Source organism: Oreochromis aureus, linkage group 12, assembly GCF_013358895.1.
Source record: "Oreochromis aureus strain Israel breed Guangdong linkage group 12, ZZ_aureus, whole genome shotgun sequence".
In the NCBI taxonomy this organism is placed as follows: Eukaryota; Metazoa; Chordata; class Actinopteri; order Cichliformes; family Cichlidae; genus Oreochromis; species Oreochromis aureus.
The window spans coordinates 21,107,275-21,389,304 of record NC_052953.1 but is presented as its reverse complement, the minus strand read 5'-3'; the positions used below and the strand labels follow the sequence as shown (position 1 = coordinate 21,389,304).

At 41.3% G+C, this 282,030-nt stretch overlaps 14 protein-coding genes and 2 non-coding genes across 37 annotated transcripts; 7 read left to right on the top strand and 9 right to left on the bottom strand.

Annotated features, from left to right (window-relative positions):
• The first annotated feature begins 4,077 nt into the window (after positions 1–4,077).
• LOC116317527 (cobalamin binding intrinsic factor-like) lies at positions 4,078–7,200 on the top strand. The gene is made up of 5 exons (XM_031736321.2): positions 4,078–4,204; positions 4,995–5,089; positions 5,174–5,303; positions 6,079–6,194; positions 6,309–7,200. The coding sequence occupies exons 2-5, from the start codon at positions 5,023–5,025 to the stop codon at positions 6,368–6,370; spliced, it is 375 nt and encodes a 124-aa protein (XP_031592181.1). The 5' UTR covers positions 4,078–4,204; positions 4,995–5,022; the 3' UTR covers positions 6,371–7,200.
• A 50,219-nt stretch (positions 7,201–57,419) lies between these two features.
• unc45b (unc-45 myosin chaperone B) lies at positions 57,420–67,388 on the bottom strand. The gene is made up of 20 exons (XM_031755286.2): positions 67,256–67,388; positions 66,480–66,641; positions 66,352–66,388; positions 66,063–66,238; positions 65,731–65,820; positions 65,471–65,638; positions 65,172–65,337; positions 64,840–65,010; positions 64,575–64,746; positions 64,156–64,456; positions 61,472–61,566; positions 60,880–61,021; positions 60,658–60,798; positions 60,415–60,542; positions 60,158–60,224; positions 59,666–59,779; positions 59,397–59,512; positions 58,725–58,842; positions 58,473–58,628; positions 57,420–58,079 (listed from the first exon to the last, which is right to left on the bottom strand). The coding sequence occupies exons 2-20, from the start codon at positions 66,639–66,641 to the stop codon at positions 57,807–57,809; spliced, it is 2,793 nt and encodes a 930-aa protein (XP_031611146.1). The 5' UTR covers positions 67,256–67,388; the 3' UTR covers positions 57,420–57,806.
• Positions 67,389–72,472: 5,084 nt separating this feature from the next.
• Positions 72,473–91,770, top strand: LOC116332376 (kinesin-like protein KIF2A). 5 transcript variants are annotated; one of them, XM_031755305.2, is made up of 22 exons: positions 72,473–72,671; positions 79,908–80,002; positions 81,813–81,935; positions 82,731–82,785; positions 83,754–83,870; positions 84,113–84,157; positions 85,504–85,604; positions 85,728–85,823; positions 85,908–85,962; positions 86,041–86,203; positions 86,888–86,978; positions 87,097–87,160; positions 87,245–87,336; positions 87,422–87,564; positions 87,774–87,978; positions 88,147–88,257; positions 88,365–88,432; positions 88,710–88,835; positions 89,601–89,748; positions 90,365–90,466; positions 90,594–90,729; positions 90,827–91,770. In XM_031755305.2, exons 1-22 carry the CDS (start codon positions 72,611–72,613, stop codon positions 90,910–90,912), a joined length of 2,283 nt encoding a protein of 760 aa, XP_031611165.2. In that variant the 5' UTR covers positions 72,473–72,610; the 3' UTR covers positions 90,913–91,770. The 5 variants fall into 5 exon arrangements, with proteins under 5 accessions (XP_031611165.2, XP_031611166.2, XP_031611167.2 ...); XM_031755306.2 differs by lacking the exon at positions 84,113–84,157 and having other exon boundaries at positions 72,474–72,671; XM_031755307.2 differs by lacking the exon at positions 88,710–88,835 and having other exon boundaries at positions 72,474–72,671.
• A 1,457-nt stretch (positions 91,771–93,227) lies between these two features.
• Positions 93,228–99,043, bottom strand: dimt1l (DIM1 dimethyladenosine transferase 1-like (S. cerevisiae)). Of its 2 annotated transcripts, XM_031755368.2 has the most exons (12): positions 98,879–99,043; positions 96,924–96,997; positions 96,722–96,808; positions 95,868–95,929; positions 95,677–95,770; positions 95,544–95,593; positions 95,321–95,444; positions 95,126–95,218; positions 94,967–95,031; positions 94,826–94,889; positions 94,609–94,715; positions 93,228–93,958 (listed from the first exon to the last, which is right to left on the bottom strand). In XM_031755368.2, exons 1-12 carry the CDS (start codon positions 98,934–98,936, stop codon positions 93,916–93,918), a joined length of 921 nt encoding a protein of 306 aa, XP_031611228.1. In that variant the 5' UTR covers positions 98,937–99,043; the 3' UTR covers positions 93,228–93,915. The 2 variants fall into 2 exon arrangements, with proteins under 2 accessions (XP_031611228.1, XP_039477165.1); XM_039621231.1 differs by lacking the exons at positions 95,868–95,929; positions 96,722–96,808; positions 96,924–96,997; positions 98,879–99,043 and having other exon boundaries at positions 95,527–95,593; positions 95,677–95,738.
• A 144-nt stretch (positions 99,044–99,187) lies between these two features.
• cenph (centromere protein H) lies at positions 99,188–105,018 on the bottom strand. 4 transcript variants are annotated; one of them, XM_039621233.1, is made up of 10 exons: positions 104,790–105,018; positions 100,851–100,975; positions 100,702–100,757; positions 100,565–100,610; positions 100,418–100,486; positions 100,271–100,327; positions 100,127–100,190; positions 99,706–99,757; positions 99,449–99,606; positions 99,188–99,348 (listed from the first exon to the last, which is right to left on the bottom strand). In XM_039621233.1, the coding sequence occupies exons 2-10, from the start codon at positions 100,970–100,972 to the stop codon at positions 99,256–99,258; spliced, it is 717 nt and encodes a 238-aa protein (XP_039477167.1). In that variant the 5' UTR covers positions 100,973–100,975; positions 104,790–105,018; the 3' UTR covers positions 99,188–99,255. The 4 variants fall into 4 exon arrangements, with proteins under 4 accessions (XP_039477167.1, XP_031611231.1, XP_039477166.1 ...); XM_031755371.2 differs by having other exon boundaries at positions 100,851–101,012; positions 104,790–105,017; XM_039621232.1 differs by lacking the exon at positions 104,790–105,018 and adding an exon at positions 102,775–103,619.
• A 981-nt stretch (positions 105,019–105,999) lies between these two features.
• On the bottom strand, positions 106,000–106,071 carry trnaq-uug. Its single transcript has one exon. It is a non-coding gene; the product is annotated as a tRNA-Gln (tRNA).
• A 2,093-nt stretch (positions 106,072–108,164) lies between these two features.
• On the top strand, positions 108,165–122,266 carry LOC116332451 (junction-mediating and -regulatory protein-like). 3 transcript variants are annotated; one of them, XM_039620874.1, is made up of 11 exons: positions 108,170–108,206; positions 108,335–109,523; positions 112,933–113,106; positions 116,768–116,918; positions 117,511–117,680; positions 117,782–117,947; positions 118,102–118,271; positions 118,530–118,601; positions 118,696–118,791; positions 118,874–119,417; positions 119,517–122,266. In XM_039620874.1, the coding sequence occupies exons 2-11, from the start codon at positions 108,711–108,713 to the stop codon at positions 119,822–119,824; spliced, it is 2,664 nt and encodes an 887-aa protein (XP_039476808.1). In that variant the 5' UTR covers positions 108,170–108,206; positions 108,335–108,710; the 3' UTR covers positions 119,825–122,266. The 3 variants fall into 3 exon arrangements, with proteins under 3 accessions (XP_031611271.1, XP_039476808.1, XP_039476807.1); XM_039620873.1 differs by having other exon boundaries at positions 108,194–108,211; XM_031755411.2 differs by having other exon boundaries at positions 108,165–109,523.
• On the bottom strand, positions 114,773–114,844 carry trnaq-cug. The gene has a single exon. It is a non-coding gene; the product is annotated as a tRNA-Gln (tRNA).
• A 146-nt stretch (positions 122,267–122,412) lies between the features above and the next one.
• homer1b (homer scaffold protein 1b) lies at positions 122,413–146,168 on the bottom strand. Of its 3 annotated transcripts, XM_039620875.1 has the most exons (9): positions 145,615–146,168; positions 139,886–140,042; positions 137,817–137,948; positions 135,527–135,619; positions 132,803–132,951; positions 125,354–125,510; positions 124,983–125,093; positions 124,809–124,889; positions 122,413–124,711 (listed from the first exon to the last, which is right to left on the bottom strand). In XM_039620875.1, the coding sequence occupies exons 1-9, from the start codon at positions 145,632–145,634 to the stop codon at positions 124,520–124,522; spliced, it is 1,092 nt and encodes a 363-aa protein (XP_039476809.1). In that variant the 5' UTR covers positions 145,635–146,168; the 3' UTR covers positions 122,413–124,519. The 3 variants fall into 3 exon arrangements, with proteins under 3 accessions (XP_039476809.1, XP_031611312.1, XP_039476810.1); XM_031755452.2 differs by lacking the exon at positions 145,615–146,168 and having other exon boundaries at positions 139,886–140,313; XM_039620876.1 differs by lacking the exons at positions 122,413–124,711; positions 124,809–124,889; positions 124,983–125,093; positions 125,354–125,510 and adding an exon at positions 131,475–132,541 and having other exon boundaries at positions 145,615–146,166.
• Positions 146,169–148,369: 2,201 nt separating this feature from the next.
• tent2 (terminal nucleotidyltransferase 2) lies at positions 148,370–157,688 on the top strand. 3 transcript variants are annotated; one of them, XM_031755417.2, is made up of 15 exons: positions 148,370–148,449; positions 148,800–148,957; positions 151,294–151,395; positions 151,501–151,756; positions 152,564–152,690; positions 152,768–152,856; positions 152,967–153,024; positions 153,335–153,401; positions 153,492–153,568; positions 153,715–153,843; positions 153,934–153,977; positions 154,465–154,601; positions 155,233–155,324; positions 155,430–155,509; positions 155,605–157,688. In XM_031755417.2, the coding sequence occupies exons 2-15, from the start codon at positions 148,836–148,838 to the stop codon at positions 155,689–155,691; spliced, it is 1,467 nt and encodes a 488-aa protein (XP_031611277.1). In that variant the 5' UTR covers positions 148,370–148,449; positions 148,800–148,835; the 3' UTR covers positions 155,692–157,688. The 3 variants fall into 3 exon arrangements, with proteins under 3 accessions (XP_031611277.1, XP_031611278.1, XP_039476938.1); XM_031755418.2 differs by having other exon boundaries at positions 148,403–148,453; XM_039621004.1 differs by having other exon boundaries at positions 148,448–148,485.
• A 574-nt stretch (positions 157,689–158,262) lies between these two features.
• Positions 158,263–173,207, top strand: cmya5 (cardiomyopathy associated 5). Of its 3 annotated transcripts, XM_039620347.1 has the most exons (14): positions 158,263–158,810; positions 159,613–160,258; positions 160,385–163,150; positions 168,448–168,543; positions 168,633–168,851; positions 168,940–168,962; positions 169,520–169,644; positions 169,737–169,871; positions 170,028–170,174; positions 170,407–170,554; positions 170,657–170,790; positions 171,251–171,368; positions 171,442–171,618; positions 171,710–173,205. In XM_039620347.1, the coding sequence occupies exons 1-14, from the start codon at positions 158,695–158,697 to the stop codon at positions 171,960–171,962; spliced, it is 5,103 nt and encodes a 1,700-aa protein (XP_039476281.1). In that variant the 5' UTR covers positions 158,263–158,694; the 3' UTR covers positions 171,963–173,205. The 3 variants fall into 3 exon arrangements, with proteins under 3 accessions (XP_039476281.1, XP_039476282.1, XP_031611378.2); XM_039620348.1 differs by lacking the exon at positions 168,940–168,962 and having other exon boundaries at positions 168,633–168,855; positions 169,471–169,644; positions 171,710–173,207; XM_031755518.2 differs by lacking the exon at positions 158,263–158,810 and having other exon boundaries at positions 159,581–160,258.
• Positions 173,208–174,135: 928 nt separating this feature from the next.
• Positions 174,136–180,149, bottom strand: mtx3 (metaxin 3). Of its 4 annotated transcripts, none has more exons than XM_039620373.1 (9): positions 180,021–180,149; positions 178,074–178,143; positions 177,469–177,545; positions 177,285–177,377; positions 177,027–177,209; positions 176,837–176,913; positions 176,083–176,240; positions 175,736–175,824; positions 174,136–175,591 (listed from the first exon to the last, which is right to left on the bottom strand). In XM_039620373.1, the coding sequence occupies exons 1-9, from the start codon at positions 180,111–180,113 to the stop codon at positions 175,496–175,498; spliced, it is 936 nt and encodes a 311-aa protein (XP_039476307.1). In that variant the 5' UTR covers positions 180,114–180,149; the 3' UTR covers positions 174,136–175,495. The 4 variants fall into 4 exon arrangements, with proteins under 4 accessions (XP_039476307.1, XP_031611129.2, XP_031611130.2 ...); XM_031755269.2 differs by having other exon boundaries at positions 176,062–176,240; positions 180,021–180,148; XM_031755270.2 differs by lacking the exon at positions 175,736–175,824 and having other exon boundaries at positions 176,062–176,240; positions 180,021–180,148.
• A 1,849-nt stretch (positions 180,150–181,998) lies between these two features.
• thbs4a (thrombospondin 4a) lies at positions 181,999–192,712 on the top strand. Of its 2 annotated transcripts, XM_039620677.1 has the most exons (24): positions 181,999–182,043; positions 182,831–182,968; positions 183,745–183,942; positions 184,046–184,293; positions 185,655–185,757; positions 185,852–185,943; positions 186,708–186,759; positions 186,847–187,046; positions 187,121–187,258; positions 187,348–187,428; positions 187,506–187,658; positions 187,786–187,890; positions 187,986–188,093; positions 188,552–188,711; positions 189,641–189,759; positions 189,842–189,894; positions 189,978–190,062; positions 190,164–190,260; positions 190,350–190,528; positions 190,609–190,657; positions 190,742–190,938; positions 191,086–191,258; positions 191,345–191,484; positions 191,579–192,712. In XM_039620677.1, the coding sequence occupies exons 2-24, from the start codon at positions 182,887–182,889 to the stop codon at positions 191,632–191,634; spliced, it is 2,868 nt and encodes a 955-aa protein (XP_039476611.1). In that variant the 5' UTR covers positions 181,999–182,043; positions 182,831–182,886; the 3' UTR covers positions 191,635–192,712. The 2 variants fall into 2 exon arrangements, with proteins under 2 accessions (XP_039476611.1, XP_031611369.1); XM_031755509.2 differs by lacking the exon at positions 181,999–182,043 and having other exon boundaries at positions 182,669–182,968.
• serinc5 (serine incorporator 5) lies at positions 192,009–209,944 on the bottom strand. Of its 2 annotated transcripts, none has more exons than XM_031755510.2 (12): positions 209,776–209,944; positions 201,504–201,671; positions 198,829–199,007; positions 198,521–198,603; positions 198,151–198,244; positions 196,965–197,176; positions 196,667–196,759; positions 195,603–195,729; positions 195,072–195,141; positions 194,861–194,897; positions 194,323–194,467; positions 192,009–193,797 (listed from the first exon to the last, which is right to left on the bottom strand). In XM_031755510.2, the coding sequence occupies exons 1-12, from the start codon at positions 209,800–209,802 to the stop codon at positions 193,653–193,655; spliced, it is 1,380 nt and encodes a 459-aa protein (XP_031611370.1). In that variant the 5' UTR covers positions 209,803–209,944; the 3' UTR covers positions 192,009–193,652. The 2 variants fall into 2 exon arrangements, with proteins under 2 accessions (XP_031611370.1, XP_039476612.1); XM_039620678.1 differs by lacking the exon at positions 209,776–209,944 and adding an exon at positions 209,353–209,505.
• Positions 209,945–211,679: 1,735 nt separating this feature from the next.
• On the bottom strand, positions 211,680–219,747 carry cdk7 (cyclin-dependent kinase 7). The gene is made up of 12 exons (XM_031755477.2): positions 219,640–219,747; positions 219,340–219,399; positions 219,221–219,254; positions 219,062–219,129; positions 218,856–218,924; positions 215,169–215,279; positions 214,945–215,063; positions 214,613–214,712; positions 214,426–214,512; positions 214,147–214,296; positions 212,812–212,950; positions 211,680–212,135 (listed from the first exon to the last, which is right to left on the bottom strand). The coding sequence occupies exons 1-12, from the start codon at positions 219,703–219,705 to the stop codon at positions 212,107–212,109; spliced, it is 1,032 nt and encodes a 343-aa protein (XP_031611337.1). The 5' UTR covers positions 219,706–219,747; the 3' UTR covers positions 211,680–212,106.
• A 7,001-nt stretch (positions 219,748–226,748) lies between these two features.
• Positions 226,749–264,665, top strand: setbp1 (SET binding protein 1). The gene is made up of 7 exons (XM_031755372.2): positions 226,749–227,627; positions 233,153–233,745; positions 251,064–251,485; positions 251,715–253,655; positions 253,777–253,984; positions 254,106–255,174; positions 259,758–264,665. Exons 2-7 carry the CDS (start codon positions 233,311–233,313, stop codon positions 260,261–260,263), a joined length of 4,581 nt encoding a protein of 1,526 aa, XP_031611232.2. The 5' UTR covers positions 226,749–227,627; positions 233,153–233,310; the 3' UTR covers positions 260,264–264,665.
• The last annotated feature ends 17,365 nt before the right edge of the window (positions 264,666–282,030 follow it).

Sequence of the window (282,030 nt, the reverse complement as noted above, 5' to 3'; positions counted from 1 at the left end):
CACTTTGAATTGGGACAGCCGTCGTCGCGTGGCGGTGACGTACTCGCACTTGAAATGCGTACTTCAAGCGTGCAGACCCTGAATTGGGACACAGCCATAGTTCCTGTCAGTGCGCCCCAGGGCAGCTGTGGCTACAATGTAGCTTGCCATTGCCAGTGTGTGAATGTGTGTGTGAATGGGTGAATGACTGAATGTAGTGTAAAGCGCTTTGGGGTCCTTAGGGACTGAGTAAAGCGCTATACAAATGCAGGCCATTTACCATGCAGGCCATTTCCTCCACGTTCTTCTTTTTATTTTTATTATTTTTTTATCAGTCTCGTCCATTGCCATTTTAACTCCATGTTTGGCAAATCTCAAACTCAGACAGTCTTTCAAAGTCCATTCGAACACAGTGATATTACAGGTAAACTTTCCAGCTTGTGATTTGAAGGACGTCTCTCCATCCATGATGGTGTTTGTTTATGCTGCTGGTCCCTTTAAGGTTGAGGGCAATGCCGTTGTCTGGCCACTTCTGACTCTTGATGTTAAGCTGTGGAATATTTAGCCAAAACTCTGTAAGTAGTTATGATGATGTTGATTTGTTGGTCTGTCATTTTGCTCCAGCCTCTGTGTTCGTGCACCAGGTTGAGCCCGTGTCAATAAGCCCAAACTAACTGTGTTCACTGAACTTCTCTGAATGGCAGACCCTCTTACCAAACCCAGAATAATCTCAAATTTCTTAAATCAAATAATTTGTCCTTGGAAAAACTAAAATAAAATCAGAAATTCAAGTTGGAAACGCAACACAATTCAAGTAATGTGGTGTTTCCCTGTGGTCCAGAACCGGAGACCAGAGTGATAGATCAACAACAGATCTAACTAAAGTTAATCTAGTGCTAAGCTGGGCAAAGAACCACAAAGAATAAAAACTTAGCACACCTAGTACGCAGCAGCTACAAGCATGGTGTGTAAGATACTTATGAGAGCCTGCAGAGAGGAGTGGAGCTCTGCAGCCAGATGTGTACAGATGTTTCACTGAGTGCACTCACTGGCAACAACATAAACACATTTTATACTTGTTCACATTTTATAAAATTAACTTTACTCAATTGACTAAGAAACTTTTTCTTAGAAATGATGCGTGCTTCTCTGTGCTATGCTTTATAATATTGTACAACAGATTAATGGGATGGCAGTGCAGAGACTTTGGAACTTGCCTTAGAATCTGACTGAAAATATTTCTTCAACAATAAAGTAATCCAGTGACAGTTGTCTGTATTTCCACTGCTGCACAGTAAATAACAGCTCCTGATAATTAGTTCGCCGAACTTTATTTCTCAAATTGTAAACAAATAGAGCACTGAGTCCTCACTCAAATATGCCACACACGCACTAATTGTAGAATTTACACACAGGGAATTTAATTGTGTCCGTAAAATGAAATTACTATTATTATCATTATAATTATTATTATTATTATTTTTTGCTAGCACATTCGTTATGACATATCATTCTATACACTCTTTGTCCAAGAAAGTTACAAATGCATCTCAATAGTACACAGAGGTTAGATGAGGTGAAACACAAATTTTCTATCATAATAAAGAATTTTGTGCTTCAAACATAAAATAACACCCTCATCCAGCCAAGCTGTAGATTTTTCAGTTTATGAATGCCAGTCTAAAGTGAGTTCAGTTTGAGCTCAGTTTTGGTCCTAAATCTCCAAAATACCACCTGTCTGATTGTCAGATAGTTTACAGTGCTGCTGCTGCTTGCTCCTCCAACTGTCATGAACGAGTGAGTGATGAAAGGTTTCTCTCACTGAAACCCATTGTGTCCAGTTCAGTTGAGTCAAACTTTTGAGGGTAAATAGTTGTTAGCTGTTTAAATGCTCAATGAAGTTGAAGGGTTTTCTCTGTCAGCGACCCTGAGCCTAGATCAGGCTCTTCGCATTCGCTTTTTCAGCCTTCTGCAGGCACTCTGTTCTGTCGGCCATCATCTCCACCTCTCATCTCTCGATCTCCATTCATGCAACCTTCATGCCCACCTCCAGCGTCTAGGCTCTGGGGGTCCTGCTCTAATCCCTTTCACAGCAGGGGTTCCGTTCTGCAAAGATGGGCCATTGCAGTCAAACCGCCAAACATCTATCTATATTCTGTTCATCAATAAATCATGTTCCTTCTAATGATCTGTCCTTATTGAAATATTGTTAGTGTTTGTGCAAAATGTGTTGTAGTACATAAAAAGTAAATAAAAGTGATAAAAGCCAAGAAATGAAAAGAATGAAGAGGGGTATTTGTTGAAAAGGATATACCATCTGAAAGCATTTTAAAGTGTGAAAGCATGAGGCAGAATCCAGGCATAGAAGGGAAAGTGGGGGGCGGGGGGGCGGGGGATGTGAGGGATGAGTACATCCCTCACATTTTTCTTATTATTATATCTTTTCAAGGGACAACACTAAAGATATGAAACTCTGATAGAACGTAATCAGTGTACAGCTTGTATAATGGTGTAAATTTGATGTCCCCTCAGAATAACTCAACACACAGCCATTAATGTCTGAACGGCAACAAACGTGAGAAAACCTCTGAGGTGAAATGTCCAAACTGTGCCCAACTAGCCCTTTCCCGTCCCGTTGTCGTGTGATTCGTTAGTGTTACAAGGTCACAGGTTTTAATAGGGAGGAGGTTAAACTGTTAAACTTGGTGTTATCTCTCTCACACTCTCATGCTGGTCACTAGAAGTTTAACATGGCACCTCGTGGCAAAGAATTCTCTGAGGATCTGAAAAAAAGAATTGTTGTTCTACATAAAGATGGCCTAGACTATAAGAAGATTGCCAACACCCTCAAACTGAGATGCAACACAGTGGTTAAGACCACTGAAAACTACTACTGCAACTGAAAACAGATAAGTAACACCCTTTGACTCGCTATAACCTGGAGCTGTTCTGTAAACAAGAAATGCTGCCCAGAATAGGAATAGAAATCTTTAACAAGTAAAATAATAAAGTACATCAGCTCCTTTGCTGGTAACTCGCGATACACAAGCAGACTAGTGACTAAAATTAGCTAATAATAGGCTACATTAGCTAATGTTTTTGATGCTATTTAGAGAACAAATTTCTAAATTTGTAAGTCAAAAACATCAACCCTGCATCATCAGAACATTTTGAACTTTTGCTATATTTCAGTTAAAGTGTGTATTAAATCTGCATCACTGATTTGTGTCATGTCAGTAAGAATAAAGTAGGCCTGGCTCAGTACAGGAGCAGGAAATGATACTGCACTGTAGAGAGAGCCAATTTCAAGTTAAAGTCAAAAAGGAAAGAAGAATACACTGAAAATTCTTCTAAGAAGTTTCGGTACCAAACCAGAAAAAAGGTTAAACCCACACAATGTACTTTCTGTCAACAGCACACCTTGCCTTTGTGAAGCATGAATGCTATGAATGGTAACAACAATGTGTTATTCATTTTCCAAATGATACAGCTCAACATCAGAGTATTACCATTTCTCAACACAACTTACACATTGCATTTGAGACTGTGTGATTGTTTCATTACAGTGATCTAGCTATGAAGCAATAAAAGGGCTCAATTATGTAAAGAAGAAGGCTGAAGTCTGACAAATCAGTTATGTGTAAATTCAAACAGAGATCCTGGAAACACGATTAACTTTCTTGGTCACCTTCGGTTTGCGGACACAAGCACGCAGGTTTTTCTCACCCTGAAAATCCTAAATAAATTGCACATTAGATTTTAAAATTATCTCTTTTTTTTGGCCTTTTTCTGGCTTTATTAGATAGAGACAGGAAAGTTGCGGGAGAGAAAGAGGGGAACACATACGGCAAAGGGCAGCGGGTCGAATTCGAACCTGCAGTTAAACAATTAATTACAGAAAAAATGCCGGATGTAGCAAATGTTATACAAATTAAAACTCCTATGCAATTTAATATACATGGTCACCTTTTGTCATTCAATAACATCCATGGTTAGTCAACACAGATTTTAGCTTCTCTTTTTTTGATTGCACAAGTATAGGGCTTGGTTAGTTTTCTGTATCATCATTGGTTGTTTCTGTATAATGCTATGTGTGGCGTAGAGGTATAAAAGTTGCTGATCTGTAGTTCAGCTTCAACTTGAGGAGGAGGAACTGTTCAACTGAAAAGTTACAACCTCCACGGCTGCATTCTTACACATTTGTTGAAAAGAGAACGTGTAAAAGGTAAGAATATCTTTAAATGTCTTTGATATTAAATAAAAGCAATTTACCTTTGATCTACTAACATACTAAAGCATTTTCCATGTCTCCTTTTTTTTTTGAAGGCACAGTAACCTTTAATATTTAAATGTATCCAGTCTAAGGTTCTAATGTGTAATGTGTTCACATCTGCAGTTTTTATATTAGAAATAAAAGGCAGCACCCAACGTAGTCAACATTAAAATAGTTTATTTGAATTAAAATGTGTATTTTACTGCTCTGTGCGGTTCTGTTACATTTTTCATATTTTTTACAGATTTTTGTCACCATTTTATCATCTGCTAACGTCTCTGATTAGAGTAGGCTACACTCACAGGGATAATATGACACATGAAATCCTGGGCATTCACAGAGTCTGAAGCAGAAAGCCCAACTTAACAGGGAATGTTGATAACCACTAATGTGATACTCTTTATCTCCAACTTAGACTTTAGGGTTTGTCAAGCAAGAAAAGCTTAACTTTGTTGAACTTCCTAATATTGCACACCTCACTTTTAGGAGCGATGGGGAGATGATGACAATCCCATCAATGCCAACATCCTAAACACTGGTTGTGAGAACAAATACCCTACTACAATCAAGTGAACCTTTAGTTGACTTGATAAACTCACGTACCAAATAAAAATAATAATAAAACACTAAGAGGTTTTTCTTCCACTATAAATGCTGTATTTGGGGATGGTGATACTCAGTGTTCAGGAACCGCTTTCCACAACGTATGTTTGTGTTCATGTTTGCATATCAAAATTTTCAGGTGTGCATTCTGGTACCCTGCAGTCAAAATGAAGAACCCTGTTCTCCTCTCTGCAGCCCTGCTGCTGCTGTTTTTTGTTGGGACATCAGCTCAGGGTAAGCTATAAAGCAAAAAAATCACCTTTATTGTTTTTCTGCTCATCTTCTGTAAACTAACTTCAACCTCCTTTGTTATTTAAGGTAACACTAACTTCAGAGTGCAGGTGAATGTGCCACCCAGTGACATTAAGACCTACAACACTTCTACTGCTTATAGAGGAAGCCTCTTCGGTGGACTGACGAGACTGAAATACTCAAACCAAGGCTTCAAGTAAGACCATGATATCAGCTATTTCTTTACTAGAAGAAGCCATACATTTTGTTTTGTTCTCTTAATTTTTAATTAAAATTGAGACCCCGTATATCTGGGTGTGAATTATTAATTTCAGATGACTAATTGTGCCCTGTAATGTTTGTTGACATCTTAAAAAAACAAATCTTCATACTTTTTTCTTACAGTAGACCACAGAAACTACAGTATATGTACAGTACGGTCAAAAACCACATAACATCTTTAGCTTTAAAATGCCTTCCTTTCATTAATGTTTCATAAATCCTCATGAGTTTTTGAAAGTGTTTGTGCTCTTTTGTGCAATCACAATAGAGGACCTTCTATAACTCAGTTTTTTTCTTTTCAATTGAATTTTATTTATATAGCACCAAATCACCACAACATTTGCTCAAGGCACTTTATTTTGTAAGATAAAGACCCTGCAATAACACAGAGAATTTCCCAACAATCACATGGCCCCATATGAGCAAGCACTTGGCGACAGTAGAAAGAAAAAACTCCCTTTTAACAGAGAAGAACTTCGCGCTGAACCAGGCTCAGGGGGACCTATCTGCTATGACCAGCTGGGTGTGAGGGGAGGGAGACAGGACAAAAGACGCAAAAGAGCCAGAGATTAATAATAACTAATAATTGAATGCAGAGTTCTTTGTAAAAACATAGAAAGTGAAACTATTTGCATTGTTAAAAAGGATTTCATAGTTATATTAAAAACTGTCCATTTCACTCTTTAAAAAGTCATGCCCTGCATTTCCAGCTTTCAGTACATACCATATGACGACTATGGACCATTCCTTCAGAGTGTAAATGGTTTGGCAGGAAATTCATCATACTACTGGCAACTGCTGAGTGGTAAAACCCCACTTAATGTTGGTGAGTGAACCAAACTCACGATCTGTTAGATAAGCTGAGGTCAGACATTTGATGCACACAGTCCAACTTGTCCTATTATATAATATTCTCTGAACTTTTAAATTTTTTTTACAGGTATGGGATGTTACCTTCCAACAGCAAATGAAGTCGTCACCCTGAAATACACGAAAATTTAAGACCATCTAAAGTCTTATTGTTACTTATGGTCAACCAATACACTTTGATCTTTGGCAAGTTGAGGTGAATAATTGACTTGTTGTGTCATTTTTTTGCTTGGGAGTCTTTTAATCATAAATCAGTAGCCTATCACTGTCTTAGATTCTTTTACTGGGTTTCTGTCAGACTTTATGAATTAAGATTACAGCGTTAATCTACAATTCTGCCACAGTGTAGTAATCTGAAGTAAGAGAAAACTCCATCAGTCACAAGAGCAATCAGTAAAACATATACAACACTTCCGTATTAGTCAACTGAAGTTCTTGAATTGTTTTTTAATTTACTGCCTTTATGGCAACTTTTATTGTGTTTGAGAGTAATTAATAGTTTCTCAACTTGCCCCTGAGTGTCATAATTTTACATTCAAATTTCATTTTTTGAGAGCTACAAGTGCTCTCAGTTTTACTCTAAAAAGATGGTGTGGTTATACAGTAGACTGCCCAGAGACTGCTGGCCAGCAAAAACAGCAAGGTGGGTCAGCTGCTGACTCCATGTCAAAATAGCTTCTTTATCCTGCAAATCAAGTTATCAACAGCTTGCGAGTCAAAAGGCTTCTGAGATTGACTGGGCTGCTGACCTCCACCTGGACACCAGCAGGTCTCAAGATCAGCTGTGAAATTAAAGCTATTTTTATACTTTTGGGGCTCCTAGAGGGGTGTGAGAGGGGCAAAATAAGATCAAATTCATTGTTGAATCATTTTTGTATTAGTGCATTTTTATTGTTTATTAAAATGTTACTGATTATTAGTGTTATCTTTTGCAGGCATTAAATAAAGCATGTAACTTGTAGTCAAAGTAAAATGTTTCTAGCCTTGGTTTGTTTTATTTTTAGACAAGGTGTATTTAAAATGTTGTTAGCATGTCCACCATCATGTATCTTAAGACAAAGAAAGGTCTAGACCAAGGGTGTCAAAAATAAGGCCAGAGGCCAGAAACGGCCCGTCAAAGACTCCATTCCAACCCTCTGGAAGGCTCTGGAAAATGTAAGGGAGAGCATGGATTTTGAACTTCTAACTGTATTTTCATAAGTTTAAAGCTTTTCCTATTAATAAAGAGCCCGCCTCATTTATACTACAGCAAAGTAATTAATAGATAAACAATTAAATGACAGAAATTTCTCTACTATATAAATTTACAGTGGATTTACAGGAGAAAGTATCTTTTCTTTGAATGAATCAAAAATGTATATTTTAGAATTATGGGATAGTCTTGGTAATTAATTACTTTTTGTGTAATTTTACACATTTATCATGTAAATTCACTGGTCTGGCCTACTTAGGATCAAAGTAGCTTGTAAGTGGCCCACGATGTAAAATGAGTTTTACATCCCTGGTTTAAACTGCAAAATTAACATTTAGTTTACAGTAAAAGTATTCTGACAACTAGCAACAAAGCTAAGGAGCTACTAAGAACTGTTACATTTGGGAGAGAACTTTCATTAGCCAAATGTTTGTATATATATTCTTGGGGCAGGTTAACATTGTGTCTATGAAAAGGTAGCAGTGGAGACTTTGGCAAGACGATCATTAGCAGCTGCACAAATGTCTTTGACCTCAGATTAATTCATGGACTGCTCAGCATCTGGAAAACACCCCCAACAATCAGTGGCGTGTCTAGAAAATTTTTGTTGGGGGGGCCAGGTAGGGGCACAGATTTGGAGAAGGGTGGAAGATGTAATTGGCAGATAATGTTAAAAAAAAATTCTACCAACCGTTAACCATAATTCAATAACCCTATAAACCTAATAACCGAATGCACTTTTAACTCTTATTAGAATGAGATTTTAACCACTACGGTGCAAAGTTTTTAGATATTGCGTTGATAAAGTACAAGGGATACAATCAGTGCTTTGTCAGTGTTTATTCAGCATTCAAGGACAGCAATATTTGCATAGTATTTTTACTGACATATAGTGCAGATATGTTTTGGGCAAAAACATTTTTGAATATTAAAATACAAACATTTTTAACATACAATTGGCAAATTAGCCAATGCAAAACTTTATCTGCCTATTAAAAAAAGAAGATAATCTTCTCACAAACTGGTGTTTGATTTTGAAACAGGAAAAAAGTGGGGAAACAAATGAAAAGATTAACATTTGAATGAAACCTGAAAGCAAGTAAATACTTTCTATGCTGCCTTATGATAAACTTTGGTAATACTGATGTATAAAGAACAACACTGGCTGATGATGAAATACAGTCAGCTGGCATGGTGACACTGCCAGTATTAACCTGCAGGGCTGCACTGGGACAAAAAATTGGGCATTTTGACTAGAGACCGGCGGGCGACATCCGCTGGTTTCCTCTTTCTGGCGCAAAGTGGGCGATAAACAAACAAGGGAGAAAAGCCGATCAGCTGATCATTGATCAGTTTCATGATTGAAGTAGAAACAGGAGAGGGAGGGGGGAGACTGAGAGAAGAAGAGGCAGCTGTGCAGCGTAAAGACAGAATAACTCCAGCTTTGTCTTTTTTTCATTCTAGCTGAAGTCCGGGACAAACTACGTCTCTCTCAGCTCAATACGAAATGTGTAATATTTTCTCTGAATGAGGGACCATTCCATTTTTTTAAGGAGCCGCTGACAACTCTACTAACTAACCTTATGAATAAAATAAAGTTCACTATCAGTAACATCATAGCATCCACCCAGCTGTATAGAAACTCTGTCATGCTAGCTAGTACGCAGTACGAGTTATTGTAACTGACTGTAAAAAGTCAGCACAACGAAAATAAACTCCACCTAAACTTGGTTTATATCTGACCCAGATAGACTGCAGGTCATAACTTCTTACCTGAAATTTAGTTCACCTGACACTCGGACTGGCGGCTGCCTCGGATCTCTCCTTCTCCTGCCTCCCCTTCCCTCATCCACCTGCTGGCCTCCATGCAAGCTCCGCCATAGCCACCACCAAACAACTGAGTTATTTTTACACATCGGCCAGCATCTGGCCTATCCACCACCTCTCATTGTTCATGCCGTTACAAATAAAAGAAATAAATAAGTCATCAGCCCACCGGGCAAATACCCAGGTATGCTCGATGGCCAGTCCAGCTATGTTAACCTGTTAATCTTTTGCTGAAAAACTGTTTTCTGAGGTGCTGTCTTTGGTGCTTGGCTCTCCTACCTTTGCTAACATGATGCTCATAGCGCAGAAGCCGATGCTGCATTCACTTACACTCGGATATCTGACCTTCACTGTGAAAACATAATCGTACATTTGATATTTCATTGAATTTTATTGTTTTAGCTTCGGGGTGGCCAGTCTGCTTGGGGGGGGGGGTTCCCTGTGCCCCCCCAGGCCACCCTGCTGGACGCGCCACAGCCAACAATCAAACAGCCCCATATGAACAAGCACTTTGCTACAATGGGGTGGAAAAAACTCTGACAGAACCATGTTAAGGATGGGCCAGCCATCTCCCCTAACCATTTGGAGGATGAGGGGAAAGAGAAAAAAAGAAGAGAAGAAAGAACAAAAGACACAATATGGGAGAGGGAAGACAAAATTTAATGATATAGTAAAGCATGCAATAGACTGGTCTACTGTGTCCATTTCATGCTTTGCCTCTCCAAAGCGTGAAATTGACACACATGCAAAAGTTGCAGTACTAGCATATTATATTTGAAGTCAACAAGTTGCTAATGAGCAAGGAAGGTTAGAGAATTGGCAAAGACAGCTGGACCAGGTAAGGGCTTTTTAACTAATAGGAATAGGAAGATGTCTTAGCTTTACAGACAGCTATGTTTTCAGAGTAAAAAACTATTTCTCCAGGCCAAACAAAATCTTCTAGATGAGCGCAAATCCATTTCCTCTTCAGCTTACTCATTATCAGACCGAGTCCTTTTCCACTGCTTCCAAGCTCTCAGTTAGGTTCTCTTGTCCTGTATATATGCCTCGAGACTGTATATACATCTTTTCTGTTTGTTATTTCTGATGTCTTTAATATTTATATATATCCTTTTACCCCTGCACGGCTGGCGTGGAGCACCCATAATTTTGTGGCACATGTAAAATGACAATAAAGGGCTATTCTATTCTAATATTTGCTTTAAGTTGTATGTTTGAGAGTTACACAGTACCAGGAAATCAAGCATCCCTGTCACAGTCCCGGGCTGTGTGACCCAGCGCTTTGAGTTTTCTTATATTTTGATATTCATTGTTTATGTTTAGTCCTTTTGGTATTAGCTCCTAGGTTCCTCAGTTGTACTTCTTTGTTCATTTAGATTCCTTTGGGTCTTCACCCCTGTGTTAAAGTTCCCCCTGTTGTTGACTGTGTCTTGCCTGTCATGTTTTGTCTGCAGCATTAATGTTGTCAAGTTCCTGTCATGTCTGCGTCTCGTCATGTTTCCTGTCTATTTTGAAAGTCTGGTTTCCATGCCTATTGTGTTTAGGTTTACTTTTTTCTGTGCGTCACTATGTTCATTCTAGTCAGCTGTTTCCTCATGTGTCTCCACTTCCCCTGATCACCTAGTGTGTATTTAAGTCCTTTGTCTCCTACTGTTCATTGTCAGGACGTCTGCCTATTTCCCTTCATATTATCAAGTCACAGTCTTAGTTTGTGTCATAGTCACAGTTTTACTTTTGTCTGTTTACCTTTGTGTAAACTTGGTCTCGTTTTTGGTTTAGTTCATGTGTTTGCCCAGAATAAAGGCTCACCTTTTGTTGAGAATGCAGCTCCTTCCTTCATTGTCTGCTTTTGGGTTTGTGCAACAAAACACACCGGTGTACCCTGCAGTGACAATCTCTGACTTGTTGTCTTGTTTTTTAGAGGAGCCACAGCATTCAGGGCCGTACACAGTGAGGATGTAACACTATTAACAAGGCAATTACCTGTGTGGGAGTAACGTTTAGGTAGCTGATCTGCAGTGTGGTGGCACGTGGCATTGAAGAAGATAACAGTGAAGAATCAGTTCCTTAATCTTAGTTACAGCAAAACAGACAAATAAAATGATTCACTAACAGGAACTTAGAGGAGAGAGGCCTAATGTTTAATACTCCACATTTACTGATTGGTGCAGTTGAGGGTGTTATATTGAAAAGTGAATAAAAATAGCATTTTTATATTGTGACTAAGAAGTTCATGTTAGGAAGTTTCATGTATTCTACATGTTTTTTTGTTTTATTTTTGCTTTTTTGCATTATCCTGAAATATAACTATATACCATTCAGAAACTGTCACTTCATGTTTTTTACTATGTGAATTTTTTTTATTCGTGTTCTCAAATATTGAACTTCTTCAGGTGGTTTGGAAGTTGGTGGGGTGTTTTTGTTTGTTTTTTTACACACTAGCCAATACTCAGACATTCTTAGGTCTACATATCAAATTACAGATCCTGAATTATTTCGATGGTAAGAAAAAAAACTGTGAGATTTCAGGCTTTTATCTTCAAGAGTTTGAGATATCGTGTTCAGCCTTAGATTTCAGTATACACAAACAAAACAAGGGCCTGAAAGTAGGTTGGCTAGGCTTTTTTTCAGTCTAGAAAAGTAGTTTTACAGCACTCATCATATATGTTCAAAAAAATGCGTATGCAAATAGTTGTGCAGAAAACAGAGCAGACAGCCAGCAGATGAAAATGTAGGGTATAGGAAAGGTCTCGCAGCGGTTTAAACCGAAACTTCTAGTAATAATGACCCACATCCACCTTGGCTTGTGTAATGAGGCACATGATTAATAGTGGGGTACTACCCTTCTTAAGGGACAACCCCAACTAGGGTTTAAATACCTGGGACTTTCCACCATTTGGTTTTAGAACTGAAGAAATCTCTTTGATGAGAGGTGAAAAACTTTCCCAAAATTTAAAGTCCAACTTAATTTTTACTTCTAAGAATTTGTTATAAAAACAAAAGTGCTCAATTCCAAGTGGCTTCTAATTAGCCATACAAACAAAAGAGACCAAAAATTAAAAACATCTGGCAGCAGGAAAGGTGGCCAAAGATGGTTTTATACTAAGAGGACAGGGCAGTAGAAGGGTGACAGGAGACAGCCTGATGACATTGCCAAGTGGCAGGATGTAAATAGTAAAACGTACTGGTCCCAGAACTGTTATTGTGGAACTGTTACTGTGAATTAGGATAAATTTGTCAAAACAGCCATTACAAAGAGGCTTTGAAAACAGATTTGAACATGGGATGTGTGACTGAGTCAAATCTAAAGATTAACCAGTTATGCAACAATGAATAATGTGCTGTTGTTCTGGTATTTTATTACATGGTCTGTGTTTTACAGGCCCAACTTTTACTGGCATTGCAAACTAGCTTAGGCTATAAAGTAAGTAAGTAAGTAAGTAAAATTTATTTATATAGCGCTTTTCACAGATAAAAATCACAAAGTGCTTTACAACACAGGAAATGGGAATATAAAAACAATATAACAGTAAATAAAACAATGTAAAACAATAAAACTATAAGAACAGCATAAGAAGAAATTAATCAAATGCTTTTCTAAATAAAAATGTCTTCAGCTGTTTCTTAAAAGAATCAATGGAGTCCGTGCAGCGAAGAGACAGTGGGAGAGAATTCCACAACCGTGGTGCCACAGTCTGAAAGGCCCGATCACCACGAGTTTTAAAGCGAGTGCGCGGTACCACCAGCAGTCTCTGATCTAGTGACCTTAAAGCCCGAGAAGGTGTGTGTGGTTTCAGCAGGTCAGATAAATATTGAGGAGCCTGACCATGTAGGGCCCTAAATGTTAGAACTAAAATTTTAAAATGAAACCTAAAATTTACAGGCAACCAGTGAAGGGAGGCCAAGACTGGAGTGATATGCAATCTTCTCTTGGTGCCTGTTAAGAGTCGTGCTGCGGCATTCTGCACAGTCTGAAGACGACTTAAGGCTGATTTGTTAAAACAAGTAAAAGGCCATTACAATAGTCTAAACGAGAAGAAATAAAAGCATGAATAATCATCTCAAGTTCAGGCTTGGATACCATTAGTCTGAGTTTAGAAATATTCCGTAAATGATAAAAACAGTTTCGGACCAGCTGCTTAGAATGCTGCTCGAGCGACATTGAGCTGTCAAATATGACACCGAGATTTCTAAGGCTTGATTTTACATAAGGTTCTAAGAAGCTGATATGCTGTCTAATTTCTGGGACCATGTGGTCTGGAGCAATAATTAGAGTTTCTGTTTTATCAGAGTTTAGTTGGAGAAAATTGTCATATAACCATTTGTTAATTTCTGTCAGGCAATTACTTAAATTAGACAATTTATAAAACTCAGACATTTTGAAGGAACAGTATAGTTGGATGTCGTCAGCATAGAGATGATAGGAGATATATTTATAGCGCTTAATAATTTGGCCTAGGGAAATACATAAAGTAAAAGAGAATTGGACCCAGGACAGATCCCTGAGGTACCCCACACGGCAAAACTGTTGATTCTGATGTGACATGATTCATGCAAACAGTAAAAGATCTCTCAGACAGATATGATATAAACCATTTTAAAACAACACCAGTAATCCCAAACAAGTTCTTGAGTCTGTTTATCATGATACTGTGATCTACAGTATCAAAAGCAGAGCTGAGATCCAACAGGACCAGCACTGTGTATTCTCCAGAGTCTGCTGCCATCAAGATATCACTAGATACTCTAAGTAAGGCCGTTTCAGTGGAATGGAATTTACGAAAACCAGACTGGAAAGTGTCCATAACAGCATTTTTATCCAGGAAATAGTTAAGTTGTTCTAGTACTACTTTTTCTAAAATTTTCGATATAAAAGGCAATTTGGATATTGGCCTATAACTGTTAGGAAGAGATGGATCCAGCTGGGGTTTCTTTAATATTGGCTCAACAACAGCTTGTTTAAAGAAGCTGGGGACAGAGCCAGTATGAAGAGAAGTATTTATCATTTCCACAATACAAGGGCCAACTGAATCAAACACACTAGTGAAAAATGAAGATGGAAGGACATCAAGGGGGCTTGAAGTCTGTTTTATATGACAAAGCAGGACTCTGATGTCTTGTAATGTAACAGGAGTAAAAGAGGACCAAGTATCAGAGGAGAGCAAGTTGAAAGTTTGATATAAAAGCAATGGTGTGTTGCTTGCTTCATGTGACATGCCTGTCCCAGTGTAAAACAAAAACTAAACTGCCTTCAAAGTGGTTTATTTTAACGTCATGTCACTTCTTAAATCTTGTCCCTGAAAAATTCCTCAATTAATTAATTAAAAGAATGCAAACAAATGATGATGCTGGTGTTTGTTTACTGAATACTAATGCTGAGAGGATGAAACAACTTATATCTGATAATCCATATGTATTGTATAAACATACATATATGGTCATGGTCCGTCCGTGCTGTCCATGGTGGTAACTAGGCAGCTCTTCTCAGTTACCTGCTCCTTACTCAAGCAATAACTCCTCCTCCATCTGCTACAGCCATTACTTCAGTGTTTTGATGACGTTAAGGGTTGAACGTCTCTTAACTTTTTAAAATTCAGTGACAAAAAGACTGAGGTGATGGTTTCTGGTAGCCCCACTGAGACCCCCAATGTGTTTTTAGATACCTTGTCCCAGTATAATAAGCCAACTGTCACAAACCTGGGGGTCAAAGTGGACTCTGAACTGAAGCTTGACAGTCAGGCTGCCTGTTTTTAAATCACTTCTGAAAACCCATCTCTTCACCCTGGCCTTTGACACCTTGAGAAATGTTGGTTTTAGTTTTATTTTAGTTGTTGTTAGTTGATTCTATGCTGTTTTATCTTGTTTTGTTGTTGTTTTTTTAAATATAGGGCTGCTTTAATTTTTATGTTTTGTGTTTTATTTTTTGCTGTTTTGTTTTATTCTGTTCTTAACTTATTTACTGTACTTTTTTGGGGGGTCCTGTGCTTTATAAATAAAGTTGGATTGGATTGTTGCAGGATCTCTCTCATTCCTTCGTTCCTCAACGTGACTTCCTCCATGATCCAGTTCCCTAGAGCCACCGTCTCCTGCAGCAGTCGCCATTTCCCTGTTGCCAAATCTACCCAGAATCGCATTTCCCAATATTCTCTGCTGTTCAATAAAGACTCTTGTAAATACACTGAACAAAAATATAAACCCAGCACTTTTGTTTTTCCTCCCATTTCTCATGAGCTGAACTCAAACATCTGAAAAATTTTCTACATACAGCAAAGACCCATGACTCTCAAATATTGTTCACAAATCTATCTCAATCTGTGTTAGTGAGCACTTCTCCCTTGCCGAGATAATCCATCCCACCTCACAGGTGTGGCATATCAAGGTGCTGATTAGACAGCATGAATAGTGCACAGGTGTGCCTTTATACTGCCCACAATAAAAGGCCACTCTGAAATGTGCAGTTTGATCAAACAGCACAATGCCACAAATGTCGCAACCTCTGAGGGAGCGTGCAATTGGCATGCTGACTGCAGGAATGTCTACCAGAGCTGTTCCCCGTGTAATGAATGTTCATTTCTATACCATAAGACGTCTCCAAAGGTGTTTCAGAGAATTTGGCAGTACATCCAACCGGCCTCACAACCGCAGACCACGTGTAACCACACCAGCCCAGGACCTCCACATCCAGCATGTTCACCTCCATGGTCGCCTGAGACCAGTCACCCAGACAGCTGCAGCAACAATCAGTTTGCATAACCAAAGAATTTCTGCACAAACTGTCAGAAACCGTCTCAGGGAAGCTCATCTGCATGCTCTTCATCCTCATCTGGGTCTGGCCCTGACTGAAGTTCGTTGTCATAACCGACTTGAGTGGACAAATCATCACATTCGATGGTCTCTGGCACGTTGGATAGGCATTCTGTTCACAGATGAGTCCCGGTTTTCACTGTTTTGGGTAGATGGCAGACAGCGTATGTGACATCGTGTGCGTGAGCGGTTTGCTGACATCACCGTTGTGGATCGAGTGGCCCATGGTGGCGGTGGGGTTCTGGTATGGGCAGGCGTATGTTATCGACAAGGAACACAGGTGCATTTTATTGATTGTATTTTGAATGTGTGACCAAGTGGTCGGCGGGGTTATAAAAATTAATAAAATGACAACGCCACCTAGGGGAATTTCACCCCCAGGAAATATAAAATCTTTTGAGAATAAAATAATATAATAATAAAAAACGAGGTTTGCACAGGTTCGGAGATGCACAGAGAGGCAGGTTGGCTCAAATATTAATAAGGTTTTATGTATATTTATAGACCAATGAAGAATAAAACATTAAGAAAATACTAAATGTAGCGTCATTGTTGACAGTGTCCTAAAATTACAATAAAACAATCATGGAACTGGGACTTACCAGCAGCCGCGGACCCAAAAGAAAATCACACGAAAAGAAAATCACTACAGCCGGCACCCAGTGCTGTACAAAAGAAAGTGTGAAAACGACCAACCACCTGAGGTCCCAGGGCCACTGGCACGTCCTCCGTTCACTGAAATAAAAACACAGCACAATGAGTTAAAAGAATAAAAGGACACTGAGCGTCAAGCTCGCTACATATCATAAAAAAACTAAAAACTTGAATCTTTAATAGCTTTAAAAAAACAAATCACACACACAGCGCAAACTGGAGACTTGCACCCTTGCACACAAACACTAAATACTACTTGTCTTGTGCTGTTTTGTAGCAGTGTGTACACCTGAGACTGTCACCTGTCTGTCTGTCCTGCACTCTCTCTCTTTTTCTTTCTCTCTGATTGTGGAATAAAAGTATGAACATGTATTTATAAGTTACACTTGTGTTTGAATCCTGCAGCTTATCACACATTTGATTTTCATGTGTGACAACTGCAAGTGTCCAGAGTGAGGACAGACTGAGGGACCCACTGCTGCACATCATCTGTGAGGCTTTGCACCCCTGATGATCCACCAGGACAAACTCAGCAGTGTGTGAGGAAGAGGAGGAGGAAGAGCCAGCAGCAGCTGACAGATGGAGAGAATAGACAGACTGTTCCCTGTTTGTGAAGGACTGCTAGAAAAGTTTAAAATAACTAATTGTCTGTCCTGAATCAGTCTTATTAGGTAATGTTCAAATGATTTTATCATTCTAGTGTTTTCAGTGTGGGAGAAAGTACTCAGGGCCTTCAAGTTACACACTATGAAAGGCAGCAACAAGTTTAATATTCAGAAACCTAAAGTATGTATCAGCAGCAGAATGGAGCTAAAAATAAATATCCATGTTTTTTTCAGTTCTATGAAGCTTTGAGTATTTTGGATTAGTAGTACTGCTGTGTTTGTTGCATCATATTGCTGTGATTGTTTATATACTTTATATATTTTGAGGTAAGTTGATCTATAGTGTTACATCATCATATTTTATAAGGATGTTATGTGTTTGTATACATTCTTTCTTCTATACTTACTTTCAGTTTGACCCATTTAGCAGAAGTCAGCCTGTTTAAGGCTCTGATATCTATTCTGTATGACTTAGAGCAGTTATTACATGGTATGATTTTCTCACCCAATAAAGGAATATTTAATATATCAGTCTGCTCTTCATTTTATCAGAAACAGTTATCACAGCTCGCAAATTTTCTTTTTATACATATATGTAAGAATTCAGACACATTTAGTAATGCCGATGTATTAAAAGAAGAATATTTGTCTCATATATATAATACATCTATATATACACTGTAAAAGATACTTGTCTCTTAGTGAAAATTTAAGGTGATAGGAAATATAAATAACTGCAACTTGAATCCTTACTGAAGCTCAGTATTTGACACAGAGTTCAAGTTCACTGCTGTAATAACTAATAATGAATAATATAAATTAACTTTAATATTGTAAATATTATATTTACATTACCAAAGTTAGATGACTTTAGTCTCATGAACAACTTTAGCTAAATGATATTTATCAGCTAATCACTGATTAGCCCTCCAGCCCCCCTGCTTACTCTATATAGGTGTGTGTATGAGGAAAAGCTCCTCAGATCCACTTGATGCTTGCTGTGACTGCATGTAGTGTGATCTCCCAGTGCGCATTGGTAATAAAGCTTTGATGAAAAATACTCCAGCCTCATCTGACTCTTCTTCTCCAGCTGGGATATAAAACGGATCGGCGAGGTCAAGAAGAAGTAAACCTCAACACCAGGCATTTTGGTTCTGTGCATTCTGTGTGTGAATGTGTGTGTGAATGGGTGAATGACTGGATATGTAAAGCGCTTTGGGGTCCTTAGGGACTAGAAAGCGCTATATAAATACAGACCATTTACCATTTACCATTCTGTACAGTTTAAACTCAGTGGGTTGAACAGATTGCATAAAAATGTGAGGAACTAAAGCATTTTTAACATATTTATTTCGTGGCAGGGGCTCAAAAGTAATTGGACATATTAGATAACAGAAAATAAATGTGTTCATTTCTAATACTTGGTTGAAAACCCCCAATGACAGCCTGAAGTCTTGAACTCCTGGACATCACCAAATGCTGGGGTTCCTCCTTTTTAATGCTCTGCCAGGCCTTTGCTGCAGCAACTTTCAGTTGCTGTTTGTTTGTGGGCTGCGTTTTACAGATGCTGTGGTATGCTTTAGATCATGAGCTGTTCCACGCCTTCTCCATACTTTTTTCTTGCCATCATTCTCGTAGAAGTTGATCTTGGTTTCATCTGTTCAAAGGATGTTTTCCCAGAACTGTGCTGGCTTTTTTTTTTTTTTAGATGTTTTTCAGCAAAGTCCAATCTAACCTTTCTATTCTTGAGGCTTATAAGTGGCTTGCCCCTTGCAGTGAACCCTTTGTATTTACTTTAATGCAGTCTTCTCTTCATGGTAGACTTGGATATCAATACGCCTACCTCCTTGAGAGTGTTTTTCACTTGGTTGGCAGCTGTGAGAAGGTTTCTCTTCACCACAGAAATGATTCTGTGATCATCCAACACTGTTGTCTTCCATGAACGTCCAGGTGTTTTTGCATTGCTAAGTTAACCAGTGCCTTCTTTCTTACTCACGATGTACCACACCGTAGATTTTGCTGCTCCTACTATTGTGCCAATTTCTCAGATGGGTTTTTTCTGTCTTAGCAGTGCAAGGAGGGCTTGTTTCACCTGGATGGAGAGCTCCTTTGACCACATGTTGTCTGTTCAAAGCAAAATCTTCCAAATGCAAGCAACACACCTCAAATCAACTCCAGGCCTTTTATTATCTTAACTGATGATGACATATCCAAGGAATTACCCACACCTCCCCATGAAATAGCCTTTGAGTCAACTGTCCAATTACTTTTGGTCCCTTTAAAAAGAGGGTGGCACATGTTAGGGAGCTGAAACACCTAAACCCTTCATCCAGTTTGAACGTGGATATCCTCAAATGAAAGCTGAGAGTCTACACATTATGTCCATGCCCATCATATAAGTATAACTGTAATATGTTTCGGTAAACAACTACACCCCAGAATGTCCACACTAATACGTTCTCATTTGAAAACTCTTTTTCTCTCCATTTTGGCCTTCCGTCCACACTGAGACGCTGTTTTTGGTCAAGGAAAACTGAGCTTTTTGAAAACGCTCTCCAAAGTGGATAAATTTGAAAATGCCGTTTTCGCGTTGCAGTGTGGACTGTGAAAACGGAGGCTTTCGAAAACGATGACGCATTTTAGTCATATGATGCAGTCATGTATTGCATTGTATTGCATAGCAGTTGTTTTGTTTGCTCTCAATTTTGACAGCCCTATTAAAAATTAATATCAGTTTGTACATGCTCCAGGTAGCTCCAGATAAAACTTGGCACTTTTCCTCAACATTTTGCTGCAACATTTCAAAGACCCGGAAAGTAAATAAACAGCAGATGGAAATGACGCAGGTCAAATCGCCTTACGTTTCACGTATGCACAGTACAGGAATGTGGAGTTTTCAATGTGGATGAAAACAATTGAAAACGATAGTGTGGACATGGAGTGTTTTTAGACAAAAAAACGCCGTTTTCAAATTTATCCGGATTAATGTAGACGTAGCCTCTGTTAGCAGCACACCTTAACTTTGTGAAGCACGAATGGTAACAGTGTGTTATTCATGTTCCAAATCATATAACTCTACATCAAACATTCCCATTTCAAAATGCAATTCACTCATTTCATTTGAGATGACTGCTTGATTGCAGTGATCTAACTATCAATTGATAAAACTGCTCAATTATATAAAGAAAAAAAAAACAAAGACCAAAGTCTGAATAGTTTGTAAATTACAAACACAGATTATGGAAACATCATTAGCTTTATCTGTTACCTTTCTGGTGTACTTGCATGGTTACTCAATGAGGCTTGAAGGTGGAAGTTAAAAAAGTTTATGTGCTGCAATTAAATAATGTCCACATTTTACACAAGAACAAGACACAAGCAAGCACTTCCACACAATTTAGACATTTTTCTACACTTGTTGAGGAAGCATGCTTACATATTTTGAAACTGGACTTTCACCATCCAAACCAGTCAGAGAGAAAATACCATTGCACAGTCTTCCTTTAGTACTTCAATATAATGTTGTACATTCTAAAGGTTTAGTGAAGTCAAGCATGCAGGTACATTAGCTGATGGGTGTGGGGATCCAAAGGCAATCAGTCAGGAAAAAATTGTATTTTTCCATAAAGTCTTTAAAAATAATTAGTGACTACTTCATTCCTCTTAATAACCCCTTAATGCCTAGTGCATCATATTACTACATACAGCTTTTGTGAGTTTTTTAAAACTTCTTTTGAATTTTTTTGTTTCATGCTTTTTTATACACCAACATCATAATCAATGACGGCTCTTTCTCAGAAGGCTTCTGAGATTGGCTTGGCTGCTGACCTCCAACTGGACACCAGGATGTCTCTAACGCCAGCTGTGAAAACTAATGACAACCATGTTTTACAGATTTCTGTGGCACTGTGAGCAGGGCAGAATGACAGCATGACAGAAATTAACATTAGGTTAAAAGCTGAGTAACTACTAAGAACTGAGAGAGAACTATCATTAACCAAAATGTTTTCATAGTTATTATTGGAGTTGTTCAAATGGTGTGCTTATGAAAAGGTAGGGGTGGAGACTTTTTCCACCATCCAATTCAAATAGTATAATTTTATAATTTCTAATATATTACATTTTACAGGATTCAGATTTTGGATGGCCCCAGAGTAATATGAAATGGGCCTTCTCTGAGGTGAACCTATCTTGCTCGTGTTTTATGAGTACACCAAATTGATCGTCACATCTTGCCTTGAGAGAAAGTCCTGAATGCTTGTTTTCAGCAAGTAAAAAAAAAGTGGAAAATGCCAAACAATGGGTCCATCATGTCTGCACCTGGGCATATCTCATGATTCACAATCAAGTCCCTGCGATGACGTTTGCATTTCTAGACAACAGAGAAAGCTTGAGTACATTTTTGAGGATGTCTGTGATATATTAATACAGTAGTTTCAATCATATTCAAGAACTGATTATTGATTTGTGTGCCTTTGTGGTATCTGAATAAAAATGTCATAACGACCAAACGGATTTGGATTCAAAATGTTCTAGCAATTTCTGATTGATGCACAACCTCAGAGTCTCCCATAAAGCTTTAGAGGGAGCTGTATTTGCACTTCAGTCAGAGATGAAGAAGAGCAGAAGGGAGTTATGAACCCACAGGCAACACATCCAGATCAAAAAAATCACACAAGAACCAACTTTACTACTTCTTCATCACTGTTATTATCTTGAATCCGCAATAAAAAACGATTTATAAATGTCATGATGCCATTAGTGTGTAGTGAGGAATGAGGACCCAAAATGTTGGACACAAAAACGGTTTAAAAAAAAAGCAGCAAGCTTTTCAAAGCAAAATCTAAAGTATAAACTTAACAATGTACAAAATAGACAGTAAACAGAAACTATCCCAAAAAGTTGATTCTGTTCATCGGGACGTAGCGTTTTCAGTGGGAGAAACATTTTGTCTCTCATCCAAGTGACTTCTTCAGGTTTCCCCAGCCGTATAAACAGTACTTTCGCACAGTGACTGAAACTAGCACCACTGAGGGAACAACAGACTGTGAGGTCAGTTCCTTGAACATTAATATGCAAATTGTCATGATCATTGATCAACAACCACTGATCAGAAACCAGTGATCAAAAACTATTGTTCATTGATCAATGGTTTTTGATCTGAATCACTGCAATCACATCAGTGATTGTGCAAAGGTACTATTTATAAGGTTGGGGAATCAATGAAGTGTCACAGTTTGATGCTTATCTCATGCTCCGAATCGACAAGCTCCTGGACCAGTTTGGCACTGCTCATGTTTTCACAGCCCTGGATTCAACCAAGGGCTACTGGCAGATTCCCTTGTCTGCATAGTCCATGGAAAATACAGCCTTCTCCACCCCGTACATATTGTACTAACTTGTCACACAGCTTGTTTGGGGCCCCCGACACTTTCCAGAGCCTCATGGACCGGGTGCATCTGGCACCTAGTCAAGAGGGGCACTGGCCACCCACCAAATTTGCTGGCATCCCCCAGTGGCCCTCCCTGGCAAGACTGTCCTATGTCGGTAATAATTTCTTCTGCTCAGCTCTGCTGAGAATCATTACAGCAATGACTGGGACTTCCAGTCAATCAATCAATCAAGTAAAATTGATTACAATGGATTTTAAAATCTTATTTGATTTTCATATGTACCTATTTTCAGTGATACCAACTTTAATAGCAGGAAATTAACTAGGCATATAATTCTTTTCTTTCTCTCTTGTTTTCCAAATTTTTCGAGTAATCTATATTTGACAACAGCATAATAAAAGTGGCTTGCCCCTTGCAGTGAACCCTTTGTATTTACTTTAATGCAGTCTTCTCTTCATGGTAGACTTGGATATCAATACGCCTACCTCCTTGAGAGTAGGCGTATTGAAATTCTGTTTTTGGTGTACCATCTGGAGTTGTTGTTCACATCTCAGTGGCTTCTTTGGTGTGGAGATGCATTAGAGCGAAAGGGGATGTTTGTGAGAAGCCTGCCAGCAGAGAAATGTAGCACCTCGCTGTAAAGAGCAGTGAGAATGTGACAGATGCTGAGGCTCAGGCCAGCACGCAGACAGATATTTTGGGAAACAGAAATGCATTTACATTTTGGGGGAAGTGTATCGACCTGTTGACAGACATATGAGGAAATGAAATTGTGCTTACTGTGGACTGAAAACACACACTGGAAGTTAAAAAGGTCACTTTACTCATTACCTGTCATCATGTTTTGAACCAACCTTTTCTTGCTCCATCCCCAGTTACACATGCTTACCTCATTTCCTATCAAACTGTCTGTTTCTCTGTAAATGTGCAAGGCCAGGGTCACAGAGTAACAGTTATAAAAATATACAAAGGAGCACAGTGAAATGTAACGCTTCACTTATCTGAATAACAAGATTCAGTTTAGTTAAGGATGAAATTTAAAAACAGCCAAATCTCCTGATGTCCCACCTGAGGTAAAGCCTGCAGTTCTTTAATGTAGTTGTGGGTTCGACCTCCTGGGTGACCTCCTTGTAGTAATTTTGATAGGCCGTAACTCCTGGGAAGGTTTACCACTGTTCCGAGTTTTCTTTATTTGTGTTTAATGGCTCTCACTGTGGTTCACTGAAGTCCTAAAGCGTTAGAAATGGGGTTTTTTACCCTTTGCAGACTGATAATTGTCAATGACTTTGTTTCTTAGGTGTTTCTTTGGATCTTGATATGTTGTGTTGCTTTTTGATATCTCTTACCCTGCTTCCCTTTTAGATGGGTGAGCGTGTTTAGTGAAACTAAACTCAGCTTTCCAAAAAATGTGGTTAATCACAGTTAAGTTGTGATTTAACAAGGGGGGCAATTACTTTTTCACACAAGGTAAGTAGGTTTGGATAAGCTTTCCATTAATGAAATCATAATTTAAAAACTGCATTTTGTATTTACTCAGGTTATCTTTGTCTAATATTAAAATTTGTTTGATGATCTGAAACATGTCAGTGTGACAAATCAGGAAATCAGGAAGGGGGCAAACATTTTTTCACACCACTGTATGTGGAAATCTAATTGTAGCTCAATGTGCACTCAAAACATACACACAGGGAGTTAAAAAGGTCGCTTTGCCCATTAACTGTTATCATGTTTTGAAGCAAGCTTTTCTTGCTCCACCCTCACTTACAAAACTTCTAATAATGTCAGCCTCATTTCCCATCAAACTGCCTGTTTCTCTGTAAATGTGCAAGGCCAGGGTCATGGGGTAACAGTTATAAAAAATATACAAGAAGAAATATTCCTCTCTAATAAGGCTGGTGCAGTCCTCACAGTGCGCCTTTCTCTTCAATGCAATCAACAACTGATAACAAACTGCAGTTTACAGTAGGAAACGCAGTGATTATTTCCACCGCAGACTGGCTGTGAACTGCCTCCTTCTCTGCCAAGCAGCTGAGACTGGGACAGAAAAAAAAAATCAACCCTGGCATTTTTTGTCCAGGTGACTAATGATCACTCAATATATGTACAGCGGGTAAAATAAGTATTGAACAGCTCACCAATTTTCTAAGTAAATAGGTTTCTAAAGGTGCTGTTGACATGAAATTCTCACTAGATGTTGGTAACAACTGCTCCAATCCAAACATGCATAGAAATCAAACCATAAATTATGTGTAATAATGAGAAATGACACAGTAAAAAAGTATTGAACACATGAAGAAAAGGAGGTGCAAAAGGCATGGAAAGTCATGACAACAGCTGAAACCTATCAGTAATTGGAAGCAATCCTGCCACTTAGTGCAAATTAATATCAGATGGTTCAGTCCCAACTGAAGGCCTACACACAAGATGTCTTATTACCAAGGTGTTACACAAGTACATCTTATGATGGATAAAATCAATGAGCTCGCACAGGACCTTTGCAAAACATACTGATGGCAGTGGTTACAAAAGAATTTCTAATTTTCACCATAATCTGGCCACAAACAGGTGCTCCCCGCGTGATTTCAGACAGAGGACTAATAAGAATTATCAGAAGAGTTGTCCAAGAGCCAAAGACCACTTCTGGAGAGCTGCAAAAAAACCTTGGAAAACACGTATTTACTCAAACGCCATGGCCTGTATGCACGCTCAAGACTCCATTGCTGAAGAAAAAGCATTTTGAAGCACATTCAAAGTTTGCTGAAAAACATTTAGACAAGCCTGTGAAATACTGGGAGAATATAGTCTGGTTAGATGAGAAAATTAAACTCTGTGGATGCCAGAATACACACAGTGCTTGGAGGTCAAAAGGTGCTGCATATCACCCCAAAAATACCATACTAACAGTGATGTTTAGAGGTGGGTATTGAGCTGTTTTTCAACATTTAACCCTGGCACGGGTTAAATGTTGAAACATTTAACCCTGGCACGCTTCATGTAACTGCTTCTTTCAGTTACATGAAGCGTAACTGATGAATGGAAAAATGTACAGAAACATTCGTGATGAAAAGAAATCTGCTGCCATCTACCAGGATGATGAAGATGAAACAAGAGTGGACGTTTCAGTAACACAACGATCCCAAACACACTGCCAAGGAAACTCTCAATTGGTTTCAGAGGAAGTATTTTCTTTCTGCCAAAGCTGCCAGAATGGCCCAGCCAATCACTTGAAACCAATTGAAAATCTATGGAAAGGACTATAGAAGGGGAGCACAGGACCTTCAGGATTTAAGGACTGTTTGTGTTAAAGAATGGGCCAAAATCACATCTGTGCAATGCATATGACTAGTTTCTCACCAGTGTCATTTCTCATTATTACACATAATTTATGGACATCTATGGTTTGACTTCTTTGCATGTATGGATTGGAAGGGTTGTCAGACATCTGGTGAGAATTTCGTGTCAACAGCACCTTTAGAAACATATTTCCCTTTAAAATTGGTGACTTGTTCAGTACTTATTTTACTCACTGTGTGTATATTATGTATATATTTAATTTTAAAAATCACGTCGGTACAGTTGCTGGGTTAGGGGATCTTAGTTGCACGGACGGTAATACCGCATGCGACAATTAAAACTTAGCTATTAGCAGTGGTTCATGGTCAAAGTAACCCTTCATTTTACCTGAATCCTTGAATCTCTCCCTTCCTGATTAATTTCACCTTCCTCTTCTTCGCTCTGTTGTTGGCACTGCTCTCTCTCCTGCACTTCTCCACAGCTAATGTCCAATGTGCCAGATTACCAGTCCAGCCCTGCGAGGAGACCTGTGTGGTGTGTCTCTGCCTCCCAGCCCTGCCTCTTTACAGCCATGACATTCAGTGCGCCACTGGACTCAAGCGAGCACGAAAAGTGGCACGAGCACGCCCTCTGCTGACCATTTCATTTCTGTGGTCAGGCTAAGATGTAGTACTGTCATTTTTCAATCCAGAACAAGCTTGAGTGCATCTAAAGATACAAAAATTCCAGAGATGTGAATCTCTTAGGTGCACAGTCACACCATGCTCACTGAAACTGTCACGGTCCTGGATCTGTGACCCAGTGTTTTGATTGTGTATTATTGTTTATTAGTCTGTTTTCTTTTTGGTTCATGTTTACTAGTGTTTCTGTTTTATTTATTACAAACAAAAGTTATTAAGCGTTAAAAGGTGCTTTAGATTTAAAGTCTTATCATGAGTCAATAACGTTGACATTGAAAACAACTCTTGTGAAACTGCTGTTTCCAGTAGTAAATATGTGCAGTTTGTTTCCTCTGAGACAAACATTTCAGAATGAGTCATGCCGGTTACTGTTACAAATACTACAGCTGCAAGTCTCGTGTATGAATCTTCATTCTCACCACTCATAATGGAGTTCTCAAAACAGGCACGTAGTTTCCCATCGGCATTTTTCTCTTTTTTTTTGTAGACACTGCTTTTTCAAATATGTAATAAAGAGCAAGACCAGTAAGACACAATCAAGCGTTGCCATGAATTTGCCTTCAGATGAAAGCAAATATGAAGACTCAGAAGAGTCTTAGCCTGCAATGAATAGAAATGCAGGCTCTCAGTCTTGTGTCACAGGTGCACGTCATTGAAGTATGGAGTATGTATACATTGTAGGATTGCAAGACAGTGTTTATGCAAAGTTTCATAAAGATTGGCCCACTCATCTAGGGGGAGATAGGGAACATGTTTGCACAATTTAAAAGCTTGATATCAGTAGGCCTGTATGAATCATACGTTTCTTTGGGGTACAGAAGGCATGCAAGTGTCAGCCAGCCAGCCTGATTGCCTTATGACTCAGAGGTAAGTCATTTGACATGCTGACATTTCTTGGAAATGTTACATCAAGGACATGTTTTTACTTTGGAAATGATCAATTCCAAAGTAATTACCACTGTACTCTATAAATATAATACAATATTTGATTTTACACAGTGATAAAAACATGTGATTGAGATATTTTACTTTAGTATAATATCTCAATCACATATTGACAGCACAAACAAACCGCTTGGACAAGCTCAATACAGTGTTTACCACCTCAAGTTTTCCCATGTCATACCCCATCGTAAAATCCCCTCTGTCACAAAATCAGCCCTCCAAAGGTGGACGTCATATTATTAAAAAAAATGTTACAAATGATTTGCATGTCACTGAGTGAAATAAGTGCTTGATCTTCAAGCACATAACGTAGTACAGAGGTTCCCAAAGTGTGGGCCACCATTGCTGGGGGGGGCGTGAATTAAAAAAAAACACAAAGAATGCTTCGACACTGCTAGCATAATAAAAACACAAAGCAGAGGATGAAGCATCGCCAAATATGCTTCCAAACCAACTTCCTTCCAAGCCAAAGACCAGAAAATATGATGAAGCATATCTTGCCTTTGGCCTTACCTGCACAATGGTGCTGCCAAGGTTGGTCTCCCCGACAGAATTTGTTTCCCCTGCGTCAGGAGCATGCGCTGGACTGTTCAAATCACGGACAAACAGTATCCCACATTCTTGATTTTTAATTCACAAACACTTCTTATAATGAAATTTTGGCGATGTTAGCTCTTTATACAGTAAAGTTACAGTGGGATACAAATAATATCAGGCTGATCCTGCCACAATTTGTTTTCCTGGTTCAAATCACTGACAAACAGTATCCCACAGTTGTTTATGTTTTTAAACTCATTTTGCACAGAGAGACATTTTTTGAAAAATGTATTGATAGCATGGTTGAATATTCTTACACAGTAAAAAAACAACAACAACTATACGTAAAATAATTTCACCATAAAGATGGTTTGTTTAGTGGTTTATTATTGCAAGCTGTAATTTATTACAGTTTACTTTTCTGTGTTTCACTGTTTACAAAAGGTTTGAGGTGTGAAATAAACTGCAATGGAGTTTGAAAAACAAAAATGGGTGTGTGTGGTTGAAGGATGTGTTTGTGCCCAAACTAGCAAAAAAAAAGTTTGGGAACCACTGATGTGATACATGATGGAGGAATCCTTGCTGAAAAGCATAAGAGTGCACACAGCTCTGGAGGAATTTTCACCCACTTCTCTGTAAAGAAATCCACCAATGCATATTTCTGTAGTGATACTTTTAGGTGCTATAAAGAACTGTTTTCTTCTCAGAAAAGGCCAAAACAATTACTGTTTGACAGCCTTACACATGTTCAGAAATAACTAAATGTCCTTGTCTCTAATAACAAAGTTTACTGCATATAGCTGTAAATATAGACTACATCCCATTTCTTTGAATCAAATGTACACTTCCTTTCCTGCTTCTCATTCAGTGCACCACTGGATTAAAAAAAAAGTATGTAAAGGGGCACAAATGGGCCCTGACAACAGCCAGTCTCATAGAGAACATAATGAGAAGAAGAATAAATAAACAATTTTAAAGAGGGAAAACCATTTTGGTTAGAAATATGATTATTTTCTTTTTACACACATAATAATACATCTACAGATAATATAAAGTTGGTTGTAACATTCCTTCTTTGTACTTCCATGTTGGAAAGCCTGTGTATTTCCACATAAATGTGTCACATTTGTGAGGAAAATACATTTTTGGATTTCCCCCATGAAAAACTTGGCAAATTCTTTCAGGTAGTACTAAACAGCTTATTCTGCTATTGAGTATTCCTTCTTCTTGATGTTGCCATCACTTGGAAAAGCCCTATTTAAGTACTAGCCAAAAGTGCGAGCATCAGAATGATGCTGTCTGCTTATGTAAACTCTTCTGGTTCTTCAACACCTCATGCAGACCTTAATCAAGACGACGTCCGAGCCGGCATGGCTACAGTTGTCCCTCACAGTAGGCTTGGGTAGCAGGAAGGACCCTTAGTGGAGGCATGCCCTGGCCTCGAACCAGGAGTATGATGTTACATCCAAAGCATTAGACTAATGAGCTGTCATTCTGCAAACCAGGACTGGTTTGAGTCCGTCTAAAGATACAAAACATTATTTTAAATTTGGATACTTTTATCAAATTAGTCAAGTTATTTTTTAATTTTAGTTACCTTTGTTGTTGCTGATTTTTTGCTTTTCTGTAAAAGAAACCCGCTAACAGCAGTACCACACCTGTAGAACCTGTTTCAAAAACAAAAAAATAAAATAGGTTATAGTTTAGATTAAATTTGCATAGTGAAAACAAGCTGTGTTAGTAGGAGAAGCTATACTCAAAAACATGTATGGCAGTAAGTATGGCAACTAACTGTGTCTCCACACTTACAGACTACTGCGGGCACGACGCCTAGAAGTTTGGAATTGGGCTGCGAAGATGTTTCCACAGTGCTTGGGGTGACTGCCGGTGTGGTAGCTGGATGGAAAGGGATAAACTTAATTTAGTAGTTAACAAAATCAGAAACTGGTGAAATGTGTACCTAAAAAAAAACTCTTACCTCTATTTAAAAAAGAGCAGTCTAATTGAGAAACAAGAGAAAGATGGTTAATAGCAAGAACAGCATTAGTTACTGGATATCAGAAAGGTACCAGGTATTTTTGATCTCACTAAGCATCAGAGGTTTTTCAAATGATATATGGAACTTTTTCACGTAATTTTTATAAGTCATGACTGACATATACATATACAGGAAATTACTAAAACATGCATGGGCCATTTTCAAAAGTATCAAACTGCCCCGTCAACTGCAGCAGCATCTCATAAACTAAAATGGAATCAGTAAGAGACGAAAGAGCAAGATGGGAGAAAAGATTGAACATGTTTGCATTGAAAATACCTGTACAAGTTTTGGTGTCTATATATCCCGTGTCCCCTTCAAATTCACAGGAATTTAAGAAGGTGGAGACAAACAAGCGGCCTCTGTGTTGGCAGATGGTATTGGGTGGAAGCGGACCGTAGGAACAATTTGAAATCTCTTTGTTACGCAGGAGCTCTACATCCTCACAGAAAACACGCTTTACATCATTGACACAGCCCTCAGTCTCGCAGTAATATACATTCATGCCGTTTCCACCTGTAACACCACACAGTTTATCCATAAAACATCACAAATGAGCTTTTAGTAATGTAAACATTTATTATGATAAAATTGTAAACAATGGGAGACATTTCTGACCTGATGTGAGGAAAGAGCACGGAGAAAAGAGTCCAGCGATGACGAACAGCAAAACCACTGTCAAGGTAAAGAATACGATCTAAGCTGAATGCTCTTTGATGAGGGGTGCTGACCAGGGCCGGCCCTACGATTTTGGTGGCCCTAAACAAGATTTTATATGTAGTCCTAAAACACTTCCATTACACCTACCAAATCACACACACTGCTCATAACTACATGAAGAGAACACATACACACAAACTAGAAATAGGCTAATTAATTAAATGTCTTATTTTAAAGTGGCTGTTAACAACATTTTAAATATGAGCACTAAAGAAAAAAAGAAAAGTATTCAAAATGTTATTAGTAAAGTCAACATTTTCACAAGATAAAAGCAACACTCCTGCACATTACAAAGTCTAACCTGGAAGAGTTTGGGACGACCCCCCCTCCAAAATGCTTGCTATTATATGTGATGTTGCAGTTCTACTTAAGATGGCAAGCAATTAACAAGTAAATTGTTGTATTGAAAAACACATTGCCTTAAATGAATATATATTCATTAAGTTCTAGCCACTGTTTTCCAGGGGAAAATCGCTGTGGTTACATTTGGTCAATAACAAAAGCCAACTTTAAAGCCCCTTTTCCATTATTACATACTCGGATCGCCTTGACACAACTTGAGGCGGTACGACCCGCCTTGACTCATTTTCCATTACAATCAAGTACCACCTAATATATGGGCAGAAATCTGTGCCATCAGAAACTGAATTTGAATAAGTTAAATTTGAATTTGAATTGCTCAGATTGAATCTGAATTGTAACTTGAATAAATGCTTTTAAAAACTGAATATCAATTAGCCTAATTTGAAATTCAATTTATTGGTTTGAAAATGATCATCACTAAATTGAAATTGAATTTCATTTTTGAAAATGAATTCATTTGCTTTGAAACTGTATTTTATCCTTAAAAAATTAGCTCTCGAATAATTTCAGATTCACTTCTCACCATTCAATTTCAGTTCCAAAATTCAGTTTTTTGGGACTTACATCCGGTTCCGGTTCAAGAGTAATCGAGCGCAGATTAATAGAACTACGTTTTACTAGCGGACCGAAAGTGTTACTGACGGGAATCTACAGCATCTTGAGCTGAATTAAGACTTCAGAAGTCATTCGTCATGTCGAATGACCAGCGGATCTGTGGCCAAATGTTTAGAGAATGAGAAGTGTTGTTTGTTTATTTACAAAGTTTGCTGTTTCAGTGATAGTTGTATATCACATTATATCACGTCAAACAGAGGTGATCCAGTAATGCTGCACTAATGAATTAGACTAACTATTCACTTTAGCTAAAGTTATTAAGTTAGCTAAAGAGTTGGGATGCTGTGTAAGACATAAATAAAGCTAAAATACAAAGGTTTGGACACTGTTTTGCATGTTTCCCTACTGTAGGGGTCTCTGCAAGCATACGGGGCTCTGAGAGGGTACAAGATGACAACTTTGGAATTCTACTAGAAACAGTCGATCATATTTGTTTGTCAAAGCTGAATCCAGGGCAAACTACGCTAAATTAGCGTTTTTAGCTAACAGCTACAATAAGCATAAAAGTTACTGTACGGCTATCATTTGTTAACATGACGCTTGTTCTTATACATGTAATACATTTATTACCAACCTGAGAGTTTATCCGCTGATCATTCTGAAGTCTTAATTCAGCTCAAGATGCTGTAGATTCCCGTCAGTAACACTTTCGGTCCGCTAGTAAAACGTAGTTCTATTAATCTGCGCTCGATTGCTCTTCTTCTTCTTCTGCTGTATAGAGTTTATTGGCGGTTGGCAAACAGCAAAATGGTGCATTACCGCCACCAACTGGTGTGGAGTGTGGACCGAAATGATAAAAAAAAAAAAAAAAAAAAAAAAAATTCAAATTCTCCCAAACAAACGGGTCTGCCTTAAAAACCGAAATACAGCCTGATAACTTTCACTCATAGAGCTCACGCGAAATAAATCAAACAAGTCCAACTTCACTTTCATATCGTCCAGCTTTTTGATCAGTTGTCTCTTTTCCATAACATACTTCTGACTAGGGATGGGTACCAGTTTCGGTTCTGACATAAACGGTAGTAACCAGACCGAAAAGCAGCGCACATTTCGGTGCTTTATTTCGGTGCTTTTTTTTTTTTTCTTGAGATGTCATACACTTTGGATTCTAGCCAATCATTTTACCTTTACAAGGATAGTAGGCGGGCCCAGGTACATACGTTCTTTTAGAGCAGAGCTACAGATTAAAAATGCCCAAGCCGAAGCGGTCAAAAGTCTGGCTGTACTTCACAGCAAAAGATGCAAACTCAGCAGCCTGCAACAAGTGCTTTAAGCCCCACGCCCCGGTACATGAGCAAAAAGGAGGAGATCACGTTTAATCGGTTATAACACGGGTGAGAAATATAAGTCCAGACATGTGTGGTATCCACAGAAACCTCTGAATCTCAGCTAAAATGTCATATAAACCATTTCTACAACCACCAAACTCAACGAAAACAAGCCATGATTAAAGAGCAGTTATGTAAATGCGCACAAGTCCGCTAAACAAACAAGGCGAACCAGAAATTCTCCAGACTTCATGTAACCGGCTAAAGAAAAGCTGGTTATCTTCCAGAGCTATCACCAATTCCAAACACCAAGTTTCACCACACTCTGACCAAAATTCACTGAATGAGCCGCAAAGAAGACCACAAAACACACAGCGGCGCAAATGCGCTAAGACAGAAATTGGCTTACCGTCCAGATTTCCTCCGTTATTTTCGCCGGTAGCCGGTAGCCATGTGATTATCAGCAGTTACCACGCCTACCTAGCGGCATCAGAGTCGTTTTCCGTCAACAATCTCCATAGTCGTGTCCAAATTCATAGGCTGCATCCTCCTGAGGACCCGGCCTTCGCGGTCTACGTGGGCCGGGTCCTCAGAAGGTCGGGTAGGCCGGAAGTAAACAGCTGTGAAATTGGACGGTCTAGCCTTCAGATTAGCGTACCGCTGTCTCGGTGGAGTTTAATAAACTCAGCCGTCTGCTCCTTGCTATCTAAATTATAACAGGACACTGGCGTAAATTCTCCACCGTCTCATACTTCTTTTTAATCAGTTTTCTGTTTGACGTTTAGTCAGCTGTGTGAAAACCAACGAGGAACCCACCCAGGGGATTAATAAAGTTTTATTTTATCTAATCTAATCTAATAACTCTAATCTCAGCCAAACCGATTTACTCACGAACAAACAAAACACTGAAAAAAGCCCAACAATAACATTTTAGGTTGTCTAAGTGACTTATATGTTATGTTTAACCTGAGTAGCGAAAGTCCGCGGTGATCTGAAAATGATGTGCCGGGAGTTGTGCCGTTCTCGGCGGCTTCAGTGGCCCTCGAGCTCCCGGCTAGCTATCGAGCTGGTGGGTAACAGACGTCTCCGAAAACGTCGAAGCACTTTTGCAAATATGCGATATCTTGATAAACCGAGCAGATATTTGATGTTTACACAGCTACTTTCTCGCCTGAAAATATGTTAAAAGTGTATTTTGTGACCCAGAAAGATTAATAAGAGTAATTTTAAAACTTAGTAGCGGCCGCCATTGTTGGAAACTGGAGTTTGGCTGGGCCGCGCTATGAATTCTGGGATATGGTGGGCCACGAAGGACACAACCGACCCATCCTTCAAATTCGGGGAAAAGGAGGACGCATTTGTCGGCTGCATTCGGAGGAGTCTACGAATTTGGACAGCCTTCGGCGCGTCGCTGTGACGTAATCGGTCTACAAATGCGGCCTCAGGAGGATGCAGCCCATGAATTTGGACACGACCCATTTTAGACCCACCTATAGACACGTGACTGGACAGACGTCACATGCAGTAAATTTGGGCCCGCGTGGGTTTTGGCATTACAACGTCTGATTGGTTGACGTAACGTGAACGTGGCATCGTTACTGTGACTCTATTGGCTCAAACAATTAAAAAGAGGTGTCAATCATGCAAATTGACCAAAAGAAACCAAAGTTACAGCCCCTCAGAGTTTAAAGGGCCAGAGGCCAATTAAGCGCTCCATGGCAGAAAAGGCCCATTACCATGTAAATGTAAGGTTAATTCTTCAAAAACGCATTTTTTTAAAAAAAAAAAGCATTTTTAGGCATGTTAATAAAATTAATTAATGACTGCTCTTAAATACCTAAAAAAATCAACTGGCATGGTGTCCAATTGTGTGCAAGAATTGGACATTTTTGTGCAATGTCTGGATATTCATGTATTGACAGCGCTGTAATTTTTCACTGTTTCACTTTAAAAACATAAATCTTTGCACAGATGATGTTTATATGTTGTTGCGGTTCTTATCATTTTGCAGAAAAAAAGAGACTGCTAAAAATAAAAAACATGAGAGGTTTTTGGACAAAGTTTGTGTTCTCCATTCTTTAAGCACCGGTTTGAGCACCGTTTAAGCACCGGCACCGTTTCAAAAGTACCGATTTGGCACCGGTATTGGATAAAACCCATCCCTACTTCTGACAATGCAGTAAAACATGTTGTATTGTTTCCTGTTCCCTACTGCAGTCACACTCCCCTGTACAGTGTTTACCTATTAAAAATAATGTGCTATTTAAGCCAGTGTGTCCAAATCTCAGTCGAGATATAATCGTCTCCTCTCTCCTGTTTCGTCCTGTACTTCTCATTTGCCCCACTTTCCTTTGGATGTTGTACAACCATCGCCCTTTCCTCTCCTCCTCCCATTGCTTTTGCCACCTTTCCTTCATTTTGTATCGTATTCTACTCTTGAGCTCCGTCCTACTCACACTAATAACCATGTCTACCATCGGTCTCCTTGTTGTGACTTTTGCTGTCCTATCTGCCATTTCATTTCCTTTAACTCCATGATGCGCTGGTACCCATAAGAATGTGACCACAAGCCCCATCATAACAAGTCTGAACAATGTTTGCTGGATCTCTATCATAATGTCAGGTCTGCAGTCTGAGTGGCTGTCTTGCAAGCTGGCCAGAGATGAGAGATGAGCTGAACATACCACAGATCTTAGTGGTTTCGTTTCCTCAATCCACTGGACTGCTAACAATATGGAAACCATTTCACCTGTGTATACTGACAAATCGTCACTGATCCTTTTCCCCACCTTGATATTAAATTCAGGAACTATAAAGGCTATCCCACTTTGGTTGGCTGTATTCTTTGATGCATCTGTGTAGATTTTGACATAACTATAATACTGATTAATATATTCCTGTACTGTATGCAAATTTAAGATAACACTCCTCTCCGTGGGCTCGATCACTCTTGAACCGGAACCGGATGTAAGTCCCAAAAAAACTGAATTGTAGAACTGAAACTGAATGGTGAGAAGTGAATCTGAAATTATTCGAGAGTTAAATTTTTAAAGGATAAAATACAGTTTCAAAGCAAATGAATTCATTTTCAAAAATAAAATTCAATTTCAATTTAGTGATGATCATTTTCAAACCAATAAATTGAATTTCAAATTAGGCTAATTGATATTCAGTTTTTAAAAGCATTTATTCAAGTTACAATTCAGATTCAATCCGAGCAATTCAAATTCAAATTTAACTTATTCAAATTCAATTTCTGATGGCACAGAATTCTGCCCATACTAATATGCGTGGTAGTCGTTATAGCAATGCAGCTGAGTGTCACGTAATTAGTATGCAACAAAGGTGGAAGTTGAGGCGACAATAGCATTGCGGCGTTACGTCAACTCCAAAGCCCTATATACATGCTGCTCAGTATGTGTTTTTTTGTCAGACTCAGGAGCCACGGCGTTGCTTTTTGTAGCCATTTCCCTCGTTGCCAGTTTACAAATATGGTTTACATTAAGCTCTGGTGACTCATCGAGTGACACCACTGACTGAATTGATGGCATGCAGTAGTCTCGGACTGCTCGAAACCCCAGCGGAGTAGTAGGTACTAAAAAAGTACTTGGCACCAGGTACTACGACCTTATGGAAAACCCTGAAAACCATGGCAATCTAACCCGAGTAGGTGCTAATGCCAAAGGGGCTTAAGTTGCAAAACAATACAACAAAAAAACAAAACAACCCAAAACACTGGTAAGTAGCTAACAACCTAAGCTAGCTTTACAATCAAAGAGGTTATTTGGGTTGGTTAACAGGTGGACCCCCCCAAAAAAAACTCAACAAAAAACAAGCATGTTCTCAAAAAAAAAAAAAGAATGCTTCAGACTCATCAGTAATGAGCCATTAAATAAATCTATTATGTCTAGTCAGCAGTTCACGTTAAAAATAACTGTGGTTATCTACTGTTAAATATGTTCAAGCACATATTTAATATGTTTAAGCACATATTTAACAGTTATATTTAACATATTTAATCATCTGACAAGGGCTTAAATTTAACGGACCTTCATTTATATATAAACGTGCAAAACCACAAAGAAAGTCATGGTCCATACACCCTAGTGCCAACAGCCGTACAGACGACACCTGGCCCCGGCTGCCTGTAAAGTTCACGTACAGTTTCCACTAAAAACCCCTGAGGGAGTGTCCCGATTAATGTGTTGGATAAAAAGTAGATAATGTTAGAAAGTATAGTGACTTCACACCACATTCGTTTAAAATAATGTTAAAGTTAATGAGCTAAATAAGGCACAAGGTTGCAGTTAAAGCGTCACACCGATGAATAAAGCTTTTCTCATGATGAAGTTTAAATGTGAGACTTACCAATCATGTTAGATGAAAATGCAATCTGTCGCTACCCTCTGCTGGTATATTTTTCTTCAAATGGACCTTTATAATCTCCGCTGGAGCTCAGTCGCGTGGTCCTAATGATGTTCGCTTCCTCTCGTCCGCGGTTAAGGCGCAGAAAATTGTATTATTCTCCTGGACGACAGATGTCGCAACTCAGACACATATCGCTACATACGTTCTCATAAAGGAAAAGAAGAAGTCAAAACCGAAAGCCAAGACTTTAACCAAGTTTTTTTTTCCCACAAAAAAAAAAGTTTTCAAACAGTAGCAACACGAACTGGCTGTTTTTTCTCCCTCTGTGTATCTGTGAATCTTTAAACTTCTGCACTGGAATATAATTAAAATGGCAGTAAAAACAGACTCGATCGTAGACGTGTCTGCTTCAACCCAGCTGCTGCGGAACTATTCAGCGTACAAATCAGAGTAGCATACATTGCGTTAATTTGCATGCGCACGTTGTAGAATAATTCTACGTTCATCGTACAGTAGACAAATGGTAAGTAAATGATCTTTACTTTAAGATAAGCACGTTTGTTTTTATACTGATATATGATTCGGTTTACCGTTAGGATTATTGCTGGTCTCACAGGTTATGATTGTCTAACAAATATAGCTGTCACCTTGTGGTGCACGTATGCCGATTTGAAATTGTGTATGTTGATTTGACAGAACACGCTTAAGTGACACCAAAACTGCGGCACGCACCTCATGATGTCAAGTGAGCAAACTCGTGTTAAATATGGAGTGTGTCCAAATTCAGGCAAAGCACCTGAATCACGAGAGGAAAGACTTATAAACGTGATTTTTTTGTTATTTAAAAAAAAAAAAAAAGTTTTCATTTGAGTTCACACTGAACTTAAATTTTGTGTGTTCACTTTGAAAATGTTTAGCTTTAGTTCAGTGTCCCTTTTATTGGTATTATTTGTGAATGAAGTTTCAAGAAGCGCTTATTATGCTTAACTGTTGTTCGTTTTGCACTGATAAATAAGACTAAACTGGCAAAACTGAAAGCATTTTGTGCGTATGTATGCTTTTTCAGATGTTACGTACATATTATTGCCACTTTATCTGCAAGAAAAATCTAACTTATGCCTTCTCATGATCTTCCCATGGTCCTGACACGAAATATACAAACTAGCATACTCCTACGACAATTAGTTCTTCTACAACTGTTTAGTCCCTGAAACGATGCTGCAGGTCTTGTAGCTCTCAGATTCTTATGTGTTAATAAACCAACAGCTGACAGGTACTTTTATCAGATGAGCATAGAGGTGCGAGGGAGGAGCCGCTTCAAAAAACAAGCCATCAGTAAACAGCCAGACATACTCATGCAAACAGGGAGGGAGGGGAGAGAGAGTCCGGGAGAGGACAAGATAGAAGGAAAGCTAGCATGTGAGGTCTACCGACAATGACACAATGAGTTTTACTTCCTTTGTTTTCAGCTGTGTTCAGTAACCTCGGTGTTTTCCATCTCTTTTTCCCATCTCTCTGTTCACCTCATGTCTTTTTTAAAGCCACATTTTTCCTTAGCTGTGTGTGTACACAGTAGCCTTAACTTTAGATGCCTCACCTGGAGTTTGTTTATTGTTTGATGCTTTTAGGGTTACTTGTGTCACCTCAATAAAAGTTAGTTTTTGTTTAAGACGTCTCCATTTTGGCCCGCAACCTGCACACTTCTGACAAGTGTGAACTTACTTTTATTTGGTGTGGCCAGTTATAACTTATAAAGACAAACGCATTAAGGCATAACAGTGTAAGTTAAATAAGTGGTGTAATAATATTATTATTAATAATAATACTTTTATTTCTATAGTGCTTTAAAAAAAACATACAGTTACAAAGTGCTTCACAATTTGACTAAAACCACACATTAAAAACAAGTATACAGGTTCCAGCATATAGACACACACTCAAACACACAGGCTCACATTTAGTCCAACAAGCACACTTCTATACATACATTAGATGCAAACTAGGGCAAAAATATTGTATTGTATTGTGGTTTTTACAACAGTTTGCAAGGTTGTTTCAAAGTTTAGGCACTTTTGACTACGGCTCAGGAGGTCGAGCAAGTCATCTACCAAACACAAGGTCAGTGGTTCCCTCCTCAGCTTCTCCAGTCTGCATATCAAAGTACTCTTGGGCTACTGAGTGTGTGGGTGTAATTTGGGTGCTCAGTGAGTAAAAAAGTGCTATATACATACAGGTCCATGTACAACCTCAGCAGCATGGTTTCCTCTGGATTTAAAATGACAGCATGGAATAGCTAAGAGACCCTAAACACTGAATTTCCCGGAGGAATCCACCCGAGGGATTAATAAAGTTCTCTCTAATCTAATCTGATCAGATGAATGAAGAAGATGCTAAACCTGCGGGAGCCTGACCATAAATGATGACATAATTAACCTTTTTAACAGGAGAGAGAGCACAAGGATGTCATGTTTCGGCTGTGTAAAGGCAGGAGAAGGACCCAAACGCAAAACTCACCACACAGGAATTAAACTCAAAAGGCTGCTTTATTGCAGGATGGCATGAAAAATATAAACAAACTAAACTGGGACATGGATAACTAACACACAGGGAAACACAGCCATGAGGGAGACTACGACACTGACAAAGAGAAAACACAGGGCTTAAATACACAGAGGGATAACGAGGGAATTAGACACAGAAGGAGAGCACAGCTGGGAGTAATCGGGCTGGACGAGACAAGGGAAGCAAAACTAGAAACACTGACATGAGACACGGACCTTCAAAGTAAAACAGGAAACACTGACTGAACTCTAGACATGTAACTTAACAGCAACTGGGGAGACAGAACATAAGAACCTGAAACATGGTACAGAAAGGCACAGAGGCAACATGGAACACACAGGGAAGCCATATGACAGAACTTAAGAACTAAACTTTTGATAACCCTAATTGAAACCTAGGGAACAACAAAGACAGTACAACAAGGACTCAAAACATAAACCATAATATACAAACACAAGATCTCTTCAAAATAAAATAGGAAACATAATGAGACGCAGACATGACAACCAGAACTTGACAACGTAAGACACAGACATGAAACACATGAAGAGCAGGGGAGACTTAACAGGGGTTGGAAGACAGGGGGAATCTAATAACAAAGAACTAGAAAAACTCATGAGCTTAATCATATAAACATCCAAATAAACTAAACTCAAAACACTGGGTCATAAGACCCAGGACCGTGACAAAGGAGACAGGATACAGATTAGGAGAGAGAAGATAAATAAAAACAAAAGTAAAGGCTGCAGTCTGAGAGAGTAGTACTCTATAAAGAGAATATGATATTATGAAGTTTTTAACATATGACAGGGCCTGATAATTCAAGACTTGGTATGTGAGGTGAAAGATTTTAAATTTTATTCTAGATTTAACAAGGAGCCAATAAAGATGGTCTGTCTTTCTAGTCCCTGTCAGTACTCTCACCACAGAATTTTGGATTAACTGGATGCTTTTTGGGGGATTATTATTTGGGGACTTTTGAGGAAATTTTTGGAAAAAAATCATAAGTCAGCCCTAGAAGTAATAAATACATGAACTAGTTTTTCAGCATCATCTCAAATTAAAGTTGGAGATTCCTTGGGCTTTTCCTCAGAGCTTCCCTTCTTGCTTTACGCTTTCCTGCCAACTCTACAGATGTCTCTACAGACAAGGGGAGCAAAGTCAAAAGTCTTAAATCTCATAATCTTCAGCAGCCTCTTTATCTTCAGCACTCAGTCACTGCCAAGTGCTGTTGGATTTCCACTCACCTGCCTGCCTCCCTGCCACTGCTCAAAGGATTCATGGAAAAAACTCCCTCCGGACCCACAGCTTCAGGACACTTACCCAGTCCCCTTTAACTGCTTTCTCCTCACGCCAGCCTCCACCTGCAAAACTGTAAGACACTTCCCGTTTATTGATTCATCTCACCTGACCAATCACTGTCATTACTTAGTTTTTTGTCTGTGTTTCCAGTACCACTTACCTCCTCTGCCTGAGCCACAATCCTCCCCGTAAGTTGTCTGCTTAGTTCATGCATTCACTCCTAGCTCATGTTTCATAGTCCATGGCTCATAGTTCACATTCAGACGTATTGCTCACCTTTGTGATTATTAAGTTTATAGCCATCTCTGAGTGATTTTTAAATAAAGGTTTTGTTATTCAGTTTAAACCTCTTGCCTCCGTGTTGTGTCTGCGTTTGAGTCCATTCTCCTGGGTTTTGGCCCCCCAGCCGTAACATCTGTACTGCTACTTAAGTACAGTCTGTACTTTTGCCATCTCTGACCTGAAAACAGGAAGGAATGCTAACTAGGACTATAAGTCACTATAAACACTGACAGAGTGACAAAAAGACAACAGAATATGTAAATGAGCCAAAAAAAAAAAAAAAAAAAAAGGGCACCATCAAACGGTAGATGGTAACCTCTAAATCCCAAAGGTCATTTCTGAGGTCCCTTCTTGAAAATGACATGCCCAAAATGGATAGATTATTTCTCTGCAATTACAAACGCTGTATAAATCTTAATTTTATTTTCTTCTAGAGCTAAATGCTGTGGTTACAGATGGCTGACGCTCCCTGGTCTGGTTCTGTTGGAGGTTTCTTTCTGTTAAAAGGGGAGTCACCCCCCTTCCCCACTGTCACAAAGTGCTTATTCACAGGGGATTGTCGGATTTTTCGGTTTTCTCTAGAATACTCTACTTCACCTTGTTTTTAGCAAAAGTAAAGACCAGTATATTTATTTTAACTTGCAGTATAAAACCCCTTGAGGTGACAGTTGTCACTGTGTAAATAAATCTGATTTGAGTAAACCTAAATTAGTTATATAAATGCATCAGTCTTTAAACATTTTGGCACTATTACAGTTTCACTACAAAAGATAGTTGGGAAAATCGTTGAATCTGGTGGAGCACAGTAAAAATGAAATGTCAAAAATGACATGTTGACATTACAGAATGCATGGTTTTGTACTACAATGGCAGAGAAATTGAAAAAAAAAATTTCATTGAAGTAAATGAAATTAAACGGCTGACTTTGTGCATGCACAATTTTATCCACTGAGGTGTCGAAAGGGTGCAAAATGCATCAACAGAGTATGGATGACATGTAAGAGTAAAAAATAATGGATTTCAAAAATGTGACTAAAAAGAAGATCAAAAAATATGTGCATGTACATGTGCTAGTGAAAAGGTACAAATTACTCAGGTCAAGTTTTGAAATCAGAGAAACAGTAAAAACAGAAAAACATCAATTATTAGACATCAATAAGATACTGAGCTATAGCAAATGTACTATCAATGTTTTGATTTAAAAAACGTACTTTGTTGCAAATGCTGATTTGTAGTAAGTATCAACATTAGTTGCTCACAGATCACAGTACATCTCAAGGATAATAAATGTTCATCTAAGCTCTAACTAAGGACAAAACATATTGTAAAGGCATTCTGAGAAGATTATTGGGAAGATTTCTATATGAAAACAAAAGAGAAAAAGCTCCCCCATCCCCTGCAATAGTCATTGTTTTGTACTTCATTCTAAAACTCATGATCAAGAAAAAGTTTCCCTTGTCATATTTTTTTCCTCAAATAATATTTAATTGAGTCATAATAACATTTTAAAGGTAAGTTCCAGTATGAGACATCTGTTCGTCTGCTTATTAACTACATTCAGATGATAGGGTCAGAATTAAGCAGAAAAGGTATGGATCCATTCTTACATGCTGCTGGTGTAATGGTGTGGGGGATATTTTCTTAACACACTTTGGGCCTATTACTACCAACAGGGCATTGTTTAAATGCCACAGCCTACCTGAGTATTGTTGCTGACCCTGTCAATCCCTTTATGACCACAAAGCATCACCCAGTCTCAACCCAATTGAGCACCACTGGGATCTGGTACAACTGGAGCTTCATGTCATAAATGTCTAACTAACAAATCTGTGTGATGCCGTCATGTCTGAGGAAATCTTCAAGCACCTTGTTGAATTTATGCCATGAGGAATTAAGATGGTTGTGAGGAGCAACAAACAGAGTGCACCTAATATAGTGTCCCGTAAGTTTTTCAGTCTTATGAGACAAACTCACCTAGTTTATCTCCATTATCTCAGTTTTCTTATTAAACTACAGCATCACTGAGTCATGATCTACCAGCACTGGATGTGCAAAACCAGAATCAGCATGAGAAAGTTAAGATCCATATTCTATACATATAAAGTTTTATTTTATTTTAGTTTAGTTTAGTTTTTTACTTTTGGAAACATGTTGTTGGACACCGCCACTGAAACCTTTATGAGTACGGAATCAGAATGTTTTCTCCCTAAAGGTCTACTCTTGTTTCTATGACTAATACATGAAGGTTGTTATACACGGAGGGGAAAACTGAAGCAGAAGTAACAATATGATGTCTGCTATTTCTTACAAAAACTTAAAATTAATGTATTTTTCAGTTGTTCCCTCAAAATGACAGAGTATTTGCAGAGATGGAAACAAATGTGTACATGAGGACAGGACAGCCTCCGTGCATATCTTGCCCTGGCCTGGGTCTGGTCTTAGGAAGCAGAATGGGATAAGGTTTTTATTCAGAAAAAGTCCACACATGTGTTCACTGTCTTTGAGAGCTTTTAAGGTGTTCATTCCAAACACTTGACACTCCATGCACTGTATACAGCCACATGGGGATGCTGTTTTACTTAGCATCTGAGCATACCCAGTAATACTGTGCTCCCAAGTGCATTAATAGCCGCGCTTATGACTTCAGTCATGGTCCAAAATCTCTTTTTCCACTGAAAAAACAACTGTAAGGTATCTAAGAAACACTATGGAATATATCTAACCACTTGGCAACAACATTTGGGTTATTGTTTATTGTTAATGCCTCCATTCATACAAAAAGCTGAACCATTATGAGGTGGAATGACCAAAACATTTCCCTTTCTATCATGTCAAATAGCACAATCAAGCCAGAAGTTAAGATGCACTCATGATGGGCATGAATGTCACGGGAATTCTGTGCTTTTAATGATTTGTTTGAACTGTTCTTTTTCCAGGCTGGAATGATTGACACAAAAATGTATGCTGTGTATTGCACAGCATACATTTTTGATGACTTAAAAAAACAGTAAGTGCACAAGTGGATTACATTTTCTCTAATCCACACAGGCTCAAATATACACCCCCCTCAAATATACAAATATTATTTATGCTTAATAATGTTTGTTTAAATGTACGTTAGCAAATTGAAACCTTGAAGAGATGCCATAATTCTGGCTACCAAAAGGATAATTCTGGATAACTGACCACAATTCTTGACAGAGAATAGTGGTCAGTTATCTGTATCTTAAAAACTATTCTTGACATTTCGTTTAAATTGGTTGCTTTCGTGGCAAAGAGCGAGAATACTTCTCAAATTTTCTTTCTTTTACCCACAACCAGTTTTTTGTGTGCTTGGGATCATTGCTCTGTTGGAACACCCAGTTGTGTCCAAGTTTTAAGCGAATTTGATGAATTTGGAGGTGATCCTAATGTTTCATTATTCCATCCATTTTGTATCATGTACCAGTACCACTGGCAGAAAAACAGCCCCAAAGCATGGTGCTACCACCAGCATGCTTGATAGCCAGTACCATGTTCTTAGGTTTGAAAACCTAACTGTTTCTCCTCCAAACATACCTCTCATCATTCAGGCCAAATAACTAAGTCTTTGTCTCATGTAACCATAACATTTTTCTCCCAAAGGCATTGGGTTTGTCCACATGGGCATTTCAGTTAGTCTTCAAGGTGTCTGTTTTGGAGAATGGGCTTCTTCCTCGGTTGGCACTCTCTCGGTCCATGGTGATGTAAAACTTCACTATAGACAGTGACGCTGGTGTTACAGCAGGGGTTCACGTCAGGCTTGAGCCTTGGTTGTATGAACTTATTGATCAGTAGTCTAAAGAGACAAAAAAAAGTCAATTAAAATGAGAATAGTTCCATCTATACAGTTTGTAAGTGTATTTAATGTTCACTAACCTTTCACAGCTGACTGCAGGCCTCTTTTAGGGGAACAGTCATACCAGGCTCGCTGAAACAAGGTTATATTATTAAGAAAGATATCCCATTAGCTAAAGACATTAAAATGACTAGTTTTTTATTTCAGTAACCTATTTTGTTTCTGATTTGGCTCTCTCTTTGGTTTCATAAACATGTTTCAAAAATGTATCAGTAGTCCCAGTAGTATTATTAATATTATTAGTAGTACTTGTGAACCTGTGGAAGAACAATCATGAATTTGTTACTAGATAAAAGCTGTATTTGCACTTAAAGATTTACTAGCTAATTAGGTGCAGATTCAGAAACATGAGAAATGTGAAGCATGCAGCCAAAACAACTAATGGTCAGAACTTACAAACTACTACAATGAGGATGATGAGATGAGTTTGCGTAAGGCCCTCCGCAAGACTTCCAAAACCCGTTGGGGTTGGTGAGGATTTGGTTGCTAAATAGAAAGGAAGAATTTCCATTTAGTGAAAAATTAAAATAATGATAAGCAGATGAAAGGTCTGTACTTACTTCTAGTGAAAGAGCACAGGTTGCTGAGGTCTATTTGAGAAATCAGAGAGATCAAAAAAGTCACTGTTTTGGTCAAGAAAATGTACATTGTGTCAGATTCTTATTTGCAGTAAGTATCAACATTAGTCAGCTCACGGTTTATATGGCAGAATAAATATAACTCTATAACATAAAAAGGTATTTTATACAGTGCAGTCAAAAAGTCGTTGCCCCCTTTCTGATTTCTTAGTTGTTTTCCATATTTTTCACACTGAAATGTTTCAGATAATCAAACAAATTTTAATATTAGACAAAGATACCCAGAGGAAATGATTTCATTTATCGTGGAAAAAAAAGCTATCAGAACTTATCTGGCTCTGTGTGTAAAAAAAAGTACTTTCACTATAAGCCTAATAATCAGTTGTGCAACCCTTGCCAGCAACAACTGCAGTCATGATTTGGCAATTCCTGACTGAGTCAGTCATTGCCAACAGGTATTGTCAGTTTTGTTGTTTTATTTTGTTTTATTTTTTGAGTCATTCTGAGGTTGTCTTGCTGGTTTGAGATCATTATCCTGCTGCATAACCTAAATGCTCTTGAGCTTCAGGACACAAACTGGTGGCTGGATATTCGCCTTCAGAATTTCTGATAGAGAGCAGAACTCGTGGATCCATCAATTACAGCAAGTTTTAATGAAGCAGCAAAGAAGTGTAGTGTAGTGCACTACCTCTACCATGTTTTCTTTTTATGAAATGCGGTGTTAGTTTTACACCAGATGTAACGGCACTCAAACCTTCCATAATGTTCAGCTTTTATCTTGACAGTCCACAGAATTACTTTCCTACAAGTCTAGGAGATCATCAAGATGTTATGTGGCAAATATGAGACGAGCCTTTTGTGGGGGTTTTATGGTCAGCAGTGGTTTTCTCCCTGGAACCCACAGATGCCATTTTTGCCAAGTCTCTTTCTTATTGTTGAATCATGAAACCTGAACGTAACCCTTGTGTTGTCCTCAGGTCAAAAATGGTCCCTAGGTGAATGGCAAACAAGTATACTTGTTGTCCTCGGGATTCCCGTATATGGGAATCCCGAGGACAACACAAAAGCAAGTAAGGCCTGGAATTCTTTACATTTTTTCTTGGTTCTTTTTTGACCTTCTGGATGAGGGACTGATGCGCTCTTGGAGTAATTCTGTTAGTAATTCTGTTACAAATGGTAAGCATTTCAAATGTTTCCTTTATCAATTTATGCAAAATAACAAATACATTATCAAGTTAGATTTGACATATTCTTAATTTTGGTTACTTTTTGGTTGGGATTTCTTTCACAACCAAAGTTTCAACATTTTAAGTTTAGAAAATAAGTTTATCTTCAGTAAAGGAATATCTTCTAACAGAAAGTAGTTATCAACAGTGGCATCAGTTTCACTGTTGTTGGTTACGTATATATCAGCGTTCCATAAATATAAGTCGACTTAGTAAGAGTAGAAAAGATGCAGAAGATACAGACACAGAATAAACCGGAAATCTTTGACCATTATCAGCAAGGGTGGCACACCTTAATCCACTGTTTTCCTCATGCAGCTCCTCTAGCATGACCAGAACTAAGTGTTATTTTATGAGATTGTTTAAGTACAAATGGAAGTAAACAAAACCTGAATAAGAGCTTAAAAATTCTACAACATCTGCCATCTTTCTGAACACACAAGTGGGCTATTCTGGATTTTTCCAAAGCTGGCCAAATTTCTGACACTAGTGAAAGAAATCTGTTATTTTCAGTGCAATGACAAAAAAAAAGAAAAAGAAAATAAAAAAAAATTAAAGAGAGGCATGAATGATTGCAACAACTTTAAAAAATGTAAATACCTGAACAATTTTTTGTGGTGATGTATCCACTATTCCCTTCAAATTCACAATGAGCATTTCCAGACATGGAAACAAATGCTCGACCATCATGCTGACAGACAGCTCTGTGTGGAGGAGGACCAGAGCACTCTGTCATGGATCCGTTATTGAGCAGGGCTTCATCGTTGCAATACACGCTAATTACACTGAGAGCACATTTTTCAGGCTCGCAGTAAAACACCTGCACACTGTTTCCACCTGTAACACCACACAGATAATCCATAACACATCTCACATGAGCTACTTTTTAAAAAAAATCTTGAGATTAGTATAGCTGAATGAGACAGTCACCTGCTGCGAGAGCAAACAGTCCAAAAGTAAACAGCAGCAGGTCTATGAAGAGAAAAATAGAAACAAAATTTGAGCCTTTCTGAGTATGAGCACTTTTAACTTTAAGTGATGAATCAGAGACTTACTACTCATGTTCAACACCAACGCTTCAGAATCGGTTTTGAGCTGGAAACCTCTTCTCTTACACAGTTTGATGACAGTCTGAAGAAACTCACTGTTTAACCCTACATTTAAGTGTGGTTTTGGCCCTCCCAGAAACGCTGCATGACTCACTCAGTTGTGAATGTGAAAGAAGTCTGCAAGCATCACTGCTTTGCATTAAACAAACATGCGCAAAAAAATGCATTTAAAAAATATTTTAATTTAACATTTTTCATTTAGTACTCTGAAATGCTCTTTTTAAAAAGTATTCCACGGTTATATTTGGGAGAAGTCAATTTAATATTGTTTTAATTGATGGAAATGCACCACTCCGTTACTTAATCAGTACTCTAACAAATTTAAACTGTGACGTACTGAGTATTTATTCCCCCACATTTTTTCACAACCCGCGTGATCAGATGCCACTGGAGCATATCTTTTAGCTCAGCTTTTCTGTTCTCTTCCCCCACTCTGGCCAGTTGTGGGGGCTGTCTGCCTACATGAGGCTGTTTCTTTCTGTAAATGGGAGTTTCCCTTCCCACCGTGGCAAAATGTTTGTTGGGGTTTTCTCTAAAGTATGAAGAACAATGAGGTGACTGTTGTTGTCATTTGCCACTATATATAAACATACCTGACATGACTGAACCAGGGATAGATGAATAAAAGTACCACCAAATGTTGGTTTTGTATGTCAAGTATTAATGAGTAATATTATAATTATTATATATTTTCTTGAATTAAATATATTTTTACTGGCACAAAATGTTGCATAAGGCTCTGCCTCCCATTCTACATTTGAAAACTACAAACCACAAGTAAGGCAGCAGTCTGAGACTGAAGTGCTCTGTAAGGATAATGAAGTACTATGAGGTCTTTAAGATATGAAGGGGCTGATTATTTAAGGCCTTGTATGTTATGAGAGGGATTTTAAATTTGATTCTGGAGCAAATGCAGAGAAGCCAATATAGGACAAATATGACTCCAAGTCAAAGTAGACACCATGTTCCTGAGAATTTTAGGAACGAGTACAATAAGCTCAGCTGTGCCTGAATTTAAACATAGGATATAAGAGGTCCCCCAGACTACTATAGTCTCTGCACTCACCTGATCTCCTTTGCAAACTGTTTGACAGCGAGCACCAACTATTTGAACCTCTGTCGAATTATGTCAATTTCTTTAAGGGCATGAGTATTTATGCAGTCAACCCAAATGATATGGGTTTGTAAAAATCTGTTTTCACACATGTTGTTGTTCATCACAGGTTGTACCCGATTTTAAGGCTTGGTAAGTGTTAGATATTTTTATTATGTATATATGTATAATAATGATATGTAAAACCTAGAAACTGACAGAGAATGTACTTTCATTTAACCATGACAGTACTGCATGATAGCACGTTTTATTTTCATAGCAGCTTAAAAACAGTTTACAAAGTGTTACACAGAAATAAAAATATCGGAATTACTCACGCATGTATACTTTTTTGGGGTGGGGGGTCTGATCCAGACATGCTTTAAAAGTTAGTAAAAAAAAAAAAAAATCAATATATATAGATATATATATCTATATATATTGAGAAAGACATAAATGACAGAGTCACCTGCTGCGAAGGCCAGCGCAAACAGTCCAAACGTAAACAGCAGCACCTCTGCCAAGACAAAACAACCTTTCATGTTGAACGGCAAAGTTGTTTAAACACAGTTTGAATCCTTCTTTTTCCTAAGAGTGACTGTAAGACATGTCATGACATGATAAGACATGCTCCTCATGTCATAATCTGCATCACTCATCTTGGGGACTGAGTTTTTAAATAGTTTGCTGCTGTCACTGGTGCTCCGGTATGTATGTAGATCCCCCCTAAAATCAGGAAAAGAAACATGCAGACCTCCTTTCTGACCTCCTGAAAGAAAAAAAAAAAAAATAATCGGAAAAAAACAATCACAACCGACCACTTCTGCAAGGTCCAACACAGAGCAGCTGAATGGGCGTGAGCGGTTATAAACTGAGGGTGTTGTAAAATGCTATTAAAAAAAAAAAGGCGGGGGGGGGGGCAATCATAGGGGACAAGGAGAGGAGGAGATGTGGGGCACAGGGCATGAGATTGCCACTGGCTCAGTTGTCACACAATCAGAGGCTCTCAGTTCTCTAAAGTGCTACATCACATGTCCATTTTCTCACTGAACTGACCAACAAATTCATTACTCATTAAAGACTTTATGGGAACATCATGTGAGCAACGAGAAATAATCACAGATCTGTGATGTTGAAATTATTAAATCAGAGGCTGAGAGTGATGTTGGGCTGCCGGACTGTTGCACTTCCTTTCTTCAAGTTCTTCAAGTAACCATGGTTACAAAGGGACAGTCTGAAACGAAAAGATCTCAGGTTTTTATATCCATGCAAAATCAAGAATGTATAGTAAAGTAAATATACTACATATGCATATAGTGTTTATTACTGCTGTAGCCTTCATGGTACTGACTCTTTTTTTTTAGATGATAGAGGTTGATGTACTTTGTTATGTTTCATGTTCACTGTGGATTAATGAAACCTAGTGGACATTTAAAGTTTCAAATACATCAAATGTAGATAAATACAGCATAATGACAAAAACAGTGAAAGGAGAGTGACGCTAAAATAAAATACTTTAAAATGAAAAAGAAACACAAATTAGGAAGAGCAAGTCATTTGATTGTGTAGGCTGTCTTCAGGGTGAACGTGGACACTGTAGGAATAAACTGCAACAGAACACAGACTGCTGCACGTCAGCTGCATTAAACATTGACCCGTAGCTGGCACTCAGTATATATATATTGAAGGAAACATACCAATTACCTGGAAACATGTGGTAGTTTATGTGTAAAAACAAGGAATCAGAGCTCCAAAGTTACACATTGTACTGCATTTCATAGTTATTCATTTTGAATTTTGAATTGAAAACCTAAAACGTGCCCAAAAAACTAATAATTTGTATTTGCCAAATATAAATGTTTGATTCTTGCACTGTAAAATGTAATTCTAGATGTTTGTTATTTCAACATATTATTCTATATCAGTTTGACGATAGATGACTGAAGTTGTTGTTATAACATAGAATTACAAGTTAAAAACGTCCCAATTACACCAAAAAAAGCTAACTTGAAAACTCATGTCCAGCTAAATCAGCAACTTATGTGAACTTGACAATGTGGGTAAGTTGAGCACGGCAGGATTCAAAACTGCCTCACGTGACTGCTACCGAGGTGCATCATGGGGAATTGGCGGTTAAGACATGCTCACTTTACTTGGACGTTTTCTAATCGTCTTCTTTGGAATATGCTTTCAAGGTGAGTAACATTGGTTATAACTATAAGGAAAGAGAGCTACAAAAGTTGGAACATGTTTTGAATTTATGGCATGATGTGTGTTTTTTCTCTTTTACCGAAATGTTTGCTTTAGCTAATGTAACTTTAGCCGACAAGGTCCAGCTTGTGTGTCATGACCAAACTTGACCTAATAAACTGACATGTGGCCTTTTTTATGGGTTTAATGTGGCACTGACCAAATCACAAGTATTGTGCCGCTAGCTTTAAGGTTGTGCACTCAACCACTGTTGCGATATTAGCAAGCTAACTCAGCTAATTAATAAAGCTTATTTCATATTGTCTCTGTACTTGTAAATTTCTTTCAAGTTCACAGGCTGTTGTATTTTGGTGGAAGTTCATTTTGGCAATATTTCCAATAACTGACTGGGTTCAAAAAGAACTTTTTGGCAGGACTCCGATGCTTGTTGTCATCTGTTTACCCCTATGTAATCACTTAAGTTGTTATTAACTGCTGCATGCTAAGCTGCAAGAGTGCACTGAGGACTGAGACAAAATATGGTCTACAAACCAGCATTATATTAGTTTTTATCAGATAGTCCTCCAGTGTGTTTATTTTTTGCTTTAATTCTATTGTGCAGTTATTTGTTACCCTGAAATGCTTTATGCTTAACAACAGCTCACCATTTTAACTTATTTTTGAACTCTTGTGACTAGTATGACTAGATTGTGTGAGTTTCCATACTAAAAGAGCTGTAGTGATAAAATAATTGGCATCAGAGACACTGGTTTTTGGCATGGTATACTGCAGAAGTTTTTTTTTTTTTTTTTTTTTTTTTTCATAATTTACCTTATAATTAAACTGCATTCTCTGTATTGTAACAAAACTAACATTGTTTATATGTCAGAAAATTGGCAAACATGAATAAATGGCGAAAACAATATAATTATAACATATATTTTTATTTTACTTATTTTAGGTCTGTGAAGCCAAACTTGATGCTGGGGATATATTTTTGTCAGTGGAGTCAAATGGTAAGTTACAATTTGTGCATTTGTCATACTGGAATCACCACAGATTATATTGTAACTTAATAGCTCTGTAGAACAAATGATATAAAGATTGTAGTGTCAGGGTACTTCTTAAGAAGTAATATGGCACTATTGATGATCACATGCAGGTGGCATAAACTAAATATTCAGATGTGTTACCAACAAATGATTCATTAACAAAAGCAATGGAGCAGACTGTTTAGGTTCTTGTGGTTGTAATAACATCCATAACTGCAAGTTTGTCATTAATTTATTTTCACAGGTCTAGATGATCACATCTGTCTTTGTCATTTAAATGAGGTGGACTTGCAAACTTTGTGCTCTTTTGGGTAAATTGCTGTCCACTACATATACACAGAATCTGCACAGTATTTCAGATCTAAAAAGGGAGTATGTAATGGACTTGCTGGCTTTAATGTAAAAAGCCTGTTGTGTAACTTTAACGAGGCAGTTGGACTAAAACAGTATTGCTCATCAAGGTAAACATCTGAGGAATAAGGAAATTGTTACTTGTCCTTTTACTCAGTGTTCTTTTAATCGCATGTTTGCTAAAGTTTTACATCACATAAGTCATTTTCACAATCATTCTACTTTAAAAGATTTCAAGACAGAGCTTATTGTTCTCTGAACTTCCTTGTTTGCTGAACGGCAGGTAAAGTGCATCTTTTGTTTGTTTGCTTTTGTGTGTGTTTGTGTTTTCTCTAATGGGCCTCAGATGACTGTTTGCTTAAATTTGGGTCTCAAAGAATCTTTTTTTTTTATTCTGCCTGTACTCTCCACCCCTCTTCTTCTATTGCTCAGGTTGAAGCAGAATTTGCCCGTCTTACATCTGTTGACCTGAAAGGGTTCCTTTTGCTGTGCTTGACCATTATGGAGAGGTTCGTGGAGCTGTACAAAATCAAGAGCGCGCATAGGAGGGCTAACTAGGCTCATAAAATGCTTCGGTGATGATGTAAGTGTTCAACTGCGAAATGTTCTCCTTTGTTTAAGTTTTAGGTTATCCAGTTCAACTGATGAACTCATTGAAAGAAAGCTGATAAGTAAAGTCTGTCATCATATTTCACAACTGGACATTTAGTGTGGTAACTTTTACAGAATCTATGTATATTGGTGGTAGGTTGGATATCATATTCTGCTTGAATGTCCTGATAAGCCTGATTCAAAATCTCCAATGATAATCATATATTGATGGAATTATGTATCAAAAAGCTGTGAATTTGGAGCTGTCTACATGCTTCATAAACACTGTTTAAAAAATGTTTTGGTTTTGTTTTTGACTTCTTTGACCAGAGCCCTACACAAAGGAAGAGGACAGAGGACCTCATTTTCTAAAGGAAGATCCCTCACACACTTTCAAGACTGTGAAGGTTAGCATTGTTTCTTTTAGTAAATTTAATAATGACAGCACCACAGTGGATTTTAAATGAAACATGTGGCATCTATGAAACAATAGATGCCACATGATAACATATGTACTTTTTCCTCACCAAATGTATTATTACAAGATCTTTGACACTGGATTTGGTCTGGGTTTCAGAGAAACTAACTGGCAAGCTAGCATTGATATTATTAGTGTCTTGTGTTTATTCATGTCTTCACCAGGGTCTTTGACATTTCGCTGCTGTACTGTTCACTTCAGCTTTACGTTTGATTTCTCACATTGTATATTGTAATGGCAGCGATATTAGGATATTTAAGGGGCTGCAGTGACTGCTACAGCTGTGGGGGGCAATACTTTGGTGAAATGTCCTGGACCCTGGAAAAGAGACTGTGTAGACTGGGTAAGCAATTAAAGGTTACTGGCCGAGAGTCATTGGGCAGCTGGGTAAAGGTGGATGTTGATATTCAGTGCCAATTATGCAACCTGTTCAGCCATGTCTATATGCTCTTTTTTCATGCTGTTAATATTAGGGGAAAAATAAACTTTAATCAATAAACTGATTAAAGAAGCATTGTCTATGGAGCCATAATCTGATCCTGTAGTGTAGCTGCAGTTTGCACATTTCATGTATTCTCAGCCAGATTTGGTTTAGAGCACAGCCAATATTTAGCATAAGTAGATTTAAATTCACACACTCGTGATGGCAAGCTACATTGTAGCCACAGCCACCCTGGGGCGCACTGACAGAGGCGAGGCTGCCGGACACTGGCACCACCGGGCCCTCTGACCACCACCAGTAGGCAACAGGTGAAGTGTCTTGCCCAAGGACACAACGACCGAGACTGTCGGAGCCGGGGCTCGAACCGGCAACCTTCCGATTATAAGACGAACTGTCAACTCTTGAGTCACGATTCAGTCATCCACCCATGTGTGTGAATGACTGAATGTATAAAGCACTTTGGAGTCCTTAGGGGACTAGTAAAGCGCTATACAAATACAGGCCATTTACCATTTAAATTGAAAATTTTGTTTGAATTCTGCAATTGAAGACATGCTCAGTTATTTATGAACATGGTCTTTGTTTAAAGCAAGAAATGGATTTGTAACATGGGGTGCATATCTCATTCTGAAAAACTTTAACAACTAATAAGTGTTACCCAAAGCCAATCACCATCATCCAAAGCATCAGTATGGCTCTTCTTTGGAAAGACATGAATTGTTAAGCACAACGGATATTGTGTAATTGTAATTGTGTAATTTTTTTGTTTTGTTTTTTGTCTTTGAACCCTTTATAGCCGACAGGTATTGAAGACACGTTTTCTAAGAGGATGAAAGTTGGCATTGTGATGGTGAAAGAAGAAGACATCATCGATGTGTTGGTTGTCCTTGAGGCGGCAGTAATCCTGTCTAATCTGAGGGATGTCTCAAGTGCCATTTCCATGCTGATGGGCCTTCTTTTTGCCCTCAACATAGACTATCCAAAGGAACTTAAGGACATCTTTGAAGCCATTCAGAACATCCTAATGAACATTGGTGGAAGGCAGTGCATCTCACTAGTGCATGGTCTAAGAAACAGACTCTTGCAGAAAGCCATGCAGAACTGTAATTGTATGCTCACAGCATACAATTGCCTTAGTGTTAAGGACAGTTTTTATTTTACTGTTTGTTTTTTTATTCTTGCAAGTTCTCATGTTTCACTTTTGTATGTCACTAAATGACTACACTTTACATTCCAGATTAGATAATTACTCATTTGTTCATGGTTTAAGAAACTTATGTGAACAACAATATAATGGTGGACTTTGCAGATGCTTATCTCATGCAAGTCAGTAGTTTTTCCTTTGTTTTGCAATTGAGCAGACTCAAACTAATGTTTCTGAAATATCCATATTATCAAATGTTTCAGAAGCATGTACTCATTTTCAGAGATATTGGTTCTGTGGAATTTGTTGCAATTGTAAACGAAGACAAATACAAGAGTTTGATGTCTTAGTTGTTATAAACTGATCTTTACTGTCACTTATCAAAGGTTTTGTACTATTTTAATATTTCAAGTTTTATGCTAGCAGGTGTGACTGAGCACAATGAAGTTTAAAAATTTTGCAAATGTAAAGAATAACTTTTCTAAAATAGCAAGTGTCCCGTTGATACATTACATTAATGCAGACTTTATGTTGTTACTTCACAAGAATCACTACTGCTCCTAGAGTATTGGTCAGAATTTAATCTTCACCCAAACTGGGCTCAAGACCAAGTTCAAATTTATTGTTTCACAGGGAGCAGCCTTTGAGTTTTGATGGATTGTGAGCCTGATGAGCTACGTCACTGATTTTTCTGTTTCTCAGATGACTAAGATGGCACAATAAATGGTGAATGTTGGGTGCTCATGAGTAATTGTCTTGTCATGTTCTTAAAACAAACTTTCTGTATGAAATGATCAGATAGACTTTAATGGAATCTGTGGGGTTTTATTTTTTTTTCTGTAAACAACAGAAAATTAATTTAAAGGAATGTAGATATTTAAACCTGAGATCTAAGATAAACCTAACAGGTAGTTTTGCTGAAATGGATGTTAGAAAGCTAAAACAACAAAACAAAACTTAAGATGTTTAATACACATTTTCTTTACATCCAGTCAATCAACTCTGATAATTAAAATGAAACTGATTTACAAGTTCACTCAGCTACCTTAAGGAGCTCAGTTAATTAATAAACTTAAATCAACTTAGCTAACAGGTTATGTTAGTTAAGCTAAAATAGATTCCTAAGTTAAAAGAACTACTAAAGTATTTGAATTAACTAAAAAACCCAAGTCAACTGAACTAGGACAAGAGTTTAAACAATAGATTATTTTAATTTAGCTGAAAGGGTTTTCCCAAGTAAAAATGACAATTAAAGGAGTTGAACTGACTAACAAATCTCAGTCAACTAAACTAAGACGAAAGTTTAGACAACATGTGATTTTTCATTAAGATAACAATTGGTTGTGTTATAAGAACAAACTCTATTTCTTGACTTAACTTAAAATTTTAAGGCAGCCCTGTACCTGATATTTTTAAGTTGAAACAACAAGTTATATTTTACAGTGTGTCTATTTACATATAGCTATTCGGGCTGAATGATAGTCTTACTTCAAATCATAATTCACAAAAGATTTATTAATGTAGATACAAGATGCTGTTTGTTCAAAAAATCTGTAAAGATGTTTGATTTAATGTTTTCAGTCTGTGCTGCTTATTTGCACTGAGTTTAGAATAGAAAAAGAGACACTGAAACATTTAGGTGTTATTTAAATGGTGTATTATGGCTCATCAACCACACAAATGGCAAAATATAAACACATGTAAATGCATCAGTCTTTAAACATTTAGACACAGTTACAGCTTTATCACAAACCAATCACTTTAAACCCCCACCCCATATATGATTAGTATATCACGCAACCCCTTACTCGTTTCTGTATATATAAAAAGAATCCCTACTTCACAGTGTGAGGGGTTATATTTAGAGATGGGGAGTCAGGGTGATGACTCCTAAAATCACTTATATGAAAAAACAGTTATTTGGGGGGGAAATCTCTGTTTAACAGAGGGGAAAAAGGGAGAATGTCCTTTGATCTTTGGCTTTTTCTTTAAGAAGGGCTGGTGAAAGGTTTGATGAGACCCAGATCCATAGCTTTGACCAGACATGTGCGTGCTGCATCAATGGCCTCCTGCCTCTTCGGATTATCCTCCGCCTTGCCAACCACTGAAAGGATTTCCAGTAACTCGCTCTCTATCAGTTTCTTAGCCAGGTCACTGTTGTCTGAGTTGAGCATGTTGTAAACAATGACAAGACCGCGGTGTTGAACCTGAGCATTGGTGTGAAGGCATAACCTCTGCAGGATCTCAAGCCACTGGGAAGTCTGTTGGTACGGATAAGGTACTCTGTCAGTGACACTGTGTTTTTTTAAACATAAACATCATTGGCTAATATACACCTGACTCTGTAAGTTTTCAGACAGTGATATGTTTTTGTAGTTTTGCCTGTGATCAAACAGTGAAGGTGTGATTGAAGTGCAGACTTTTAGTTTTAATTCACAGGGATTTAACAAAAGTGTTGCATGAACTGTTTAGAAATTACAGATATTTGTATATACACTTTAGCAGTAACAGAGGCAAAACTGTGTTATTGTCCAAAAACCTACTATGCATGTAACTGTAGGAGTACATCTTAAAGTTATCTCATTTATGTGATATCTCTATACAAAAAGAAAAATCAGAGATGGGGGTGGGCTGTAGTAAACTGTTGCACATACCACCAGAGTCATTTTGGTGCACAGCTTCTTCTGAGCAGCCGTGATCATGGCCAGAGCTCCAGCTGCAGCTATCTGAAGTTTGTCGTCATCTTCGCCGCAGAGCAACACCAGCAACTTCAGCTTATCGTTGCCATCTTCCAGGTAGCGATCCTGCACCTAAAGCATATGGAGTTCATTTCATTTCCGGCCAACCTGTTGGATTGCTTACTTATTGTGTGCCCTCCATCATTATGTGTTTGCAGCTGTCCTTACCTCTTTACATGTCACCAGGTTGCACATGCATTCAGTGGCAGCCAATCTGATCTGGTCATTCTCTTCAAACATGTAGTTCTCAATCTCGGGCAAAGCCTTCTCTTTCACAATCTTCACTCTACAAAAACAGATGAAGGTTATAATTCCATCCATCCATCCATTCGCTTCCGCTTATCCTTTTCAGGGTCGCGGGGGGCGCTGGAGCCTATCCCAGCTGTCATAGGGCGAGAGGCGGGGTACACCCTGGACAGGTTGCCAGTCTGTCACAGGGCTAACACACAGGGACAGACAACCATTCGCACTCACATTCACTCGCGCATTCACACCTAGTGGCAATTTGAATTATCCAATTAACCTATCCCCACAAGTTGCATGTCTTTGGACGGTGGGAAGAAGCCGGAGTACCCGGAGGGAACCCACGCAAACACGGGGAGAACATGCAAACTCCACACAGAAAGCCCCCGGCCTGATGGTGGAATTGAACTCAGGACCTTCTTGCTGTGCGGCAACAGTGCTAACCACCGTGCCACCGTGCTTACGATGAAGGTTATAATTGAAAATGAAAAAATCTGCAGAATGTAACAAACTGTTGTATAGAAAATGACATCTTGTCATTTTGTCACAGTGTCGATTTATTCATGTGATCTTAAAAAGAAAAAAAAAAAATTTCACCTCAGTTTTTCACTGAAACCAGCCAAGTTGGTGAGACCTCTCAGAGCTTCATAGTTCTGCATGCCGTCTCTGTCTGTGTGAAGGAGGTTCACTAATGGACGTATTACCTCATACACCTGTGAAACAATAAAAGATGTGAGAGCTGAGTAGGTATGACACAGACTCACAAGTAAAAACAAGTCTAAACACTTTCATGTAAACCATTAAAAAAAAATCATTCCCACGGGCAAAAACTGTAACTGTAGAAAACAAAGGAGCTTCTGTCTTACCCTCTCACCAGGAAAGGCGATTTCTGGGTTGGAAATGGCAGCTATTTTGGCAATGACATGGCTGGCTTTCACCTTTCCTGCTTCTGTTCCTTCCAAAGCGAGTGGAATGAGAGCCTGAGGGCAGAACCACATTTATATGTCTAAATAACAGTAACATACAATTTAAGTCGATCAGTACAAATCCTGACATGCTTGCTCTGACCATGTATCTAACCGTGGCTTTATAGAGCACCATAAATGGTAAATGGCACACTGACAGAGGCGAGGCTGCCGGACACTGGCGCCACCGGGCCCTCTGACCACCACCAGTAGGCAACAGGTGAAGTGTCTTGCCCAAGGACACAACGACCGAGACTGTCCAAGCCGGGGCTCGAACCGGCAACCTTCCGATTACAAGGCAAACTCCCAACTCTTGAGCCACAATCGCCCATATATACACATCGCCCATAAATTCAAGTCTACTTTGATTTTTTTTTTTTTCAAACTGCTTACCTTTCCTCCACCCTGGGCAACAATAGTACCGCGATCTCTGGGATCCTCTGACAAGGCCAAGAAAACCCTAAAGATTAAAAAATGTGTTAAACAGTCATGATGTCATTTATTCAGCTGTCACCAAACTGGAATTCCCCTCTAGACTACAAACGTCACAAGATGTCCCAGTAAGATTCCAGTAAGCTACAGGGTGTGCTTTCGTTTTACAAATTTTGTTATGCCTCATCAGTCTGTTTTTCTTTTTTTTTCTTTCCCACCTTGCCAGCATCTCTTTGGTTTGATCCGTCAAGATGGTGTTGTCTGCTTTTACCATGACAGCAAGAGCTGATGTGACTCCGGCCTTCAGCAGCCTTTTCACTCTCTTCTCAACAAAGTCCTTCTTGTCCTGACAAGAAAAAAAGCATCATATGTGTATATGTGTGTGTGTATGTGTGTGTGACATTTCCTGTTCTGTTTGTTGAATCATCAGTTTAGGTCTGACTTTTACATTCTTTTCTTACTTTGGGGTGTTGCTCAGGTACATGTTGTTTTGAAAACTTGGCCAGCTGAACCAGCTCAGGGAGAATTTCTTTCTTTTCATAGGAGTTAGTGCAGTTAACCAGGATGCAAGCAACTGCATATAGGATCGTCTTATCCCTGGACTAAAAACACAGAGAAAAGGAAGAGGTTATTGGTCTCTTCTTAGTCTTTTCTGAGTTTTTCTCAGGTTGTTATTTCCGTACCTTAGCCAGTTCAAACATGGCTTGCATGGCAGGCTCATCCTCCACAAAGTCATCTTTTACATCAGCATCATTAGTGAGATATGCAAGACCCTCGATAGCCCATTTCCTGGTTTTGGTATCAATCTGGGGATTGCAGAGCCACCTAGAAAAGTCAAAAATGATCATGAATCATTGATTGCAGTGACAACCTGACAAATATGAAGCCTGCAGGGGTGTCAAACACTTGGATCAGAGGCCAGAATTGGCCCAGCAAAGACTCCAGTCTAGCCCACTAGACAGCCTTAGCAAATGTGAAGGAGTGCATAGACTTTTAACTGTATTTTCAAGTAATTAAGTAATACAAAAACAAGTAAATGACAAAAACATGTCAGCTTTTGGGTTGTTGTTTTTTTTAAACAACTCAAAAGCTGACATTTTCTTTGAATTAATGAAAACTTCATATTTTATACTTGCAGGACAGTCAAAGTGGGCTGTATTTTGCCCACTATGTAAAATGACTCTAACATCCTTGCTCTATAAGGTTGTTTATCGTATTTTTTAAATATTACTGTTGTTAGCATATAGCTAGTACAGAGTCTCTGTGAATACTCACTTTCTGCACTGCTTGGCCAGCTTCTCTGTGGAGCCCTCAGCAAACTGCCTTAAACTGTAATCATCGCCTCCTGCTGAACCGAGTTTACAGAGACCCTGGAGAGGACAGATGCATGAGTATTCATAAAGACAGACAGACCCTGAGACAAAAGAAAAAAACACAAATTAAGCTTTTATTGCATTTTGGCACCATGTCCCTATTGCCAGTCTTGGCAGCCGGGGATCGGTCCGCCAGGGCCTCCGCTCCTGGCCGCCGCCCGACACACATTGCACCCGACCCCTATGGCGCCTCCTGCGGGTGGTGGGCCTGCGGGAGGATGGGCCCATGTCTCCTCTTCGGGCTGTGCCCGGCCGGGCCCCATGGACTAAGGCCCGCCACCAGACGCCGCCCTCGGGCACCCTCCCGGGCCTGGCTCCAGGGCGGGGCCCCGTAACCCTATCCCGGGCAGGGTAAACTGTTCCCTCGATGTTCTTTTCATACGGGTCTTCTGAATCGCTCTTTGTCTGGTCCCTAAACCTAAACGCGTAGTGAGGGTGTGCTGGGAACGTCTAGCAGAGGCCCCAGTCCGCGAGATCTTCAACGCACACCTCCGGCAGAGCTTCAACAACATTCCGAGGGAGACTGGGGACATTGAGTCCGAATGGACCATGTTCAGCGTCTCCATTGCCGGCTGCTGCATTGAGCTGCGGCCGCAAGGTGGTTGGTGCCTGCCGTGGTGGTAATCCCCAACCAAATGGTGGACACCAGAGGTGAAGGGAGCCACCAGGCTGAAGAAGGAGTCCTATCGGGCTTGGTTAGCCTGTGGGACTCCAGAGGCAGCTGACAGGTATCGACAGGCCAAGCGGAATGCGGCTCAGGCAGTGGCTGAAGCAAAAACTTCGGTGTGGGAGGAGTTCGGAGAGGCCATGGAAAAAGACTTTCGGACTGCCTCGAAGAGATTCTGGCAAACCGTCAGGCGTCTCAGGAGGGGAAAGCGGTGCTCTACCTGCACTGTGTATAGTGCTGGCGGTGCGCTGCTGACGCCGACTGAGAAAATTGTCAGACGGTGGAAGGAATACTTGAGGACCTCCTTAATCCCACTGACACGTCTTCCGAGGAGGAAGCAGAGTCTGGGGATGAGGGAATGACCCGCCAATTTCTGGGGTCGAGGTCACTGAGGCAGTTAAACAACTCCTCGGTGGCAGAGCCCCTGGTGTTGATGAGGTCCGCCCGAGTTCCTGAAGGCTCTGGACGTTGTAGGGCTGTCCTGGTTGACACGCCTCTACAATGTTGCGTGGAGATCAGGGGCAGTACCCTGGACTGGCAGACCGGGGTGGTGGTCCCCATCTTTAAGAAGGGAGACCGGAGGGTGTGTTCCAACTACAGGGGATCACACTCCTCAGCCTCCCTGGGAAAGTCTATGCCAGGGTGCTGGAAAGGAGAGTTCGTCCGTTAGTCGAACCTCGGATACAGGAGGAACAATGCGGTTTTCGTCCCTGGTCGCGGAACACTGGACCAGCTCTTTATCCTCTCGAGGATACTTGAGGGTGCATGGGAGTTTGCCCAACCAGTCTACATGTGTTTTGTGGACTTGGAGAAGGCATTCGACCGTGTCCCTCGGGTGTCCTGTGGGAGGTGTTGCGGGAGTATGGGGTGTCTGGCCCACTGTTACGGGCCATTCGATCCCTATACAACCGTTGCAAGAGTTTGGTTCGCATTGCCGGCAATAAGTCGGACTTGTTTCCGGTGGGTGATGGGCTCCGCCAGGGCTGCCCTTTGTCACCGATTCTGTTCATAATTTTTATGGACAGGATTTCTAGGCGCAGCCAAGTGGCGGAGGGCTTTCACTTGGTGGCCTCAGAATCTCATCTCTGCTTTTTATGCGGATGATGTGGTTCTGATGGCTTCATCGGTGGGGCCTCCAGCTCGCACTGGAACGGTTCGCAGCCGAGTGTGAAGCAGCGGGAATGAGGATCAGCACCTCCAAATCTGAGGCCATGGTTCTCAGCCGGAAAAAGGGTGGAGTGCCCACTCCGGTCGGGGATGAGTTCCTGCCCCAAGTGGAGGAGTTCAAGTATCTCGGGGTCTTGTTCGCGAGTGATGGGAGAAGGGAGCCGGAGATCGACAGACGGATTGGTGCTGCGGCTGCAGTGATGCGGACGCTGCACCGGTCCGTCGTGGTGAAGAGGGAGCTGAGTGTAAAAGCGAAGCTCTCAATTTACCGGTCGATCTACGTCCCGACCCTCACCTATGGCCACGAGCTGTGGGTAGTGACCGAAAGAACGAGATCGCGGGTACAAGCGGCAGAAATGAGCTTCCTCCGAAGGGTGGCTGGCCTCTCCCTTAGAGATAGGGTGAGAAGTTCGGCCATCCGGGAGGGGCTCAGAGTAGAGCCGCTGCTCCTCCACATCGAAAGGAGCCAGTTGAGGTGGTTCGGGCATCTGACAAGGATGCCCCTGGGCGCCTCCTGGGTGAGGTGTTCGGGCATGTCCCACCGGGAGGAGGCCCAGGGGCAGACCCAGGACGCTGGAGAGATTATATCTCTCGGCTGGCCTGGGAACGCCTTGGTGTTCCCCCGGATGAGCTGGAGGAGGTGGCTGGGGAGAGGGAGGTCTGGGCTTCTCTGCTTAGGCTGCTGCCCCCGCGACCCGACTTCGGATAAAGCGGATGAGGATGGATGGATGGATGCATTTTGGCACACTCACCACCAGCGCACGTATTTTAATTTTCTCATTCTTGGTCTGCTTGTAGATATCCTTGAGTAGTGAAACACCATTTGTAATAATGAAGCTGGCACGGCTCATCTTTGAGGAGGCGTGGATCAGGGCCTCCACTGCAACCATCTGGTCCACCTCGCGTTCTGAGCCGCACAGTGCCACCATCATCTCCATGATGCCTTGCCGACCAACTAAAGCATTACCGACATCGAACGGTCCCTGCAGCAGCCCTGAGATGCAATTGATGGCATGAATGGTCTTGTCCATGTCTTTGGGGTCTATTTTGGATCTTTAGAAAATGAATGGAGATTTAGGGAAAAAAAAAAAAATCGCATTATTACACAAGATATGTTTGCTGGGCCTCATTTATAGTGTCTTTATTAACACTGAATGTTTCATGGACATACTTGATATATTCGTCACAAATGTCCCTGAAGTTGTTTCTCTCTGGGTCACACTTAAGGTCGTCATAGAGCTTGTTGAGGAGCACGCTGGCAATCAGCTGTGTATTCTCTGTCAAGGGCAACTGGTCTGGCAGCTCAGGAACCTGGCCACAAACCTTGAGGATCTTTTTCAAACCTAAAGAAAAAACAAAAACAGATGTTGTATGATTAGTATCACTCAAAAAGCCTGTGTTAGGGAATCTGTTAGGGAATCAGGTGTCGGGCTCACCATGGTCAATAGTGAAAAGGGTTTTGGAATGGTCCTGCTCCTTCTTCTCTTTGCGAGGTACATTCTTGCTCAGGAGGTTTAATGCCTGGTCTCTGCCATGGCCAGACACCTTTTTACTGGCAACCATCTCCAGCAGAGAAAGAAGAATAGTTTTCAAGTCTTTAGATGGATCTGTGGGGAGACACATTGTCCATCAGTCAATAGTACAGTGAAAAATACCACAAATAGAAGAGCCCTTTTTTCAATGAAGTCTGTGGTTTTAGGAGTAAGGATTAAAAAAAAGAAGTAGACAATCTAACTGATACTTATTACACATAATTATTCTCTCATACCCATAACCAGGTCTGCTTCTTTCCCATATTCTCGTGTATCTCCACCAGTGAGGGAATCATTGATGCACTGGAAGAGGTTGCAGGCTGCCAGTGCAATCTCCTCATTGTCAAGAGCCATGATGCTGCACATTTTATCAACACCCACCATCTGAATGATGGCCATGGCCTGTTGGAGTAAGTGTAAAGGGTTTTGTAAGGAAAATGGGAAGCAAATCATACATCTGGTAACATGGGCATGGGAGTTTATTATATTTATAAAGAGTTTTTGAAAGTTTCACTTTGCATGCACCATGACTCACGCGAGCCTTATGTCCTGTGCACATTCCTGACAGCGTACGGACAGCAGCCAGGATCATTTCTGGTTTGCCAGTCTCGATCATATTGAGTAGCAGAGTCACTCCATTATTCTGGAAAATTCTCTCTGCTCCTGCGTCTTCCCTCGAAAGAACAATCAAGTTGTTGGCAGCCTAGAGGTTGAAGAAGTTAGACTGTGTGAAAATCACAGATGACCTTTGTTGCCACAACAAATATAGAAATAGGATGTTTGGAAAGTCCTCACCTTCTCCTTCTTGTCCTTTTCGCTCTCTTCATCAAAGAGAATGTCAAACATGTTTTGTACCCTCGAATCTGTGGAAAATGTAGTTTTCAACTGTGGAGAGAAAAAAAATGCAACTATAAATGATCATTTCCTCTAAGCTCCTGATATGTAGACTACATTTTATATTGTTTGGTGATATGGCCATGAACAGTAATGGAAATTACTTCAGTGTTTAGCCTGCTGATTACTTGTATGTTAGAGTTTAATGGATACTTATTGCAGTTAGTTAAGTAGTATATGTAGTTTTATGCTGTTTTATGCTCTGTGTGCAGTTGTATCTGCCTAATGCTGACCTTGGACTGGATTTCTGCTCCCAGTCTGCGGAGTGTCTCCAGGAAGGTTTTGTTCTTTGGCTCGAGCGTGGCGCACCTCTGCACATCTTTGAAAGCCATATCCAGTTTTCCCAGCTTTTCCAGAGCTTGGCAGCGCCGGTACAAAGCCTTTATGTCTTTTGCATCAACATCAATCGCTATGGATGAGGGCAAATGGTTGAAGTTAATGACTAGCTTTCATTTATGGATTTTTGTTCTGCTGTTGACTGAATATTTACAGCTGTTCAAAGTTCTTAAAGTATTACTCTACCTTTAGTTGCATCAGATGCTGCATTAGCATAGTTTTCCTATAAGAAAAAACAATCACAGACAGTTTGTCAGTGAACCTGCAAGCGTAATCTGTTTGATATAGTTTTGGTCCCATATCAGAGTGCTTACCTTTTTTAGGTAGCATGCAGATCTGTTCCTGTAAATCACAGCCAGCACTTTTTTGTCCTGGCACACCTTGATGGCTTTAGTGTAGCACTCAATGGCCTTGTCGATATCGCCTGCCTGAAAGTGTTTGTTTCCCTCCTCTTTTAACTGGATTGGGTCTCCCATCTGGCAAAAAAATTGGAAAATATATATATTTATGTATATATGAAATGTAAAATCAAACCTGTGTGTTGTTTTATTGTGCTCACCAGGCAAAGCTTACTTTAACAAATTCTGCCAATCAAATTTAAATTAAGCTTTTTACTTTTTCTCTGGATGAAAGACAAATATGTCAAACAAGCTGAACATATAATGATCGTGGCTCACTCTTTTTGTCTCGTTAAACTGTGTTAGAAAAGAAGCGTGCAAGCAGTTCAAAGTTATACAGACGCACCATTCAAACAAACGACAGAGTAGTAATGAAAATAATTTACCATACAATTAGAAATTATTTTCATTCTCACCTTCTTGCTAATCCCTGTCCCACTGACCTGGGTCCCCTGTAGAAAATGGCCATGCACATGCTATCTCTAACTTTAAATGGCCTCCCCTCAGGCCTTATTTGGGCACGATCTCCCACCCTAGTCTGAGCCTAGAGACAAATGGCACTTTCCTAGATGACCGACACTATCTCCACCTGCTCCCCTGATAGCCACAGTCTACCCTTATACTAAGTACCTCTGCATACCTGAGTGTCCCTCAAAAGAGAATCACGGCTCTGTGTGGAAGCTGTTCTGTACCTTTATATTGTATCTCTGTTGAGTCTCTCTTCTTCAGTCCTCTTCTTTGTTCTTTGCTTCTGTGTTTTATTCTTTTTTCTCGTCTGCGTAGATGATCTGGACCTGTAGTCCCGAGTGTTTCTTACAAGCTTTATCTGTCATATGTTACCTCCCCCTACCAGTATCGCAATTTATATTTATAGTGACTCTCAAGGAGGTGGGACAGAACTAAGGTGGAGCACCAGTGACAGAAGGGGTTCCTTCCACAGTGTACAAACCCCCCAACAAACAGCTTTGTGCTTAAGATTGGTGTATGTTTATGACTACTTGCATTGAAAAACATATAATTTAAGGGTTGTTGAATGATCCAAAGCTCCCCCCAAAAAAAAAACAACTTTACATTTGGTAATTTAGTGGAGAGTAACCCCTTGAAGGTGGTCTGCTCCTGATGAGGTCTATTTAGGGCACAGACAGCTGAGAACTCACCAGCAACTGCCTGATGAGGGGGGTAAAGAGTGTGTGTGTGTGTGGGGGGATCCTGGTAGAATCTGGTAGCTTCTGGAAAGAGCACATACATAAGGTTTGATATTGAATCAAGCAATTAGTTTTTATGGTTAGGGGGAGAGTTCAGGGTTTAAGGTGGAAAGACAAGTGTAAATGTGTGTGTATGTTTACATCCTTTGAATGTGCGCTCAAATGGTTTTCAGCAATCCTCTCAAAAATGTCCAATGCTGTGCTGCATGTCCCCTCTATGGTTTTATAACTTCTTGCAACTGGTATCCTCTCAGCACACACACACACCCAACAGAGGTCCTAAGATGTTTTTGACGCTCCAATGAAGAAGTGCTCTGGTTTCACAAGTCACTACACATTAAAAAAGGGAACAATCTGTGAACACTTTGAGAAATTAAAAACATCTAAAATAGAAATTATGATTGCTGCAAATTGCATGGAAAAATGTGAGAGCAAGTACGCACACGCCAAATGATAAAAATATGTTTTAAGAAGAGTCGTCATTGTCCTGAAGACCAGTGATCCTCATTCTTTCTCTCCACCTACTCTGTCCCAGGTTCAGTGGTTGGTTGGAGGTTTTGAGAAGCATGCGTCTCAGCAGCTGCAGTGGTTATTCACACAGCTGTGTTGTCTCATCACCACTGCAGTATTTAAGACCGGATTGTCCTCTCCAACATCACCAGATCGTTCAGCTTCCCACAGTGGTATTGTGGGGCTCCGCTTACTTATTGTGTTATGATCAACTCATGCAGGCCACTGTGTTCAAATGTTTACCTTGTCTGGCCTTCATCTTCATAAAACCTCTGGCGCTGCCTCCCTGCCTCTTGCTTTGAGTCTTAAATCAGTTTGCTTTGGATTGGATTTTAAAGTAGACATGCATATCAAAAAGACAGCTGCAGGCATTTTATTAATATCATTTCACAATTATTCATACTTTTGGAAATAATTTCTCTATTTTGAGCATGTATTGTAGTTTTGTATTTATAGTGTATTATGGTTTTATGTTTTCTAAATGTAATGGGGTTCAAATCTAGCAGTAACTGTAAACTCCATGTGCAGCACATCACTTTCATGCTCTGTATTAGAACTGCGTTAAACTGTGTAGACATTTTTTGATACAAGACTCAGACCAGAGGAAAGATCAGTAATGTTGTTAGTGTTGGGGCAAGAGATACTAATTATATTTGCACTGACCTCTGAACTCACCAGCAACTGTCTGATGTGGATGATAGGGTGAAAAAGTGTGTTTGAAAGCGGTTTATTGTTTCTTCTTTTTTTTGTATAGTTAATATTTCTGTTAAAATGGGTTTGTACCTGCTTAAAAGACCAGTCCTTTCAAAAATGTTCAAATGACCATTCAAATGGTACATTCAACTTTAAATGGCTTCCCCTCAAGCATTATTGCAGCATGATTTCATATCCCACTTTGAGCCTTGCAACAAATGCCATTTTCCTAAATGATAGACACTATCTCCACCAGACCCCCAGTAGTCACAGTGTGTCTTTGCCCTGACCATCTGCATACTGCAGGGCCAAGTCATGACTGTCCCTTAAAAACAAAAATAGTTAATACATACAATACTACACCAGTATACAAGACAACCCAGCAAAGATTAGTCTTCTATTGGCACAGTGAATTTCCTGAGACCTACTGTTGCTTCTTTTTCATTAACATTTGAGTTCAAATGTTTTTGCCCTTACAGTATTGTGCTAAAGTCTTGAAGCCTTTTCTTTTGTTCTCTGTCAAGATGATCCCACACTGCTTCAATAATGCTGACGTCCGGGCTCTGGGGAAGCCGTGACTGATAGTAATCCATTGTGTGTTTGATATCCAAAATTCTCATTTGGATTCATCAGTCCATCAGACCTACAGATTTTCAGTTCAGTTCTTCTGTAATTTGGTGTGCCTCAACCTTTTCTTTCTTTAAGTATGACGTCTTTACAGCCACTCTCCCATTGAGACCATTTCAGAGGTCAGAGGCGTCTCTCAGGTTCTGTTTCAGGACTTTGGTGTTATTTTTGTCCTGTTTCTTAAGATATGACTTTCAGTATTGTTCATTGCTTCTTCCTGCTCCTTTTTGAACATGAAAGTTATTTGTAGTTGCGGTTGCTCGTTTTTCCTTTTGTTTTGCTTTGTTTATTTGTCTCTTTGAATTCTATGTTGTTGGACTTTTTCAACATGTTCAAAATAAAGATTCAATCAATCAATCAATATTGTTCATCTGCTGTAAATAGTTGAACAATATTGATTGATTGATTGATTGAATCTTTAAAAAAGTAGCAAAGTGGGCAAGTGGAGGACAAAAGCACAAAAGGAGAAGTTGCAGGATTTACAATCTGCTGTAAATAGTTTGTAAATCCTGCAACTTCTCCTTTTGTGCTTTTGTCCTCCACTTGCCCACTTTGCTACTTTTTTTTAAAGATACAGTTCACAGTATGGCAGGAAGTGCTTTTCAGTTAATAGCTCTTTGAGAATCGATTTCTGATGCAAAAATACTATTTTCTGCCCATCAAACTATGTTTTCTTTTGCATTTTTTTGTATAAACAAATGATGTTTTTCTTTTTGACAGGCTGCTGGTAACAAAGCATCTAAAGATAATGTAACATGGTAGACTAATGTGCCTGCATTAATTCAGCTCCATATTATTGTGTGAAGTTGCACTGGGTTGGGAGTGGTTGTGTGTGTGTGTGTGTGTGTGTGTGTGTGTGTGTGTGTCACATTTTTGGTGAGCCAATGGCTGTAATGGGGTTGGACTAATTGGAGGCAGGTGTAATTGATTGCACTGATACACTGGTCTACTTATAGCCCACACTACAAACACTGCTGTGTAATTTTGTCTCTCTGTGCAGGTATGTAATGTGATGAAATCTGATATGTTTGGGATGGATGGGTTTTGCGCTATGAATTCTATAGTGAATGTGTAATTTTGTCTCTCTGTGGAGGCCAGGGCCTATTATATGCCACAGCCTCCAAAGGCAGTGGAGTTGGAGAGGCTGGAGTGGTGGGTCTCAGAGGACAAAATGGTAAATGGCCTGTATTTATATAGCACTTTACTAGTCCCTAAGGACCCCAAAGCGCTTTACACAACCAGTCATCCACTGGTGATGGCAAGCTACATTGTAGCCACAGCCACCCTGAGGCGCACTGACAGAGGCGAGGCTGCCGGACACTAGCGCCACCAGGCCCTCTGACCACCACCAGTAGGCAACGAGTGAAGTGTCTCGCCCAAGGACACAACGACCGAGACTCGAACCGGCAACCTTCTGATTACAAGGCAAACTCCCAACTCTTGAGCCACGATCGACAACTGCTAACCCTGTTGAAGTCAACACGTGGAGTGCAGCTGGCATTGTGGCATAACTGGCTCTGGCCTTGGGACTGTGTGTTTTTACTTGATTCGCAAATGGGACATTGGACTGTTTTATCTTTTATCTTTTGAGTATTGTGTCAATAAATTATCTTTTAGAATTTTATTGACTGTCATCTTTTTGCCCACGGCTGAGACGGTTGGTCAGACCTAGAATCTTTTTGGGTGTGTTACAATAATACATCTCTAACGTGTTCGTTATGTGTAGATGCAAAACTGATTCATTCCTTGAGTTGAATGCATTCTTTTTATTCTTGAATGATTCATAGGTTGGTTGTGGCTTAAAAAAAAAAAAAGAACACATAAAAAAATCCTCTGAGAATCAGGTACAAGGACTGAAAAAGAAAGCCTGTAAAATATTGCTAAAGACCAAAATTGCTCAAAATAAGACTCTACTCTGGCTCCTTTAAAGCAAAATATATATAAAAAAATGAGGGGCCAGTTTAAACTTTTGCACAGTACTGTAGATTAGAAGAACAATGCAATACTGTTGAGGAAATAGAGCTGTGGTTTCATTGTTCTTTCTCATTAACATTTGTGTTTTTAAAAAAGTGTTTTGTACACTTTTTTTTTAAGTTCACTTTCAGTGTTATGCAAAGTGCCAGTAATATTTTTTTTTTTTTTTTTTTTTTTCATTTTTTGTAAATGACAACTGTTGGGCGTGCTGGTCCTCTCCATGTGATAGTCCGAGAGGTTTACACATGAAACGTCATAAATGTCGTAGGTAAATTCTTGGCATCTTTTCCACATTACGTACGTAGTGAAGAAGTCAGAGAACTGTGATGCAGCTTATCTGGACCTATTAGAGCAGTAGTACCACCAGGTGGTATACTGCATAAATTGCAGAATAGTGGGATTTTTGTTCATACCAAACAAATGCATTAGTGTAAGTGAATGCCTCCTCAGTTATTTATTTATGTCATATATGTTTATATACGTCATTAAAGGTATTTTTTTTATTGCATTTTAAGATTAGTATCATATATTTGAAACATGAGCTCAATGTAAGTGCTCATTTTACAGAAAAATGAGCATTTATTATTATTACCTAGCATTTTAAATCATTCAGTTGGTTAGGAGGGAACTAATCTTAACATTTGTTTATTTTGGAGTCAATTACGACAGCCTATAATAGCTATAATATATTTATTATGGTGTGTTTGTACCCAAAGTGATAATGTACAAGTAAAAGTAATAGTTTTTCAATTAACTTTAATAAGAAATCCAATATTTTACAGCAACAGCCTATGATTAAAGAAATAACAGTTATAAACACTGTAGTAAATGCAATGCTTTTATGAGCCGCATCACTTTTTTATTTTGAAAAAGATGACCGGAAAGAAACTGCTATTCTTGGTAGGTACGTAATGCTCTTGACGTAATGCTGCCACTGACTGCATCTTCCTCCCAAAGCAAAGACTGCCAAAGAAGCTGATTTTACTGGCTTACAATAAGTCTCTAGTCCTGTATTTGTTCATTTTTAAGTGATGTAGAATGGCGTCTGGCTTTGGGAAGATAGTCGTTGGTACCTATGTGGAGATAAAACGCAGCGATGGTAAGTTTCACCCTGTCTCTTTATTTTTTCCCGTCGCGGTGTATAAGTTGTTTGGGGATCTTTGTTGCTGCGCTGCTGTTGAATATAGCAACCGTTGTTTCTGGCTGCAGAGCGTAACGTTAGCTGCAGGTTCATATTAGTTGTCAGGGCGGAGAGTTTCAGCACGGCCTAAGCCTTTGAATGGGCGCCTTACCTTTGTTAGCATGCCCATTCAGAAGATATTTCCCGATACCTCTAGATTCTTATCATTAGATAACAACAAATGTCTTTGATGGGAATTTATTAAGCATACAAACATATTAACTCTAGCGCCACCTAGTTTCTTAAATTATTTATTATAACAGGGAATTCAAAATTATAATTAGCCAAGCTAGCGGGATTGCTAACCCGGTTAGCTTAGCTAACTAACGAAGACGGCAGGATTAGCGTTAGCTTGTGGCTAGCCAAAGGTTGTGTGCTGTTTCCCGGCTTCACACAGCAGTGGCTCCGCAGTAAAATCGGTTTCGTTAACATGCAGTTTGGTTTTTGGTTATATTTTATCCCCGCTTTCTTTCATTGTTAGCTTATTAAATGCTCTCTCAAGAAACTGAACCGCTAGCTGTTATTGAAACCCTTTTGAGGTCTAAAATCCTGTATTCATATTGTCTTTTATCACGGTCATTTGCAATAAAATTACATTTGTAACAAAAGCATATACGTAGGCCATTTTTTATAACTCTTTCCTTTATTTCCTCTATTACTCTTGGTATTGCATGGGTCATAAAAGATAGTGTTTTATTTAATAGAGGCAATGCCAAGGATATATAATTGTAGATAGTGTAACCTTAAATATGAGGCACCTACTGATGCCCTAGGTTTTTTGTAGTGGTACTAAGGATGTAGCCATAATAGCTTAGGGGGGTTAAACTGTATTCACTTGAGCTGAAGTTGTTTCTGAACGCTAACAGATGAGTAGACCAAGAAAAGGGAGAGGCTAGTTGTTGTATGACTCTCCTCTCTGTGAATGCCAGCTTTATTCTTGCTGCTGTGTAGTTGTTCGGCATTGCTTCAGGGCTATAGAGCCAAAGATGACACAGAAGTTTGTGTCATTCCCGCTGGCCCTTTCAGGACTTGGCTACACCCAGTGAAATTGTTTTGCAACAAACCCTCAAACAGCACCAATCTTGTACACAAAGCACACGGGAATAAGCTTGAAAGCTAGTGCCAGAGGTGTGCTGCAGCCACTGTGCTGGTTAGTATCATTGGTAATGTCCCTAAATCCATAATCTCTGTCCTAAGATCAGGAGTGAGATGTGAACTAGATGCACAGCAGGGCTGCAGAAGGAACCAGTTGTCTGTCTGATGTTGTATCCAGAGCAGGGATTGCCCTCTCCCTCTCTCTCTGGGGGCTGGTTCAGATTCAAGCCAGTTTCATGCTATTGGCCACCACCCCATCTGTTGCAGCCGGCTCCCTCTGTTCTGCCAGGACTCTCACTCGCTCCCTCTGTGTTTTTTCCATTTCATATTTATTCCTGTTGAGAGCTAGGTCTCATAGAAAATAATTAGGAGCAGTTTAATTAGACTACCTCCAGTCATCAGAGGATGTTGTGTGCACCTTTTAAAGGTATTATACTCTTAATTGTTCCTGTATATCAATTTTGAGTATTCATTTTGGGGCTTTCCTCTTTTCTTTTTATCTTTTTTAGTAAAATATTATGGTTTGGCATAGTAGGGTCTTTCAGAGCAGAGTGGAGTACCGGAGAGGCAAGGGTCTGTGTGGTGTTTATACACTGCACAATTTTTTTTCTGAATATGTGCCATGTTGATATGGTTTCATTAATAGGTGTCTCTGGTTCTGTGGGTGAAAACGATGCTTTGGGGGTTTTGTTTATTCCACAGGCTTAGCAGAACTAGAACACCCCCATTTTAAGCCCCTTCTGCTCCTGGGAGGTGTCAGTGTACCCATTCAGCAAGGTTTTAGTAAAAAAGTGGGGCACTTGATGGGGCATTCAGTAAGACAAGCCCGTGTGTGACTTGGCATTTCAGCTCATTTAACTCTAAGGATACAGTGTATGTCTGTGAGGAAGATGTAGGCAGCCGTTACAGTTTATTAAAGTCTGGGGGGGAAAATAAATATTCCCTTCTTTGGCAAGGTCAGAGAGTACAGCTGCACAATAGCTCATGTGGATCTTGTAGGTGTACAGTGTCTGGACGTATGCTGTGTCCTTGAAACCTGTCCGTTGGGTCTGTATCTTTGCAGAAAGAACGGTAGAATAGTTTCCAATTAAGCAAATTTGTCACTTCTCGATTATTAAAAGACATGTCTGCCTTGCCGTTTGAAAGTAAATGTAATAACAAAAATAATAATTTTACTTTTAATTAAATCAATAAATTGTTTGTTTTTTTTTAAGACTTGTGTGTCTCCAAATTAAAGACCTATGCTGTTAGTACTTTAAAACATGTGTTTCTGGGTACAACAGGTTACACAAGCTCCTGATGTCCAGTGTTGTATTTAGTGCCATTTACTGCTATTGAGGCTCAGTTTACATAGTTCCTGCCACTGCTAACAGCAAATGTCTACAAGCAGCACCATTGCTTAGCCTCTTCATGGGAAATTTCTTGTACTGTTGCATTATGGGTTCATCATGACTGCCTCCCTTGGCATTTGCACTCACTATAAGGCTCAGATAATCACTCTCATCTGGTAGCAGAATAGACGAAGTGCTGGCATTTTACAGTGAAGATCCAACTGTTGGCTCATTGACACAACAAACATCTTGCAAAGTTAGCAGAGTTGGGAGGAAAGTGATCACTTCATCAGTTTCAGCAGGATCATATGACAGTTACACTGCCTTAGAGTGTTATTCATGTAGTTGTGGGTTGTTATGAATGAGCCTAAAACAAGCCTTGTCCTTATTATATCTGAACCTAATGACCTGTGTAAAATTGACATTTAGAGTGAGACCAACTGTATCCACTCAACCACTAGTACCTGTTGAGCATTGTCATTTATTTAATGTAACAGATCTACCCCTTTTATAATAGTATAGTTCAAGGACTTTGGTTTGATATTTATTGGGCATTTTTTTATAGCAGTATGTAAAATAGTAGGGAGGTCTGGCCATTAATAGGTGTATTGTACTGTATTTTAAGAGAACTTCTAACTGGAGATGTGGCGTTCATGAAGTTCTGTACCAGTGCCAGTATGGGTGATTAAAATAACAATTTGGCTGTTGATTGATTTGGAGGGGGAGGGGGGTTGTTGCTATTTATTTCCTCCTTTGTGTCTGGGAAATAAATACATCTCCATCTGTGTAAATAAAAACAGAATAGTGCGTTTATGTATCATTTATTCCATTCATTTTCTTAACCGCTTATCCACTGAGGTCAGCGTTAGGGGTGGATCTATCCCAGCTGTTGCAGAGTGAGAGGCAAACTAGACCCTAAACAGGTTGTATCGCAGGGCCAACACAGAGAGACACACCAGCAAACACTCGCAGTTGGACTTGGACTCACTGCAATCGCTCTCAGAGATTGTTAGAGGCTTATAAATAATTGCTGTTTAATTTATAAATACAGACAGTCTGAATGAGTCTTTGTCAATGAGCACAACTCAAAGGGACTCAACTTAACTGGCTGCCAGTTGATTGTATTCTGGTTATATTCCCGTATATTCCCAACTTTAATAATTATATGTGAATTTCTTCCTATGTAGACAGCATTTTTTGATGATTCATCACAGCTAATTACTTTATTATCAGAAACTGATTGGATGTAATTGCTTTCTTGATCCCATTCAGTCACAGGCTGATAGCGTACTGACTCGGTCTTTTTGGCACCATTTATGGCCAGGCTTCACTGACAGTGTTGGTGTGCTTGACAATCTCATTTTGCAGCAAAAAATAATAACTAAAGTGTACTTAATTGTGTTAAACTTCACGACCGCCTGCTTTATTTAACTTTGAGTTGAAAAATGGCCATAAATCAGAATATATGTTACTGCAGTACTCAGCATGTTGAAAAATGTTAAAAATTGTCGTTGTATCGTATCATTAATTAAGTACTGTGATAACATTGTGCGGTGTCTGTTGATTACCACCTAAGTAGTACATGTATTGGGCTGCAGATTTTCTTGTGTAAAATTATATTGTTGTTGTTGCTATAATTTCAGAATTACATATTATAAAATAATAAGACATTTGTCTCGTTTTATCAAAGTAGTTTGGGCAAAGTTGTTCTCTTCTCTGCTGCCGTTACTTATGCACCAAGTAGTTTATTGAGTCTGATCGCGATGAAGCCACAGGAAGTCTGTGGTCTGCGGCTTGCTGCTTGACATTGGCAAAAGCAGGCAGCCGTTTTTTTCCAGGGCGGTTAGCAGGATGGAGCAGTGATTTGGAGAGCCATGCTTAGCACAGTTGTTTCCATAAATCCTCTGAGTGCTGCTACTCTTGGAGATGTGACATTTAATATCACATGTCTCTTCCCCCCCAGTCACTGTATAATTTAGCTAAAAAAAATTTCAGTCTATCTTTCCAAAGACCAGTTTTTGTGGATGAATGCAGCTTGTGGTGGACCAATACCTGTGATATGTCACCCATCTGGGAGCCGTCAGACCTCGACTGTTTTTGGAGCTTTTTCTAACTAAGTAAATAACTAATAGAGAAATTAATCATTAAATTAATCCATGATGAGTATAACAATATCAGTTCTATTAAACGGTCATTATTTTCCCCAATTAAAACAATTTTAGTTGTGATTAATGTGAATAATATTAATAACCTAATGATAATGACATATAGCAGTGTAACACTCGGTTCAGATTACTTTGACATAGGTAACATTCTCAGAACCTTCGCAGCACTTCTCCTTGTACAAGTATAGTTGTAGGAGTTTTACTTGGGTAAAGCATGTGAATGCTTCCTTCATTACAGTGCATGTTGATGTGTATGAGGAGAAAACGGGCAGAAATATCTTGCTACCATACAGCGCTAGTGCCTAGGGTCCAAAGCGACCTAGTCGTAACAGCCACACAGGATCTTAGAGTAGATCTGTCTACCCCAATCAACGCTACAAACAGTTTGTTCCTCAGACTCAGTGAAAACCTCCATCAAAGCTATTGGGACATTTTTATTACAGTGGTCCCTCGTTTTTCACGGGAGTTGCGTTCAATAAATAACCGATAAGTGAAATCCGCGAAGTAGCCAACTTTATTTTTACAATAATTATAGATGTTTTAAGGCTGTAAAACCCCTCACTACACACTTTATACACTTTTCTCAGACAGACATGAAAATTTTCACGCTTTTCTCTCTTGTTTAAACATTCTCAAAGTTCAAATCTTCGTAGAAAAATAAGTGCAGTATTATAGAATGAAACCAAAGGCACCCGCCGGTAACGACGTTTCATCGACATTGTTGTGTTTATTGGGGAGAAAACTTAAAAACATACAGTACAGCACTTCAGAGTCCCACTGCTAGCGATCGAAGATTTATGTAAATTTGACAAGCTGTTGGTAAACATGTGATCAGCAGTAGAATTTTTTGTTTTAAAACCTCATGTATATTTCCTGTTTAAATTCAAGTCCATGCTTGGATTAGTTACTATTATCATTACTGCCTGTATGGAAGTTTTCTATAATAGCATGTGTCTGATTTCTCTGATAATAAAATGTGAAAGCATCTTGCCTGCTAATAGCAAAACCAAATGAATTGTAGTATAAGTTGCTCTTGTAAGATAAGCTGTCATTGCACATGAACATGATACTTAAATCAATTATTAATTTATATCTATCCATCCAGCTGGGAAGTAATGACAACAACAACAAAACCCCCCTTCATCTACCCTATGTGTTTACAGGTGACAGATTACATGAACCACAATGAGTGTTCAGAAACTAAATTAGTTTTGAGGGCTGAAAAGGACCAAGTATAAAACCACTCTTACATTTTAAAACTTTGTGTTTTATTATAAATCAATTTCAACTATCTATTTTTTTTATTTTTAGTGTGGGGGTTGGAGGGCAGTAGGGTTAACTTTGTTATTCTGTTTATTTTTATGACTGTTTGTATCCTCTATAAATGCACACACGAATGGCTGAAATACTGGATGTCCACACCTTGCTAAATCACCTAAATTTTAAGGAAATAAAGCTATCACAAGTGCACCATATATACCTAACAAATAGAACGTGCATTCTGTTGAATAAATGGCTGCCCTGTGAGAATATCCTTTTCCCTGCTTTTTGCAAATGTAAAACATTTGTATGGTAAATTGATCAAATGTTCAGCACATGAGAACACTGAAAGCATCTTCGCTGGCCGCCTCTCTTTGTGTCTCTAAATAATGGATACTGGAGCATGCTGTTTCCTTAGATAGTGAAGGGATTTTGCAGCATGCAGTTGGATCTGCACAGGCAAAAATGGGAGGGCTGAGCAGCTTTTTTCTTTTTTGTCCTTTTTCTTTTTTTTCTCCAGCTGTTAGTATTGCAGTGTTGAAGACAGAGGGGCGGAGAGAAGCACAGAGGCTAACAGCAGCTGCTCTCATCTCTGTTATCCGAGAGTCTTGCTAACGTTTCATTATCAAACCTCCTGGTCTGAACTTACCAAGATTAGCCTCAGCCTGCTGCCTTCCTCTCACAAGAAACCTAATTTGTTCAGTCACTTACAGAACAATGGAAATGAAATAAAAGCCTCTGTTGGTGAGCATAGGCAGGTTTTGTGTTAGTAACATTTCACTGAAATGCCTGCATTATCTGGAACTAGATTCTTTGTTTGTGAGGATAAAGGTGAATATAAGCTTACATAATTAGTAATGAAACTGTTTAATTGAAGCTAGGTTAAATGTATATGGCATAATAATAAAAAAGTAGGAGCACAACACTTCAGACACAACTGAAAATGTAAAATGTATAGAATACATCAGTGGGTCGTCACACAACAACTATAATATAGTATATTATTTAAAAACATGTTCTTTAAAGTCAGTGTATATCCAAATGAAAACAGTTTTATTTTATCAAGACTGCATGCAGATCTGATCATGGTAGCAGGTGGAAATTAGACCTTTCTATATTTCATAAATCATGGGGTGTGAATGGCAAATGCAGTTATGTTGTTGTTGTACTTACTAAACAATAAAATGCTTTTAATTTTCCATAGCTCTACACTGATTTTGGTCCCAATATTTGCTACCTTCAGCTATTAATGTTTTTCTGCTAATCTGATATTTGAGTTTATCTCATCTCTGGTGCTTTTACAGGACGTATACATCAGGCGATGGTGACCTCACTTAACGAGGACAATGAGAGCGTCACAGTGGAGTGGATAGAAAATGGAGACACAAAGGGAAAAGAGGTAAACCACTATTTACCACTGTTTTTTACCTCTTAAAGCTTCTTTAACAGCACAAAGTGCTTTTTATTTTCCAAAGCAATGAATAATAGATCCAAAAGCATTCAGGAGCTGCTGTGATTATGCAACTAAGCTGCATGTTCGACCACACATCACCCCTTGCACACCCTGCAGCTCTGATCACATGTAGACAGTGTGAAAATTTAACAGTACATCTGGCGGCAGGCTTGCTGCATCACATTTTCATAATTATTTTTCATGGACATAATAAAAAGCACAAAGATAAGTAGAATTATTTATATAAAAATGTCTGTTACTTCATGTGGTTCAGCCCTGTCTTTGGAGCACATACGCACAGTCCAAATAAGACAATAAAAAATACTAGAAAAAGCATTTCCTAGCAAAAATGCAATGTGAATGCTGCAATTTGAAAATGTTGCCTGAAATGTTTAAAAATATTTGAAATATTCAAAGCTGAATTTGCTAAATCAGCTTAATTGCAAACGATTAGCAAAATATTGGCCAGCAACAGTACCAAAAACTGAAAATGTGTTAAATAAAACGAAAAAGGTACCAAAACTGAGCTTCATTTGGCTAAAATGACCTTTTTCAAAACAAAGACAAAAAAAGCTAAACTTGGAGCTGAAGCTCATCAAAATGAAAAATGATCTCAAATGACAAATGTTTATCTAGAAATGTTTAGTCGTGTGACGATTTTGACATCACGTCCTGTGTCGCGAGACACAATCTTTGTGGTGCGTCGGCCGGTCGTGCACCTCTTGATTATTGTAAGCAGACGTCAGAGTTGTGTTTAAGACATGAGTCTACGATCATGCTGGTTATTAGCTCAATTTTAATCATAATCCTGCACAGAAGCTCAGAGATGTACAAACACACAGAGGGAGATGTTACAACTGTTTGAAAACTTTAGTTTGTGGAAAGAACTTTGAGCAAAGCAACCACTGCAGAGGGTATATTGGCAGCTTCAGGCTGTTTACTTTATCCCTCCAACAAAACAGAAAGAGAATTGAGAAATTGCTGAATGACATTGGATGAAAGAGGACAAGGATGGCTATGTTTTGATGTATATATTATACATGTGGGGCAAAAGATTTGGGCATGCAAAAAAGAGGTTTTTCACATTATTCTTCTAGCACAGTTTAAAGAGCAGGGGATGTCATCACACAGTGGTGGCAAAATGCCATGGAATATCTAATTCTTCATAAAAATTGATAAAAGCACACTTCTCCAGAAAAAGCTGAACGTTTTGATACCAGAATGGTTTCTGTAGCACAAAGTATGCAGAAGTAGTTAAGTGCAGAAGGATCTCAATAATGTGAATGCTTATACAGCGTGCACATTACCTAGATTTTTAAAGTATAAAAACGAATGAGAAAGTTGGAGCAAGTTGTCCATTAATTGCAGCATTGATTCTCAGCCCATCAAAACGACAAAGTGTCCATGCAGCAAGTCTGTCTCTGAGCTTTTTCACCCATGGAGCGTTGCTGAAATTTACAGTACAGAACTTTAAAAATGACATTCAACAGCAGTTTTAGAAAGTGTTCAACGCCCTTTGGCTTTACTGCAATAAATCTGACGGATAATTTTGACTACTCAGCACACAAGAGACATCCAAGTTTAAATATAAGCACTCGGGGTTAGTTTGAAGACTCTTGTCCACCTTAATTATGTACAAAACTGGTCCCATTTAAGCCTTTTTTAGGCTTTTGTGATGCACTGTATTTTCAAACTGACTGAACCCCCCCGTCATAGACATAATCACTTGACTTTATGCTGCTCTGTTTCTGGACAGATTGACTTGGAGAGTATATTTGCACTTAATCCAGATGTGGCTCCAGATGAAGAAATTGCCCCTAGTCCAGAGACCCCACCCCCTCCTACACCCACATGTGTGAAGGTCAACAAAATTGCAAAGGTGAGTGGTGCTGTGTGACCTTATCAGCACCTGAAGGTGTAGCGTGTGATTTACATTGCTCAGAATAGCAGCTCTTTGTTTTGTCACCCTTTAACATCCCTCATTCACGGGCTAGCGCCCAGGCTTCCTCGGGTAACCTGTGCAGCTCAGTGTGCTGGGTCTTTTTATAGAACCTCGATCCTTCTCAGGAACCAGCTAACTGGTCCTGTTAAGTACACCATGTGTCATAAATATAGATTAACAGGTGAGAGTCTTCAGTGTTTTTGGAGTTTTTTTTCTTTCTAAATTCAGTAAATATTCAGGGCTCAAGGTTTCCACCACCCTTTTGTCTCACCAACAGCCCACCCAGACTCAAGATTTTCTTTGTGTGTTTTGTGGCATGAGCTGTATCATCACGGTTTTTCCTTTGTCAGAGATCTAACTAGAATTTGGGTAAAGTCCTATATCAAATCATCACTTACCCAGTACTGAATATTAGACATTTTTGTCTGATATTCACATTTGTCAAATGATCAGAAATTACAGGAACATTTCTGCCAGTGAGGGAACAGGGTACTTAGAAGATGAATCAGGAGTTGCACCTGTGCCGCTCTGTTTCTCCATCTGTGCCACACAGTATGCTTTGCAGCATGTGGATACATTAACCACTCTCCTCCAAAAAAAGCGTGTGTATTCCTGTATCTTTGTATGCAGAGTAGTCACGATAAGAAAAGTCTGGAACTTTGTGACAACAAAAGTAGGAATCACACTAGCTAACTCAATAGTCATTTCTCTTTATTTGTTTTCCCCTCACAGAACCGACGGACGATAGCACCTCCTAAGAATGATACTCCATCCAGAGATAATAGAGGTTTGAGGCACTGCAACATTATCCTCACATATTTATGGTGGTTTGATTGTTATTGAAATTGTTGCTTTCTATGGCTTGGTATTTTTTGTTTGTCAGTCTTTGTTTTGTTTATTTCCATCATGAGTTTGCTCACTTTAGTTTAGCAATTATTTTACTATAATGCACAACATTTGTGGGGGTTTTTGTGTTGTTGTTTTTTTGTTTTGTTTTGTTTTTGTCCACCATCTCCTCCTGTGCAATCAGGAACAACTAACTTTTTAAGCATTTATAAAAGCATCATATCATTTTTATTTCTTGGCATTAGCTTCTCATTTACATCCACAAAAGTTGGATTATACATGCCGTTTTTGCATTTATGCAGCTATGGTCTCATAAAAGCTTCTTGTCATACTCATTTCATGGCAAGCAGCAAACACAGGCCAAACAGTACTGTAGTGTGGGCAGGCAGTAGTTGTTTAAATGTAAAATTGATAGTTTAATAGAATATGTTCTCCAATGCAAACATAGTGGCTCCAGTGTAGTCGTTTACACTTTTGGCTAACAAGCCAATACCAGGAGGAGACACAAATCCCTTTGGTGGTGCATCAGTACAGGACACCCAGTGTTTCAAAAAAAAAAAAAAAAGATAAAGTAAAATAAAAAATACTGACTAATCCATTTATATATAGAACTACCCACTACTTTCAGCTGCTTCCTTATTTATAAGAAAGCATTTTTCTGAAATACAAACATAACACTCACAGCCTTATAGTTTCAGTACACGTGAACCATCCACATGTTTGTTGTGCTAACAAATTTTTTATTCATTATTATTATTATCTATTTTTTTTCTTTCCTCCTTCTTCCTCCTTTTTAATATTCATTCATTTGTTTATTTGGGGTTTTCTTTTTTGCTGTAAATGTTGCTTGGTAGTGGCATCTGGATCAGAGATATTTGTATTTTAATCTTTGTGGTGTTGTGTCTTAAGCAATTCCAACCCGGGCCAGACCTCCACAGCCTCAGCAGCCAGAGCCTGCTCCACCTCCTCCATCGCAGCAGCCTGCACAGCCCACTCAGGCCCAGACACAGCAGCAGCTACAGAACGGTAACAATCATGACATTTGTCAAGAAAATTATAATTTCAAGAAACCAGTTTTAAGCAGTTGGCCAAAAGCTTCTAGACTAATCCCTTATGCAAATGTGAAGCATAATCCATATAAGATTTTTTTTTCTCTTTTTTTAAATCCAAATATACTGTCAGCGTTAGTAAAAATGCATCGATCGCACAAAAGCATATCATCAAAATCTTTTAATGTCATGTCTTTGTTGACCACATGTTCATCACAGAGTCCTCACATCAGCCGCTATCCAGAAAGGAGTTTGGACAGCTTTGTATGTATCACCTGCATGTTACCCCTGCCCTCAGTGCTTCACAGTGATTCTGATAGTTTCCAATAGAGTCCGATAGACCTCTAGTCAAACAAGAAGATCGCTCAGCCAAATGTCTGCCACGTACTGCTCAGAGCTGTTGGAAGGACAAGAAGCAGCACACTCACAATCCATCCAGCAGACAGGCTTTCTGGGTATTAGGAGGGGGAAAAAAATTGTGGTGTCGTTTGGCTGTGCTGCTTTTTTTTTTTTTTTGGTCTGTGTGTCTGGTTTCTGCTGAGTCACACACGGGCACACACGTGGAAGAGCCTGCGGTAATGTGTGTTACGTCTCTGGGCTCAGACAGCAATGATAGCCTTTTACTCAAAGTGCTCGCTGTCATTCGGAGAGCTGAGAGGATGATGTGAATGCCTTGTCCCCCCTCCTCACCCCCTCAGCTCCCCTCCACACAGACTGAATAGCCCATAAGCAGTAACGGTGCTGAGTTCCTCTTATATTTCTTGTCCCGGTGCTGACCCAGCTCATCTTCTCCTCCCAGATTAGAGCAGATTATTAATCCCTCTGCTCTGATAGTCTGGGTTCTCAGGGACTGGAGCCAGCAGGAGGCCAGGACTGTGTCACAGGGCTTGGGCCGGGCTTTGCAGCGGGAAGCTGGGGCTGCAGCGGCGAGCATTGAGCCGGGTCTAATCGAATAACATAGTTTTGATGAACTCTGCACTGAATTAAAAGTGGCTTTTACTCACATGTTTGCTAACTTGTGTTCCTTTATAATGGTGACTAATAGATTGATTGACCTGAAACAAAACTAATCTGGGGGTGTGGTGCTCGGGAGCTTTGGAATAACCTTCTTAAGACAATCATTCTTGATTTGAAACAGCCTCTTACTGTAATCAGACTGGATTAAAACAGTAATGCAAGGCACATATCCTGCATTGTAAGTGTTTTTTGGTTTTGTCTTTGTTTTTTCAATTTTCCTTTCAGAGGTCACATGTCCTGTTGTGTTTGAGGAAACAAATTAAAAAAAAAAAAAAAAACAGGTTTTGAAACACAGTGCTGCAAAAGGCCTTTTGTTGGTTATGTAGAGCAAGCAGCTAATGTTATGCGGGAGACACTGTGTGCCAGCCGCTGCATCCCGGTGTGTAGTAGCTGTATCACTGCTCTGCTTTGTTGGAGCCAGCCCAAGGTTTCTCTGCTGTTTAAATAAAGGCCAACAGAAAGGAAAGCTGATAGAAGACGCTGGGAAAGTAGTAGAAGTGACATATTGTAAGCGAGATGAAAGAGGAAGAGAAAGCTGTTGATACATGATGTGAAAGGTGGGAGAATTACTGTTTTTCTTTTCTAAATGGCAGCACGAAGGAAGTCAAACTGCGTGAAGGAGGTGGAAAAACTTCAAGAGAAAAGAGAAAGACGTCGGCTTCAGCAGCAGGAGCTCAGGGAGAAAAGAGCTCAGGTACACTGATGATGTTCTTTTTTTTTTTTTTTTTTTTTTTTGGCCATAGAGTTGATTACATTGAAGTGAGAATTTATTTGATTATGTCGAATAATTGTCACGTTGACTGTCTCTGTCCTTCAGGAGGTGGACACCACCATCCCCAACTATGAGATCATGTACATGATCCGAGATTTCCGAGCCAGCTTAGACTACCGGCCCCTGACCACAGCAGACCTGGTGAAAATTCTTCTTCGCTCCTGATCGGTAAGAATTGACCTTCATCCAAAGTTTAATAAATGTTCTTCTCGTTGCACTGCCCAGATTGAAGAGCACAGAATATGCGTTTGTGTGAGGAAACGTCCACTCAACAAAAAAGGTGAGGTCTTTGATGAGTTTCGCCTCATGCTATGTGCTAAGTACTTTTTTATAAAGTGTCGCCTCTGCTGTGTTTCAGAGTTGTCCATGAAGGATTTGGATGTGATCACCATTCCCAGTAAGGATGTGGTGATGGTTCATGAACCTAAACAAAAAGTGGACCTGACCCGCTACCTGGAGAACCAGACCTTCCGTTTTGACTACGCCTTTGACGACAGCACCACAAACGAGATGGTTTACAGGTTTGTGACCCGAAGCGACATCTGAGCTGTTAGATTTATTCAATTTCAAGTCAGATTCAGATTATGTGATGCAGCACACGATAAGCCAACCAAAGACACAGGCGGAGAATCTCTGCCAAGCAATGGCGCACAATCAAGAACAACCAGACTTTCCAGTATTTGCAGTGTTTGTCTTAGCTTAGTTTTGAGAGATGTTTGCAGACAGCTATGTGTGGAAAAAAAATTGTTGAATGGTTTCTGATGCACAAACTGCAAATGAACAAGTCAGTGTTTTTGCCCCAAATTATCGGCCGGGGGGTGGGGTGGGGGGAACCCTGGATCAGTCCAGCCACACTCATTGAGGGGTGCGACCTGGCCGCTCGGCCAGCGGAATTTGACCGAAATGTGTTGATTGTGATCGTTTTGTTTTTTTAAATCATTTACAAACATGCTACAAATGACTCTATCTATTTGCTTTGTTACTAAACCAAACTAATTCTAATAATAGCCACAGGTTGACATTTTCAAGTTGCAAATTCATAGATAATAAAAAACTGAAATCTGTTTTTTTGCATGTTAATATAATTCCTTTAGTCAGAAGAAAGGTGACTAACAAACAAAATTAGATGAATGAATTGTTAATATTTTCTGTATAAATTCAGGGAGGGAGTGTAGAGCATGACTGTGTTTTGTCTTTTCCTGCAGGTTCACAGCCAGACCTCTTGTGGAAACCATTTTTGAGAGAGGCATGGCCACCTGCTTTGCCTACGGACAGACAGGCAGTGGAAAAACACATGTGAGTTACAATTAATGTGCCTTTAAGAAAACAGAAGGCTTTTATCCTTGTAGTTGGAGTGCATCTTATATAATTAACATTTTAACTTGTATATATTTATTTTTCCATTGTGTCACAGACTATGGGTGGCGATTTCTCTGGGAAAAACCAAGACTGCTCTAAAGGAATTTATGCATTAGCTGGTAAGCACATTAGATGTAGCTTTTTGTTGACTGAAGGATAAGTTGGATCTGTTTTGGAATTCGGTCTCTCGTGTTTTTATGCAGCTCGGGATGTATTTCTCATGTTGAAGAAACCCAGCTACAAAAAGTTAGATCTACAAGTGTACGCAACTTTCTTTGAAATCTACAGTGGGAAGGCAAGTGATGTGTGATAATTTCTTTCCTTCTTATTTTTTTCTTAAAGAGAGATTTTATCTGATGCTGACAGAACTGTGTTTGTAGGTGTTTGACCTGCTGAATCGTAAAGCTAAGCTGAGGGTACTGGAGGACGGGAAACAGCAAGTGCAGGTGGTGGGGCTGCAGGAGAAGGAGGTCAAGTGCACAGAGGATGTCCTGAAACTCATTGAAGTGGGAAACAGCTGCAGGTATGACAGCAGGAATCCCGAGACTTTGAGTTCTTGTATTTGATCAGTGATCAGATCAAAACTCTGAAACTCGTTTATTGTCATGCAGACGTCGTCTAGCACAATATTCATGTTCTTTGAGGATGTTATTCCTTCTCCTAAAGTTATTAATTTTTTGCCCTCGCTGCTGCTGCTTCCTCTTCTTCATCATCTTGATCACCCCCCAAAAGAACATCAGGGCAGACTTCGGCCAACGCTCACTCGTCTCGCAGCCACGCCGTATTCCAGATCATTCTCCGGAGGAAGGGGAAGATGCATGGAAAGTTCTCCCTCATCGATCTTGCGGGCAATGAGAGGGGGGCGGATACATCGAGCGCTGACCGGCAGACTCGTCTGGAGGGAGCAGAGATCAACAAAAGCTTGTTGGCCCTGAAGGTCTGTGTGCAGTGAAGGGATAGCTGAGTAGCTGACTCCTAAGTGTTGGCTACCACTTCATTTTTTTTCCTGTTGATTTGTAAAATAACAAAGAAATGTCATGTATACTGTTTCCATTCGTTTTTTGTTTTATTTTGTTTACCAAGGATGTCTCTCTTGTTGTTTCAGGAGTGTATCAGAGCTCTGGGTCGTAACAAGCCCCATACGCCATTCAGAGCCAGTAAGCTCACCCAGGTCCTCAGAGACTCCTTTATTGGGGAAAACTCACGCACATGCATGGTCAGTCCTCTGTCTTTGGCAGTCTTTGGCCATGTTATCACATCTTTTCCACAGATTAATACATGTGAAATAAATCTGAATGATATATTCAGTTTTTTTTTCTCCAGATTGCAACCATTTCTCCTGGGATGACATCCTGTGAGAACACACTCAACACACTACGCTACGCTAACAGGTGGGGTTGAGATAACCCACTCCAGTGATTTGGACAGTATCTACCTTTTACAGGAACTTCTTGGATTATTCACCTTTATGAAATTTTAGCTCTTTTAAATTCCTCTGTAATGTCCAATGGCTTTTAGAGAATCTGAAATTAGCTGTACTACTCCAAATTTCTCTGCTTACTCTTGTTCGTTCTGACTCTTGTATCCTCTTCCCTTTTTTTTCCTACTTTCTTTCCTTCTTGTTTCCCGCCCTCTGCTGCTCTGTATGCTGGTATGATGGCTGTGTAGAGTGAAGGAGTTTGGGATTAGTCCGTCAGACATCCCCTTCTCCCAGAGCGGTCAGGGAAGCCGCCCTGAGCACTCGCCCACCAATACCTTTGAGTATGATGACTTTGCTGCTACCTCTCCCAGCAGGTCAAGCACTTCCCAAAGCACAGCACCACACGCACAAATACACACAGTGCATGCTGTCCCTTTGTGTATCTAATGCATTATAAAACACACCCATGAGCTCATTTATCAGCTCCTCACTGCGCTACACTTCCTGTCTTCCCCTTTCTGTTTTTCATCTGCATGTTTTGATGTGATTCATCTTTTCATCCCTGCTTTGACTTTGATCTGAACTGTAGACAAAACTTCTTTTTTTTTAATTGTGTTGCTAAATCCTGAAGAACAATATGTCTGTCTGTCTGTGTGGGTGTGTCTTTTATTTGCTCTGTTGTTTCATCGCTGTTCATGCCCCGGATGTCAGGGATAACTGTGATAGCTGGGTGTGATAAGTCAGAATGCTGGTGCAAAACTCGACTTTTAGCTGTTTGGCAAATGCATCCACGGTGAGCTTTTGTTTGAGCCAAACGCTCAGCGGGTAATCCCTTATCCCAGCCGTAGTCCTAATTAATTGGCGCTGGCACCTGCAGGTTGGGTACAGTGCTGTAATCCCTCATCAGCTTTGCGAGAGCCTAGTTAAACATGAGCTCTGAACACCCAGACTCCATGAAAACTGATATCTGGAAATTGAGCATTGTCATCTGTGCCTGTGCATGACATCACTGCTGTCATGAAGCTGCCATGCTGCACAAACCATGAACCGCAAACCAAACATCAGCCTGGTTAAAAACAGGTCTGACCTGTGGTCACTGCGATCTGATGCGTTTCTTTATTTCTTCTTTTGGTCTGCAGGGTAAAGGAACTAACGGTGGACCCCAACCAAGTGATGGAAGGGGGACGCCCCAATATCCATGCTGTCAACCAGCTGGATCTCTTGGATGAAGAGTGGCTGAGCATCTCACCACAAAGAGACGACCTCAAACTTCTCTGTGAGCAGAATGTAAGTGCTCACGATTCATTCTTTGAAGCACAAATCAGACTGTTTGCATCTGGAAATTATATCTGAAAATAGGGCTGCTGTGCAACAGGAGGTAGAACAAGGCTGTGTATTACTCAGTAGTTCAGTCCCTGGCTCCTACAAGGTGCATGTCAGTGCAAGATACTGGTATATGAGCACTAAATAAGTACCAGCCCATTTACCGTATCACAGCTGCCACGTATTTCACTACCCAAAGTGTTTTCTTTTGGATTAACATTCAAACTTTTATTTATCAGTGATGAAGGTGATGTCCACTGATAACCAGATTTCAGAAATTATCTCTGTGCTGTAGCTTTTTGTTAAGTCCATTTAATTGTAAGAAAATTAGATTTTTGACTAAAATGCGTCATACAAAAGAGTGAAATAATATGATAATAATAACACAAATGGAAGAACTCAGTCTGGTTTAAAACCCAAATAATAAACATGGGTTTTTACTCAGGTTTAAAGAATATTTGTTTGTTGGAGACATCGTGACGTATAAAGGGAAAGAAGCCACAGTTTAGAAGTAGCTATTTAAAAATGCCTGATCTCCTTTGTTTAAATCTGGATCTTGCTGCTGGATCTGTAAACACAGGAGGAAGAAGTGTCTCCCCAGCTCTTCACCTTCCATGAGGCCGTGTCACAGTTGGTGGAGATGGAGGAGCAGGTCCTAGAGGACCACAGAGCTGTTTTCCAGGTTAGAAAACACTCCCGCTCTCCTTGGTTCTTTCATTTTCTTTTTCTCGTACATACTTGTATGAATCCAGATAAATTGCAGCTCCTGACAGTGAATTTATAACTTCTCTTTGTTCTCCTCTGAGCAGGAGTCTATCCGGTGGCTGGAAGATGAAAAGGTGCTGCTGGAGATGACGGAGGAGGTGGATTATGACGTGGAGTCTTACGCCACGCAGCTGGAGCAGATCCTAGATCAAAAGATAGAAATCCTCACCGAGCTCCGAGGTATGCCCAAAACTCACATGCACATCACTTAACAATAGAATACAGCCCTCCTGTTACATTTTTTAAATGTGTGAAATGCTTTTGCTCTCTTCAACAGACAAAGTGAAGTCATTCCGCTCTGCACTGCAGGAGGAGGAGCAAGCCAGTAAGCAGATCAATCCCAAGAGGCCACGTGCTCTTTAGAGTCTGAAGAGGTTTAAGTGGCGCGTTGAGAAACATAACCACTAGATGTTTGGCACAAGTCGAGCTGACACTAGCAGCTGTGAAAACACAAATTAAAGGACTGTTTAATGTACCAACAGGCTCAATGAATATCATTTGTTTTGATCCCTCTAGTAACAGAAACTGGCTCTCCACTCACTCTTTGGTCTTGTTAGAAAACTGGAAGGAAAGTAGTTTTTATTTCCTTCCACTTTAGATGATTTTTTTTTTTTTTTAATGGAGAACGTTTAGTTTCCTTTCCTTGTACTTAAATTATTTTTCTTTTATACCCGTTTGTACTTCCTTTGAACTGAAACTTTTCGACCGGTTTTAAGAGGAGATCTCAGTTGAACATGCTTCGAAGTTTACTACACAAAACCAGTATTTGATTTCTGGTTTGCTCTGGCTGACATTTCTGCATGTGCACTCTGTGATAGCTTATGTACACCACTGTTTCATGGTCCGGGGATCCCCCCGGTCGGCATCGTAAAGTCATACTTCATTGTAAATGATCTCTTCTCCCTTTCCCTTCCTTCTCAAAGTTTTTACCAGTTTGGAGGAAGCGTTAAACCACATTGTGTTTCTTTCCTTCTGTCACCCCTGACAGATTTTTACATGTAGTTTGCTACAGTCTGTGCCATGTGGCAACTGACTCAAAAAACTCTTACTGTAAAACATGTTTTCCACCCATTTAACACTTTGTTAAAAAAAAAAATGGAACTAGAAAAACTATTAATAAATGTATAGTGAAGATCACTGACCTATCATTGGTTATGTTGCTCAGTGTTTGCACCAGATGTAATGCTGGAAGAATTAATAAAAAGTCATGTTTCATTTCAATGACTTATGTGACCCAAATTATCTTTAACTGCTATGAACATAAAGTCAAGTTTGAGTAGAAATTGAGCGTCTAAAGGTGGGCTCTGCTTCACCACCTTGAATTTCACTGTGCTACGTTAAGTTTTCACATCAGGGCGAGTTCAACATACCCGTATCTCTCTGCTGTCTGGATTCACTTACCCTGTCGTTGATGATCAAGATAAGCAGTCACACAAAGCTGGTTATAAACTAGCTAAGTTAACCCAAGGTTTCCCCTGGGGTGGTGTTAGCAGTATCTGACTAATCTAAAAGGCAGTTTCATGGCTCATTTGTCATTTTTCTTCCACAGAAAATGATCCCTATGAGTGTCACCTGCTCCAATCAGAGACTTTAACAGATGATAAAATGGTGATCAAAAATCTATAAAGAACAAGAACTCGTTCATCTGTGATTTAGCACACAGACCAGTAAAATAAACATTTAACTCAAATTATTTTATCATCGAGTTCGCTCTGTGCTGCTTTAAAAGAGAATTATCAGCAGACGATAGAAAAGTACATTTATTTGGTGACGTGGAAAATGTATAAACACATGCACTCCCGTGACAACGTGATGCAGTTTGTTTCATTCAGTGTTTTCTGTAAGTTACGACTTAAAACATGCTGTAAATGACAGAATTGTGCTAATGTGGAGCTTTCAGTTGATTTTAAACTGAAACTGCCTCTGACAGGTTTAGTTTTTATTCTTTCAGCTGCCGACTCTGTGCTGTCTTTATGAGAGTAAAGAATAAATATAAAAACAGAATTCAAACATAGGCTTAGTCTGCAGCAGTATAGGCATCCTCCTGTTTTAAGATCAGGTACTACTGATGCTTATAAAAATATAAAAGTAATCGCAAAAATGTAGCTAACAGAAAGGCGAAAATAAAGTAATAATGTCACGTCTAAGAATCTGTATTCACTACTGATCGCTGTATTCTGGAGACCTGATTGGTCAGCAGGCGGTAATTACTTACCTGCTGATCTCTTATGTGGAAAGTTCAAAGAATACGTCACCATTGTGATTTACCCTGATAACCGAACCGCCTTCACAGTATAGAAAATTCAGGGTTAACCCTGAAATTACCTGCTCAAGACGAAATCCTCCTTTGTAGTACACGCCTCAGAGCGTGAAGACAATACTTCAAATGTATTATTCTATATTAAAAAAGAAAATACTAACTTACAACAGTAACAGCCTCCAGTGTATTATTGTACTCAAATGGCAAGTTCGGCAAACTTATTTTGAAAGTCACCTCAGCATCGGTAGCCAATGTTTCCACCTTAACATGACCAAGACATTAGTGGCTATTCACTGCCCTCCAGCGGCCAGAGTGAGTAACTACAATTTCCACACGTGTTCTTTCAGTATCCATGTTTCTTTGGTGTTTCTGTGACCAGTAGACGTGTATTATTGTTAGAGAAAACAAATGGTCACTATTTTCTTTCATAACATTTATTGAGTTTTTATACCCCTCAGTCTAATTGGTTATCCTTGTTCTGAGCTTATCCAGACTTTGTTTTAATATTTCTAGTTTCTTTACATGTATTATATTCATGGCAGTCATACCAGTAAAAGATTTTCTGGTACAGACTTTCAAAAACAGAAAAAAAAAGTCAGAACAAAAGCATAAAGCAAAACTTCTAATGAAGGCAATCAAATTGTTTATGTAGTGCGACAGGGAATATTGATTCTTTGTTAAAGGGGACCTATTACGCAGGAGTAACTCTGCATTATTGAGAGTTACAAAAAAATCAATGTAACATTTCTACACTTGAGAAGGAAAATCTGTGTAGTTTAGAAAATGTCTGGTTTTAGATTACAATAATCTACATTTTTGGACAAAGAACAAACTCAGACCACAAAGAGGCTTTAAAGTATCTGTGCTCAAAGTTTTTACAGGTCATATATTTCCACAAATGTAAAATAGCACTCAATATGAGCACTTTAAATGCATCTGATATTATTTGTATATTTCGTTCAACCATTTCAATATCTGAAATTTCAGTTCCGTCAAACAGGGCTCCAGGGGCTGAACTGGACAGGCCGTTTGCTCTTCCATGATCTGACCACAAAATTCTCCCTCATGTGACAATTTTGAAAGATGAGAAGATCTTCTCATCAGAGTTAGGAGAAGTGGATTCCTGCAGAGTTGAACGCATGCAGCAGTCTGAGGATGATGAAGAAAAGACGATTAAACACATTAGAACAGTGAAGCCTTTAACAACCACATGCAGCCTGCCGTTTATAATGTACAATAGACTCCTGTCATCCACACACAGGTCACATTCGTGTGCAGTGTGCACATATGTTACATGGCAAGTTCTAATCTGAATCTTTTGAGTTTTCCATTAGTTGGTAAAACCTGGTACTGATTACTTAAAAAAACAACAAAAAAAAAACTCTTGGTTGGGGTTCAAAGTGAGCAGAGTCGAGCTGAAAATGGAACATCAATAGACCACACTGATTGGTCAGGGAGTGACTCTTTCTGGCTCTCATCTTTACCCCAAGTCTGGAAAAAAGCCCCCAACTGAGCAGGTAATGCCATCGCTTCGATATGCTCGATTGTTGTGTTTGTGTCACATACAAATTACATCACAGGACTCTTGAGACAACCATAATAAGAGGTGCTTAATTGTAAGTCAAGAGAACAGAGTCGAGTAGGTGATCGTGGAAAAGAGGCAGGCATGTGTATCTACTGACATACCAATACTTTTTTACACTGTAATTACACAAGAATCACATGGTAAATTGTAGAGAAACCACACTAAAAGCTACAGGCTGTGGCGTTTCAAATGTAGGTAGAGAATGTCAGCTTACACCATGAAGTCATCAATGTCCATCGACCTGGCTCTCTTCTCACTGAAATCAGCCTCCTGAAGGACACTCTCGATTTTTTTGCTAATGCTGAAGTCAGCTGGGACTTCCTGTGAAGATGCACAAAAAGATTATTGATTAAAAGCAGCCAACGGGGAGCGGGCGAGGGCGAGATCTTTAAAGAGGGCTGAGGAGTTGTTTATTTAAAAACTTCACTCACCGTATTGTGAAGAGAACAGTGAATTCTGTAGTTCTTCTCCAACATCTGCTCCACTGCAGCGGACCTACAGAATACAAGATCACATGATCATCTGCTCTGGACCACACCCACTTTTGAGTGAACCGTTTGAGAGCTACTCACTTAAAAGCTGCGTTGAGGGTTTTGTTTTTCCTTACAAAGGCTATTCTGACGAGGCCGTCCCACTCCTACTCAGAATAAAAACAACATACACCTTCAGTTTAACTTCTATTTTTAATGAATACTCCTCCACAGCAGGATTTGTTAACAATCAAAGCTCACCTGGAAGTTCACTGGAGGAGGAGGATTTTTGGGTTCTATCCTGACAACACTTGACTCCACTTTCGGAGGGGGACGGAAATTATTCTTCCCTACCTGATAATATTGAAAGATAAATAAAATACACATCAACACTGTGACAAATGGTCTAGAGAGTTGCTGTTAGCATTAGACAACCATCAGAGAGCGGATGCTGACCTTCATGAGATGGTCTACACGAGCCAGAAGCTGCGTGTTGATGGAAAGTCTGCAGTACAGTTTGTCTCCAGGCTTGGCAACCAGGCGCATGGCGAACTCTCGCTGGAACATCAAGACTGCACACCTGGAGGAAAATAAATAAATAAATAACAGGCACTTAACACAGCAGGGATACGAGAGAAGATGATCAAACTTCCTCTACGGACCTCCAGCTGTGTCTCACCTGAAGAAAGGCCGGTGCAGCAGGAGCTTGAAGACAAAAGGTGATGAAATCTGCACAAAGAGAAACTGTTTGGTCCCAGTGCAATGCAAGACACTGAAAGACTTGTGCGGATTTGGCAGAAACACATCTATACCTGGTAAGGTAAGTTAGCCACACAGACGTCAAAGAAAGGCAGATCTGTTTTTAGCACATCTCCAATTAATATCTGAAGCTTGGCTTGTAAGGGTCTGATGGAGAAAACAATGATTTTATTAGATCACTTTATATTCAAGTACTACTTTTAAGCACAGTATATGTGAGAGCAGCGCTGCTTTGTTCACTCACGTGCACTGTACTCTCTTCTGAAGTTCAGCCACCAATCTGCAGTCCAACTCGCAAGCGACGACCTGCAGAAACGGCGAGTCACTTTTAAAAATCTGCAGTCACTGCAGCACCCAACAAACACCAAAATGAAACAAAATACCGGATAAACTCCAGGAGTGCAGTCTGTGTAGTCTTATGGCAGTTTTATACTTTCCAAGTGTGAGGAGGGTCTTTTTGGGGGTGTAAATTTTATCATTACAGGGTAAAAGCAACACTCAGTGCCCTCTCAAATTAGTTATGACAGCGTGGACCTGTCTGCAAAGACACTACGCTGAGATCCACCAACTACGCACGTGTGCTCCAAGCATTCTCCAAGAAAAAATGTAACAGAAACGTGCATTCATTCGTGCTGTCTGCAAGCAATTAAAATACTGGCCTTAGGCTTTTAGATTTAGATCTATTTTTTTTTTTTTTTTAAACACACCAGATGCATTTGTATCTCCTCCTGGAATCGAACCAAGTATATTTTGATTGTTTTTGAAAAACTTTGATTTTTTTAAAAACTCAAATCTCAATATTGAATTAAACTTTTTGTGGTTTGAAAGGATTTTGTGCAACTTTTTTTTCCATTTGCAATTTAGTTGGGGCTTAAAAAGTTGCAGAACATCTCATAACAAATAATAATGAGAATGTAAAAAAAACTAATTGGATTTTCAGTTTCAATATTTAATGTTTACACAATTCTCTATTACATATAGGTTTTAAAATATCTGTATTTACTGACATTGTGTATCACAACATTTTTGGAAAAAGCCTTGCATAAAAGTGTAGTGTGAGTTCTTGGAGCGAGACCCCCGACAGTTTGAGGCTCTCACTTTTTTGGCCTTTTCCAGCAGCTTAACCGTCATGTTACCAGTACCAGGTCCCACCTCGAGCACCACGTCTGTCGGCCTCAGAGCAGCCTGAAAAAGACACGCGTCACAGTTCAGTTAGATCAGCAGCCTGTGATTGCCCACTTTTTTTTTTTTAAATACATATTTTACATTTTGTGAGTATTTGTTAAAAAGTCTTTCCCACCTTTTCAATAATCCCATTGACAACCAGAGGATTCTTCAGGATGTGCTGGCCGATGCCAGTGTTGAACATGATCCCTGCAACAGAGCGCAAACTGAGCACTGCATGCTGGTCTTGTGTGATGACTATGGTCATTTATGTATGTACACTTATATCTGTTTATATGTCCTAAGCTCACATTTTAAGCCAAGGATGAGTCCATCCATGCCAGCTCATCTAATCCCATGAAAAACATCTATGAAGCTCTTGCAAAATCTAAACGTTATACTCTAAATACTCCTTTTGCTTGTTCCCTTGCTAAGATGAATGTGAGCTATTTTTCACTTTCTACTAAATTGGGTTTTAATGCACTACAGTCCTCCTTCTGTATATACACAGCAAGAAACCCCCAAGGCTCATTTTGCAGATAAACAGCTCCTGCTGAAAATTTTAAAATCATCATTACTCAAACATTGCATCTATTGCAGATGGGTGAACGTTGCACTGCTTTTTGTTCAGTGGGGTTTACATGCACCCGGCAGTGATACAGTATTAAGGAATCACACCATCCCTTCCACAAACCGCTGAGAAACATAACCACGGCTGCAGATTCAAAAAAATTTCCTGCGCTCATAATTGGCACCGAGACGCCACTTTTCTTTACATCCATCCTCCTCTTTAAAAATCTTCTGCACTTCTCTCAGCCTTCAGGTAGGAATGAGTTAACAGTCAGCCTGCCTGTTCATCAACTTGCTCAGTGTAAGTTTCCAGATGGTCATACTCCTAATTTCATTTAAATTCATGCAGACAGCCAGAAGTAACTGCTGTCTTTGTCTTCATCTAACGTGGCCAAATTTTATCCTTTCCATTTCTGCTTTTGTGAACTTTCAATGTTGCTCCCCTGTTTCCCCATGCCCATCTATTCCTGTGAAATAAAATGCATACTGTAAAGTTACAGCACCAATTCCTCCCCCTCCACGGTCAGTCACCGCTACTTATTACAAATATCGAACGCATCTCGCCATCTTCTGCTAACTTCCTCTCCCATGCAGAGTGACCAGACTGACATTTTGATTAGTTTGATGTTTTTCAACAGACAATACCAAATAACAGAAAGCTTCATAAAGTCTGGCTCTTTTCCAATAGCTGCCAAGAATCAAGGCAGGCCCCCTTTCCAAGAACTCCTGGTGGACTGAGGTTTGTTTCAGGCTGCGATGAATTAGTCTGGATCAGTGGTCTGGTTTGAATGAACAGTAATGAATTACTGGCTCAGCCTCGTGAGTCGTCTTCTGTATAGCTTAAAGATTTTTGTGGCTAGGCCCTTAAAACGTATCAGGGAATCTGACAAACAAGAGTCTGAGTTTGTTGCTGTTATCAGTAAACATTTTTCATTGACATCAAGGTTGAGGGTGCTTGCAAATGAAATAACCCCCCACCACCATGAAAAAAAACAAAAATCAAAACAAGCATTTTAACATAATGACAAAAGACATTTATTTACATATCAGGAATGACTTTCAACATTTCTTCATACATAAGCCTCTTTGGGGAATATTTACATTCATAATATTGCAAAACAGTAGTAATAAATCTACATTTTAGAACTGTTACAGTCAGTTATGTTTCTCTGATCTTGATTAGCCGTAAACAAATTTGTTTATGTCATTTGTTCACCTCCTAAACAGTGTATACAGAAAATGACAGAGGAAGCAGCTGGTTTAAATATCGCAGTTAGCACAAATGAACAGTTTGCAGGAAAAGAAACGTTCAAAAGAAACCTTTTCATTGAAGTAGCTGGTGGGTTGGAGTCACTGAAACGTTTCCACGTCAACACAAGTGACGACAGTCACAGCAGTGGTTCGTGTTACATGCTGTGACTGTTAAAACAGCGATACACGAGCTCTGCAAACACTGCACAGACACGATGATGTCCGGCATGCTAACATGCTAATGCTAACGCACCCCGTTGAGAAACGTACCTTGGTTTTTGACCTCTTGGTGCTGTCTGCTTTTCTTCTCCGCTTTGACCTTCGGCATTTTACTTTATTTTGTCCCACTTAAAGAGCTACAAAAATCCAAATAAGTAATTATCCAGAGTAAGGCTGGCTGGACTTTGTAAACACGTGTAGTCCTTCCTCTGTGCTGCTCCTTCTCTTCTTCAGTGACACGCTGAGCTGCAGATTTCATCTGTTGGCTCGCTTCCTCCGCGCCCTCTGGTGGCGATCTGGCGGCATTGCTTTTACTTTTTCAAGATGAAAATAAAACTGTTTTTGAAACAGTTTGTTTAACACACACGCACACGCACACACACACACACACACACACACACACACACACACACACACGACCTCCATCTTTACTCAGAGATGGGAAACTCCTCGAGTGTCATGGCGATGTCTCGAAGTTTGGGATCATCAAGCCAGTTGACTTTACAGGCCAAGAGGATGCCCTGAAGAGGAAAACAAACATTAACATACAACCAACGAAACTGGAAGTGAGTATCAAACATTCAGTCATAAACTGTACCGACTGTTTTTTCTAAAGTTTACCCTGAGGACATTTTGTGTCATGATGGCCATCTTTTTATATTTCTCCAGGTTTGCTTGGCCTTTCTCCAACGCAGCTTTGTACTTTTCCATGTCTGGATACTCTTTCTTTGAAAACTCCTCCATGTGTTTGATCTTCTCATGCGTGACCCGTTTCATCTCTGCAAGCAGAAAGTACTACTTTAATCTGGAGTCGAAACAATAAATAACTAAGAACTTTAACTGTGAAAGACATCCGGTTTCTTTCCCGTAAAGCATACCAAGTCTGTTCTTCTGTATTTCTGTAATCTCATCTTGAAGTTTTTTGGACTCCTGTTAGAAAAATAAATAGTGAATTAGGGTATAAAACCCTCAACTTTAAATAACACTTTAACCTATAGCATTCATGTTGAAGAATAAAGGTCGTCATGCCAAGTATTGACTTTGAAATTTGTTAGAATTGTACAGATTCTGTTTTTGCCTTATATACACTGTACTTCCATGAATGTTTTCATGTTTCAATAAAGATCAGAACCCAATATCCATTTTCCAAGCAAAATATCAATAAATGAGGGTTGACTGAAGACTTTTGCACAATACTGTAAGTGATTACAATACCCTAACACAACAAATTGTCTAATATAGGAATCCCATAAAATTTTAAACACACAAAGCACTTCAAAGAAGAATACAGCTGCTCACCTGTTGAAGGTGTTTTATGTGTGAACAAAGACCCATGCAGCGGTCACTTATGGCTTTCAGGGCGCTGAGGAAAAAACAAAACAAATGTTTTGATAAAAATAATTAAATATTTCAGCTGTTTCTGTACGTTGTCAGTAGACTTACTCTGCTTCAGAGTCACTCCAGTTCAGCTTTTCTCCGATAGCGTGCCACATCTGCATTCTATAAGACATCAGAGATGATCAATGATCTGTCACGATAAACATGACAACATCCAAACTCCAAAAACAAATAATACAAGCAGCGGTTTACCTGTGCAGGGTCAGTGTGCTGTTAAAATGAAGCGTCTTCACCCTTTCAAGCTCACTGATATATTCTGGCCTGAAACAAACACGCGTCAACATCTTGTTTTTCCCCCTTTTTTTGTAAACATTTGGCTTTAAAACGTCAAATACTCACAAGTCTCTCTCTGCTTCAGATGTGCTGCACGACCTTTTATTTTTTTCTATCAGGGGAAACTTAAAATTAATTTCTATTTTTGCTCTTAAAAAACTAAAAAAAAAAAAAAAATTTAAATGAAGAGAATTGTTTTATACCTGCGTTGAGCTGTACTGCCATCTCAAAGCACTGGTTGGACATCTGTTGCTTTATTCTGTAAAGAAAGTAAAGACCAGAGGTGACATGTGCGGCACAGCTGGATCAAAAACTGACTTTCAACACCGATGTTGGGGTGAGAGATACAAACCTCAGCATGTCTACAGGTGATGTGTCTTTCTGTCCGGTGGCGCCTTCAGCAGCAGGAACATCATTTGGCTCCACAGTCCCCACCATGTGATTGAGTTTCCCCTGACTGTCAGATGACTCCATCACCAAAAAACAAAAAAGAAAAAAAAAAGAGTGAAGATTCCTGGAGAGACAAATCACACCACAGAAATGTGGATTTAATCCAACATAAGGAACTATAGCTCATTAAAACTCAGACTGACTAATATGCACTAATACACAGAAAATAATGGCATTTAACCTGAAGTTTTTGTCTGCCAGTCATCAAGTTTTTGTTGTTTTTTTTGTTTCAGTGGCAGAAACAAGCATACTCATCTCAACATACAAAACACATCATACAGCCTTGTATCATACAGCCTTACACTCATTCATAATTCATACATGCAGCTGGTGCAAAAAACTGCCCACAAATCATGAGCAAAACATTAAAGTTAAACTTAAGTTTTCAGCAGCTGAGCTGAGGAAGGCCGTTTCAAAATTCCAACTTATCAACTCAAACATGTGAAAAAATTATTTGAAATTTCAATTAGTAAGTCAAACTGTTGAGATCGTGAGAACAAATTTTGGATTAGTGTCTTATTAATAGTCCACCTTGGCAGAAACAAGTTTGCATAAAAAAATACCATATTTTAAGTAGGGATCGGCAAATATCCCACAATCAAATATTATCACAATTTGATATGCATTAAGATTTTATGATATGCCAAGTTTCAATAACTTTTAAAACAGCCAATTATGTTCTCAAAGTTAAACTTTGTCTGCTTTATCAATAAGCACACCAACACTGTCAATAAACCTGCCATAGCTGTACTGCCAAAAGACAGAGACACGCTAACTGTATGCAACTGAATGAGGTTAAGTTGTTAAATACATGCGATCTGTTCCTGATAATACAACAGTTAACAGTGATAAACTTTGAACTGTTAAATTTGTGCTCAGCAGCCTTTCTGCTCTATAGGAACATGACCAGAATACAACCAGCTGGCAGCCATTTGAGTCGAGTCTCCTCATTGACAAAGACTTGTTCAAACTGATGGCGAAATGTTGGCAATCTGTCTGCATTTATAAATTAGACAGCAAGTATTTGAAAACATTTAAATATATTTCTGACTGTCAAACTGTGACTGAATGCAGAAGACTGCCTCCTATTAAGCGACCTGAAAAATCACCTTGTGATCAAAAGTGGTTGTGAGTGGTGGCCAGGCAGACAGACAGATGGTTTTTCAGTTGACCAGAAAACTGCACAACATTATGTAGAAAAAGAAAATCGGGGCAGATTCTGCAGGTTGCACCAATGAATCATCTGGTTTCCTTGCTGTAGCCCTCCACTGTAACCACTGAGCTCAGTGGTTTGCAAACAGTAAGCAGTTTTGTTGTGCAAGTGTCAATCTTCAGATAATGCACGGAAACGCAGCCAGATACGAGCAAAGAGGCTTCTGTGACAGAGGCTCCTGCCACCTGTTCATTGCTACACAGTGAAACCACTTCGAAAGTCACTTTAACCTGCCGTTCCTGTCATCTCATATAAAATCATTATCGACTTAGCCTGGTGACACTTTTTTTTTTTTGGAAATACGACAGTATCACTGGTAGTTCAATCACTTCACGGTGCTATGCTTAGCACCTGTGTTAAAGCACCCGCAGTAATTTGTCACCCATCAGTTTTACAGTCACGCATAAAGTCAAGCGCAGGCTTCTGATGTCGTAGAAGCTGAAAACTGTACTTCAGTGCAGCTCTGCTTCTGTGCTGTACACAAACATACAGTTCATGTTAGCAGCCCTAATCGGAGTTGATGCTCGTCTTTATACGGTTACAGCGGCCCTTTTCAGCAGCTGTCAGCTTAGCGCTAAAACTAATATCGGTTTATTCTAAAGAAACATCTTACCTCTCTGAACGTAATTGATGATGCTTCAAGTCCAAATGACATCAAATAAGCACAGTCTGCTGAGCCTCTGTTAGCTTCAGCGTTACACTTGCTAGTTAACGTCAGTCGTTCAATGTAACGGCTAGTTACAACTCTTCACAAGCTTTCATCTGTGTGAAACACGGTTGTCAATTAGCAAGAAATTGCGCAATAGGTAGTCAGTTTTGTCACTGCGTTAAATTGTTATTGTTGTTCTTTATCAGGGATTAGCAAACCAGCCTACAAGTTCAGTACCGCCACCTGTCGGACAGGAGGGTAAAACTGAAGACAAGCAGTCCACATTAAGACGGTTTTCGTCTTCTACTCATGCACCTTCAGCAAGGCTCATACAGTGAGAGTTGGTTTCACTTTCTTTAATGCTCATTTCAACGTTTTAAAAGAAAGATAAAGACCACCCTAGCCCACAACATATTATTCGACTTATGGATAATTGGCCTATAGCTGAGCTACTAGTTCATAATGTTAACCAACCATTAAATGAGTTCAGTGATTCTTCTCCATTTGTCTTCCACTTTACTCGTATAACCGACCTGATACATAAGCATTTCACTGTGCATTATACTCGCATAACTGTGTGTGTGACAACATCCCAATGCATTTAATCTTTCTTTTAAAAAAAAATGTAAGAAAGTCCAAAATGACCACATTTTTACATGTAATAGCCCATCCATGAAAAAATTAACTAAAAAAAGATATATATATATATATATATATATATACACACACACATATATAAACTAATAAACTAATAGGTTTGGACAGTGAGTCTCAGGAGGAGAAAAAAAACCCCTCTAAGATCAATGCATTTAAGCATACAGAGATGGTCAAGCTTACTTGCTGAAGTTCAAACTTAAAATCAGAATGAAGAAGAAAGCTGATTTAGATTACTTTAAACGTGGCACTGTTGTTGGTGTTAGATGGGCTGGTCTGAGTAGTTTAGATACTGGAGATCTACTAGGATTTTCCCACACAACCATCTCTAGTGTTTACAGAGAAGGATCTGAAAAAGAAACTGTCCAGTCAGTGGCAGTGTTCTGGGGTAAAACACACTGTTAATGTCAGAGGAAGGGTAGAATGACCAGGCAATAATCACTCGTTACAACCAAGGTATGCAGAAGAGCATCTCTGAATGCACAACATGAAACAGATGGACTACAGCAGCAGAAGACCACACTGGGGGGCACTCGTGTCAACTAAAAACAGGAAACTGAGGCTAGAGTTTGCACAAGCACATGACAATAGAAGAATGGCAAAAAGTTGACTGGTCTAATGAGTGTTGACTTCTGTTCTAAATTTCAGATGGTAAGGTCAGAATTTGGTGTAAATTACATGAAGGCATCCATACTGGCTTGTTTCAATGGTTCGGGCTGCTGTCTGTGGTGTAATGGACTGGTAGAGATTCTTTGTACACTTTGGGTCTCTTAGCTGAAAATCAATTAAATACCACAGCGTTCCTGAGTATTGTTGCCAACCATGTCAATCCTTTTATAACTACACTGAACCCAACTTATGACTGCTATTAAGAATAGTATAATTATACAATGTCACAAAGCTCACATTATCTCAAACTGGTTTCTTGGACAAGATAGTGAGTCCGCTGTACTCAGGCGCCAGATCTCAATCCAATACACCAAATCTGGGATGAACTGGACTTAGAGATACTCATTATGAATGTGCAACTGCTGCAAATCTGCAGCAACTGTGTGATGCTATCATGCCAACATAGACCATAAATAAGGAAGGCAGTTCTGGGGTCCAACCTAGTGCTAGCAACGTTTACCCTAATGAAGTGCCCGGTGAGTGTACCGTTACAGACAAATAAAGGGAATCCTCAAATTAAGAACAAGAATCCGGTTAACTACACAGGAAGTAGAGTAAACACATGTAAGCATCATTTTCATATAACGTCATTTAACGTGTTTTCAACTGGTTATAACTTAGCGTTAAAACTACTTCGGCTTACATATAAGTCTTACCTCAATTGAGTTAGGTTAACGCTGTCTTACGTCAAGATTTTTAAAAAAGAAGAAGAAGAAGTAGACGACGAAGAAGCAGAGGTTAGTCCTCCCTGGCGTCGTCGTTACACTCGCCCGTTAAAGTTAACAATTTTTTGCTCATCAAAATGTCACCAGCTGTAACACACCAAACTCTGCTGACGCCGCGCGACTTAACTTTATAACGACGCCGTCCCGCCAAGAAACACGTAACGGAACGTCACCATACGTCACACGTCAACTTTCAACTTTCAAAGGCTCTGCCTGCCACACATCGAGGGATGCGGCGCCCCCTGCTGGTCGAGAGGAACACCACATATTGTTTATGTGAATAAATACAACAGGTTTGTTTTCTTTATCATACCGTTTACCATCGTTACTATAGTCACTATAGTTAACCCACATGTATACGAAATGAAATACTTGCTTTTTAAAAATATTAGTGACTGAAGAGTGCTATGGAACCAGTGTGCATTTTTTTAATACAAAAACAAAAGTATTCTTCACTCAAGACAAACAGGGTTTGTTGAAATACACCTTTTATTTCTTTACTTGCAAAGTTTTGTCTCAACATTCTGCCTCTACTATTTTCAAGTATTTGCTCTAGAGAGTAAAAGTGTTAGACACGGTGCCATAAATCATACAATTAACCACGAGTTTAGTTGTGACCCAAGATGTTTCCCCTGCACGCCGAACTGACGACTTCACCTCGACTTCCTCAGGTCCATCAAACAAAACAAAGCAGGATGAGGTTCAGTTGTGATGCAAGATTATGATTTGTGTAAGCAACTGTGTAAGTTACACCTCTACACCTGACACCGTTAAAACTGAAACACTATATTTTACATGCATTTTTTTTCTATATGTAAACTATGCCTGACATTTATTCTTCTGACTGGATTAATTTATTGATTGTTTAGGTAAACGCTTTAGGCTGAATGGTGTAGGTTTTTCCAGACAGTCGCAAATTGCAATAGCCTCCCAAAGCAGGACACCACAAAAATTTCGCAATTTGATCTAACATCAAGCAGGAGTAAACACATGCACGGGCCCAAATAAGCATTTCCATAACACATGACAAATCCTTAATCTGTATAACGTAAGAATCTTGTTATGCTGATTATGTCGACCGATTGTGTATGATGTACTTTATAGTAGGCCAATTTGACACCATCTCAAAGTGAAAAGTGACAGGCTCCACCGAGATTTGAACTCGGATCGCTGGATTCAAAGTCCAGAGTGCTAACCATTACACCATGGAACCCTTTACTCGCGTACCTGGTATGCACGCACAGGACTTGCGCAAAATCCCCCTTGGCTCACTCTACCTGTGAAAGTTGTGTGTGTGTGTTTTAAGAATGTTCCACTTGTGGCTTTCAAAAGCCAAAATAAGGTTTTATTGTTCAATTAATTTAATTGAACTGATTCAGTAAATCCCTTTTAACTGAGTTCCCTAAATTACGAGCTCCGTGTTTCATTGTGTGTGTGTGTGTGTGTGTGTGTGTGTGTGTGTGTGTGTCTGTACCAGTGCGTGATTTCAGGTATTTGGGAATAAACTGGGCTGTTAGTATGGAGGTTTTGTTAGGCGGTAGTCCAGTGAAATCCAAAAGAAGATTTAAAAAAAGGAACACACGGTTCTTTAAAAATGTTCAGCCGTCTATCCGAAATCACCCCAACTTGCTCCAATAGTCGTAGGAGATGTTCAGCATTTTGCAGTATTTTTAAATGAACGTCTTTTTATTATTGTATCTTTATTTCAGACATATACAGAAAAAAAACAATATATACACAAGTACACATACTTGCATTTACAAATACGAATATATATGTAAATACACACAGGTATGTGCTCAGATAAAAAAAAAGAAGAAGAAGAAAACAAATAAAATAAAACAGAGTCTAAATGACATGAAATGACAATTATTAAGTCTGAAATGGAGTAGGAAGAAGTATAACATACTTATTAATCCCTACCCCATGCTCAACATTCTATTGAATCCCACCATTCATTGTTACCCCTAATTCCCATCATCACTTACCCCACACAATAAACAAGGAGGACATGTATAAACATAGCTACAGTGATAGATATAATTTAGATACAATTTAGCATAGTTATATATACAATGGGTGATCAACTTTATCAGTTTCATATTCTTCCAAAAGTAGTTTTCGAAACATCTTTATCTCTTTATCTTTAAAACTACAGGATCCCAGAGGTAAGCCAGGGATCTGTTTAATAATGCAAACACAGTGCTCTATAGGTTGTTGTGGTGGGAGGCAGTCTTCGATGGAACCCATTAAGGATTTTTTTCTTTGCATCATTAGGAGTAACAGACCCTGGTGAGAGACTCACTTTTATCTGTCTCAAGGCTGTGACCATTAATGGGGAATGCTATTTTCCATCCCTGTCTTCTGTAACAGTCCAGCCAACGTGTAAACAACAGGAGCTGTGTAACTCAATAACAGTCCCCTCCTCTGAACTTAACCATGTAAGCTGAGGCACCTCCTTTTCTTCAGTTTATTTTTCAACTACTTTATTACTTCAAGGTTTGTGGTTTTGGACTACATCATCATTATGATGGCAACTAAATCCTCCCACAGTCCAAAGACAAGCGGGTTAAACTAATAAGTGGCTACTCTGACTTGGCTGTAGGTGTGAATGGCTGTCTGTATGAGTCATCCCACTGATCCCTGGTGACCTGAACATAAAGTAGGTTCACTCGGCTTCCTGCCCTTCCTCTAAAAAGGAAGAGGGAATGAACTGTTTTATATTAGATGATTTCAGGGGCCTTCCAGAAATGGGGTTAGTTTATTGTGAGATATAAAGCAGCACTGCACAAATAATGATCACGATAACATGGGTCATTCAGTTACTTCTGAAAATGAGCTGTCAGTTTAATTGGTGAAATATTTTAAAACGTTAATATTCTGTGCATCTAGCTATTATTTAATTAATTTCGGAAAAAGCTGCATTGTTTTTATTTTCTAAACTACCAGACTGCTCGACAATAAACGTAACAGTTACGTGCCCTACTCAAGCGGAATCTCTAATGTTGCGTTCACGTGCTTTTTGGGATACAGCAATGCAGACTCAGTGTCCTCAAAGCTGGCTTGCATTAGTCAGTAGTCAGCAGTAACATGATGAGTAACTACGAACTGCTGCTAAAGCAACTTTCCATGGGATTACAAACGTTAATGCAAACCGCTCTTCCTATTTACATAAAGTCTTCAATGTTTCATAAATAGACCGCAGTGTAGCTTTCAGCACTCAGTTTTGCCTATTTCCCCGTCTCCAAGTTTATCAATATACTTGAAAGTTCCGACATATCTCGATGCACGTGAAGGCATCATATTTTGCGTCTGTGGTCCTCCTGGGCGAAAGCTGAAGACAACATGGTAATGTGAGTTTGGAGACGATGCTACCCTTTCACACAGACCGGAGAGAGCCCCGTGTAACGCTCATGTGTGCTCTCGGTGTGGCGTATCTGAACGATGTCTGCTTTGGTGTCGTTTTTCATGATTAGAAAGGGGCTCTGGAGCCGAGAGAATAACGGAACCCAGCTGACAGGCGGATCGACCGTTGGACTGGTAAACACTCGGGCGCCTGTTATGTGTCAGAGCCGAGTCTTTAACGGCCGGGAAAGCTAATGGCAGAGGTAACGGCTGCTCGATGCTGCGATAGACGTCCGAGCTGAAAGCAGGTGGGCCAGAGATGGGACATGAAACCGCACTGCTTCAAATTCATCCACTCGAGCGAAGGAGGATAGCCCCCCAGGCGAAATCTCCTCGGAGAGCAAACGGTTTGGTAAACGACGTTACAGCGCTGTGAGGCTCTCCGTTTCACGCCCCACTCCCAAACAGTGCCACCGCAGCATATTCCCGTTTCATCACTTTGCAGAGATGTCCTTCACAATGGAGGATAATTTGGAGTCGGGTTGGGTAGCCGTTCGCCCGAATGCGTTTGAGGAGAAGGAGAAGCATAAATTTGTTTTCATCGTCGCCTGGAATGAGGTGGAGGGCAAATTTGCCATTACGTGTCATAACAGGACGGTGCAGAGGAGAAGCTTTGGTAGGGACCCTCCTGCGGATGTGACTGGTCTGGATGGGGACAAAACAAAATGGCCCGAAAGTCCCGTCAGGGATAAAGCGTCTAGCAAAGGGGCCAGTGAGGCTAAAGCATGCAGCCCTAAAACTAAGTCCCTGTCAAAACATAGTCCTGTCAAAATTCAGACTGCGACTAAACCCGCTACTTCGCGGGTTAGCCCCGACACCGACGCGTTACAATCACTCAGAGAGGACCAGCTGTCTCCATCACTGGACTGCCTGGACCTGGAGGAGCTGGACAGTCTGAGCAGGGAGGACTGCAGTTGGGCCGGACTCTTCTCCTTTCAGGACCTTCGGGCAATCCACCAGCAGCTGTGCTCGGTAAACTCCGTCCTCGAGCCATGCCTGCCGGTGTTTCCGGAGGAGCCGGCCGGGATGTGGACGGTGTTGTTCGGCCCGGCGGAAGTATCCGAAACAGAAATGGACGAGCTGTGCTTCAATTTACAGGTGTACCTGGGTCACGCGCTCGACACCTGCGGTTGGAAGATACTTTCCCAGGTTCTCTTCACGGAAAACGACGACCCGGATGAGTACTACGAAAGCCTGAGCGAACTGAGGCAGTCCGGGTACGAGGAGGCGCTCAGCCGAGCAAATAAACATCTGCAGGAGGTGAGTTTTGAGATCCTCCCACAGCCTGTCTGTGACACATCTAGAAAATGAAGATGCGCTGCACTTATCAGACCCAATTCACTGCTCAGGGTATTTATTTTATTTATTTATAAATTTTAACAACACAAAAACACACAAACTCAGCAAAAAACTACTATTAGATGGGATTCACCTGCAATAAGACTTCAAAAAGAAGTCCAACAGGAGGAGCTCTCCCTTCTACCAGGAGGTTAATGGCACAAAACCCCCCAAAGTGGATGGAGAACTGCTAGAATAATAGTCAGTGTACAGGACACTATCTCCGTGTTTGCTAAGAATAATCATGAACACAGCAAGAAAACTCATGAGGCAAACACTGGCTTATTCTTCAGAGAGGCTATATTGGTCATTTCCATTTGCTATAATAAATCTGTGCTATGTAGGTTAGACCGTTATAGCAGGCACACTTAAAACACACAAAAAACAAGTTCAACAAAAATGGCTGAACTACTGAAACCTGATTTATTTGATTGATTTGTTAAGGTTTTATTTTTCTTTAAATAGTAATACAACTGCAGTGCATAATAACTAAAATAATTAACCCAGAATTAAGTCAAACAAAAAGGCACATTTCATTTTCACCTGTCCGCTGCTGTCACAGGACAGACGTCACAGGAGGAGAGGCGACAAATAGAATCACGTTCCCTTTGAGTAGGAAGCTAGTTTCTGAGGTTAGAAAGAAAGAACAAAGTTCAGTTAAATTCAGTTTTATTTATAGAGTTCTAACTCACAACATTGTTGTTGTGAGTTAGAACTCTATAAATAAAGGCGCTTTATATTGTCACAACAATCAGGCGACCCTCTATGAGCAAGCACTTGGCGCCAGTGGGAAGGAAAAACTCCATCTCACTCATCTAAAACACTAAGGGGACTGAAGTGTGAGAAAACCAGATCACATGAAGTTACAGGAGGTAAAAAAAAAGACAGTGTAACCTCTGCAATACAACAGACACCCAGTCAATGACAGGTAGAGTGCTTCAGTTTTTTCCTTTTCTGCAGAGATAAGGTGGAGTGCCCAATAATGCTGTCTCACCAGTGAGCAAACGTTGGTTTTTAAAAAAAAAAATTCACTGCAATGTGCTGTGTGGAGTACTAAACTCACAGCGTGGCAGCAGTCTGCTGCTTATACAGCTGAGCGAGTCCAGTCCACACACACAGACACACAAACTCAGTCTAAGCACTTATTTTTCTTTTGCAAAGAGCACAGTTGCTAAAAATGAGCTCAACTGTTGCCAATGACAGCACCAAAAGGATTTGTGTCTCTTCCTGGGATCGAACCTGGATTTCTTTTGATTATGAAGCAAATTTGTAAGCCATAAAGTTAACAGTATAACTATAATTCAGGCTAAGAAGGAGCACGTGACCTCATTATATGTTTATGACCTTTAACTCATGTTTGAAATCATGAGCCTGGCTGATTTGTGACCTTGAAAATGAGTTTTATATTTATTTCATGAATGCTAATTAAAGATGTTCTGAAGTAAAAGGAGTTTTATATTTATTTTAATAACATCACTCATTTCAAATTGCATGATTTAATGTTTGATACAGATTCTGACTAACAGTGCAGACACCCTCCAGACACTATTCGTGCTCCGGGCCTGCTCCTCTGACACACTTTAGCAGCAGCTAATGATTGGTTAACAGCTCATAATAGCAATAGGCATTATATTGATGCTCATCAGCTCTCGCATTGTGCTACTAATCAGCAGTGGTAGATTAATGCATCCTTGACTTGTGGAGCCAGACAGTGAAAGAAGGGCCCTGAGGGAAAAGGTGAGAGAGGCCTTTAATGGAAGGGTTTTCAACAGTGTTACTTCTTCATTACGTTACAGTGGAAGTGGTAGATAAACCTTGCTGTGTTACCGGGATTTCTTTGAAATACATGGACTATCTAAAAACTAATTTTAGCGTAACCATTTCTTACGATACACTTATATTCGTTTTGCATATGCAATGAAAAAGGATAGAAGCTTCCTCTTAAAGTTGCCCTGTTTATGATTGCAGTCACAGCGTGATGCATTTCATATCTTTTTTAACTCAGAATTGAAACGACATGCATTTATACTGATGTGCTTATGCGACTATTTTGGCCGAGGCGTTTCCTCTCTGCTCTGCTTTTGGCAGCGAAGAGAGACTGAATAGCGCACACGAGTGAGAGAAACCATGTCGTTCCACCCAGACGGTCCCACACCCACTCCTGCTGTCAGAATAAAAAAGGCAGAAAATCAGACAGAGGAAGTGTTGCCTTACTGCCCTTTTCCTGATCTGAAAACATCAAACAGCCGAGCCATAAGTCTCACACAATGTGCACCAACCAGCCAGAGCTAATTCTCTCTGATTGTTTCAGTAAGTGTTTATCAGTTTGGGATTTCCATTTGCTCGACGGAGGATTCATCCTCGAGGAGCTGCTGATCTTATTCAACTGTTTATCACAGGCTGAGCTCCCTGGACTGCAGTGACAGCACTCTATAGCTCATTCAAAAACAGAAGTTGTTTATTTTGTCAGATATCTCACACATACACACATGCACGCACACACACTGGCCTATCGATCCTCTCACTCCATTTGAGGGGTGAGTTAATGCTTATTTTGGTGTTGCTGGTAGCCTACAGGATTGTTCAGTCTGGCAAAAATGTGCGTGTATCGATCTTATTCCCAGCAGCTGCAATGACTCTGCTCACTTAGCCATAGTCTATGCAGCAAGAGACTACGCTCAGATATACTCCTGTTATTTACAGTTACACAAAGCATCCTTGTAGTCTAGTCATAGTTTTCACTCATAATCTTCTCGGTTTCTACTCCCTTCTATTCTGTTTGGATGCAAATCCCATTCATATCATGTATTTTAAAGCTTTAGATTTTATTTTGCAGATTGAAAAAATATATATTTTATACTAGGCATTTTTATTGCAAATAAAGCTATCCAACAGTCTATAAGTATTCAATATCACATCTCGCTGAAAGATTGAAGTGATACAGTCATTAATGAAATAAATAATTAGGATATCATGTATGTGACTCTGCTTAATCTTTACGTTTTGAGTAGGTTTGCTAAGATATATTGTACTATAGTCCAAAAGTAGATTTAAGGCTTTTTAACTAAATTAAAAGGTCTAAATATTTTATAATTTATTCAGTATAAAACAATTTCCAGGCTCTTCTACGCTTTATTTCTGATTAAATATTCTGGTCTCTTGTGGTGCCCCCTCTGCCTTGCTCTTGTGTAATACCACCTTATTTTAAAAATCATGGAAACACCCCTGATTTGCAGTATGTTTGTAAGCTGATCGATGTGCACTGTTTTTCTTTGTGTTTTAAAAGTTGTTGATGTTAAGAAAAATAACTTCTTGTACGTATAAAATGCAGCTGCTGGAGAAGCACAAGACCATGGACAGTATGGTGGAGTTACTGGAGCTATATGAGGAAGAAGACCAGGCCTACGGAGGTCTGCTGGAGGCCTCCACACAGTTGTACCAGTATCTTCTGCAGCCCTTCAGAGACATGAGGGAACTAGCCATGCTACGCAGACAGCAGATCAAGGTAACAATTTCCCCTTGTCTGGAACCAGAGAGGCATTCTTGATATTTCGTGGGAATTTGTTTGGATTTAGGTTTGGATCTAAATCCTTTAGTGACCCAGTAAATTCTCAAGACCTCTTTGGCATTTTACCAAGCCCTTTCAGTCACGATCCATGACAAGTAGCCTACATAGTATGCATGCAAACACACATTTTACACACAGGGGGTAAATGAACACTGATGACATATAACCAGGAGGAAATAAAAATAAAATGAGACACAAATTGTTGTTGTAGATCATGGGAATTGTGTGGGTTTTTCTGTCCTCTTCTTTAGCTGCTATATTTAAATTATTGCATTTAGTCAGTGACGTGAAAGGATCATAAAACACAACGGACGTGACAGGAAATTCTCATGTCTCCTAAAATAGGGCCTGCTCCATTTGTGTGCAACACTGTGTATGTGTGTGTTTGACGAAGATGTATTATGGTATTACAAATTATCTTGTATTTTCTGATAAGCTCCAACACAGTGGGAGGGGGACGAGACGGATCTAATTGCAAAGGGAAGATGAATGCTGGTGAATGGATAAATGGTGGAAAAGCTTTGTTCAATCATTGCAGTGCTGATGGCACATTTATATTTAGCTCCGTGACTCACACACAGCACATCAATAATAATAAGACCTCAGTGTCTTTTGGATGGATATTAACCTTGCCACTTGATATCCATCTACTAAGAAAAAAACACAGCTTTCCCATCCTTGGATCAAAACCCCTTCCTCTAAGTTTTCCACATTACCTGAAAAACTTCTGGTGGTGTTTGAGTGAAATGCTGTCAGTTGGAATGGATCTCCAATTTCCCGTATTCTCACAGAGACATGAATAAATCATGTTGTGTGGGGTCCTATAGGTGTACACCTATAGGACCTCATGAAGAAACAGAATCACTAGGAAGTATATTTTATGTCTGCAGCACGTACAATACACTGTCCACACTGTTCAGCTGGGATTTGTCACCCTGGCAACCAGGAAAACTGAACCTTAAAGAAGTAACAATCGCTGTACTTTATCTCAAACAATTACCTTTTTCTAACCCTGAGTATTTTTTTGTTGTATAAACCTAATTGAGTCCAGCTTAATAACAAATAATAATCAATATTAAATATTGTGTATATTGAATTAATATTTTTTAGCATTAATAATAGTACAAATGAAATGGAAAAAAAATCTTATGTGTATGAGTCAAACTGTTGTCTCTGCTGTGAGCATAATCACTCCACAACATTCAGTGAATTCAGGAATTTTAGTGAAACTAATTCACAGGAATAAGTGTGGAAAATTTATGTCAAGAAGCACAAATCAATAGAGGTTGTTACTATTCAGAAACGACCACACTGAATGGAAGGATGGATTGTTGAGTAAAGCTTTCCACTTCACGTGTGGCTGCTGTCAGTCACAGTCCTTCAACTAAAGACAGAGTTTTAGCAACTTTAATCCTCTATGTTGTTAGTAGGTCGGCTGTATGGGTATGGTATAGATGCATACATATACTACTCTGATAAGTAGAGCAGAACCTCCCTTTTTGCTTCTCTGGATTTTTTCTGTAGTGCATTTAGTCTGCTCAACAATATGTCAGCAGAAGCGAGGCCAGAAAACAAGAGGGGAGAAAGAGGTTACAAAATATGCAGGTCCCACCGAGATTTGAACTCGGATCGCTGGATTCAGAGTCCAGAGTGCTAACCATTACACCATGGAACCTCCTACCAGAGTGGGGGAGGTAGGAGTGAGTTACACTCAAACTTCCGGGTGTATTTATAGCCTACAGCATCTGCAGCTACTACACAGCAAGACTTTCAGTGACTTAGTTCTTTTAACTTCACAAAATGGTTAGATAAGAGTATAAGTGCTCTTTCTTCCCCTAATGTTCATGCATGTTAGAAAACTGATGATTCAGAACTGGCAGGACTGCTGTTTGTCCACTCTGTGATGGAGTAACATTTAATATCAAAACGCTTAACCAAAGGTTATTTTTTGTGAAGTGAAAAACACTGGAAAGACAACAATCTTAATTAAGAACTTTTTATACGTACCCGACTTAACATATAGATCGAGAGCATTTGAGATCCTCTAGTAAAATATTTCTTTATATCCTGTAACCTTAGCTATATAGTAGCACAAATCAATATGGAAGAATATTTTTTATTAAAAAAGCTTCAGGAAATTGCAGTGGCAAATGATACTGGTGCACCAGGTGATAATCTCTGTAATCTTGTTTGTCTTGTGATTTTGTGTAAAAAAAGGACTCTCCTGTTTTCCACATTAGTGATGGATTGTTTATTCTTTTTTTGGTGTCTAACGATCCTGCAATGTGATAATTAAATGACAAAGTGTGTGATGCTGAAATGATCCAGGCTTTAATTAGTTTTTTAAGTTTGCACTAGTGCATCTCAAAAAATGTGAATGTTGTAAAAGAGTTCAGACTTCTTGTGATTTAATTCTAGAAGATTAACTTTCAGTGAAACATTTCGAGCCCTTTTTTTGATTGAAAATGAAACCAAAATTTATTTAATCTGAAAAGAGGACTTTGGACCAGCGAGCAGAGGTCCAGTTATTGTTTTCTTACACCCACGTAAGATGTTTCTGAGGTTGTCTTGGGTTCAGGAGTACAGCAGTGTGCGAACATCTAGCCTTCAGGACTGAGGCTTATAGTTGATCGTAATTTGGACTGCATTATTGTGGCTATGTATGCTGAACTAGAGTTTTTTTAGTGTTTGAATAGTAATTTACTCAAAATCTATATGAAATATTCTAACAATTTTAGATAGTGGATTTCTGACTTCATCAAAATGAAAACATAAAACCCCTTGAAATATCAACTTTACACGTAATGAATACAGAATATATGAAAGTTTAGCCTTTTCAGTTAAGCTATTAAAAAAACAACTTTATATTGTATTTATGATATTGATAAATACAATATTACATTAATTGATACTGTATTTGTTGATATTAATATTACATGCTTAACTGACATTATGCTATCTTCCATAAACATAACCAAAAAACAGCGGAAACTTTTCAGATTTACTTTTTTTTTTTTTTTATTTGTTTTTCATCATCGCACATGCTTTTGTAATCAAAGGGATCGTGTGAGGCTGACACTACTTTTTGTTATAGATGTCTACTTGCATACATGCTCACTTGACTGTGCACAAAATAATTAAAAAAACTAAAATAAAAGAGAAGATGAAATTTCATGACAGTTGCCAGTGCTTCCATGTGTGGGAGTGAGGCTGCCCCTCCAGGCCTGTTTTTGTGGTGAAAGCACTTAGATGGAGTGTGTGTTTTTAAAACACACACTCCATCTCAAATGAAAAAGAAGCAGTGCTATCTTAAAGGTGTATGTTTTTATGAATGGGCAGCTAACTTGTCATTGAGATTTGGCTCCACTGTGTACACAGGAGCTGCTTCCTAATCTTTTTTTATTATTCTTATTCAATGGATATTCATTTTTTAATATCAAGACACTATATACTGTATCCAAAGGATTATTTTGAGAAGTGTTAATAAGATTAAAAAACTAAACAAACTTACTTTTCTTTAGATTTTATTCATCACAGAAAAATATTAAATGTCACTTTTTAATCTTGCTGATAAGCTGTGTGCATATCCTCTTGTTAGATTTCCATGGAGAATGACTACTTGGGCCCGAGGCGGATTGAAGCTCTAAAAAGGGAAGACTCTGACTGGCAGAAGAAGGCTCAGGAGGCCGTCCTCAACATCCAAGAGTTTACTGTGAAATACTTTGAAATCACTGCCAGAGCCCAGAAAGGTACGGTCTGCCATCACTGACACGTCAAGTCGATAAAGCAGCAGAAGGATGACTTTGAATAATCAAACAGAGAACACGCACGCATAGTAGAGACATTGGCGTGTTATTGACCTGTGTGTGGTTTTGATCCCAGGGCTAATGCGATGTGGTATTAATGAGACACTGCAGACAGCTGTGCTTTAACAGAAACAGGAGGAAACAAGGACGACCTATTGATCAACCAGCTCTGCCAGCAGATTCTGTCAGTGCAGGGTCACTCCACAGTGTGTCCCTCTTATCTCATGTTTTCCTTCACAGCTGACTCATTCTTTTATTATCTGAAATATATCAGATGAAAAATCAAGTAAGTTATTTGCTTGAAGAGACGACTGAAAAGAAAGTAGTTGCAATATCCAAATGTGGCCAATAGATGTCTCCCTCTGTGTTATTGTAAGGATCCTTCGTTTTATGTTAGACTGTAGTCATCACATAGAGGGAAAAGAAATTGCTGTGACGTGCCCACTCACTGTACCAGAGGATGAAACTGAACGCTTCTGTGAGTCACTCTCACGTTTCACTCAGCCACCTGTGCAATGTGTTTTGTTGTCCGTAGGTGTATATGAGCGTATGAAGTTGGATCAGCGTAAGTTTGGTAAGTCTTCGTGGACGGCGGCGGTGGAGCGCATGGAGAGGCTGCGCTACTCAGTTGCAAAGGAAACCCTCCAGCTCCAGAGAGCCAGGGAGATCTGTCTAGAGCAGAGGAAACACACACTTCGAGAAGAGGTGTGGTAACACGCTCACGACCAAATGAAGCTGACAGGCACGCTTACTAAGCACGCTTTGTTTTGTGACCATTTTCTATTTTTTGCATTCATTCCTTCCAGATGCAGAGTCTGTGTAGCAGTGAGGATGCGATGGCCCTCTTAGACCACATGGAGACCCAGTACTATGAGCTCCAGCTTCAGCTCTATGATATCCAGGCTGAGATACTACAGTGTGAAGAGCTGCTCCTCACTGCTCAGTTAGACAGCATCCGTAGACAGATGACAGGTTCTACTGCAGCTACTTTTTGTTTGCAAGATCTTAATTATCCTGTTTTAAAGAGAGTCCTGAAGTAGAATTTCTGCTATCTTAACTGCTGTAAGACTTTCTGAATTCTGGTTGTACATTAATGGTTTATATTTATGTGTATGTGTGCTTTCAGAGCGTCAGGATGAAGTGGTGTACTATGACACCTTTGAAAGTGCGGATGATATAACAGAGGACGATACTGCAGAGAGAGAAGAGCTGCGCAGACTTCAGGTCAGCGCTCGACAGCTGGAGGCAAGGAGGGGGCGCATCACTGCCAAACGCTCCTATCTAAGGAATAAGCGGGTGTGTGTGCTTTACTCGCTTTTATTTTCATTCCTGAAGTGTAGCCTGGACCATGAAGGATATTCAAAATGAAGAAGTGACTGCTAATACTGTGGTTGAGATCCTGTTCAGCTCTTCCTTCCTAGATATTTGGATTTTGTCTCCAACAAATTATGAAGACACATGTATATATAATTACACATATATATAATTATGGTTTGTTCATGACTGTGAGTTTTTATTGATTTTTTAAATTGGTGGTTTTGTGTGTATCGATAGGAAATCTGTGTCTCCAACCACACTCAGAAACAGCAGAGACGCCAAATCCTCCAAAAGGACCCCACATCCCAGGTAGAAGTTGTTTTAGGTTTTTTTGATGATGGTACTTTTTGCTGCTAAAGCATCTTCATCATCTCTCTCCTCCTCTAAACTCATAAATTACCAGCTGAAAAATGAAGAAGAGGAAGATGAGAAAAGGAAGAGCAGCAGAGTAAGCCAGGAGAGGCAGAGAACACTAGACAGATTACGCACTTTCAAACAGGTATGTGCCCCCCTGTTCACTGGAGGTGTCTCAGTATATGTAATTATCTTTTGCTCACCTACACCTTTGTGTCTTTTTCTAGCGGTACCCGGGTCAGGTGATTCTGAAGTCCACTCGGCTACGCGCGGCTCACAGCACAAGAAGAGAGCGAAGAAGCGTGGAAATGAGTAGCTTGAGTGAGAGGGACGAGTGCGCGGACTCTGTTTGTGTGCAGAAGCAGGGCCAGCCGTTGTGTCTGAGTACCAGCGTGCAGACCGACCCCAGCCCCAGCTCCACGCTCACCACTCAGCCCACGACGGCACACACGGCATTGCTTCCACCCCTGCCTGTGCCCAGTCCTGCAGACTCCTCCTGCTCTCCTTGCTCCTTGTCCTCATTGCTGGCGTCCCCTATCTCCCCTCCTCCTCCACCACCCCCTCCACCCCCGCCACCGACAAGGGAGGAGCTGTCGCCCTCTGGGAGCCCGGGGCGGCGGGGGCAGAAGGCTGAGGGGAAGAGTGCATCAGAAGAGCTCGCTCTCTCCCCGCTCGGCCCGTTCATCCCTCGCTTCTTTGACAGCAGCCAACTGGTGAGCGCCCGCAAAAAGCTGAGGAAGACCCCAGAGTTTGACGTCCACAGCAGAAAAGGTACCAGGACTGTTAAGAAGCAAAATATTTGAGTATTCACATTAGCTAGTTACAGCAGCCAATCATAGTCTGTGTTCTTCTCCCCCTGCTCACATGCAGTAAGCTCCCCCATGGACGAGGTGCTCGCCTCCCTGAAGAGAGGCAGCTTCCATCTGAGGAAGGTCGACCAGCGTTCCCTGCCTCCTGCCAAGGGTGACGATGACCCAAACAGCATCCTGGCCCAAATTCGTAAGGGGGTCAAACTTCGTCGTGTTCCCTGCAGAGAGAGAAAAGACCAGGGAGAGTTACCCCCTTCCACCGACCCCCTGACTAGGAGCATCCACGAGGCGCTGCGCCGCATCAAGGAGGCCTCACCAGAGTCCGACTCAGACGACGACGGTTTGGCCGCCCACGACTGGGAAAGCTAGGGTTCAGGGCTGCACCCGTAACACAGATGACTTCAGCCTCTGGCACTGCACACACTGTACTGTACTGTAAACACACACACACACAAACAGTCAAGCACACACAGCCCAGCCACACATGTACCCAGTGACTACGCCAGAGAGTCACAACAATTATCACCGACTCACCAAACGCTCCAAAGGTCTATGGTCAATCTGTTTTCAGTTTCTTTTTCAGACTACATCATCACAATGGTTAGCAATTATGTTTTTACTACTACTGTATGTCACTGTGGTTTTGTTCCCATCATCAGACTGTACTGATTCCATGTTTATTTTTTTATTTATATCAAATGTACTGTTTCGCTGACATACTGCACTGACACTTATTTGTGAAACTGTATATGAAAAGTGCTGGTGAGCTGTGTGACCTCTTCACTCACCCTACAGCATAAAAGATGTGTGTTGCTGGTAATTTGAAGTTTTTGGGAGATTGAACGATGAATAGAAGTTTACACGTTCAAACTGGGATCACTGAATTTAGTGTCCAGATTGTAAATCATTACAGCATCTGATATTTTTCATCAAGCTGCCCCCTCACTATGTTGCCCATCTGGTTTTGGCCCATTCCCATCATGTGGGCATGGGCGTGTCTGACAATATAAGGACCAGTGCTCATCTTTAAATCCTTGCCTCTGTGGCACCAGATTTGCGCCCCTCCCCCTGCTCTTGTCCTCTTCTGGCCCTCACCACCCCCAACTCTCACAGCTTCTCTGAGTGAGCAAATATGTATCGACCCATCTGTTCGACCGCAGCATATGGCTGGGCGGGTGGAAGAAATAGAGAGTGCAGTTTATCATTATTTGTCACATCTAACAGCATCTCTAATCTGAAGCTGGACATCTACGGTTAGAGAGGATTGGACGAGGGGTCATTGAAGTTTGTTTGGTGAGGTGGAGGTCAAGGTTAGTGTCAGTGGTGCTCGTGGGTAGATTCAGTTGGTGATTCCCAAACTTCATATAAGGGATAGTCACGGTGGAAGAGTGAAACTGGTCACGCTTGTTTGAGTGATGGATGGTACGTAGGAGGCTAGATTCCCTCTGCACTGTGGGGAGTCAATGTGGGCCGTGGAGCAGTCGGTTGTGATTGATGCGGTTTCTCCTGCCATCTTCTCCACTTTCTCTCCTCCCCTTTATTGCATTTTTCCAAATTTCTTTCCCTGCACTCGGTGGGCAGGAGAACACAGTAGGAGGCCTGTTACTCACAGTGCTGGAAGTGAAGATATGCACACATGGACTCACACTCTAAATTCACAGCCAACATGTGCAAAATCGTTTCAGTGACAGAAAATGGTGTGAGCACTTTGATGATACATAGTACAAATTCTAAATCACTTTATCTGTACAGGAACAATTATTATGCTTTAACCACTGGGGGAAAATATATATTTAGAAGCTAAGTAAGTTTAAAAGCACTGAACAAACTCGGTCCTGAATTTTTGGAAAGACAGTACAAGAATCTGCATAAACATAGCACAAAGATGTGGATTCACAAGTGTGGCTCTGAGCTTGGAAGAGCTTCAGCATGCACTGTCTTAAACAGCTTTAATGCAAAAATGAATAAATAAATAATAATTATAAAAAATAGTGTGCTTTTTCTCTTAAGCTTGTGTTGGGAGCCATTCACAGATTAATCACAAGGCAGAAAGAACAGGCACGGGTGTATATGTCACAGCTTGAAAGTAGCTCAGTGCTTAAGATGGTTTCTTTTTTTTCCTGGCAGAGCCAGTCTGAGGCACAACAATCTTCCATGGTACCCTCATCATGTAGCATGAAACGGACACTGACCCGACTTTTAGCCTCAGACTAACTCAGACCTTACCCGACTTCACTATAACTGACCAGGACAAAGTTTCTCCAATGTTAGTGCTAAAAGTTATGTTGCTCCTCTTATCTGTGGTCAGCAGTGTGTTTAAAACTTTTGGGAAAGCGGGCTCACACCTGTGAACCGGCTGTTTCTTACCTGACTGACCTGACTGTCACGTGCACTTACCTTTATCTATAAATAACCTCGACACAGCTGTATTTTTGCACTTCATTTCTTACTTTGTGTCCTGTTTTTATTTCCAACGTGTCTCCAGCCAAATCTTTTTTTTCTGATGCAATTGCTTCCTATAAAGACCTGTAATCGACAGGCTGACTATATGATCCTTTGTCTGAATACCTGTCAGTCACTTGAGAAGTGCAATATCAAAATAATGAAATATGAGAAAAGGAACGAAGCCTCTTCATTGGTGACAATGAGTTTAGATTGATTGCCTAAAACAGTGGACTTACTAAACAAACTGTTCCAAGAATACCTGTTTGCCTTTTCCTAGCATTCTCATTTATTCTGATGTTTTGTTTTCTTTTTTAATTTACAATTTTGTCCTTGCATTTGAATAAAACCTTGTGAAGCATATTCTGAGATTGTCTACTGAATATTTTTGATTAAAAAAAAAAACAGAGCCCAAACACTTTGCACACACTGAATGCCGCGGTCACTGTATTTGAATATAAAACATAGCATTTCTTAGTTCACAGAGGTGTGTTTCTTTGACTTTGAATTCAACAGAGGGTGTAGTTTGGCTGAAGCACCAACAAATATGTCTCCTGATCGTTTGTCACCGGCATGTGATAAATCCCTTCAGCTGCGAACTCACAAGTCTCACCAGTCTATGAACATCGTTGGCCTGAGGTACCTCTTTAATGTCATGAGTTCAAAATTACTTTAAATAGTCAAAAATATTGCCAGTCTTCTCATACCTCTAAATACAATAATAATACCTACATTTAAATACCATAAGTTACAAAACAGGAGAATGAAAAGCTTCTTATCCACTACTGTACAAAGGCATTCATTAACAATAGCATTAATATTAAGGTACTCCGTCTCTGTCACTCAACTGTCCAAGTTAAACCAGAAAAAAAAGTAACATTTCCCTTTACATGAGACTTATTCCAGTGTATTAACCTGCAGAAAGCTGCTGTGGCATTACTTAATACAAATCTAATGCACAGAAGAGTTTTTGTTGTTGCTGTTTTCAACCTACAGGCTGAACACTCATGGGTTAATACACAACAATAAGCCACCCCAAGGCGTTGCTGCATTTTGAGTCTTCCAGCCATTCATTTACAACGCAGTCATGAGTAGAAAGTTGTCTTATACAGTTCTATAATTATATCATCAGTGTTATATTCTGTGTAAAAAAAGAATAGAAACTGAGTGCAGTTCTGTATTCACCAGTGAGGAGTGAAAACCTGCGGCCAGTTTCACTGAGGGTGGAGATTTTACGAACACCAAGATGACACTCTAGAAGCCCTTCACGATGCACTACTTCGACCAGACAGGGCTGCCACACAGTTTTACGGTCAAAAGTAGTACACTTTCTGTTGGACAGGGGGAGACCAGCTTAGTTGCATTTGACCTATATCTGCATGAGTCCACTGAGTAGAGTACCTGATAGAGTTGGATAGAAGGTGTCGAAAAGAGCCTGTCTGGTATTGCTCAGTGTGAGAGTGTGTGTGAGTGTGTGTGTTAAGTGTCGGCGGCCTTATTGTCCACAATGTTTCTCTGCACACACGCACACACACACACACACACACATATTATATACAAACACTTCTCCACTCATGTGTGCTTTGAAGGCACACATTATGTCAGGCCTTGTTCAGAAACACACACCACACTGAGTTTGGCAGGAAGACAGGTCTGTGATGGTGGAAGCAGTCCGGATGCAGAAATCCTTCATGTTGAATATAACGTGGGCACACACACCCGAAAATTTCTGTGTGGCATGAACAACGCCTCTGGAAGATTTAGTAGTCGTCTATCGTATAGGAATTTAAACTGGCTGCGGACATACAGAAGTAAACCGAACTATATTTTTCCCAGGTTGGGATTTGGGGTGTGGGGAGGGGGCAGCTGTGATGTTACTCCAGACAAATAGGTAAGACTGACTGATTTGTTGTGTTGAGAGTCATCCTTTAATTCTCTTCTGGCAGCCCGAGCTCAAACATGGGGCTTCTCTGTTCAGTTCTCGTCTGTACAGTAAGTCACTTTGGATCAAAGCATCTGCTAGTTAGAGGACAATATTTTCGAGGGGATTTGGCAGCTTTGGCGCAGTTCTCTGAGTCTTAACAGCAATTATTTCCACATGACTTTCAACGCTCCCCTCCAGGGGGGTTGGGGTGGGGGTGGGGGTGCAGTCTAGAGTGGAAGCAGGGGGAGGGGGGTGACGGTGTGGTGTGATGCTGCAAGCTGTGGTGCAGCTCTCCCAGTCAAACAGTAGATGGCACTGAGGCACAGTTCTCAAGTTAACTCTTTGCGAAAGGGTGTGTGTGTGTGGGTGTGTGTGTGTGTGTGTGTGGGTAGGTTGGGGGGGCAGGAACTACCAGTTCAGCCGAGGTTATGCCTACACCAGCCCATCAGAAGGCAAGCTGAGGTAGACCCTGCATCGTTGCGAGCAACAGGAGCGCCTGCGGTTGGTAGGAACTGGATGCCTGCAAGGTAAAAAAAACAGGGGAACAGCTGCCCTTTTTGACTGAAATATGAATGTGGGCAGTGCAGAGTCTCATTTTAATCTGTGTGGGTTGTGAAGGGGAAAAGGGGGCATAGTGGGTAGGTGTCAGAGTAAGTTGTCATATGGCTCTGTCTGTGAAGTTTAGGTAACTTTGTCTTCTAGCTGGCCTCCTCTATGAGCCGAGCCAAGGTGTCTCTGAGCTCCGTCAGCTCAAAGATCTTGCCGTCCAGCAGCTCCAGCAGCGTCCGCAGGCTCTTCCTAAAGTTCTCCTGCTCCTCCTGGTTCTCTTCCAGCCGCTGCTCGGCACCCGCCAGCTGCTCCTCGAGCACGCGGCTGCGCAGCTCCGTCTCCTGCGCACAGTGAGATGATGTTGGCATGTTAGTGCGTTAAGGTGGGGCGATTTTTTGGAGGATAGAAGATAGAGACCGTCCCACTCTTTTGACTCACCTCGAGTTTCTGGGTGAGTGTGTCTTTCTGCTCCATCAGGTCATTCATGTTTTCCAGTTCTTCTTTCAACTTTTCCATTTCCTGGGGGGTGTAAGAAAAACAGTAAAGTGCTGTGTAAATTAAATTTAACGTGCATGAGCCTTTTCATTTTGGGGAAAAATCACACACACACACCTCTTCTTTATCCCTTAGTGCAGTCTCTAGTTCTTCTATGGTTTGGTTGAGCTCAGTCTTCTGGGATTTGATCACTGGGGTTTGGTTGCTCTGGCATTCAAGTTCAGTCACCTGCAAGAATAAATTGTGGACATCATTATTCAGATCCAGAAAGGAACCGGTGTAACAGAAACAGGCTCCCTTCTCATTCCCAGACGACCTCTTCCCTTTACTCTCCCGCATGCTTACACTCAACTCTCTTTTATTCTTTTTCCCTCTCATCCCAACTTCAGAGCACTCCCACCAAATGATCACCCCTTTTTAAACTGAAATGATTTAATCACACATGAAAACAAACAAGCATCCCTGTGGCCCCCCCATTCCTCGCTCACCCGTTTGTGTAGTCTCTCTGCCTCTTCCTGGTAGGCGGCCAGTTGCTGTTTCCACTGTTTGACGTTGGCAGTGGACTCCAGCAGAGCTGCCGTTAGCTTGGCATTGTTCCCCTTTAGTGCCTCCAGCTCAGCTTCCCAGTGTTTTGTCATGGCTGGGCTGCAGAACACAGGGAAACGCATGCTGTCAGTTCACCAACAGTGACATTAGATGATCGTGTTTCCATCAATCCATCGAACAATAATGCAAATTATTATTAAAAAAAATACTTCATAGTTATCATTTTCTATTGTGTTAGATCATTTCATTGTACATCTAATAAGGTTTCCATCTCTCATAGTAATCTGTACTTTTATTGGGCTTCACTGAGCTGAGCACGATTACTTCAGTTTACCAAGAAGGTTACGTTTTATTATTTGTCTGTTTGTGTGTAAACAAGATTACACAAAAACTTCCAGGCCAATTTTCCTGACAGTTGGAGGAGAGCGACAAATGTTCATATTTTAAGGACCCTTTGGGGGAAAAGAGCAGCCCCACAGATTTTAGCCTAAAGATTTGGTTTAAAGTCAGACTAAGGGTTAGGATTAAGATTAGGATTAGGAATGTAGTAGCTCTGGTTAGGGTTACAATAAATCCCCAGTGCTCTGAATGGATAGAAACATGATCGGGTGTAAAGGAATGCATGTGCATGGTGATTTTCCCAAATAATTTGAGTTATTCTATAAAATCTGCTATTAACTGTAATCTTACCAGCTAATCTGGTAAATTTGTTACTGTTAACACAACAGAGGGATATAATTTAACTGATGAAAATGGTCAGTATGATTTGTTTTGTGTTCACGTGACCATGAAATTGTATGTCACAGTATATAATATAAATAATACCATTTAGAAAGAATATTCCTAAATACAGAAACATGAGATAACAGGGAACAACGACTGCAGTGGGCACTCAGGCTGGAGGTCAGCACTTCACGGGCAGTAGCTGTGAAAGCAGCTGTCTGCCAGATGAGCTATAATCTGAGATTATATCCTTTAGACTGGCTGGAGCCTAATCTGGTCCAGCTACTCACAGAGTAGATGACCAAGTGATTGAATGTGACTGATTTTCATGCGCCTACAAAAAAATGATATTTGTCCTTTTCATTCATAGGTTCAGAGTTGTATAGTATATATCTTATTATACATTTCATATATATATAATAAATGGGGAACAATATACTGTTTAAATATGTACAAACAGTATATTATACAAGCAAACAAAATAGAAAATAGGTGCAGAGTTTGTACAATTCTAAAAAGCCTGAAAGTCAATATTTGTTATGAAACACATTAATTCTTTAACATAGCCTGAACTCTCTCAGGCAAACTGTCGGGACATTTCTTTAAGTAGTCTTCAGGAATAGTTCTTCAGATTTTGGGAAAGATATTCAAAGCTCTTCTTTGCATGCTGGCTATCTTTTGTTTAATTCTCTGTTCTCAGTTGATCCCACACTGCTTCAGTAATGTTGAGGTCTGGGCACTGGGGAGGCCAATCCATGACTGATAGTGTTTCACTGTTTGTTTGGGTTTTTTTCTCTGTCAGCTAAGATTTTAATGCAATTTGCAGTGTTTTTCCACATTACAAAAGGGTATCGCACCATGTAAAAGATACAAATCCTTTGTCATTCCAATGAATTTCATCAAGTTCTCCAACATCACTGGCTGAAATGCAGCCTAATGACAGAGCTTCCACCATGTTTCACAGATGATTGTAGAGACTCACTGTTGTACCTCTCCTGACTTCCTCTGTGCATACTGAAGATAATTTGAATCAAAATTGTAAAATTTAGATTCATCACTGCACAAGATCTGTTGCCACTGATTTTCAGCCCATTCTTGTGTAACTTGTCATACACTCAAAAAAGGAAATTGGGTGGTTGTTACATTTACAAAAGTCTAACTTGTCATTTGAACAAAATATTTTCATGTTTCTATGGTGAACGCAATTAAATCATGTTGGATCTGCATGAAATTCAACAACTTAATTTGTTCTTGTTCAGATGACATGATACAATCTAGGAAGTGTGGTTAGTTGCCTGCACTCACGTAATTCACAAGATCACATGAGATTTCAAACCATAGGAAAATCACTGGGGTTATAAGAGGCGGACAACCATAGCAACATAAATGCTGTTGCTATTTATTGTGGTTTAACCTGTCAAGGACAATAACGTAAAGAAAATTCTGCATCAAGCATAGCTTTCATACTTTTGTTATGTCTGGATCGACAGCTCAAGGGCATGGTGTTAGCACTGTCGCCTCAGAGCAAGAAGGTCCTGGGTTCAAATCCACAATCTGGCCAAGTTTGCAATGGGTTATCTGGTACTCTGGTTTCTTCTACAGTTTAAAGTCATGCAGTTATTAGGGTTAAGGTGACTGGTGATTCTATATTACCTAAAGGTGTTAATGTGACTACAAATGGTTGTTTGTCTCTATGTGATAGACTGGTGACCCGTCCAGGATGTACCCTATCACTTCAGGGTTATGCCCCCCGCAGCCCAGATAAAGATATGAGGATGGATAGATTGGAAGTTGAATTTTTTGTTGAACATTATGTAATATGAACACAACATGTACCACAGACATAAGTTACATTTGCTCATTCAACAAGATTAACATTGGTGTAACAAACAAATATTTTACTAGTTCATGTAACAAGACTGACTTTTGATGTGCCAAAGTGTTTAAACAATATAACCTAAATTTAAATTAATTTCATTAGACTAACTTGGTGCAAACATGTTAATTGAATAAAAGTCAAATTAATTGAATGTTAACGTTAATATTATGTTACACTTACAAACATATATCGCGTTGAAACAACACAATCAAGATGGATTAATATAACATGATTTGTTTAGATGGAATATAAGTGGCAGGATAAAATTATGTTCATCCAATGAATTATTTTTTTGAGTGTACCTCAGTCTTTCCTGAGCTTCCACTGAGACCATTTCTGATGAGGCTTCAGTAAACAGTCAGGACTGTGTCAGATTTTTTTCTGGATTTTTTTTTTTTTTCATATTTCTTTTGTACATGACTTTTAGACACCGATCATGTTCTGTAGATAGTTTTTGTTTAGGCCTGTGACTTCTTTAGTTTTCCATTTGTCCTGGTTTCCCAAAGGTGCTGCTCCACATCCCAAGTTATGCTAAAGTTTTGGTTAAACAGCTCTGTGTTTAACCAAACTGCGTGATTTTTGGCATCTGTCATAGATTTTGCTACACATATGGAAACATATTATGTGTTTTTGTGACAGGGTGCTAGTAACAAAGTGCTTAAAGATACAATATGAAATTACTTCTGTTATGCATTGACACAACAATTCATTCTTTGGATAAGGTGGCTTTCTTTGCTCAAAAACACTCAGGTACAAGAACTGGATTGAAAATGTCCAAAGAAAAAAACTTTGAAACACCTTCAGAAAGCCTGGTGAACAAACTGCTCAGGACTGCTTAAAAAACATACACATACAAGAAAATCTGGCTCCTAGTGTATTAGTAAGTACATATTTATGGAGGGAAATGTTTCTTATGTGCTCTCCTACGAGATCTGTACACTGCATACAGTATCTCTAGATTTATGTAACATCTATTCCCTGTCTCTCACATAATGTCTGACTTTGGCGCCATTAGATCTAAACTCTGTCGAGCACCTGCATCAAGTCAAGTATCCCTGAAAAAGGAACTCCTACTCCCACACATACTTCACTGTAATTTTTCACACTGGTGCAAACACAAAAGGAAGCTTAGCTCGCTCAAGGGGTGATGAGGGTCTGTATGATCCATAACAATGTTTTCAGTTCTGTTTTGTTCCACCCCCTCATTGACACACGCACACACACAAACTGTATAGCCCACTGTATATGCTCACACACTGCAGCAGCACTCCACTTTTCCGTAACACCCACTCTGCGAAGAGTAAAAGCGAGAAAGCCCAGAAAGAATTCACTCAGGACTCCCACGGCGCCTTCACTTCTTACACAACAGCCACCCCCTCCGTGAGCGCAAGTGTGTCTGCATGTGTGACGCATAGGAGGGAGACGACACCTCATCCTACACATGCACATAATACCAGACACACAACCCCAACCCCCCAACTACACACACACATGCTCATACACAGATGGAGCAGAGCTGTCACCAAGGCATGCCTCCCCGCCAATGTATAAACCCCACGCTGCACCAGCTCGGAGAGCCAGAGTGCAGGCAAGACGTCAAGATGTGAAGACGGAGACAGACGGAGACAGCGAGGGAGAGCGACAAAGGGAGAACTGGAGAGTGCAAGATGTTTTGACACTGGCGTTCGTCTTCATTAAACGAGTCTGGCTCAGAGGTTTCAGGGGGGCACCTGAGCACTGTTCTGGCTGAGGATGGCAGGGCAGAGAGGAAAGTGTGTGTGAGACACAAGGAGGGTAAGTTTAATACTGCTGTGCCACTGAACTGCTATCATTTACATGTCAGAAATGTTAATAGAAATAGATGTTTTTCAGTTGGTGTCTCTTGATTTTTGGTGCTTTTAAAATGTAAAAATGAATGTGATGTTTAAAAAAGTATAATTTCCTGTTTGTATCAGTTTGAAATTGCAAATACAATGGAGTTCACGCTTTTTTTTCTTTGTGATGATATGTATCATTAAGGCAGCCATTAAAAGAGCAGATTTAATCCAGTCTCAGATTCACATTTTTATTTTACCAATTGTGTTTTTTTATTAAATGTTATTTTTCAAGCAAAATTCTGAATGTTTTTTGTGTTTTGAACATAATGTGTACACACTGCCAATACATCATGAGCATCAACACTCTGTTTTTTGCGTTGCTGCTTCACAATGTCGAGAGTCATCTCAATAAAGATACCGAACACAAAGCGTAAACTTATTTCTGCAGCTCTCTTATGTTTCTGGCGTGTCCTGACCACTGCACGTTGCCAGGTAGGTTCTTCCTCCTCGCACAGCCCTTCAAGAAGCGGGGAGGCTGAGCAGTTGCCATGGCAGCACAAGAGGAATGGAGACACTGGCACGGTCTCCTTTCACGCAAGCCTACCGCAAACCCACTGACAGACGCCTACATCCTCCAACATTAGAGCACCATTCACACACGGCCCCGGCAGTCCCAACAAAAAAGGTCTTACAATATTCAGATAACCATTCAAAGCGAGTCCGGTGTAGACCTGCAAAGCCACGCTCACGTCTGGATATAAAAACTCTCTCGTGGACCTGCTTTCTTTCATCCCTCCTCCCTCTGCCTCGGCCCTCTGCTCCCACACATGCCTGCCTACACAGCCCCGCTAAGCAACAGTGCGGTACCTACACATATACACTATGATCATCAACATCGTCATGAACAGATGTACAGCCAAGAGTCAAGCCATCACAGAGGTCTCCACTCTTTTTGTACACTGACGCCTGAGTCTCCACAAAATAGCATAGAAGTAAGCACATAAAATACACTAAAAAACACTGTATTCCTTTTTTTCCCCTTCTCCTTTTTCCTATCAACCAGCTGTCAAAAAACACATTTTCACATCGGTTCGAGGAACAGGCCGATGATATAAGACTGGCAAAGTGTGAATCATCGAGAGACAGAAAAATGAAGGGTTACGTGGTAAAATATTTGGATGGCTCTTGCTTCTACCCTCACTGCATATGCCTCTGAGAACACGTGAGACAGAGGTTCGCTTGTTACGTCCACAACTTGCCATCGCGAATGCAGAGAGTCGACCCCGTCTCCCACGCATGCAGCATTAATAGACACATGAGCAGCAAGGCTGCAGCAGGCAGTGGGTGTCCTCTCTACATCCCGCTCTCACTTCACAGATCCGTGAAGCCTCACAGACATCATCGTGCGGTGGCAGGAATTTGTGAGCATACACTTCACAGACTTTCCCTCATTAATAAGTTCTTAATAAGTACTTCTAAGTGTATTCAAGATCTCAAAATTTATGTTTAAAATATTTAAAAAAGCTTCTCCAGTCACATGCCAGTATTTAAACAAATAATAAACAAAAGAATGATAATACATTAAGCGATTGATAATGATTGATATCTTTAATTAATAAGAATCGCAGCCAGAGAAATAACCAAAGTGGCACAAGTTACAGAGGTTTTACAAATAAAAAGACCCGTGTGTACAGTGGACTACAAGTGACATTGGATAACATTTCCTCTCCTCAGAAAAAAAGAAAAACACTCAGTTGAACAACTCAAACTGATTGCCCATTCCCGTCTGTTCAGTTTATTTATTGTGCTGAGAGTGTGTGTGCAGTTGGTGCTGTTTAGGTATGAGTGACTCATGTACAGACTTTATACAAGCACCTCTCCCTCTCTATCGTTCTCGCTATTCCCAGTTTCTGACACATACTCTCTCTCTGTCTGTCTGTCTTGCACTCTCTCTGCCTCCCACTACCCACAGTGTGTTATATAAGTCTTACATAAATGCTTCATCGACAACTTTTTGGCGATGAGCCTCGCACAACCGCACCTTTTCAGAAAGCCATTGTACACAACAAAAATATTTACACGACTCTTTAACCTCTGAATCTTACACAGTCTGGTGCATATGAACCAGGATTAACAATCACAAGCAACATGAGTTATCCATTTCAGAGGAATGTACACAACAGTACTGGTGCATGCATAGAGGTGACACCAACACCTACTCAGTCAAGAGATTTGAATTTGACATGATGTTATTGCATCGCAGTAGCATACACAAAATTAGAAATGTGCTTGAGTTTTCTCACCGAGCATGCTCAGACTGAACAAAAATGAATAAGTGAAATTATTTCTCAGACCTGAGAAACACTCAAAGTTACATCGTTTGCTGGTCCAGTGTGTAAATATCACTGATCATAATTCAAGAAGAACTCTTGCGCCCATATCACCGCATTCGTCCTTACTGGAGTTTTGGCGTGCTGGTTTAACCTTACTTTTTAAAACTTGCTAAACAGGCAGTGCATCAGGTTTTTGGAAAGAGCGCCCTCCCTGTTGCTGATCTGCAATCGGGCTCTTAATTTTTGAAAGTTTTGATCCTGAACATTTTTTTTTCCTGTTCGTTTGTTTGTTTTGCGTAGTTATGGTGTCGCAGTAGTCAGGACTTGAACTGACATCCCTATCAGAAAGAGCAGACCCGACAAGTCTTAAACTGCTCCCTAGAGAGGAAAAACATGAGAGAGTAGCGGTGAATAGAAGGCGTTCACGACCATGCTGACATGCAACATATAAAGGTGAACACGCATAAAGAAAGGAGGTGCAGGCTACACGTCTGTGCCTCAGACAAACAGCAGACAAACCACCAATCATATTAATTTAGTTATTTTAGCATTGTTTGTGTTAGATATGACTGTGACAGCAGCTGCATGCTCACGTGGTTACGACTGCGTTAATGTCACACATCATAATGTGGGATGTACCTGTGTGCAAAGGCCAGAGCGTTCTGCGCCGGCTCGGGACGGGCGTCTGAGTTGGGAGTCGTGTCACAGATTTCATCTGTGCCGTTGATGTTTTCCATGGGCGGAGTCACCGGGGTCAAAGGTGATGAGAGCTCGCCTGCCGGAGACTCCTGCATGTGGACACGGTGATTCAGCTGTTACTGTCAGTTAAACATAATAATCAAGCAGAACACGCAAACAATGGTTCAATTTTCAAGACAAATAGCATTAGGTGTTAAAGAAAACTGGGTAATAGATAGTAGTTATCATGAGCTTGTAACCCATCAAGTATTTTTCCCAGTAAAACGACTCATTTATTCCTCTAATTTTAAACACCGTAAGATAAGACGTCTTGTTTTTTTGCTTTTTTTTAACAAAATCTCCAACTCAATTGGATGAAATGCAGTTCATGACAGAGCCTCCTCCGTGTTTTACAGTTGGCTGCAGATGCTCTCTGTTGTACATCAGTGTAAAGTGGTTTAACATTCAAAAATGGTGAGTGAAAAAGCAGCCAATGTCCAAAGAAACACCTCCAGAACGCACTTTACAAAGTTACAACAAACTCTGCCTCTGTGGAAGTGAACTTCAAAGAAATCAGACTTTAGCACAGTACCCAATATAAAGCTTATATTATTAAAATCATATACAGACATAATAATGTCTGTGATATTATAAAATGATGACAAGATTTAAAAACAAAGCAATGATATTTTGAAAACAGGAGGCGCTCTCTCACTGTCAAAGCTCTCACTACTGTGTCACTAAAATTTTTGACATTCCTACAGGACATTAAATTAGCAGTCTGTAGCACTGGGAAATTAGAGAATTACGGATTAATTCTTATCTTTATATCCCATACAACCCCAGGATTATACAAGAGACAAATGATTTGGCTGCTGCACTTACATAAAACAAAGCTATTAAGACTCAGGGCTTGGGCACAATACAGTAACACAATGACGCTTCCTGTACGCCTCTAATGGGCAAGAAGGAAGTGAGAGATAAGAGGAAGATTACGCCTCGTTTTACATTTTGTGCTCCGCATTCATTAGTATGTGATTTAATATCTGTTCAGGATGCATTTCCACTGAGATTCGGCCTATTGGGACCAGCATATAACATTTAGCTCTATTCTCAGCTTGTTTCAGTGGAATCATTTGTGTCTCATGATTAATTTTTATTTTAGCTCATTCAGACGAGGTAAAGGAGAGGATCTAGAGGTCAGAATAAAAAGCCAGCAGGCATGTGGGTAAAACACCACCTTTCAGCAGGGACCCCGGTGTAGAGCTTCGCAGCCTCTACAGTGCAGGTGGTGCTGAGAGCTGCAAGTGCAGCCTTCAACCCCAGGTGAGGGAGCAGCTATTCTCCTGGCTTCATTAAAAGACTTCCTCACATCGTACTGTAGCACTTTAACCTATGTGGGCTGCGGCACATATAGTAGGCTGCAGTACAGCCGGAGGCTGCTCCCCTAGCCTCCATAAGGAAAAAACATGAAGCCGGTTAACAGATTTTGGCACAGTTACAAATACTCTAAAACACTCTATTATTACTATTATTATTATCATTTCCTCCACAAACTAAAGGCTAGCATACAGGCTAATTTTTTGCCGCAATGAGCACAGTTTTTTTTGTAATCTATAGCATGGATACATGTAGAAAAAATATGTACCACCCTGGTAGCTTATGTCCATACACTATATATAAAATGTGGATGTTACTGGTGGGTCAGAAAAGTGAAGCCAATACATTGACCTGCGGCCATTCTAATGGCCAGCAGAGGGCGACTCTTTGGGCTGCAAAATTAATTCTGTTTGTTCTGAAGCTTTGGCGGAAATAAACCTGCTTCTATATCCGAGTAAATATTTTTCTGATGAGTTCATGGGATCGGTTGCTGGTATAATGACTTCTTAAATATAGCATTAGCTTAATTTTCTAATTGAGATACCATTTAGAGAAAAAAATAGACAATAACAGTCTTCTTATTCCCACAGTGAGTGGTTTGCCCTGTCTCCATATGCCTTCCTTTGTCTCTTGTTTTTCCTCCATCTAGTCATGATAGATGGATACGCCTCCATGAGCCTGGTTCCACTCGAGGTTTTCTTCCTGTTAAAGGGGATTTTTTCCTTCCCACTGTTGCCTAGCACTTGCTCACAGAGAATGATCTGATTGTTAGTGTTTTCTCCCTAATACTGTAGGGTCTTTGCCCTGCAGTATAAAGCACCTTGAGGCAACTGTTGTTGCGATTTGTCGCTATATAAATAAACTTCAACTTAAAGTTCATCGGGGGACATGGATACTTTAGCTGTGCAGTGCCCTTTTGTTTCTCATTCAAATCCACCTTCACCCGTGACATGTGGTGACAACAAATTAAAATCGCCACAACCAAAATGCTTCAAAACCCGAGTCCATAAACCAATAGGAAATGTAATTTTAGCTACATCTGCCTAGGAACCACCTAAAAACAGACTACCATGGGCTTTTATATGTAAGTTTTGGGGGAGAGGTGTTGCTTGTTTGTTTTTATTTTTTTATTTTTTTTTTGGTTTTTTTGCAGATAAAAATTGGTAAAATAAAATATAATTAAAGGTAAAATTATTGTTTTTCCTGCTGATAACTGTTTATTACTCAACATGACTGTGACAGTAGTCATGAGTAGTCGTGTAAGAGTGGTGGTGTTGTGATTAAGCTTGGTCATACTGAACATACCTGAGAAGGAGATGTGGCCATGTCCATCTTTTCTTGACTCTTCTCCTTAGCGAGTCTTGCTGCTTCTTTATATTCTGCAAACTTCTCTGCAAACTGGACACAGAGGACAAGTGCGTGAGTGAATGTGGGCTGTACTTCCTACAATAATGTGGCTTAATCTGTGCAGTATGTATGCATCTGTATGTGCAGAATATATGGACTTAAATGGGCTGTGAGAGAAAGAAAGATCTCAGTATGTATTAGGTCAGCTGTGACTTATAGAGAGAAGCTGTCTCCATTAAAAAACTGCAGTTGAATTTGGAGAAGAATTACCCGTAATTCCTCTGCAGAAATATGACCCAGCGGGGTCTCCAATGACAACCTTTCCATTGCACACGCACGCACATACTTAGAGCTAACCAAACTGTGCCATTTTCCTCTTAGACTTTTCCTGTAATCAGAAGTTGTCAGCGGCTGAAGTTGATCTCTTGGGTTATTTTGGTCGAGAGCAAAGATACATTCAGCCAGCCTGAAGCGGTAAGGCGAGCTCAGCTGAGGGGCTTTGAGCAAATATAAACACTCTGGCACATACACACTAGCCCACCTCCCCAATGTCCCTTTAGGGTGTGGTTCATCACTGATGCGACTCCCACACTAATTTAGTATATACAGTACTGCAGAGGGCTGAGTGGTGAGGAAATCAAATTGACTCAGCTGAAGTCGGTCTTGTGTCCGCCATTAGTGGAGTTGCAATAAGTAACTCAATATCATTTTACTTCAGTGCAATATAATAGTCCTGGTTCTGTGCTTTAAATGCATAAGTTTAGTTTAAGTGCTTCAGGAGTTTTGGCACTGCGGTTATCTGAGAAGTGAATTAGATTATTTCTAATTTAAAACAAAGAAAATACTTCCACTTGGCTGGCAGGTATTTCTCAGAGAGTTCCTGTTCGCAGTCTAACTGCCTGCAAGTCGGTTAAAGCACTGATGTCGAGCATTTGCAAGTAACTTGACAAAAGTATTTTGTTGATCATCATCATCATTATTATTGTTAATTTTTCATCCTCTGTATTGAGGTTAGGTGTACCCTTCCTCTCGCCCTGTAACAGACTGGACAGGGTCCAGTCACTCTGCAGCCCAGAATTAGGTAAGTGGAAACAAATGGCTGGATGGATAAACTGAACTGACTGTGCAGGTTATTGTAAGCTTTATTTATGTACAATGTCTTATTAAGATTATAAATTATACTTGCATAAACTCACAATAAGATTCAGTGATACCAAGCAGTTGTTACTGTAATACAGTAACCGGCTACCTTACAGACACATAATTGGATAATTTGGTACCTGGCCACTGAGCAGAGTCCAGTTAGTGACAAACTGCTGTGCACAGCACCTTTAGTCCCTGCCGAAGTGCTCCATTTCCAAAGGAGCCGTCAAATTAAGAACATAAGAGGCTGAGAAATCCAGAGTTTTGGCCCCTTTCTTAAGCCATGAGCCAAAAAAGAGCCAAAAAGAGGACAGGTTATATAGTTCTTCTCATGATAAATACACTGAAGCCAGTTGGTTTAAACCAGCAAGTGAAATGCAAAGTGTGCCACTTTAAACTCATAACCACTGGGTCCTATCTTTTCTGCTAATGGGAGTTTTCTACTGACGAAGCATGAGCGAGAAATTTGTTTGAGGGATTTTGAGATGGAGGAAAAGAACACTTGACCTTCAGCAACCTTCAGGTCACATGACCACACCGCGTTATTGTGCGGTATAAAACAAGGAATGCTTATAAGTATTGTTAACAGCCTCGTTATCCTCGCCTTCCTGGCACAGACGACGTGTCTGTACTGCTGAGTTTGGTAATAACGTGTGTGTGTGTGTGTGTGTGTGTGTGTGTGTGTGTGTGTGTGTGTGTGTGTGTGTGTGTGTGTGTGTGTGTGTGTGTGTGTGTGCCTGGGTGTGTGCATGAGGTGTCCTAACAGTCGGGATGCTGTGAGTGTGCCTGGTTCATGACAGAGCTTAATCACACTGCAGAGGAGAGAAATCACCAGCTCAAAAGTGAAAACACTCGTATACTGTACACACAGAATGCCCAATCAGGACTAACTGCCTGACGAAGGAGCTACGCTTTGAGAGAAACTGTAGCAAGCAGACGAAAGAAAGCTGAAATGCCATCCTCTCTCAGGGACCATGAAGAAGAAGAAGAAACAGCAAGAAGCTCTGTGATTGATGCTGAAAGGTTTATAGTAGAGGTGGTTTGAGTGTGTGTGTGCATCCCTGTGTGTGTGTGTGTGTGGTGTTTGGGTGGATGGGGGTGGTACCTTGGATAGATGATGCTCAGTGGAGAATCCCAGTCCATAGACAGTGTTAGCTCGGCTGTCCGCCCACTGCCCAAATTTCTGTGAGGTCTTTGTGAACGTCATGTTGGGGCTGATGGTGCTGTTGATTATTGCCTGCAAAAAAAAAACCGAGGAGACCCATTTAATATGCATCAAATTAACTGTGTGTATCACGACTGGAGGTGTCAAACAGAGAGCTAGAAAGATTTAAAGTGAGAATGTTGGTGAAACTCTCTATTGTATGTATGTGGAACTCACATTAGCTTAAAGCCTAGTTATTTACATCTTGATCCAGAGTGACTCTGTTCGATTATATCCTGATACATGCTCAGATGAACAGAATCAACTTTTTGGATCTTTGATTGTAAGTAACTAACTATTTCAGGCCTTTGTGAAGGTTTCTTTGCTTTTCAAAATAAAATATCAAAGTGTTTCTTCAACTAATTTGATTTTTGACTATTTCACTTCTCAGTTTCTCTCATTTTATAGGACAAATAATTATTTGATTCTTAAAATTCAACCTTTCACCTAATCTAAACAAATACTGTGGTACTGTGTGCCTTCGAAATCCCCTCTAGACCTAAATCTGTTTAAAAAAAACAAAATAAAAAATATGAGTGTGCAGTTCAGAACATGTCTTTGTTGTTGCTTTTTTATTACTAGTACAGATAGCAGCTTCCATTTACAGACAATCCCACAAACACTGAACGTGGCTTTTAACAAATACACTGATATTAATAAGACACAACAGTATCCAGGCATTTTAAATAGACTATTAAGATTCTTTAAGCGTTACTATTTTCATCAGGAGTGACCAGGATGGACAGGATTAGAAATGAGAACATCAGAGGGAAAGCTCAGGTTGAAAAGTTTGGAGACAAAGTTAGAGAGGCAAAGTTGAGATGGTTTTTAACATGTGCATGAGGGATAGTGGATATATTGGATAAAGGGAAGACATTTAATGGATATAGTGAAAAAGGACATGCAGAGGGATGTGGGACAGAGGTGGATGCTAAGGATGGGGTGAAATGGAGGTAGATGGTCTGCTCCGGCGACCTTTAAAGGATCCAGCCGAATGAAGAACATTAAGAAAAAAATGTAAAGTGATTGGTTTATAGAGATTCACATCTTCAATGGGAAACAAAGAGACTCAATGCAACAGAGGGATTGTCAAAGTCAGAAAATACTGAGAGACGAACTAGAGAAAAGAAAAAAAACCACCAAAATTCTTCAGCCTTTTCCTCCATTTTCAATGAACCAGAATTGAAGTGTACCTCTTTTACATAATTCAGCTGGCTTTGTTAAAAAACACTAATGTAGGACAAATTAATGGCTAATCAATTAGCAGTGTTGTGTAATGCTTGGCATTCTGGTTGGCATCAATGCACGATGCTTTTTTAGTGAAGGGGAGAAGTCATTGAGTGTGTGTTACATAATAGTTGAACTTAGCTATCTATTTTGTGCTGGATGATATGAGACGATTGCTAAATTGACCTTGTTGAAGACCTGGTTCTTTTCTGTATGTGTCTCCTTGTTTCTATTTCTTTTTCTCCTCACACTGTCATCTGTTTTTCTAATTTAGCTTCACCCCTCTTTTCTCCGTAACAGGCAGGGGGCGTGCATGTGTGCAGTACCTATAAAGAGCTCCAATCTGCCCTTAGTCATGCAAAGCTAGGGCCAATCACACCAAGTACCCCTGCTGGATATCTAACAAAAAGAATATCCTAAGATATAAGTATAGAAGTGCAGATAGACATTAAAGAGCAGTTGCATGAGTGAAACATGAGCTGCCGGTCTCGGGACGTCCTACAAACCCTGAGTTCTCTTAAGAGGTGTTTGCACATTAGTTTCCAAATATAATAAATTATAAACACCATTAAAACTCAGTGGATTGCAGTGAAACCTGTTTGATGTGTGATGAGGTAATTACGCTGAAACATCTGGAACATCATAATAAAACCACACCGGTTGGCAAAAATGAAAAGCAGTCGGTGTTTCATATGCAACATTGGGGGTGAGACGTGAATCAGCAACCCGAATGAGCCGCTCACCTTGGTGCCGTCCAGGCTGATGATGCGGTAGACGTTGCGCGTGCTGTCGTAGAAGTAGGAAACCGTGACGGCATGCTTGCTGGTGGGCAGCCAGTTCTTCTTGGTGTTGGGATCGATCTGGAAGACGTGGGCCCGCGTGCTGTAGATGGGCTGCTCCCTGAAGGGAACGAAGAAGAAGTGGTGAACCTCTTTGTGCCGCAACACCAACGTCTCACCAAACCCGCCGCCGGCAACGAAACCCCTGTTGCCCACAGGGGAGTCAGATCGCCCGGGTAAATGAACAACCAGCTCGCCATCATCCATAGTTACACCACAGACACAGAGGCTGTCACCGAGTTACTACATACTCAGTGTCTTGTATAAGAATGAGAAGCTGGCTTAACTGAGTTCAATCATATATGTTAAACCTAAACTTCCTCTCATATTGGCTGTCTACCCAGAACACACTCTGTCCTTCTTTCTTTGCAAGGCAGCACCCCGTCTCTCTGCTCTGATATGGGAATGCCTGCAGCACCAAGCGAGGGTCACACAGGAGGAAAGGAGAGGGTTTCAGGCTAAATATAGACAGTAGGCCACAGTTAACTAGCATAGACACACCCCACTGAGCTGCAGTTTCCACACACACAAACATACAAAAACAACGACACAAACATGATGGGATTTTAAATCTGCATCCTTGTGTGCGTGTGTGGAAGGAGTTTGCATTTGTGTAGATCATCTGCACATGACCAGCCCCCTATTACGGGTTTATCTGAGATGTCTTAATTCCTATTTGACCTCTGTGTGACGCTCAAGCCAGGGCTTAGATTAGCCCCTGTTAGGGCTGAAAATTATATAACAGTCATTTCAAAAAAATTTTTTAGACAACCCATCACCCATGTGCAACCTTCACCCTTCATTCACTTATCCCCCTCCTCTCCCCGTTTGCTCCTACAGTGCCCTCATATATTGCACCATTGTTGGGGCTTCTTGGGTAATATCTACAGTCAGTACACACACAAACTCAAAGCGCAGGGTGCTGAGGGAGATATTCTGGGCTGGCAGTGCTGGCAGAGAACGAGATAGAGAAGTGCTTACACTGCACTGTGGGGGTGATGGGGGACATCAAAGGCTTGCTGTATAAATGAATATTAAAATTCAACAGCAGCACCCCTCCTGTGTGTGATTAGCCAAGACTGGGAAAGACAGAAAAACACGAAGACAGGGGAAAGGGAGAGAAAAGGCAGAAAGGAGAATGATGGGGGGGGGAATGTGGAGTATAGGAAGTCAGGGAGTGAATCTGGGATGATTAATGCCGCTCCACAAAGCTGCTTGTGGAGTGCTGTGCGCGAATTATCATAATCATCGACAGCAGTGTAAGTGGCGGTACTGTGAGTCATTTCAACTCTCTCCCAGCACACATCACACAACCACGGCCTGTCGGTATGATCTGTGCAATAGCCGCTTTGGCAACTCGCGTCGTTTTTCATTGCATAATTTGATGAAGCTGTGGCAAATTTTCCTCTCCTTGTCGTTTGATTGTGTGCGTGTGCGTGCCGAACACAGACTCGTTCTTGGGCTTTCATTTTTACATAAATGCCTGTGCCAAAGAGTTTTGTTCCAAAATGACACCCACTAGTTGTCAAGAAAGAAAAAAAAAGCAGAACTCACTCCTACAATTGAACTTTTAAAAGAAAGCAAAATAAATGAGGGAATTTGACTGCAAAATGTGCATAAGAATCATTTCTCGAGTCTTCTGCCTTCCTTCAAAAGATGGCCCAGTCCATAATGGCTTCAGATTCATCATGCATTCCCCCATTGCAGTCCTTTTTGTTGTCTACAGTGATCTGCCCTGAGCCAATAGCCTGGCATAGTTAGCAGTTATGGGATGGCATGAAGGTCAGTTCAGTACGTGCTGATCCTCTTGCACTCCAGCAATGAACTCTGTTTTATCAACAGGGGACACGCGCTGAAAGTGCTTACAAAAGCTGCAAGGAAAGGTATGAGACCCTACCTGCCTCCCATCACTGCATGAAATAAGTAAATATACGCTACAAAGGAGGGGGGGGGGGGACTTCAGTGGGATGTGAGTGAGTGGGAAGGAAGAAAGTGTGGAGGAGGAAGAAAAACACAGAGGAAGAAGAAGAAGAGGAGGAGGAGGAGAAGGAGGGGGCGTTTAGCATGCAGAGTACACTGCGTGACACAAGGGCAGGTGATGGAACATGAATGTTAAGACAGAGAGAAAGACGGGGCCGGCAGAATGACTGAGGGAGGAAGAGTGATGAAGTGAGAGAAGAAGGGAGGGATGAGGAAAATGTGGAGGAGGTGATAAATGTAGGAGAAGCTCAAGAACTGATAAATCCACTCATCTTCCAGTAGGAGAAGACAAGAAGAGTGGGAAGCTTTAACTGCAACACAGTGTGGCAGAAACGAGCATGTGAACGGACTGCGAGCTGCTCAAATCTGAGCGCTCGGGAACACAACACAAGCACGCCAAAGTGTCAAGCGGCTTCACGAGTAGGTTGTGTGCCCGAGACACTCTGCTGACTTCATTGTATGTATTATCTCTCCATAACGATGGACAGATAATACTTGTTCGGTTTTTAATACGGTATGAAATGAGACTTTAAAAGGGAGCTGGTGCTGTCATTCCCAGCTCCATAATCATCATAATCTTCTGGTACTATGCTAGAGGAGCTTTGCATGAGTCACAGCTCAAAATAATGCTTATTTATCTTCTGCAGGGCCTTCGGGTTACTCTCTATCTGAAACATGAAATGATCATAATATGGCTGCCCCTTCTCTTTAACAGAGGGAGCCAAAAGCAGCAAAAAAAACTTCTGAATCTGCATTTTGAGCAGACTAAAGTCTGATGTCTTAGTTCACATGGATTACTTGCACATGTGCTGACTTCATTATTTGAGATTTTGGCCATATTTAATATGACCATCCATTATAACTGTAAAGAAGGAAAAGTTTTTGGAAGAGTTTTTAAGACCTCTACATCATGAGTGTGATTTTTTCCCTACAAAATGTAGCTGAAATTATAGAAAAAAACCCTCAAATATCCAAACTGATATGTCTTTTTTTGTTTGTTTGTTTGAATTTGTCAGAAGGTTCAAAAATTAGAATTTTCTGGCAATAATTTCATGGTTCAGACTTTACAGGGTTAATGCTGAGCAGTTTTCTAAGCATTTGATAAGGAACACGTTTCAGATTTGGATTTTATAGAAGTCCTATCTACAAATTAATTGATGCAGGTCACCTACCCCGAGGGTGTTGTGAATTAAAGGGTGAATACTAATATTTTACAAAACAAAAGGTTGGGTTGTGTGTGTGTGTGTGTGTGTGTGTGTGTGGGGGGGGGGGTATTTTGATAGTTCTGATTTTATTTTCACAAGTTTTGAGTTGTGTCTGCCTTCACTCCAGCACAATAGGAGTGAATAAAAATAGATCTGAAAAACATCTCCTAAACAGAAGAAGCGTCTTTGTGAGGCTCAGTAATGCTCATTCCATCCTTGTGTGCAGATTTCACTGTAACTACTTCTAAATAGTAGAAAAATCTTTTCGTGGCAATGAGCGCTACATTTGTGGATCAGATATTTAAACACTTAATTGTACAAAATGTGACAAACTGGGGGGAAAAAATAGGGGGTGAACCACTGCACCCTTTAAGATATGCCAAGCTATGGTGCACAGCATGCGTATGAATGTACCAAATGTTCTGTGGTACATACACACATCTGGATTTCCGGGAGTGGAAAAAGGTGTTGCCTACACCGCCTCTTGTGCTTCAGGGGTTTGATGCACAGATGTGGGCACGGTTTCCAGTCTCAGCTCACACATTTTATAGCACAAAAGGCTGTGCTTTATTTTCTACTCCAATGTGTCCCCTTCAACTGTGCAGCTGCCCCTAGCTAGGCAAAAAGCTGAAACAGAAGTATAATAACGAAACAGCCCCATCTCAAGAGATCTCACTTTCCCTCGCCACCTACACCCCATAGAAGATGTCCTCATTTCCAGAGTTTTTCATTATTTGAACAGAAAAGAGCTTGAGATGGAGTAGATCTTATTTAAGGTGGGGAGAGGTTAATAATGGGACAAGTCACTGTTGCACCGTCTGCTGGGAATAGTTGGGTTACCTAAAGTGTGTGTGTGTGTGTTTGCGCTTGTAAACACACATACTCTCTCTCTGTCTCTCTCACACACACAAACATGTGCAAACGAGCAAAGGCAAAGACAGAGAGAGAAACAAGTCTGTCTGTGCATCGATTGTATTTGCAAAAGGAAGTGAGTGAATACCAGAGAGGGTGTTGATAGACATTCTAATGTTATCCTGTGCCATCACCATCGGCGCTGGGGGAAGGCTTGGAATAAAACCACTCGAGGCCGGAAGTTAAATGTAACTTTATCTGTCTGTGTACTACACCCTATCTGCACCTATTCAGACACTGTAAGCGGCGCAGTGCTTTGAATCCGAGTTTACAATTAGTCCAACTGCAGATCAATTGAGTCATTGAGTCAGTTGCATAACAGTAACTTAGTCACCAGTATGGCAGAGCCTGGTGGACAGCTGAAGCTGAGTGGGACATGGCTGAATGATGTGCAGCCCACACTGTGGGAGGGCAGAGTGGGCGACTGTGAGGCCTCCAGAGTATTGTAAATAGTTAATGCAGGAGTTTTGGCTGATGCCTTAGAATCGCACTGTGCCCTGTGCCACATTGTTTACCCCCTGCTGTGCAATTAATCACAATGAACTGCGGGAGACAGCCGTTAATGAACGGCAGGCTTGGTGGGGGAAATGGACCACTGAGCTCGAGGTTAGGGGACATGCAAATGAGCGGTGCTGTGTGCACACCAGGCGGCTGTTTCACTGATGGAAGCCTGTTGTTGAGGACGTGTATGGCAGCGGTCACTGTGCTGCCATATAGAGACAGAAAGCCACCTTTTGTCATTACAGAGCTCAGTGCAGCATATGACATCCCCCTGCCTCTGACTGTTCAAACCCTTCTCTGGAGCAGGAACAGCATGTACAATTCATCACACGCTGTCTGTGACTGGGAGTATACAAGAACAAATGCTGCCCTTTAACATGATTTCTTTGAGAATTTCATAACTACCTATAATGAAGTAGGGGAGTAAACATAGGGACCTGGATAAAGCAGCTCATTTTCATACTGCGGTGTGTCAGATTTAAAGAAATAAAGAATAACAAAGAACTTAAACTTTGCTTTATTTTGGTAAACACAGCCAAAGCCCCTATAAGACCCACCGGTATAATCCCACTTTGGGAATGACTGCAGATTAACAGAGTATTTTGATCCTAAAAGTTTGAAGCTAGACTTAACTTCTGAATGAGGCTTATATTTAAGCAGTATGTTTGTGTTTATTCTTCGTTTTTATACCTAGAAGACGGCAGGCCTGCTTCATGGAGGAAATGAATAAGTTGTCTCGTTATATGAATGCCTTGTTTAGTGTGCAGCACATCAAGGCCGTGAACAGAGCACCTCGTAATCACACGTCATACAGCCTTTTGAACATGCATCCACCACACGCTCTATTAAACACCACGTAAGGCGTGTGATATAGAATCTGGGTACATTTTTACGCATAGTCTCCGGTCGTTATTTTTTGCCTGCTGTGTTTTCACGGCAGGCAAGTTCATACCCCGAGAGGCAGCTGCAGCTGATGTAAAAACAGAAAACAAGGGAAGAAAACTAGTCAGTCTGTGGGATAATAACCACACTTACCCCATTGTTGTGGTTGACATGAAACCTGACCGCTGAGGCTCTTTTTCCCCCTTTTATTTGGCTGTCAAAACCTCCCGAAATCTCTAGGATTGGCCGCTGCGTATGAAGGTCTTTTCACTACACGACAGCCTCCACAGTATCACCGTCGGTGCGTCTGCAGGAATTTGATGACAACTGCTCCATTCCCCCCTCCGCTGTCACCGCGTGAATTCACACATACATGTTGTTCTGCACATGGCACGGAAACCAGACCTCGTCCTCCTTCGGCGTTAAGAGCTTGGTGATGAAGCAGCAGTAGCAGCAGAAGCACTGTGGGAAATCCAGCAGCGCAGGGTCCAGTGGAGATCCGACAGGCGCCCTGCTGTTGTCGTGTAAATTACGGATCCTTACTGGAAAGGGTGGAGAAGCCCTGCTGCCTAAACTGGGAAAGACAACCCTCATTTAGCCAGTAGATAACGCGCAGCATCACACTGTCCACCCGCGTCTCTCTCCCCCCACCTCTCTCTCTCTGATATTACCACAGCCTCACGGGCTACACCCCCACTCTCCCGCCCAGACTATTCCACAGCATTTCCACTCACTCTTTATTAGTTGTGTATGTCCTAATAAAATAAAATAAAATCACGCGCTTCTTCAACACAAAATCATACCCGTTTTGTCTCTCTCTCTGATTCACCAAATTGACAAATTATCACTCCTTATCAATATTTGTAATATTGGTTCCCATGAATTAAAACGTCCTGCTGTAGCTTTATTTGAGCTTTACTATTGATCCAAGCCCCCCACCCCTCCCTCCCTCCCATACCCGCTCCACATCTGGCTGATGCTGATGCATCCGCTTCCCTCCTACTCAGTTCATGTCAGTATTGATACTGCCGACGTCACGACACCATCCTCCGCAGTGACGTCACTCGGAGTTCTAGAGACCGATGCCGTTTGATGCTTTATGAGAAGTTTACTGGGAAGTAGCCTCCTCACTAGGGCTGTAAAGGAAACATTATTCCGCTACTGTAATAGGTAATTTCCTACTTTAATATTCTGTTTGTTTTTTTCTCTCGCTGTGAATACCAGCAGCCCGAGGTGATGCAGAGAACAGGTCATTTATTTCTGAAAATAGGAAAAATTAAAAATAACCCCTTGAAAAATGAATAACCCATTATTTAGTTTGTTGGCCCTGCTCTCTGGCAGCTCAAAAATATGATATGATATGATATGATATGATATGATATGATATGATATGATATGATATGATATGATATGATATGATACACCCATACAACTTTATTTGGGTTTATTGTTTGTAATTCCTGCATATTTGTTTTTTTTTTAAATGATATTCTTCTCCAGTTTAGGCGTCATGATTAGTCTACAGGTGCTGTTTTGTGAGTTTGGGGTTTTTTAATGTATCTGTCGAGTAACCAAACCCTAGAACAGCATCTAATTCTGGGGATACAAATAATATGAAGCCATAAAGTGTAAGCACATCTTGAAGAAATGGAAAAATAGAAAACAGCAAATAATTTATTTAAAAGCGGTTGGTTAATGAAAGCAGCCTATCTTTTATTATGGTGTAGATTTATTAGCCTGCCTTCTCACAGTAAGGTCGTGTCTAATCACTGAAAAATGTACATTGTGAAAGGAGAAAATACATTTTTTCATATCAGCTAACAATGACTTAAATTTGTGAATTTTTAACAGCTTAATAGTAGAGAGTGTGGAGAGTGAAGAGAGGATATCATTTGGGACCAAATCCTAAAGCTTCTCAACAGACAATAGATAATAGATAATATGAAAGGAGCCATTGTGATTTTACTAGGCTTTATCTGATCCCCTGCCCACATTCAAATTAACCTCATTTGAATACAGAGTATTGTGCAAAAGTCTTGAGCCACCCCTCATTTCTTTATACTTTGCTCACTTTACCGTTTTTATTGAGCCACTTAACACTGACCTATGATGAATCAGTGAATCATGAAACAGGCACCCAATTTAAGCGATGAGCCAGTGTGGTCTCTACTCATAACAGAGAACTTAGCAAGAAGCAATTTGAAATTGTATCTTTAGGCACTTTATTCTTAGCAGCCTGTCGCAAAAACAGGGAAAAAAATCCCATTTCTTTAATTTAATCTGTGAAAAATGCACAGACTTTGACAGACATGAGAAAGTATTTTTGGATTAAGATGATTCCCAAAGAAAGACTTGGCATATCTCAAAACTGTGTGCAGTGTGGCCTTAAAAATGTTGTTAAAATGGGACAATGTGAGGGCAAAAGAAGAACTGGTAGGCGAAAAAAAAACTATCTACACCAGATGAACAGTATCTGAATATGGATACTAAAATCAGGACAAATCCAGCAAAGACCCAGCACAGGTGTGGGGCTGCATTTCAGCCAGTGGTCTTCTGGATCTTATTGACGATGGAATTATAAACACAGAAAAGCATTGGCCAGCTGTGCAATACCATCCGAAAAGCATCTGATATGCAACAGCTTCATTTTTCAGAATTATACTGATTCCAAACACACTGCCAGTGCAGTAAAAGCATAGTTGAACAGAAAAACACATTGTGGAGCACTACGAGTCATGGATTGGCCTCCCTAGAGCCGGGATCTCACCATAATTGTGTGAGATCATATATAACAGTGTGGGATCATCTCGACAGAAAACAGAACAAAGGCAGGCAACATGCGAAGACGAGCTGGGTGGGTGTTTCCTTTAAAGAACTCGCGGATACGGTCCCTTTAACTCTTGTTTCATGACGTCATGGCATCAATGCGGAAGTATGTACGCAGGAAATTAACATCTTCAGTTTTGTTTACATGTGACATGCAATTTGGTAGGTGTGTTCGAGTGTTTTGGCTTCAGGTTTTTGGTGAATATTGTTAGAATTTAGTGACACATTTCTCCAGATGCCCCCTTCATTATAAGCATTACAGAAACGCCTTTAACTGTTACTGTTGTCTTCAACGATGTTTAAATTAGCTAGCTAGGCGCTGCTAGTCACCAGCTAGCGAATGTTAGCTTGCTACACTGCGCGTTAAAGTTTCGGTTTCCTGAGTAACTTTTCATTACTGTTAATATTATTATTGGATAACAGATGACGCCAGTTTCTCAGTTGACAGTTTCTCTTCCGGTACTAATGATATGGGCTTCAATATCTTTTTTTTTCTTCTTTCGTACCATCAGCGAAGTTGATGCTGGAGCTCTGTAAAGAACCACAGCATGTTCCCCCGCAGAACTACCCCACCGAGGGGACGATCAGCCTACAGTAACGGTCTGCATCCACCGCCAACGGCGCCCCAGAGCTACGATTACAACCACCAAAGTCTGCCAGGTGTCAACAGGTGAGTCCTGTGAATGGAAAAACTCGAGTATCAGTCTCGGGTGTGTACTGGACAGCAGCTGCTTCAAGATGAACTGGAGTAAACTTTGTTAGCTGTGGTTGAGATTTCCTGTTGTGTCGGTGCATTTTGTTCAGAGCTGCAAGGGCTGGTTGATTAATGTTGATTGATTATTGATAAGTGGATCAGTTTTTATTGGCACCTTTTTTGTCGTTGAATAAGCGCTGTAGTCATTTAAAAAGAAAAACAGTGAAAGAAGATAGTAGTTTCCTATATATGAGACTAGGATGGTTTTTCTTTTTACTTGATAGAAAACCGATTATGTAAATATGGATTCTGGTGCTCAGACATTACACATCATTTTTTAATTGGCCAACTGGTCTACTGGAAATTACAACAGGCAGTGTTTATCAATTTTATTATAGTGAACTTAATTTAAAACTCTCGATGTGGGGAAACTGAGCCAAAGTCATTGAAAACTGAAATGTTGTTGTGTACTGAAAACACTAAATTAAATTTTAAAAATTATTCACAACAGGAATTTTTCATCAAATTTGTCCAAGCAACAAGAGAGGATGCATATATTCAGTGTACGCTCACCAGCCACTTTATTGGGTACACCTGTTTGAGGCTTGTTAATGTAAATTAAAACCTAATCAGTCAATCATATGGCAGCAGCTTGGTGCATTTAAAATATTTAGACATCTTTAAGATGAGCTGCTGAAGTTCAAAGTGAATATCAGAATAAGGAAGAAAGGCAATTTAAGTGGCTTTGAACATGGCCGCGAAGTTGTTGGTGCCAGACAGGCTGGTCTGAGTATTTGACAAGCTCCTGATCGGCTGGGATTTTCCCACACAACCATCTCTAGGATTTACAGAGAACAGCCCGAAAAAGAGAAAATGGCCAGTGAGCGGTAATTCTCTGAATAAAATTTCCTGTGTTTATGTCATATGACAGAGGAGAATGGCTAGACTACTTGGAGCTGATAAGAAGCCAACAGCAACTCAAATAACAAGATTTGCAGAAGAGAATCTCTGAATGTACAACGCATCACACCTAACAGCAGCTGGGCTGCAACAGCAGAAGACAACACTGGGTGCAACTTCATTCAGTTTAGAACAGGCAACTGTAGCTACAATTTCCATGGGTTCACCAAAATTGGACAACAGAAGACTGCTGTGACATTCGAATGGGAGCGGGGAGGGTAAGAATTTGGTATAAATGGCATGAAAGCATGGACCCATCCTGCCTTGTATCAATGGTTCATGCTAAGGGTGGTGTAATAGTGTGAGGATATTTTCTTGGCACATTTTGAGCCTCTTAGTATGAACTGAGCATCATCTAAACACCACAGCCTACCTGAGTATTGGTGCTGAGTGCTTCATCCCTTTACCACAGTGTACACGTGTGGTAGCTACTTCCAGCAGGATAACACACCATGTCACTAAGCTTAAATCATTTTAAACAGTTTCTTGAACATGGTAGTGAGTTCACTGTTCTCAAATAGTCTCCACAGTTTTCAGATCTTAATCCAATAGAGCACCTTTGGGATGTGGTGGGACAGGAGATGCACTTTTCGGATGTGCAGCTGTCAAATCTGCAGCAGCGGTGTGATCCTGTCATGTCAATATGAACCACAATCTCTGAAGAATTTTTTCAGTACCTTGTTGAATCAATGACATTAAAGAATTTTTGGAATCCTGTAGGCAAAAAAAAGGGCTCCAACCCAGTGCTAGCAAGGCTAACTTATGCAGTGGCTGGTGAGTTTGTATGTTAAGTGTTGCTAAATATAGTATCTCTTGAGATCGAAATGTCAGCATACCTTCATTCCTCTGAACTTCTAAAGTCTTGCTCCTGACAAGCACCAACCATATTATAAATATATCCATCCACTTTTCTAACCGCTTATCCACTTCAGGGCAGTAGTGGGGCTGGAGTCTTTTCCACTTGTCATTGGGTAACACAGAGAAGCAGACAACCATTCACACTTCCATGTCTGTCTTTGGACTGCGGAAAAAAGTCAAAGTATTCAGAAAGAACATGGAAACTTCACACAGAGCAGCTCCATGGGTTTGAACCCACAACCATCTGTCTCGCAGTCATTTTAAATACAAAATCCTTATTTTAAATTTAAAAAGCCAATAATAAATATTGCATTCTAACTTTTATCACATTTGTTAAGGACAAATGCGTCTCGCTCTGTATGGATTCATGCTTCGTGGCACCCGAGTGAAAGAAAACAAAACAAAGAAACTGAAAAGTTCATCATTTATTAGTGGTTGCTTGTTTTAGACTTTTGCGTTCTGTGCAGTAAAATATGCATATGTGTTTTTGTAAGCTTTCCTAGACTTGAGAGATTGCCTTCTTATGAATGGAACCCCCCACCATCCACCTCTACTGTTCAGCCTCGTCACATGCCAGCTATGATCAATGGGCGCAAGTATGTCACGTATTACTATTTATCGATCCAAGAATAACCCACATTTGTCCAAGTCCATTGCCTGTTACGTCTTATCACCTTTCTTTGTCTTCGTGCTTCTTCCAGGAGGCAGAATGATCAGTTCAGCGCTCATCATGTGAAGCGCCAACGTGTTGACACCCCCAGCCACCACTTAAGCAGCCCACCTTTAATTCATAGCCGGCCTCCACATCATCGTACCGACCGAGCGGTGGCAGAGCCCTCAAGATTATCCCTCACTGGTTTTGATCACTCTTATCCCGGCCCTAACTTAGACGTCCGCCCTCAGGTACCCGCTGTGCTGGAAAGCTCCAGCAGTCTGCATGCCAGCATTACAGACAAGGTAAATTCAGAAGGACTTAGGCTTTATTTAATAAACATGAAGTCTGAGCATGTTTACGTGTAGATATGTTTGGTTTAGTCAGCGTCACATGTTTATGTGCCCTCAGCTAGGGCTGTGCGATATGACCAAAATCTCATATCCCGATATAAGAATTCTATCGTCCCGATAACGATATAAATCACAAAAATGTAACATTTTCTGTAAATTCTGTGAATCTCGGGCAGCTCGACTTGCGGGAAGTGTTTCCAGCTGCGCGTCATGTAGCTGGAGTCCAGTGTTTTAACAGATGCATGAAACTAAACATTTTTAGACATTAGTTGTAATGGCTGCCATTTTCTTTGTGAGTATTTATTACACAGCGTGCTGCTGGGAAAAGCCTGTTCTAACGTTTGAGTCTAAGGTTTATTTTTTTAGCACCTGGCGGCTCTTTTTTACTTCTCATCCGTAAATAATCTGCTCTTTCACGTGATTCAGTTTATTTTGAAAAGTCTCAACAGGATCTTGAGCTTTATTGTGAAAGGTTTATGTGGAACATAAACAAGCGGACACGCGATGGTGTTACCGTCGTTGTTGCTAACCACAACGCATAAAAACAGGCGCTTGTCCGTCTGTAGTGTGGTTATATTAAATATAAGAGAAAGAGAGAACTTTAAGAAATTAATATAGCCACTACAGTGACCATCAAAACGATGAAAAAATATTGCCGCAAACAGTTTATTTTGCGACACCACGAAACAAACGATAGCGTAAAATGAAACGATAGACGTTTTTATATCGTCATCCGATATATATCGTTATATCGAACAGCCCTACCCTCAGCTGAGTTGTCAGATGGTGGAGCTGTTTGAGGCGTGCCAGCAGCAGCCTTCAGATTTGCAGCGGAAGGAGGTGTGCCGCAGTCGTCTGCAACAAGATATACAGCAAATCTTTCCATGTATGTATGAACTGTACATCCACATTCTGCTCTGTCTTGCTGCTTTGATTTTTATTCACCACGTGCGTTTCTCACAGCTGCGCGGCTTTACTTGACTGGATCGTCTATGAACGGATTGGGCTCCCGGTGCAGCGATGCTGATATATGCCTGGTTATCAAGGGAAATGTAACTATCTTTGTTTCTGTACCGTAAATGTCATGGAAATGTGTAAAATGTGCAGTCATAGATGCCGACTTCCTCTTTAACACTTGCAGTGTTCCTTCTTTTTGTTCCAGAAAAAGCCTGATGCTCTTCGTGTTCTTGGTCGTCTCCTAAAGTTGTTCAAAACCCTCTGTGAGCAATCAAATACCAAATCATCTATAAAAACAGAATTCACTGTTAACTTTTAAACGCTCGTAGACATGTCTGTAAACAGTGTCATACTTAGTATTGTGTAAGTCACTATTTTTGCGTATATCTAGTAAGTTTTCTTAACCAAAAATACAATTATTGGTGTCCTTTGTGAGCTCTGATATGAAGATTTTCCCTTAGAATTATGCTTTTGTCACTAGGGGGAGCTGTTCACTTAGTGGAAAATGGGTTTCTGTTTATAGAAAATGAAACAAATGACAATGGATCTCATGATGTTTGTTTTGATTTTCAGCGTATGTAGAGAGGAATCAGCTGATCAGAGCCAAAGTGCCAATCCTCAGGTTCAGGGAGAAAGGCAGGTGAGAGCAAAGCAGTTGCTGGAACAGTCATCATCAAATCAGAAAGCAGATTTATGATGTTTATGATTCTCTCCGGTCTTCGCTCCGTAGTGATCTGGAGTTTGATCTGAATGTCAACAACACAGTGGGCATCAGGAATACATTCCTTCTGAGGAGTTACGCCTATGGTGGGTGAGACGGTCAATAAGACCAATTTTGTTCATGGCAGCAGCTTTTCAAACTTCAGCTCTGCCTGTGATCGTTTGTTTTTAATCCAGCTATAAGCAACGCATACTTGTTGTGACATGCTGTGTTTGTGTGGTCTCTCTTTCAGCTGATCTCAGGGTAAGACCCATGATCCTCGTCATCAAGAAATGGGCACGATACAATAATATCAATGATGCCAGCAAAGGAACATTAAGCAGCTACACGCTGGTGCTGATGGTCCTGCACTACCTCCAGAGTCAGTACAGTCACACGTGCAGAAAAGATTCCTCCCACTTGTTCTTTTGGCCTAGACTGACTTGATTTGTATATGATGTGTTTTCTGTAGCTCTTAGTGAACCTGTCCTCCCATCTCTACAGAGGGACTACCCAGTAAGTATCTTCTTTGCATTTTGAGTCATTGAAATCTCTTTTTGACAATGTTGTTTTCATTTAAAACCATTTATAAACTATATTCTTTTTCTTTTGTAACCTACCACTTAGTAAGGTAATTAGCTACTTGAGAAACTGTTTAAAGAATCTCTAATGGCTCAGTCACAGTAGAGAAAAATGGGACGAAAACTGTGATCAGACTGGCTGCAGTCACTCTAAGACAGGCAGGTGAAGGTTTGCAAATAAGCGCCATCTAATTTATAAATGCAGACAGACATGCCGACACGTTGCTGGCGGACTGAGTCAGCCTGTGCCAGCAAGTGCAACTCGTCCGTGATGAGTTTCTTTGCAATAGTGGATTCAACTCAACTGGTTCCATTCTTGTTATGTTCCTATATAAAAGCAAGGTTTCCAAGCGTGTGTCATAAAGTCTCCTTCACTGCTTTCCTTATTATGTTTTTTTTGTCCCGTGTCTTGATTTTAACAGGAGTCATTTAATCCTTTAATGGACCTGGACATGGTTCCAGAGGGACCCAAACACATCCCTCCCTACATCTCGAGAAACAAGTCCTCTCTGGGGGAGCTGCTTTTAGGATTTCTCAAGTACTATGCCACAGAGTTCAGGTACCTTCCAATGAGTATCTTGTTGAGTGGCTCTTTACCGTGTTGATTTTCTTGCTCCCATTCTTCATCTCCAACTCTCCTCGCCAACTCCTCCTCCCTCTCAGTCCTCCATTTCTCCTCACTGTCTTCTGTCCCGCTTCCTCCTCCCTGGTTTCATGTTTCTTGCTGAGGGGCAGAAGCAGGTGAGACCTTTGGCCTTACACAGCACTACCATGACATACCACGATCCCTGTGTTTGCAGTGTGTTACCACACCATCCCAAAGTGAAAAATCAGACTAACATTCATGGAGCAGACGGTTTATAGTGTCAGTGACTTTAGAAAACACAAGTTGAATGATTTTTGCTTTTGTTGGGGGGGAGGGCTAATTCATTTATACATACATATAATAACATAAATATAACATAATTCTGATAAAAATAAGGCTAGGTTTTGTTTTTTTCTGTGTTTTCATGACTTAAACTAAATCTATCTCATGCTTGGAAGAAACTTCATCTGTCTGCGCTTTGTTTGGAATAAAGTAGTATGCAAAGGCACTGCTGTAGTCCTTGAGGCGCTTGAAGATTGCGTTAACTTTCAGTCTAACGAGCACTGAGTGTAATCCCTTTCCTGTTGTTGTCTTTGTCTTGCAGTTGGGATAAACAGGTGATTTCTGTTCGAGAAGCCAGAGCGTTCCCTAAGAACAATTCTAAAGAGTGGAATAACAAATTCATATGTGTGGAAGGTATGCAGTTTATTGGAAGTAACAGGCCACGGCCACCACCATTTAACATTAGTATCGCTGTGAGAAATGTCCACAGTAATCCAACAGTGACTCCTTTTGTTTCAGAGCCTTTTGAAAGAAATAATGTCGCCAGGGCCGTCCACGAGAAGCTCAAGTTCGATGCCATTAAAGCGAAGTTTGCTGAGGTACGTTGAAGTTTTGATAACTGTGCTCGCTCTTCATTCTCCAAGCCGCTACGGGCCACATATGAGTTATTCATAATCGGCTTCTGTCTCCTCAGTCGTGTCGGTTACTACACGAGAGGAAGGAGCTGAACTCGATCCTCCCTTTCAGAGCCATCATCATTAAGGAGTCATCCAGGGGATGAGAGATTCCTCTAATTAGATGAGCTAACCGGTGTCCTCTACCTCAAGACCGTCTCCTGAAACAATGCGAGAACGTATTGATGTTCTGAGAGAGAAACCCTGCTGCGCTGGCACCTTCACGGCCGCTTCCATATCTGTGTTTTCTGTGGCTGTAATATTCAAAATGTACCACCGACTTTCAAATGCATTGCTGTCAAATTTGTGTAACGGAGGATAATGCAGTATTTGAGGGAAAAATTTATTTTATAGAGATGCTAGAGGCCTCTGAAATTAAAATCCTGTTACCTAAACTGATGACAGAAAAATGCTGAACCTCTTATAAGAGATGGATATTGCTGCTATATGGCCTATTTTCCCTGCAGGGAATATGTTTATCAATGAACTGGGAGATGACTCTTATGTAAAGTTAGCTTAAATGGAAGCAGCAGCATTTTATTTTGAAAGGCGAGTCCCAGCCACTGATCTCGATTAAATTTCCACATTATTAGAGCCATACTGCACAGCGTTGTATTTAAAAACGATTAATCTCTGCCACGTATTTACATGTACAGTCTGTCATGTTTCTGTCTGGACCAACTTGTAACATCAAAGTTTATTTTTTATTTTTATAGGTCAATAGTGAGAATGTGGTGGATTTAAACACTTCAGACACTTTTTGCTTAAAATTGCATTAATTGCCCTCTAGTTTCCCACGCTCACTGCCTAAAGCTTAAGTCAGTGTTGTAATTTGAAGTGCCCTTATTATACTCATTTAATGGCTCCTAAATGTCATTTGGTTCTGCTAAAATTCTTTACCCGCTTCAAAGTGCAAAAGAAATCTCCCACTGCTTTGCTGCCTCTGTCTGAAACACACCTTTTGTTGTCTGGAGTGCATAAAAATTCTCGTATTCACTCTTGCAGCCATCTGCAGAATACTTGGTGTTCGATTTCTCGTAGCTGAAACATTTTATAGCTGGCTACCAGAAGCTGTATGTACTGCAAGCAGCTGCCTGCGCCTGGACTTAATCAGGTCCTCACTGTTTGTCTGAGGGCATATCAGATTAGCTTAGGTGGGGAGGTTGCCAGTTTGTTACCTAGTGATGTAGATAAGTAACTGTAGAAAAGCCTGGATTGCAAATGAGGTGTTTCAAGCAGTTAAACAGCTGCATTTTTAGCTGTTGTAACTTTGCAAACCTTTTATATGCACACAAACCTTTCAACAGACTTAAGGAACCCCCAAAGCACGATAAGGGTACTTTTAAGTCACCCGAGGGCTGCAAAGAGGCCAGACTCTAGATTTCCCCCCTTCCTGTAATAACTGGTCCATATGTCCTGCATCAAGAACTCAATGTCTGGTGTAAAGGCTGTGCAGTGTCATTTTAGAAATGTACTTGATTTATTTGTTATCCACTCGTGTTTGGATTACGTATACATAAGTTATTTAAAGAATTTACACTTCATGTAAATTTGTCTTTTCTTTCCTCTTTTTGTACATTTTGTGAGTTACTGACTTTTAAATGTTTATTTAAAAAAATTAAATCTCTAAAGATGTATGATTGTTTTCAATGTATATTTTGGAGCTTCATGTGAAGTCCACTGAAATCTTGGCTATGCAAATAGAAGCACCAAAATCAGATTACTTTGTACACGGGCTTCTTTTTGGGGGTGGGGGGGGGGGGGGTGGGGAGGTGTTGTTCGTATTCACATGTCAGCACATTTGAAAATGTAACCAGTAAATTAAGGTTTAAAGACTTTTTTTTGTTTTTTGTTTTTTTTGTATAAATACCTTGCAAATGTTTTGAGCCACCTTACTTTCTTTATATTTTGTTTCCGAGGAGCCAGACGTTCTTGAGCGATAGTTCTGCAGGTTTTCTGGAGGTCTTTCAAGGATTTTTTTTTTCTTTGGACATTTACTGCTTTTTCATCCATTTTCCCTCCGGTTCTTTTTTTAATGTTGTTGTTTTTTGATTTACCACTGATATATGAATCATTAAAAATCACACCTACCTTAGGGGATGAACCAGTGTTGTGTCTACTTACAAAAAGACAATTTAGAAAAGACTGAATCAATACTGGCAAATTTTAGTATAGTGCGCAGTGTGGCCTTAAAAATTTTGAAGAAAATGGACAGGATCAAAGAAGAATTTGTTGACCTAAAAAAAAAAATATATATATATATATATATATATATATATATATATATATATATATATATATATATATATATATATATATATATATATGTAGGAGATTAACAGTATCTAAATGCCATGTGAGAAATGCATCTGGCCCTTCAGTTTATACGTCTACTGAGAGCCGTATCAGAAATGCTCTGGTGACTGTCAAGAAACCATTCAGTTTGCAGTTTATTCGCCCTCACCCTTCATGAGCTTATAAGTATAATTCGCAGATCTTTAGAGAAATTATGATCTTGTTTTTTTTATTATATTATTTGCAGCCTCCTCTGGCAGCAGTGCGCCACTTGCTTTTTGTTCTTTGGTTTGACGACCTATTACAACTTGTTTTATGGCTCCTGTATAGTTCTGGTCAGCGGTTAGATACCTTACAAGATATGTGGGTGCGTGTGTGTTGCCACCAGCAGCAGGGAGGCAGGGGTAGTCTTTCAGCACATGGCCTATATTTAACTTGGGGAAGGGGATTTTGAACTTAAAGTCATATTGCCTCTGTCAGCTGCCACTGGCACACACAAAGATGCAGTGAAACATTGCTTTTTTAACATTTTGAAACTCTAAATTCTTCTTAATGTTCGCTGTTCGTGTGTTTGACTCAGTCTCTACTGATACGTACCCCCACCAACTGCTTTGCCCTTGTCTTACTTGACTCCCCACTTTTCATTCCCGGCTCTGTCTATTTCTGTCCCTCGCTGAGTCAGATGGACATCTCCCAACTTAGAATGACACAAACAGGCGGACCGACTACCAATTCAGAGTGACTCAAAACATCAAGAGGACTCTAAAAAACAATACTTGGGGTTGAAAAGAGAAGATTTGGGGGAAATTACCAAGATGGACGAATGTGAGAGTCTGTATTCAGAGATGACGGAGCTGCAGGAGTTTCAGTGTGAAGCTTCAGATGTCATGAGCCAGGACGATGAAGATGAATTGGAAGAACTACAAAACAGGTGCTTTTAAAAGAATCTGAATAACGTCATTTTTATTCATATTATCTCTGTTTTAGAGTGATTTTTTAAAATGTTAGTTCTTTGTCTCTGGGCTTCTTAGCATCAAATAATTTGTTATAAACAAGGAAAGGAGAAGTTGTGGCTTATCTCTATCTGGAAAACATAAACTCAATTTAGTTTCCATTAATCTCCATTAAACTAACTTAATGCCTTAAATAATCACGTAAAGAAGTGTCAGTGTGGCAGCTATATCAATGTTCGATGTTGTTCACCACCCCATGTTTTACATCTCATTTTTATACTAGTTCCTCTACTTATTCTTCCCATTTCATAAATAGTAGAAGAAACTGATATGTTGGATGCATCCCAGAAGGCCAGGCATCGCTTTTCTAATATTACATGAATGACGCCTTGGGACGTCACCTTTCAGGGGGCTCGGATGTATTCATAGCCGGAGCGATGGCTCAGAGCGCATCAGATCGTTATTTTTTTCAGATCATCACTCTCACTGGTAGCCCGGCACCAAACACCTGGTCTAATGCTGGAGGTCTGCAAATCTCAAGTGATCATCTTGAGAAAAGATTAACTGGTGTTACTGTGTTTTCATCTTAGATTAACTCAGCTGCCTCGGTGGTCCAAAATGTTGCTCGAATATGTTTTGATTTGATTAATTGCTTTGTCCTCAGCTTATATTTCCATGAGCTGTGCCAAAACGATCTCCTCTTGCAGTCAGACTGTTTAGTCATGCCTTTCCTTCCTCCCTCCTCATTCCTCTCACTCAGTCAATTCCTCTCTCCTTCAGTCTCCGAGAAGTTGTCCAGGACCCATCGGTGAAGCCCAAGCTCCAATGCCTAATGGTGGATCCGTCGTTCTCGATGGTAACAGTTCAGAGCGAGGACAGTGGTATTGTTTGGGAGACGGCCTCTAGCCGCTGCTCTACTCCGTGGGCCTCTGAGACGAGCTCCACCTCTGAAGCTTACAGCATGGAGGGCTCGGGAGCTGCGGGAAAGATCACCATCGTCTTTGATGAGGAGAAAGTAGTCCGCAGGAGGACGAGGTCTGGAGGAAGAAGCAGTAGGCTCGGGGACAGGCTGAGCCGACCTGGGAGCTCGAGATCGGCTTCAGCTCTAGGAGTGGAGAGACCGGAGATGGCAGAGGTTTCACTTCCCAATGTCAAGCAGGAAAATAGCAAAACAGAGACGGGCTTGGAGGAAATCAAAAGCAAAGATCAGCAGCTTTTTAGTTTGATTTCAGAGGGCTATGAGATTCTTAACATTAGAGTCCCCTCTAAACTACCCACTGTGGACGAGGAGGAGAGTACAGAGCTGCAGGACAATTTGTCTTATCTGGATCAGACTCCAAAGATCAAGTCTCATAACCACATTGAGTGGACGTTGCAAGATAATCAAGTCTTGCCAGAGGGGGAGGAAATACTGGAACACCAGGAGGTACTTTTCTGTTTCATTTGAAAGATTGTTATAATGAACTTTTTGATCTTTATTATGTTTCATTTGTCAGTTTAAGTGTTACAGTGCACCTTTTGGATTGAGATGCTGATTTTAATTTCTCCACAGCCCTCAAAGCAAGATTCTTCTCAGCCATCAGCAGACACAGGACACACACCCACTCAGAGAGAAAGCACCGGTGACATCGACTATTTCGAGAAGTTTACCCTTTTGGATGTGGTGGCTCCTGGAGAACAAGCAGAGCTGCAGGAGGAGGTTAAACAGCCTGCAGCAAAACTCCAAGCTGAGGAACAAAAGCCTGCAGGAGAAACAGCCACAGGCGCCCCCTCTGCATCCGAGGACTCTTTCGTGTTTGTTTCAGATGTAGATATAGTTGGGGAACACTTTGATGAGGTCTTTTATGGAGAAGGACTTCCTGCTGATGCACTACATCAGAGAGAAGAGGACAAGACTGAGAGCCAAGGAGGGATGAGAAGCAGACGAGAAAGCCAGAGGTCAACAAAGGGGAGCGGATCAGTGTTGTTTGAGAGTGAAGAGACCACTCTCACGCCCATCTTTATCTCTCCTGGACCTCCTAAGATCATTGACCCGATCCTGCTAGAGGAGCCCACTGCCATGTCCTTCATGTACTCTGACCTTTACGAGGATGCTGTGGGTGAGAGGAGGAAGAGTGATGAGGAATACTCTGAAGCAGAGAGCGTGGCATCTGAGAAGTCTTACAGGAGACGTTTGTCAGATTCAGAGGAGGCACATGGGTACCTGGAGAAGTTCATTTTAAAAGACGAAACTCCTACGCTGGATGTTCAACCAGAGCCAGTGGCCAGTGAGAGTGAAGGAAGGATGATGTGGCCGCAAAGTAAGTTTGAAATGACAGGATGTCTAATACGAGTGCCAGAAGAAGAAAAGAAAAAAAAGGTAAAGAAGGAGGAACCAGAGGAGCAGCAAGTCAGTGTTGGAGACAGGAGTGAAGATTTGCACGAGCAAAGAGGAGTAGATAGGAGAAAAGTTAAAGAACCAGAGGAAATGCAACTCTCTGAGGCTACTCAGGAGGAGACTATAGGAGTGACCTTGGAAGATTCAGGTCAGGAGTCTAAACCACCAGAGAAAAAAATGGAAGATCAACAAATGAAGCTTGAAGGTAAGACAGACATGACAGAGTCTTCTGAGTGCAGCTCAGAAAAGCCACTTCCTGAAACTCACCAGGTGGACTGTAAAGTAGACCACACACAACAGAGTGAGGGTCATCAGAGAGAAGAAGAAAAAAAGTGTGAGCAAAGCTGCACTGAACCTGAGCATGGCTGTGAGGAGGTGTCAGAAAAGACTGATGAAAAGACGCCTGTAGTGCGTGCAGATGTAGAAGCACCTGTAAGCAGCGAGGTGCCTCCTGCTGTCATTAAATCTGAAGTACAAGCAGAAACCTGGAAGACGGGTTTGCCTGAGGAGGTTGTTTCTGACACCAAAATAGAGTCTGATGATGAAGAACTAGTAACCAAAGCAGAGGCCTTAGCTGAAGTGAAGGAACCTGAGACTGTAACACAGGAAACGTTTACTCTGACTGAACCCTCGGCTCAAACACCAACGTTACAGCACAAAGAGGCTGAAGATGTTGGACCTGTTGAGGTTATCACGGACTGTGATGCTGCAGTGCACACTGTTGTGGAGGTAACAGAAAAAGCAGTGAATGAAAAAGAGATTCAAACCCAAGTTTGTGTTGATCTTCAGGAAGTGAGAAGTATTCCTGAAGGACACGAACCTCTGACAGGGAAAACTACTGCTGAGGACAAGTTGGATAAAGAAGGGTTAGAGGTCACAGCCACGTCCATTGAAGTAACCAAGCCTGTTTCAGAAGCAGTCATGACAGATGCAGATGAGAAACTTCATGTAACCCTTAAAACTCAGCAGAAGCAACAAGACATGATTGATGGTGAATCAGATGAAACAAACTCTAAAGTACCCGCAGAGACCAGTAGGACTTTGGTTCAGGACATAGTGACCGTAGGTGATGAGCTAATCCTCCTCGTCCCCAAAGGAGAAGCTGTAGAGATGGATGTAGAGATCAGTCAGTGGTCAGAGAAAGACACGGTTCCTCTCCCTGAGTCTAACAGCACAGCTGAACTTCAGGCACCAGTAGAAGAAACAATGATGGAGCCTGAAGTCAAAGTAGAACCAGAAACCTCTGCAGTAGAAAAAGAACAAACCAGGAATGATTTCGATATGGACTATTCGCCACCTGCACCTGTAGAGGAAACTGACTCCAAGGAGGCGAAGATGCAGAGACCCACAGAAGAAGACAAAATCATCTTTACTCCCCAAGACGGTTCATATGAAGTGCACAGAGAGGAAATACATCCTGAACAAACGGTCGTAGAACAGATGGCAGAGATCCACAAGATGGAAGAAACGAGCGTTATTAAAGAAGATCTAGTTCCACATGTTGAGCTGCAAAGAGAGGATGTTGAGCAACAAATGGAGCAAGATTGGGGATTTGCAGGGCGCCCCGATGTACCTGACGTTGAGATGGAATATGAAGTGATATCTAAACAGGATGCAAAGGAGATGCCAGAACCTGAAACACAGAGAGATGTGGCTGGGCTATTACCACAGCCTACTCTGAAGAAAGAAGAGGATGAAGAGATGGTGGTAGAGAAGGTAGATTATTTCCCAGAAGAAGAAGAAGAAGAAGAAATGATTGAGGCTGACTATGAAATAATCGACGCAGAGGAGGAAATGCAGGCCCAGTTAGCTGCTGAGCTACAGGGGATGGACTGGTTCTGTCTCACCTGTGGATTTCTGCTGTCAGAGAAAGACTGCATGTCTGGAGAGCATCACAGCCACGATGTGACTGCTGTGGATACGGCCTACGAAGAAATAAAGGTAATCTAATATTGAAGCACAGCTACACATGCTGGGCACATGCACTATTGCCTCACAGCAAGAAGGTTATCTGTGTGGAGTTTGCATGTTCTCCCCATGTCTGTTCTCTCTGGTTCCAAAGGCATGCAGTTAGCGGGGTTAGGTTTACTGGTGGTTCTAAATTACCTCTAGGTGTGAATTTGAATGGCCATCTGTCCAGATTGTGCTCTGCCTTTCGCCCTGTGGCACCTGGGATAGGACCTACATCCTACAACTAATGCTGATGTAATTGCTCTCTACGGTACCTCACCTGATTTAGTCTAAAACAGCCTGTAAGGGGTTACCTAGCCTACAGTGGTTATTTCCTAAAGCCTGAAAATAAAGCCAAGAGCAGTAGTCAGGATACAGTTTCCTTTCTGAACTATGATATAGAGTGCAATACAAAAAGTGGCACAGCATTAAAGATAAAGATAAAGATGACCTTTATTAGTCCCACAGGTGGGAAATTTGTTTTGTTACAGCAAAAGTGCAAGTTATGTAGCAGAAATTAGAAAACACTGGAATGCAATAAAATAAAAATAAAAATAAAATACTATATACAATAGAATAAAAATAGAATAATATATACAATAGAATAAAATAGAATACAAATACTATATACAACTGAGTAAGAAAGTACAAAAGTACAACTTTGTCAGAGAAAGAATTGCACATATAGCAGTCTTATTGCACGTGTGAGGGTTTGATCAGCTGCAAAAGTCTTTGTTGTGGAGTCTGACAGCAGTGGGGAGGAAAGACCTGCGAAATCTCTCCGTCCCACACCGTGGGTGCCGCAGCCTGCCACTGAAGGAGCTGCTCAATGCTGTCAGAGTCTCTTGCATGGGGTGGGAGATGTTGTCCATCAGGGATGACAGCTTAGCCACCATTCTCCTGTCACTCACCACCTCCACTGGGTCCAGAGGGCATCCTAGAACAGAGCTGGCCCTTCGGATCAGCCTGTTCAGTCTCTTCCTGTCCCCAGCAGAGATGCTGCTGCCCCAGCAGACCACACCATAAAAGATGGCTGAGGCCACCACAGAGTCATAGAAGGTCTTCAGGAGTGGGCCCTCCACTCCAAACGACCTGAGTCTCCGCAGCAGGTACAGCCTGCTCTGCCCTTTCCTGTAGAGGGCGTCTGAGTTATGAGTCCAGTCCAGTTTGCTGTTCAGATGAACACCAAGGTACCTGTAGCTGTCCACAGCCTCAATGTCCATACCTTGGATGTTCAGTGGTTGCAGTGGAGGATGTTTGTGCCTGCAGAAGTCTACCACCAGCTCCTTGGTTTTACTGGCATTGATCTGGAGGTAGTTCAGTTGGCACCAGTCCACAAAGTCTTGAGTCAGTCCTCTGTAGTCCTTGTCGTCCCCATCAGTGATGAGGCCGACTATTGCAGAGTCATCAGAGAACTTCTGCAGGAAGCACTGGGTGGAGTTGTGGGAGAAGTCTGCAGTGTAGATGGTGAAGAGGAACGGAGCCAGAACCGTTCCCTGTGGGGCCCCGTACTGCAGACGACCCTGTCCGACACACAGCCCTGAGTCCTCACATACTGTGGTCGGTCGGTGAGGTAGTCCAAAATCCAGGTAGTGAGGTGATGGTCCACTCCAGAGTTCTCCAGCTTGTCCTTCAGAACCGAGGGAAGAATAGTGTTGAAGGCACTGGAGAAATCAAACAACATGATTCTCACAGTGCTCCCAGCGGTCTCCAGGTGAGAGAGGGAATGATGTAGGAGGTGAATGACGGCATCATCCGCAGGTTGGTAGGCAAACTGAAGTGGGTCCAGTGATGAGCTCACCAGGCGCCGAAGCTGAGCCAGGACCAACCGCTCCAGGGTCTTCATCAGGTGGGATGTCAGAGCCACCAGCCTGTAGCTGTTGAGGTCCTTGGGGCGTCACGTCTTTGGCACTGGAACAACACAGGAGGTTTTCCAGAGCTGTGGGACTCGTCCCAGCCTCAGGCTGAGGTTGAAGAGGTGCTCCATCACCCCACACAGTTGGTCCGTGCAGGACCTGACGACCCTCGAGCTGATGCCATCTGGGCCCGCTGCCTTCTTGCCATTAATCCTCCTCAGTTCCCTCCTAACCTGGGTGGTTGAGAGACACAGGCTGGAGCCTTGTGTTGATTGTGTATTGGATGCTGTTGTTGGGGGTGGGGAGGAGTGAGCAGGGTGAATAGAGGAGTTGTGAAGTGTCTGAGGTGTCAGAGGTGGAACAGCAACAGTGGGGGTGGGTGAGTCTGCAGCCGATGTTGGAGACTGCCTCGTGGCTGAATCAAATCTGTTGAAGAAATGATTCAGTTCATTTGCCCACCTCACATCCCTCCCAGGCAGAGAGTTCTGATGTTTGTGGCCTGAGATGGTTCTGAGGCTTCTCCAGACTTCACCAACGTTGTTTTGCTGAAGCTGGTTCTCCATCTTCTGCCTGTAGCTGTCCTTCCCATTCCTTATCAGTCCCCTCAACTCTCTCTGCACCCTTTTCAACTCCTCTTTGTCTCTGGATTTGAAGGCCCTCCTCTTCTGCTTGAGGACAGCTTTAATTTCTGGGGTAATCCAAGGTTTGTTGTTGGAGAAACACCGTACAGTCCCGGTAGGTACGGTGTTATCCACACAGAAATTAATATAGTCAGTAATGCATGTAGTAAAGCTGTCAATGTCCTCTCCGTGGTCATCACAGATCACCTCCCACACAGTCGACTCAAAACAATCCTTAAGAGCCTCCTCGCTCTCCTCCGACTATGAACTGAACAGAGCAGAACACCAGTTTTTATGCCGTAAAATCAAATCCAAATTTTTTATTTTCTCTGGTTCTAGAAGGTCAAAGTGGCTCCCGGCTGTTTCATCATTCAAACATGTTGCTGCTGACACAGCACAAAAACCACACTCGTCACTGACGAGTACTGCAATCAAGTAGCAGCTCATTATCCTACATCTCACCAGTGTTATGAACTCTTGTTATGAACATCACACATTTTACGGGCATTAGTTTATAATAAACTGGTCTTAAATTAGTCAACGTTTCCATTCAATGCCAACAGGCCGCCGCTTCTCAGGCTGCAGCCAAGCACATTGAATTGTAGTGATGCAATGCTCTGCTTTGATCGGTGCAAAGGTCCAGTGTGACATCATCACGTAGAAAATGATATGTGATCTGTTCACACACACACACACACACGCACTTTCCTCTCTCGCTGTGCCTCTGGGTGAGCTTAGGGTCAGCCATCACGTGTGGAAATGAAACCTTCTAACAATCAGCTATTTTAGTCTTTTTCCTCAAATTAAAATGTAAACAAACACGGATCTGTGTTTTTAGGCTGAAGGTTTAAGACACCTTTTATTGCAACAATCAGAGAAAACTCCTAGACACACACGCCTCACTAAGAGATAAGTTATTTCAGCTTTTCTGTGTGGTCTGTCAGGAAACACCTGACAGCAGGAGAGGGGTATGTCAAACTTCTGGCACTTAAATGAAGAGAAAGTTGGAACAATTTTAAGAAAGATTGAATGTCATTTCCAGCTGATATTTGAACCAGGTCTTGAGGATGTGTGATCCTCCATATTTATGTGAAGTATTGACAGCTGTAGAGAGTAAACAACATAAAGATCAAAAGAGCAAAGCTCTAATCTAAGTCTGACTTCAGCACCAAGAAGTGCAGTATATTCAAGTACTCCACAGAGGAGGAAAATTGATCCTGGCATGCTCACCAGGGAAACTTAGCAAACCTGTGTCCGGTCCAGTTCTCCAAGCTAGAAATTACATTGCACTGCTTCACTTCTTCATGCACAGGAGCCTGTTTGTCAAACACGTGTTAAACTGCTCTGTAATGTTATAAATCTGCTCTTAGATGAGAAATTCATAGCATTCAGAAAAATAAAGACTGGCTTATTTTAAGCATAAAACATTAGCCAGCTGACCCTCAGACTAATTTAGAACTAAGGTGTCAGGGCCCATAATTTGTGGTTGAATATTATGGAGCCAGCAGTGTGAAGGGAAATACCTTTTCAAGACCACAGTTACTGCTTTGAAAATTTAATGTGGCCATGATTGCTAATAACTCAAAGAAGTGAATCTTCTTGCTGGAACTGAATGGTCTGATATGGCTGTTGTTTGGAAAAAAAAATCTTAATTGAATACATTCAAACATATGACTAAAGTCTGGCTGTTGGTAAAGCTAAAGGCTATCTCTGTGTGACTGGCCCAGGGTTGTGTGTGCAGGTATGTTCACACGTTCTCCTTCAAACACCTGTTCTGACTCTTAGCAGTGAGGTGGTCGGTGTCAAGAAGTAGAGAGCAGGGAGCGATCAGTGACCACATCTTGACCCAGTTAAATGTGAGCTGCTTGTGCTGAAGTGGTGACAGGGGATCGCCACTGCTCTTCTTCCTGGAATAGCCTCTCTGATGGCTCTCCTTAAAGCTGCAGCGGGCTCATATTTTAACTTCAGGATGAACCTGTTTTATCTCTCTGAATAGTAACAACTTGCGGGAGGGATTTGTTTAATCTTTAAACGAGATAAAGAACTCAACAGAGCAACTGAGAAAGTGTGACTCACTGAATAAACACATGATATAAATGTATTTTCCCCCTTGTTATCGTGAGTGAAAAAGAAAGCATGTTGTTTTCAGTTGGTTAATCACGTTGTGAAAGATGAAACTCCTTCTGTGAAACCTTGGCAGAGATACCAGCCCACAAAGAGATCCTTATTCTTGTTTATCTGCTAGATTTTATTTAAAACTTTATAATCTTTCGAGGTTACAAACTCTGAGAGAGGTTTGGCTCAGCTTTGGCGTCATATGCAAAATATTTCACTTTGCATCTCTACATTATTGTCAGGGTGCTTACAACTGATATTTCAATAAGAAGAGATCACTTGGAAGAACTGAACATCATTTATTGAGACAGAAAAACTTTTTAGCGATTAGACTTTGACGATGGTGGTACAAAATCCCAGCAGTGACAGGATTTAGGACAAGAAGGCTTGGATGGAGCTCTAACTGAGGTATCTGTGAGGTGGAGATGGGGAGGAGAGTCTGAAAGGGAGAATGACGAGAGCACAGATTTAAACCACACAAAGTGGATGCTGATTTGCTCAAAGAAGGCGAGCAAGAAGATGATTGGACTAGAGTAATGATGTCAGTACTGAAACTGACAGGATGGGAAAGCAGTAGTGATGTAAAGAACAGAAAAGCAGCTGAACACCCAGGAAAGCAGGCAGATGAGTGATTGCAGATCTTCCTTACTGAACTTACGCACAAGCTTCATTTAACCTGTAAGTGTTCATAAAACAGGAGTTGCTAAATGGCTGGATCTCAGAGCTTCAGGGGAGATCGGAGAACATTGAGGACTTGGTGTCAGAGCTGGAGCTTGCCTACAACTCTGTGGAGGTAAAGCATGCTTTAGTTGCTCAAAGCAGTACTGTTAGCTCGTGGTAGAGTTTAATCAAAAGCCTCTCTTTGCTGTTCGTCTGGCTCAGGATCAGTTCATAGAGAGCGAAGCGGCCATGAAGGCTCAGAACAGGGAGATGATGGACGTGGTGATGGAGCAGTACAACAACATGTCTGTCAGCATGGAGGAGGAGAAGAAGACCAAGCTGGAGCAGCTCTATGATCAGATTGTCTCCTTCCAGGAGAGCATTGACTCAGCCAAGGCCATTCTGGAGACCACAAGCAGAGAGGCTGAGACTGAGGCCAGGGTGAGTCCCGAAGCTCCTCGGGCTGATTGCTCATGATGGTTTGTGTCAAATTTCTAATAAAATCTTCTTCAATCTGCTCCCTCACTAGTCGCCTGAAGACATTCATGCAAGGTAATTTGCTTTCAGTGAAAGCTGTGGGAGTGACTGTGATTTCACAGGACTTTAGTGGTAACCAGTTTGGCATGCTGCCTGACCTCCAGAACCCTGACCTGTGGAGCATGCCGGTATGCTGGATATTAAAATGCATGAGTGAATTTTTGTTTTATCATTACATATCTAAGAAACCATGACAAAAAGTCAATAAGTGCTAATTTATTTAACCAAAAACATGAATTTAACACAAAAAGTTTTGCCAAGAGGTGCGAAGGTCAGTATGATCAGAAGACAGATTTATAATCATACTGACTGCCACAAAATAAAGCTCCATGTGGTGTAAGCATGGGTGAGGGTTTCTAACTGATCTCCTATAGCATAGAAATATCTAACACATAGGCTGCGTTTCCCAGGCATGGATTATATGTAGTCTTTATAATGGAGATCATCATTGAATTTTTCTTTTAGGTTAGCTTCAGGCTTAATCTGTGTCTGGGAAACTGGATGATAAAGTTGGACAGGTGAGCAGATCGCTCACATTTTAATGCTGATTCACGTTGTGGTTTTATGGTCAGACTTACAGCAGCTCTGGACTCAGCCTCGACGATGGAGCTGGGTCCCAAGGGACTGCTGGTGTTTGAGGACTACGCCAAGGCCAACACTTCAAGCTCAAACCTCGCACAGCGCAAGGGGATCCCAGGTGGGTCTGCTGTGAGCTTACACTGTGTTTGCAGATCTCGTAATATCACATGTACGTATATGTGGCATAAAGCTTCCTGGTGTGTGTCTCAGTGCCCCAGAGGCCGACACTGCTGCCGCAGGAGCCGGGCTCAGCCACCAGCACCAGCGTCACAGTTTACTGGAAAGTCAACCCGGGAGATATCATAGACTGCTTCCAGGTCTACTGCATGGAGGATCCACAGGGCGGTAAATACTGACAGGATGTTGCTTAAACTGAAAAATTGTGGAAGACTAATAGTTGTAGATCTTTTTTAAAAATAATGACGTTTAACAGTGAACAAATTAAAAGATTTCTGAGTATATAAATGTAAGGAGGTGTTTTATATCTGCTGTGGTCCACAGCTGTGTCAGAGGAGTACCGTGTGACAGTAAAGGAGAGTTACTGTGTCCTGGAGGACCTAGAATCTGACAAGATGTACAAGGTGTGGGTGATGGCTGTCAACTATACAGGCTGCTCTCTGCCCAGCGAGAGACTTACCTTCAGAACTGGTCAGTCTGCACACCGGACTCATAGCAACACATCTGTTGTCTGATAAAAAAAAGTTGAAGAACTGCTTTCATTTTTTCCTGACATGCTTGACAGAATTCAGATTTCTCCTCGACTATATTAAGACAATGTGCTTGGAAGCAATCTGGCTGTTTGTAGTTTACAGACGAAGCAAGAAAAGTCCTGCAAAGCCATAAAGGTCTACTTTACATTATAGTCGTCTCTCTTTGGCAGCTCCTACAGTGCCAGTGATAGACACAGAGCGCTGCAGCATCCTGTGGGATTCAGCTGCTCTGAGGTGGAACTCAGCAGAGCAGAGTCCCGGACAGAGTTACACTTTGGAGTACTGCCGACAGTATGAACTGGAAGGAGAAGGGCTCAGGTGGGTGTTAACCAGACCGGTAAGCACACTGACACGTTACTACACTAGATGTTTATGTAAAATGTTTGTTTGTGCATATATTTTTGCTGATGTGACTTCCAGATCCATCTCAGGTATCAAAACCTGTGAGCAAAAGATTCTCCTGCAGCCCTGTGAGAATTACCTGTTTTACATCAAAGCTGTGAATGAGGCTGGGGCCAGTGAACAGAGCGAGGCTGCACTCATTTCCACAAAAGGTATCAAGAACACATACTTCACAAATCATGTTTAGAAATTTAAAGGATGTACATGATATCATGGGCATGAATGGTGCGATAGGGTGGTGCTTTAGATTTCTTTGAATTGTTCTTTTTCCAGGCTGTAATGATTGTGCAGCATACATCTTTAATGCCTTACAAGAAAACAAGAATTGTTTTGTTTTTTCTCTAATCCACATTGGGTCAAAAGTATGCATGCAGGCTTATCAAGTTGCACCCCAACAGATGTTTTTTGGTAGCCATCAATAAGCTTCTGGTATAATTCTGACTAAATACTACTCTGCTTGGCAGAATCGGTAGAGTTAATTTAAATTGGTAAAAAGAACAGTCCAAGGAAATCTTGATTGTGATGATTTTATGTTCACAAGTGTACAACCACCCTACAGAATTTCTGCTCCCCTGCTTATGCTTTTATACTCTCTGCTACTTTTGTCTTGAGGGACGAGGTTCCACCTGCTGAAGGCATCAGCTCATCCTGCTCTGCAGCTCTCAGAGAACCAGACCACTCTGCACTATTCCCAGGATGCACACAAAACCGCCTCGCTCACAGGCACACAGTAAGTGTAACCCAAGAGCACGTCCAGTAGACCTTATTAGGAAAACTCTTTTTAAAATCATCATGTCCTAAAGGTGTCCATCCATCCTGGGTGAGCTGCTGCCAGCGCGAGGGATCTATTACTGGGAAACCAGTGTGTCACAAAGTACGGCCTACAGGCTCGGAGTGGCATACAGCACTGCCAACAGAAACAGCTCACTGGGGGAAAACAGCCTGTCCTGGTGTTTGCAGTGTAGTCCCTCACCATCAGGGTAAACATAAGGAATTTTCACCCATTGCTGTGATGCTTCTGATAGTTTTGGTATTTAACTTCCACTTTTCTCTGTCTTTCTGTCCCTCCAGTTTCAGGTATCAGTTACTCCACAATGACATTCAGTCCAGTGTGTTTGTGACTGAGATGCCTGACCGAGTGGGCACTCTCCTGGACTACCAGCTCGGTCGTCTGTCTTTCTACAATGCCCAAAGCGGTCAGTTATTAGGCACCTTCAGACAGAGCTTCACCCAGCCATGCCAACCCGCTCTGGCTTTGGAGTTGCCTGGCAGCCTGGAGATCAGCATGGTGCCGGTGGTGCCCGAGTTTACCAAGGACAGCTAGCTCTGCTAATAGCCTAACACAGTGGAGAGTTTACAGGTCACGATGGACTCTTAAAATGTTGAAGAATAATGCAGAAGAGATGATTCCTCTAAACCTAATATATGGATTTGTGTGTTGTTAGCGGAAGGAAGAATGATCACTTCAAGCATCCTTGGATTTCTTGAAAGGTGGTATACAAATCTAAGTTATTATTATTAGTACTTCAACCACATAGAGCTTTAAAAGCTAGTTTTCTGCAATTGAATACAAATAAATATGTAATTGGGTAAAGAAAAAAACAAAAAAGGACGCTGTCAATTTAAAAAAAAATTAGTTCTATTTCATATAAATGGATTTAAATTAAGTGCTTTGATTTATTTCCCCCATTGATGAGCGTGTTGTACTTTGTACACAAAGAAAAATGAAATGTGAAAAATGTTATAATTCTGAACAAAACGTGTGACAATTTTTTTTTACTGTTTTTGTAAAAGTTTTTCTAATTTCGCCCAGTTCCTTCAATCCCTTCATCACAGATACTGTTAGTAAATACTCGAATAACATATAGACGTCCAAACACAACCACTGTATAATTAGTCCTTCAACAAATTGTTATTCAAGTTTTTTTTTGTCACCACAAAGTTTTAGACTGAGTTTGTGTCTCCAAACATACACTGTGGCACTTTTTAAACTGTTTCATAATGTGAATAGGTTTGTTTTGTGTAAATAACCTTTTTAAAGAGATGTGATCAGTTCTTTGTTTCTTATGTGCGACTGTCAACAAATGCAGATCAGCTGTTTTTCTTCTTCTGTCTTGTAAAAACTGATTTTTCTGGTCTGAAAGAACATGATTATTTTTCTATCTGCTCAACTGGACTAATTGGTTTGACTCATTTACCATCCAGCCATCCTCCCCTTATCAAGTTCAGGGTTGATGAAGCCTGTCTCAGCTGTCACAGAGAGGCAGGGTACACTCTGGACAGAACGCCAGTCTGTTGCAGGGACTGTGGGAGGAAGCTCCACATAAACTCCACGTAGAAAGGACCCTTTATTCGAACCAAGCACCTCTGTGCTGCAGATGTGTTTTGACTCCTTTTCCCAATAATATGTCACCACTAGGGGGCCTCGGTGCTCCGTTAACTGTATTACTGTCTTTTTAAAAATAATCTTTCTGGAAGTTACGAGAACTGTAAACCTGATCTGAACCAAATGACCACAAAAAGAAACTGAAATCTAATTATTTTCCAGACAAGCTTTTTTTTTGGTGTTTGTCCTAAAGATTGTATTTCCACCCATATGTATTTGTTACTCAATTTAGACTTTCAAATCCTCTTTTATAAGCAGGTTTGTGAGCCACAAGCGATCATCACAGTTACATGCTTTTGGAGAGGACATTCGCAGTTATTGCGTCATTATTTTCCAGGCAATCACACCATTTCCCCCTTCTCGCTCACCTCTGACACCTTTTATCATTTCTGGGAAAATGGAAAGAGGGAGGGAGCAGAAATGTGGAGGGTACACACATGCAACCCATCAGTGACCAGATGCTCCATGTGATGTGCTGGATTCTTCGGCTGGAGCCTGGAGAAAAGCCCTCTTAGGAGGGACAGCCTTCCTGTGGTGGACAACACTCTGTTGGAGCCACCAGATTTCTCTTGATGCTATTTAATATTACTTGACAAACATATTGTTCCAGCACAGGAAGGCAGAAGATGACCAAAATTTCTAACAGATCCAAAATGTGGTATTTATTTCCAGCTACTGCACCCGCTTCCCAAGCCATCCAGGAGAAATCTCAGCAGGATACTCGCCTTCACGTGACTGACTTGGACAATACCTGGAGTCAAGTATGCGTCGTTTCCTCTCAGCTTTCTCTGTGATTAATTTTTTCCAGGCTGAAGGCCAAAACCAGACAAAGAGCCCTCTATCCTCCCAACATCTAAACAAATGATCACACAGTCAGTAGAGGTACGGCAGGCAACAGAGAAATCTTCTGTAATTGTTACTGGAAAAACCCAAAAGCATGCCTTGATGCTTTGGCTTGGTTTGAGGATGGAGGAAAGATCAGCATTCAGAAATTAAACAGGATGGCGAGAGTCTGTGAGAAAGTTCTTGTCTGGTGTTAGAGGACATTATTTTGACTATTGTTCAATCACGCTACAACATTCAACAATACTGGGGGGGGGGGGGCCAGAAACCGTTTTTATCATATATGCATTTTAATAGACACTTACAGATTGTGAGCAACAGAAATTACAAATATAATTTTGGATATATGTATCAAAATGATGAAGAACACAGCATGTTGACACTTGTACAAGACACGAGGAGTCATGAAGGCACACTTTTCCCTTATGGTCCTTACAAGACAGCATCAACACCCCCCGCCCCCCCCCAGCACATCTGTTTCAGAGCACATCTGTTTCAGAGCACGGTGCTTTCAAGGGCATGCGGCCATGAAGTGACTTTGTGAAGGTCTGAGGTGAAGAGAAATCATATAAAGGAATCATACGGAGTAGAAACACTTCGAGGGAATTTATAACTTTGTGGTCCAAATTATAGTGTTTAAAAAAAAACAAACCAAGATAACTAATGAGACATTTCCAACCCTTTCAGTCTGTGGCACAGGAAATTATAGCAGCACAAAATTGAAACGAAACTGAGCAAAAATGGTAGTGGAAAAAAGAAAACGAAAGCAACAGCAGAAATGAGTAGATTCTTAAAGCCACATGACATCGTGAACAAAAAAAACATGATCCTCGGGTCACACACAAGCACATTAGTCCCAAATATAATGCATGGATGGCCCTTCTCTTACCTCTGTGTGTCTAGCAACAACATTTTGAACAAGCTGCTCCTTTTTAGAGGAAACAGGAAGTCAATTTCATTGATTATCCTCATAACAATATTTACAACTGTACACGCTGTACACAGCAGAGGAACTGAAACAAAGTTAAATAAGTTAAATTAGTTACTCTTATAGTCATGTCCGTGCACACACTGTACATTACACCCATTCAAATGTTAACAGAATTTATGGAGTATTTTAAAGTGGACACGAGGAAGGTACTTAAAGAGATCCTTGGTGGTAAAACATGTTAAGTGCTCTAGCTTAAAAGTGCTCTACTGTAGTGACCAAGGTCTCGAAGGTGTCCTTTAAACGAAACAAAAAAAGAGTGAAAAAGTTTAAAGAAAATCTGCTGAGTGGTCCACATTGAAAGGTTAAACTGTGCCGCTGATTTTCCCTGCTGGACTTTTTCTTTGAACTTTCTGTGTCTTTCTCATCAAGCACCACTTCACAGCAATCCATCGCTGACCACATACATGCACGCTTCTTTTCTTTTTTAAAGCCTCACATGCACTGTCACTTCTCTTCCAGACAAAATCTCTCATCATTATCTTAAAATAGCCTCTTGTATTTATATAGATATGCTTCCATTCATTTTTTGTTTGTTTGTTTGTTTGTTTTTTTAGAGTCATGTTCTGAACAGCACCTTATGTGTGCAGGGTGCTGCTCTGCGATTCATAGAAACGGAGCAGGATTTAAAGGTCAGGTGTTAGGCAGGAGTAGAGCTCTTCGCACTGGACAGACTGGGTTTGGGCTCTGGTCTGTGGGGTTTGTGCTGTGGGCTGCTGCGCAGGTTGTCATCCATCTACAGCAAAAGGATGTACAGTTTAGTTAGTGCCCACAAGCACAAGCAAGAAATGAAAACACACCATAAACACGACTGAGATGGTACCTGCAGAAAGCAGCTATGAACCCATGCAAAAGAAGAGAAAAAGGAAAGCAGAAGCACCTTTTCTATCAGATTGGACTCTTTGTTTACAAGCTGAGTTAGTTTCTGGAGGTTGGCATCCATTGTTTCCTGAACAGGTGGGAGAGAACCTGGAGAGAGATCAGGCGAGGGAGCACAGACAGAAGAAGAAGAGGAAAAAGTAGAAAGCAGAGAGTGAGTGGAACAGGAGCAGTGTTAGACCATTTAACACCCAGAAGTAAAACCAACAGAAGAAAGAGAAGAAAGAAATATGTGCGAAGAATTAAAGTGCTGATGATGTTCTGTGTAAAGATGTTAGTTGTTTCAAGCGCTTACAAATAAAAGCTATAGCCACTACAGAGTATTACCAGCTTGTGCAGCAATCTTACAAAGGTGGTCTGAGCTGAAGTAGACTGCGAGGATGTTGTCACAGAAGCATGTAAGGTTATCCAGCTGTCTGAGATGGCTCTGCAGAGGGCTGCTGGGAAGACTGGCTTTATGAAGGGGAGCCAGGAAACCAAACACAAAGGCATCCAGACTGGTCGGCCTAATAGCACAAACACACATGTACAGAAACATACATTCAGACATGTTAGAGGATCAATCAGAAAATCTTTAAAGCAAAATTCTGTTGTTTTTTCCCTGCACAAAATAGAGCTGCGAGATTAATCAACTTTTCATTTAAAGTTTAGCCCTCGTGACAAATTATGGAAAACAAAAATGATGATCAAAATAAAATATTTTGCTTGTTTCTCCCCTTCCTAAAAACTTAGACTCACACAGTGTTTAATTCAGCTTGAGCCAGGATGATGGGAAAAAAGTATTTTATTAAAAAGAGCGATCACAAAGGAGTAAAGTAGGCACAGGACGAAGGATTCTGAGGGCTCACAGCCTATACCCTACGGAGGTGAAGGACTAAAGAATAAAGAACCTTGTTTATTTCATGTATTCATTTTTTAATAAGTTTTCAGCTGAATTGCAATCCAAGGACAAGCAGAGATAAAAAGTTCTCAAATAAATCAGAATTATGCGAGTTTTTCAGGTTTTTTAGTCTATTCTGCTTCCCCATAGCAGTCTAACTGTGGAGTGCATGAATGCTTCTCTAACTAAACACAAAAAGTATGCAAACACTGGAGAACTCACGAGTTGCCAAAGAAGAAATTAGCTGTTCCCAGTCTGTAGGAGAGCAAGTTCAGGCACTCTTTAGCATCACTGTAGATCTACGGGACATACAGAGAGAGACACATTTACAGCTCTGAAAAAAAACAGAACCTCACACCAGGTGAAGTTTAAACTGTGTCTAAGCGATGCATCGGTACAGAGCGGCGTTTACCTTTCCCTCCACCTCAGAGATTCTGTGCAGCGGTGCCTCTCCTGTGGTTAGAAGGATGCGGGAGAGGGCGCCGCTGGCGAGACGTCCTGGTACGAGAAAATTCAGCGGGAAAGGCGAGCGTGAGGCGAACCAGGGCCGTGTTACATTGGAGTAGTTTTCTGCATCGACCCAGAACGTGTGCAGCTGCGGGACGCAAACATCACCCTGTTAGCTTACGACCAGATGTTGTCAGGGAAACAGCAAAAGGAAAGCGCTTACCAGAGCTGGTCGCAGCTTCTCCTCCAGCAGAGCGATGTAGGCCATTGTGTCTGCTCCTTGTCTGGCTGTCAGCTCATAATCTGCATTAAACCTCTGTTTAAAAAAAAAAAAAAATATAGATGTAGAGATTTATAGATTTGGCTAAACAGTTTAGGACACATGCTGAAGAAGCAGGCACACTCACTTGTTTCCTCAGAAAGTTAAGAATTTGTGTTGGTTCTTGAACTGCAGTGTCGCCGCAAAGCAATTCTGGGACAGTCACTGTGATTAATAGGAAACACACATTAAAGTTGGATATTACAACTGACTAATGTCTTATTAAAGACATTGAAGTTCATCATGCTCAATGTAATTTACATTTACCAGCCACAACGGGGAGGCTGGTATTACTTTAATCATGTGTGTGCGTGCTATCAAGGCAAAATGCGGTCTCTCGAGAAATAAACTGTGGGAAGAACTGCCTCAGAGATGGCTCTGAGTACTTTGGCAGGTGTTTACACGAGGAGTTTGTTAAGTCTGTGCCACAACCGTGCAAGTGTGCTGCAGAGAACAAAAGGCATGGTTCAGAAACTCACAGATCTTCGAGTTTCAATATGTAAATATTTATTTAACTTAAGTTGCATGAACAGATAAAAATATTTTAAAAGAATGCATGAATTATGCATTCTTTATAACTATATGTACAGTTATATATTCAGAATACAGTCTTGTATGGGTTCACTGATTCTCCGTCTAAGGCATGCAGAGCCTAAAACTGTAACACTGTGTTTATGGGAGGGTGCAGCCCACCTGTGATTGTTTTCCATGTCCAGTCTATTGGAGAAACTGCGACTTTTGCCCCAGAAAACTTGGTGTATGCCTGAAAGAAAACATGTGTTAGGGAAGGTTTTAAAAAAAATACCACTTATAGTTCAAATGTAATGTTATGTTGGAACAAATGATCTAAGAGCAAAAGTACTACAGGATAAAACTACTTTCAGGGAGATGAGTAGACCTTTTAGAGCCACAGTGCAGGACTGTGACACTTTAATCAAAGTTTTACACAATCTCAGTCTTGTAGTACAGATGAAAGCTCGCCGCAATCAAGCAGGACTTTGGCATCGACTGCAAATTCTAATTTGGCACAGGGACACTATGATTACAGCGCTCACCTTCAACAGCTCCAGAGAAAGAGAGAAAATGTAAATAAAATAACAAAAATTAGAAGAAAAATAAAAATGCATCAAAATAAAGACCAGCATGTGCAAAGGTTAGGGCTACAGGGGACTATTGTAAAGGTGGGTCATTCCACCATCTTTTAAAAAAACTGGGGCAGATACCTATATCTATTTCGTTCTATTCAGATTAAACTGTCGATTGATTTTTTTTTTTTTTTTTTTTTTTTGGGGGTTTCGGTACAACTTGCCATATTTGTTTAATCCATCATGAAAGTTGAATGAAAATAACATTTTGTGACTAAAAGTTCAGTGTTAATAAGAAATACTATACATGTTTTATTTAGCAGCATAGTGAAATGCAACTTTATTGCATGTCACTAGTTGTCTTTTGCAATGTGAAGTTTTTTTTATTAGTGTGTGCTCAAATATGAGAGTATACAGGACAGCTTTAGTTTAGTTTTTTTCAGATTTTAGCTAGTCAGTATTCGCACAGAGTTTCGGAGATATTAATGTTCAAGCATTGGTTCAGATTTTTTTTAAAATGGGTTGACGCGCCAGTTTTCACAAAAATATATCTTGAAACACAAAGCACAAGTTTCAAACCGATCATTATACATGTTCAAACTTTGAACCATAAAATGTTTAAGCAAATTTAATGATTTGAAACAAGAGACCCAGCTGCAAAAACCTTTTAGTAAAAAAAAAAGAGGTCACTTTCAGTGTTTACAATGATCTGCAACACACACAAACACAAAACAGCAAATCACAACATACCATATTACTCATAAACCATAACTGCATCAATAGATAATTATTTTCTAAATCAAGAAAGGTTTGCCAAAATAAAATGATGTATTCAAAACAAAAAAATTCCACATTTGCTTCCAAAAACATTAAACTACATTAAAACTTCTGTTGTTAGATTGACTAAAAGGTTCAAGAAGAAATGGAGAGGGCACTCTATCCTGCTCCTTCGTACAATTAAATTATAAGGCTGTTAAAGCCATCAGTCACAAATTTATTCGATTAGAATCTGACATTTAACCTAAGTCCTCTCAATCAGAAAATCAGAAAAAGTGTCACCTTGTGGCAAGAGCTGCAACTACATGCACCCAATGACAGATAACATGTTAGCAGCAAAAAACTGTTTATTTTCGGACGGTGTTATCAGGTTAGCTATCATCTACAGCTTTTTGGCCAAAATTCTTCAAATATACCTAAAAATATAAATATTTTTTAAATCCGAGGCTCAACCAGCTGACCTTGAGAGATCACAGCTTTTCAAACAATGGGAGTGACTTATGACAGCCAGCTACACATGAAGGACAAACCCTGCAGCCAGCACAGCCGTGACTCTGTGCTTGGGACATGAAGTCCAGCTGGACACGCTGTTATTTTCTATCCTGCACATCGATGCGGCTAACTTACCAGGCAAGCTGCAGCAGTTAAGTTAGCACGGAGGCTAACCACAAGGGACAAGAGAGGAGACGCAAAGCAAACCGGAGACGTGACGTACCGTTTTAAAAGCGGCGCCCGGTGCACTGAGCGTGTTGTGTTTGTAAGCAGGCTGTGAGCTTACCAGAACTATGAGGGACTCGGTGTGAACAGAAGGCAAACCCCAGTCTCCTCCCCAGCATCTCAGCTCCATGGCAGCCGCCATGTTTTGGTTCATTCAACGGGACACTGACGTCACAGGGTACCTTTCACATCAGAGCCTCCAGGGTTAAAAAAAAAGAAAAAGAAACAGAAAAAAAATCAAGTCACATAACAAATATTAAGGGTTTTCTGTAACTCTTTTTTTTATAAACATTTATTAATTCGTTTATTTATTGATTCATAATTCAGTACTGTTTTTTTCTTCTTCTTCTTTTTTAAAAAGCATTGTTTTTCGGCCAAATCATTTTAAACAAAGATACTGGCCCAGCTTTTTCATGACTGCTTCCACAGTGTGAAACAGTCTCTGTGGGACTGCAGGTCACATGGCAATCACATGGCAGCAGCATTATGTGTTTAGGCACGTAGGCATAGTCAAGGCAGCTTGGTGAAGTTCAAACCAATCATCAGAGTAGGGTAGAAAGGAGATTGAGACTACTTTGCGCATGGCATGGTTGTTGGTGGCAGACATGCTGTCCTGAGCATTTCATTTTTTTCCCCACACAACCATCTCTGGGGTTTGCAGAGAATGGTCCAAAAAGGAGAAAATATCCAGTGAGCAGCAGTTCTCTGGGTGAAATTGCCTGGTTGGTGTGAGAGGAGAATGGCCACACTGACTTGAGCTGACAGGGAGGAAACAGTAAAAGTGAGGTATGCAGATGAGCATTTTTGAAGACACAGGACTTTGAAGCCTTAAGGCAGATGGGCTTCACCAGATGCCTCTTCTGTCAGCTAAGAACAGGAAACTGAGGCCACAGTTCACATGGGCCAAGATTGTACAGGGGAAAACATGTTGCCATGTCTGATGAGCCTTCATTACTCCTGACACATTCAGATGGAAGGGTAAACAGAATGAAAGCACAGATCAATCCTGCCTTGGATCAACTGTTCAGACTCCTGGTGGTGGTGTAATAGTGTTGCGGATATTTAGATATTTTGGCACACACAGATGGTTCTTAGTACTAACTGAGTATCGTTTAAACGCCACAGCCTACCTGAGTATTGCTGCTGATCAGTGTGCCCATTGTCGGATGGCTGCTTCCAGCAGGATAACAAGCAGTGTCACAAAACTCAAATAATCTCTTCAGCATGATAGTGAGTTCAGTGTACTCAAACGGCATCTTCAGTGACAAGCTCTCAATCCAGTAAAGCATCTTTGGGATGTCATTGTTTGGGAGAGTCACATTAGATATTTGCAGAAATTGTGTGATGCTATCATATCTATATGGACCAAAATCTCTGAGTAATGTTTCCAGAAGCTTTTTCAATCTATGCCACAAAGGATTAATGCTGGTGAAGGCAAAATGGGGTCCAACCACCTTCTAGCAAGTGGACAGTGAGTGTATATTATACAGCAGCTACAGTAGTTCTTGATTTATCCTTTATTTGTTCCTTGCTTTGCTCCTTAGATGCTTCCAGGCAAATTTGGAGCTATGGTGATGAGGTTAGCAAGAAAAGCAAATACTCAGTGAATAAATGTTAATTGTAATTAAACTCTTTGATCAGCAACTAACTCATGTGGTTGATGTTTCTCCAGTGTTTTATGCTGCTACTATGGCAATACTTCAGAGCCAGAAATGACATGCTGAAAAAGTCATGTCACTCAGTTTCTCTTTAATGTTCTCTAGTTTCATACATTTAAAACAGCAATCTGTCACGAAACACTGATTTATTAAACAGCAGCAATGGAACAAGCAATCATTTCATATTTTGATTTCCATGTAAAGTAGTAATTTCCATTTCAGTGTTATTTTATTGATTATTTTTTTTACCCGCCAGAGCATTACTTCTGTCCAAGAGCTGATAGGCAGACTGTTAAAGGCTGCCAGGTGTTTGTTCAAAGGCCAGACAGCCAGACACAGGCAGATGTACCGCAATAACGCACCGAGGGATGGTAAATGTCTCTCACTGGCTCGAACCAGCAGCTGAGATGTTGAAATGTACTTGAGGTTAGTTAAAGGAGAAAGCATTAAGACGAGCACCAGACATCTATCATCAAATGTTTCCAGGACTGAAAACTGCCCTGAGCCTCGCCCTCTCTGCTCCTTCTTTCCTGCATTCTCCTTCTTAAAAGAAGCTTCGCAGAGGTACAAAGAACCCGTTACATTAAATCAATTTAAAATTAAAAACATCTGCTGTAGATTTATGCAGTTCAGTTGGCTTATTGACGATGAGCCAGGGCATCAGATCCTTGTTTATGGCACACATTCATGATGTTTGTGAAAAAAATAACAACAGCCAGCTGGAATCAAAATGTTCCTCCCTTGAGGATTACAGGCATCTGGTTGGAGAGTTGGCTGTCTCTATACAGTGTGATTTAGAGCACTTTTCAGCTACTTTATTACAAATCCCCCAATGTAGCATGACTCTAAATAAAAAATGGGTCATAAATACATGAATCCCGCACACGTTTAGCTCGTACAGTATGTGGAGAGAAAAAGTCTCACAGTCATTTTCAGAATAAAACAACTTTCCAATTCCCTTTTTTAGTTTAAGTTTTACATTTCTTGTTTATAAATTATTTAATCATAGTTGGTCTAGCAAGGGGACACTCCCCCACCCAGACTATTAAAATGGTCTCTTCACTGTGCCACTTTCATAACAGTAGCGGACACTCCCCTTTGCTTTAAAGGCTGTGGCTGTGGACACAAGACTATCTCACCTCTGCTGAAATTTTGGTTCAAGATCTGGAGTTTTTATTTTCAGCCTGTGTGAGATCAGCTTATTGATCTGCAGGAGGACAGTTCAGAAACAGGACTTCTTTTGAGGTGTGCCCCCCCTTTGAAGCGCTGATGATTGGTATGTGCGTCAGAGCGGCAGCTCTGTCCCTGCTGCTGCAGCATCTGGTGCTCAGTGTCACAGCTCAAGGTGTTGGTAAGTGCTGGCGGCATCTTGCTATGCATGCCCTTCTGCAAAGCATGACATATTTTGTTTCTGTGTTCTTCATATGTTAAACTTAATCTTTTCTGCTGACATATTCCTCAAAAGCTTTTGTTTGAAAGTGAGTTGCACAAAAAAAGGGAGGGAGGGGGTAGCTTTGGTGATGGTAATTGCTGGAAATTAGGTTGGCTTTTTTGTGGCTTGTAGAGTTTTATGTCCAGGATCCAGTAACAGTCTGACCTAAATAAGGTGGTAGAAGGACACTAACCGTCATCTGAGAACTGCATTTGCAAATCTTTGATTTTCCTGGAATCTACATGCAGATCTTTCCGTGCAATTTCTTGTCACTGTGTATTATTCCTGAAATTCCACTAATGGCAGTGTGAATGTGTGTGAGTGGGTGTTTGTGTGCGTGAGTGTGAGGCAGCGGGTTTGTTCCAATGGAAAAAGTTTACTGCTGGACCTTTCTGCAGCTCCCGTCTACCACTCCATAAAACACACAGCAGGGTGCTGACATGAATGCACACATGTGCACACGCGCAAACACACAAATACACAGGTACACTGTGACACATAATAAAACACCACAGTGCACTGACTCAGCAGCAGCAAAACCAAGTGTGCTGGGAGTCACAGCTAATAAGACAAAATACTGAAAATACTTAGATGAACTGGTCATTTGCTTTGTTTTAAAAATATGTCTTTTCTCTTAAGATTTCTTCTCACAATTGTGGTATAGTGCTAATCCAGTGTTCTCCTTCCTGTGTTAGTCTATGACCTGCTGGTGTCACCAGACTGTCTGCCAGACTTGCTCCAAGGAAGCTTGAAGAACAAAGGAAGAGATGAGGCTTTCCTGCTCTCATCCTTTAGGCTCCACAGCAAGGGACCCACCTCTCTCTTCAGTGTCATCAACCCCACAGACAACACTAAATACCTTGACCTCACCATGCAAGCCAAACTGAGCAAAGGTGAACACTGACACATACTGAGGAGCCTGTGGCAAATGCAGGCCACTCTATTCTTTGTTTTAGCTTTTTTATGGCTTTCATTCAAGCGTCTCTATATCTGCAGTGACTGTTCGTTACCAGAAGACGGATGGCAGATTTGGTACAACCAGTTTCAATCATGCATCCCTGGCAGATGGACAAGAGCACCACGTGATGCTTCATGCCAGCGGTCTACAGCGTGGCCCTGGTCGCGTTCACATCTATGTAGACTGCAGGCTGGCTCACACTTTGGATGGTGTGCCAGCCGCGTTTGGGTCACTTCCACAAGGTCCCAACAAGGTGGCACTCAGGACGCTGCAGTCAAGAGGACAGGTGAATGAGAAGTTTGTGGCTGAGAGAAAATGTACTGACGATATGGTGCTTGGAAACAAAAACAGTGACGTTTCAAGATCTGATTTTGAGTATATTATTTTGAATAAGAAACAACCCCATGTTTCTCTTCAGCCCGGCTGACAAAGAGTCAGAGCTCTGTTGAACCGAATATTTGGTTGTACTGTAACTGTAACCAGTAATGACTTCACAAATTTCTTTAAAAATAACATTTTAATAATTAGAGAAAAAATTACTCAACCATCTCACAGATGTATCATTATATACAGCTGCTTTCAATACTATTGATATTTATTTAGAGTCTTTCCCCCGATTGATCTTTTTGGGTTAATGCCAGTAATTACTTCCTCCAAATCATCAACGTGTCCTTTAGACTCCGTTCCTACAAGAGTGCTCAAAGAAGTCCTACCATTAATTAATGCTTCGATCTTAAATACGATCAGCCTATCTCTATTAATCAGCTCTGTACCACAGGGCATCAAGCTGGCAGTAATTAAACCGTTACTTAAAAAATCATCACTTCACTCAGTTATCTTAGCTAATTATAGGCCAATCTCAAACCTTCCTTTTATCTCAAAAAATCTTAAAAGAGTAGCTGTAAAACATTTAACAGATCATCTGCAGAGGAATGGTTTATTTGAAGAGTTTCAGTCAGGTTTCGATAACAGGTTTCAGAAGATCATTTGTTTCAGAGGTTACAAATGATCTTCTTATGGCCTCTGACAGTGGACTCATCTCTGTGCTTGTCCTGCTAAACCTCAGTTCAATACTGTTGAGCATAATATTTTATTACAGAGAATAGAGAATGTCATAGATACTCACTGCAGTGGTTTGAATCATATCTATCTAATAGATATTAGATATATAATTTTTTCTTCACACACAAAGGTTAATTATGGAGTTCCACAGGGTTCTGTGTTAGGAACAATTTTGTTTACATCATACATGCTTCCCTAGGCAGTATCATTACAAGACATAGTATACATTTTAACTGCTATGTAGACGACACCCAGCTCTATCTGTCAAAGAAGCCAGAAAACACACACACACAAGTTAGTTTAACTGCTGGAATGTCTTAAAAACATAAAGACCCGGGTGACCACTAATTTTCAGTTTTTAAATTCAGATAAAACTGAGGTTATGTTCTCTATTTCTAAGAAAGAAATATGATACGACTAGTTATTATAATTAATTAGAATATTATAATTAGAATATAAAGTGCCTTGAGGCAACTGTTGTTGTGATTTGGCACTATACAAATGAAATTAAATGGAATTTAATATTCCAATTAAACATTCTCACTCTGCTCCTGTAGTTTATTCTGTTGTTGTTTATTCTATAAGGGTGAAGTGACAGACTTGAAGCTAGTGATAGAGGACACCATAGACAATGTGGCCACTCTGCAGGACTGTACCATGGATCAAGCCGAATCTCTGCAGCTGCTGGGTGAGTTACAGCACGCTGCCTCACATCACTGGGCATTTCTCTTCTTGCAGATGTGATTTTGACCGTCTAATTATGATTTGCAAAATCTGCACAGCTCTGCAAGGTGGCAGGATGATGCAAGATCAGGCCACCATAACAGAGCTGAAGAGCATGTTGTCTGAGATGAAGGAGCTGCTCAACCAGCAGGTAACCTCTTCTGCATGCCGGTCTTGTGTCTCTCTCTCATGGATAGCTACTTGGATGGAATCAGGGGCTAAATACAGAAAAAAATAAAATAAAATGAAAGGGCATTTTTTAACACAGAGCTTCAATAAGCAGATCTATAATGATGATGTTGTTTATCGCTTTTATGGATGTTTTTCTGAATGCACTTTGATGCTGAGATAAAATGAAATGCTTGGGGGATGCTGGTAGAGAAAAGACTTCCTAGGTTGTTTGGTAGAATATGCTGCATTTAAAAGATGGGGGCATATTCACAACAGGATTGGTTTTGCATTGTAACATCAGCTTTTTGCTGTGAAATGTGAGAATCCAGACTGTGAAAACCTGCTGCTTTTGTCTGAAGGTGTCTTGTTTCAAGGATTTATGTAACCCTTTACATCAGACAGCTGAGTAAAAGCAAAAATCACACATTCAACGTAGCAGCAGATATAAGTGCATGTTTTCAGATTATCATCTAAAGCAAGGGATTTATTAGGTGATAAGACATCAAACTGAGAGCCAGAGGCAATAACAGACTATTATCACATATACAGAGAGAACTGCTTATGTAAGGAAACACTTATCTTGGCGGAAACACATTTAAAACCTTATCAAGCCTCAGTTGCATTTTTACAAGTTATTGAAAGGTAAAAATCTGGTTTGCCTCCTTTGATAAGCTGTAAAGTGATGACACTAATACCCAAGCACACAGTTTATTAAGTTTTACACTCTGTGTCTTTGTGCCTAAGATTAAGGAGACACATCATCTGAGGAATATCATCACAGAGTGTCTGAGCTGTGGTAAGCAATACAGAAACAATGTACTCATTTACTGTATTTAATCAATAAAGGGGCCTTTTAACCTTTATCTTTGCCTGTGTGCTCCAGACAGAATTAATGGTGATCCAAACAAACATCCTATTCCAACGCCTCAGAACTTTGTCATGCCTGACCCCCCGGCTCCGTGCCCACTTGGGACCTGTTTCAGACAGGACATGTGTGTCCGTTCCCCATCGGGGTCTTTCCAGTGTTCCCCCTGTCCTGATGGATTTACAGGAGATGGAGTGTATTGTGATGATGTAGATGAGGTATGAATTGAGTATAACTGAGTCCAAGTAGCACTAGCTAGGATTCGACCATCTTGTTTTTCTTTGTGTTTCAGTGCCAGTTTAATCCATGCTTTCCTGGTGTTCGGTGCGTAAACACTGCTCCTGGCTTCCGCTGTGAGAAATGCCCCCGAGGATACACTGGACCAGAGTTAAATGGAGTGGGAGTTTCATATGCTAAGACTCACAAACAGGTAAAACAAAATAATACACTACATAAGAGTAATTCTGCTTGATTCACTGTTTACAAAAACTTTTATTTTGTGTACACACTTTCTGTCAGGTGTGTGAAGACATAGATGAGTGTCTGGGCCCGCCTGAGAATGGAGGTTGCACTGCCAACTCACACTGCTACAACACAGCTGTAAGACCACAGGAGCTGCATGGTGCATGCTTTCAGTGTATTGTTTTTACACATTTCTGACTCTGAACTCTGCACAGGGTTCCTTCCGCTGTGGAGAGTGTAAAGCTGGCTTCACAGGTGACCAGAATACAGGCTGCCATGGTACCAGACTTTGCCCCAACGGTCAGCCAAACCCCTGTGACATCAATGCCGAGTGTGTTGTGGAAAGAGACGGCAGCATTAGCTGTATGGTAGGACTTTGTGAACAGAAACATAAATATGAATATGAATAAGTTTATTGTTGTGCCACTCTAAATAGTGTATTGAAAATGTCATCACCACCCACCCTGACCCCCTTTTTGTGTGTGTGTATGTCAGTGTGGGGTTGGTTGGGCTGGCAATGGCTATGTGTGTGGAAAGGACACAGATATTGATGCATACCCTGATAGTAAGCTGCGGTGCAGAGACAACAACTGTATCCAGGTACTACTTTCAACATATCCCACCTTCTCTCACATTCAGTTCATCCCAGTGTTAAAAAAAATTGTGCTGCTTGTGTTTTCCTATTCGGTTTCCAGGATAACTGTGTGTTTGTGCCAAACTCTGGCCAAGAGGATGCAGACAGGGACGGGCTGGGTGACGCCTGTGATGATGATGCAGACAGCGATGGCATTATTAACATAGACGTGGGTGACTTCAGCCTCTGCATGTCTGGCATGCAGTGAACTTTGACTCTGTCTAAAATTAATTTTTTTAAAGCATGACAGATATATTAGCCGATATATTCTATTGACCATGAAATGAAAATTTAAACAGTAAAAAAGTGATGGGAGAAACATACTTCAACCAGGAGTGTTGATGTTACATAAGTTATCTACCAGGACTACAAACAACTAGCTAATCCAAGCACAGTCAGTCAGAGCATAAACAAGTAATCAACAACACGATTATTTTTAAACTGCATTGTCAGTTTAAGATAATAATGCCAAAATATTAAAATAATAATTTTGGTAAGGACTCAATAACTGTCTGAAAGAAAGGAAAAAATATCAGTCAACATATCGGGTTATCAGATTCTGTATAGGTGTTGATATCGGTCTTAAAAATCCAATATTTGTCAGCTCTGTTCATTTTTCTAACCCAGGATAACTGCTGGCTGGTTCCTAATGTGGACCAGAGGAACAGCGATAAGGACGTCCATGGCGACGCCTGTGACAACTGCAGAACAGTCGAAAATCCTTCACAGAGAGATACAGACAGAGACGGTCTGGGGGATGAATGCGACGATGACATGGATGGAGACGGTGCGTGCATGTCTGTTATTATCTACTTAACACACAATAATTGTTGTACTCACTTAATTTTGTTTTCCTTTGCATCACCGCGTGTCATTGAAATCACTCCTGCAAATAGGTTGAGTGGTCATCATAATAAAAAGTCTAAAAGACTGACTATTAGTGACTTTATTGCATAAATTAACCATGACTAATGTGAAAACAAACAAAAATAAAAAAGTAATTGAACTTTTTTAAAGGTTATCAGGTTACACAGCCTGTCTGGATCAGCGTGTCCAGACAGCCGTCACAGTTCTTTTTGGAGGATGCAGACAGAGACATTTTTGTTGCTTTAACTGGACTGACCTGTGCTTTATCTTTCCAAAACATCCTCCTGGTCTGTTTCTAATCCACATCCTCTACCAGTTAGGTCACTTTCTGAAAAGCAACTTTTGTGTAATTTAAAAAAAACAAACAAAAAAAAACAGTGTTGAATGTAAAAATGTTCCAGCTAGAATTGTAAGCCTGTTTTCAAAAACCTTTCTCACATACCTCATTTGATTGGCCTTTCAGGTGACCTTTCATTTGCTCCACTGGAAACAGTTTTATTAGCACTGTGTTCCCACATGTAGGCATTTACGCATGTTGCATGTTTAGACTCTGTTTGGTGGACGCTTTTTGCTCAGTTTGGCGGCGCTCCGAGCCTCTTGATCGTTTGGTTTGGTCTTTAACTCCAAGGCTGGATTGCTAAGTGCTTGGTCATGTCTGTCTCCTCACTAAAAGCATTTTTCCACAGTAGGCCTCCGCCAGGCATTGAAGGCCGCTGGAAACTATTTCACCTTCGTCTTAAACAAACACTGCCATCTGTTGATGTGTTTGACTGTGCTGCAGTCTGCATTCTGTCAATGTTCTTTTGTTTTGTTGTGTTTTACACATATCCTGATACTCTCTGTCCTCAGGCTTGAAAAATATTCTCGACAACTGCCCGCGAGTCCCCAACCCAGACCAGAGAGACAGAGACAGTGATGGGGTGGGAGACGCCTGTGACAGTTGTCCTGATATGGCCAACCCCAACCAGGTAACAGACCACACAAGGGCATGAAACAGATTCATCAGCTGTGACACGTCTGACCACCAGTGTTTGTTTTGTCTACCCTCAGTCTGACTCAGATGATGACCTTGTAGGAGATACCTGTGATGATAATATAGACAGGTAAAGCCCACATCATGATCTGTGGCGTAAAAGTCTACAAACATGTGTCAGACTTTTGATTTTCCCTACCTCGTCTTTGTCAGTGACGGTGACGGCCACCAGAACACAAAGGATAATTGTCCCACAGTCATCAACTCCAATCAGCTGGACACAGACAAAGATGGAATGGTGTTTATCTTTTCTTTCAGTTTAATTCATTCAATCCAGCAGCAGTTCATCCTATATAGTCTTCAATTATCCACCAATTTTTTGTGGGGTTTTTTTGTTAGGGAGATGAATGTGACAATGATGACGATAACGACGGCATACTGGACGAAAACGACAACTGCAGACTAGTTGCCAATCCAGACCAAAGGGACTCTGATAGTTAGTATCTTTTGCTGTGTTGTGCTTGGATGTGCAGGATTGAGCGCAGCGCGAGTTACTGTTTTCTAAGCGGCGTCGCTGTATTTCAGATAACAAAGTCGGAGACGCGTGCGAAGGAGACTTTGACAAAGACAGCGTCATCGACAGAATTGATCACTGCCCAGAGAACGCTGAGATCACCCTGACCGACTTCAGAGCCTATCAAACCGTGGTGCTGGACCCAGAGGGCGAGTCTCAGATCGACCCCAACTGGGTAGTTCTCAATCAGGTAAAAATGATAACATCACCTCAGTTTCAGAGACCTCGATAACAGTTTTTCTTCAGCTTCACACTAATTTTTTCCGACAGGGCATGGAGATAGTGCAGACCATGAACTCTGACCCTGGGCTTGCTGTAGGTAAGTATACTGTCACACACTCATCCATAATTCACTTACTTAAACCTAATAAGCGCTGATCTGCGTTTCGTGTCCAATTTGCAGGCTACACAGCTTTCAGTGGCGTTGACTTTGAGGGAACTTTCCACGTGAACACAGTGACAGATGACGACTACGCCGGCTTCATTTTTGGCTACCAGGACTCCTCTTCCTTCTACGTAGTGATGTGGAAACAGACAGAACAAACCTACTGGCAGGCCGCGCCCTTCAGAGCCGTTGCTGAGCCAGGAATACAGCTCAAGGTGTTGGGGATTAACACTTTCCACCATAAAGACAGCATTTAACGACCTCCCCTGTACCTTTTAAAAGAGTATATATCAGTAAAGATTTGGTTTGATGAACTTATGTCTGATTTTATGTCTGATCTTATTTCTTTTTTTAATCTCCAGGTGGTGAAATCAAAGACAGGTCCCGGTGAATATCTGAGGAACTCCCTTTGGCACACGGGAAACACAGCTGACCAGGTGCGTCTACTGTGGAAGGATCCCAGGAACGTCGGCTGGAAAGACAAGGTTTCCTACCGCTGGTTCCTCCAGCACAGGCCGCAGGTTGGATACATCAGGTACAAACACATACATCTCGTCACGAACACGTCCACGCTCGCTCTGTGTGAACTGACTCAGTAGTTTCGCTTTGTGTTGGAACTAGGGCTCGTTTCTTTGAGGGTTCAAATCTGGTGGCGGACACTGGTGTGATCATTGACACTAGTATGAGAGGCGGGCGCCTGGGCGTGTTCTGCTTCTCTCAGGAAAACATCATCTGGTCCAATTTGAAGTACCGGTGCAACGGTAAGCATCTGCAAGCATCCGAAGACAGTCGAGTCATCCATGTGAGATGTAGATATGCTCATTTGATTTTTCTCTTTTTTTGCTTTTTCCACAGACACTATTCCTGGTGACTACCAGGATGTGCCCAGAGCACAGAATGAAGGGCAGTAAGACACCGGAGAAACAACTTAAGCCCTGCTGTAAACATAGATTAAAGGGGCAGAGCGGCGGTGCTCTGAGCAGAGGACTAAAGTCCGATTAATGTCCAAGGGAACATCATGGGCAGTTTTGGGGATTGCACTTTGAAGTTTTAGGAAAGCAAAACATTGGGCATTATATACTTAAATGCAATGTAACTGAAACAGCGCATTCACTTTGCAGTTTTTGTTTATATCTCTGAAATATCGCCTTCAGTTATCCAGTTTATGAATGCATTGTACATCTTAAGTACAATAAAATACTGAGCATTTTGCAAAATTCAAAGCATGTTCCCATTATTACCCATTTAAATGAAAATTACAGTTAATAAATAAAGACACCCTGTGTTGTATCAGTGGATGTTTTATTGAAAGAGTGCGAGCAATGCAAACTCCATGGCATCTACTTTGATTTATTTCAAGCATACAAGATGTTTCTGTGGTAGTATACAGCCTTCACAGTGGGTCTTTTGATTCATTTTTTTAATATATCAAAGTTGCTCAGCACCATAAAATGTCTACATTCATACCAATATTTAAAAGGCAGGGAAAAAAAAGTTATATAAAGCAAAAAAATTCAAACAAAAAGCTTCCACACATCTTGGATGGTTTTCCAAAATGTACATATAAATTATAAAAAAATGAAAAAAAAAAAAAACACATGTTAGGAATCCAATTAGACAAAAGAAAAGCAAGAACTGAAGGAATTAGATACAAAAAAGGGTTTGCTTGTGTAATATATCTTGTATTTTTTATACAATACAAAAAAAAACAGTTACATAATTAACACAGGAGACCCTCTGAAACAGGTATAAATGTAAATTCGGCAGTAAACTCAACATCCAGTGTTGAATAACTTGCTGATAAAAGCGGTCCTGCTACTTTATTCTGACCACAAAGATAAACGGACGCATGTAACAAAGACGAGGCAGAAAGCACTTATAACTGTACAGAAAACAGCTGGTTTAAGTGTCTATGTATGCATGCAAATATATAATGCTTTTAGCTAGATGTTTCTCTGTAACAGATTAGTAAAGAAATGAGTAAACTGAGTATTTTCTGGTTTTCTGACATCTACCTTTGGCAAATGTTTCTCATCTGTGTCACTGCTGCTCTTTGAGAGAGGTGGCGCTCCGCTAACGTCACTCTTGCGTTAGTCAGGTTGATTTTTTTTAAAGCGAGCTGCCGTGTACAACAGCGACGATACTGGAACCCTTTCAATGACATGAAATTTTCCTAAGAAAAGATCTGGCTCAAAGGGAGCACTGACATATTAAAACCTTAAACATTTTTGCTTTTAATCTAAGTGGAAACTTCACAACACAGAGTGTCTAATATTAAAAAGAGCTGTTGCATAGAAAACCTCTACAAAAGGGCACATTATAACAAAGCGTCAACATATACAGCTTAAACACAAGCCTGAGAGATGAGTTCTTCAGAGTCAGGGACAAATCTAATTCAGTTCACACTGTATTCCTTTTTTGATTCCTTTAAGACACATTTAAATAAATACAATATCTTCTGTAACATCTTAAACTTGAAATAAATATGTCCCACAACCGCGATACAACTTTGTGATCCAACTGTACAGAACTAAAATGCCTGGGTGAGGGTGAAAGCAAGAGAGACACATAAAGAAACACACTTTCAGGTCTGAAGTCATCTTTAGGGGTTGAATGATTCCCAATGTAACTCAAATCCCATGATTCTTCATCTACTTTCAAACCTGTAAGCCACAGAAAACTTTGTGTGTCAGTGGTACTAAAAGAAATAATAATAATACAAAAAATCACCATCAGGGTATTAACAGCTTAACATTGTAAAACAAAGTAAACACTACCATATAAAACAAAAGGCAACAGATAATCCTCCATTTCAAACACTGAGAGTAGTGTAGGGTTGTGTTTCAAGGTAAGGGAGGTCTGTGGAAGTCTCTCGGCCAAGAGTGTAAGCTTTCCCCCGGCCACATCCAGACCACAAGTGATATTACAACTAGGCCTCAAAGCGCTTTGGGCAGACGATGGGGGCGATGAGGGTCCACATGTAGAGGATGAGACACACCCAACAGGAGGCCATCTTGATCCAGAACACTGACCAGCTCCCGTCCAAAAGCTTCTCAATCTTGTGGTCGTCGTAGCTGCAAAAGAGACACGCGGTAAGAGAACTGAGCAAACACGCACACTCTGATTTCTCTCTTCAAGACAGAGCTGATGAGGTGCATTAAAGGCAGTGTAAAAACAAAAACCTGAGGATTCAGTGCACTAAAATAAAAAGACACAAAACACAAACAATTCACAAAGAGAGCACTAAAGCTTTGATGACGGCCACGAGACCAAAACGGGCAGAATAAACAGATGAATATACTAAGTGCATCCTCTTCAGAGATTAATAAAGAGGACAACTTTGCAAGTCTAAAAAAAACCCTCAAAAAGCCGATGCTGCTGAATCAAATAAAGATATGCAGCAGAAAAAGGAAACCAAACAGACACACAACAGACCTAAGAAATGTTTCCATCCAAAGTGAAGCTTTGATTTCAATATTTTTCAGAGGTCTGCTGTCAAAGTGACAGAAACATCTACAGACAAACTACAGTTCAGTAATTATGTTGCTAAATGTATGAAGATCTCTGTATTGAGGTTAGTATGTATGGGAATCACTTACTGAAACCAGTTGGTGACGGTCATCATGACATACAGGGAGCCAAGGAAGAAGACAAAGTGAAAGAAGGCGTAGCTGTAGATGGTTCCCTCTCTCTCGTCATACACCACATTCTGCCCTGAACCCGTCTTCTCCTCATCGTATTCTTCTGAAAAGCAAACATAAAGCCGTGCAGTTGAATTAGGGACACTATTAATGTATAAAAATGTCAGTTAAAAGCAAGGTGGTACTCTTCTAGTGGCTGTTTTACAACACTGCAACTTTATTTCCAGCAGGTGGCAGTGTTAGCCTGCCCACAATCCCACTTACCCCCGATCTTGTTTTACAGTGTAATACTAACCTAGTAACAGTGACATCATCTATGCTTGCTGACCAATGTTTTCTCACCGTACTCAGTCTGGCTGAGGAATAGCAATACCCCGTGTGTGTGCAAACACCATGGCTGAGTCTATATGTGTACAGACAGGCCAAAGGGAGGCTGCTGCGAGGCAAAGAAAGAACGATGTTGGAGAAGGAGGAGGGATTATTTGACTTTCCTCACCTGTGTCATCTCCAAAGCAGAAACAGCAGCGAGCTCTCTGTAAGGTAAAGGAAACATTCAGGTTACCACTGAGCTGGGATTAAATATATGAGAGATGTGTATCCTGGGCTTAATTTGTTCCATTCACTAAGGGCGTCTAATGCCTGGTAGGTATGTATTTAACCAGTCTGCACATTTAATTAACCCACACACGGTGAGGCTGTGCATTTACCTCTGTCTCCGGCTCAGTGTTCCTACACACTCTGAGCGCTGCTGAGCTTCGTCGAGTGGTGGACGTCAGGCTAAAGGTAGAGTGGAGAAAGAGAAAGAAAAGAGAGAGATGAAAGGAAGCAAGACTGTAATTCCGTCACTCTGCATTTTCCCCACCAGTAATTTGCAGTTTGAGATTGCTGCAGAGTCCAATTTCCTTCTATTCGGGGAATGGCCACAAGAGACAGGATGCCTCCGCTTGATGGAAAACATATGTGAACAAAAGCAAAGAGTCATAGTTCTTGTCTCGCTCAGCCACAGCCAATCATGCGCTGCCTCTTCAGAGTCACAGCCAATCCAAACTAGCCTGTCTGTGTCACCACAGCTTACCATGAAGTACATTTTATTCCACATCACCTGTAGCAGAAGTGCTTTTAACAGGTTTGGATTGTAATATCTCTATACGATCAAATCAATAAAATATGTATTAAAGGGAAAATGTGCATCTGTGCACGTTAGCAAAAAAGAGAAGCATGAGTTGTGTGTGTCTTACCAAGAGTAAAGGACACAGCCAAACAGGATGACGGTTCCCAGTCCAGTCACAATCTTTTTGTCGCTTTCTGTCCCAGAGTTGAAGGGGAACACACATACGGTAGTGTTCACACCATCGATTACCACCACTAGACAGACAGAAATATGCAGACAGAGACAGATGATTGAGGAGTTGGAAGAAATAGGGGGAGTACAACTGTTGGATGGATTTCTTTGGAACAGGAGTATTATAGGGAGTAAGGATATTGTGAAAGATGCAGCCTATGCTTGTGCTTGTGCATACATGTGTGCGTGTTCTGGCACCATGTTACCAGCAATGAAAGGGAAAAAAAGAAGGAAAAATGGAAAGTTGGTCCAAAAACAACAGCCTTTCTAACAGTATGTAGGCTAACTGTTATGAGTAGGAGGCATGTCCTGATGTTTAACATTTATAAGAACTTTTCTGCACATATTTATCTCAGTGTAGATTATCCATTATATATTAAATTGCAAATTCACAAACATCTATATACAGTTTAATTTGTGGTCACATAATCACTACTCCCTCTGAAACTCTCAGCTAAACTTTGAGTTAAGCCTTTATCGCTTTTCCTGATGCATTTTTTTCATTTATGAACATCATGTCATGCTCCAAAAATTAAGATCTGTAAAACAGTCACTACAAAAACTAAAAAAAAATTGCACTGCCATTGCATAGTTCACTGAAAGAAAAAAAGGTGGTGGGCTTTGTGAACAACGTTGCTCTTGCTGGGCTGCACAGTTTCCATTTCACAGCATGTGCATATGTGCTTGTGGGAATCTCTTTTCCTGTTCATGGTTAATTGCTGCCATACTTAAGGGAAAAAACCTCAAATTCTGCTGTAAACAAAGTTAAATGACTGTGCATTAGCTCTCCATGGAAGGATGGGTGAGTGTATTGAACATTTAAGGTGTTCATAAGAGCTTTGCAAATGCTAACTTTGTCCAAGCCTAACCTGTGACTTAACATAAAAAATCAGTTTTTAAGCTGACACCCAATAATGGCAGTGATCACCAATGTGAAGATGCATTATTGTGCATACTCACTTTCTTTTGGCTTGCTGGAAAAGGCTGAGAAGGTGAGGTACATGACATAGACAGTGATGACTCCTGGCTGCAAAAGTCCTGAGTTGGGCTGCACTGCAGAGACACAAATGTGGGAATTTTCATATAATAATAATAATACTATAAGAACTTATTATTATTAAGTGTATTGTGTTACAAACATCTTGCCACATGAAATTTCTAGGCTATACAATTATTAGCCCCACCTGAAATGCAAATATGTGTATTTTAATTTAACTGAGTCAAATTAGATGCTGTGTCTGGTAGAACAGGGTCTTACGTTTCTGTATGAACGGGGAGATGGCCAGCAGGGAGACGACGAGGCAGAGGCTGCCGTTGATGCCCAGAAAAATCTTATTGAGAAGACAAGCCTCGGGGTGAGTGTAGAAAATACCCATGAAGATCACGGCTCCGACTCCAACGCTGAACAGAACCAGAGTCACGAAGGCCAGTGCTGCGTACCACAGGCGGTTATACTTCACTCCTGAATACCTGCAAACAGAAAGAGTGAAAAGCAAAGGGAAAAAAAAATCACATGCTTTTCCAGGTCACTTTTGACTCAATTTTAGTTCTACCTGTGTGGGTCAGTGTTGGTTTTAGGGACTCATGAAACTGTCTGTGGATACTTTTTAAATGGGTCAGTGGTGACAAAGTGTAAGTGGGGAAGAGTAAAACAACATAAAAGGCCCTTAACATACACTCATGGCCCAGTATGCAGAGCTTTTGTGATCTGAGTGTTAAGTGTTGTTGAATGATTACTAATAATTATAAATAACACCGTGTGTGAGCCGAGGTTATTGTAGCTAACCAAAACTGAACTAAAAACAACAACTGGACTCTTGAAAAAAGTGAACTGAAGCCATTTTGGGAACATGGAAAAAATAAAATAAAACAAAAATATAGAGGAAGTTTAAGAATTGTGTTAATTTAGACAAAATTGCATATAAACTGTTTTTGCAGTCTCAATAGATCTGTATTTCAAAATTCACTATAAACACTTATTACAAGGGACTTTTTGGACAAAAGTGACCCAGATCACACTGTGCGGGTATGAAATATGAACAGAATGGTGTAGGTTAAGTTGAGAAAAACAAAAAGGCACATAAAATAATTCAACTAAAAGGGAAAAAGTGAATATAGCTTTGTGCCTTCTCACTGATTTTTCTTGATCTAAAAATCTGAGTTTTCCTGATTATAGTGCACACACCAATACATATTGAGAGGTTGCGCTGGTTTTTAGAAACAAATCTGCTGCATTTTGTGTGGAGGAAGTGGGAACTCCTAAACCATATACATCCTGTGAATCTAACACAGCACTGGCCTGCTGCGAGGCCTGCCCTCCACCCACCAAATCACACTTTCTGCATTTCTTAAAAGTCAAACAAAAAGCATTACAGTGGTCTTATTTCACACAGTGAACCAGGGACTGAAGAGGAAGGTGATGAGAGAAGAAATGTTGGTCTCACCAGTTTGCGTTCCATCTGTGTGCAAACTCCACCAACAGCATGAGCTGGATCAGTAGGAAAAAGAACCCGCCAATGGCTCCTATGTATCGCCAAACTTTGGCAATGAGCAGAGAAAGAGACAGAGACAATTGTTTAACTGATGACAGCCAGGCAAGCTGTACCAGTATTGAAATTGTGCTCCATAAATAGATAAAGTTACAGTGACATTTGTGAAAGTTTATTCAGGTCAGATGACACAGGAAGTTGTTTGTTACTTTACCTACATTTACACAGCTCTATGTTATGTTACCCAATACACCACTTTAGTTATTTAAGCTTTAAAAGAAAACTTTACAGTATTGAAGCCTCAAGGTGAGCACTCAGCTCTTACCTTCCAGGAATGTTGACTCATTGGGGAGGAAGAAGCCTCCAGCGCAACACGCCACCAGCGCGATAAACTTCAGTAACCAGAATCTGAATCAAGCCGGTGATAATGTTATAAAAAAGGGAAAAAATGCAGATAAAATAACACCGTAAAAACAATGATTACTGACAACTGAGACGCAGCAGAATATTTAATGGAATAAATCCAAAAATAACAAATTTAACAAATCTCGCGTTGCCTTCCTTCGTGACTCTTGTTCAATATTATGAATGCAGCTGCTTTTTTTGATAGATGATTAAACAAATTCTTCTTACCCGTTATGTACGGCTGCCCGGCAGCCCGTGCTGTTGTTGACCCGTATAGTGAACATACAGAAGAACAAGAAGAAGCAGGCCATGCCAAAGCACACCTTGTACACAGCAGCGTATCCAACCAGAGTTTTGCAGTTTTCTCCTGCATTCACCGTCTGGCAAAACTCAGTGTAGAAGGGGATCTAATTGGGGGGAAAAAAACAACCCCAAACCCCCAAAATACTCAAATTAGATCATCATGTCATGTCAGTGAAAAGCAACCCACCTCTGCTCATGTTTGTCTAGTATGAGGCCTCGGTGAAAGGGCCCAATAGTGTCCATCTATTCTGAGCGTCACGCCCCTAAAGGAGCAGAAAGAGAGAACAGGCAGCAACAACAACCCCTCTTTCTCTCTGTGGAGCCCTCTTTCATCCTTCACTCTCTACAGCCTGTTAAAGGGGCCTTACAACTAACTGTCAGTGTACACAAACAAAGGACATGGATGAATAAATTAACCGCCTTTTGTCAGCGAGTCAGAGGAAATAGGAAGAGGGGAGAGGACAGACAGACACGTGCAAGAAAAACGTGGAGATTCCTCTTAAAATAAACTGCGAAAGACTTTTCAGAACTACAGTGAGCTGCGTAATACAAAACTGGAGTTAAGGTAGCAAAGATAGGGACCTTGGTGTGACATTCAACAGAAGACTGCGCGTCTGTGGCAGAGAGCCAACAGAAGGGACACACTTTGAATTCGATAACCGCAGAATGGAGTCTCGATACGTCGTTCCCCTTCACCGGAACGAGCTGTGGGCCGAGTACAAAACGTGCTTTTCAAGCAAACACTGCTTTTTGAGAGCGTTTCAAATCCTTACTTGGGGATAATAAATTGGTTAACTCGGTTTTACTAATTACTGGCAGAATCCTTGAAAGTTGGACACACGGGTGAGATGCCAGCGGATTGAGCTGTCATCACCTCATTGTGTTAGCAAAGTCCAGAGCCAGATCACAACGTAAGGCAAAAAGCCCATTTTTGGAGCTTTTGTCTCAGGTTAAGGACCATATTAGCATGTCCATGGTGTTGTGATTAAGGAGGGAAAGGGGCCGGCTGTTTCGGACTGCTGTAAATCTCCTGAGAAAAGACCAGCGCTCTCATACGCACAATGACTGCTCTCTTAGCTGGGACTTCCCACTGTGCTCGGTGTGTGACTGACAGTGTGTTTATGGGTGTGTGTGTGAGTCAGTAGGTTTTGTGTGGGGCTATCAGAGGCCATTTTGTGCCTTGGATGAGTCTTTTACAGGGTCTCCATTCACATAGAGACACACAGTAGGGAGTAGTTTTATTACTGCACTGTAGACACTGGCAGAAAGGAAGAAAAACTGCAGAAGAAGGAGACTGGTGGAAAAAAAGAAGATCACCTACAAATATCACTTTGACTCAAGCAAGCCTGGCCAGTGCCATGGTAACACAGTCAGCTCAAGACATCTTTCCCAGAGATAGAAACATCATTATTTCCTGTTTATCCTCAGGTCAATATAAAATGTGAGTCAGTGAGGGAGCAGTGTATCAGTGAACCAGGACATCACCTCTGAGACCTTGTTCCAGACTATATCTACACTCTGTGTTGACAGTCTGACTCTCCCAGATGACAAGGATAACTATATTGTAGCAGACAACAGCCGCTATCGTGGCATTCCAGTTTAATGGGATTTTTTTTTAGAAACAGTCACTGGAGGTCATCTTTCATTTCGTTCATTCAGAGAAGAAAGAAAAGGTTCACGAAAGAGTTTATCGTCTCCACTTCAAAGGCTTGATAGGCTCTTAAAACAAACAAAACCTACCAGGCAGGACTCGTGTCCTCAGAGCTGTGGCCTTGCTGCTGTATAGATACAAATATCTGTTAAAATAGCGAGATTTCTGTTTTGCCCATAGCAATGCTGTAAATATTTAATTTTTCCTGTTAGCATCAGCGGTGTTAGCATAGAGGCTGCTGGCCTTGTTGTTTAGAGCAGACGCTGAACAAAATTGTTCAACCACATGACAAAATCTGGTTCAAAATGTTTTTGTTCTTGTTACACTTTCCACACAGTTCAGTTTCATTTTCACGAGGTGAAAAGGTGTGAAGCGAAGCCGGAGAAGAGTGTACAGACTAAAGAGTGAGGCAAAACTGTGTAAAAGGTCACAGTATTGAGGTTTTTATTCTTTTGTTTACCAGAGGCTGCGAGCTGACATTTCAAAAAGCGAGGGACAGAATTAAGACTTCAAAGACAGGAAAAAACCATCACAGAGACAAAAAAATGTAGAAATAACACACACGGGACACAGCCATCAGGAGGACATTTAACAATATCTTAAAGAAGACTCCACACCTATCGAGAAACACACTGGCCCTCTATGATGCAGTTTGTACAGCATATATGGGGGAAATGGTGAACGGGGACCAATTCACCATGTTCAACTGTTTCTATCTACTGAAGACCCAGGAGTCATAATCTATAATGTAGTTTACATTACTGTAATTAAAAAAAAACTTACTTCAATTATTATTTCTTTTTTAGATATGCCATCCACTGAGCATGTCCTATTTAAAACCTTTATTGATATATAATGTAATTACATTTTGGGGGGGGGGTTGTTGGCAAAACAAAGAGTGTGCATGCATGCATGCATTTTGAGAGAATGATGTGATATATGTACTCACGTTCTCTTTCAATGCCTGCTCCACAGTGGGGGACATCATAACGGCACAGAGGACGGTGACCAACAGGAAGTACAAGGCATACATGATTCGGGTCCCTGTGGATTGTTTGATCTTCGGGCAGCAGTTACAGCAGCACGAGCAGGCCGCTGAGCCGCAGCAGCAGGCCAGCTGCATGCAGAGAACAAGGCAGAAAAGGTGGAAGAGAGAGGGGGACAACAACAACAACTTTATTATCACTCTTCAGAACTTTAAGCAGCTTCTCATAGAGACATTATGTGTTTTGTGGCAGAGCTGGGAAAACCAGGCGTCAGTGCAGTTATCTCTCTCAGCAGTTTCACTGGATAAAAGTAAACTGGTAAAAAAATATTCCCTGAAATTGGCTTATGTCTCCACCACCCTGAGCATGCCCAATCTTGTCAGGCCTACTTGGATAGGAGACTTCCCAGGAACACCTGCATGCTAAAAGTATTCTTGGGCAAGAACCCAGAGTTGCTTCCGATCAATTTATTGGACTGTGTAAATATTACATAGAAAACAGTGCTTGTGTGTTGTATAAAACTCTCAAGAGTACTCAGTTTGAGCACAAAATTACTATACAGGAACCAGTCCACTGAGCTACATTCTAATCTGGGGAACAGTGGACGAAAAGACATGCATGCCATGATATCTGTTTAAAATGTTTGATAGTTATATGTCATATTTAATCCCATCACTTCAACTGATATAAAGTCAAATATCGTATTATGAACATTTTAACACTCCACCCTTAGACTCTATTCAGTTAAGGCAAACTGTATGAGAAAGAAAAAAATGTTATCAGAATAACAGAACCAGGTCAGACTGACATGCAACATGCACATAGCAGAGATAACAAAATAATCTAAAACTAAAATACTCAGCTTAAATCCTCTTAGTCAATAAACTGTACAAGGAACATCAAAGGAGGTTTCCTGAGTTGTCTTCATGAGATGCAATGCAAATCTTTTACTTTTAGTTACAGTATCAGCAGTTTCAAATCTATCTGGTCTGTGGGAAACCAAACAGTTTTGTTTGCTATTGCAGATGAGTTTCAGTGGTGTTGTGCAACCCTATTAGGGCAAACTTCACTATATTAAAAAGCTTTCCATGCTTTCCACTCAGCACTTAACTGAGTTTATGTTTTCTACTGAACAGTGAATAACATTAAAAAAAAAAGGATCCCCATTCATGCTTCAGTCAGAGCCCTCTCTTTCCTTCACAGAAGAAACTTTTGAGGATTACAAGACAGTGAAGGCAGTTGTCTGAACACACACACACACACACACAGAGGCCTACTCTGTTTCTTCTGATAGGCAGTCATATAGGAGGAGGACAGTTACATAAAGGCGGGCCTTGTGTCCTTTAGGAAAGAAGAGGCTCTATAATTATACAGCGCTGGGTCTTTCTGTAGCCACCCCACCCTGCTTTTGTAAGCTTCCTACCCCTCACCAAGCAGAATAAACTTCTATGGTAAGAAGCAAAACTTTGTTGTGGGGAGCAGTCAGGTGTGGTGGCACCAAAGTTGTCACCATGCCTGACTGCTTCCCACAACACAGTTTTAGTTAGGGGTGGAGGGCTTGTACGCACCATTTCCATTTCTAAATTAATCCACTCTCCTCCTTTGGGACAGAGCGAAATCTTTCTTGAGCTATGAAATTAGCTCCTGTAATTATGGCATTAGGTGAAAGGCAGTAAATTATAAGCAAATGGCAGACTTGGCAGTAATGACGGTGCCATTTCTGTGGACTGGAACATCCAATGAAGGTTGCACACTGTCTAATGACATTATCTTATAGGCCAGACTTGACAGTGCCCACATATTAAATTTTTTGCCTTAAAATTAAAAGACTAAAGTATTTTTTATGTATTTGTCTTTCTGCATCTGCATTTTTAAGGGCTGTGTCTTCCTGTGTAAGACCGGAAACGAGGGTTTATCTGATCCTGTGTTGGTTAATATGTTTTCGTTTCCCTACAGACATGCTAATGCATCTTAGTGAGATCATGTCACTTTGCATTTTAGTCAAAGTAGCGGCCTTATCTTACTTCTATGAGTTTGTGTCCTACGTAAGTGTATAATATAGCTAGGGTGTACTGAGGTTACAAAGCAGCTCTGCAACACTGTCTGGTCTACAAGTAGCACCGTTTTAGTTTTACTGCCTCCTGCAGGAGATATCTCCATATAAAGTACATAATGCTCTCTACAGCATACATTTAAACATTGAATTGTTTGACTCTTTTGTCGGTGGTCAAAACGTACAAAAAAATCCCCCAAAGCAAACAAACAATCACATGCCAGCTTCAGTTCTGCAAAAAGCAACCATAAAGCAGAAGCTTTATGGGTATTTTTAGCCTGTATTATACAGGACTAAGTCTAAGGCATACTAAACCTAATTTAGAAGGAATGAATGAATGATTAATTAATGCAAGTTCATGCTAGAGCTGTGTAATGAACTTGAGACATTTCAGGGTACAGACAGTTTTATGTCAGTACAGCACATGTGTCCATGTGGCCATGTGACATCACTCTTGCAACGTGTTGCAGATGTAACAGGGCAATGGTGGCAGGAGCGAGCCAAACGTAGCCTCAGGTGCGGTTACACTTTTTAAAACAAGACAGAGACAATGCTATCTGCAACATCTGTCGTGGAACACATCTAATCTGAGGAAACACCTGGTTAAAAAAAATATATCTAAAAACTGAAGTGCATATTGTGTTTGATAGAATGAAAGCCAAACAGCGGAAGACCTGGAGCTAAGTTTAGCACGTCTGTCGACAGTGTAAAATTAGTTTAACCTGTGAATGATGATGAAACTTTTAGTAAGACATAGACAGCATCATCAACATCCTCTTCAAGTATTTAGCTTGTTGGAAAAGTTGTTCCCAGAGAATCTGTCCTTTTTTCACTATGCTGGATAACATTTTAAGTAAGTAACAAAATGTTTCAACTGAGGAGTATGGGCTTACTTTGTAAGAGGAAGATTTTTTTAATTGATCATTTCAAAATGAATAAAACACTGAAAAAAGATACAGTTGATTGCTGAATCAAAGGTACCAGTACTGATATTGGCAGAAACGTGAAACGGCAAACAACAACAAGACAAAAGCAAAAGTGTCCTAAAACCGGTTGTACCACATAGAAGACATACAATTCTTCATCGACAGCAAGCACTCCCTGCAAGTGGATCACAAATGTGCTACTTCTGCTGAACCATAAATTCTGCTTCAGGTGTGAAGATGTGTGTGACTTCATGATGGGGTGATATGGTACTATGAGGTCTTTAAGATAAGATGGGCCCTGATTAATCAACACCTTGTACCTGAGGAGAAGGACTTTAAATTCAATTCTGGATTTAACTGGGAGCACTGAAGAGAAGCCAGTATAGGAGAAATACCAACCGTGTTGGTTTATTCAAGCATGAGAATAAGGATCAAGCCTATAAACTTGGCAAATACTTCAAGCTAAAGGGAACACAGTTTATTCCCAGTTACAGTCCAGCGGTGTACATCTGTACACAGTTTACCAATGCTTGAGTATTGGCAAACTGTATCAAGACGTCTGAAACACTGGCACAAAGGTCAAATGTGCTTATTTCTGCTTTCATGCATACACGGGCTTGCAGCCTTGAATCTAACCATGTGCCTCCCCGCCTCAACACACAGCTTAAGAGAATAAACGGCTTCCTCTTTCTCTGCTGCGCCCACGTTTTTCTCAATGGGTGATTAATTAGCCACAACAGACTGAAAGTAAGCAAGAAAAAAACCAGAACAATTTAGGTTGTGAGGGTGTTTAGATTTAATTAGTTAGGGGGTGTTTCACCAGCGGACTGCACGCAGCACGGGGGCCCAACGGTAAACTCTGCAGAGCTGACAGAGGGAGGGGGGTGTCATGAGAAGGGGCAACGTCTCGAGGAATTCCACCACACACAGAGACAAAAGGGTATCCATGGAAACCAGCGTTGACCCTACCCACTCGATGAAGCACCCACCACCTCCTCCACTGCCCCACCAGCATATCGACAGGTGGTTGGCGGATCAGCAGTTTGCAGCCCTACTTAAATATCAACAGCAGTCCCCCATCTGTCCCATAGAGCGGCATACCATGACACATTAAAGATGACACATGGCTACTAGCAAAGCGCTAGTCTGGTCTAGAGTTAAATTAAGCCTAGACTCTCACAACCCACACACACACACAAAAAACTCACCACACTGTGATTTTGGGACTTTCACTTGTCGTTTTTTCTTGTCACCAGAAACTGTGTTTCACTATTTTAATCCTATTCCTTTCATCCTCCCCAACATGTTACTGGAAGATTTAGTGACGTCATTTCTTTTCTTCTTCTTATTTTGTCCTCTTCGCCCTTTCTCTGTACTCTTTAGTTGTCCTTAACTATTTGTCACTGACCCCTCAGTGCTTCAGCTTTTCAAGAGGTGGTGGCAAAGACGATGTTGCCTTTCTTTTACACAAAGACATACCGACTCACAATCCATCAAGACGGGGTGGATGGGACACAGCAGTGAGAATACACCTAGAAAACGATCACATTTAAAATAAGGAAGCTGAATAAGTCTGAATAATATTAGCTTCCTCAACAGGGAGTTTGGCCTAAAGATGGACGCTTGCGTAACAAACGCGACAGTCTTGCGTTCCACCCAAAGACGATATCTGCGACGGCTGTAAGCTTTTTGATTTCATGAGGATTACATTCCTTTCACCCCTCTTTTATGCTCCACTGCCTTTCATCCTTAAAGCATCCACGATGAAAAGGATTGGAGCATCTCGCAAACAGGAAATGGAAAGGGTGGCCTAAATCAAACCCACTGGGGTAAACCCCAGCGCACAAAGCCACGCTTACGCAACACAAAGAGAAATGGGTCACACACTATACCACTGTAAGGACCACAAAGGACAATGAGGATTTCAGATACAGACCCAGTTGACACCAGTCCTGACAGTGACTAAACAAGTACAAGTCCATCTGGCAGACTCTGGATTTTTAAAAGAATTTTATTTTATTAATAAATTTTATTTATTTGGTGTCTGTGTTTTGCTGTACTGATTTCAGATTGTGACTTTACGTTTGTCAGCAGTCGTGTCATGATGCACACCCAACAGCAAATTGGAAAAAACATACGCACACAGACAGGAATGACTCATGAAAAAGGCAGGCAAAAACATCCTGACTGGAACAATCTGGGGAGACAACGTCCCCAATTAAAACCTCATGTTGATTCGCTCATTCGTCACATCTTATGCACTATTTATTCCATGCCCTATTTTAGTTTGGTACACAAATCCTTACGGACTACGCTGTAGCTGGCTGCTTTAGAAATCTTTGGGACTCTTTGCTGGTTAAAGCTTAATGATAGCGGCCACTGTTCAAACCACATTGAATCATGAGAATCCACTAGCTCTGACACACCCTGTTATCTCAAATTACAATGCTTTGTGTTGCAGGCGGGTCACAGGAAACCAGCAAACATAATAAAATTTAGGGCAACAGAAGACAATGCAGGATCTTTCTCACATATGTCCAGTTGGCGCAAGCTTCCAGACCAAGATCTACTCCCCTTTCGCTCATACTGTTGACTGACAGCTCCACTATTGTCTATATAGCTAGGCAGCTGTATACACACAGCAAAAATGTATCACTGCTCTGTTTCCTGTACACAAAGGGAGGTCTTTGCTCTCTCTCTCTTGGCAAATATAGCCCCCTAGCTACAACCAACACAGAGAAACTTTAGTCCGGTGGAGAGAAAAGAAAAGAAAGTAACGAAAGAGAAAAGAAAAACTGTGGTACAGCGAGGAGCAAAAACGAAACAAATTCTAGCAGATGAAGGTGTTTGTCACGAAATAAGCAAAGGAAACAAACTGAACAAGAACAGGGAGATGGTCAAGATACAAGGCGGTATCACTTTTTTTTTTTTTTGTTCACACAGGAGGCCGTTTCACTTCTCAGAATCAGTTGGGAGTTTCAAAACACAGCCAGCTAAAAAAATAAATAAATGCTAAATCACAGAGACACAGGCATATGTGATAAGGGGGAGGTTGAGAAAGAGACATTATCACTGGTTTGTGGCAATTCAGTGGGAGACAAAAGGGATGAAGGGCTGCCAGACATGTCCCGGTTTGGGAAAACAAGTCGCTGCTGACCACAGCAAAATTCCTGAGGGGAAGTTGAAAACAGCAGACATCTCTGATGTGTACACAGTTAGAGAGTAATTCTGATCATATGACAGAGTCAGAAATGTATTTTGGATAGGAGTGCTCCAGATGTTTGCAGGCAGAATTCACTAAGGCTGGTTTTACAAGTCGAGTTTAAAAGGTAATCACCTACCCCCGCTGCTGCTTTACAGCTACTGTGTCATGACCCCATTTACTGATGGGTCAGCTCTGTTTGAATGAGCGGTGCTGGCTCTTTACACACCACTTCCTCTGATTTTTCACCACTCCAACGAGGGCCTGAAGACTTCTTTATCAGCATGTTTGCAGAAAGTGACACTCCATCCTCTTGACTCTTGTACCCTGATAAGGGTGCCTGCTCCATGGCTGTGATGCGTAAAAACACCCACATGATTTCAGTCCTCTCCCCACACTTTCAGCCAACACTTTGCAGCGCTCTGGACTCCACTCAACGCTGAGCTAAAGCCTTCAACCTGCCCTTGCCCCCATCGCAACATGGCATACATCCCTGATCCCACTGAGAAATTACAAGTGAGCTGCTCCCACGTCGTGCTTCCTGCTGCCTTCAGATCTCTCCCAAACAACAGCCGCCCTTGTCTAATTTCAACCTTCAAGCCAGGGAGGAAATTAACAGACCACACACCAGTTTGTGCCACTCTGAACCTCAAGTGTGGCAAATATATTCACACGCACGAAGTTAATTGCAAGCATACACTTTAATAGAGATGGCAAGTAAACGGGGTGTCTGTGACAGGGATTAGCACACCACCAGCACAGCAAGACAAAACTGATCTTATTCTTTGCCCTTCATTTCCTCTTTAATCCCACTCTGTGAAAAGAGCAGGAAATAGAAGTGACCTCCCTCAGTTTAGGGATGTGCATATGTAATTAAATTCCTAGCCAGATCAGCCCAGCAGTGGTGACCCACTGGTCAGAGCCCAATCTGTAAGCTGTAGAAAACACGCTCAGCATGAAAGGAAACCTCTCTGACTCTGAACCACCACCCTTTTAAAGTATTTCTGCAGCTTCACGGCACTAGGACCGCTCATAAAAGTGATGCAAGCAAACAAATCAAACATCCACAAATTATCTAAAGCAGCAAAAGCAAGCAGATGTGTTATAACCAATCAATAGTCCAAACAGTCAAGCTACTGTTGTTACAGGGTACAAAAAACCAAACTAAACTAAAACAAGAACATATGTGGCTTTAGGGGATTTGTTTGCTTTAAAATAACAATCCTTTAAACGGGAAAAGTAATCAAAAATTTGTTGGCTTTCAATCCACAAAGTCTGCAACCCAAAAGTAACTGTTTATTCCATACGGAGAAATACTGCATTTCTGACGTATAACTATAAAAATAAAAGATACAAATCAAATCTCCCTTAAAAAGCAACAAAACACATTTAAAACGGAGCCGAAACAGAAAAGAAACCAAGACAAAGACAGATTTATTGTTTTTGTTGGGTATATAGCTATGTTTACTTTTCAGCACCACCTATATACGTAAATAACTATAAATAACAAGTTAGACCGAGCCACAGCTGGCTAGCCTCTTCTTTAGCTCCTCCATCTGTTTCAGTGTTTTAGGAGCTGGGGAGTAAGATGTGCTTAAAAAAGAAGTGTAACTGTCCTCCACAGCACTCACTTAATCACAGCCATGGCTCGTTGTTGGTTGTACCCGTCAACACATTTCTGTATTAACGGCCACATTTCCCGTAGTTTTGCCTCGCTTCGCTTTGTCCTCCAACGCCTTTACAGTGAAGTTATCCAGTCAGCTCAATGAGGAGGAGGAGGAGGAGGAAGAATGTGGGCTATAATTAATTATTTCGCGCTGTTATTACATTAAAAGGCAGCTCGATAAGGCTGACGGGAATCACCGAGGCTTGGGACAGAGGCTGGCTGGCTTTAGCCGACGGAAAACGGCGAGAGACGAGGACAAAAAACAGTAAACAATACGGAAAGGGTCAACGTTGAGCACGTCTCATTGTTACAGCGTTTCAAACCGCTAAAGAGCAACAAACACACACACTCTCACAACAGTAAGTCAGGGTCGGCTATTGTTCCTCACCTGCGCGACACAACACGGAGTACACATGACGAGGGGACAGAATAAATACAATCCGTTTCAGAGTGAGGACAGCTCGGGGATTTCTCAGCCGCTTTCCTTCTTCTTCCACACAAAATCAGCGACACACGGGGAACCAAAGCGCTTCTGCTCCCCCCCCCCCCTCTTTTTTCCTCCTCTTCTGATCTCTCCTCCCACTGACTGACTGACTGCACATCACCGCCAAACAACCGGCTCTGCCACAGAGAGCATCAGAGAGATGACTAAATAGGTTATATCACATTTACTGTCATTAAAAAAAACAAAACAAACATTATTGGCATTCTCAGATTATATGTTAGACGTAACACAAAGCCACGTGCCACACAAGTTAGACCCCTGGCCTGAATGTTTAAAATATATGAAATAATATGGATTTTAAAATACTATAAGAAAGCTGTATTATAAGTTAAAAAAAAATAAAGAAAAAACAAAAACAAAACAAAAAAACAAAGGGGTGGGTGCAAGATTTAAAAAAAAAAACAAAGTCAACAGCTATATCCAGACACAGGATGACCTGGATCTGATCCCTCCATGGCTCATTAATCATCAACGCCGAGCTGTTAAGTATAGGTGGTATTCTGCTTATATTCACATGTAATTATTTCAATAGGGAGGAAATGTCTATCATTTAAGTCACCTGTGTTTTTAAGTACAACACAAAATGGCAATGAGTCTGACATGCACACAATGCCCGGATGAATCCCTGCATAAAATATATTTCAAATGATATATAACCTATCAGAAATAAGGACATTTTAACATCACATAATATAATTTAATACCCTATTTGTCCCAGAATACTGAAATTATTTTACCTCAAATGTATTACTTATTAGTCAATAGATGGCTAAAATGAAAGGGCAGGTGACTTGCTGCCACACACTTATACTGTATAATAAACTTGCATTTTTCTGTAAATCAAAAGCTGGACTTTATCTCGTTTTTATCATCCCACTGCACTTGTTCACTTGGCTGTATCTTGCTGACTCATAAGTATGAGTAAGTTTCTCTTTGTCCAAAAAACCCTGCCCGTGGTTTTTAACGGCATGTGGGCAACTGTGTGTTGAGCATAGCAGTGCAGTAGGAGTCGGTTTGCTGGCCAATGAAGGGGCCTTGATAAGGCTGAGCTGCTAAGGCTGCTACTGCAGCTCTCTGCGGCTTGTGTTGCCGTTTGCCAACACTGTCATATGACCAAATGACTCAACACACACACACTTTTTGTCAGTCACTACTGCCATTGAAAGTCACTGCGTGCCTCTTCGGTGCCGAATTGTGGGCCTTTTTAAATAGGCGTAAATCACACGGGACTGCCATTTTATGAACGCATCAAATCCACGACCCTCTGAAAAACAGAAAGCACACATCTGCAATGGCCTGTGTAACAGAATCCGGCATATTTTTGATTGAATGTGAAGAGAATATCCATACTGACCTACACACGTCTCAGCCTCCATCTTCACTCTAATCTGATTGTGTTTGACAGGAAACCAAAAAGGGCAGCAGAGCATCAGGCCTCCGACATGTCAGACTGCATCGGATCAATGTAACGTCAAAAAGAAAGGACAGGAAGCAGAAAATACAAATCTAGTATCACACTGCGGCATGATACTGAAGCACAGTGTCACCATGTGAGCCCTGAAGACAGTGTTTTTGCTTCACTCCACCTGCTGAGTGAACAAACCACAAGTGTACTTCAGCTCACAGGCAAAGTGAATGCTGTAGATGTGAAATCAGTCAGTAATGTGTGTGGATTGTTACTGTGTGAATTCATAAGTGTTAGGAAGACGTTGGTTTTCAGATTTGACCACACAGGCTATTAATAAAACCATCACTACCAACCCCAGCACATCTCTAATCCAAACAGGAAACTTCAACATGAGCATACGCAGCTTTTATTGCTGTGGCATACAAAATAATAACAATACAAAAACATTCACATGAAATAAATCCTCACATGTTGGTTTGTTTTTCTTTTTCACACACATAAATAGACGTTTTTCCCCACAGGCTCACAAAGTTTAGTCATCAGTGAAGGAGGACCAGAGCCAACGCTACTGACAACAGCCCTCTGCTGTAGATCAATCGCTGGCCATCTGGACACAGCAGCATTTTAGAGTTAACGATTCACATACGCTGGCTACAACTTCTAAAATGTCCTAAAGTCAACCACACGTGAGGGAGCCTCTGCTGGTTATAGACTTTTTTCCCTTTTCTTTTTCCAGTGGACAGTCCTGAGAAATGCAGGAAGCTGAGCCATGCAGTGGTGATCCTCGGATTTAACCCGGTCCCTGGTCAGAAAATGAGCTTCTTCTTCATTGCAGCTGAAAAGAACAAAAAGAGTTTTGTTATAAACATTATTTAAAGAAGAAGAAAAAAACAAAACTTAAAAAAACCTAAGTTAGATTAGATAGACACGTATTTCTGTTCTATGTGTATGTACGCCACATGCTCAAATCAAGCCTATAATGAGCAACACGCTACCAAGAGGCACCAAGGTTTCTGTTATAAATGTTACAAAAGTCAAAGCCAGATATTTTCCAAACCATAGAGGAGCTGGAAAAGCTTTGAACCTCCCAGTGACACTAAAAGATTCCACTTTAGTAAAACATACCCTCCCACTAGCCACGAAACTGTGGGCGCGTGTTCGAATTCAGTATTTTCTGAATTTGTAACTGCAGCTAAATGTACAGCCAACACCCGCTGAATTGCTAGGTTAGGTTTTTAACTTCAGCGAGAAGCAGTCAAAAAACTCACAACATGCTATAAAAAAAAAGAAGAAGAAAAAAAATCAGGTCAGTGTTGGAAGTTCTAAAATATTCAGCCCCTTTAAAGTCTGCCTCAAACGAGTGTCGCAGACACCTCAGTTTTTGCTGCTCAAACCACAATATAAACAACATGACTGAGAAAATATTTAACCCAGAGTCAGGGTGGTCTTTTATGGATTAAGGACACACACAGTGGATTTAGTGCAAATATGAGATCATATCCGGTCATTACTATTCTCCAGGCCTTCAATTTTTCTCTTGAGCCCGACTGTCTCCTTCTCCCTCAAAGCCTCGGCCGAACAGTTTGGCCGGGGGAGCTGGGGACCAGGAGTGGGACCAGGCCGATTGCTGAAGTACCTCATCTTTAGAGCCTGCAGAATAAAGGAAAACACCATTTTATACATCTGTGGCATTAAACATCAGAGTTGTGTCTCTAATTTGATGTATCAAAGATGCAAGCTGTTTTTTTTTCTTATTACTGAGACGTGTAATAGAGAAAGTGGAAGATGTGTGATTAATGTAGTTGTTGAACAATGCAGAAGCACAGTCCTTTAGTTTATGATTAACGCAAAATGAGATAGTTCAGGTTTTCTCTCTAGTATTATGAGTTATTTAGTGCCTTGCGGTGACTGTTGTGAATTGGTGCCATGTAAATAAAACTGAAGCTGCAATTTTACGATAGAGCTCAAACAGAAGGCAAACATCAATTCCTGTATCAGACTGACCGAGCTTTTATGTCAGGGATTGTCACAGGTAATGAAAACAGGCTCTGTGCCTAGGACTGGAGAAGAAACCAGTTTTCACTGGCAGAGCACTAGCTATGCAGAGTGCATTCACTCGCCTGGATCAGACAATAGTGAGTTTTACTAACATACTGAGACTTCTGAGAAAGAACAAACAACCTGAACAGTGTGCCATCACACCCCTGCTTACACCTACTACTAAGAAGTTCTCCAGACTACACATTTCACTAACACAATCGCTGCTCACCAACACTTCTTCTTTCCAGAGTTAAATCCTTGTGATGTTCTTGTTTCAAAATAATATTGAAATTTAAAAGGTTATAATTTGGACAGAAGAAACTTCGAAGGACAAATTCCAACCAGTGGGAGCACTGGGAGTCAGAGGTGCACAAGGAAGCGGCAGTGAAGAGGATAACAGCTACTTAACTCGGGTACAGTTTTTGCTCACAACTCGTCTACCCAAACATCCCAAAAAAACATGTGCACTTAAAAATAAGCAAATAATAAGCATTTATATTTATTTATTCTTCCTAGCACAAAGCTGTGTGGCAACCACATCATGACTTGTACGAAGGTGAAATGTCTACTTTTTGTTTTGCAAGTCTTGTAAAGTCAAGTTTTACAAGTCTATTAGTGGTTTATCTTCGCATTACACTCTTAAAGTAAAGGACACTCTTCACCGGCTGATCACAATGAGAGTCGTACTGCCTGAAGCGAGGCCTGTAATTCTGAGGGAGCTACAAATGAAACAACAGGATTTCAGTGCTGAAGCCGATCCATCAATCTTTAAATAGACTGCAGTGTAAGAATGCTTAGCTTATTACCTGTGTAGCTGTGGTCCTCGCTGAAGGGTTAAAGGTAAAGAGACCTTGTAGCAGCTCAAGTAAATCGTCTCCAGCTGCACTAAATATATGTTCCAGCGGTGTGCCGGGGAATATTTTGAAGGACACATAGTCTGGTAGACTACTCAAGCCCTAAAGAGAGATATAACAATACAATGTAAGCAAGAATCCCCACATCTCATCAAAATCAGGCCAAACTGTAAAAAAAAAACAAAAAACAAAACAAAACTTCAACAGCAAAAAACCCCCAAACAAACCCACAGGCCACGTTTCTTCTGTGGGTGTTCCCAGAGCCTCAAAGATCTTAGTAAGCTGGTCGAGATCCGAGTCTCCAGCAAGGAACGGAACCTACAGCAAACGGGAGTGTAGAAAGACATTAGCATGAATATGAAAATAGCTGCGTCCCCTGCGACTACGTGCTCATATCTTTGAAGTGAGGTTTATTTACCCGAAGCAGCAACTCTGCCAAGATGCATCCCACTGCCCACATGTCAACACCCACACCGTACATCCTGGCACCAAACAGGAGCTCAGGTGATCGGTACCACCTAGGAAAGACATGAATGAATGAACAACAAATAGAGACATATTTTACAGACCTTGCAACCTGGACTTCTTAGTATAATTCTGTCACACTTAACCAGTCCTAGTTTGGTTAAATGTTTTATTAAATCATGGAAAACATTTAAAAAAAATATTGCTGCTCTGAAGAATTTCTAATGAGACTAACTCTGGAGAAGTTCTGTATTTTTAATGAGGTAACATGGAGACTGATCTGACCTGGTAACAACTTGATGCGTGTAGACTCTGCTAGGACTGCCAAAAGACTTGGCCAAACCAAAATCAGCCAACTTCAACACCCCACTGCCATCTAACAACAGATTATTGGGCTTCAGATCCTGCACAAAAAAAGAAAAAAAATTAAGAGGAAAAGGCCCAAAATATAAATTACAAATTAGACATGGGCATATTTATGTGTGAATGCTGCACACAAGTTTTCTTACCCTGTGTAGGACCCAGTGCTGGTGCATATACTCTAATCCCTGCAGAGTCATGAGGATGTAGGCTTTGATGTTGGCTGGAGTTAAGACTAAACTAGTGTCTTTGATGATAACCTTAAAAACAACAAAACAAAGACCAAGAGTCATACGTACAGCCAGACTTCTCATAATTACTAACATCCATGCATTAATTCATGTTTTTTCATAGCTCTAGGCCACACACACAAAATTAAAATACACTTTTTCTGAGTGGACAAGACAATCGAAAACATCTGGAAAATATCCGTCTGAAGAAATCATCCAAGATAGAACAGTTCAGCCTTCATAACAAGAACCATCATCACCTTTGAATGCAAGAGTCTAACTAAAGCTAATCTTGCAGTCCAAAAATATATAGGCTTTTATAATATAGGCTTTTAGCACTGGTAATAAGATCAGCATCACATTTCATCCTCATGTGCATCCTGTTTTTCTGCTGCCTGTAATGGCATCACTTCACTGAGCAGCCAAAAGCAGAGTGATATTGATTATTTTTAAGTGCGTTTATCTTATTTTGCATCATTCCATTAGGGTCTAAAGTAGAGATGGACCGATCCGATATTACGTATCGGTATCGGTCCGATACTGACCTAAATTACTGGATCGGATATCGGCGAGAAATAAAAAATGTAATCCGATCCATTAAATATCAAAAAAACACCTCACAAAACTTGCGACACGGCGTAACTCGGCTCATAACCGTAGCACGTAGGAGCAGTGTGCTCACGTGATAGAGCGGCTGTGTGTATTTGTAGCCTGCTACCAAACCAGCATTTCATCTCCGAGGAAGTTATCCCAGAGAGAAGTAAAGCAAGTGTGTAAGTTCATCTCTGAATGTTTGTAAAGCGTTCCCATGTTAAGCTTAACAACCGATATATGGAGCGACTGACTCTCTCTCTCCCTCACCTTCCTGTGGCTACTTCAATCTTGAAACTGCTTAACGATCAGCTGATCGGCTTTTCTGTCATGAGTCCGTCTCTCTTCTTTGTTTTGGTCCACTTTGCACCAGAAAGAGGAAACCAGCGGCTGAACAACAGCAGCAGTTTAAGCTTGATAAGCTGTTGTTAGAATTTATTTAATATTACTTTCTACACCAGGATCCTTTTCTCGTAGCTGACAGCTGGTAACTGTGCAGGGGCGGATCTAGCAAAGTGTAGCCAGGGGGCCGATAGGGGCATGAACAGGGAAAAGGGGCACAAAGACATACTTTTCTTTCTTATTCTCATTTAAAATGTCTAGCTTTTAATAAATAATTATCTGAATCTTACACCCAAAGTTTTAATCTGATTTAAAATGTATAGAAGTCCATTACTGTATATAGTAACTGTTAAGTCCAATATACCCTAGTAAGCTATAGTACTTTTTCCTTTGGGAAGGTACCATCTGTGAATTCTGCAATTCTGTTGAAGAAAGATGTTGAATCTATTTAATTATTCTTGAAAAATAATTTATTTCTGTGCATTTTTTTTTTTCACCCTGCATCAAATTAAAGTTGATTACATCGATTAAGCATCATGAGGTGGAGGGTGGGGGTGGTTCCTATTTTTTTTTTGCTGGGAGTTTGCAACCCTATTAGTTAGGTTGCTTAATATTTCTGCTAAGTACTCTTTAAAATACCAGAATAGGGAGGATTAAGTTTATTAGATTGATCAGTGTTCCTGAACTATGAAATATTTTGGGTGCAGTGTATTTTTTTACATACAGGTATAACAGAATAGCTTTAGTGTTGTTGTTTATTTAAACTTGAGTATGAACTTATACAAAATGCAGCAAGATATTAAAAAAACAGTTTTATTGATTAAAAAACACACTATATCGGATTCATATCGGTATCGGCAGATATCCAAATTTATGATATCGGTATCGGTATCGGACATAAAAAAGTGGTATCGTGCCATCTCTAGTCTAAAGTATTGCTGGTGGGCGTCTATTTGGAGCCTTTTTATGCTTAGATAATCCAAATAAAAGCCAGAGTAACACCTAGCTTGGCACTGGTGACACTTTGTTTGACCTCTTGTTCATGCTTTCTTGGCTACTCTACTTTAGTCTGACCTTACACTACGAATGTGAACAAAGGGTAAAATTTCCACCTGCTGGCCCACAAGGGAACTGCAGCATTAAAAAGAAAACTTTTTTTTAAAGAAATGTTTAACAGATTAGAGATGACTGACAAATCTCCAGACAGAAGCAGCCATAATGCAAAACATGACATCTTAGGGTTTTGTTACAAACAAACAAATAAATAATATCGTACAATACTGTACCCTCTAGGCAACACTGTACTGGAAGATGTTTCTAAAAATAAAATAAGTAAGTCTAAGATTTGGCAGTCTGTTTGTGACTTTAAGAGCTCTTAATGTTATATTATTAATATTTAACTACAGATAAGAAATGTATTCTATTTACTCTTTCACACTGTGCTCAGATCGGCTGGTTGTTGTGTTTGTGGCCTTCCAAACACCCCTTTCCAACAGAGAAGTTATAGAGTTGAGGAGAAAATAACATCGACACTTATTTCAAGTTTTTTATCAAAATACTACTTCAAGTTTAATCTCAACATTTTGAATTATTTTTTGACACAATTTTTTTTCTTCCTTGGTGACTAAAGCCGAGAAGTAAAATGTATCAGCTGCTCAGGAAGAAATAAAAGAAACAGTTTGTAAGACGCAGTGCCGACAGGTCCCAACGAAGTCTGGTAACATGTTGCACTTCGTTCACCAAATTCACACACAAAAAACCCCCCATCAGAGCTATGCAAAAGAATGTTTACTAAACCCGAAGCTGTGAACAGATTAGTCTTCTTAGCCAAAAACCAGCAGCAGGTAAAAGTAAATGTGTGAATGGAATGAGATTAAAGCCTAAATTATTATTTGCTCACAAATTGATGCGAGAATAATAATATTTAATGCAACTGTTCTTAAAATGAGGGGAAAAACCTTCCTGTTTTTAAGGAAATGTTTATTGTATTATTTTTTTATTCATAGTTTATTTTTTGCTTGAAGATTTTAAGGATTTGGAGAACTGATGTATATGTATCTGTGTAGGTATATAGTCATTGCAGCTAGTAATGCAGTATGTGTTACATTGTTTTATGTTTTCACTTTAAGATATTCACACTGTTACAAGTGTCTTATAACTTTTCTTTTCCTCAATGTTTACTTTTCCTTGTTATTCTGAGATATAGGAACAATTATTAAGATTTGTTTGACTAAAAAAATCATAAAGTCATATTTTTGGAGACGTGATATGAAATGTTTTATGCTTTTACTTAAACATATTTACACTAATGAACAGTGCAGCACATTGTTATACTGTCAGTTGATTTAACCCTATTTTATAATGTCCCATAATGCTTTTATTTTTAGTTACAATTGTGAATGAAATGCTCCCACTTACACAGTGACAACTGAGCACTACGAAGCACCAAAGCAAAAAAATTGTGTTGAGAATTTTTTTATTTTTTTTCCCCCAATCATTAAAGTCGTAAATCAGAAAAAATTATTAAGGAAGTGGGAAGCTGCTACCTATTCTATCCATCTATTTACCCCTTTTATTTACCCCCACAAACTAATAAGAAAGTGAATATTTTTTAAAAGTGCACAAATGCGGTGTATGAAATCCCTCCACACTTCTATTTAGGTCTCTACTCACCTCCAGGTCTGTTTCCATGAAATCAAACACCAGGCTGATGTTTGATTTATGTCCAAAAGCATCCAACAGCTGCCACACATATAAAACAACAATATTTAGGTCAAAAAATAAATAATCTGCACAATATAGAAAGATTAAGGTATCTTCCTATACAATCGATACCAGTAACACAAGATTATGATGATGTGCGATGAACATTTAACTACCCCGATAATGTTTGGATGATGGAGCTCCTGCAGCAGTTTTATTTCTCTGAGTGCAGTCCGATTAATTCCTATTTTAAAAAAATAAATACGTAAAAAAATTATATATATATAAAACGGATGAAAATGAGCTGCAGCATATTGATAGGACCCAGCACTTACCATCTTTAGCCTCAGTCCTGTGGCCAACCTTAATCTGAAGGGAATAAACAGGTAAATGTTTACTGCGACTCATCAACAAACAGTGTGAATGGTAGTAGTAAATAGCTCGTTTCTTTTACCTTTTTAATGGCAACTATTGTGTCGGTCAGTTTGTCCCTGGCTTTGTACACTGTGGCAAACTGCAGAGAAAAAACAATATTCAAAAAACAAAAAGTTTTAATTTTTTTTAAACTTATTTTGGTGAAATTTACTGGCACAAGAAGCAGAGCAGCATGAACCACGGATGCTTTGTTGACATTAGCAACCAGCTAACGCTTTGTTAGCTCGCCATCGTGCTTTCTACGCAATAAACACAGCGGTCTAAGGACGTGCGAAGAAAAAAGCAAAGACACATATCTCTTAAATATCTTTCCCCCTACCTGACCCTCTCCGAGGAAATCCAGCTTCTCGTACCGCTTGGCTCTGCTTTTCACATCAAGGGCCATGATAGATAACTGTCAGTGTCGTGCTGAGGCACTTCCTGCTCTGTTAAAGGACCGCAAGTAGTCCTTCCGGGTTAGAGGCTTTAAATTTAAATTGAACAACAGCGACACCTACCGATTTTATTTATCCAACACCACCGCGAACCAAATTATAGAGCCAAATAAAAAAACCTAGCATGATTTATTTATTCTGGATTTGTTTCACTGGATTTTTAAAGGTTTGTTAAATTACAATAATAATATTAATAATACTAACAATACTAATACTGCTACTACTACTAAGATTAATAATAAGTGAAGGGGAGATCTAATCTCAGTTCCAGCCTCATTCGCCTCTGTCATATCTAACATTTTACTGTTATGATGCAACATGCAGTACTGTTATTTTCCTCACAGTTTGTCTTTTTTTGCCCCCTTTATTTTTCTTTCACCAGTTAGCAGTTTGACATCTGTCTCCTGGGAGTCTCTTCTGTCAGTTAGGAAGGTTTTGTGATCCATGCACCACTGAGCACATCTCTACATCTCATCTCCATACGCAGTGAGATACCCTCACATCCCACAGGATTAGGCATGGCTCTTCTCCTTTGACCCTCCTCGTCTGCTGCCTCACACGCACATACACACACACATGCACGCACGCGCACACTCGCCACTGACTTTCATTTTTATGTTAAGTTTGACAAGAGGGGTGTGAAGGATCAGCAGGCCTAATACACCCCTCATTCTCCTCTCAGATGTGTGCACATTCATCTGACAGCTCCCAGATGTGAGTGACAGGACCGTATGTGCCCATGCAACCATGCAGAGAAGAGAAGAGAAGAGAAGAGAAGAGAAGAGAAGAGAAGACTTTACTATCTTATAATCAAACTTTAGGGACACACGTGGGGGGAGGGGCTCAATGTGGGACGTTAACGACCACAGCTGACATAACTCAGATCCATTTACATCACTTGCTTTAAAACAAATATGACATATTGATGCCTACTAATTCTGCCATGATTTAAAGGCATTCTTGCCTCATTCCCCTCAGTGTCTCGGTAAGACTGCGGATGAAGAGAGACATAAGTGATTCTGGTAGCGTTTGTATAGTTTGTCTCTGTAAATCACATGACACTATGGGTAACATTATGCACAACAATAACTCACTCTGGTTATGTGTCACATTAGCAGATGGTGATGCTGTTGAGCGGGTGTGTGCATATTTGTGCGTGCGCGCGCGTGTTTGTGTGTATACCTCTGTTTGACGGGCAGGAGGAGAGTGAAACCACAAAGCTGTTTATCAAACTCATAGGAAGTGGGTGTTGTTAAGCGAGGACGTGTCTCGCCACCACATCCTGCTGCTGGAAAGCAGCTTCAGATGGGACAGTGTTCACACAATGTACAGTAAACAACAAATGCAGACCAAATGTCGTTTATCTGTGTGTATGTGTGTGTGGTATGTGGCCACCTAATTCTTCCTCAGAAACAATTTTTACACTGATTGCACAGCTATGATAATCTGCTCATTTGTGATGAGTGTGAGGAGGATGCATTTTGGGTGACCTGTTCAGAGATGTCAGAAAATTAAATAAAAATGTATTCGCCCTTATTAAAAATGTGCATTTAACACACATGCTGTTACACACACTCACAGATTTCTTTTAAGTCACTGCCACCCAAAAACCATGCATATCTCTTCAAAATGCGGAATAGAAGATGTGTTGATGGAGTGAAATGTTGAAGTGCAAAGGCAATTTTTCTGCAGAAGAGCAGTGTCACAATCTCAAGTTTGCCTCGAGAATATGCCCTAAAATGTTGAATGATGCACACCGGATGTTCTTTTTTGGTCTTTTTTGTTGGTCATCATTTGCTATGTTCTAATTTTTAGTGATTTAAGTGTAGTGTTTTGGGTCAATACTTCAGAAATGAAAGGTTAAAAAAGATCTCTGATGGTGTCACCGAGTGCGTAAGGGATGAATGATTCAGCGCTATCACAGTCAGTGCTGTATCACACACCTGCTGCTGTAGGTTTCTGTCCTCTTTTTACTCACAGAGTCTCTGGGGAAGTGGCTGCGTTCTGTCATCTAGGGAGTTTTCCTCTTTCTCTCTTTCTTTCTTTATGTTTCTAACTCTTTCTCACAGGCCCGCACACACACATGCACACACATACACCACACACACATACACATGCAGCTGTATCTGACCACATGCACAGTTATAACACAACAGGATGTTGTAGGGTGGATGTTTGAGGTGTGAAGGTTCACACAAGCCGTGACAAACAATATCTGTTTCTCAGAACAAATTATTCATTATTCATACGTCTAATAGATGCTGACATTTGTATTTTTACTTTTTTTTTCATCTCTATTTTTTTATTGAAGCACATAAGCCAGGTTTTCCACACCATTTTTTTTAAAACTACTGACTTACTGCAAAAGCATCAGCCACACATGGTCCACAAACATGCTTCACTTTGCCCCTTTCATTCTCTGCAGATGTCTGTAGTGACAAGACAATAAGAAAGCAGAAGGACAAACAGAAGGACAATCATTATCTTCCGTGCTGCTGTGTGTTTACAACCAACGCAGAGATTTGTCAAATTGGTGCTGTCAGTCCTGGGCTGCATTGTTAGATGGCAGAGCTGTCAGTCTGAATTAATATTAGGGCAGAAATGTTTTTGTTCACCACTGTCTTCCTCAGGCATCTGAAGCATCTGCGTACACCGGGGCTTGTGGACGACTTCAAGATGAGCCCACTTGATAGCTGAGCTCGTACGGAGCCAACATTATGATAATGTCCTTATAAGTAGCAGGGGGATGGGCGCAGTGTCATCTCTTCACATAGACAGAGCCAGCGGGGAGTCCACAGTCAACTGCATTTAGGGCGTCTTTGTTGTTGTCGTAGCACCCATCTGTATTGTTGTTTCATTCTGGTCTGTGTCTTTTTTCAGACATCATTATCGCTCTCATTAGAAAAATCTCTATCGCAGCCTCAAATGGGGAACAAAGTCTGGCAGTGTTTCTTTTCCTTTCCTGTGTTTGTCTGCGTGTTTGTGCGTGTGTGCGCATCTTCTCTTGAATATGTAAGTCTGGCTGTATTTGCAAACTACATGTGGCCACTTAAATCCTTCAAAGAGGCTGAACACTGTGTGCTGAGCTCCCTTGTTTTAATGCTGTACATACAGAAAATATTCCATTGTTTGCCTTACCTCTTATATAGGCTTATTTGTCTTCTAGTTTGCAGCAGGGTGTTGTAAGAGAACTTTGGGATGAAAGAACATGTGAAATGTAGCCCCAAGATTAATTCAAAACCCACGATGGCCACGAGCACAGTGAGGGAAGTCATAGTTGGAAGGCAAAGGAAGAAAAGGCCCCTCTGATTTGTTTGTGCGTATCAGGATCTGGAGAGATGGCCCCAGTGGTGTGTTATCCAAGGAGCCATTTACTTCATTAACCCAGTCAGATCACCGAGGCCTCAGTAATCAACCTTGTCACACGTCCCATTAACTTCTCATTCCATCAGCACGGCCCTCGCACCTTCTGACACACACAGACATGCACATGTGTGCACAGATGCACTTTGGTTATGCACATTTGTGCCTGCATGACACACAACTATGTTTCTTTATTTTGTTCCCCCTCACTGATGCCCATATACACACTCCTTCTCCCACTCTCTCAGCTCACCCCATTACCTCCATCAGTCCCAGAGGTCTCGGAGCTCTGATGAGCCCGCCGCTGCCCTGCGAGATTAGTGGACTCCCAGAGAGAAGCCCCTCGCTGGTTGACCGTGAGTCTCGGCTGCTCACAATGTCAGCTCAAGGTTAGCGTGTTCACTCATGGAGCAGTCAAGCTGCGTAGCTCTGTTATGAATACAAGTGCGTTATTAGTATTTTATCTCTGCAGACGCCAGCGATTATAATATTTATAAAGATCCCCAAATCAATTACTGCCATTCACCTTTGCTTTCCCTCTCAGCTTTTCTATCTCTGCTTTGCTCTCTAGTGGCCCCCCACTTGAAACATTTGCCAAAGCATTTATTAATTAACTTGTTTTTTTCTTCACTTCTTCATCTCAATCTTTCAATCTCCCCTCTCCCCATTGATCAAACCACAGAGGAGCCCAGCATTCGGCTAAAGTGGTTTGAATTCACTTTTATGCGCTGCACATCAAGCACAGGGAAGCATTTACTTTGCATCCCACTTGAGGGAACGAAGATCTTCCACACACAAAATGGCAGGGAGAGATGAAGGAATGAGGGCAGCTCTCGGTCTGTAATAGAGCGTCACATAAGTGGCTGGATCCGTAAGACAGATTGATCTTTTTATGTTGAACTTGATGAGCATGAATGATGCACCAGATTTCCTGTAGCGGTGAATAGAGATGAAAGGATTATCCAGATATTTAGATCATTCAGGCAGGAACGTTGCCCTGCACTGCTGTCTCTTTTCTCCCCATCATAATTCAATATTTACAGTTTAAGCTGCAAAACTGCTCCCTCTTGGCCGCCTGTATCTGGTATCCATGGAAACAGATTTGAGAAGAGAGTGCTGTCTTTATGTGTCCGGGCGCGGGCGCGCGTATGTGTGTGTGTGTGTGTGTGTGTGAGAGAGAGAGAGAGAGCGAGAGTGTAATGTTTACTGATACACTGCAATTGATTGGTTGTTGGGGAGCAGCTGTTGACCCCTCTCTCTCAGGGGTCTCTTTGTGTTCTTGCACACAACCCAGATCAATAGACACACACGGACGTGAACACAGACACACACAGATTTTGCTATTTTAAATTTATTCTAGAGTCAGTTTCTGTTTCTCTCCTCCAAAACCCATAAAAATCACCCCTCCCCAGATTAATTCAAATTTAAAGGTAGCCTTGACTCGTAGCCATAAACCTGAGCCTTATTTTAATGAATATGTAGAGCAGATCATGCCAAATCTGTTTAGAAATCCTGGGACTGTTGCTTTCACTGTCATAACATTTGGTCTACATAAAGATAAAGTAAAACACCGCGAAATACACACACGCTATATTTTAATACCGGCCCCATGCCCTTATATGGAGAGATGATCAAAGGCACTGTTATGAAAGCGCTCTCAATATAATAAAGACACAGACACACAGACATGCAAACGCAATTGTGAAACTAGTCAATGTGGCACAGCAGGCAAAGTGCAAAGCAGTAGCATCCACACTGCTGATGGCATTGCAGATTTTTAACTACAAGTCTGAAACTGTGCCGAGTGTTTACATGCTACTGAGCACACCACCCTGGCTAATGAAACATCTCCCAGTGGGTGCTCTACACAGGGACACATGGGCATGCATGCACTCACAGACACACACACACACAGACAAACACACACATGCCAGGGATGAGTAACAGCTAGTAACTGTGGGGCACCAAGAGAGAAAGGTCATCTGACATCATTTGCATCGCTTGTTAATGTTAAAGAATGTTTTCCATACAGGGAAGGTCAAGTTTTGCATGGAGACCCGATATAAACATAACTTCTGACAAAGATGAATTAATGGAACAACTCTGGCTTGTTCATGCCTGGTTGATGTGGGTTTTCCATCCTCCTCTAATTTGACATATTAAGGGGAAAGCACCAGCACTAGAACAACACACACACACACACACACACACACACACACACACACACACACACACACATGCACACCCCACTCTAATCTGCCTTTTTTTTCACCCACTCAACCCCACCCACGCACCCACCTTGTCTTACTCTGAATACAACGTGTCAGCAGCGCAGCGTGGAGTGGCAGCGTTTGTCTCGCTGAACACACATGTTGAATTAGAATAAATGAATACCACGCTCACCAAATAGCACCATCGCAGCTCATTCCAGTAGTAGTGGTTTGCGCACAAGCCATTTCCTACGAAGACAAAGGTGATAAACTTTATTTATAGTTCAGCCCACGGGCTTGCAAAATGTTTCATGTCAAACACCCCCAGAGGATATGCATTAGAACCACTACTGATAAGATTTATGTATTAAGCTATGACTCAGCAGAAGCTGCCTATTCTGGACGAGCAAAGTGAAGGCAATGATCACAGCATGTCTAATATTCTAAATCGGTTATCTTTTATTCATTTTGACTATATGGAAAAAGATAGCTTTTATTGTAACCCCCGACCCTGATAAGGATAAGCTGAAGAGAATGAAGGGATGGAGCTTTTTTTTGCCCTTAGTGCATCTGTTATATCATTAAGGCTGTTAATTGTGTGCTCTTTTTTAAAAAATTTGTTTTCTGATGACAGAGCTTCTTTCATGTTTAATTAAGTGAAGCCCTTTACTTTTTAAATAAAATGCTGCTGCTGAATTATGCCCAATTGTTCATGCAGGTGCCCGGTTAGTGTTCAAATGAAGCCACAGTAGCTCAAAAACTGATTCAAATCGGACTGGCCAGATGTTGAGCTGAATTAACATCTGTTGTCTGGTATAACTGCTCTGAGATAGTGATTCTCAAACTTTTTCTGGCTTGCCTCCACTTCAGGAGTCAACAGCCCCCAAACACCAATTATTAATAATAATAATAATACAAAAAAACTACAACTTTAATGAAACTATAGTGAATTTAAACATCAACTCTTAGTTTGCCTACAGTTTTACCCCTGTTTGTTTATGTCCAGCCAATTAATCAAATCCCACAGCTCTAAGACCATTAAATATTTATTTATCATTACAATTTCAGGCATTTTAAAGCCAAGCTCAGTAGACTACAGTTACATAGTATCAGATGCATATTTCCCTTAAAATATTTATTTCAGTCGCAGTCTCTTCTGCTCTGTATGCAGGTAGGTATCTGAACCTGTTGAAAACCAGTGCCAAACATGTTTCTCCTCACAGCAGTGACTCAGTCAAAACAACAAGCCTTTTGCCAGATGTTGCTTTCCCTATTTGCATTACATTAAAATAACACCGTGCCAGTATGAGAGCAGTCCCACGGGAGAAAGCCCTGGGAATTAGGGGGAGGTTTGGAAAAGAAAAAAAAAAAAGGAAAAAAGGAAAAAAAAAAAGGGAGACTCGTTGAGGTTGTTTGCTGCCAGGGGGAGGCGATGTCGCTCCTCCTCTTCTCATCTCTCCCCTCTGCTTTGCTCTGCCAGAGCTTTCAGTCTGCTGGGTGAGATCATTACCAGACACCAGGCTCCGGGACCTGACATTCACCGATCGGAAAAGCAGAGAGAGAGAGCAAGAGCGAGCGAGAGAGAGGCACACAGAGAGAGAGGTAGAGAAAAGCTTGACCCAGTGCAACCGGCGACGAGCAACCCCCACTACCATCTCCTGCCTCTTGTGCAGCCCACTGACGACTAAAAGCGCGGTCTTGTCGCTGAAATTCCACCCCCCGCTGCTGGATTTGGGCTTGTAGTCGGATGCGGGCTTGTTTTGACTGCAGTAACAGTCCTGCTCTCACCCCCCTCCTCCTCCCAAACCAGCCGAGTAGCGGATTTGCGAGGGATCTCAGTGCCGTGCAAGCTCTCCGAGTGACCAGCGATCCCGCAAGGCATCGGAGACTCAGTGCGCACGGCGGCGGCGTCAGCGGCGGCTCTCCACAGCGCGAGTCAACGCGCCAGAGCCTCTAAAGATCTTATTTCTACCAGGAACTGGACCCAAGCGCCAAGTTTCCGATTGGATTTTTTCTCCTCCCCTGTGCGGCTACCTTGATTCTGCCACCAGATCGACTGCAAATCCTATTTTCTCGCTCTCCTTTTTTTTTTCTCTTTGCTTTCCAAAGCACCGTTGACGCCATTTTCCCCGGGATTTTCTGTCAAAAAACATATCCGTCTCTTCTGGCACCGTTTGACAGCTCCACGGGAGGCTGTCACCCCATCCGTCGCTTGCGTAAAATGTCTCTAAATGGATTGTAAATGATCGTGATAAAATATTTACACGTTAGAGCCGAGTGTGAGACAACATTAGACATGGGTAAGTAGCCCCGGTTGACTGACCACATTCCACACCTGAATGCACCTCTCCGGTGAAAAACTGTGTTCGTGTTTGTAACGCCACTTGGCCGCCTGTGTCTGCTGTCCATGTGTGCTGTTTGAGCTGCCTGTCACCACCTACAAAGCCTTCCATATTCTGCCCGCGAGACTGTTATTCCTTAAATGTGAAATTGCTTGCAGTCACATGCCAGCAAAATCGCCCGAAACACACGCGCACGCGCGCACATGCTCACGCCACCACTCAAGGAGACGCACACCAGCCCCAAACAACTGTGGTACTACTCGGTCTCCATCTGTTATTACTGTGTAATACCTTGGTAATTAGATGGTGGTGGTAGGGGGCGGGTAAGAGAAAACAACCAATTAAGGCCAATGGGATAAAGTGTCCACTGCTCAGATCAGGGTTTAACTCAACCACAGCTCGGCCTCTTAAGTTTAAATCTGTTTCTGCTGTAGTGGACCACCTGCGCCTTCACTGACATGGACAGTCCATCACATAGCATCACAATCTGTGGCATGCAGCAAGCAGATGGCTGTCACTCTTTCGGCCTGTCAGTTGTTCCTTTATCTGAAGTTAAGCTGTGATTTTTGTTTGCTTGTTTGTTTCTTAATGTGTTCAGTGTTTTTTTGTTGTTGTTTTAGAGGGAAAAATGTGATGTCATGTTGACTTGATCTTTATTCTGATTATCATCATTATTTACTGGTAGCACAGTGTGCACAAACTGTAGCATCGTCATCACAGATGTCAGTGTGCCTGAATGTAGTAGCTTGGTAAAACAGCTCTGCCCACTGTGGTTGTATTTATCAGCAGGTCATCAATTTCACGTGGGTGTCAGAAACTACGTGTCCAAATGCCATGGCCCTGTGGAGGAAGGTGAGGGCCGGGGGTTGGTGGTTATCATTAGCACCTAGAAACCTCTGTCACAACCAGACCACCAAAAGAAACGGATAAACATGACCAAGTCTCACTGAGGGCTGACGTGCAATCAGGTTCTCTTGGCTATATCGGAGGGCTTGATTTTATAAAAAGAAAAAGAACAAGGGTTAAAGTAAAGGGACAACTGTAAGAGAGGTGCGTGAGTAGGTGGAAGGAAAGGAGGCTGAGGAACGGATAATAGAGGTGATTCAAGCTCGGATGGAACCATCGATCTTGTCTTGTTAACAGTTTCAGCTCCCCCAGACCTGGCGGCATTTTTGTGGCGCAAAAGTACGAAACAGGCTATTAGACTCCCGGTTAAGTAATTAGATGCCTGCATGCCACCTTTAAATTAAAGTATGAGAAATCGATTAGGTGTATCCCCTTCTGCGCTGGATACCTTGGGTCGAAATAGGATCACAGAGAAGGTGGGTGGGGGAGGAGGGAATGTGAACGGGATCCAAGGACAAATCTAACTGTTGGCAGGCTCTCTTAACAGAATATCAGCACTGGAGCACCTTTTGGCAGAGCGCACAGAAAGAGGGGAGGGAGGGATAGGGAGGTGGAGGGGAAAGGGAAGAGGTAGCAATGAGGAGAGGGGAGAGAACAGAGGTTGAGGGGGAGTGAGGTGAGGGGAAGGAGGAAGACAGTTGGGGAGTAGGGGAGGTGTTTTTGCTGACAGCCATTTTGTGGCTTCTGCTGCAGTTAAAATGGTTTAACATTCATCTGCTTCAGCCGGGGAGTTACGTGAGGATGGTTTTAGTGCTACCTGGCATATGGCTCATCCAGTGGATGTGCGCGCGTGACTGCGTGAAGCAGCTTTAAGGCCATCTTTTTCAATTATGGCTGTCCCACACATGATATTTTACAATTGTCCTTCTCGCTGCCCTGCAGCTGAACACATGCACATGAGCTGGGGAGAGAGAGAGAAAGAGAGAGAGGGCTTTATTTTGTATTTCATATCCAAATATATATATGCAATTATCCAGCTAACATGGGGGGGGGGGGAACCCAGTATAGGCACTTTTTGGGGCTTCCATCACCTCGCTCTGCTCCGAGGGACTAATAGACATCAAACTTGAAACCTCACGCTGTGCCCATTGGACTTGTGAATACTAGAAATCTGGGCCTATTCTCTTTGGTTTGTCTCCAAGCAAAGACTGGACCCTTCTAGAAACATTGGCATATGTGTCTACCCTTCATTTGAGAGCCCGGGGAACAAAATAAGGGGGAAAAAAACTGCAAATGACAGCCAGACTAGGATCATCATCTCACACCAAGATGCTCATCTACATCCAGGGATGGTTGTGCTTCTACTATGTTTGCATAAAAAAACCATGAAATAATTTAAAAAAAAAGGATCTTCACCTTGTGCAATCACGCAGGCGTTTGGTGCATGTGTGCGCGTGCATCTGTCTGCATTTGTGTATGAGCTATTTGTGTGTGCACCTCAGGCACTGGGCTGCTGGGTATGCAGCCTTAAAAGGTTGTGTTTCTGCTGCCATCCCTCTCTCTCTCTCTCTCTCCCGCTCTGTGTCTCTCGCTCACACTCGGACTCCCCTACCTCTGTTTTGTCTGCTGTCTGTATCGCTCACCATCTCCGTTCTGTCCATCTGTACTCCATTATCGATGCTTTATCATAATTGTCGGTAAAAGTACAAGGCGAAATGTTGGAGGACTGTCTCATTCTCAGCCTTTCACATCCAGCACAGGCAATGACCTTATGCTATTTGAGAGGGAAGCTGGTTAGCGCTGGCAGTTTTGAGAACATAATAAAGCTATTTATGCAGCGAGTCTGGCCTCTTACAATCACCCTGCTGTCTGAGGCTGGTCGAGGTGTGTGTGCGTGTGTGTGTGTGTGTGTGCATCGCTGTGTTTGTGTGCATAAAAGAGAGAGTGAGAGCGGGGAGAGGAGACAGTGAGGCTCAGGCTAAGTAAGTGAGGGAGGCCCGAGGAGGGGTCAGTCTTACATAAACTCTCAGCCTGTCTGCCAGTAACAGAACTAACACCGCTTAGGGCAGCGAGCAGGGAGGGGAGAAGGAATAGTCATGACCCAGCTAAGGGGCTTATGCAGTAATGGCCCAGAATGACCAGAATTGCACTAATGCACGATGCCATTTTGCTGTCATACTGAGCGATAGCTGTGAAGGGGTACTAACTCTTAGGCACAGAGTGGATGTGCGTCTTTTTAATGTGTGTGTGTGTGTGACTGAGTGAGTGATGTTGTGGTTGGCAGCTGTCTCTTTTTCCTGTCTTTGTCCTCAGTCACATGACATCCAGGTCAGCTTTCACACATGCCATTAAGGCGAGTCACCGAGCTGACATTAGGAACTGGGAGGCTCCTGAAGGACCAAACGGGGTCATGTGGGCACTGTAAGACCAGGCTGGGACTACACCTGGACTGCACCGCCTTTTGTTTATATCTGTAAAACTTTGTATGCTTAAAAGTGTGATTGTACAAGCACGGCGATGGCTGTGGAGTTTGCGGGAATGAGTTTGTAACTTGCAGGCAGTCAGCAGTTTTCATTCATGCTGGCAGGGTGTATGCAAAATCACTCTTGAAACAGGCAATCCATCAAACTGAGCATTATTTATGTCTCAGTGTTACTGATTGATGTAACACTTGCTATGGTGTGGTTGTGCACTGAGCACGGTCTGCTTTGAAGACTCGTGTTAGTCAAAGAGTTAAATGAAGGAGGCTCTGGGATGTGAAATTTTACCCTGCCAAGAAAGCTTTGCACTTAAATTCTTGGTTGTCACGATGTCACCCCCCCAAAAAAAATGTGAATTTGGTACATTCTTCCATTAAACAGGCTGCCGTCAAGGAGCTAAGTTTAAAAACCAGTTATTTTGAATGAAAACCAGTGATTTCCAAGGTAGGAAATCAATCTGAGAATGTATTAATGTGCTTTGGGAAATGTTTGGCAGTACAGCCATGTGAGCAATTTGGGCTTCATAAGCTTAAACATGCAAAACCGCTGTTACGCTCCCTTAAGTTTTTTGATCCTTGACCGCCACTGGGCTACCAGAACCTACATCAATAACCCTTGTAAGTGGTTTCAGATTGGCAAACTTTACGGTTAAAGAGAGGGTTCGTTGAAACAAGTCTTTTTGACTTTTTTTTAATTTTAGGGCATGCAGAAGAAAAAGGATACACGGTTAACTTTGAGAGCTGGACACTGTGTGCAGTCTTGCATGTTTTGTTGGAAAACTTGCTATGGATTAAGACTGCTCAGTCACACCGCAAGCATGTGCTCTGAGGCCCCTTAGATATTATGATGGGATCAGCTGTTTGTACAGTAGCGTGGGCTGGTACAGTACAGCACACTGAGAAAACACATACAGCTAAAGGAAAATGACTGTAGTAGTCATGCCAGGAGTGTATTAGGTTAATAGGTATGCAAATCTTGATATATGCTCTGAACCAGTTGTGCTCTTTCAGATCTTTTTAAGTCTGCGGGAAGCAAGATCCCTTTACTTGAGTCATGTCGACAGGTAGTGGTCTAGTCTGGGTTCACATCAGTGTAAATGGTGTCAGGCTAAGCTCAGCATGTGAGACAGCATTCCCCACTTCCCGCTCAGTCATGCCTCATGTCATATTGACTGATGGGATTCCCTCGAGCTGTAGTGAGAAGTGTAGTCCACTGTTTGTTTTGGTTGCTTTCTGTTTATACGCCTGTGTGTAAGTAGGCCTGTGTGAGCGCACGTGTGTATGTACGTATGGCGTGAGTGTGTAATATGGATCTGCGTCTGCACGTGCAATGATCCAAAACAGAAATCCTGAATCCTCTTGACAAGCAGCGGCCACAGCGTTTTTCTCCAGAGAGCAGGAATAGCAGCAGGGGGTGCAGCGTGTGTACGGCAACGTTGTCATTTTGGATGTGCGTCTGTGTGGATACGCGCACTGGTTTTTTTTTCTGTGCATGTGTGTAGCAATGCGGCCGCATGCGTGTGTAAAATGGTTCAGACGCTAGTTTTTCCAGACCAGCTCGTAAACCACATCTGGGGAAAGAATTTAGATTCCTTCTCTCCGTCTTTCTCTGCTGCTTTTCCTTTTCCCCCTTGTGTGTTCCCCTCCCTCCTCCTTCACTCCTCTGAAGAAGAAAAAAAACAACAAAAAAAACGGAGCCAGCTTCGTTCATTTTTTTTCGGTCTTGTGTCCTCAGGCTAACTTCAGCCTGGTTTTAGAGCAGAGAAGAGTAATGTCTTATTTTGCACTGATCACTCTAGTGTCTGCACAGCTCCGCTTCAGATCTGTCACAAGGATGGAATAAGTAATGAAGGGTGAGAGAGAAGATTTAGCAAAGAGGGAGTAAAGAAGAGAGCAGGGAGAGAGGAAGGCAAGTGGGTGTCAGAAATGAGTTTGTTTATGCGAGGTACAAAATGCAAATGATAGCTAGGCAGCATGCCTCTGCAGCTCTGTGATGAGTGTGTGTTTGTCTTCATACTTAACAGGCAGGCAATGATGGCGATGACAGAGAACAGGCCTGTGCTGAGAGGTAGCAGTGGAATGGAAGCTATGGGGATGACAGAACGGGTCTCATACGCCCTTTTTTCCTAATTATGTCATTCACCTGCTCTTTCCGCAGACTGTCCCTGGCTTCGCTGTGTTCCTGTGGGACAATCAACACAACCCCAGTAGCTGATTGACAACAACCAACCAGCCCGACAGACTACTGCTTTCTATCTTCCTATTGGCTGGCTGCCAAGGCTTCCCCCATCCTGACTGGCTCTGGTGGGAGAGTGGATGGAGCAAAGGGATCTGGTTGGCTCAGCCCGACCCAAAGAGGCTGACCTTCAGGGAGGTAGGGTGGGGCCAAATGAAGGGGACCAAGAAGGAGCAGGAGGCATCGGGTTGGCACGCAGCGATGATGTGATTAACGGTGCCATCAGTGAAGGTGAGGGGTTAGAGGAGCAGGGGGACGGGCTAATGGAGGAGCAGGAGTTCTCCATCAAGGAAGCAAGTTTCCAGGAAGGAAGTCTAAAACTGAAGATACAGACCACCAAACGTACCAAGAAGCCCCCAAAGAGCCTTGAGAACTACATTTGCCCACCGGAGATCCGGACGACCATCAGACCTCCAGTTGGAGAGGGCAAAGGGGGACGGCAGGGGCGAACAGGTAGTGGAGGAGGGGCGGGGCGGGCCCCGAAGGAAGAAGAACGAGGGCCACCCAGAAAAAGGGTAAGTCATGACACTGTGATGCAAGTTTGAGCTTTATTGAGTGAAAAAAAAGGCTTCTCTCACTCTCGAGATCTCTGAGTTGACCGCTCCCTTTCTCACACACACCTTTCTCGGTAGCTCCCTTCCCGACTTGGTTACATGGGGTCAAAGTTTGCCCCGTAATTGAAACCAGCCTAACTGAGATCACACAGTGACACACATACAAGCACACAACACACACTCACATAAGAGCTGAGAATAGGGCTGACATAAGCAAGTGACAGCTGGCGTCTGCTCTCTCCATTTGTGGTCATATACACAGAGACCTTTACTGTCTCCTCTCCTCTCCTTTCCTCTCCTTCCCTTTAATGAAATCAGCTTTTGTGGGTCAGTGCCTTCAACGCCGCCCCCCTCCTCTTGCTTCCATCACACCCTCTACACACTATACTGGTGTTGTACAGGTCCTTGGGGGAATCTAGTGTTTGCAGTGTGTGATGACCTACACAGTGGTGTGTGTGTCCAAACCTGACAGCCATCTCGATGTCACCGAGCTCGACAGGCCAAGCAGGAGTAAAGGCGTCATGTTGTCAACATGATGTTGTGTCGTGTTTTCCTCCGGTGTGCCTCACTTCTGTGGCTTCGGCTCTTAATTGGCTCGTGAGAGGCGCCTGTGATTGGTGTTTTTTCATCAGTGTCGATAACAGTCCTGCCTAGTCTCCATTTAGTAAACGCTTTGGGTCAAGGTTCAAGCGAGGTCTGCGCCAAGATGAACATGATATCGTCACCTGTTGGGATGTTTTTCTCATTTTTCTCAAGTAGATGGATTTAGAGTAAGGCAGTGAAAAACAGTGCAGTATTCAGCTATTTGGGGCTTTCATTCTACTTGAAAGGGTTCGCGCATTCAGGCTAGTCGCCATCGAATTATCGGCCACCCTGCTAGCTACAGAGGTATTGTTAGGCTATTAAAGAAGTTTTTATTGAAATTGTTTTCAATAAAAGTTTAGTTTATGGCAGTCAAGCAGTGTGGTACAGCACCTGCGAGGGCAAGAGTGGCAGAAATAAGTACGATCATATGGCAGGAAGAAGACAGCAGAAAATAGACAAAACCGCAGACTAGAGTGCATATGAGGTTAGTTTTTAATATGGCGAAGGGTTGTTTGAAATATCTTTAGTAAAAAAAAAAAAGAAATCTTTGTTGATTTTAGCTTTTATGATGTGTTTAAAGGCTGTATTGTAGTTTTAAGTGTTTAGCTTACAAGTGGAGTGTCATGAGAAGTGAGAATAAACACAAAGAAAACAAATTTTTTAATTTCTAGGAGAGAGGCATGAGGCATGTCACAACAGTAGAATTTCAAACTTGATACCGATACCCGTGAAAATATTTGGTACTCGTCATGACATTTATATTCCAAAATTAAGAGGTACATTTTAAAAATATACATATATTAGAACAAATGATGGTCCAGTCAAATGTAATCAGCTACAGCCCTGTTTCATTTATTCCTCTGCTTCTGACTACTTGGTATCTTAGTTCTTTGCTGAGCAAAGCTGCTGAGCACTGTTTCTGTCTAGCTGCCTGTAGACTTTTCATAACATAACACTTATTAGACACAAATAATTCTATTACCCTGTCAAATTATCACTGTTTCGTAGCAGTAGTTATAGTACTTTAGTAGTAGTTTACACACTGATAGGCAGGACTGTGAATAAAGTTTGCCGCTAGCATTAGCAATAGCTGCTACTTTAGCCGCTACCTTATCATAACCTAACTATTTTGGCTAATATGGCTGTCATATAATTGCTAATAGTTAAATTGGCCAGGGAAAAACTTCTGATTATTGTTTAGCAATTTTCTGTTGTTAAAATGAGAGCTTTACTAACCTCAGGAAACTCTTCGTAAAGATTGGGGGTGTAAGACTTTAAGCTGCTTTGCTAATTTTTTTGCTAGTGTTCATGTATTCACGTGTTCAGCTGCTGCATGCCTGTCTATCTGCAGAGGTGCTGTATGAAGTTCTCCGTCAGCTGGAGGAGGCAAAGCCGGTGCCGCTGGCATCGATACTGTTGCAAATGAGTATTTCAGCTGATTGTTATTTTTAGTATCAATTAGTATGCAAGGATCAACTTTTTCCGATGACACTATTCAGTACATATACTGCTTCCGGTGAAATCTCCAATTGACAGTGCCGTGCCCCTTGTCTTAGTAATGTGGTGCATAATGAAACCCTGCAACACGACAATTCAATGAGCGCCTCGGTTGATGTAGTAGAGCCTTAGAATTAAAAAATGTATTGCTGGCAGGTTGATAAGTCATAACTCAGCAAGCAGATTGTTCTCTAAATAAACTGGGAGTGAGTGGGTGTCATGTGTCGCCCCATGAGTGACCTATCCAGGCAGTAATGCTAACGCTAACCCGAACAAACAAAGCATTTCCAGTAGTGTTGTGTATTACATGTGAAATAAAACTTTGTAACTTTACAATTGTCCAGACTTCATGTGTGAAAATGGCTTTGGCAAGTTCCACATTCATTCATGATATCTTTATGGGAAAAGGTTTTGTTTTATACTTTTTTTTAATGAATTGCTGGATCATTCTAGTCCTCTCTAAGTATTTGGTTGATTATAGATATTTGCAATTGGTGATAACGGTTTACATAAAGATTGCTCGCCAACATGATTGCTCTACACTTGTGTTTTTCCAACAATTGGAACACTGGCTTGGAAAAGAAATTCATGGTCATTTCTTTGTTGCTGGCAGATTTCAGTGTGATTTACAGCCACAATTTCCAGTAGTTGTCTTCAGGATGTGTATTCTTGTCTGAGCTTTTCTGTAAATAAAGTATGAACAGGCCTCTGAAAATTTTCAGTGTTTACATCCATTAGTAAGCTGAATGAGCTGAGCTCGGCGCTGTGATGTTTTTAGCAGCCATTCCTAATCTAGCGCCATCGGCCCCCACTGGGAAGCCCACTGCTACAGTATGATTGACAGGGGTTGTCATAGTGACACGGGCAGCAAGCTGGTCTCTATTGAGGTTTGAGGTTTGGGGAGGGGAGAGGAGGGTTGTGGAGGATGTGTTGGTGTTGATTCAGATCAGTTTCAACCCTTCATCCCCTGCACTCTGTCCCTCAATCACACCCCCACCATCCCTCTCCCCCTCTCTTTCCCCCTTACATCCTTTCCCTCCATCTACCCATCACCTGCCACCCCAAGGGTGTAATACAGGCAGGCTCAGTGGAGAGGAACGGGTTAAAGAGAGAGGCCGGGCTGCTTTTTCTGTCTCACTCTTTTTCTGTATGTGTGTGTTGAGGTTAAATACTCTCTTTGTGGTGTACGTGAGGCTGTGAGTCAGGAGGGGGACGGGAGGTGAGGGGGAGCAGATGGACAGCCTCTCTCCTCTCTGTTGTATTGTGTCCACATATATGCTTTCTCCCTCTATTCTTTTAATCAATCTCTCTTTCCACACTTTTCCCCCTCCAGCTTTTCTTCCCCTATGTCTTCCTCTTTCCAAGCACTGTCTTTCATCGTGCTTTTCTCTCTCTTTCACCCTCTGTTGTCTTGTAGCAGATGGCAGCGTGGGGCAGCAGCAGCAGCAGCAACAGAGCAGAAGCCAGAGTGTGAGCAAGAGAGAGGGGTAGAGGGGAAGGGGGTCGTGGAACGAGGAGGAGGAGGAGAAAGGAGGTGGGGGTCAGGCATATGGAGAGCCTGGTTAAGGGGCCTCCTCAGAGGGAGTGTGTATATGCGTGTGGTAGTGTGGTGAATAGAGGAGGGGGAGAGGCAGGATACAATAGAAGCCCATTAAGACAGAGATTTGACTCTAATAGACAGAGAGGGAAAGAGACAGACAGACAGATAAGAAGGCAAACATGTAGAATGGTGCGAAGAAACAGATGGAAATTATGTTTTTTAGCCGTTCTTTCTTTTGTAGCAGCCTAAGAATCTGCCGTCTGAACAGCCCCTTCTCCTCTCTTCCTTCTGCTGACTTGTAATAACATTAAAAATTTAGGTTATTCCATGTGGGAAAGCTGTCGTTTTGCAAACCCCAAAAACAGCAGCCTAAAAAGAGAAATCCGAGTTATGCAAATTGCCTTTTTACACTAGAGACGTGGCAGAATGTCAACAAAGGCTGTGCTTGCAATCCCTTGTATTTGTATTTACCCCTGACCATTTTATATGATTGTCCATATTCACAGTGTAAAATTTAAATACCGCACAGATCCATCGCTGGCATTGATTATTCCACAGTGCACAGTGCAGTGCATCACATTTTATAGGCTTAAACGTTATATTCATTTGACTCCACGTCTGTCAATGATGACCAATAATGGCCTGGATTTATTTATCGCTCTCTATAAAATGCTATTTATTATGCAGTGAACATGGCTGCAAAGGCACGAGAAAAGAGCAGAGTTAGCCTGTTTCAAAGGGAAGGGAAAGGGGAGTTTCATCCACCTATCATCTTCATAGCGAGCATCCATAACCGAGGAAGTCAATGAGGAAGCGTAGTGTGTCAGAGGACAGACCCAAACACACATTAACGGGATATGATGGGCTCCCCTTCTCTGTCTCCAGCTGACATCACACACATGCTGAACGTCCTCTCACACACGGCTCTTTGTCTGGGCGCGCTGTGTGTGTTTGGAAGATGAATGTATGTGTTTTAATGGATTGGGTCCTGGGTCAACCACTGCATCACTCCTCCAGACACACACTCCTCTCGCGCGCACACACACTTAGAAACACACACTGACATGCAGTTAGCGGTCCGATGCCTTCACATGGGGGAGCGTGCGCTAGCTAAAATGCATCCACTCTTTTACTATCTCTTCTATACACACACACACACACACACACACATACACACAAATCATGTTGAACAGCGATTGCAGTTAGAGAGAGTGTTTTCCTGGTTATCTGTCCAGTTCCCTGGACGTGCCAAATGTGGCTCTTAATCCATTTCACTATCTGTGGGGAGAGATAAGCCAGAGCTTTTCCAGGAGTCCAGACCAGGCCTTGTGTTGTTGTTGTTGTGTGTATATGTGTCTGCATGTGTGTGTGTGTGCGCGTGTATTAGTGGGTGCACGCGAAAGCTCGACGGTAAGACACACACTTATCTTGTCTTGACAGCCCCTCTGCTTGGTGGTCCTCCTGGCTATGTGTGTGTATGTTGCTGCTTGGTGGTCTCCCAGCAGTGTTTGGGATTATTATGTGTTAGTCAAGTGCATTCACAAGGAAATTAATGCTGCCACAGTCGCCACGCCAAGTGTGTGCATGCAGTACGTGCACATGCGTGTGTGTGAAATGGTTTGCCTTTTGATGTGAGCTTTTTTATCCCTGGCTGAAATGGCGGTTGGTGACCTGAGGGACTTGATGAGCTCATAAAATAGGAGTGTGTATGGGTGTGTGTGTGCGCGCGCGTCAGCTTGAGCGTATAGCATCGTGCTTACCCACAGAGAGCACCCCCTGACTGATTTATGAATATGTATGAACATGAAATGATCACCTATAATATGGCCTGACCCACCTGTCATATTGGACCTTTTTTCTCTGGTGACTGTCACTGTGGTCCACTGTGTGTGTGTGTGTGTGTGTGTGTGTGTGTGTGTGTGTGTGTGTGTGTGTGTGTGTGTGTGTGTGTGTGTGCCCTCACTGTGCTGTCTTTGAGAGTACGGATCGGGAATGCTTTAAGGGGCGTTTCCCTGTAGTGGATGGGGGGATGGGACATGTGAATGTGTTTGTGTGCATGTGTGCTCGCATGCTGGGGAGGGGTGAGTGATTTAGCACCGCTGAAACACCAGCTGTCCATCTGTGTCTGACCCCCCATACACACCCCGTGCACACTTGAAACACACACAGACACACACACTGACGCACACACAGGCTCGTCTCCTCGCGTCTAAACTCTGATCTGCTCTTCAGTATCTCTCAAATCTGAAGAAAGTCCAGACAAAACACAATCTGTTCATCGGCCTTTCTCCCTCCAAACACAGGCACACTCGTGCTCACATTCATCATAACACAGACTATCATTAATTTCCTTTGGATATAACTACTGCTTGCTTAACCCTAACCCTCAAGCCAAGTCTTCCTACTAAAATTTAATCATTTGCCTTATTATCAGAAGTGAGATGAATCCCCAGAAACTGATTGTCTGTCCCTACAACACACACACACAAGTGCACACACACATCTACACACACACACTAAGGAAGACTGCTCCCTAATAAGCTCTGCGGTAGTGCTGGTGCTGCAGTGTATCCACAATGAATGACTCTGCAAGGTCACTCCTAGTGAGTACATGTAAATGCTACACACAAACATTCACACACACACACACAGCCACACAAAGGAGCGCTGAAGGCTGGCAGCAGAAGAGATGAACTTTGACCCTGCTGGACATTCAGAAGTCGAGGTGATAGCTGAACTCCACAGTTGTATAAGCCCTAGTGTCTGTGTGTGTGTGTTCGTGTGTGTATGGTGTGTGTGTCTGCCTGTGTGTGTGTGCTGTATTGTTTGTTTGTGAGAGTGGGTCAGGGTTGAGACAACTGGAGTCTGGCCTTTGCTTTCTTAGCCTCAGGGCTGGATTTGGTGTCTGTGTACGCGCATGTGTGTGTGTGTTTGTGTTGACCATTTGGTTGGAACTGTAGCTAATTTCTCAATCAGACACACACATACCATCTTCTCAATCTGTCCTAAAGGTCAAGACCTATTCATTCACTATTGTATCCAGTCCCAGTGGGTTGCTTTTCCTCTTAAGTCTGATGCAGGGCGGCTATAATAGGCAGTCTAGCTGAAGGTACATTTTAATAAAGACCTGAGGCAACTACACTCAAAGAAATGCCAGTGGGTCACTCAGGCAGCATCTGCCAGTGAACATGAAGGCATGTTGCGTTGCCTTTTTTTTTTGGCAAATATATTTTTATATTTTCCAAAAACAAAACAAACCCAAAACAAAACATATCAAGTTCGGTCTTTTAAAGATACAGCTGATAATGAATCATTCATAAAAATACAAATATTAATCAGTGGAGGCTTCAGCCTTTTTCAAACAGCGTGACATTACCCAACAGAGATGCATGAGAGAACTCTCTGAAGCTACAATTAAACATTAACTTCCATTAATTTAACCTGCTGGCTCTCAAATGCAAAACCTGTGATATTGCAATGTTTTATCTTTTTGCATCATATTTTGGATTGGGTAGTGTAGATGGGAAAGCAGGTGAGGGAAGAGAGGAAACTTAGGCCTCTGCATTGGCCTTTTGCATATGGCTAATGTAGATCTATGAACTATACCAGTATCAGTGTAAAAGATATTTGATTGCACAGTTTTGAGCAGGTCATTTACTAGTTAAAAGGTTGGTGGTTGATGGTCAGTCTGCACGTCGCACGACCCAGCCCCAAATTGCCCCTCCGCCTAGGTCAATGAAGCCTAGGTTATACTCTGTTGCAGACATGGAAATGGACATCATTCATCAGTCACTCCTGTTATACTTCTCTAAAGTCTGCTGCTTGTGGCGGATGCTTGGTTGGTGCATTATAATGAAAAGTTGGCACGGACAGCTCTATGCGGTCACAAAAAACTGACAGTCATGTGTCTGCACTGACCCTCGCATCTTCTGATGATGTAATTTACCATTTACCAGTTTACCATAATTTGCCACTGGGATCCAAGTTGACAGAAACGGACTTTTGGCCAGCAAGCCCTTAAAGGCATAACATAAAGTCCACTATAAATGTGTTTGTGAATGGTTGTGAAAAAAGTGCTTTGAGTCTTCCATTACAAGTGCTGTTTAAGTGCCAGTATGCTTACCATTTAATAATCTGGTGAATTCACAGCGAGTGACTGGTTGTCCTGCTATTTGAATCCTCTAGTAAGGCAGTACTCTCACCTAAACCAGAGTATTTCTAGTAATGAGAACATGTACAATGTCTAAACCAATATTTGTGGTTCTCATGTGTAAAAACCTCATTTGGGTCATAAAAAGAACAAAATTCAAACCTCCTGGAATATCAGTCCTGAAATTAAAATAAGTTATAATAAGCTTATGTTTACCTCAAATTTGCTGTTGTTTGCTGCTGTGGCCAATATCACTAAGTTTTACAAAGCTGTCGTGGTTTTATGCCACTTGGTCATTGTTGTTTTTCTCACTCTAGAGGGCTTCAGCCTAATAGCAGAACCTTAGTAGACTTCTACTGTTCCATTACCAACTTAGCATTGTTTTTTATAGCATCAGGTTGGTCCGTGTAATGTAGATATTGACTGACAAACCAACGAGAGATCGTGTAATCTCTCTTTACTGATGACTGATCCAGGCTATAATTTTATCAAAAGCATCAAATATTTATTACTGCATTGTTGAATAGTTGTAAACTCAACTGGCAGTTATGACTTGTTTATAAAAACATAATTGTAATACATCATTTTGACATTGTTTGCCCTTTTTTATTCATTGAGGTCTTCAAAAAGAACAGATTGCAATAAACATCAAGAGCAAACTGTACAGGCCTGAATTTGATTTGTGCGACAGCACAGCGGTTGACTGTGACTCACTTGACTGTGGGATGATCTGGAGGGCGGCCATTTTTGATGTCCTCTGCAGGCACGGATGATGTTGAGTCACAGCATCATGTGTTCCCGGTGGCTGCTTTGTTAGTGTGGCTCCATCATGCCTCTGCCTCTGTGGTTAGTCAGTGTGTGTATGTGTGTGTGTGTGTGTCTGTGTGTCTGTGTGAGGAGGAGTGTATTCTGTGGTTTTGAGAGGAGGTCCGACAGGAATAGATGCGGATGTTTGGTGAGAGGAGTGAAGGAGACGGGGAGTCAAAGGAAGAGAAGGGAAGAAGGCGAAGAGTATTGACTTTCACTGTGTCTCACTGCAAGTGTGTTTGTCAGTGAAATCTGATGGGGCCCATCAGCTGTCTAGGATGCGCCTGTCAGAAGGTTGGAGCTGTGTGTGTTTCTGAAAAGGAGGTTACAGTGTTCACGACACATAATTCGATAAAAGACATTTTGGCATTTACAAATGTTTTCATCAAATTTAGTGCATTCATCTCTACTTATGTTTTTTTACACTGGATTGATGAATTGTATTGCACGGATGGATACGAGAGATTCACCAATCCGACTTTTACAGTATCTTTAGCCTTAAGATAGCTACAGATACCGAGCCACAGTCTTATAACAGCATTAAATTAATAAGCTGTTATCGTCACAGCCTGGAATTTTTTTCTTTTATGCATAAGGCTCAACTTCAACATTCAAAAATTTAATGTAGCAAATAAATATTTTCTGAATTGGTATTTATTAGTAGCCGAGATAGGCTCCAGCCCCCACACGACCGCGAATTGGATAACCTGAAGAGGATTGATGGTATTTACTAGTAGGATAATGAATGACAACAAAACAAAAGTATATGAAATTAAAAGTAGATAATGTATTTGTGTTAGTCACCCGATAGATTACGCACTAGTGTCGCTTTCAGCTCAGTGTGAAAGTCATCAGGCTGCTGCAAACTGCTGTTATATACGGTGATGCTCATGCTTAATTTATGGTACCGCAGTTGTGTCCTTTTGAACAGTTTTCCACCTACGCAAGCACACTTGCGTGCCGTCTTCCAAAAACCCAACAGCACGCAGCATGCATGCATGAGGCTATGCTGAACGCTAATTGGCTGCAGTAGGCAAGGGAGCGACGTTCGACACAAACAGCAGAAGTGCAAACAAACATCAAAGATTATACATATATATATATATAAAAATATATATATGTAGACGAACGGTAGAGCTCTCCGTACGACCACAACAGAAGCATGTTTGAGCCCTCAGTCTGAGGGTACCACTTTTTACTGCTCGTCACACACATTGTGTCTGAAGTGGAGCCTACTATAGATAGTTAATGTGTAAAAATAACAGGTTATGTTACTGTAACTTTAGCAAAACCTTCCGTACAACAAGTATTGTATGAAATATGACAGTGAGATCAAGTTTAAAAGAAAGAGGAAGCTCACTTAACCACAAATCAAAAACTGTTGTAAAGATACAAATAAAAGCTGTCGGTGGAGCTCCAATGAAATACGTCCACCCTGTTACACCTTTTAGCTTCCTTCATGCTACTTTAGTTCTCCTGCTAGCACCTGACGCACTGCTGCTAAAGCTGTAAAGCTAAACTGAATGGATCAGCTGTAGATCGTCACTGATTCATACACAATCTAAACATCGTAGCAGTGTGTCGGTAAAAACTTTCAACCTAGCCCTTCCACTCTTGGCCAGGCTCTAAAACTGTTATACTTCTTCAAGTGTTTGGTTTGAAAAGATTCTGAACTTTATATAAGCACATCAATGCGCTACATGTTTCACACTAAACATTCAAAAGCATGGAAGCCAGCTGCTTTTTACAGTCTTTTTCTTTCTGCCCAGTTTTATCTCTTTGCACCAGGCTTTGTAAAATAATCATGCTGCACTTCTGCTGTTTGTTTATGCTCGTTGTCTCTTAAGTATGGATACAGACATGAATAAATGATATAAATGTGTCTGTCTATCCCTCTGTCTGTGTGTCTGTCCCTTGGGGCAGCTCAGACTAAACAAACAGCTGTGTTTATGAAGCAAAGAAGAGCCACAAGGGTCCTCTGTTTACTGGTCCATTTCAGCACACAGGCATACAAAATGTTCACATGCACGCACTGAAATACACACTCACGAATGCCCCGTGCTCCTCATCTTTTACCTGCCCCGCTCTGTTGCTTATTTGACCCCTGGTGTTTTCTACTCTCTCTCTTTCCCTCTGCCCCCTCTGCTCAGTGCTCGCTCGCTCTCAGACCGAGAGGAATGCCACTTTGTGTGACCTCTCACCCACACCAAGGAGGGGTGCTGCTTTAGATGAGGGAGTGAGGGGGCAGCTGCAGTCATGTGCCTGGGCTTGAAGGGAAATGCACATACACACTCACACGCACTCACACACACATACACAGAGAGCCAGGTTTCTAGCTAGCTAAAAGACATTAATTCTGGCAGTTTTGTATACACATACATGAAGTTGTTGTAGATGTGCTGCTCTCCTTCACCCACCTCTTTTTGTGACCATCTGAGAAAGTGTAGGATGCTGCGGTCTGTGTGTGTGTGTGTGCGAACACACGAGTGGAGTGCAGCCTCACACAAAGGCGTTATTGTTGGTGAGAGGGGGCCTGAGGGGAGGCAGGCAGTCTGATTGGTTAAGACTATTGTGTCTCACTTTGCCCATTCTCCCTGTCACTGAGGATGTCATTACGGTGGCTCTCTAACTTGTTCTCCGTCTCCTTCCCTGCCACCCCCACTCCCCCACACCCTTACACGCCAGAGATCATCTGAGGACTTGAGATATTCACAGAAACATTCAGACCGAGCAATGAAAATGTTCCTTCGCAAACTTCAAAACTTGCTGTGCAGACACCAGAGTCCTTCTACAAGACATATATTTAGTTGTCCATTAACAGTTGTTTGCAGGCATTTTACATGCGACATGTGGCGTGACACGCTAAGGTGTCCTCACTCCATATGCCATGACAGGCAGAAAAAAAAAAACATGAAATACACACTAATACCTGAGATGCATGACTAATGTAATGTGCAATGAGCTTTTCATTTGCTTTTCTTTATCGATATGAGTATGATATTGCAGTGTTATATAGTAATATATGCTGGATGGTGAAGAAGCCAAAAAACCTGCAGGTGATGTGGCTGCATATCGATTCACTAACCAGACAGACAACAATACCTTGCAGTGAATTATTTTTAAGTAGCTAATCAGTGAGTGGGGCTGTTACAGACTGCTGTTTGCCAGAGAGGAAGTGTTTAATCTCAGCGCAGCTTCTGTCTTGAATTACCCATCATTCCACACAGGAAGTCATCCCTTAGGATTTTGAGCAGCTCATTGGAGCTTAATTGTTTCCTGTTGTACAGAAGTGCTATGATTGGGTCATATGGTGCACAGAGTAAAGTGACCAACACATTGCATTGGTTTTATACTATGTGCAGCAGCACATGTGCGTGTTTTGTTGTATAATTTCCTTACCCTAAAAGATGCACTGTTCTAACAACATTCTGTAGTCATGTTGCATCCAAAAAGCATTACACTTGTTCTAATGTGTGTATATTTTCTTTGTTTTTAAACTTGTGTGCTGACTGACATATATAGATTCTTTAAACACGTACATACAGGGAACAATTTGTGGATAATCGCCATTAAAAAAAAGTCAAATGTGGTTGTTAACGCTATTCAAATACGGGGCACACATGCGCCCATGCACACCATTAATGCTAATAGCAGGGATTAGATATACACTATATGTAGCATGTAAATGTGCCTGTCATTACTGAGGGGGTGAAAACCTCCAAATGCACCATAATAGCATGCTTCGGTTCAGCCAATCACAGGCTTTGTTCAGATTGAGTCATCTACCTCTGAGCGTGTCTGAAGAGAGTGTGACAAGCAGACTCTTTGGTGTTTCGCTGCTATCTTTAGGAGCACTCCAATCTGAAGGATTACTGCTGTGGACGTAGGAGGAAACATTTTACTTGAGACCTACTGCTGTGCCTTGAATGCGGCTTGTGCTTTACAGTTATCTAAAAGAAGAATACACAATAGATCGAAGGCTTGATCATGCTCAGCAGGAAGGGTACACAAAAAGGCACATAGGAAAGAAAATACTGCAGAAAAAGTTAGCTCGAGCCCCTTTTTTCCTACTGTGGCAGTAGGCTGAACGCATAGTTTTGGAATTGCAGCATTAAGTGGAGAGTGGAAGTTTTGAATGGAGCCCAGTTTCCAAACTTTCCCACCCAAGTTTCCCAGAAGATGCTTTGTCTGGCACAGATGCCACCAGATCTGAGATAGTAAAGCGCTGGCTGAGCGGGAATATGCTGAGTGAAAACAGACATGCAGACACACATACACAATTTTAGGCAGTAGGCCTGATCCCAGTGATCCACAAACTGTCCCACCTTGACAACCCCTCCTTTTTCCTCCCATTTCTCCTCCCTCTTTTCTCTCCCCTGCTGTGGGTTGCCTCAGGCGCATGAATGGAAGTCTTTATTCCCGGGAGAACTGGTGGGAAGAACGAGAGAACGAGAAACAAGGATAAGGGGGTTGGCAAGGAGGGAGGGGGGAGGTCTGTGAGAGTGGCCACAAGATCAACACAGTGCCACAGCTCCTCTTTTCTCCTCCATCGCTTTTCCCTCCTTTTCTCCGCTCTCACCCCTCCGCCCCCCCTCCCTCATCCCAACCCGCGCCTTTCTATCCCATTTTAAGTGCTGTGGATACAAAGCCCTGTTAGTATTCATGGTGTTTGTTTGCAGAGGAACTCTGTGTGTGTGTGTGTGTGTGTGTGTGTGTGTGTGTGTGCACAGACCTGTCAGAAACACAGATCACAGAGAAGCAGCGCTGTGAATGGAGGTGGGGAGAAGCGGGCGGGGTGGTGGGGTGGTAGTTCCCACAGGAGGAAAATGGTCAGCTCCAAAAAAAAAAGGGAAAAAAGAAGAAGAAAAGGACGATGGGATGAGGGGGGAGGGAGGGTTAGTGCACGAGGCCACGGGGGCAGAGGGAAACAGTATGGTGTCAAAACTAAGAGAGGCTGTGTGACAAGGTGTTACAGAGAGGAAAAGAGAGGATCATATCAATCATAAGGTTTCGGAGGGAACCAGTAGCAAACGAGTCTAGGCACCTCTCTTCTTGTTTTTCTGCTGGTCCTCTTCTTCCCTCCCTTTCTGCTGCTCTCATTCTTTTAGTTGCACCCCATTCCTCCCTCCCACTCTCTCCCTCTCTCCCTTCTCTCTCTCTGTGCCTCTCTCTCTCTCTCACTCTCTTTTTCTCTTTGTGTGTCTGTCTGGACAGCTGCCCAGTTCCATACACAGGGAAAAATGAAACACTCTAACCGCTGGGCGTGCAGCCAAATAAAAGGCTGCGAAAAACTATTTGAAGGGCAGCGTGTTTGTGTGCGCCTGTGTGTGTGTGTGTGTCTGTGTGTGCGTGCGCGTGCATGGAGGTTGTGTATATGTTTGCCCCTGTATATGTGTGTGTGTGTGTTTATATGCGGGTCTGGTTGTGAGATTTGGGTGTGCCTGTTTAGGGTGTTCTTTCCCAGTATAATGGTGCAGCCAGGGTGCTATGTGCATGTGTGTGTGTGTGTGTGTGTGTGTGTGTGTGTGTGTGTGTGTGTGTGTGTGTGTGTGTGTCAGGGAGCGGGAGCAGTTCCACTCCTGAATTTCAGTTTGTTGGTGGAGAAATGAGAGGTTGCAGGAGAGGAAAAGGACAGCAGGGACCGGCACATACCTCCCCTCGCATCAAACTGGAGGATAGAAGAACACAGTGTTTTACATCCAGATTGTCATTTAAAACAGCCTGCTCAGCGTGATACATTTATACACACATACACGCAGACACACGCGCACTTATTTGTCAGTAAATATATGCTGACTCATTTGCAAAGTGCCTTTCAGTTGGGTGATTGCAGCACTTAGTCACATATTATCCATGACCTCCTCCTCCTGTGCTCTGACCTTATCTGATGGTTACGTCACCACCGGAAAGGAATGTACAGCTCCATATCTGCCTGCACTCAGGTGTTGGACAGCCAGCATTAAATCCGTGTTGCTGCAGTGCTGATCCAGAGAAAGACATCTTAGAAAAAAGGCAGTTGACTCAGCTGTGTTGTAAACACAGCCCCAAGAGCCCCGAGGGCCCCGGGGGGAAGAAGAGTGCGTCGGATGAGTTGAGAAGCAAAGCTGCTTTGGTTCTGCCCTGAGCTGGTGTTTATCGTTATGTGATCAGTAGGGGTCTTGTAGAAAGATGGCCTGTGTGGAAAAAGGTTGAAGCTTCACAGTTCTTTTTTGCTTGTGAGCTGCACAAGGGTCAGAGTCCATGCTTATGCTGATTTCCCGACCGCTGCCCCCTGCTGCAGGCCAGCAGTAGCACAGGGAGATAATGGCTTATTCACAGAGTGCAACCACAAGAGCGGGCAGTGTATCAAACAAACATTAAAAAAAAACATCTGAATCAATTTGCTTGCTTATGCAGGCTCTGGAGACCTATGAGTAACAAGTTTTTAGTGCATGGTATTGACCACCAGTGTGGTGATGAAAGGGCAATACAAAGCATGCAAGTGCAAATTTGGAGAAATTTGGAAATTTAAATCAAAATGTGAATAAGTGAAGGGTTAAGTGAGTAAGCTGACCCTGTCAGGAAAAGACAAAGAAGGAAAGTTTCACTGTGCTGATAACAACAACAACAACAACTATGGGAGTGCCTGAGTTTTTATGCCCACTATTTATATTTGCTTGCTGGAATATCAGACATTGCGTGTTTTTTCCCTGGAAATGCTTTGTCGAGTGTAAGAGGCATAGAGGAGGGGAGACGGAGGAGAGGGTGGTAGAAGGGAGGAAACTAAGAACAAAAAGCTGAACTGATGCCAGCAACCCAGCCTCAACCGGAAAAAAGTAGGAGGAGGGGGGTTTCTATTTCTTAATATTTTTTTTCTTCTCTTTTGCTCTCCTGCCTCTCGTAGGAAAGGTGTCCGCGCGCCCTCTCTTTATTATCTCTCTGTGGTTGCTTTGTGGTCAGTGGGGAAGATACATTTTCTCTGTGTGCGTAGTGTATGTCTGCCGGTCGCACTCTTAACCGCCCCCATCACCCTGCCTGTCTGTTTTTTTTCCTGTGCCCTCCTTTAACCTGAAACAGCAGGTATTCTAGGACAGGTTAAATGAGAAAGCAAGTGTGTATCAGGTGTCTGTCATCTTACCCCTCTGCGGACTCACAGCATCTCTTCTCCAGTGTCAATGTGTATACACACACACACATATACCTCACAACTGATAGGATACCATGGCAGTGCGTTCAGGAGATAAATTAGAGCGTGCATTTACATACCTGCATTTGCTGCCTTCGTTAATCATTTACAGCACTCAGCATTTGCGCACGTGCCCAGTATGTGTTTTCACCCATGTGTTGCGAGTGTTGTGCCTCTCAGCGTTTTTTTTTGCGTCTGTGTGTGTGTTTTTGTGCTTGTGAATTCGTGCAGACTGCTTCTGGCCAATAAACAGCTTCTGCAACAAGTGTGGAAACATAATGAGTGTCACTACTTGACTACCGACAGCAGTCGGGAGAGCAGAGAGAGTGATAGGGAAGCAACAGAGGAGATGAAGGCTGGACAGGATGTTAGCAGGGAAGGGAAATATATGGCACTCTTGACCTCGCAAATATGTACGCTGTCATAAAAGTGCACGATAGATTTTATTGTTGTGCGTCTGCATGGCTGTGTATATTTATCTGTGGAGAGGAGATATCTTATCAACTGACAAGGAGCTGCTCCATCTAGACCAGATTAGCGTTTTCAAATGTGTGTAGCCGGGATTTTTTTAAAGTCTTTGAAATGTGTGCATCTACTGTATACAAGCGCGAGTGTGTGTGCGTGTGCACTTGCACGCCCATGTGTACATGCTGAGAGGCAGGCCTGTGGTTAGGTTACATCTCCCTGCAGCGCAGCAGAACAGTGTCTCGTTGCGTCATACTGAGTCTGTTAATAACAGGCTAAACCACAAAGGCCATCCGCTGCTCTATTTCTCATCTTCCAGCAGTACACTGATTATGCAGCAGTGATACATTAAGCAGAGTTATGTGGGGGTAATACAGTATATTAAGGTTTAGTATTTTCTCCTTTAAGTGGACAAGTCTAACCGAGCAGAGACTTACTTCAGATTTGTGGCGTTTCAGTGAAAGAAAATGTATATAAATTATATCTTACTTCCGGGACATATGTTGTGCACGGCGCCTTCTTGACAGCATGACATTGCAGTTATAGTTGTGAACAGCGTATGAGAGCTGTCACAAACATAAATGTGATCTGGAGTAAATAATGATGGATCTAGTGCAGGGACGCAGCTTCGCTATGCTACCGTGTTTAGTACTCAGACACCCCCAACTTGATTCCCTTAGCTCTCACAGCATGCAACATCCTTGCCACAGGAATTTAATTACTCTGTAAACAAGCCTTTTGTTCTGTTGCACACTGTTTTCTCATGCACGCGAGATGCATGAAAATCTTCAGATCTACTGCAAAAGCTGTCATATTAGAGGAAATCAGAGATTTGATAAGTGCTGACAAAAAACGATAATATATGCTGAACTGGATGCTGTGCTATGCACGTGTTATATCTGTGGAGATAGGCCAATGTTAAGAAGACAGGAAATAGAGCAGTCATAGTTTTATGATCACATTATCATTATCATATCATTTGTCTATCCCTGCAGCTATATAAGGCTGTCTCATGATTGCAGTTTAAATGTAGTCACCAGTCTTTGTGTCTCTTTTTGTGTCATCCCCAGACATATGAGCGCCAGTTCAGAATGCCAGAGCAGAGAGAGGGAGGCCTGCTGCAACTACTGGGAGATAATCCTCCTCTCAAACACCAGCTTCGCAGCTCCCTCCATCCTGCACACGCACTCTCCCACACACAGCAAACGCAGCACTCCCTCAATCAGAAATTTCAACACACTCACGCACCCCAGCTCCAAATCGGTACAGACTGGATCCCGTCTGCAGCACCTTCTGCGTCTCCAGCCCATCCTGCGGATTCTGAGGCAGCCAGAGACTTGGCAGCAGATAGCAGAGGCTCGTTGCTAGATCCGACCCAAGCTTTCTCACGAACGGCGACGCAAAGTCCCTCACCTCAGCGGTCTCTGACTCCAGATTTGCAGCTGCCAGTGGTCACAGATGCCAGTATTCTCAACTTGACCTCTCTCAGCAGGTATATTTTAGTTTTCCTTGTGATGGATGATATCATGAACTGTGCGCTGTGAATGGGAATGTGAAAGTTACAGTAGTGAAATTTGAAAGGAAGATCTTTTAATTAACTAGACACAGTGATTCAAATTAGGTAGTAAGTGTTCTGCACAGTGTTGGTGAAATACAAAACTATCCATTCTCTTCATTTTATCGCACTCATCCTAATTATTTCTCTGTGTAAATCTCTCCAGGGGGAAGGGTCTGCAAGAGGTCAGTGAGCAGCTCTTTGGGAACATTAAGAGGAAGTACGGCAGGAAGGACTCCCAGAGGATGCTCTGTAATCCCCACAGTGCTGATTCACATTGGGGACTGCCAGAGAAAGGATCAGAGAGCCCAAATAATTCAGAGGAGAGGCAGAAGTACAGGCAAGAGGAGACAGCTGAGCGGTTCCATGAAGAAAGAGAGGAAAGGAGAAAAGAGGAACGAGAGCGAACAATTGCTGGGAGGAAAGGAGACGAAGAAGACAGAGGGATGCCCATGCTGGCAGAGGAAGCGAAAGGAAGAAAGAGGCGGAGAAGGCCTTCTTTTGACGAGTCGTTTTCTGTAGAGGAGCAATCTCAGCAGCGGACTCTGGACTCTGATGCAACAGAGAAGCAGCAGCCTGGGCCTTTAGAAGCCAGAGGAGCACATAAGATAGAAACTCACAAAAATGATTCTCGACTCGTGAGTCAAGCTGATATCAGCGGAGAAAGGCTGGATAAAGCAGAAAGAGCAGATAAAGGTGACAAAAGAGAAAAGGGAGAGAGAGTGGACAGGGCGGAAATGGGAGAGACAGTTACAAGTGGGGCTGACCAAGAGTCAAATCTGAGCGCAAACAGGATGAAAAAGAACCCCTTGGGTCGTCCTAAGATCAGCGCGGACACCCTTAAATCCAGAGAGCCAGCTCACAATCACATCAGCAAACCCAGTCTCAGTGTGAACCCTAGATTCCCCTGCCCAAACCCCAGCCCCAGCCCCCGGAGTAACATCAGCCCTATCCCCAGCCCCAGACCCAGGGCAAACATCAGCCCCAGTCCAAGCCCCAGATCAAGAGCCGATATGAGTCCGAGCCCTAGTCACAGCACCAGCTCCACGGCCAGTTCCAGACCGACCAAGGCCAACGACAGGTGGTCCTACCTGAAATCAAAAAGCCATGCCAGCATTACATCACCGCAGAGAGAAAACTTGGGTAGCCTCGCAACCTTAGCTGACCCGCCCTCTGCTTTCCCCATTACCCCTTCTAGCCCTCTCTACACCAACACTGACAGCCTGACAGTCCACACTCCCATTAAGAGGAAACGAGGACGCCCCAAGAAACAGCCACTCCTAACTGTGGAGACCATTCACGAGGCCACTTCCACCTCACCTCCAAGCCCATTGGCCCAGGAAACCACTGCAGGGCTAAATCGAAGGAGGAAGACACACACACTGAACACTTTAGTGCAAATGGCCTCCACGATGACCAATGCCAACAGTCTCAAACTAAAGCGTGGAAGGGGTCAATCCAGGCCAGTGAATAAGACGAAGCTTGGGAAAATGCAGAGCATCCTGAATGAGATCCTTTCAGGATCAAGTCAAAATGGCACTCTGGCTCTGAAGTCATCTTCTTCCCCTGTTACCTCAGCTATGAGTGCCATGGCATCCACCATTGAAGCTCGACTGGGAAAACAGATAAATGTGAGCAAAAGAGGAACCATCTACATTGGTAAGAAGAGAGGGCGGAAACCTAGAGCAGAAACTCAAGGCTCCACTCCTCCCAAAACCACTTGGGACAAGCCAGTATTGTCTGTCTCCACATCGAGTCTCTACGAATGCCCCGCAGTGCCTTCCTCCACCTCTTCTCCCAGCTCTAGTGCTCCGTCTATAAGAGCCAGTCACTCTGATGCCGCTATGCCCAGTTTGCAGCCCATTTCAGCCTTGCCCTCTAAACCAGCAGGCAGGAGCTTTCTCACTGGGGGATGGAAATTGTCTCCTCCTCGACTTCTGGCTAATTCACCATCCCACCTGTCAGAGGGGGCGTCAGTGAAGGAGGTGACTCTGTCCCCCATCAGCGAGTCCCACAGTGAGGAGACTATTCCCAGTGACAGTGGGATTGGGACGGACAACAACAGTACCTCAGATCAAACCGAGAAGGGTCATGCCTCTCGACGAAGGTGCAGTAGACTGCTGTTACACTCCTTTACTTGCTTTATAGGCATTTTGTTCTGTATCTAATAGATTGGCACGCATTCATTTACCTGCTGTTTTAATGTGATTTATGTTGTGTTTATACAGGTACTCATTTGATCTGTGTGGGTTTGAGGCGGCGGAGGCAGCAGCTTTGGAAGCATCCAACAGAGGTGGCAGAACACGCTGCGAGCGCCAAGTAACGGCTGTCGATAACTTTCTGTCGCAGCAGGAGAAGAAGCAAAAGCATCATCGGCGGAAGAGGAAGTGCCTACAGAGTCGGGATCATCTTCACTTTCTCTCTGAACTGGACGAGGTTAGAAACACTGTAACAAATCCTGCATGTGAGCCTTTAACAACCGCTCTAATGTACAAGCGTGCACTAAAGGGTGTGGGTTTGTTTTTCTAAATGTTTCCTGTTTCCTTCCTCCCTGTAGGTCGTGTTAAAGCTCCAGCAGTTACGAGTGTCTCACAGACGATTCACCTGCTACCCCCAGCATCCCTATCCTTCCATTTTCCGCCTCAACTTCCACCATTACTACCCTATTACCTACGACTCGTACCCCTGTGACTCCAGTTCATACCTCCGCAGGAGTGCTGATCTGAAGGCTAAGAGGAGGCGCGGTCGTCCAGCCAAAGCCAGCGAGCCAATCACATCGAAGCTGCCTTTTGTTCAAGGATATGGTTATCCGCTGGCAGGGGGAAATTACTATGCAGCACCGTATGCGATGCCTTACGCTCCTCCTCTGAGTCTGGGCTACTTTCCCCCTACTCCCCCATTTTATCTGCCCCATCACTCGCTAGGACCGGCGCCCCCATCTCCCTTCATGAGGCCTGCTGTGCCCCCTCCCAAGGCTTTCCACTCCAGCGGACACTCAAAAATCCAGCCTGGTGCCAAGCTTTGCAGCACTAGTGGTCCACTTCAGGGGCCATCTGTAAGGGGAGAGGGTTTGGGATCCCTGGGCAGCAGCAGCGCAGGTGGTCTTGCAGGGGTTCGTCTCCACAAGAGGAAGCACAAGCATAAACATAAGCACAAGGATGAACCTCTTCTTTCACCACGAGACCGGCAGGACCTGGGAGGGCTTTTCAGCGGAGCTAAGACCAATGCACGCCTCAGCATGCTGAGTGAGAGGAGAGACTTGGCCAGTCAGGGTCCTTCAAAGCTTCTGGACAAGCAGAGGAGCAATGGCAGAGGCTCTTCAAACCTGGGATCCAGCTTAGGGATTTTTGAGTCTGACCAGCTGTCCTCACACTCTCGTGCTGACAGTCAGTTCCATTCCCTTCAGACTGGGCAGCCTAAAAAGAGCTTCATGGGCAGCTACAGTAGCCAGTCGCAGCGGTCAGAGTCAGCATCTGACCTATTTTCGGGGTCACAAGAGGACGAGTGCGGCGGAAGGAGCAGGAGGACGAGGCTCACTGTGTTTGGAGATCAGGGCTTAATGTCATTCCAAACGACGAGGCAGGAGCCAGGACAGATGAACAAGTGTTCCAGTCCATCCCTCACTGGTAAGAGAATACACCATATTTACGAGAAAGCACAGTGCATTGTATGTTGGACTTATAAATAAAAACAGCAGCAGTTGTTTTCTACTCACTGGGACGGCATGATAAAGCACATTGCTTTCTTTAATGATGTGTTGGAGGTTTGAGGTTTGCCTAAAACGCAGTAACTCCTGTTGTTTGCTTGTCTTTGCTTATCCAAGCCGTTCATTCATGGCTAGACACAGGCTCACCCAGTGTTCCAAATCTGAGCTGTAAATATCATTCACTGTACAGGGCCCTACACAACCATCACGTGACTCCCCTAAAAGTAGCATCCAGGAGCTGCATTTTCCAGTCTAAACTACAAATGTGCTCGCCCTGTTAAATATCTGCACACCCGCTATAACATCAACACGGCCACCACTTTGAAACAAATGGTTATGTTAATGTATTTGACTGCTCTGCATGGTTGATGTTCATTTACAATTAATATACTGGAGATTAGCATATAATTGCACAGTTAGAGCTCCAGTTCCCATTGTGCTTGTAAAGGGGGGATAATGTTTAGCCGAAGTATGTTTTATGTTAAGTTACATGTGCACAGACTTGCGTTTTGGATTGGTGGTGAGAGAGATATGTCCTTTACAAAATAACAGCAACTTTGTTGTGTCCATTATCTTAAATGTGGTGCACATGTTCTGTTACGTGTTTATGTGAACAGACAGCGGTGCGTCCAAGTAATGTCCAGAATGTATAAACAGCTGTTTGCACTTGTTCCTTAGTGATTTCCCAATGTTTATGTGCGCTATATAACGCGTTAGGAAGTGAAGAGTCCAGACACAGGCTTACTTTACCTCTAAATAAACCCATGAATGGATCACATGTGGAAAGCTTCTGATCTGAAGCATCGGCAGCATGTAAGCAGCTGACATTAACAGCAGTGGACCTTATTACATCACATCACTCCTTATCTAAAACAACAAGGTTCCTATCTGTTAGACAGAAGTAGGAAGCGGGAATTTATTAATGAAAGAAAAACTATACGAATGATATTTGATACATGATACTATGCTAGCCTGTGGAACTGGGGGAAAGAGACACATACATGCTGTTGCAAACCACTTAGAACTGTTAATTTAGTCAAATGAGAGCATGTTTGCAAAAAAAAAAAGGTTATACATTAATATTAAACTCTGTTCCTGAGTGTTAATTGACTTCTGTTATTTGCTGGCTTTATCACATTTTGTCAGTTAACTGGGTTTTCCCATTTTAAATGTAGATTCAGTAATACATGTCAAGGTGATTCCTATTATAAATACGCTTATGCACATCATTATCGGGGCTTAAAGCAGACAAAGAGACTGGGTAGCACCGAATTCTCACCACCCAATGAATGTGTATTTTGGTACATTCTGTATTCTGCTGTCTTTGAGCACATCTGGCTGGGGATAAAGAGAACGTAATGCATGGATGGAGACGACTATAATTCACCAATCTCTCCTTCCTCCCCACCCTGCCTCCCTTCCCTCTCTCCTGCCAATGCTTTTGCCAGAGATATATTATTCACACAGTATGATTTATTTTCTACAGACACGCCGTAAAAGGCCCTTGCCTGTGTTAAAAGAGCTGGCTGGTAGCCAGGGGTTTAATGACTGGGGCCTAGTCCAGTGGCGGGGAGGAGAAGCCAGGGGCTCAGTTAGAATACACCCCCCCACCCCAGGGGATCCAGGACGGATGACTCATATACACCCCCCCACCCCCCTCCCCCCATAATGACTCCTCCTCCCCCAACCCATCCATATTATCCCTCTAGTGTTGTTATACCTCTTCTACCCTCTGTGTCCTTCCCTTCCCTTATGCTGCTTCTGCAGTTCTTGCCCTTGCTTTCCCCCTCTGCCTCTCTCCCGTGGTTCCCACATCCACACGCAGATTTCCTCTCGTTCCTCTGCCTCATCTCTCTCTCCATCTCCCCCTTCTAGCTCTCTCTCCTTCTTCCCTTTCACTTTTTGCTTTTTCCCTTGTCTCCCTCCCCTCATTTCCCCATTACCTTCTTTACTCCCCACACACACACACACACTCCTCCTCTAGCATGACTTACTGCTTCACTTCACAGCTTTAGTCCAATTAAAACACAGACGCATGTGCGTGAGAATGCTCGCCGCACATGCAGGCGCAGGCCCCTGCATACACACAGATAGAGAGACGGATACACAGGTCCCTGTCCAGATGTAAAATTCATACTATTATCTGAGCGTGCAGCAATGAGTTTGTCGGTCATGGACAAATCATTAAGCACATGTGTGTCTCTGTGTGTGTTGTGCGTTTGCTTCTTGAGCAGATCTCGCTGCATCACATGTAACTTTCTTACATGAATGTCTGAATGAAAGTCTTTACTGAATAATTCAGAATAATGTTTTTTTTGTGGCAAGTCAAGCCAAGTTGTATTTATTTTGCCCAATATAACAAATCACAAATTTGCCTCAAGGGGCTTTGCAGGCTGCACAGCATATGACACACTCTGTCTGCTGATCCTCGGTCCAGATAAGATAGGACATGTGATAGATGCTCTGTGTACGCCATAAAACAACATAGTAAATTACCAGTGTAAACAGTCAAGATGACAGAAATAATAGATAATAGAGAAGCGTAGATTTGGGAGGACATCAAGCAGCTTTCAGTTAGGGGGTCGAGAGTGCAAGAGGAGAAGACGAGGATATAGATTAAGATCCAAAACATCTGGAAAGAGGCACCCACTGCCAGGATAGAGAAGTGACCGGACCTGCGGTAGTCCAGCACGGAGGGCAAGCTTGTTTAAACACATGCACAAACCTTCATCCAGAAAAAAAATTACACTAAATAACATACATCAAGGATTATTTTAATCTGTTTCCGAAAGGTGCTCTCAGCTACGGCACAGGCAGTGGATAAGTGAGCATAGCTGTGACTTCCTATTTCACAGAGAAACAGGTTCTCAGTACTATACTGCCTCTCACACTGCTGAAGGTCACCGGTTTTATGTTCCGTGTATGGAGCTCATAAATTTCTGCTACTTTGTAGTGTGTGTGTGTGTGTGTGTGTGTGTGTGTGAACTGAGCATGTGCTCACTTCTGCTGCAGCTCATAAACCACTGCTACTTAGTGCTTTGTGCATTAACTAATTTCACTGTCAGGCCCGAATTTTTGACCAACAACAGCGTGATATTCTTCTGTGGTTTGTATGGGAGGTAGTTAGGCGGCTCCTTATCTTTCCCTTACTCTTAATTCATTAGAAAACAGCTCTGTGCGGTGCTTTTCAAATTTTCATCCCCATCATTACCATTTGGTCTCCTTAGGATGAAAAAATATTGTAATCTACTAGTTGTGGCAGTTCACTGACGTTGTGCAAATCTTAAAAAAAAAAATCTATTAAATATTAAATCTTCCCCCTCATGTTTTATGAAAGAGACATATTCTAAATGTCTTGAGCATCATTTTTCACACATTTTCCTGTAACACAGCCAACAATATTTAAAGTATAAAAGTGAAAAAGCATCTTTGGTTTAATGTACTCATCAAATGTTAGAGCCCCTAAGAAACCTGCTACACCATATCAGCAGGAGTCTGCGGGAAAGGAAGAAAGGCTAGAGCGCAGGAATCCAGCAATCCAGAGTAAAAAGCTCAAGGAAAAGAGACGAAGCATGTTGCGTGCACACTGCTTGGGGACTGGTGGTTGATTGTGCTTTTCCTCCATTTTGGCTGTGGCTCAGTCCGAGCCCCGGGAACAGTGCCCAGACAGGGAGGAGGGGGAAGCGAAGAAATGGGACATAGATGGGAAACAAAAAGAATGACAGAGACAGACTAAGATCAGGAAGCGGTTTCTGAAATAAAGATGGAAATGAAATGGTGCAGTGTTACCAGTTTAATTGAAAATTAGAGAGTAGCACATTGCCGCCCATGAAGAGACGAGTGGAAGAGAGAATGTGAGTGACGGGGAAAGGGGGAAAGAGTAAGGATAGAGCAATGTGTAAAGGGCATACTGCCCAGTTCACCAGTGTGAAGGAAACAATATGGCTCCAGTTTCTTCTGCTCAGCCATTCTGAACTGCTGAATTCATTTTTTGTGCATGTGTATGTATGCATCTGTGTGTTTTTGCATCTGTGTCTGTATGCGCATGTGCATGTGGACAAGAGTGCCGATATGTGTGTTTGTGTTGGTGTGTGTGTTTAGCTTTTTGGCAGTCTGTGCTCCAGATGCACAGGGTTGTTATTGTGTAGCGACATATTAAATGGTTGAAGGAGACATTTCCTGCTAGCAGAATAGGATCTCCTCCTCTCCCCTCTTCTCTCTGCTCTCTAGTAGACAATTACAGGATAGGATCTGCTCTCCTGGCTCAGCTGGGCTTTGAAAAGCTTACATGAATATCTCAAAATTAGCAGGAAGCTCTTAAAGCAAGAAAAGACTTTCTCTCCATGAGCTAAATTGGCATGATGTCTTTCCTAGTCTTTCCAAGACTGCTCTTTTTAACTGACACGCAAGCACAAATGGTCCTTTCTTTTTATAGACCTTACTTTGCTATTTATTTTCCTTGACATTTCTCACCTGACTCTTTCTCCCTCTCTTCTCTTCCAGGTGTTCCCAGTAAGCGGAGGTATAAACGTCGCGAAGTGGAACAGATCCAGAAGGACGTAAGGAGGATGCATTCTTTGAACTTTGAGCATGTGCAGAAGATCCTTCGTGCCAAGCGCCTGCAGCGACAAGCCAAAACAGGAAACAATGTCATCAAAAGACGGCCCGGACGACCCAGAAAACAACCTCTGGAGGAACCGGAGCCGACCAAGACGAGGGAGGAAGACTGGGCTGAGGTTCGAGGCTTGGACATGCTGGCTAGCAGGAGAAGTGATGAGAGGACTCTGGGGATGCCTGTTCTGGAGAGGTGCGATAACCTGCCAGGCAGACAGAGCCTCAGGCCGAGCCTGACCCCCGAGCCTCTGGAGTTCTCCAGTCACGATTCCATCTCAGCAACTATTGAGACTGTGGTGCATCAAGCGCGGTCTGTGAATCCGCTGGCCAAAGGGGGGAAACGCAAAGGCAGGGGCCTCAGCAGGGACGAACTGTGGGCTCCATCCAGTCAGTAGACCCGCAGGAGAAAGCACCTCCTGCAGAACTGGAGAGCAGTTAACGGAGCCAGTGTTTCAAGCCTATCAGATGCAGTGCCCTTAATTTTGGGACTCCTTGGTGCACTTTGACTTGTTTCTCCTCTCTGATTTGTCGTGAGGAATACAGTGGGTTGGTGGAGCAGGAGGAGGGAACACTGCTGGTGCCATCCCTCAGTTTGCTACACCCAACCAGACATGGGCCTTTCAAAGATTCATTGGACCTTTATTTACAATGGCACTATATGGTACTATTTGATACTGAATCTGATGCTCTAAAACTGTGTGGTACTTATGATAGTGTAGGATATTATGTGATTCTTTATGTATCTGATACAGTGATGTGTATGGTACTTTATGATACTGTATCTGAATGTGGCTTCAGCCATATATTTACCAGCAAGGGGAGGGGGGAATGGTTAATATAAAACTGTGCAGCTCTGCTTATTTTTGCCTTTCTGAGGAAGCTTGTCAAAAACATGTGGAATAATAACTTCAGTAATTAAGCCACCTTACCCTATTACTTCCCCTGTTTTGCTCCCATTCATCTATACCTTCCTAGTGTCCTCGCTCCCTTTGAGAAGTAACTGATACTTCCTGGCAGCTCCGCACTCGTGGTCCCCCTCCCTGCTTGACGCTCACCCCAATTCTTTAGCCCTCCCTGGTGCCTGCCGCTTAAATCCATCCCCCTTTGTCCTCTCACCTATTCTCACTAATGTTTTACATCTCCATTTCTTGAGCTCCCTCAACCTACCCGCTGTGTCATTTTTTTCCCTCTCTCCCTGCTCAGGCCTCTCCTGGGCAGTGACATAAAGGCAATATGGTGGGTTAGACTGTCCCAGACTGTACATAGAAACAAAGTCCACTGTTGCCTGCCTTGTACAATGGGAAAACCAGCTCATAGATGTGTACTGGCATACAGTATATTAAATAGAATTGTTGTACCATAGACAATGAAAGTGTGTATTGTTTTATAACCAAAAAACAGACATGGGTGTGACTCAAGACAAGCTTGTTTTCAGACAGACAAGAACCACATGTATTCATTCATACACTCATTATTGTGTTTATAACCAGGGGGCATTGCATACAGGAGGAATATCAGGTGTATTTTTGGTAAACCTTAAAAAATTGGTTAAATGCACTATTAAAAAAGACAAAAAAAAAAAGACATACACTTTCATCAATCAATTGCAGCACTTACATGCTTGTTCCAGCCTTATTTTTCGGCATTCGACGGTGTGGTTATCCAGTCCAGAGACCATGCATTATTTTAATCAAATTGTATATGCAGGCTGCGCAGCCAAAAGCGTCAAACCGAAGCCCGCCGAGTCTGAATTGGACAGTTCAGCAGAAGAGGGCTCACACAGTCAGTGTTTTGAAAAAGCTAATCCCAGTCTTTCTACTTAACATAATTTTCAATCCATATCCTTGGAAAAATATTTTTGGAAAGTAAATCCAGTATTTAGATTTAGAAACCAAAGTCTCAGTATTCAGTGTATAATTTAAAAGTATCTAAATCAGAGTTTGACAAACTCTCCACCATGTTGGCACCAATGTAAAGCATTCCTATGTGCACTGTAGAATGTAGCCATCTTGGATATTTTTTTTTTTTTGCGTGTGTCAATATGTTAAACCTTTGTTAAACTCTATCGACAGTATCTGTGGCTTTGGGTAGTGGTTGGTATTTTCTCAATTAGGTGTTTCTGAATAATAAGCAATGGATCAGTGTTTCTTTGGCAACCTTGTTGAAATTTTGTTTCAGGAGATTCTGTTTCGTTCGGCCGGGGGTGGGATTCTCAGTTGCAGCAGTTCGACTTGTGCCTTATGTTTCTTTCTCTCACAAATTACCATTTGACCTGAGGAATATGAAGTGGCAAGGAGTGCCCCAGACAACGACCCAAAATGTTCACGATTGTGCAAATGACACGTGTGTCTTATTCACGAGAACCCCGAAACTGCCGGCGTCCCTTCACAACTTCCATAGTTAGCATCTTCTGTCGCTGGACGCTGCTGTCTGGTGTCTCCCAGCTTCCTCCTGGTTTATTTTCTGACTCATATCATCATAACATTGGTAGAAGGGCTGGACTGAAGGAGCTATTATATTACTGTTTTAAATACGCATCATATACCTACCTACATACTGCTATAGCAGCGGAGGTGGAGAGTGTATCAGATGTGTCTCCATCCAGTGATATTGATTGTACCCAGAGTCTTAGATATATAATTAAACACCACTTACTCTGCCCAGTAAATAATGAGAGATATAACTGATTATATACTTGGCAAAGGAGGAACAGCGGAGATTTTTATGGAAATCACGTTCTCGTACATTGTTGTTTGCTATGCATCAGGCCATGCCTGGCAGTGACCTTAAAAGGAATTTCTGTTCTGGGTCCACCCTTCGACAAAGAGAAATAAGTGGTCTTATTTACTCAATAAATTGAATTCATGTATCAAGAATTGTGAATAATACCAGTAATAATTTGTAATAAGTTGTGCAGAAAGTGACTATCATCTCATGAAAACTATAGTGACTGCAGCTCTATGCAGTACAGCCTTAACCAGATGTAAAACTACAGTATTAATGTGTCTGTTGTAAATAGTGTTAGTATGTCCATCCTGCATGGATACCAGTTAGGCTCAGCTATGCTGGGACTGTCTCCTCAAACCACAGTAGACCTTATCTCTCTATCAAGGCTGCTCAAGACCCAAGGAACTATTCAGAAAAATGACAACCTCAAGTGATTTTAATATTTGACAAATTCCACTGCCTATTGACAGTCACGGCTCCGGCCGGCTAAATTACACTGAATGCTAAAACGATTTGCCTTACCGCGCTTTTAAAAGTTGAGGATATAAGCCCCAACGTCGTGCACTCGACCAAAAATAGGAAATCCCGGCTGACTTGTAGCTACTTTGCCTGCGGCCAGCTTGGGCAGTGCCGTAGCAGTGAGTAAGTAAGAGGGTTGTTTTGTTCGGGGAGCTCTCAGAGGAAATAGCCAAAAATACACTCGCCCTAATGTTAGTGTGCTTAACCTTGCTTTGCTAGGTGATTTTCAGTGGGTCTGCAGTCTGTTGTGGCAAAGATGAGGTCTAGAAATGTGGAGCGGTGAGGTGTAGAGGATACACACTTGGCAGCTTACTCCTTCATACTGTGGTCAGTCAGCGGTCTCTGATGCTAGAGTTAAAGACCCCAGGTGTTGTCTGTCCTGTCTGTCTCTCCTACCAGCCAATGCTTCGGTGCCTTCTAACACTGACAAGTATTGTCCTAATCCAGAGCTTTCACTCTACACAGAGACTGCAGAGGGGATGTGGTTATGTATAGGGTTCAAGGTCACTGTTGTTGTGATGTACTTAGCAGCCAATCTGGACCGGTGGCTACAGGAGGCCCCTAAACACTGATGTAAGGATCCCTTACCTCGTCTTTGGCTTCGGTACCAAGGGCGGCGCAGCAGTGTTTGACCTTACGTTAGCGGTTTGGGGTGTATTTCCTGTAGTCCGCATTTACCACTTCAACACAGCAACTAGGATGAGAAATAATGGCACCTAAGTTTTGATTTCGCCCCTCGTTCAATATGTAGCGTGCTGCGATGTGCATCCTACACATGGAGCAAGGGGGTCGTGTGGAACAGAGCCTCATAAATGTACATGTAGTCATCCTCACAGCATACGTTACCATTTCTAAGCTATAATGTTCGAAGCTGAAAGTGCAGATGAAGCATTGAGAAAACCAATAAATGTACTTCTTTAGAGCACAACGTGAGCTCTTCTAACAGTGTGGGCATATTTTAGTTTGTATACATAGTGTATTTGAGCCTTTTTCTAGAGTGGGTTTCCTTTATTTGCATGCTCAACTTGATTGTATGCATAAATATTTTAGACAAGCCGAAAGTTGAATTTCAATTGAATTTGAAGGAAGACTTGTACATTGTTTGATATGTTTCTTTTTGTAATGAATTTTTTAATTCATGAAACATTTTTGTACATTGTATGAATATTAAAAACTGCAAATATTTGACATATAGAGTAAATACTAGAGGCGCATGCATATGCATATATCCTTCACAGTATGTATGTGTAAAATGTACACATATATTTTGTATTTGCATTTGCTGGCATACAGATATGTGTCTTAAGCACATATATACCTGTAATATATATGTATATCCATGTCTGCTGGCATGCTTTTGGTCATGTTTATCTTTCATGATCTTGTAGGTTTCTTTTTTTTATTATTATTTCTCTTTCCTCAAAAAGAAAGGCTCATTCTTTTGCTACCCTTCTGTTGGCTGGCAGCGTTGAGCACTTATTACGAAGAACTACAGTTCAAGTTGTTCATGTTATCCATTGTGTGAAATAATAAATGACTTTATTGACAGTTGATGGGATCATTTGCTTCTTTCTGGTTAATACTGTCTCGTGTTTGATTTTCCGATCTGTTTGATTTTGTGATGAGAGCCAGGTGCTTCGTGGGTGTGTGTGAGTGTGTGCAGCATGCATGTGCACGTAACGTGTGAGGGGAGTGCGATGACAGGGGACTTGCTGCACTGTTGGTGCTGAATGTCAGATGGTCTCGGTGAATGAGTACTACTCTACAATGTGTCGAGGTTAAACGAGAGGGAATCCTCTCATCAGATTATAGCACAGCCTCATTCAGTCACACACACACACACACACACACACACACACACACACACACACACACACACACACACACACACACACACATACCTACACACTCTTACTCTTGTACTTGTTCATTAACCAAGCCTACATCTCTAAATCCTCGCTGCACTAGCCCATCAGTGTTAGTTCTAGGTGGGCTGGGCTGCAGGCTGCTCTGTTATTGGACAGAACTGAGTGGGAAGTGCCCCACTATTGGCTGCTGCCAACTAGTAAAATTCTTCTGTTACCATGGTTGCAGGGTGAGCTGCCCAAATGTGTCTCAGTGTATCTCGTAGTGCTGATTGAACCGTTGGCACCGCCGGTGTTGTGGTAAAAAAAAAAAAAAAAATCTCCCCCTTCATTTGATGGCAGTCAAGGCTGCAGTGCTGCTGCACCCAAATCACTCACTACTGATGCCTGTAAATGAGCCCACGTGGCCCCACTCCACCCTCTGCACAGGAGGATGAGATAGAGCACAGTGAAAAAAAAAAAAGAACAGCAAAACACATCCTGTATGATGGATGTACTCTCGAGCAGGAGCTACAATTAAAGGAGGGAAAAGAGAATCATCAATCTGATGATACGTGGATTTTCTCACGGGGTTTAGTGTCAAACTGCAGTTTACTCTGAGACACTGTGGTTGACTACATAAAACACATGCAATATTATCAATGATTGGATGAATGCCCGTGATAATTAAAAGTCATCTGGCTGAAATGGGCAGACAATAACTTCAGTGATATTACTTCAAAAAGGGAGCCCGGAGCTTTCAAAGGGCACCAGCTTCCTCCAGTGTATCCATGCAGAGAAATACTAGCGTGATAACTACAGCTCTGCCCATACACACACACACACATATATATATATATATATATTTATGAATCTGTTTATAATTAAGTTAGAAATAGATTCTAAGCAGTCAGAAGATGGAGCCACCATCCCGGACAAAAGAAAGAAAACCACTGGGAATTTCTGTCACAGGTACTTTTTGGTATTCCTGTCTTATTGCTCCACACTGTATCTGAAACTTTTCTGTTTCATGACAGTTCTGTGAAGGCTGATCTGTCTATGCAGAATTATTCCAGTAAAAATATTTTGACTGCTGCCACTGTGGCCCACCGGTTTGCACAGGAGACCTTTAAGCCACTTCTGCAGGGTCCCAGACCATTTCCTGGGTGACATTCCCATTACACTCAGTCTTCAACTTTCCTGTCTAATAAAGCCTAAAAATCATAAAGCACACCTTTTTTTTTAAGTAAAAATAAAAAGTTAACCAAAATTTTTGGAGGCTTGCATCAGTGTCATGCTGATGGTATTTGAAGATAAAGACTGTCCTGGAAATGCAGGGCTAAATGCTTGAACTCAGGGAGTGTAGGAGGAGGACAGGTTTTATGAATTGTGGTGTGTAGCTGGGGCTGAAGGTTTACTATTCTCAAACCTAAACAAAAGGCTCAAAAATTTGGGAGGATCTTCCTCCCAACCCTGTGTAGGTCCACCCTTTTGTGGAATGTAGATTTGGGGTTTAGGGAACTTTACAGCGCACGCTTCTTAAAATACGCATAAATCAAGTTGACCAGCAGTTTTTAATTTCTAGGGTAATCTACTTAGTTCTTCTGACTTTATATTGGCTCTTTGCAGACTGTACATTTCCTTGCAGGCAAAACTGACCAGTTGTAATAACTTTAATTTTTTACAGACTGTAATTTGCAATGTGTTGAATTGTTTTTCTCATGGTCTAAAAGCTGTGCGTGTTGAGCATGAGCTTGCTTTGGTGATAGTGGTTTTTGGTGGTATTGTGATTGTTATCTCGGCTTGCTGATTTTTCTTCCTAAAGTCTCACCTACTCCTCAAATCAGTGTTTTAACCCCATTTATATTCATGCGGCAAGGAAGCAAGTCTGTGGGAAGAAAAAGTACAGAAAGTATTTTTTTTCATACCAACATCTGCAGCACAATCGTCCTAACTAACTGTAAACTAAAACAGCTGCTTGTGTCGTCTTCTAGCTATTCACATCCATATTTATGCAAACCAAAGCAGCCTTTGTACCTCTGGAACTTTTATTTTCATGTTTTAAGCCTAACATTATTTAAAACATATTTTCATACACATATACCACTTGGTGACAGTGTGCTGTAGTGGTTAGCACTGCTGTTTAATAGCAGGCCTGGGGCATTTAGTGTGAAATCCGTATGTTCTCCATCTGCCTATGTGGGTTTCCTCCAGGTGCTTGTGTTTCCTCCCACAGGCCAAAGCAATGCATGTTAGGTTTATTGGTAATTCTAAATTGACTGTAGGCTTCGAATTGATACTTTGTGGTTGTCTGTATCTTTATGTGATGCACTGCAGTCGCCAACCACTCACCCATTCAGTTTGACTTAGTATGGATGTGTGTTTCAGAAAATTGATGGCTTGGTGTATATATAGCCTTGGGATATTGTTAATGTGGTCTAGTATGTAGCGACACAAGTGGCTTCAGGAAGTTTTCTATAGCAAGTCCTCTATTTTTGACCAGTTTTAAAGGAGCACTTACACTATGCATTACATTAATGTCAAATGACTACTGATAAACATGGATAACCCCTCTGCACCACTTACTGGCCAGACAGCACCTGGATACATTTGTTTAGATTTTAGTTTATTAAGTTTAGTTCATTTTTCTCATTCATGTTACTTTCTCCTATCTTGTATATGATACTGTGCGAAGGTCAAAACACTTAGTTTAAGATTTTAACTAGACCCTGAGATCCATTGAATGACTTCCATCTTTTATATACAGTCTATGATATCTCAGTATCTTTATGCCTCACATGAGCAAAACATACAGTTGTATTCAGTCAGGAGACCATCACAATCCCCCAATAAATAAATAAATAAATAAATAAATAAATAAAAATAATAAGAGACTATATTACACTAAGAAATCTCAAGGTAAAAGACTGCAGTGAGACCACGCTGCCATTTAATTAGATCCCTGTGCAGTGTGTTTTATCAGTAACCCATGCATTAGCTCATATCAGACAACTTGAAGGTTGCAGGATAATTATTTTTTTATGTTAGTAAAATGCTTTTTGTCATCACTCTTAACCATTTTTTGCTTTAGTTATTCAGTTACGGTGCCCTTTTCTTACTTTGCATAAATCACTGTGGCACATATTCACCCCCGCTTTATGCTGTGATAACCTCCAGCTTCATAATTACCAGACAAACTCAAGAGTAATGACTCGATCATCTAACATTTGGCAAGAAAGAGAATATGTGCATTTCCCAAAATGTTGATCTGCCTCCAAAATATTTCTAATAAACATCAAAGCCTAATACTACAAATACAAAAATCTTCATGGTGAGATTCAAACCGCAGAGCCAGATTTGTTGAAAATCAGTTTTGTTGACCTGAGTCAAGATGCACGAGTGATTGCCAATGAATATCAGTGTCTGTTTGAAGCACATCCAAAGCCACACAGACCACCAACAACAGACAGAGTCATAAATTTACAACAGATAGCCCTGCAGTCCAGGCCAACTAACTAGGAAGCCTGCCGTAACCAAGCATCCTCTCAATTTATCTCTGTTGGTGTTTTCAGAGGATGACTATTGCTTGTGTTTATGAAGATGGATAGAGCAGGCAACATCTAAAGCACCTCCTTCCTCCCTCCTTCCCTCCTCTTCTCTTCTCCTCTGCACAGCGATGGGAGACACCATCTGGTGGTGAAACGTATCAATGCGACTACAGTCCCCTCAAAAGCCTTCATGTCACATCCACAGGACAGAAAGCAACATCTAACTCGCTGCGGTTACAGCAGAAAATGTGACAGTTGAACAAATGCACTTTGTGTAGCAGAGAAGAGGGAAGATGAAATGCTATTTTTAAGGATTTAAAGGATAAAAATCTGCCCTGTGACCCGAAGGACTCACACCTGCAGTGCTTTGCTCAGTGATCCACTTGAGAGATCAGTGCAGGAATTACTGCAGCTGAACGATGGTTCGGTGTGTGCGCGCTGGTGTGTGTGGGGTGCAAACAGAAAATAACACCAGAGATATGACAAAGTGCGTTCTGCATGGAGCCGGCCACTGTTGCCACGGTGACAGTGTGACTCAGAGCAGTTTGATTTAGGTGCCCTGTTTTGTGTGCGTGTGTGTGTGTGTGTGTGTGTGTGTGTGTGTGTGTGTGTATAAGCATTTTCCTGCATATACAGTATGTAAATGTTTTCATATACGGGTGCAGTTTGTGTGCTTTGTGAAAGACGGGGGGAAAAAAAACTGACAAAATTTCCTCTGTGCTGAGAGTAATTTCCACCTCTCTCATGTCTCCTTGGTCACAGTTAGAGCCTTTGTTAGCAGATTGGCTCTGCCTGAGTCTTATTAATGATGCCAACACTTAGGTAATGTGCCTTTTTGATGAGAGTAGGCCACTTAATCTCACTATTTAGACTCCATCTCACTCACACACACACACACACGCGCCTCCCTCTCAATCCTCCTAATAAGCGTCCTCTTGTCTCCTGTAATTTGGCAGATGAGTCTATTATATGATACAGTCATATTTTATTAATGGACCCCCATAGTGAACACATACACCCCTTAGTGGATGAGATTATGTGGCGCACGGGGAGCGGTGTCTCCGTTTTAAAAAATGATTTCAACTCCTCTGTTAGTTTTCATCTGCGTCGCCCGTCTGCTGCGTTGTTAGTGTTGGGCTGGAAGGCATAACCACAGGCATTTCTGCTGAAGTTGGCACTGTTCCTCCACACTTCATTACACTTCCATCAGCCCCGTGATAGCACGGAACAGTGCAAGCTTCAAAAGGCCGAAAACAGCAAAATAAAAGACAACATTCAATTATTAAATTTAGCATTTCTTGGATTTAAAAAAAAAGAGAAAGAAGATTTTGGTTCCATGTCTCTGTCTCTCGTTGTCTCTCCCACTTCTGCAGAGCTGTGCAGATAATTCATACCATATGTTTCAACAGTGCCAGGCAATTCGAGCAACAGTGGTGAAGCACGCTCATCCAAGACTAATTTTCTCCAATGCTATATTGCTTCAATGATATATTGTCTTACAAATTTGGGAGTGCATCAACTTTTCCTCTATGTGACTAAGTTCATTTAGAGTCTATGGCCACACAGAAGGCCTCTGTGTAAGTGTGCTTTGAACCAAATTGTAGTGTCATAAACCAAAGTCATGAGAAAATATTTTCTTGATATCGTTTACCTTCTGGTACATGATATCTGATGATGACATTTGATGGCTGTCCACCACATCTGATATTTCAGGGTATCTATCCCTGGAGCTATAAGCATGGGGGAAAAATGAGAAAGATTTCAGATTTGTGCAGATGTTATTTGTGCATATAATTGGTGACTGATTCAGTTGGTCACATCACTAATCCAATATCTCAAATTAAACATGTCTAGCATTCAGAATTTGGCTCTAATGCTATCAAATGTTGGTGATATTTTGAGTAGTTTATTTTATACAGTTGCTAAAAAGCCAATGCAGAAAGAAGTGAATCTGAGAGCATTTGCATTACAGCATACATGCATGCAATCTGCACTCTGAACATTTTTTCCGTCTTTCTCTTTTTTGGTGTGTGTGTGTGGGTGTGTGTGTGTGTGTGTGTGTGTGTGTCTGTGTGTCTAGTCCTGTTGGAAGTTATGAATAGATTAAGGTCTTTATCAGGCACTCATTCCCTTCTTCTGAGATAAAGACAGGCCTGCAGTGGCTTGTCTTCTGCAAACCAATGACAAGGATAAGCCATCTGATTGCTAAATTCCCAGGAAACGGTAAACCACATCTCAGCAACAATATCTGTTTGTATGTTTGTGCGTGTAATGTTATCTGCCTAAACCGTCACTTCTGTGAACGCAGCCGTGCAGATTTGCACGGGTGCATCACACATGTGAGACTCCTTATAATAAAGAAGAGTGAAGCTCTGAGGTATGAGGAGTTACATGCTGAGAACAGGCATATGATTAAAGTCACTGGACTGGAACTGAGTGGCTGCTCATTAAATGCATGGGACAATGTTGGTTATGTACTGACATATAGAAACATTTTCAGGCAGTCATTAGATAAAAACACCTGTGCAGACGCTTCAGTCTGTCAACACGAGAGTCTGTGACAGAGAAGGATAGTTGAAAACAAGCGCTCCAGTCATTTTGATTTCTAGGCGAGATTTGGATATTATGTCCCCCTAACATTTGGATTCATAGTTCACAGGGTATCAGTATCACAACCGTGGGAAATCCCCATTACTGTCGAGCTACTGACACACTAACTCATACAAATTCAGACTTGCACATACCAATATTATCCGCATTATAAGTTATCACAGAGTGGATTATATTACACTAACGCTAGTGGAGAACGTCAGAAACCTGGTTACTCATATGTTAATCCTCCTAGCAGTGTTAGCAATTGAACTGCAGATCAAAAAGCTTTAAATAACTCCAGGATATTTCAGAACCAGTTCCCCGCAGACACTTTTCCTTCAGTCTGTCTGCATTAGCTGGTTATTGTAGTGTAACAATGTGTGGTATGCACAGGATGTCAGTGGCAGACTTTCAAATGTCAGATTTATTAATCCCTAAGGAAATTACGTCTGTATATGATTAATGACAAAATACTTTCTCTCCCGTTTAATGCCCCTCCAGCTGGCGATGCCCTAGGTGGCTGTCTAGTTAGCCTTTAACAAAAAGTAGCCATACAGGGCAACATTAATGTGCAAGCAATCACGCAACATGAAAAAATCTTCCTGGATAGACTGTTGTTATATTTAACCACAAGGGCATGTGTCAGATAATTAGACTGAAAATAATCTTAAAGGCAGAGCATGTTTTAAAGCTCCAGACAAAACCCCCTCTAAACACTGAAGAACTCAGACTGCCCGGACTTCTGGTTTCATAAGCTGTGCTCACCCAGCAGTCCAGAATGAATGGGCGCTTTAGTGGGTGGCTATGAGTCAGGGGATAGAGTGGTTTGTCTACCAATGAGAAGGTCGTGGTTCAATCCTTGGTTTCTCTAGTCTGCATGTAGAAGTGTCCTTGGGCAAAATAATGAACCCCAAGTTTCCCCCAATGCAATCATCTTAGTGTGAGTGCATGAAATGCTTCAAGACATAGAATAAACCACACTATGAATATATGTTTGGATTGGTGAATGTGGCTTGTGGTAAAAAAAAAAAAAAAAGCCCTCTGAGTGCTCAGTTAGAGTAGAAAACATCTGTATAAGTACCAGCTCACTTACCATTCAGCCCCAAAATCAAAATTTCATGGTCCAAACATGTTTTTGAGACAAAAGATGTTTTGATTTCTGGCATGAGGCCGTCACCTGATAGCAGTCACCTCTGACCACCACAACCAGCTGCTTCTTATACGCATGTGTAGGTTTCATCTGTGGTTATCTAATGTTTCAAACATCCAGTTATCATCTGCAAACTGGAGCTATCGAGGGAATGTGTATAAATCATTAACCAAAAAATAAGCAGAATGTTGGTTTTCCTGTAAGAACATTTCAAATGAAACTAAATATCAAATCAAAAAGCAGGTGTATATATTCATTGTTTAGCTCCACTCACTCTCTTTCACTGATGACTCTCTAATGAAAGTGCTCTGCTGCACTCCCAGCTGAATTGCAGCGAATTCTGCGACTGTGTTATTAATTAGGAAGTTGAACGACTCCTCTAGCCTGGCTCTGATGCAGTTCATTGACTCCACTTGCTGGAGTTGGAAGCTAGTGGTAACAGCCACCTGTCAGTCAAAGCTGCAGGGGACCTGATTAAGCACAAGATTAAGCCTAAACTACATTTAAACAGTTGTTTTAATGGGGAAAATTAGCAGCAGAGACCCAGACCTGCTTCTTTTTTTTTGCTGTAAACTTAACAGTGGAGTCTCACCTGTGGAGCTAGCCTCAAGTGGCCCCTCAAAGAAGTGCAGTTTCTGACAGTTTTGTACTTCCTTATTATTTTTCACCTTGGAAATTATCATGTGGGAATGAAGTCTACAACTTTGGTTCCTTAATCCTGCAAAACTAGTTCTCACTGATTTTTTGGAGGATGGAAAGGAGGTCAAGGGGTTGGAAATATATGAGTGACACTGCTATAGAAAACAGTAGGTCCAGTCTGACCTTTACTGCCCCAGTCTGTGGAACCAGAGGTGTTTTTCCCCCCCCTTTGCCTGTTCAGTTCCAGCCCTCCCAGGCACATTACATAACTACACTATTATTTTTCCATCCCCTGCCTCACTCTGTCTGACTGACATAGCGGGGGGAATACAGATCCAAACAAGGCAATGATAATGACTCGCTCCTTTCTTTTGATCACACTATTTGTCACACGCTCTGCTTTCTGCCTTTCTCTACTTTCTGCTATACCAAACTTTCCTTGTCTTGGTCTCATCTCTCTCATCTGTCCCACCACAAGTTGGTATGCCTTTGCACCCAATGTGGTACGCTTGCTTTCCATTAGTTCATTTCCCTTGCTTTGAGAATGCACTTGCATGCTGTGTGTACGCGTGTGCATGGACAGTCTTTGTGCATGCATGCACACATGTGCGTGTGTCTCCTGAGTCTCAAAAAAGTATTATTGTAAACATATCATTTGATGGGGAGAGTGGTTCAGGTTGTTGGCCGGCTGCCCTGCTTTCATTTGGAACAGAGCTGCCAACATCTGGACTGTGTCAACACTCACTGACAGTGTTTGTGCATACGCAAGTGTGTGTGTGTGTCTGCGTGTGTACTGGGGTCCCTGCATCAGCCCCAGAGCTGTCAGGCATTGGATGGGGAACAGATTTGCTGAGATTAATCAAAGGTGTAGCATTAATAAAAGGAACCCTCTGTCTCCATGCCTCCAAGCGGCCATTTTAAGAGCCTGGGAGAGTAGCCTTGCATCCTCCAGGACGAGCAGCAGTCACAGGCAGCCTGTGCTTTTATCCCAAACAGGTAAAATATAAGATATAAATGTGAACACCCTGGAGGTGAAAGCAATCTTTTGTTTATTTGTGGTTGTGCTGTATTTCTTCTGGTGCCGAATGTGAAAGAAACCTAACTTTGTGGCCTCCATGCCCCCCCCACACACACACGCACGCACACACACACAAATTCATCTGCAACACAAGTGTTGTGTATTATTTGTGATTTATATGGTAAAAACACGCACAACCTCCCTCAATGATTTATTTAAATATAGGTCAGGATGTGCAGCAGATGCACACAGAGTCATTTCTCCTCCCTGAACTTTATCTCTGGCAAATGTTTTACTTTATCTCTGGCAAATGTTTTTTTTGAATGCTTGTGCATGTGCATCTATATGTGTGCCCTGAATATGTGTGAATATAGAGTGTGAGAAAAGCTGCTAATCTCCTCCACAGCTGAGGCGAAAATCTCTGTCCAGCCTTCAGTCTGGGCTGCTGGCTCTGGCTAGACATCTGATCTGTCCTCACTGGGCTGAAGATATTTGGGTGAAGCGAGCACTGATGTTATTCCTGAGCTCTGGTTAGAGCTGGGCTGGGATGTATTTGGGTTGGCTGGCTGAGGGATGAAGCCTGTTTGCCTACCGGGGCCGAAGACTCTGCAGGGGGCCCTGCCTAATCTGCTGCACCATCCGACAGCTTAATTAGTGTTTCACTGCTGCACTCACTTACAGTCTGCACACACACATTTCCTCTTTTTCCACACGCACACACATGCACACTGGGCCATAGCTCATTAGTCTAATAAAGAGCCATTAGAAGGTTAAATGTGGGTCTCATTAAAGATTAGTCATTTACTACCATGCATAATAAGACTCTCTTGTGTGATTGTGTGATTCTGATAGCTGCTCGTATTGCTGTGAAAGTGAAGACCACAGTCAACTCATGCAATGTTAATTTACCATGCCATAGCCTGGGATTTGGCTCGTCTCCTGCTGAGAGTATAAACACCATGAGAAATGGATCCAGTCACTTCCAGTCAGTGTCTGAGGGCTTAAATGTCATTACATGATGGTGTCTTTATGTTGCGACTATGCTCTACACACTGTAAATTGTTTGAGATGATTTTGACGAGCAGTGATCCAAGGAGCTTAAAGAGGAAGGAGCTTGAGAAGGATAAGCTGTATGAAGAGGGGTCTAGATTAGCTTGAATGGATTTGGAAGCCCTTGTGGTAGCTTGCACTAAAGGCTGTATTGAAATGTCAGAGATAATAATTTTAGTTCTCTTGTTCCTGAACATCCAAGTACTAATACCGCTGCCATCTGTTTGAGAGCAGAGAAGAGGACATCCATCAGCGCAAGAGAGCGAGAAAAAGAAATGTAGAGAAAGCCGCACAGATTCATAGTTGCTCTTTCCAACCCTCATCAAGCTTATCTGATCCAAATGGCGCTTTTGTCTTAACTTGGACTCTAATAACATTATAGTCTTGGTCACGGCCACATAAAAAACAGATGAGCATGAGGCATAAAGGGGAAAAATCAGTTTTCAAGAAGGAATTAAAATATTGGAGCTGCCAATGTTTAGACTTAGTGGATAAAGCCCCCAGGCAACTGGGGATGGAGGGGGAGAGAGCAAGAAGCTGTGAGAATGTCAAACAGCAGACGGCTTTACTGACTCAAGACTTGGATTAGCCATCTGAAGCCTTGTTTTAGGAGTTACAGTATCAGTGAACAGCCCGTGACTAACCTTCAGTGTAAGACAAAGTGTTAGCTGCATATCAATTAGAGAGATTTTCTTTAGCGGTAGACTCGAGAACTGAAAATGAGCTGTTAAACTGGCAGACAGATTTGCTTTTCCACCTTTCATTTCTTCTCCTTTGCCTTCCAAGTAAGAAAAAAAAAAGAAAGACATGTGTATACTTGTAAAGCCTCCTGCTCCCTGTGACACTGACTTTGAAAATGCTTAAGTCATACAGCAAAAGTAGAGAAGAAGCGACTGTCGGCTGCTCCCGTAGTCACAAGAGGTCACCACAGCGGTGGCAGTTTTTACACTGGATGCCCTTCCTGATGTGGCCCCAACGAGATTTGTGTCTCCTCCCAGGACTGAACCAGGGATCCTCTGCTTTTTAGGCAAATTTTGCTGTATTTCCTTTAATTTGTGGTTTCATTAGTTGATATATATTGCAAGGCTTTTCTATATATACATATGGAGTGGCTGAGGCTCAGGATGCTCGTCTACTATTTGGAAAGTTCTTTGATCCCCTGGGTGTACATGTGTGTGTATATCAGATAAAAATTATTTAGATGTGGAAAACACTGCTTGTGTGAATAAGACGTGTTGTATAAAGTGTTTTGAGTACAGAATGAAAATGGTAGAAAAATACTTATCCATGTCTTAACAATCAGCTCATGGATCACACCTGTCCAGTCCATCCCTTTAAAAAGGGAAAGTAAGGGACAAACAGCAGAGGGAACAGATGGGCAGGGTTGCAACCAAGGAAGGAAGGAAGGAAGGAAGGCAGGAAGGAACTAAAAAAATGATCCCAGGGCTCACAAGTCTTGGAACCGCATCCTCTGGAATGAGCTACTGGCACAACAGAGAGGCTGGATCCAGCGTAGCTTGCACCTTGCAGCAATGAGAGCGACAACCAGTGATTAAAGTTTCTGCTGAGACTGTTGTAGCTGTTTATTTAGTTTTTGCCTGCCAGTTGTTTTTTAGAGTTGTAGTTTAGTGTTTTTTAATTGAATATATTTGATCCTACTGTATATTTTATTCCAAATAAACAATAGTTTATTTGGAATAACTAGTTTATTTGGAATACTTGGTAACTATCCCTCTTTCTTGCTGTTCTTTACCCGATCAAAAAGGGACTGTCTCTTCTTTTTTACACCTACAAATAAAAAAACCCCAAAACCACAAACAAATTTTTTTTTAAAACTGTCCTTTAACTGGAAATACCAAAGTGTCATCCTGAGAGCAATAAGGGGGAGCTGTTCACGGCTGTGATGTTCTGAGTAATACAGTATTCAGCGATTTAATATTAGTTTCATTTTGGCAACCCATCTGTCTGCGTGCCTGACGAGCTAATTTAACACTGTCATAACTGTTTGGAAACAAGCCCACACGAAAAGCAGGCAGATTTTTCTGTGTTTCTGTTTTTTTTTTAAATACAAATTTAAATACGTGTCTGTCACCTCTTAATTAATTTTAATCGATTATTTGCAGTATTTTGGAGCAGTGCCATTGTTAACACGGAGCTTCTTTGACTGTTCACCGTGTTTGTTTTCTTTATGTCGTAGCATTCGCTGAGTGCGTGAGTGTGATGTGTGCGGATAAATTATTTTGACTGACACGATTCACTTGCAGGCAAACTTGCTAATTTACTGTCTCTCAAACAGATGTCACATCACGCCTCCAGCAGTCAGATCGTCGCGAGCGTATATCACATCTGCCCATATGTGCTTACGTTGACTGTCAGAGAGTCTTTGTCGCCGGGAGTTTGACGTCTCCAGCTGAGTTTCAGCAACTCACAAGAGACTCATTACAACAGCATATAAAAAAGTTTTAATCATCAGCTAACTGTTTTCTGTCTCTATTAAACACAGATCATGTTCCTATTACTGAAGTGAGCTACCGGCCTAATATCATTCCCTTCATAATGCAGACGCTGGTTATCTGCACCTTAGGGGGAGATGAATTGCCTGGAAAGTCTCTGCTGCAAAGATACATCTCTAACAGAATTATTTTGGCCCCTCAATCCTGCAGGCGGTATGACTGCATTTTTATTTATGTTACACACCTTCAGCAGTGAGCACAGGAAGGAATCTGCTCGTTACTGAGAGGAACAGGTCATTATTGCAATCTCACAAAGGATTTTTCACATTGAGCAACTGAGCATGTCACAGTTCCTAACATATATTGTCACAAACTACCGAGATCTAATGTTTATGGTGCACAGCTCCCTCTAAAAGTGTGTGAATGTGTGTGTGTGTCTGTGTGTGTCTGAATAATATGAAAAGTTGGTTTGGCCTGGCGCCATGCAGCTGGAAGCCATCATAGAACCAATTACTTTCTGTCTTTTGCTCTCCTTTGCTCGGCCTCTTTCTCCTCTTTCCTTGCTTTGTCGTTCTCTTGATCTCTTCCTTCTGCTCCCATTTTCTCCGTCTGTCTGATTTTAATTCTTCTGCCTGGTCTTAACTCTCATCCTCCTCGCCCCAACAGATTTAACCCCTACAGCACCACCAAAGCATACTTCCACTCATGCTTTTTTTTTTTTTTTTATCCTTTCTTGCATGAAGACTACTTCACCTTCCTCACTGTTAGCTTAAATGCACTTTCTTTGGGTGTGATTCTCCTCCTGAAATGCGAAATGTTTGTGAGTCGCATGCTCCGCCAACACGGCAGACAAATTTACAGTAACATGTCTGAGCTGCAGCTCATGCCATGACGAAGGGCGTCAAGAGTGTAAACACTGATTACAGATTGTGTACTAAATGAATGTGTCACCAGAGGGGGGAGGTGGAGGGGTGGGCAGTGGAGGATGGAGGAAGTGAGAGACTTAACAGTGTAAACAAATGAGGAGTGTAATGAGGATAAAGTACCGCTGTGAACAAGTGAGCCTTTGTTTTCCCTTATACCTGCGGCTCTCACTCGCTCTCCGGCTGTTGAACACACACACACACACACACACATATGAACAAATGGCTGTATCATGTTTGGGTTTCTGGGAACTGCAGTTTATTGAATGTTAAAGAAAGCGAACTGCATCCAGAATAATGTTTGTTTTGTTTTGTTTTTGTTAAATGGAAACACCAAAGTACTGGTCAGAGATTTTTGGAACAACAGAAGAATTCATCCAGTCATCCAAAAGTCATTTATAATTCATGCTGCATGGCTGTAGATGCAGGTATTTTGTGGCAGAATGCAGATTTAGTTTACTTTAACATGCTATTTTGTGTTTATTTTTCACTCGACCAGTCTGAGCGCCCATAGTCTTTGTTTTTTCTTGAATTTAATTGTTCTGCAGTGTTAAACAATATGCACACACTTACAGTACAACCTTGTCCAAGCTTTCTCATAACTCCAGTGTGCACACAGCTTTGGGTTTAAAGTACACAAAATATCTGCATAAGTGTTTTTCAGACTTTTCTGGAGTGAAAACCCATTTCCATCAGAAGACAGAGTTATTGAAGTGTCCACCCCACCCCCAAATTAAGTGTCTGCAAACAGCTTGTGCACTGTGCAGTGATACAACACTGAAGTTGTGTTCTTGACAAAAAAGGGCTGGAGGCTTTTTACACTTGGTGTTGTCAAGTTTATTGTGCTAACTGCTTCATTCATTGCTTGTTTGCGGTCAGGTATAGTACTTTTAGCCTCAAGGCTTGTCTATGTCTGATGCCACACATCAGCACAGCTAGCTCAGAGCATTGCAATTCTAAGTCTAAAATGGCAACATACTGCTCACCCAACTGTGCATTTTAGTAAAAGGTCAGCAAAGCAGAATATTCGTGGTAATCTTTCATAATCTAATCTGCCCTTAAACAATATATGCTTCTCAGACAATATCTGTGGTCACATCAAATTGTAGAGAAAAACACCACACACCAGTATCAGTGGTATCTGATCTGCTCTACCTTTCCCACATAGATAATAAACAAGCCCTGAAGCCCTGAATGATTTCTGCAGGACTCATTTTTGACCAGGCGGTTTTCACGGTGTGTGTTATGTTTTCCAAGATCTTCAATAACCTGAAAAGCAAAATGTTTTTCTTCCCAACCTATTTCCACATATTCTTTTTTTTTTGGTATTTTACTGTCAGCATTTTAGGATTTTTAGGAGTCATTTTGGTCATTAACCATAAAACTATAAATCAAGTAATTTATGCTATCATTTAAAAAAACTATTTTCTGCAATTCATTGCAAATTAACTTTTTTTTAACACCCTTTCCTTGACCTTCTGGCTTTGTCTCAGACTTCCAAGTTAACTCTTAACATCAAGCCACGGATCATTAGGACTATAATATAACATAGCTTTCTTCAAGTAAGAACTCATTCCCTTGCAATTCCTCAAACTATTCAGTTCTGGTGCCAACGACTATAAGAAATGTTTGTGTAATGTAGTTATCTACACTTCACAATAAAGGATCTGCTGTAACTTGGAGTTTGTAAAAAATGTGCAGTGGGGGCAAATCAGCCTCCGAACTCAGGCACAAAAAATACAGCAGTCATGCACCTAAGGCTTACTGTCACATGATGGCGCTGAAGGTGTGTTACAGGTGTGCAGGGGAGCAGGTCTTTGATACTGGAGGGTTTTAGTGAGAACAGCTCTAAAATTAAGATAGAGACTCTACTCTCTATGAGAAGCTATAGCATGCTGTGCTGGGAAGATGTTAATAATGCATGCAATTAAAATGAGAAATCCAGTAACAATGCTTTTTAAAAACAGTCCATGCACGAGGTATCAGAGCTGATTTTTGGAAACATGACTTTATAAAAGAAAGGACGACTTACCTGCAACCAGTGGTGGCGGTGACTTTTACAGAAATGCAGGTAGAGATAATAACTACTATAGCTGAATAAATATTTAGTAAATTACAAAAAAAAATAATTATTATTAGCTAGACATGACAAAGTGGCGGAGGAATGTTTTTAAACCATTCCTTTAGAAAAAGAAGCAATAAAACATTAGGAAAACACCTCACCACACATGAAACTGAATTATGAAAAGTAAAAATAATTATAATCCAGAAAAGTGTTCCCCATTAGTGTTAAATAGATTAATATTACTGCTGCATAACTTTAGGGTTGAGCTCATTTATTTAAATATAAATTTACTATATAATTTAATACTATAATTTACATTTTGTTAAATGTCCAGCATTATGTTCTATAAATCATATGCCTGTACTGTCCAGTGAGGAACATGTATCTATAAAAGAAAATAGTTGTTTGTAAGTTTAGAAAGACAGACCTACATTTGATTTTTTTTATTTTTTTTTATTTTTTTTAGGTATATTAAAATGTGTTTATTAATTAAAAAAAACTGCTGGTTAAACTTATTACAGTCAGACATTGTCACAGATGCTAATTTGAAACTGTTGGCTAAGCCTACACCTGCTCAGCTTGATGGGACACGGTCAGAGCTTGTGTCCCCACTCTGTCATGGTTATAATTATCCTTGTTGATGGCCAAGCACGTTAGCAAAAGGAAAACTCATCCGTTATAATGTTAAATCACTGAAGCTTGTTTAGTTGCTAATGGTAGCAGAGTTTCCATATTAGGCGCAAATTGTTACTCATCTCAGAGCAGCAAAAGCTGAGCCAGTGGCAGCTTGCCTCACCCTCCGGTTTTCCCTGTTTCCTGTCAAAGACCTGTTTATCCATGATGCATGCGCAAACCACCAGAAACAAGATGCTGCTCAGTTTGCCTAGCTCCAATAATGGTTAACACGAGATGGACACAAGACCTCAGAGACAAAGACAACTACACTTTGCTATAAGATTGAAATAAGCACAGACGTCAGCAACAATCCGAAAGCAGTTTAAAGATGGCAGTAATGTCAAGGACGGACGCACATATTCATTGACAGGTGAGGAGCTTTACGTCAGTGCTGTCTGAGATGAAAGGAGAGGGATCACTTTAATTTAGTATGTTTTAATTGACGTCTATAAAACGAACCAAAGCACTGCTTGCCTTGCTTGTCCTCACGGAACGCCACTACCTACAAAGGAATAAGTAATAAACTGAATATAAATAATATTTTTACAGTCTGGTAATTGAGTATTTGTCATCCTGAGGATGAAAACTGGTAACTGTATTGCTTTCACCTTGATAAAAACAGTCAGTATGAAACACTGTTTTTAAAAAAAATCTGGCTCCACAGTATGGCTTTTTTTTCTCCTGACGCTCCTGAGGAGGCGAAGGAGCTTAAATATTTGACCATTTTTGTCCTGTTATGTCTTTTTAGCACAGCACAGATATGTCAGGAATGCAGAAAGTGCTGAGAAGTTGTTGTCATGAACACACACACGCACATACACACACATTTGCACACTGTTCAAGTGAATGGTGCACCATAAAAATTAGAGGTGTCTTTCACTTTAGAGCACATTATACAGACTTACAATTATTCTTAGCATAACTGTTTTCTTGGCTAATCGACCTGGAGAGAACTCATG

Excerpts from the sequence above, each read along its gene's own strand:
- LOC116332451 (XM_031755411.2), top strand. The coding sequence starts at position 108,711 with ATGTCCTTCACAATGGAGGATAATTTGGAGTCGGGTTGGGTAGCCGTT. Across the intron at positions 117,681-117,781 it reads AACACACACTTCGAGAAGAG|ATGCAGAGTCTGTGTAGCAG; the intron begins GTGTGGTAACAC and ends CATTCCTTCCAG. Across the intron at positions 118,272-118,529 it reads CCTATCTAAGGAATAAGCGG|GAAATCTGTGTCTCCAACCA; the intron begins GTGTGTGTGCTT and ends GTGTATCGATAG.
- serinc5 (XM_031755510.2), bottom strand. The coding sequence starts at position 209,802 with ATGTGTACTCCGTGTTGTGTCGCGCAG. Across the intron at positions 197,177-198,150 it reads CACAGATGGAACGCAAACTG|GTATTCAGGAGTGAAGTATA; the intron begins GTGAGACCAACA and ends TTCTGTTTGCAG. Across the intron at positions 195,730-196,666 it reads TTCCAGCAAGCCAAAAGAAA|TGGTGGTAATCGATGGTGTG; the intron begins GTGAGTATGCAC and ends CTGTCTGTCTAG.
- tent2 (XM_031755417.2), top strand. The coding sequence starts at position 148,836 with ATGTTCCCCCGCAGAACTACCCCACCGAGGGGACGATCAGCCTACAGT. Across the intron at positions 152,857-152,966 it reads GCCTGGTTATCAAGGGAAAT|AAAAAGCCTGATGCTCTTCG; the intron begins GTAACTATCTTT and ends TTTTTGTTCCAG. Across the intron at positions 155,325-155,429 it reads CAAATTCATATGTGTGGAAG|AGCCTTTTGAAAGAAATAAT; the intron begins GTATGCAGTTTA and ends CTTTTGTTTCAG.
- setbp1 (XM_031755372.2), top strand. The coding sequence starts at position 233,311 with ATGGAGCAAAGGGATCTGGTTGGCTCAGCCCGACCCAAAGAGGCTGAC. Across the intron at positions 233,746-251,063 it reads GAGGGCCACCCAGAAAAAGG|ACATATGAGCGCCAGTTCAG; the intron begins GTAAGTCATGAC and ends TGTCATCCCCAG. Across the intron at positions 253,985-254,105 it reads TTCTCTCTGAACTGGACGAG|GTCGTGTTAAAGCTCCAGCA; the intron begins GTTAGAAACACT and ends TCCTCCCTGTAG.
- homer1b (XM_031755452.2), bottom strand. The coding sequence starts at position 140,188 with ATGGATGATGGCGAGCTGGTTGTTCATTTACCCGGGCGATCTGACTCC. Across the intron at positions 125,094-125,353 it reads CAGAGAGACTACACAAACGG|GTGACTGAACTTGAATGCCA; the intron begins GTGAGCGAGGAA and ends TTATTCTTGCAG. Across the intron at positions 124,890-124,982 it reads CACTAAGGGATAAAGAAGAG|GAAATGGAAAAGTTGAAAGA; the intron begins GTGTGTGTGTGT and ends TACACCCCCCAG.
- thbs4a (XM_039620677.1), top strand. The coding sequence starts at position 182,887 with ATGATTGGTATGTGCGTCAGAGCGGCAGCTCTGTCCCTGCTGCTGCAG. Across the intron at positions 183,943-184,045 it reads GCAAGCCAAACTGAGCAAAG|TGACTGTTCGTTACCAGAAG; the intron begins GTGAACACTGAC and ends CTATATCTGCAG. Across the intron at positions 191,485-191,578 it reads TTTGAAGTACCGGTGCAACG|ACACTATTCCTGGTGACTAC; the intron begins GTAAGCATCTGC and ends CTTTTTCCACAG.
- cenph (XM_039621232.1), bottom strand. The coding sequence starts at position 102,816 with ATGTCATTTGGACTTGAAGCATCATCAATTACGTTCAGAGAG. Across the intron at positions 100,191-100,270 it reads TGGAGTGACTCTGAAGCAGA|CGCCCTGAAAGCCATAAGTG; the intron begins GTAAGTCTACTG and ends TTTTTTCCTCAG. Across the intron at positions 99,607-99,705 it reads AATACAGAAGAACAGACTTG|AGATGAAACGGGTCACGCAT; the intron begins GTATGCTTTACG and ends TTCTGCTTGCAG.
- mtx3 (XM_031755269.2), bottom strand. The coding sequence starts at position 180,113 with ATGAACCAAAACATGGCGGCTGCCATGGAGCTGAGATGCTGGGGAGGA. Across the intron at positions 177,378-177,468 it reads TTAACTTTCTGAGGAAACAA|AGGTTTAATGCAGATTATGA; the intron begins GTGAGTGTGCCT and ends TTTTTTAAACAG. Across the intron at positions 175,592-175,735 it reads AGTCCAATCTGATAGAAAAG|ATGGATGACAACCTGCGCAG; the intron begins GTGCTTCTGCTT and ends CTTTTGCTGTAG.
- unc45b (XM_031755286.2), bottom strand. The coding sequence starts at position 66,641 with ATGGGAGACCCAATCCAGTTAAAAGAGGAGGGAAACAAACACTTTCAG. Across the intron at positions 65,821-66,062 it reads GAGCAGAAATCCAGTCCAAG|TTGAAAACTACATTTTCCAC; the intron begins GTCAGCATTAGG and ends TTCTCTCCACAG. Across the intron at positions 58,629-58,724 it reads ACCTGGTGACATGTAAAGAG|GTGCAGGATCGCTACCTGGA; the intron begins GTAAGGACAGCT and ends CATATGCTTTAG.
- LOC116332376 (XM_031755305.2), top strand. The coding sequence starts at position 72,611 with ATGGCGTCTGGCTTTGGGAAGATAGTCGTTGGTACCTATGTGGAGATA. Across the intron at positions 83,871-84,112 it reads ACAGCAGCAGCTACAGAACG|AGTCCTCACATCAGCCGCTA; the intron begins GTAACAATCATG and ends TGTTCATCACAG. Across the intron at positions 90,730-90,826 it reads AATCCTCACCGAGCTCCGAG|ACAAAGTGAAGTCATTCCGC; the intron begins GTATGCCCAAAA and ends TCTCTTCAACAG.
- cdk7 (XM_031755477.2), bottom strand. The coding sequence starts at position 219,705 with ATGGCCCTTGATGTGAAAAGCAGAGCCAAGCGGTACGAGAAGCTGGAT. Across the intron at positions 219,400-219,639 it reads ATTTCCTCGGAGAGGGTCAG|TTTGCCACAGTGTACAAAGC; the intron begins GTAGGGGGAAAG and ends TTTTCTCTGCAG. Across the intron at positions 212,951-214,146 it reads CGAGGACCACAGCTACACAG|GCTCTAAAGATGAGGTACTT; the intron begins GTAATAAGCTAA and ends TTTATTCTGCAG.
- LOC116317527 (XM_031736321.2), top strand. The coding sequence starts at position 5,023 with ATGAAGAACCCTGTTCTCCTCTCTGCAGCCCTGCTGCTGCTGTTTTTT. Across the intron at positions 5,090-5,173 it reads TGTTGGGACATCAGCTCAGG|GTAACACTAACTTCAGAGTG; the intron begins GTAAGCTATAAA and ends TTGTTATTTAAG. Across the intron at positions 5,304-6,078 it reads TACTCAAACCAAGGCTTCAA|CTTTCAGTACATACCATATG; the intron begins GTAAGACCATGA and ends CTGCATTTCCAG.
- dimt1l (XM_031755368.2), bottom strand. The coding sequence starts at position 98,936 with ATGCCGAAGGTCAAAGCGGAGAAGAAAAGCAGACAGCACCAAGAGGTC. Across the intron at positions 96,998-98,878 it reads CCAAGAGGTCAAAAACCAAG|GGATCATGTTCAACACTGGC; the intron begins GTACGTTTCTCA and ends GCTCTGTTGCAG. Across the intron at positions 95,930-96,721 it reads TGCTGGAAAAGGCCAAAAAA|GTCGTCGCTTGCGAGTTGGA; the intron begins GTGAGAGCCTCA and ends CCGTTTCTGCAG.
- cmya5 (XM_039620348.1), top strand. The coding sequence starts at position 158,695 with ATGGACGAATGTGAGAGTCTGTATTCAGAGATGACGGAGCTGCAGGAG. Across the intron at positions 163,151-168,447 it reads CGGCCTACGAAGAAATAAAG|GAGTTGCTAAATGGCTGGAT; the intron begins GTAATCTAATAT and ends TTCATAAAACAG. Across the intron at positions 171,619-171,709 it reads TGTAGTCCCTCACCATCAGG|TTTCAGGTATCAGTTACTCC; the intron begins GTAAACATAAGG and ends CTGTCCCTCCAG.